Source organism: Diabrotica undecimpunctata, chromosome 2 (genome assembly GCF_040954645.1).
Source record: "Diabrotica undecimpunctata isolate CICGRU chromosome 2, icDiaUnde3, whole genome shotgun sequence".
NCBI lineage: Eukaryota > Metazoa > Arthropoda > Insecta > Coleoptera > Chrysomelidae > Diabrotica > Diabrotica undecimpunctata.
Window position 1 is genome coordinate 155,864,739 of NC_092804.1, and position 260,878 is coordinate 156,125,616.

At 32.9% G+C, this 260,878-nt stretch overlaps 7 protein-coding genes and 1 non-coding gene across 10 annotated transcripts; 5 read left to right on the top strand and 3 right to left on the bottom strand.

Moving 5' to 3' along the window:
* Positions 1-14,581: 14,581 nt before the first annotated feature.
* On the top strand, positions 14,582-33,038 carry Cdc16 (cell division cycle protein 16). The gene is made up of 12 exons (XM_072523809.1): positions 14,582-14,769; positions 15,301-15,450; positions 15,694-15,867; positions 17,231-17,393; positions 19,373-19,755; positions 22,490-22,634; positions 25,112-25,201; positions 26,337-26,493; positions 26,548-26,700; positions 29,970-30,129; positions 30,495-30,687; positions 32,814-33,038. The coding sequence occupies exons 1-12, from the start codon at positions 14,704-14,706 to the stop codon at positions 32,975-32,977; spliced, it is 1,998 nt and encodes a 665-aa protein (XP_072379910.1). The 5' UTR covers positions 14,582-14,703; the 3' UTR covers positions 32,978-33,038.
* A 10,940-nt stretch (positions 33,039-43,978) lies between these two features.
* Positions 43,979-108,379, top strand: orb (polyadenylation element binding protein orb). Of its 2 annotated transcripts, XM_072523812.1 has the most exons (12): positions 43,979-44,136; positions 58,773-58,896; positions 75,223-75,347; positions 83,006-83,175; positions 83,286-83,442; positions 83,636-83,818; positions 87,440-87,542; positions 87,657-87,985; positions 92,169-92,334; positions 92,501-92,628; positions 96,142-96,427; positions 107,559-108,379. In XM_072523812.1, exons 1-11 carry the CDS (start codon positions 44,119-44,121, stop codon positions 96,412-96,414), a joined length of 1,776 nt encoding a protein of 591 aa, XP_072379913.1. In that variant the 5' UTR covers positions 43,979-44,118; the 3' UTR covers positions 96,415-96,427; positions 107,559-108,379. The 2 variants fall into 2 exon arrangements, with proteins under 2 accessions (XP_072379913.1, XP_072379912.1); XM_072523811.1 differs by lacking the exon at positions 107,559-108,379 and having other exon boundaries at positions 96,142-106,306.
* A 9,417-nt stretch (positions 108,380-117,796) lies between these two features.
* Positions 117,797-152,903, bottom strand: Pex11c (peroxisomal biogenesis factor 11c). Its single transcript, XM_072523813.1, has 5 exons — positions 152,718-152,903; positions 152,479-152,655; positions 125,837-126,018; positions 124,404-124,463; positions 117,797-120,293 (listed from the first exon to the last, which is right to left on the bottom strand). The coding sequence occupies exons 1-5, from the start codon at positions 152,778-152,780 to the stop codon at positions 120,086-120,088; spliced, it is 690 nt and encodes a 229-aa protein (XP_072379914.1). The 5' UTR covers positions 152,781-152,903; the 3' UTR covers positions 117,797-120,085.
* Positions 152,904-153,050: 147 nt separating this feature from the next.
* LOC140435106 (FAST kinase domain-containing protein 4) lies at positions 153,051-161,521 on the top strand. The gene is made up of 8 exons (XM_072523814.1): positions 153,051-153,525; positions 154,053-154,283; positions 155,054-155,321; positions 156,377-156,507; positions 156,825-156,969; positions 157,387-157,626; positions 159,901-159,976; positions 161,187-161,521. Exons 1-8 carry the CDS (start codon positions 153,181-153,183, stop codon positions 161,386-161,388), a joined length of 1,638 nt encoding a protein of 545 aa, XP_072379915.1. The 5' UTR covers positions 153,051-153,180; the 3' UTR covers positions 161,389-161,521.
* Positions 161,522-163,959: 2,438 nt separating this feature from the next.
* APC4 (anaphase-promoting complex subunit 4) lies at positions 163,960-182,257 on the bottom strand. The gene is made up of 5 exons (XM_072523815.1): positions 182,073-182,257; positions 181,055-181,347; positions 180,237-180,959; positions 168,672-168,915; positions 163,960-166,390 (listed from the first exon to the last, which is right to left on the bottom strand). The coding sequence occupies exons 1-5, from the start codon at positions 182,182-182,184 to the stop codon at positions 165,525-165,527; spliced, it is 2,238 nt and encodes a 745-aa protein (XP_072379916.1). The 5' UTR covers positions 182,185-182,257; the 3' UTR covers positions 163,960-165,524.
* A 286-nt stretch (positions 182,258-182,543) lies between these two features.
* On the top strand, positions 182,544-206,466 carry CstF64 (cleavage stimulation factor subunit 2 CstF64). Of its 2 annotated transcripts, XM_072523816.1 has the most exons (10): positions 182,544-182,701; positions 182,755-182,833; positions 183,594-183,909; positions 184,275-184,382; positions 184,441-184,624; positions 189,991-190,117; positions 190,175-190,207; positions 200,103-200,185; positions 200,244-200,416; positions 206,199-206,466. In XM_072523816.1, exons 1-10 carry the CDS (start codon positions 182,650-182,652, stop codon positions 206,319-206,321), a joined length of 1,278 nt encoding a protein of 425 aa, XP_072379917.1. In that variant the 5' UTR covers positions 182,544-182,649; the 3' UTR covers positions 206,322-206,466. The 2 variants fall into 2 exon arrangements, with proteins under 2 accessions (XP_072379917.1, XP_072379918.1); XM_072523817.1 differs by lacking the exon at positions 190,175-190,207.
* A 20,555-nt stretch (positions 206,467-227,021) lies between these two features.
* HHEX (Hematopoietically expressed homeobox) lies at positions 227,022-251,206 on the top strand. Its single transcript, XM_072521509.1, has 3 exons — positions 227,022-227,432; positions 246,067-246,308; positions 250,967-251,206. The coding sequence occupies exons 1-3, from the start codon at positions 227,093-227,095 to the stop codon at positions 251,084-251,086; spliced, it is 702 nt and encodes a 233-aa protein (XP_072377610.1). The 5' UTR covers positions 227,022-227,092; the 3' UTR covers positions 251,087-251,206.
* TRNAM-CAU (transfer RNA methionine (anticodon CAU)) lies at positions 240,824-240,895 on the bottom strand. The gene has a single exon. It is a non-coding gene; the product is annotated as a tRNA-Met (tRNA).
* Positions 251,207-260,878: the final 9,672 nt, after the last annotated feature.

The following is a 260,878-nucleotide window of genomic DNA, read 5'->3' on the forward strand; positions in this document are numbered from 1 at the left end:
CTCCTTTATATATTTTTAGGAGAAGTTTCAGCAACGTCGTTCGGTAATTCTTCTTCCGAATCGGAATCGTAAATAACTTGAGCCAGTTCCTCTAATTCCATGTGTATCAATTTGTTGGGGTTTCTTATTTTTAATTTGTCCCTAAAATAATAAAAATGTCCAAAAATCAACATAAACACCAATTTACTGGACAAATAAAGGCCCGTAAATTGTAACGCTTGCCGTGCTACAATAATATATACAAGGCCTGAATCGCTCACTGTCGGAAGAGAATTGGGCGGGGTTTTCATAAACATATAGAAACTATATCGTATTTTAAATCCAAGCACAATTAGATAATATGAAGTTATAATTTATTATTGGACGCCACCCCTGGTTTATCCTCGAAGGGGAAGAGAAAAAAAAAATTAAGATTTATTGAAAGTTTACAAGAAAACTATTCTTTATTATTTCTTAGTAATGAACAAAAAGAAAACATTAAAAGTTACGTCATCCCAAAGGGATTCCAAAATATTATTTTATGTTAACATTATCATAAACAAAAAATCTTTGTATCGTATTAAATTAAGAATTGGTTATAAAGAAAATGAATGTATATATATATATACATATATTAACCCCAAATTTCGAAATTTGTTTACATTGAAAATAATATAGTTATTTATCAACTAGCAACAATGAAGAAAATAAACCTTTAAATTAAATTAGAACACTTCACTATATTTTCATTTTTTTTTTTGAGTTCATAATCATTTCTGTTGTCTTGAAAGTAGGTATAATAAAAATTGGTACAACCTTAATCTGCTCTGTTTCTCTTCTTGTTTAATAAGTCACCAAATAAACCATTGATTCAGCTACGTACTATATAAAATCACCACCATCCTAGATAAGAGGGGTTAGGGATTCCAAAAAAAGATACTGCTACTGGGCCATGATCTGGAATAACTCCATAGCAATACTATCTTGCGACGAGTATTAGAAATATAATGGCAGCATTATAGCCTCTCCAATAAGGGTCTAAAAAAATAATATATCTATCTGAACTGAAATATGGACAAGAAAAGGATTTATTAACTCACCTCTGAATTGAGACCCACTTTGGAAACACGTCTTAACGGTTGGACGGTCTTAACAGAAAAGAGCGAAGCGCTGTCATGGCGCCTGAATCTGGAAATTGGGCGTGAGTGACAAGTTGAAAAATATGCTCATCTACCGGATATATTTGGGAATTACAGAAGAATCCTTGAGTCGGCTACAGGTAGGTACTTGACAGATAGATGGGGCTATTAGTTTTATTAAAAAAAAATATAATCGAAATATATAATGAGTTTCTTTTAAATCTTTTGAAACGGTTACACAGCCCTCCCCACGATTTCAACTGGGTACCAGCGTGGAATCGGACTAGGCATGGTGGCACACCATACTAACCTTTTCAAAAGTGGGAATAGATATACGGAGAGGTAAGACAAACAGAATGGACAAATGTAGCTACAATCTGGACTCACAGAATCCTTCTTTCACAACTCACGTGGGAACAACTCAAAGATTTCAGAACAAAGCGAAACAGAACGCATAGAATATTTATGACTCAACTATAAAAATGTAAACAAAAAAAAATTGCATTCTCACTCTCAAAATGCATAGGGTATTTCACCTATAACCAATATCATGAACAAAGCGGAATAAAACAAAACATATCTACAAATCATTATTTGAGACCAAATGCTCGCATTTAATCGAAATAATATAATTAAGATATTACCATTTGAAATTTCATAAGTAATATAAAGCAAAACATACTAGTGTTGTCACCAAGATACAAAACAGATAATTTACTGCGTAGTCGTTATGAGACCTAACACAATAAAACACAAAAAAAATAATGTTATCGTTTGTTCGGAAGCGTAGAGTCTTTCATCTATGACTTAATCCACGAATAACATAAGAATAATAATACAATCGTATCATTAACGCCATAAGATACAAAATACAAATGTGTCATCGTTTGTTCGGAAGCATAGAGTCTTTCATCTATGACTTAATCCACGAATAACATAAGGTAATAACGCAGCGCGTCATTATAGACACATTTAGAAATACGCAAAGAAAAGGAAAGAGTTACTAATAGTTCAAAATTTGGTACATTAAAGTTCTACAAAGACAAGCCTTAATAAGTTTACTGGGAAAGGTAGACATCAGAATTTCTGTAAGACACATCTATAGAAACAAAAAAAGCTGATGTTTAGTTATTAGTATGACAACTAGAATTTGTGATAACTAACGTGTATCATCCGCCTATAATAGGGACAACATCGGTAGGTCAACTTCGGGTAGGGTCAACTTCGGGTAGGGTCTAAATAATTCTAGATTACATAACTAAACAAGTATTGGAGAACTAAAAAAGTTTCCTGACGCGGGAGGCTGTTATTCTAGATTTATTACTGAAATAAAATTATGAATGGCTTATCATTCCGACGAGTCAACTAGCGGGAATCCGCTTACTTCATCCCTAGCCTTCCTCAGTGTCTGGCCATTCAGAATATAGGATGTTAGACAGCAATAATCTTTTCAAACATTATTTTGGGGGGTTTCGAATAGAGAGTCGAAATTCGAAGGTCTTCACACTAAGAGTAAAACTTAGGCAAAATGAACAGATACTATAATGAACTATCATTGGTAACTAGACAGAGGAATCTTGATATCTTTGGTATAGATACCAAAAAAATTACTTGGATTTATAAGTCCGTAAAATAAGATAAACTGAATTTTGTATCCACTTGAAGACAACTAAAGGTATGTACAATTCATTGTAATATAAACTACCATAAGCATAAAAATATCACATTCTACCAAGGCATTCTAAAAATAAAATGAGATTAAATTTTGCAAACACCCTTAAAATCAATATAGGTTCTTGGTCGGGGTAGCATAAACTCAAGATCTCGATCAATACAAACTAGAGAGAGAATAATACCGAAGTAGAATAAGATAAGATAAAAATAAAATTTATGTCGAAAAGAAATACGACATATATACACATATATACACATATATATACATATATATATACACATATATATACATATATATATAGACATATTGAACACAATAAATGATCAATATTATAATAATAAAAAGTAAAACAGTTCAACGAACTGGGGTGCGAGCCAAACTGAGTTGCTCTGGAGATCGACGTGCGGAGTCTCCTACACTACTTCCAGAGGCTCGTCTCTTTGCGACAACATCTGAGATACACAAAATTATTAATTGGAATAGGGATAGGTCCACTAATCCACTTGACTATAGCAGGATGCTCCCTGACTAATAGTCAACACCACCGACATAAAACAAGGGTTGTCGAGACAGCTCAAAAAAAAATTGAAACGTGTCAACTTCCTGAAGGGAAAGAAGCACTAAGGGACAGATTTGCCGAAGCAAAGTGGTATTCAATGTACTAAGTACTAGGGTATCAGTGCTGTACTGACCCCACGCCAAAAAAATTTGGAAAGGAAACGAATCCTCTCCAGGATAAAGTTTGCGTTAGCGCAACTCTTCCTGTACACGGGCCACGGAGGGGTTGAATAGTCGCTGGAGAAGGTAGCAAAGATTAAGTACGCAAAGGCGTAAAGGGAATCAACTAAAAAATTAAAAATTAAGAATGGACTGAACATTTTAGAAGAAAGGTAATAAAATTTTAAGAAAACCGATTTATTCGGTTTCAGACAAATCTGAATTTTCCGACGAAACACTGACAGGTTGATAAGCTTTTAGGTCTTAATAAAACAAAAAAATATAAACAAAAATCACGACATATTTACATGCAAAATTAAACTGGATGCTCGATTTGATGAATCGACATCAGGTACAGTTCGTTGGCTATTAGGCACAACGACCAATGGCAGATTTCCATAAATATGGCTCTAACCTAACCAAAAGTGTGGAACAGACCAGTGTTAAAGTTTCTGAAAGCGAAAAGAAGGATGCTTCCAGCTCAACAAAGGCGGGTGGCCTACTAAGTAGCTTTAGCAAGTTTCGCTATGGTTATCCACTAGGTAGACAACCTAAATAGCATCAAACAATAATAAAGTTGACTATGACAGTCAAGCAATGAATGAATTTCCAACCACTGGTTGAAAATTAAACTAACGCAAAAGAAGAAAGACAGGATGGCCAATAGTTCCATAAGAATATCCTCTGTGATTGATCACAGCAGAAAATTTCCAAGCAAGAAGAAGACTCCCAAAATGAAAAAAGAAGAAAATAAATCCAAACCGTTAATACACATCTTGGAGAAGCAGAAAGAAAAGGGGTATATGGCATACAAGACACAATCGCTACACAAAAAGTTCAGTTTCAAACTGTTGTTTCCAAAAGAAACAAAAAAAATCGTAGGAGTCTTCCACGAAGCAAAAACTTACGATAAGACTTAAAAGGAACGGAAGAATCATTACAATCTTCCAAAGAAATAGAAAAATATTACAATCCATCGTCAATAATAAAAAAAATCGTGAGGTTGGATGTAACACACCACAACAATAAAAAAAGTTGAACAGTAAAACATTTTTGACACCTAATTGAATCCAATATGGTCGTCATACAAATCACAAAGAAATGTTTACCATTCTTTAGCAGAACTCTAAGAGAGTCAAAATAATATAAACTTTTCATTCTCAGTGGGTCATTTAACGGTAGTACCAGAACTACTTCAATTGTTAAACAAAAGTGGTCTTAACGTCGACATAAAGATAAAAGATAAATTCACAATAGGCGGCAGCGGGTTGTTTCACCTCTGTATATACAAAGAGTCACAATAGACAACAGTAAACTACTCCAACCTTCACTTGTACCATATCATGAACACAAGATAATAAATGAAAGCTTTTGAGCCTTAGCCAAAAGTTTCAAAGCAAAAAGATATACGTGGTCTAGTAAACTATATTAGAAGACCACAAAAATGTCAACGACAAAAAAAAAGAAAGCTGCTGCGTATACAACAGTCTGACATCCACACAAATAACTCAAGATACAATAATACAGGTCACGTGCCTGTACGTCCTACAGGACATCTCGAGAAAAAAAAGGTAAAACCACAAATAACAATAAATTCCAGTACCAAAAACATACTTCTACTACATCTGACCACACAAAGACATAAAATTAACATAACAGAAGGAGAATAACAATATTTCCGCTCTATATTCTCAACAAAGACGCCTTAGGCAGAGAGAAACGAAGTCATATCATTACTTCCTTATACTTGCAAAACAAAAGAACCATGGACTGTAAAATATAGAAAGCATTTTCCTTTTCAGGAAATAAAATTTTCTTTTCAAAGTACGAAAAAGTTAAACTATGAAAAAATAAATTTTTAAAATAAACGAAAACAAATTAAAAAGAAAATTTAACAGATAACAGATATTATATCAAAAACACCCAAAAAAGTATTCTGCAAAAATCCAGATAACACATTTTAAAATTACGTAGGTCGGGACAGCCTGTATATAGGTATAATTCCCAGCTGTGTGCCGCAAATAAAAACCATGAATCAAGGTTAAGAAATAAAATTCACTTAATTGATTTTTCAAATAACGAACGCTAAGTGCCATTTCGTTTATTTAAAATAAACACATTGAGGAATATAATTATTATGCTTCTATAAACAAAAGACTGAACTGCAAAGAAAAAGAATTGAGGACTATACAAATTGTCGAGACATATTAGCCGGAATAATTTCAAGGTTTCACTCAATCTAAACACTAAAAAAGAACGACGAAATATTATATTACTTACAAACGCTTCCAAGAAAAGGCCAGCGTTTAGATACCAAATCAATTATTTCATGAACGTAAACAAAATTTCTAACATGGAATGTTTATTTTTTAGACGAGTCTGTAAATACACAAATTAATATCGTTCGCATTAAGAATACCGACAAAAAGAAATTAAGCAGTGAATGTTTACATCACATCATTCCAAATACGTTTTATTTTGATCTCAGAAAATAGACGGAAATATTTCTACGTAATTTTACGAAGACTAAAAACGAATACAAATAAATACTTTGCAAATAATTCTAAACTGATTAAACAAAAATTGGGTGAAAGCAAATACACAATTTAACTAAAAAAATGGTTCAAAACATACAGACTTAATTAACCACATATACAGGGGGGTACAAAACAACTAATAATATTGAAAAAAAACTGAAGATACAGGAATATTCAAAAGCCCCACACGCTGGGCGACATTTTGTAACGAAGGTACAAATGGAGCAAATCTAATACATGCCACACGTTGGCGGCGCCATTTTGTAACGCTTGCCGTGCTACAATAATATATACAAGGCCTGAATCGCTCACTGTCGGAAGAGAATTGGGCGGGGTTTTCATAAACATATAGAAACTATATCGTATTTTAAATCCAAGCACAATTAGATAATATGAAGTTATAATTTATTATTGGACGCCACCCCTGGTTTATCCTCGAAGGGGAAGAGAAAAAAAAAATTAAGATTTATTGAAAGTTTACAAGAAAACTATTCTTTATTATTTCTTAGTAATGAACAAAAAGAAAACATTAAAAGTTACGTCATCCCAAAGGGATTCCAAAATATTATTTTATGTTAACATTATCATAAACAAAAAATCTTTGTATCGTATTAAATTAAGAATTGGTTATAAAGAAAATGAATGTATATATATATATACATATATTAACCCCAAATTTCGAAATTTGTTTACATTGAAAATAATATAGTTATTTATCAACTAGCAACAATGAAGAAAATAAACCTTTAAATTAAATTAGAACACTTCACTATATTTTCATTTTTTTTTTGAGTTCATAATCATTTCTGTTGTCTTGAAAGTAGGTATAATAAAAATTGGTACAACCTTAATCTGCTCTGTTTCTCTTCTTGTTTAATAAGTCACCAAATAAACCATTGATTCAGCTACGTACTATATAAAATCACCACCATCCTAGATAAGAGGGGTTAGGGATTCCAAAAAAAGATACTGCTACTGGGCCATGATCTGGAATAACTCCATAGCAATACTATCTTGCGACGAGTATTAGAAATATAATGGCAGCATTATAGCCTCTCCAATAAGGGTCTAAAAAAATAATATATCTATCTGAACTGAAATATGGACAAGAAAAGGATTTATTAACTCACCTCTGAATTGAGACCCACTTTGGAAACACGTCTTAACGGTTGGACGGTCTTAACAGAAAAGAGCGAAGCGCTGTCATGGCGCCTGAATCTGGAAATTGGGCGTGAGTGACAAGTTGAAAAATATGCTCATCTACCGGATATATTTGGGAATTACAGAAGAATCCTTGAGTCGGCTACAGGTAGGTACTTGACAGATAGATGGGGCTATTAGTTTTATTAAAAAAAAATATAATCGAAATATATAATGAGTTTCTTTTAAATCTTTTGAAACGGTTACAAAATGGCACTTAATATTACTTACTTGCTACCTACACGGTGTATTTTATTCACCAAACTGTACTGCACTAAAGAAATCAACTAACTCTTCAGCAATCAAATAATCACATCGGTCGAAGGTTACATTATTGTTGAATAGAGTGTAAAAAGTGGATACGAAATTTGGTTTTTATAGAGATGGTGTATTTTATACACCAGCGCGGTTAGTTAAAGGGAAAAACGGACCAAGCTACGAAAACGGAAAATGATTTTGGGCACTTGAAATATACAAGGAATATCGACCAACATAAATGAATTTCTGTTTAAAACAAAGGAATTAAATATAGACATCGCAATACTTAATCGAAACTAAGAAGAAAGTAAATGAATCAGAAACGCCGGAACCAATTGATGAACGAATTATAAAACTGGACTAATAATTGAATTTATATAAGGTAACCATCATAGGGGTGTACGGTATTGCACGGCATACAATAAGTTGCTGAATCTGTTCTTGCTCTTTATTCGACGCTCTTTTCAGCTCTTGAATTGTGCCTCTTTTTAATATTTTTAATAACTACAAGCGAGAAAAACCAAAACGGGAGTTCGAACAGTATTTGGACACGCATTATCATACATAAATAAGAAATTATCCCCAACGAAAGAGATATAGGGGACAGCATTATCATCCAGACACTGTTGTTTGTATCTGTCTGCTGTTAGAGCTCCATGTTTGATGAAAATTAATTCGGTGCGTCCGTTGAAAGAAATACCCGCCTATACCATAACACCTCCGCCACCAAACAGTGTTCTGGGTGAAACACAGCAAGGTGCAAATCGTTCTCAGGTCTCCTCCATACAGGTTCACGTCCGTCTTAAGCTCGTGAGTAAAAACTGGACTCGTCAAAAAACATTACAACACTACATTGCTGAACAGTCTGTGATCTCTGTGATCATTCGCAATTTGTCCTGTTAGCTTGGTGAGCTGCTGTTAATTTAGGGTATCCTACTGGATTATGAGAACGAAAATCACTTTCATGCAGAACTCTTCCTCCAGTTCGTGCAGAAATATTCCTTGTTCCTTGAGCTTCTAACAAACGACTAGCGAGAACATCTGACGTTAAATAGCGGTTCCGTAATGCAAAAATCTTAAAAACGTTCTTAACGTTCATCATGCTGATATCTGCAGCTTTTTCTGTCTGATCCAGGTCTTCTAGTTTCTAGTAAATTCCCCAGTCTGACGATTCTTCGTAAGAGTATCATGGGCGGTACTTTTGGCAATATTCAAATGATTTGCAATATAATATATACTGCGACCATCTTCATATATAATGCCACAACTTTTGTATTATTTTCGGAAGTCATGTTAACACGATTTGAAAACACTTATGAACAGTGATCTGGTTTATCTAAAAAAACCTGCAACTTATAGTAAATGCAATAAAAATTGCAATAAAATCTGATGCTAGCAAACAAAATAGAATATTATTTTTGGCCAAATGTAAGAATTTTGGTTCTATGGCGATGGTGTATTCTTACGAATAACCGTTTTTTCATTATTATTGTATAATTCATCTTCATTCAAAGCACTATATACTGACGAAATTAAAAAAAAAATACAAAATGCAAGTGTCCGGATTTTTCTGACCAGCAGTGTAATATAACACACGAATCTTCTACAGCTGGCACCGTTTCTCGCATCCTAATTTCCAGCATTTTCTGTCGAAGCAATCTTCAGTTATAAAATCTTTTGCGGTCATTGCATCCTTGATATTTTCTCTCCATGACCGTCTTGGTGTAAATCGTTTTTTTTTTTTTCTAGTGGGCGAAGTTCATTTTTCTATATTTTTAGGCATTATGTGCAGGTGTCCATACCAAATTATTCTTTTGGCTTCGATGGTGTCTATTATGTCTAGGTCAATTTTCATGTCTCTCCTAATGTCTACATTCCTCACCCTATCAAACCTAGTGAGCCGACAACATCGTCTCCAATAGTCCATTTCCATGACCTTAACTTTTGATTTGTTTCTTTGATTTATTTTCCAGAGTTCGGAGCCGTATAAACCAATACTTTCTATTATTGTTTTATAATTTTTTCCTTTATTTTCTTTTGTTATTTTATTATTCTCAATAGTCCGTGTGGCTGTATAGTTATTGATCAAGCATGGCCAATCCTAGAATGTATTTCTTCGTTACTCCCTGCTTTTGATATTATTTGAACTCCCAAGTATTTAAAAGTTTTAGTTGATTTTATAGTTACCATTTCAATTTGTAGGCTTTCTGGTTTTTCTCCTACAACTAAGTACCCGGTTTTTACTTCTTCAATACTTCTTTTTCTCCTGGTGTACTCCTCTTCCAGTTTTATAAGCATATAGTCTATATTACTCTCGTCTTCAGCTAGAATGGCTTGGTCGTCAGCGAAGTGTATCGTGTATAATCTCTCGTCTTCGATTGAGATGCCTGTATTGCAGCATTTTCTCCTCCACACTGAGAGCGCCTCATTTTCAAATATATTTTAAAAATTTTACATGCTATGCAGCAGCCTTGCTTAAGACCCTCACTAATAGGAATTTCTCTTGTTCATTTGTTTCCAGTTTTAATGTTTACCGTCATATTTTTATAAAGCTGTCTTACTGCTTTTACATATTATTTTTTTTGTTTACTCTTTGTAGCCCAGAGCCTTAAAAGTGGTACACTATCATATGCCTTTGTCAGATCTATAAAGTTTACATCGGTTGAAAGGTTGTGAACTAATCTTTTCTTAATACCCTGCTTTAGAGAAAATATGCTGTCCACACTGGATCTGCTTGCACGAAAGCCCCTCTAGTTTATACAATTCTTTTTATCTCCTTAAAATCATAAAATCAAAAAAAGAACAAAAATTATTTGTCGTCAGTGTCAAGTATTACTTTATATTTTTCCATTTCATAAAAATAAGGACATTTTTTTCACAAACTAGTTTATGCACAAATTTTAAATTCAGTATTTATGTTTTCTAACTGTATATGACTTAATCTATAATATTTAAAATGGAAGATATAATAAAAAATTTAAAAGTCGTATTGAAAGGGTAAGTTGAAAAATTATAGGGAAGAACTGAGAAACATGAATTCTAATCAAAAGAGATAACCTACTGATAAGAATAGAACACAATCGGAAGAAAACATAGGAGAATTTAAGAATAATTATTTACTAAAGGCGAAGGGTATACCGTATATCATCCATCAGACAAATATTAGAAAAAACGACGGAGTACGACATAGACTGCCATTACATCTTCGTAGACTTTAAGGCAGCGTACGATACTATTGACAGGTCCCAATTATATTCGGCGATGATCGAATTAGGAATACCAAAAGGATTGGTAGAATTAATTAAAATGACAATGATGAAAGTCGAATGTAAAGTGCGCGTACAAGGGGATGTTTCAAAACCATTTAAAACCAACAGAGATGCGCTATCATGCACGCTGTTCAACCTAGCGTTAGAAAAAGTTATGAGAGATTCGGGAATAAACTTAAAAGGTACGATATATACCCGTAGTATACAAATAATGGCATACGCTGATGATATCGTCATAATTGGAAAAACCCAAAATGAAGCAGTGGAGGCTTTCACAGGTATCAAAAATGCCGCAGAAAACATCGGACTTCTGATTAACATCCAGAAAACTAAATATATGCCGGCCATATCAAGAATTCAACAAAATAACTTAGAGGTGCAACACGAAACGATAGAAATGGTAGAAGAATTCTGCTACTTAGGATCACTGGTAGACTACAAAAATAACACATCCAACGAGATAAAAAAAAGAATATGCGTGGCTAACCGCTGTTATTTTGGCCTGGGCCCTCAACTAAGAGCGACAAGTATGTCAAGAGCAACAAAGTGCAAACTTTATAAAACAATAATACGCCCAGTGCTCACATACGGATCGGAAACATGGGCAATGACTACCCGAGATGAAGAGTTACTGCGAGTCTTTGAAAGAAAAGTATTGAGGACCATATATGGCGGAGTAAACGAACAGGGTCTGTGGAGAAGGCGATATAACTTTGAACTCTATAGACTTTTTTGGTGATGCAGATATTGTGAAGACCATCAAAATAAACCGCCTAAGGTAGGTGGGCCACGTTATGCAGATGGATGAGAGTGATCCCACTAAAATAACTATGCTAAACAGGCCGGTCGGAAGAAGAAGAAGGGGGCGACCTAAACTCAGATATCTGGACGATGTACAGGAAGATCTGAGGGAGATTGGAGTGAGGGGCTGGAGAAGACAGACACTCGATAGGGAAGGATGGAAGAATGTTTTGAAGCAGGCCAAGGCTCACGAAGGGCTGTAGCGCCAACTGATGATGATGAAGGGTATACCGGGTATATCTAACCTAACCTAACATATACTACCAGAAATACTAACAGAGTAAAAACTACACTTCGAAGAACGAGAAACAGCGGAAGCATTAAGAAAATGGCAGAATAGGAAATAATCTGAAGAGGACGACATACAAAACTACTATTATAACGACAGGCATAATTTAATGTACACATTTTAATAATGTAATTTTTAATTGCATAAAGTGAGAATAAATATTTACTGCTAATAAACATTTTAATTATATTTTTGTTTTCCTTCTGTCAGCAATTATCAATTTCACCGTCTGAAAACTTAATGTTATAACTACATGCAATAACTACAATACTTTATAAATGCATTTCTAAGCATACATGGGACATTATTACAAAATTATGTGCTACTGTTTCTTTTGCAATATAAACGTAAAAATGTGTTTTAGATATGCAAAGCAGAAAACCTAGATAGATAACACTTCTTATGTTTGCAATAATATGTAATATTCTTACAATACTAGTGTGTGGAAAGAAAAATAATTTTTTTAACGAATGAATACGTATGTAAATATATCTGTTTCTAGACTATATTTTTAAAAATTGCTTAATTACCATACATTTGCTCTATTTTGCTTTATTTGCATATTTTGCCATATTTTAAACATTAAGGAATATTTTGTTTATTAATTTATTGCCACGTACAATGCTAGCCAAATGTTTCTCATCTAGTCTCTTGGACATATATAGCCAAAAATGTACAGCATCAGCATCTTGAAAAGTTGCGTGACAAGTTGTTTTCGATTCAGCTTGATGAGGCAACTTCTTCATGCACCATGTCCTTTCAGAACTTTGGTTACCATCATAACTACTTTAAGCTCTGGCTTCCAAAGAAATGAGTCCTGATCTCAATATTGTGCAAACGACAGCTGTAATTGTAGTAACTTATAAAAATAATGAGACCAATAAAATCAAGAATCTTTAACGCACTTTGCAATGATATGGATGCAGAACATTCGACGTTGCTATTTTGTTGCGAAGCCATATGGCAAATTTTTACAATGTGTTTATGACTAAAAAGTGGAAATTGCCATTTTTCTAGAAGAGGAAAATCGTCTGTAAGCCGAAAAGTTTCGAGATGCCTTACTTGTGATTATATTCTTCTTCTTCTTCCTCTTTATAAGCAATCTGCTTGTTCATTGGCGGGTTAATACCTCTATGAAAGGTTGTCACGTCATCTTTTGCGCGGTCGTCCGATACTTCTTCTGCCGATTGGACACTTATCTCTTGCTATTCTGACGAAACGGGTCTCCTCCATTCTGCTTATGTGGTTATTCCATTCTTGTTTTCTATTTTGTGTCCATTAATTTATACGCTGTACGTTACATTTTCTTCTAACGTCTTCACTTCTCTTTCGATCTCTCAGCGTATTTCCTGTAATTCTTCTCAGTACTTTCATCTCTGCCGTTTTCCATTAGCCTTTGCGTTGTGGATGTGTCGGGTCTTGTTTCTGAGGCGTATGTCATTATTGGTCTTACACTGGCTTTATAAATTCTTCACTTCATCTCAGTGTCAATGTATCTGTTTCGCCTTATAGTGTTATTAAGACATCCTGCCAGTCTATTTTCTTTTTGTACTTGATCTCTCACTTCTTTGTCTAGGTCTCCATAGCTAGACAATGTAATTCCCATGTATTTTATTTCCATTACTTGTTCAATATTGATGCCATCAATTTCTATTTTACATCTGGTTGGTTCTTTGCTGACTACTATTGTTTTAGTTTTCTGAGATGAGATGGTCATATTAAATTATTTTGCTCTCATGTTAAATCTGTGGACCAGTCTTTGCAGACTATCTTCATCTTGGGCTATCAATATTGCGTCGTCTGCGTAACAGAGTATTTTGATTTCTTTGTTTCCCATTCTGTTCCTCTTCCTTTGTTAACGGTTTTGATGATTTCATCCATAATCAAATTGAAGAGCATGGGGCTCAATGAATCCCCTTGTTTTATTCCGCTGCATATTTCTATAGATTCTATAAGTTGTCGATCTATTCTGATTTCCATATTGTTGTTTTGGTAGATTTTATCGATAGCTTTTATAATATTTAGGGGAATTTCTCTATTATACAGCAGATGGATTACATCTTTGAGTCTTACTCTGTCAAACACTTTCTTTAGGTCAATCAGGCACAGAAATGCTGGTCTATTATAGTCTAGTGATTTCTCAGTAATTTGCTTTATAACGAATATTGCATTTGTACACGATTCTCCACTACGAAAATCCTGTTGTTCATCTGCTAAACTTATCCTCTGATTTATTAGCACTTGTAAAATTTTAGTTGTAAGTTTTAGCGTAGTATTTAACAAGTTTATAACTCTGTAGTTTTCTGACTGTTTTTTATCAACTTTTTTAAATAGTATAATTAGTTCTCTTAGTTCGCTCGTTCTCCATTATTCCGGTATTTTATTGTGTTTTATAATTTTATTAATTAATGCTGTTAATTGTTCTGTCATTGCTGCTCCACAATATTTCAGTAACTCGTTTGGTAAGTATCCCGTCTTTACCTGCTGCTTTTCTGTTCTTCAGGTTTTCAAGTATTTTCCGAACTGATTTTTCGATATCGTGCGGGGAGATCCTAGTTCGAATTGTAAACATACAAAAACTCCAAAGCCAATAATGTCCAAAATAAGCATCCTTGTTATAAAAAAAAATTCTACATATTTAAAAAGTAGTATTTTTATTACCTGGCTGCCGACTACAGTCAATATTCAATGTATACAAAGAAGTGGATAGTGAAGTGACACATGACAACGTGACAAAACGACAATGACAACATAACAGAAAATATTTAAAAATGTTTTAAAATAAATTGTATCAACCCCTATTTATAAGTATAAGTGTAGAGAAATTTCAATAACGAAAATGAAAACAGTTAGCAATGTTAATGTTGACCACTACAGACAACTCGTGCAAACCTACATAGATTTGGTAATATTTTTTAAAATTCATAAAATATTTTTAATCATCAATAATTAGAACCTTAATATTTTCAAGTATTCAACTTATAGTATGATATATTTTCTACGTATCTAGAAATACTTTGTCTCATTCTGCTTTAAATTATAACACTGCTAAACCATTTACTTTCAGGCTGTCTAGAATAGTATCTTCATCTTTTGATTTTCAGTTGTATCTTCATTTATTTATTTTTATTGACCTTAAAAAATATCTTCATAAATCTTTATAAAATTCAAAATTGTCTTATCCTGTAAACCCCACTCTCACATAGACATTGGGAGCATTTGTTTTTACATTAAAGTTAATAATTTACTAGATTGAGGAAGTCTTTCCCTCTATTACCTATTCAGACTAATTCTAACAAATTTTAGAAGTTTATTACAACAATACTTCAATAGACTGTTACAAAAATATATTAGAATTATTTTATCTAATTGTTTCTTATTGGTTGGATACATCTTTAGTCCAGTTTACAATTGTATAATAAATTATCTTTTTTAGCACATTTATAGTACTGCTTTATTTTGGGCTGATAAAGTAGTAGCATTAACTGGGCATCCAAAAGACATTTACAGTTTAGCACAATGTATGTTTCTATTGAAACAGTATCACAGAGCTGCCCACATGCTAAAATCAAAAAACCTTGAAAAGGTAAGTAGTCCAATAATTTTTATACCTAATTCGAAAAAGTGACTTGATAACGATAAGAAATCATTTTGTGTTAAGGAAGAACTACAAAGAATTATAAGATGAAATAAAATTTAACTTCTTTGCTGCTATAGATCCAACATGTTTTGTATCATATATCTTTACTGAGCTAACATTTTCAATTTGGACCTAGAACATGTGGCTGTTTAACGTAAGTGTATAATAAATATAATAAAATTGTTTTAGACCAACCTTCAATGTACATATTTGACTGCCAGATGTTTATATGAAGCCAATGAATTATCTGAAGCTCTTAAAGTTATAAACAACATAGAAAACATTAATTTTGTTCCCAAAAATATTTTTTCTCCAGTATTCTCCACTTCCCAATCATTATTGTTTGATAATACACCAAAAAATGTAAGTATTTGTTTTCTTTTTTTTTTTTCAATATATTTGAAAGTTACATTTATCGTCAGAGTCAGGCAAATATACAGGCTGAAAAGTAAGATATATGCGGGTATATATGTATATTATTTGTGTCAAATATGCAAGTATTTATGCATTTATTTAAACAAAATATGCACTTCATAAACCTTTAATAAAAATATATTAATTTTATAAAGCAGTAGTTGCTAATCTTGTTATTATAAAATAACACAAAACTTAAAAAGATGTATTTTGTACTAAGTGATTTTCCAAAATACATTAATTTTGAGATACAAGGTTTTGACATCTGGACAACGTTATATAAAATAATTGTCTCCTATATCTAATTTTATTTTACTTGGTATCCCAGAATATATAGAAGTGACCTCGTTTCTTCTTAAGCTTCGTTCACTTGCAGTATTTTCCAAGAAACATGCACACATTTTTGTTTGCTAATTTCAACTAAGGTATATTTGAGCTTATATAATGCATGAGTTGCACGAATCATGGTTAAATATCTCTTGCTCACTTGATTTCAGATCAGTTGATTGTAAACAACTTAATATCGAATCTTGCTTTTCTCTCCTGATTCTAATTTATTTCTTTTTGCCTGTGTGTAAAGCAGTTTTACAATGCTGAACTATTTACAATTTTTTTCGCATGGTATCTGCAAACAATTCCTTCAGTATTTTAACTAAATAATTGTTAGATCGAGGGGTATTTAAAACATTTAATTGTGTAACAAAATAACTTGGGATAATAAAATGGGAAATGTACATTTTATAGTTTTCTGATTATTTCAATGTAATTTAAAATATTTAGGTTTACTTATTAGTTGTAACTGTATTTACTTACAATTTTACTACATGCTGAGCAAAATACTTTTACCATATCTGTTACCAATTCTAGATATGCCTTGATCTACGCAGACATGTTTGCCTCTTTCGACAATTTAACTAATCTGGATAAAACTTTTAACACTTTGTACACTCCCTAAGTGACTGCTCAAGTTCAAAACATATTGAAATTTTCCTTATCTAAGTTAATAAAACTATCAAAACCACTGTCACATAATCCAAAACACAATAAGAGGCTTCAATAGACTAGGTCTTGGGAATTTTTACTTTCTATTTTCAGGTACTTATTTAGGAGTTGTTAATTTAGATATTTTGGAAATATCAGGTATGAAAGTATTTGAACCATGAATCAACAAATAAATTCGTTTTGAAAACCTATTATATGCACTTTTTTTAAATGTATCTACCGGTATAGGCAAAATTCAAAACAAAATACAAAAATATGCAAGTGCATATGCACTTTTTTATATTTGCCTGACTGTTTATCATTGTTTCAGCAAGCCTATTCCTCATTCTTATTGTTAAAAGGAAAAATTTTGGAGGGAATGGACAACAGAGGCCCAGCTGCTGATTGTTATAAACAAGCACTTAATATTGATGTCCATTGTTTTGAAGCATTTGATTCATTGATAAAATATCAGATGCTCACCTCACTTGAAGGTAATCTTTTTTTTATATTTTGTTTGTTAACAGTATACATAAATGGTAAAAGTTGGTATTTATATTTGATTTATTATATTACTTTCATATAAGATGTTAAATCCTTGATCTGTGGCCAGTTCTTAGTTTGGTAATGGTAAAAATTGGTAAAATAGTAAAACTTATCTATTTAGAGAGTTGACGTCAACAGACAACTGTTTCAGAAAAAAGATAAAATGAGATATGCTACATTAAAATCGGTTAATAAAAAAAAAAGTTATCGCAGAATGAACAACAAAATAGCTGTTTTTGAATATTGTGAATCATTTTTTTTATTATTTATTAATATGTGTTTAAATGTACCTGAACTTGAGGGTCTTATCGTGTTTGAATTGTGTGCAAAAGATGGGTCAGATCGGTTGAATAGTTTTTGCGAAATTTAATTTATTTATATGATTTTTTGAAAAATGAGCTAATTTCTAAGGCTGGTCCAGATAATTTGACTAAATGGATCTCAACCACACGGGGCTTGAGATCCAGGCTTGAGTTAAGACGTATACTAATAACCTATGTAAAAAAAATTAAAAAATGATTTAATAATAAATAGCAATTTTTAAGTTTATTACTATTTACAATAACTCCGTATAATTTAGTTCAAATTAGATATTAGATATATAATTATAGAACTTAGCAACGGATATGCATCTTTATCTGATAGCCCGTTGACCTTTCGAAAGTCGATACAAAATATGTATGAGTTGTTTTTTATCTAACTAGTACAATCGGTGAACTCCAACCACTTGTGGAGGGTTCGATAGTTCCTTCCTTTAACATCTTGTCCACTTCTTGGTTGATTTTTTGTAACATTGCTGCTCTGCTCTCTTCTTCAATTTTATTTCGTGTTTTATTACGTTGGTGAGTCCTCTTACTTTCCCGAATTCCCTTAACTCTTTTCTTAGGAATCCTTCTAAATCCGTATTTCGACTAGTATCCTTCAAAGCGTTACAAGTTTCTTCTGGAAGCTGTGTATGTTATGTACTCATATCTTGATCGAACTTTGGAACGATGGAAGTTTTCTTAAGAGATTCTTCTCCGAGTATAGCGTCTTCTGCTAATCCGGGCATTATAATGAATGTTTCTCGGGTTTGCAAATGATCGATCTCGCAGTCGATAGCTAATTTCTTATTTAGTTCCATCGATGAACCGTTTGCTAGTTTTGTTCTTCCGCTATAGTTTTCTAGAGAGTCCTTGTATTCCTATGCTATTGTGTCACTGTCATAATTTTTTATAGTCCCTGTATCAATTAGCGCTTTGTAAGTTTTATGACCGATTTTTAATGATGCAAAAAGTCGAAATTCGTTGTTCGCTGGTTGTGTAACGGAGAGAACGAATGGAGTCGAATCTTGCACCACAGACTGGGACGACTCCTTATTTGTTCATTCTTCGTTTCCTTGACGCCTTATACAGCAGTCACTGCTGTAAACTCCATCTTTGCCGCAACGTGAACAGAATTTTTTCATGGGTTTTTGCAATTTTTAAGGATATGACCTTGCATTTTGCATCTTAAGCACGTTCTTTTGGCAACATATTCTCTTGGGGCTGTACGTTCCTGGTGTCTTTGAAGATTTTGATTTACTCGTGTCTTTTCGTCTTCTATGGCTTCATATTCCTGAACAAGTCTTGTAATTCAGTTAAATCTTCAAAGTCTCGGCGGCGAATATAAAGTTTATATTCCGGTCGCATATTTCTATATATTCGTTCCAGTTCTTCATCTTTGGAAAAAGATCCTCTGTCAAAAAGAAATTTTGAAAAATTATAAATAAATTAGAATTTATTTAGCAAAATAATGAACCCGTATATACAGTTGTGTCGAGTAAAAAACTAACTTTATAAAATTCGTCCAGTTTAAACTTTTTTTGTTCACTTTTTAGGATATTTTTTAATTTACATTATATTTTTAGTATCCAAATACACTTTCACATCTTCTGATTTATTTTCAGAGGAAGAACTATTAAAGTCTTTACCTATATCTGAACAATGTTCTCCAGAAGCTGCAGAAATCTTGTATATATTATATCAATCAAAATTAAAGAAATATCATATCCCTACGTCACTACGACCCATGGGAAATAAAATCATTTATGGTAGCACCCCACAAGGTCCACAAGAGAAATCGACAGATCTCTTGAATATTACTCCTAATATACATTCTGGCATCGTAAATACTCCAACAATAAAAGTAACTCCCAACGTTATAAGAAATAATGATAGGAATATAAAGAAATCTGAACAAGACAAACTAAAAAGTGATGATGAACACATGCAAACTGAGGACCTAGATAACTCGATATTGTTGAAATTAAAGAATAGTTTGGATTTGCAGGTAAGTTAAGTTCATATCAAATTATGGCGTAGAGCATCCGTGTCCGTGTGAAAACAAGGAAAAAATGAAATGTTATTAAATCCTTAATACCTACGGTTGACTTAACATTTTTTTGAAAGATAAAAACTTCATAAAAACGCAAATATTTTTAATTCAATTAATAGTAATTAATTTTTGAACAAAAATTTTATTTCGTTCATTTATTTTTTAAATAAAATACGCTGACGTGTATGCATGATTTTTATATCAAATTGGATATCAATATAATGATGTATGGATACCTGAGAAAAAATGGTCGCAAATTAGGATTGCCAGCTGTTAAGAACGCGAAGTATCAAAGATAAAGTAAAATAGAGTTGGCGCGCAACGACACTGGTTTGACAAGTCATAGTATGTATATTATTATATATCTATCGATGCATGCTTTAAAAACTCACACAACTGACACTTTGATACCTTGCGTTTTTAACAGCTGACAACCCATTTTTCGTAATTTGCGACCATTTTTCACAGGCAACCGTAATCATATTAAGAAAAAAATTAGCTTTAATTTGATATAAAAACATGCATAGACGTCATGTGTTGCGTATCAACATTTAATTTAATTCCATTAATTTTCATTCCATTTTGTATTATACAGGGTGGCACACAAAAAATTTGCAAGATAATACGATTTTATTAACATCAAAATGAACCTTATATTATGCCATTTACATTATAATTAAGTATGGACAATAATATCATCAAAATGTTGATCATCACGTTGGACGCAGTTTTCGATCCTCTTTATGAAATCCTCCAAACACGCTCTAACATCGCTCGATCAATAGTCAGGATTTCCTGGCGAATTGCGTTCTTTAATTCGATCCAATTACGAGGATTGCTAGCATATACACGACTCTTTAAATACCCCCATATAAAATTATCACAAATTGACAGGTTTGGCGACCTTGTAGGCCACGGCAAATCTCCGAAACGTGAAATGAGTTGTCCTGGGAACAGGTTGCGGAGAATATTCATTGAAGCATGGGCAGTATGTGCCGTGGCACCATCCTGCTGAACTGCTGAAACCACACATTCCTTAGGGTTTATCCCATTTCTGCCTAGTTTTGGAACCAAAAATTTTGTCAACGTAACGAATAGAATTAACAGTGACGGTATGGCCAGCCTCTTCAAAAAAATATGGCCCACCACACTGTGACTTTTTGAGAACGTAAAGGACGCTTATGGAGATTTCGTGGTTTTCAGGAGCCCAGTACCTGTAATTCTGTTTATTAACGGTTCCGTACAAATGGAAATGAGCTTCGTGGCTCATTATAAGATGCTGACCTAAGTTATCCTCCAAAAGAACTTGCATTCTCGTAGCGAAATCCTCACGTTGTTCAACATCTCTTTCCATTTATTTTCTGGACAATCTGCAATTTGCAGAGTTTTCACCCAGATTGTCACCCAGTATTATCATATCACACTGTATTAGTTTTAAGGTTTAGATTTGTAAAATTCTTTGTACCATTTAATAATCTGTACTGGCGCCGATAGCTTGTATTTAAAAGAACTTTCTAGACAAAAGCTTCTAAAGTCGTCGAAGAATCATAACAATGAAACGATCATTAGTAATTTCCAAATTATCGATTTGAGTCATCCGAAAAATCTCAACAGCAAAGCCAAGTTAAAAAATAACCTTTCCCATCAACCATAAACCTACTCAGGTAATTTTACTAATGAAAGGAGAGTTGAAGGTTGCAAAATGTAAACAGATCTTTCATATACTTCGAGGGTCAAGGGGGCGAGTTGATATCTGTTTGAATCGAGCATTGGTTGAGCTCGAATCTCTTGTTCGCGCTAGCCGCACTTTAGAAAGTTTAACACAGTCGGAATAATAATAATTTTACTCAATTCGTGTCAATCGCATCACCAACAAGTTCTCTAGTTTTTTTTGCACATAAATTCAAGACGACTAAATTTCGTAAATCAGCTGTCATAAGGACGTTATTGGAGTCCAAAATACGTAATTGTATTGCTTAAATAGACTTGTTAAAACGTTATTTGCGAAACTCCCAGATTTCTAGGCCGTCCTTCAAAAAAGTATAGAAAAGTGAACCTATTTCCATAAGGCCAAAACTTGTTCCCCAAGGGAAAAACCAGCGACCTATGACTGGTGCGCGAAACAAATGCATCAGGACGAGGTGTAAGGACAAACACACCTGCATCTTCGCACATGTTCCTTCGAACCGGATATCTTCACATTTCAACTTCGAATCAGAGATTTTCGCATATCTCATCTTCAAGTTAGACATCAACGCGGTATCTTCAGAGTCTTTCAGTAGGACGCCTCCAAACTTCTTCATCCTGGTAGCTGATTCAACGCTTCGCATCAAATTCACAACAAACTGTAAGTTTTTTAATTAATAATAATTTAATTTAATTTGGCAATAGTAACATTGCCAAAACCAGCGACCTATAACTGGTGCGCGAAACAAAGGCATCAGGACAAGGTGTAAGGACAAACACACCTGCATCTTCGCACAGCCATGAGTATTTTATTTAAAAAATAAATGAACGAAATAAAATTTTTGTTCAAAAATTAATTACTATTAATTGAATTAAAAATAGTTGCGGCCACTTTTTGACTGGCAACCTACTATCAATTTATTCTTCTAAGAGTTTGATTAACTGCGTTATGAACGTAGTGATCTTGTGGGATCTTGTACTAATTTTTTTTCTATTTTTGCAGGTGGCCGAAGCTGAGAGACTGTACTATAATTGTAATTATCAACTATGTAGCTCTATGACTGAAGCAATTCTCAAAGTAGATCCATACCATGACGCTTGTTTGCCAATTCATATCTCTTGTCAAGTAGAACTGAAACAGAGTAATAGTAAGTCAAAAATTACTATCATATTATTATTAAGACAACTACCTTTTTTGTACTGCTACTATTGATAATATTTGCGGCACTCACAGACGAGACGTCAGGAGCAAATAATTGTAAACAACGTTCTAGAAGCTTGGAAAACGGTGTATTATTAAAAAAATTACATTCCTCGGAACACAGGTTTTATCGAAGGTTATGAAACGGCGCAAGTCCTTCGGATTGTGCCTTCGTTTCCTCGCCTAGTAATTGTAACATAAACTTTTGTCGCCTTCTTTGTGAATTCTTACTGGTCCTTCAGTAAGAATTCACACAGTAAAAATACTGGTCTTAGGTCGAGTGGAAGAGTGGTTAAGCGCCTAATCATATTGAAGCTACCCATCCATTCCTGGGTTCTTATTGTTCTTTAGTTACTTTATTATTTCTTCTTCATTAGGCGGTATTTTCTCAGCTCGTTTCTGATCGCAATTTTCCTTAGGTTCTTCTTCTTCATATTCTGTTGTCGCTATTTCTGTCTTTATGTAAGTATTGTTTCCATCTGCTCAGTATTTCCGCGTTACTTGTTTTCATAGTGTATAGGTTTTCCTTGGTAACCTTCTTTCTAAGTTTTTATAGTATGTTTCATATAAAAATGCGTGCACGTCATTCAAGATTTACGTCAGAACCCCACAGCGTTGCCAAAACATCAGAATAGTAAGTAAGTGAGGAATTTTAAAAATGTCAACTATTTGTCAAACTATTATATTAACAGTAAATACACTTAGTTTTAAGATTACTGCAACACACTAAAATACATAAGAAAACATTTTATTATAAAATTATATATTCTAAATTTTAAACTTACCACTTTTAGAGCATTAATAGTAAAAACGTCCCGTCATTATTTCTTGTTCAAAATAATATATCTTATATGAAAGCTTTTCAGCTTTCTACAGACTATTTGGTTGTTTTGGCATGTCACAATCACAATACACAACAATAATTAGTTTTTAAAGCTATTAATCTAAATTTAATATGTATTTATAAATACAATTTATTAATAGTGATTTATGATCAAATTGTATAAGAAATGAAAACATAAACAAAATTCTTACTCTAAAAAAGCGGCAACCCTTTAAAACAATTTTGCCACGCGCTGAACTGTCATAAAATTTGAAGTATTCCCATATCAGTTGCGTACAATTGTCTAATATATTTAATTAAAATTATTATTTTAATTATTTAATTAAAATTATTATTTTGTGGAATATTAGACTTATAGAGTTATTTCATAAAATTTATATTATTAATAATAACAAATGTTTTTGGTTATTTAATCAATTCTAAAATTCCCAATATAATGATGATTAGATTTTTCTGATTATTATACTATTATACCATTATTATACAGTTCCGTATGGGTTTCGTATTAGTAGCTGTCTTAGGAAAATTTGAACTCTAAGGTTGACGTTCTGGAAATTTTAAATATAAGTGACGTCACTTTATATAAATTGTGACGTACACGCATTTTTATATGAAAAATACTATACTTACCACTTGATTTAAGTTTTTAATTTCTCTATTTCTAAAGCTTTCTTCTATTTATTTAAATTTTTCTATACTATATTTTCTTTTCTTTGATCTTATGATTCTTTTGGATCGATATCTTTGTTCGGTATATTTTCTCTCTCTATCTCTTGATTTTTCTTGTATCATTTTTAATCTTAATTTATTTCGTTCGACTAGTTATATTTTACATTCATTATCGAACCATTCTTTGTATTCGTCTTTTATATTTCTATTACTGGCTTATGCCGCTTTGGTCATGAGTGCTTTTATTTGCATTCATGTATGGTCAAAATAAAGATCGTGGGTTCGATTCTCAATTAGGATACTTTTTTTGTTTAATAATATTAATTTGTAACCTAATTTGGACCAAAAATGGAAGATAAATTGTAAATTAATTTGAATTAATAATGGCAGATGCCTGATGGATAATAGCTGAACTACGAAAAATAATTCGCAAATTAATTTGACCTAAAAATAGCGGGAGAGGCTTGAGACGTCATCATAGCGAGTGGAGCTTACCATGCTATTGAGATACAAAAGGGTTGAGGGTGACTTTGGCAGGGAAAATTTTGTATCTCAATAGTAGTAGAGCCTAGTAAGCTCCTCCCACACTGACGCCACATGCCCCACCCATCCGTTATGACGTCACAAATCTAGCCCGCCATTTTTTGCTATATTATCAAATTCTTTGATAATTATTCTGTCATGTTTACATGTTAACTATTCTTTCAAGTTCTTTATACATTTTTGCTTTGTGTTTTTCGACGAACACATGATCAATTTGATGGGTATTTATATTTATTTTCTTATTTTTGTATTAACGTCGCCTAGTACTATTTTCACATCGTATTTGGGATAATTTTTGAATACTGTATCTATTTGATTATAGTCGTCTTGTTATATTTATAACTTATAACATTTATAACTTGTTTCAGAACTGTTCACATTGGCTCATATTTTGGTGGATTTGTATCCGAATTTAGCAATTTCTTGGTTTGCTGTTGGATGCTATTACTATATAATAGGTAAGGTATTTAAATAAATTATTTTTTATAAATCTTAATTATTTTTATATATTTGAGTACCTATTAATATTACAAATATAATTTAGGTTTACTTTCATTTGAGGACTAGATATCAATGTCCTTCTTCTTCTTTGAGTGCCTCTCCTATCGGAGATTGGATATCATTAGTGCGATTCTAATTTTATTTACTGCTGTTTTGAATAATTCGTTAGTGGTACCACTCTCTTAAATTTCTCATCCAGGACATTCTTCTACGGCCTGGATTTCTGCGTCATGGATCAATGTCCAGTTGCATGCAAAAACAAAGAAAAATGAGTTAACTAAAAAGTAAGGTAAATATCGTCGACCACAATATGTAAATGTAGATTTAGTATTCTCTGTTTACTGAAAAAAAGACAAAGATTTATTAACACCGTAAAGAAAAGAAAATTGGTTTACTTCGGCCACATCATGCGTAATAGCAAATACCGACTTCTACAATTGATTCTACGGGGCAAGATTTTGATGATACAAAATAGTCCAATAATTTGTCTGAATTTTTACCAATAACTATTGAATCACCAAATAGAGAACTGAACCCGCCTTTCGACCAAGTACCATCTCCGGATACAAAAAACTGATCGTCCTACTCAGGAAGAAAAAATTGTGCTGACAAAGGTTTTAACAAAAAATGAATTTTCTCTCGTCTTAATGAAGAAAAATGTGTAGAAAATCCATCATCAGAAAGTAGCAGACTCTGGTTACTAATACTAAAAGAAGTCAGTAAAAAGAATATACCAACATTAATGTAATAATAGGTCAGACACATTATCTACAATTAACGACATAAACTCACAAAAATCAGCATTTTGATCTTAATAGAGGGGTACATCATCTTTAGAATTTCAACTCAAAACATGGCTATTTGGCTTACAAGATCGAGGCCAAGTAAGTCACCTGTCAAATTGGCTTAAAGAAACCGCCAATTAATAAACAACTACACATTGCAATAACTCCCTGTTTTATAATTATATACTTTAACTTTTTTTTCATTTTAAAAAATTTTTTACTTCAATTATGTTGATTATATGCTAATTAAAAACTGGTATCAAAAAGCTCAAATCCAGATGGATGATGATCATTTTCAAAATTTCAGGTAAGAGTGATTTTGCAAGGAGATATTTAGCCAAAGCCACCTGTTTAGATAGACTATTTGGACCTGGATGGCTAGCCTATGGACATTCATTTGCGATTGAAAATGAACACGATCAAGCTATGGCAGCATATTTTAAGGCCTCTCAATTGATGAAAGGGTAAATAATAAAGAAATCGATGAAAAATATCAATTTAATTAAACTATATTTTAGATGTCATTTACCTCTGTTATACATCGGATTGGAATGTGGACTAACGAATAATGTTCGGTTAGCAGATAAATTCTTTCATCAAGCACAGACTATTGCACCGGATGATCCATTTATTATGCACGAGAAAGGTGTTATAGCTTTCCAGAACCTAGAGTAAGTATGTAATTATAATATGTTTTCATCTACATAATAGCTATATAGCAGTATTATTGTATAAAAAGCATTAGAAAATGGCAGTTGTTGAATTTTTGTATTCCAACAGTCTCACAATCCTCTTTTATATGCCTTAACATAGCTATTAGATTTAACCTTAAAAATATTTAGTGAGTATTCACCAAAATCAAGTCATTTTCTTTCCTCCGATTCTTGTAGTTATTGGTATCTGACATTGACAGATGACATTTGGCAGGTATCTTAAAACAGGAGTGGTTCAGGATTATATCAAAGAATATAGACGCTTATAGCGTCTATATTCTTTGATTATATCTTAAATATCTACCATAGTCCATTTAAAAACAACTCAATTTATTAAATCATGATACATATTTGAAAGATCTTTAATGTCAGTCTTATTATTTATATATATATTGGATCTTTTTTATGTGCATCATCTCCAATATGCATCTTTTGTTGTATTTTTTGTTTTTTTTTTCCAAAATCTGTACATTTTCAAAATCAAATAGAAAATGGCCATTCTTTTGATTTTGAAAATGTACAGAGTTTGGAAAAAGAACAAAATTACAAGAAAAGATGCATATTGGAGATGATTCACATAAAAAAAGATCCAATATCTATCAGTAATCAACTTAGAATAATATCAAATAATTCAATAAGTAACACTGTTCTGCCTAATACTGTACTTGGGACTCCAACTAACTCGTTAAACTGTACAAACAGAATAACGTACCTGTTAAAATTGCAGTGAAGAATGCTAAGACTGTCAGAAATTTGTTTTCTAAAACTAAAACACCCTTGTCCCTTCTGGAACAAGTTAATGTAATATATCATATACTTTGTGCTGAGTGTGACTCATGTTACATCGGTCAGACAGGGAGATCACTGAGAGGGCGTCTTACGACACACCGCAGTGATATCAACTTATCTAAGCATACCTGTGCTCTTGCCCAGCATGCTATTAACTCTAAGCACAAAGTGAACTTTAATGAAGTTAAAATTCTTGGCAATGAACGCAACCTCGTCAAAAGACAGTTCTTGGAAATGTGTTCAATACTAAAACACCCAAATGCTCTTAATAAGAGAACCGACATTAGTAACTTGAGCCAAATTTATCATGCATTAATTTTGCAGAATTAGGCTTAATATGTTGTTTACTTTCAATTGTCCCTTAAGGTGTTTTTATCATATTTTCATATTTAATAAATTCAAATAAAAATAAAAATAAAATAAATTATTCTTTCTTTATTAACTTAGATTCATCAACTTACATTTTATTAACTATTTGGTCAATATCACTTTTACATACATAAAGTAATTGTTTTTTTTTTATTAACTTGTTTGGTAAAATTTTAAATTGAAACTTATTCATAGAATCTTTTTCATTCACAGTTCCAAATGCTATGAACCTTGGACTGTGGAAGTTGAATTAATCTTCACCTGTTGGCTGGCTAACCAGTGACAACGTAAATATTATAATATATGATATTTTGGATTGACCTCGCATGCTTTGTTCTTTGGTTTACTAAACCAATCACTGGGGGGAAAATGGTGATCTTAACCACCTTTTCCTTTCATTTTTTGGCTTTTTAATGACAAGTTGTCAACCAAATTTATCATACTCTTTAAATGTACCGCTCTATTGCACTAGAGGTTGGTATTTTTCTTGCTGTTCTGTCATTTTGACCTCAAGGCCATGTCTTTTCACGTTGTTTGCGTGGGTGTTAAACCTGCTAATTCATTTACCTGCTACATTCAGTAAGCTAAAAACTGGTAACTTCATTTTTTATCTTTAATACTATATTTTAATCTTAAATAATTCAATAATGTTACCTAAAGTCGTGTTGGAAGTGCATTCTCATGATCTTTCTAGTTCTTTATATCAAAATTTTAATGTCTTTTTCACTTAAGTTTTTTATAATAACTTGTTCTTGTTTTATAATAACATGTTCTTTTGCTGTGCTAATTCTGTTAATTTGTAAACTATACCTAGTTCGTCTTTGTAAGGTAACACACATGTTTTAACTTCTCTATGGATGTTTGGTTTCATATTGTTCTTTTTAGATGAACTGATGATGCTTTCTGAGCAGAAAGCGAAACGTCTTCAATAAATAGATGAAGTAGCCACCTTGTTTGTCTTTTATTTCTCCACTTTGACCGAAAAACCAACCACTCTTCGAGTGTTCCTTAGTTTATATATATATATTTATATATATATATATATATATATATATATATATATATATATATGTATATATATATATATATATATATATATATATATATATATATATATATATATATATATATATATATTTATAAAAATGTGCACTCGTAAGTGAATGGGATGTTATCGGTCTGGAGATAAAAAAGACAAGAGTTGTGCTACTTTATCTATTTATTGAAGACGTTTCGCCTATTGTTCAATAAGCATCATCAGTTCATCTAAAAGAGTGTTATTAGCGATACATCTAATATGAAAAAACAATTAAGTAAATGATCTTACCTTTAAAAGATCTGTAGCATTACAATGTTGTTATTGCAAAGAAACATCAAAAAATTAATATAATAAATATAACAGCAAAAAATATAGAAACACAGAACGCTGGAAGATTCCCAATTTAACTAATTTGTTTTAAATTTCACTTTTGAAAACATTGATTGATTAAATCTATCAAAAAATATAATTGTCAATTTTGAATTGTTATATAAATTGTCATTTCTGACAGTCGAGCTTTCAAATACTTCATTTTCATGATATATGATCATAACAGTCAAGAACCCTAGCCGTGCCGTTGTTAATTAATAAGCACGTTCGTTACAGCTATACGATAAAAAATTAAAATTATTTCAAATGTAAAAATAAAAATAACAATAAAAGAAAACTTGAAGAATAATATTTCGTTGATGAATTATTAAGGTTAGTTGTTATTAAGATGAATATTAATCTTAATTAATTTTCTTAATTAATGAATATTAATTAAGAAAAAAGAAAGATTTTTATTACAGACCACTTTACCCGATAATTTGAACGTATTTATATATATATATATATATATATATATATATATATATATATATATATATATATATATATATATATATATATTATAGTTTATCACTTTCTTCGAATAAAACTATATTTGTCGGATATCGAAATGAGCTTACCTTATATCTTTAAGATATACTATATCGAACAAAATCATTCACACATGTGCATAAGCGGTATATCTAAATTTTTGTTTTAGTTACGAATCTGCAGAATCTCATTTTAAAACAGCTTTAGACTGGGTTAAGGGTATTAGAAAGGGTATCATCCCTCAAAGATGGAGTCCTCTACTAAATAATTTGGGTCATACTTTGCGCAAAATGAAACAGTACGAAGAAGCTTTGGAGTATCACAATCAAGTAAGTTTTAATAGACGATCAATGTTATTTTTAAATTGTTCCTGCAAATAATACAATAGGTTACATATTTCTTTTTAATTTATAATAAAAACAAAAACTGTTATCATTATAAATATAGAATATTTATTGCATTTAGTTCGCTTATACTAAATTTTGCATACCGCGAATGTTTTTCCCAGATATTGTTATAGTGTTATTCTAGTTTATTCAGGTTTTTTGGGAGTTAACTCCACTGACACCTCACTTCAAGGCAATAAATACATGGTCCTTAAATCATAGATTATACAGAATTTTTTATTCTGGAAGATCTCAAATAAAAAGAAAATAAATTTACATGATATTGTTTAACACTTTCTGTTTTTTAGGCATTATTGTTGACTCCCCAATCAGCTAGTACATATTCAGCTATAGCGTACGTTCATGTTTTAATGGAAAATTATGAGCAAGCCGTAGAATGGTTTCATAAAGCGTTAGGATTAAAACGAGATGATGCTTTTAGTACGACAATGTTAAATTATGTAATTGATCAATTGTCGGATGAAAAGCCTCCATATCCAGGTAATTTATATAACGTGTCCAAAAAGAGTAGCTAGGTTTTATTTTTAATTTACAAAAATCAAACAGTAGTGCCCAATTCACGGCTTCGAAGTCCACGAATCTTTTTTTTTTAATATCATAGACATTAGTCATTCAGTAAGTTACAATCAGACAAACACACAATTATATCCCTAATACAAAATTAACGGATAATTAATAGAAGATACGATAAGGAAACAGACGGGGTCACTTGCTTCTCGTCTAGTGGCCCATCAAGACATTTTAGTAGACAAACAAAACTGGAACACGGATAAGGTGTTATAACATTTAGTATAAACGAAGGATGCAGATTTAAATGCGAAGTCTAGTATCTGTCAAATTTATCTAGTACAGGTCCTGTATACTTAGTCGTTCGGAGTCGACCTCAAACTGTAAGTCTCGTATACCTGTGGATACTTAATGATACACAGCACAGATATATGCAGACACGCTGCCTACCCTCGAAATTGGGTAAGGCACATTAAGAATAAGATTTTGTTTTTTAGTTGATGCTGTAACGGGTTGGTGCTGTGTATGGATAGCGTCGTATTACGTTTGAACCTTACTTAATTACCGAAACGTTGATTTCATACTTAGAGCTCAGCGCGCAATATCGTTCTTGCAATGCACCAACTGACGATACCATTTGGATCTAGATGTCGTGTGGGATGTTTATGGGTTTAGGTTAACTAAAATCTATCATTATCAATTCGCAAAAGAAGTACCTGGTATTCAATTTATAAAAAATTATTTTGCTGCTTATATTTAAGAGGCTATATAATACAGTTGTTTCAAGACAAGAAGGTTGTTGATTATCTACTAGTCGACTAAGATTTGCAAATTAAATGCTACAAAGGTTTACTATCTCTTAAAATATTCTGGTTAGCGACGAAGCCAACTTTTACTTAAACGTACATGTCAACAAACAGAATTTTCGCTTTTCAATAAGGAGAAATCCAAAAAGGAAAGGTCAGCGACAACTTCATAACCCAAAGTTCATAGTCTTAGAGCAATATCCTCTTCAATTGGTGATAGCGACAAGTGATGTGTACAAAGGGTATAGATTTAATCAACGTGAGCTTATAATTTTGGCTTACTGAAAATTGCACGGTTTTGGAGAACAATTGTCATCCCTAATCTAACATGTTTATCGAGTTACCCGGGCCCCTCAATCAGGGAGGATACGCTGATTAACTCAGTGTAGTCCACGTGCAGCTTAGAACATCTAACAAGCCGTTATTGCTTTTTTTTTCGTGGAAAAGCTGCTTATCTCTTTAAAAATAATTGTGTGTAAGCTAAGAGTAAAAACTACTTACAGCACGAGCATGAAATTCCACCGACGACCGTTTGAGATGTCGAAATACGCCTAGTTAGCAGGCTAGAGTCTCGTTCGTTTATCAGAGTTAACGAAACAAATCGTTCCACCAACGAAGACGGCCATGCACCATCACCTACCGAATCAAGAAAATCATTGATGCTTATTTCCACGAAGATTAACGCGGGCGAGCATTCATTGTGTATAGTGAAGATTACAGTCAAATGCGAAGGTGCCTTTTGGCCTACGAGTTGCAATAGTTTCAAGAATAGGATACAAGAACATGATTCCAGCAAGTCGGCGCCACTGGCCATACTTCTGACATCAATTTGCTGGGATAAACGATTTATCACCGAACAAAATTATTTCTTGCAGAGGTACGATTCACTAATGACCTCCCAGGAGTACTATTCTCAGTCCTCTTGACTATTTTTTTTTTGATGAGTGAAACTGAAAAGTGTATGAAAATAAACTTAGGCAATTGGAGCACAATATCACATCGGAAATGGTGGCCATGTCCCAAGCAATCTGTCATCGAGATTTACCACTCTTCGTTCAAGATTAAGAGGAGTGACAGTAGCGTGATGGTCGACATCTAGACATTATTTTTATTTTTTGTTTTATTGAACTACCAAACCTCTGATATCCTTTTTGGACACACGATGTTAAGACAATTCAATATTTTTAGTTATAGATGTTGCTGAAATATCTATTAGTTTTGACTATTTAGATCTGTGTTATGTTTTGTATATCGTATTCTAATCGTGTCGTTATTTTTGTTTTGGTTTTTTAGGTTGTCCAGATGAAATTCCAGACTTCAATGTTGAACCCAAACCAGCAGAATCCTCCATTAGTGTGAATATGGCTGACAATGCAACACAAAATAGTGCTATGTCTGACATGAGTATGAGTATAGAAGTTGATATGGTGGATTCAAGTGGTATAGTTAAGGAATGATAGCGTAGTTTATTTGCGTTGTACTATATGTATTGTTAATATAAAAATAATAAAAATAAATGTTCATATATTCTCTTATATAATATGTCAAATTATTTATTTCAAAACTCATACTTTTTTTTGTTTATCAAGACAATCACGAAATAAACTTACGTGTGCCAAATATACACTTGTTTTTACTGAAGTTTAATTAGAGTTAGCCAACGGTTTATACTTAAAGACTTTAAAGGATAACTGCACTAGTAAACTAAATATAAAAATTTGCATAAAACTGACCTATCTATCCATAACTCGATCTCTTTCCTCGCCTCACAAGGAATCTTCTGGACAATCATTTGGGTACCCTCTGATATCGGAATTAAAAGTAATGACACCGCTGATTGTGCAATAAACGTATCCCCATCATCAACCACTGGCTCTAGTCAAATACAAATTAACAGAGATTTAAAACGTCCTTCTAATCGTCTCAAACTTAATTGCTTACTTACTAGAATAGTGGTATATTTGAAGCTCTGCAGGTGTGCAGAAAATCAAATTGTATATATAAAATGAACATAACAGGTTAAGACGTGGATAATCTGATGACGATTGAGATCTCAGCTTTTGTTGTTTGTGCAAATATCAGCTCATTGTCGAAATATATTCAGTAAGCTGATTCACTGAGCACTGATAAGAAAGCAAACAAATAAAACGCCCAGCAGGGGGGTAACTCAAATATTTCAGTGTACGTTAATCATAATCAAATATACAAAAAATGCAGAACAAATGTCTATGAGGCTCAATTTTACTTTAAGTAGGCTTGGTTACCTATAAAGCTATTTTATCATTACAAACGTAGAAATATGAATCGGGTTGAAAATGAAAAATAAATACAACCTTTTTATAAAAGTCTCTAATAAAAAAGGTGTTCGCCAAGGATGTGTGTTATAACCTTTACTTTTAAATCAGTAGTTAGAAGCCTAACTTTAAAGAAGTACTTCGTGTTGCCTGAGCAGGAATAACGATGAATGGAGAGCTTATCGATAATATCAAGCACGAGGAATACACCCTCATCATAACTAGCAGTTTAGAAGACCTGTAGAGTCTACTACAGTTTGTCATAATTAGGAACAATACTCCCCGAATACTTTCTTTGTCTGCTCTCTGCGCAGATGGGCAAAATTTCTAAAGTCGTTCCACCCTTGACGAATAATACAAACAGTGCGAGATGTATCTGAATAGTTCCGTGTCTTAAAAACAAATGGGTGCTCATAAATAAAAAGCCGAACAGCTATAACAGAGACTTTTCACTATCGTTAAAAATCAAATTGTTTAATGTGTTACTTTGACTACTACTGACAGAAAAGCTATGTGTCATTGAAATGTGGCTATATTGACGAATTATTCGAATATCCTGGATAAATTACATTACTAATGGGGAAGCATTACCAAGAATCAGAAAACAACAAGAAATTACATTTACAGTGAGCAAGAGAAAGTTATAATAGCTTAGTTATTTAATGGAACATAACAAACCGGGCATTATAAAAATAAATTTTCAAAGTTGAAAACATCCGAAAAACATGCGTTTAGTGCCACGTTTCTCAATGGAGACTCTAAAAAAACCGAGTGGACTCGGGAGCTAGTGTTTATTTAACGCCAAATAAAAACTAGATTAATAATAAAAGAGTAAGTGTAACAGATGAGATTATGGTTGCAAACAAGAACACAGCCAAAGTAAAGTGTTCAGGTGATTTGGATTTAACAACTGTTGTTGGTGAGAATTATTTTAATGTAGTTAAAAATACTCTTTGTGTTCCACAACTTTCAACTAATCTTTTATCTGTCAACAAACTAATAGCGAATAGCAATTTAGTTAAATTTGAAAATCATTGTAGCAAAATATTTAACAAAAATTCTGAACAACTTTTGAAAATTGTTTATTTGTCAATGGCGAAACATGGCATAGAATTTGGCTATATAAACAGTGTTTATTTAAATAAAATGAAAGATGGAATGGTAGATGGACTGAATGTGACTGGAGAAATTGACATTAAAAAACAAAACTGTATTGTTTGTTGTAACTATTGTCAGGGCAAACAAACACGATTACCGTTTCCACAGCAAGGTCACAGAGCCAATAGTTTATTTTAGATTGTACACACTGATATATGTGGACATATAGAAAACAGATCATTAGGTGGCTCCAAATATTTTGTAACTTTCCAAGACGATTTTAGTAAAATGGTTTTCATTTATTTTATTAAAACAAAAAGTGAAGTTTTTAATTGTTTTAAGAATTTTAAAAGTATGGCTGAAAACCAGAAGTGTGTTCATATAAAAACTCTGCGAAATGACAATGGTGGAGAATTTTGTTCAAAAGAATTTTAAGTGTAAAAGATGTGAAAAAGTGTGAAAGATATTTAAGTGTAAATGGTATTATACATCAAAAAACCAATCCATACACTCCTGAACAAAATGAAGTATCTGAACGTTTGAATAGGACAATTGTAGAAAAGGCAAAGTGTCTTTTGTTTGACGCCAAGACGATTTTAGTAAAATGGTCTTCATTTATTTTATTAAACCAAAAAGTGAAGTTTTTAATTGTTTTAATAATTTTAAAATTATGGCTGAAAACCAGGTGTTCATATAAAAACTAAACATTTTAGTAGAGTATGCTGAAAGTACAAAAGGATATACGGTGCATAATCCAAACACCAAAGAAATTATAGTAATCAGAGATGTACAAATTATGGAAGACGTCAAAAAGTTTGAAGTGATTCATTTTGATTTAAAAGATAAACATGAAACAAAAGAAACTCTAGACTCAGTGAGGAAGCAAAACAAAGATTATGTTGAAACTGAGACTAAAGATAATGGTAATATTTTTAGAGACGAAGAATCTAGCAACTATGAGGAAGATAATTTAAGTGATAAATATTTTGAACTGCCCAATTTACCCGAAACATTACAAGAAGCACACAGAAAGTCAGAACGAGTAAGAAAAAGAAAAGACTTGGGTGAATATATAACATATATGTGTGCGGAGATAAGTGACGTAGATGATGTTCCATTAACAGTCTCAGTGGCATTACAACGTCCTGATGGAGCAAAGTGGCGAGAAGCCATGATGGATGAAATCCAATCTTTCCGTAACAATAATGGATGGGATGTGGTAGATGTACCAGCAAATGGGGGAGTGTAATAATTGATAATAAGTGGGTGTTTAAGTTAAAGTGTAATAGTGAAAATAAAGTTACATCTCGTGCAAGACTACTGGCTAGGGGTTTTTATCAAAGAGAATATATAGACTGTACAGAAACTTTTGGGCCAGTAATAAGACATTCTTCTTTAAGGTTGCTTTTTCACTTTGTATAAAATTAGGTTTGAATATTACTCATTTAGATGATAAAATAGCATTTCTATTTAGAAGTGGTCTATAGCATGGTCATTTGAAAGAGAAAATATACATGCAATCACCAAAGGGTTTTGATTTAGTAGTTAACCAACGTTTAAAATTAAATACGTCTATTTATGGGCTTAAACAGTTTTCTAGGGCCTGGAATTATGAAGTAAATAATGTTTTGGAAAATTTTAATTATAAGGAATCAAAACATGAACCTTGTATCTATATAAAAAGAGAAAATAATTAAAGATTACGGCCATAGCAGTACCTGTAGATGATTTTTTTGTGTTTTCAAATAAAAGTGAAACAAGTAGGTAGTCAAAAAAATTATCTTAAAAGTACATTTGTTAAATTAAAGATTTGGGTAGAATTAAGGAATGTTTAGGTATGCAAATAGACTTTGATCCAAATAAAGGTTATATGGCTTTGAATCAGAAAAACTATATTATTAAGTTGTTAAAGAGATTTAACATGAGTAATGCCAAAAGAGTTAAAACTCCAATTGAACCAAAGTTATTCTTAATAATTGATGACAGTAACAATTGTATTAGAGATCAATTTCCTTATCAGAGGCTAATTGGTAATTTGATGTATTTATGTGTTTTAACCAGACCAAATATATCATTTACAGTCGGTTTCTGGAGCCTATTAAATGTGCAAAAAGATTATTGAGGTATTTATAAGACATTCAGGTGCCATCTCCGCTACGGAGGTTGGCAATCATCATAGCTATTTTAATTTTTGAGGCAGTAGCCCTAAATAGTTGTTTTGAGCTGCATCCAAACCATTCTCTCAGATTCTTGAGACATGAAATTCGTCTTCTTCCGATGCTTCTTCTGCCATCTATCTTTCCTTGCATTATGAGTCGCAGCATGCCATACTTCTCGCCCCGCATCACATGTCCGAGATACTGTAGCTTTCTTTCTTTAATTGTAAGTTCAACTTTCTTCTCTTTACCTATTCTTCTCAGTATTTCATTATTCGTAACTTTATCTACCCAGGAAACCCTCATAATTCTTCTATAGGTCCACATTTCAAAGGCGTTAAGTCGTCTCATTGTATCTAGAATTAACGTCCATGATTCCACTTCATAGTATAGTACACTGTATACGTAACATTTTGTTAGGCGTACTTTAAGAGCTAATGTTAAATCTTTGCCACATAGGATCTTTTTCATTTTCATAAAATTAGAACGTGCTTTTTCGATTCTGACTTTGATTTCTGCAGTGTAGTCATTATTTTCTGTTATAAGTGTTCCTAGGTAAGTGTACTTTTTTACTCTTTCGATCTACTGGCCTTCTACTGTCAAGATTTTGTTAGTATTATGGTTGTTTTTACAAATTTTCATAAACTTCGTCTTTTTGATATTGAGCGAGAGTCCGTACTCCCTACTACACATTACTATTTTACTTATGAGTCTTTCCAGGTCTTGTAAACTATCTGCTATTATTACTGTATCATCTGCATATCCGATGTTGTTAACTAATCATCATGTTGTTAACATAATCAGTTAACAATACACTAGATCGTAAATCCTTTACTGGATATGTATTTAAGCTTTGTGGCTCTGCAATATCTTGCCAAAGTGCAAAACATAGAACAGTACCTAGCTTTATCTAGCTTCGAGTCAGAATATACGGCCTTGTCAGGGGATGTTTTTCTTAGAGGTTTGCTAAGTGATTTAATTGAAAAAACTGAATGTATTCTTTTATTTAACGATAATCAAAGTGCATTAAACTTATCAGCATATAGCAAATCCAATTTATCATAAAAGAAGTAAGCATATTGATGTAAGATATCATTTTTTGAGAGACCTGACGCAATTATTAATGTAAAATATATGCCTACTGATGTTATGCCGGCCGATGTGTTGACTAAACGTCCAGTTGCTGAAAAGCTGCACATATTATTGAATCTGTTAGGTATAAGTAACCTATAAATTTTTTTTATTGATAAGTGGGGGTATTAAAATAATAATATCAACTAAACAGAATTTAAATATTAGCGTCATATGTCATTTACAGGAAGTTAAGATTGGTACAATGTAAACTGTCAATTGTATTCACTGTTGGAACAAAATAAAGTTGGTCTTAACTGTATAGTCAACTGTTTCATTATAAGTTTTGACAAAGATGGGATACCAAATAATTTGTTGAAATATGATGGAGCGGTAATGACAGATCAACTGACAACATTTAATTAACAAGATTATAAGACACAATAAAATACCAAAGGAGTGAAGGACAAGCGAGCTAATATTATTATTCAAAGGGGATTATAAGAAACAACCAGAAAACTACAGAGGCATCAATTTGCTAAATACTATCCTGAAATATACAACTAAAATTTTACACGAACGAATAAATCAGCTCATAAACTTAGCAGATAAGCAACAGGGTACGGGAAGGTCGTAAACAGATGCAATATGCGTCATAAAACAGATTACAGAGAAAACAGAATAAAATAGACCCGCATGCCTTCAAGAAAGCATTTGACTAAGACTTCAAGATGTAATACGTCTTTTGTATAATAAAGAGATCCCGCTGGATATTATAAAAATAATTGAAAACGTCTATCAAAACAATAAGATGGAAGTCAGAATACATGGATAACTTACGGAACCTACAGATACCGGCAATGGAATAAGACAGGGGGACTACTTAGTAATAAACTATTCAGTCTAATCTAGTCAGAGCCTAATGGGTGAAGTTATAAAGGGCGTCAATACGGGTGTCGATTTACACTTTTTGTGTAGAATGGACTGTTCTGTAAGAAACAACGCTTAAAGCAACCGGCGATTTTTAATGTCAGTTTACGCGCGCGAAATCAATGTTCAATAAAATTTGTATTAGCTCGACGGTAAAAATTGCATATCTTTTGATCCGAGTATCCTATCGACAAAATACAAAATGTGTTTTAAAGGTAAAGAGTTTAGCTTTTGTACGCAATTTTCGTATTTTGCCGCAAATAAACTGAGTTTTAATAAAGGCGTTAAATAAATAAATGTGGCGCAATTTTTGCCAATTTTGTGATTCTCATGAGATCAATACAATTTATCTCTTTTATTACCCTGCCACTGTGGAGTTTCGGTAACTAGAGCCTAATCTTTAAAACCTATCTCATTAAATTCTAGTTTTGAATTTTGGCAACAAATGTGAAGCATTTGGAATATGCTTAAAAATCGCTGAATTTAAACTTTCACATTACAAACAATCTAAAACATTTCCAACTGCTCTTTTTTAATAACATTAGTACGTTTTTTAAAACTACCCATCTTCTGCTACAAATTACACTCAAAATCATCTTCTTGGAGGCATTTCCCGAGACGTGCGATCGTTTGTAAAAGTTTAAATTCTGCGATTTTTACTCATATTTCAAATGCGTTATATTTGTTGCCACAACTTAAAATTTAAATTACATGTTATAGGTTTTGAAAATTGGTCTCTAAAATTCGATATTTCACTATGACTGGTGAATTAAAGTAATAATTTTTATTGATCTCACGAGAATTGTAAAAAATGGCAAAAATCGCGCAACGTTTATTTATTCAACAAATTTATAGAAATTCACTTCATTAGCTGCAAAATACAAAAATTGCACAAGAAATTTTAACCGTCGACTTGATACACATTTTAACATTGATTTTGCGCGCGCAACTGACATTCAAAATAGCCGGTCGCTTTAAGTGTTGTTTCTCGTGTATGGGTCAAATCTCTGACGACTGGACTATTATAAAAGGTACATTTACTCTAAAATTGCCCTTTCGGGTTATATCCCAGACTGTTTTTCACTTCACGGCACAGAACCTCCAACTACAGGAATTTCAATTTCCTTGTGGATTTTAAAACAATAAATATCTTATCTTTAACATTAAACTATAATCACCTAAAAAAGTATACATTTTAGGTATAGGGAACTATATTACTACTTTAAAGACAAGTGATTTCTTTTTTTATTAAAATTATAAAATTCAGGGTGTTTTATTTAAAATTATTTTACTTACTATGTTTTGAAGTTTAAAAAAATGGCGTATCATTTGTAAACACCCTGTATTTAGAAATTCAATTTCAATATAAATTCCTGAAAGAACGTTACCTATTCTTCTTCTTCTAAAAAGATGAATAACTCAAAAAATATGAAGTTATGACCTATGGTACTTTTTACAAATTTTATCTAGAATTATATGAAGAATCTAAAAATACAATAATATATAGGGTGTTATATTTAAAATAACAAAGTTGCTGTTAACTTCCGGTATAACCGGAAATGGCATGTCTGTCAAAATATTTTCCTTAAGTTCGTCATATCTTGTAATCCCCATAAACAAATTTTCATAAATATCGTGTAAAGATAATTCATAATGTCGTGGACCTGACGTAATGATTTAGTGACGTCGATTCTATTCAATGCGTTATCGTAACGAGACAGAGACGAACCAGTTTTTGCGTTACGCCGGCTCCACACATGGGGGCCAACGTTGGCCCCGACAGCGTTCGTCCAATGACAAAACGACAAAAACTGTGTTGGAGCCTATGTTGGCGCCAATGTTTTAATGCCTTGCTCCAACGTTGGGAGTTTTCCAACCTGTAAGTTAGGTACCTAATTTTACACAATCTAGCAACACAAATGAAAATAAACCAATGACAAGCCACAGTTTATAAAAAGAGTCCTTTTTTTTCTCCTTTAAAACGCTTGTGTTGCCATTTTACACAGCATTCTTTTTAGAAAATAAAAATTACACCTCCGTTTAGTTGTCTAGGATTAACACTCCGATACACGTCGGTAGTCTATCAGAACGGAGTTTATGCTCAAAAGGCTATTTCTTACATAAATAAATAATATACATATCTGGTTTTTTCAATACCTTTTAAGCACCCAAAAAATAACTTGGGTGTGGCAGTCCAGTGGGACTGCCGGTAGAAGTTATATTTCTATACACGCGTTTGCCGTTAAAAATTTACATGGGAGTCAATCTGCACAATCATTACATATGTAATGCTATAGGTAAGAGAGAGCAGAAAGAGAAACAGAATTAGGTATATGGTGCATCGTTTGCTGTATATAAATAACATTTGACCTGTAATATGAGTATAGTAAATGAAGGATTGAATCAATATTTTGATGAAAATTTATATTTTTATTTTCATATATGTATGAAAGGAGTTGAATGCAAAAAAAAAATTTTGCACATACTCTGCAGTAAAATTCATTGTTTATTTTGTTATTAATATAAAAATACAATACAATATACTGCAACATAATTCAATATAATAATAGAATACAAATTAAAATGCAATATTCATAAGTATTTAAAAATAACAATGTACATAACTTACTTACGCATATGTTTAATTTACCATAATAATATTAATAAAATAAAAATATTGTTTCGTTATACAACTGTCAATTTGTCTGACATTGACAGATACAAAATTTAATTGTTGTTTGTTGTGTATATAAATACACATTTGAACTTTCTTGAGATATTTACAAGTTTTAATTTATAATTTAACATGCCTAACGAGGCTCAAGACAAATCCTAACAGAATGGAAAAATAATAATAATATTAATAAATATTAAATATATTTACAAAAGGAACATTTTTATTCTCGAGAGATAAAGAGAGAGAAAATATATCTTCTGTCTCTCTTACCTATATCTTACATATGTAATGATTTTGCCGATTCACTCCCGTACAAATTACCAACGTCGAACCCACGTATAGAAATATAACTTCAAAAATGTACTTATTTAAATATTTTACAAAAGTATATGCTTTTAATTTGGAAATATAGATCATTTTGTCCTAATAGACCACCGCGTCGTATGGTCATGTAACTTTTAAAATATGTACTTCCATATATCGGCTGTTAATTAAAGTCACGTTTGGGAATCGAGTTAATTAAAGAATAAATTGGATTCAGAGCCTCCACGTTAGGTTTACACTCATAAATTCAGTCTGCAAATGCCAAATACGGCATCTCTAAAGATCTAGTAGCTTTAAGTAACGTTGTAGACATAAGGACATGAAATTCGCTTTTTCTGTAGCAAAACATAATCATATGCACTCATTATCACGACAGTCGCAGCCGCTGCAATTTTTATGTCGGACATGTTGACGTTGGCTCTAGAGGGAACATACTGATATCGCCCCAATACTCAATCCAATAATGTGTGGATGACTCACCGAACGTGGGAACACAGTTGACCCAACGTTGACGCCAACGTTGAATCTCATGTGTGGAACCGGCCTTAGTGAAATAGCTTTAATATTTTTATTTTTTTTTTGTGAACAATCGTTTTTAATATTTTATAGTGAGGTACTATTTATGTTCAATATTTTTCTATCATACATTGATTTGTTATTTATTTATTTGCCCTCTAGATTTTTTTCAGTTCTTAAAAGGTTTATTTATAAGCCAAATTAGTGCAATGTAAATATTTTACATTTTTACACAGCAATTCTTATCGGCAGTGAAGACGGGAAGTCGCAAATTTTTATTACATCTTTCAATGTAAGATAAAATAAAAATGCGATGACTAACTGGAATGTTTAAGATTAGAGAAATATAATATGTGATGTTTATTGGAAATACTCGACACAATTAGCACGTGCAAATTCTACCCTATCGGAATAATTTCCTATTAAATTAAAATGGTGCATGTTTTTAGGGTCCATTTATTTTTTCGGTCATTGTATTTACGAGGTTCACGAGGTTTTGAAACATGTTTACGCAGTTTCCGATAAATATATAGATAGTGTAAGCTCGCTGTGACACACCCTGTATAGGAATATAATTGTAAACTTAAATTTCATTCATTTTCTTTGTTCTGTTTACCATTTCTATATCAGTTTTTCCATCCTCTTTAATCTTTATTATCTTGAAATTTACTTCGATTTGCAGATTTTCTATTTCTTTTTCCTACTGTTCTGCAAAATATATAGATAAAATCACAGACGTCAACTCTAGCAATTTTATTTACTGTTCTGCAAAATATGTAATATGTAACGAGATAAGATTGAGAAAGTATGAGTCAACCGACGGATTTTTTAATTTATAGAGACTTGTCATATCGGCAAATTGCAAAATAGTTTCGTTAAAAATTAGAATATTAATGTACGTACGTAATGTATACACTTCTTACCAATATTCATCTTTTGCTATAATTCGGCATTCTATAATTACAGAATGTGTCGGAATAACAAAAAGATATACTAATAATAATTATAGTTTCACCCGTATATTTGCCAAATAAATGACACCAAAATAACTGTCGTTAAAAACCCGAGTCGTGTTTAAATAGTTCTTAAAAAGCCTTTCCAAAATAACACAAGTACAACTAATCCATATTTTATTGTATACCTATGTGTTTAAATTATTGTAATAAATATATCGAAAAATAATGTATATTATATAAAATTTAAAACTATCCATAACGTTAAAATTAAACATATTAATAGAACACAGGCGATAAGAGCTTAGTTTTTGTGTATTTTTTGTACGCATTGTTGGGCACGCTTCATTTACAAAAGAAGTCCACGTGCAATTCCCCTTCCGAACCAAAACAGCCAATAAAGTGAATCCACTCCCCTCTTAATCGAGAAATCTTAAAACTTCTTTAGCAGTTTCCTTATTTTGTGTAGAATTCCGTGCTAAATTGTAATGTGATTGTGTTGTGCAGATTTTTATTTAAACTGAATAATTCTTTTATATATGGACTCTATTAATCTGTTTCTAGTTTTAAGTTATCGCCATGCCTGCATTACAAAAGGTAAGGACTTGTTATAAGAATAGCTATGCAAATTCAAAATAAAAAAATCTTGTGATTTAAAGGGTGTTATTTATTATTTTTGTCAATATAGTTGATAAGTACCTGCAATTTTGCAAACGTCTCTAAAATGTTGAGTAGAGGCGGCTGGGAAAAACTGGTTTTATGCGTTAATTTTATAATTTTAGAATTTAAAAGGCGTAAAAATTTGTTTTTGATAAGGTAAATATTATATTTGATAATTTACATATAAAAAGTAACCTTTAAAATGTGTCTATTGCCTCAAATATGGGCAACATTAAAAACTTTGTAGACCAACATGTAATATTATATTATCGTGACTGAATGGATCAAGTTATCCAAAGCCATTAATTAAATAAAAAAACATTTAATATGCATTTTTGGATGTTAAGAATCGACTTTTTATTGATCAGTGGTAAAACTTTTTTTTACTTGTAGAAACTCAATATAAATTGTTGCAGTATCATAATACATTGGTTGATGACTTTTTTATAAGAAGAGACAATGTCATTGTTTTGTCTGCTGTTCGTTTTATATATCGTATACCTATTAAACGTTTCCCTACTTTATTTTCTTTTTAGACCATTTCCCTTCACAAAATGATGTATTTAAATTTTTATTTTGTTTTTAATATTACTTATTTTACTCATTGATCCATTTTGATTTGACTTTTTCTTCTTTTTGCACTTTTATTTTAGTTATTCGTTCTTCTTCTTATTATTCTTCCTTTCCATAAGCAAGTCATTCAATTTTTTGGCTCAGTTGGTTGATACTTCTACCGTGTGGCAATTTTTACCTGCTTTCTTGATTTTCTTCTTTAAGTGCCATCTTCCAATCAGAGGTTGAATGTCATCATCACTATCTTTACTCTATCTACCGCTGCTCTGAAGAGTTCTATTGCACTGCGTCTAAACCAGTCCCTTAAATTTTTCAACCATGACACTCTCCTACCTATACCCCTTCCTCCTCGTATCTTTCCCTGTATTATCAATCTTAGCATTTCATAGCACTGTCCCCTCATTACTTGTCTCAGATATTGTAACTTTCTTATTTTTATTGTATTTATTATTTCGTATTCTGTGCCCATTTCTCGGAATACTTCTGTGTTCTTTTTGTTTTGTGTTCATGCTATTACAGCCATCCTTCTGTAACACCACATTTCAAATCCCTGTAGCTTATTTATAGTCCATTAAATGAACGTGAAATACTGTGTAATTTTCCGTGTCACTACCGGATTACATGAAAATTTGGATTAAGATTCTACTTACCCTCCACTTAGTTTGGACTTTTGGATCTACCGTTGGTTGATTTTTATTTTTTAGTCGTGAAAACTACACCTACTAGAAAAAAATCGTATTCTTCTAAATTAAAGCGAGTAATTATTTCAAATCATTTTTTAATGAAGTAAATGAATGTCAAATTAAAATTAAATAACATAATTTAAGATTTTATCACAGTTTGACCCCTAAATCTCCCCAGATAGATTAGTTATAATTAAAACAATGTCATTGATTACGTTGTCTCCACTGATTTGTATGGAAATTTGGATTTAGGTTATACTTACTCTTCACTTTAAAATTGGAGTTGTGCCGTTGGTTGCTTTTTATTTTTTAGAGATGAAATCGACCTTCTTTATGTGCAGTCTTCTACCGAAGGTTGGCGACCATCAAACGATAGGTTTCTCTGTTTTGTGCCGCATGTATTATGTTCGCAGCTTCTGGTATTTGAAACCATTCTCTCAAGTTTCTCAGCCAGGATTTCTTCTTTCTACCCAAACCTCTTCTACCTTCAATCTTGCCTTCCACGATAAGCTGTAGCAGACTGTACTTATCATTACGGAACACATGGCCCAGGTATGACGCTTTCCTCCTTTTAACAGTTGTTAACAATTCCACCTCTTTACCCATTCGTCTTAATACCTCTGTGTTGGTCACTCTGTCCGTCCAAGGTATTCTCAGTATGAGTCGATACAGCCACATTTCTAGAGCCGCTAAATTCTTTATAGTTGCTGTTGTTAACGTCCACCCTTCAACTCCGTAAAGTAGCGTAGAGAGTACGTAGGTAGCATTTCGTGGCGCGCCATCGGTTTAGGTGGCGGTTGCTTAAGAGCTTTCTCATTTTGATGAATTTGGATCTTGCTATTTCAATTCGGATCTTAATCTCTACGTCTGGGTCCCACTCATCATTTACTGTATATCCCAGATATTTAAATCGGTGTACTCTTTCAATACGTTCGGCTTTAATATTCAGGTCGATATGTTGAATGTTCTTTTTACTGATCACCATAAATTTAGTTGTCTTTCTATTGATCTTCAGTCCAAATTGGTTGCCAGTTGTATTTACTTTATTTAGCATCATCTGTAAATCTTCGATGTTATCGGCCAGTATAACTTACTTATTGGTACGCCATTAATCTTGATGCCTCGTTGTACTCTTCCAGTGCCTCTAGAAGTATTTGTTCCGTGTACAGGTTGAAAAGCAGTTGCGAAAGAATACAGCCCTGTCTAATTCCTCTCGAAATGGTTACGTTTTCACTCACCATATGCCCATTCTTCATGTGGGCCGTTTGATTCCAATATAGATTTTTTATAATCTGGATGTCCTTAGTGTCAAGTACGGTAAGATGTAATAGTTCTATGAGTTTGTCAAGTTTGATAGTATCGAATGCTTTCTCATAGTCGATAAAACAGGCGTAAACATCTTTCTGTTGATCCAGACACTTTTGAATCAAGACTTGTATTGCAAAGAGCGGCTCTCGAGTTCCAAAACCGCATCTAAAACCGAACTGTGTTTTACTTATGCTGTGTTCTAATTTTTCTCGTATTCTGTAATGGATAATACGCAAGAAAACTTTAAGGGCGTGACTCATTAAACTTATAAGGCGATATTCACTACACGTCTTAGAATTCGGTTTCTTGGGAAGGGGCACAAATGTAGATTTCAACCAGCCCGATGGAATTTGACCAGTATCGTATATCTTATTAAACAGTTCCAATACTACATTCAGGTTGTTCTCGTTAAAAACTTTTAAAAATTCGACTGGTATTTCATCGCATCCTGTTGCTTTCCCATCTTTCGTTTGATCTATATATATATATATATATATATATATATATATATATATATATATATATATATATATATATATATATATATTCTTTTTGAGAATAAAAACTAACACGACCTGTTCGACCAGTATACTGTATCGCTCACAAATATATCGCGTAATATGTGACGTCCCAATATCGCAGATCGCCTCGACGATAACTGGATCGCTGCCCGCCGAGCCTTTACATACCGCAAAATGTGGAGAGTAATCATTGTTTGGGTATATATCCTGTTTTATATATTGTATTAAACAAATCTACTTTAATGTATAACGTTTCATAATTTATGCATTTTAAACATCCTACTAGGATTTGGTGTGGACTTACTGCTTTTGCCATTTTTAATACTGTTGTTTTAATACTATTTTAATTTCCTCTTTAAATATCTTAAAAACCACATCATCTTCTACTTCTATTTCCATCTGTTTTGTTCTATTATCTTTCAACAACTCATTGATCTATTCTGTCCACCTCTTTAATTTTTCATTAATTTTCAACACTAGTTTCCCCTTTGTATCTTTCAGTATTCCCCGTTTTCTTTTTCTATTGTGAGTTAATTGTCTAATGTATGTGTTAAAATTATTATGTTTCTAATATTTTTCTATTTCTGCACATTGTTCATTTAACCATTCTTCTTTTGCTTGCTTAATTATATATTTTATTTGCTTATCCACTTTTTTGTACCTTACATTATTTTTCTGTACATTACTTTTTCTTCTGATATCCTCACTTCGTACTCATCGTATTTTCTATCATGTTTTTTATTTCATTTTAGTTTAATTTGGTAGCTTCGCCATACGGTGTTATTAATGCTAGTAAGGCATTCTCACAACCTACTGGTCTTTTGTATTCGATTTTTCCTTGTGCTCTCCACATCTTCTGCCTTTATTTGCTAAATGTTGTCGCCGTCAATTTCTAATTTACACCCAAGTGATTTTTTACTAATTACAATTGTTTCGGTTTTTTGGGTTGAAATTCTCATATTAAATTCCTTAAAATATTGCGTCAATCAATATTGCTTTGAATGGTTAAGAGAATATATTATGATATGTGTTCTCCACTCGGTAGGTACCCTGTTTTTTAATGATGCTTTTAATGATTTCATCTCCGATTTAATTGAATAGCAAAGGGTTCAATCATTTTCTCAGTCCAGGACACTCTTTACATTCGACACCAGCAATACATCTCAAAGGCATCTATTTTCTTTATATCTGTTTGTTTTATTGTCCAACATTCAGATGCATAGAGGCATATTGGGAATAAATACTTTTTAACTATTCGGACTTTGATGATAAGCGGCGTTATATGACGACTTTTTTCCAAATCTTTTTTAAATTTGTTAGTTATTAAGAAACCGAGATAAGTTAACTGCTTTGATGCTATAGATTTTCTTATTTAAATTATTTAGGTTCTATCAGTATTTTGGTTTTGGACACCGAATCCAACTTATTTCTTCAACTCGTATGTATTGTATGATTTCTTCTAGTTTTTCTTTGGAGGCAACGATGTGGGTGGTATCATCAGCGTATCGAATGTTACTAATTTTTGTGCCATTGCTGGTAATTCCTCCTTGCCAATTCTCTAAAGCGTGTCTCATAATCCACTCGCTCAACACATACCACTGTTGCATACCCTTGTCGATAGAAAAACACTATCGAAGAACAACGAAAAGAAAAAAGCTTACCTGAAATACATGTCAACCAAAACACTAGAGGCATGCCATAATTTCAAGACAATTAGAAACGAAATATATGCACTTATAGGAAAAATAAAAAATGATCACTGGGAAGGCTTTTCGAAAGAGATGGAACATGATTTTTACGGTCTGCAAAAGGAAATATGGCGCTTTATAAGAGGTCAAAGAACGGAGGTAAAGGAACTAATAGAACCAAAACACATACAAAAGGATGCGTGGATTGACTACCTAAAAAAGCTCGATACGGAAGAACAAACGACGCTAGAACCGGAAACATCAGAAATTACCACAAATGAAGAACTTAATATAAATGTACAGAAAGTTCGGAAAATACTTAAAAAGCTGAAGAACAGAAAAGCAACAGGTAAAGACGGGATACCAAACGAATTACTGAAATATTGTGGAGCAGCAATGACTGAACAACTAACAACATTAATTAATAAAATTATAAAACACAATAAAATATCGGAAGAATGGAGAACTAGCGAACTAATTCTACTATTCAAAAAAGGAGATAAAAAACAGCCAGAAAACTACAGAGGTATAAACTTGTTAAATACTACCCTAAAACTTACAACTAAAATTTTACAAGTGCTAATAAATCAGAGGATAAGTTTAGCAAATGAACGACAGGGTTTTCGTAGTGGAAGATCGTGTACATAATGCAATATTCGTTATAAAGCAAATTACTGAGAAATCACTAGAGTATAATAGACCAGAATTAATAGACAGAGTAAGACTCAAAGATGTAATCCATCTTCTGTATAGTAGAGAAGTTTTCCTAAATATTATAAAAACTATCGAAAACATCTACCAAAACAACAAAATGAAAGTCAGAATAGATGGACAACTTACAGAACCTATAGAAATAGGCAGCGGAATAAGACAAGGGGATTCAGTGAGCCCCATGCTCTTCAATTTAATCATGGATGAAATCATCAAAAACGTTTACAAAGGAAGAGAATACAGAATGGGAAACAAAAAATAAAAATACTCTGTTACGCAGACGACGTAATATTGATGGCCAAAGATGAAGATAGTCTGCAAAGACTGGTCCACAGATTTAACATAAGAACAAAAGAATTTAATATGACAATCTCATCTCAGAAAACTAAAGCAATAGTAGTCAGCCAAGAACCAACCAGATGTAAAATAGAAATTGATGGCATCAGTATTGAACAAGTAATGGAAATAAAATACCTGAGAATTACACTGTCCAGCTATGGAGACCTGGACAAAGAAGTGAGAGATCAAGTACAAAAAGCAAATAGACTGTCAGGATGCCTTAATAACACTATATGGCGAAACAGACACATTAAGATGAAGTTAAGAATCAGAAACAAGTGAAGACATCAGAAACATCAAAATGTGAGGACATTAGAAGAAAATGTAATGTACAGTGTATAAATGAATGGACACAAAATATAAAAAAAGAATGGAATAACCACATAAGCAGAATCGAGGAGACTCGTGTCGTCAAAATAGCAAGAGATAAGTCGCCAATCGGCAAAAGAATTGCTTATAAAGAGGAAGAAGAAGAAGAAAAAGAAGAACGTAACAGACACGGAAACCTTAAGAAAGATCAAAAAAGAAAAAGGAATACTCAAAACTATGAAGGAAAGAAAAATGAGTAACTTTGGTCTCATACTAAGAAATGAAAAATATGAGTTGATGCGATTGGTTATAGAATGGAAGGTGGAAGGAAAAAGAGGACCGGGGAGATGATGCACGTCCTGGTTGAAAACTTTAAAGCAGTGGGATAGAAAAATAACAATAGAACTTTTCAGAACTTCTGCAGACAGAGTAAACTGGTAAACCATGATGATCCTTAAATAATGAAGCACACTAAGAAGAAGAAGATTCACATAATTAAATTGGTTTAGACATTTCTTGTTTCTGCGTTCTTTCTTAGTTAAAATATAATGAATGATTGATTATAAATAATCTATTTATATTTCATTTCCCAAATTCGAATAAAATATTTACTAGTTTATCCTCGAAGATATTTATGGAAGTTATATATTCTAACTAATAATAAAATGTTAATGTTGCAACAGTAAATATTGTTCTAGGTAATAAAAATTTTGTTACGTCTTTCTTTACACGAAAATAAACAGTTCACGAACTATTTAGGGTAGTCATTTATCACGGAAAGGCGATGCTATAAGCATACATAAAGAAAGGAAAAGATTTCGAAGTTACAGTCAACAACCGTAATAATTAAATGAAAAATTAATTAGTTCTTCAAACGAACGAGTAAGCCTCGATGTAAATACGGACAGAAGATATTGTTCTACTCAGTAGATCGGCTAACACAAATCATTCTATCATAGCGGTTTATTTAACAATATCACGGTCCAGATAGCCCTGTTAAAGATATACTAGCACTTTTACGTCTCACTTAAACTATATGGGATTTTCTGCACCGGACATATTACTACAAGAAGCGTATATAGGGTATATTTATTAAAACGGCAGTTTCTATAAATTTTTTAGTTGAGTGGATTTACCAATATTTATCGAGAAATCTGTTAAAATTTATAAACAATATTAACTGATAGAAATTTGGAGAGGGAGTAAGTATTTTCTCATTAATGTGATATGAATAGTCTTCTAAAGGCTCAACTACACGGGGCGAGTTTACATGCTAACAAGCCGGCTTGTAAAAAACCGGCGAGTCGACGAGTGCGCTGGTCGTCAAGTACACATAAAATTTTCCTTGCTCAGCAGCCAACTAGCTGGCATGGCGTGTGAAAACGTGTATTGTGGTCTGCTGTTAGATTAGGTTATTTTGGAAATTTTTGCTGGAAAATTTTCTGTTGTTTCTGGAACTCGAACAGATACTCCAGAGACTTAAATGCATCACCAGTCGCTAAAAAAAATTTTGCTTTTTTCGCCCATATTTTTGCCAATAACTCGAGAGATTTTATTCATACACAAAAAATTATACAAGGTAAAAGTTTCGATTTTTAATTTTACATAATTTGACTAGCTAGAAATTAAAAATTTAATGTTAATTGAAAAAAAGTGCAAACAAATCGAGTTTTTCTTTTTAAATACTTTATAATAGGAGTGAAACGTCTATTCGCTAAATTTCGTTAGGATCGGTTTAATAGTTTTTGCATAATAATTTTGATATCCAGAGTCCGCAAAAAATTGCAAATTTACAAAATTATGTTGGGTCCAAAATAAGCACTTTAAATAGTCGAAAATTCTTTTACATATCACGCTCAATCTTTCAAACGCAATTTGAAAAATTGAAATCGGTCAATCTCACCAACGCAACGCCCTGTTTCGCATACTACAATTTGCTATGCATCTTCAGGTCTAACGGTACCTGGTAAATTAAATAATGCCGGTATAAGCATTATTAATTAGTGATTTGGAAAACGTAGTTCAAACTATCCCGGATTGCTGGTGATGGATCATCGGCTTTATTGTAACTGTTTGACAATTAAAGGGGAAGTTCTTGAAGGGAGAGATACTAACAAATGAAATAGGATGTAGGTATTGTGTAATTGTTTGTTAAAAAAGAAAGTGATTTTTTATATTATTTAAAAGTTATTTACATTTATTCAATAGGTTTATTTTAGAAATGTGTGTTAATTTATTCAATTATTTATTAAAAGGATAGCTATATGACAATAAATGGACACCGAGCAGTCACCTTCGCAGCCTCAAAGAACATGATCGAAGGAAGCACATGTTTTCTACACAAAAAAATACATATGGTGACTTGGATCTCGCCTGATGGATTAACGAACAACCAAATTGATCATGTGATCATAGATGCTAGACTCTTCTCCAACCTTATGGATGTCCGCACCTATCGAGGCGCCAATATCGATTCAAAATTTTTTCTAGTTGGCATAAGAATTCGGGCTAGAATCTCAAATGCGAAGAAGGCGAGAAGTACCAAAACAAGGCGCCTTAATATTGAACCCCTCAAAAACCCGCAAACGGTAGAAAGGTTTCAAAACTATATCGAAACTAACTACATAACTAAAGAGAATCTAACAATTATTGAACAATGGGAAATGTGTAAAAATTACATTAAAGACGCAGCAAATAACATTCTAGTTCCGCAAAGACCACCACCACGCAATGAGTGGTTCGATGCTGAGTGCGAGGACATTACAAGAAGAAAGAACAATGCATATAAACCGATGCAGCAAAGAAGAACCCGAGAAAAAGAACAAATATATAAAGATCTCAGAAAAGAAAAGAAGTACATCCTTTGGAGAAAAAAGTGAACTTATGAAAATAGAATATTGGAAGAACTTCTGGCATTAAAAAAGGAAAATCAAACAAGAAAATTCTAAAAAATCTAAATATAGCAAGAAAAGAATTTAAACCAAGGATCGGACTATATAAGGATAAGGAGGGGCATATACTCAATACAAAAGAAGAAGTATTGAAAAGGTGGGTGGAACACTATAAAGAACTACTTACTATCGAAGTAGAAGATCCAAATAAACCACCCCCAGGAACAAACAACAATACACCATTGGAGCATCCATCAATTCAGGAAGTACAGGGTGCAATAAAACATCAAAAAAAAAAAATATATCTCCAGGAAGTGATGGTATACCCGCGGAACTTATACTTATAAAATGTGGAGGTGCTACTCTGACTAATCATATATATATATATATATATATATATATATATATATATATATATATATATATATATATATATATATATATTGGAATCGTTTTCCCGCTACACAAAAAGGGCGATCAATTGGAATGTAGAAACTATAGGAGAATAACCCTCCTTAATACAGCAACAACAGACCAGATCTTTGTGATAAGGCAAATACTGGAAAAACCAATGAATTCAATATCGACACATAGCATCTTTTCGTAGATTTTAAATCGGCCTATGATAGTACCCTAAGAAATAAATTGTATGAAGCCATGGATGAATTCCACATCCCCGATAAACTGATAAGATTGGTTAAAGCTACAATGCGTAAAGTTATTTCCAAAGTCGAAATACAGGGCGAACAATCACAGGCATTTGAAACGCATGTTGGGGGAGATGCGCTGGCGTGTCTTCTTTTCAACATAGCTCTGGAAAAGGCGGTCAGGGATGCCCAAATAGACAACAGAGGAAACATTTTTAATAAATCATCCCAAATTTTGGTATATGCTGATGATGTTGACCTAGTTGCCCGCACAACACGAAAGCTAGAAGAAATGTATACCACCTTGTCAAACGCCTCAAAAAATATGAGTCTGCAAGTAAATGAGGAGAAAACTAAGATAATGGCATCAATTGATAAGTCTACCTTTGAAGTGGTGGACAAATTCACATACTTAGGCTTAGGAAAAATAATCCTAGCAAACAAATGCTATTTTGGACTGAGTAGACATACGAGAAGCAGAAACTTAAGCCAAAAAACAAAAGTAACTATATGCAAAACCCTTATACAACCAGTGTTGACATATGGGTCGGAGACATGGACCATTTCCAAGGCAGATGAAAATCTCCTGCTTATATTTGAACGAAGGATCCTGAGAAGAAATGGTATTTGGAGAAGGAGGTACAACTACGAGATATATCACAGATATAAACATATATTTGGTGGTAAAGACGTAGTATCTTTTATAAAAATAGGAAGACTAAGATGGGCAGGACATCTGGCAAGATCACATCAGAACAACCCTCCTAGAAGAATCCTTATGTCACAAACTGTGGGAAGTAGAAGTAGGGGTAGGCCAAAACTCAGATGGAGGGATGGTGTAGATGAGGATGGTAGACAAATAGGCATCAGTTGGCAATGGATAGAACTGACTGGCGTAATAGACTTGGGAAGGTAGAGGCTCTTTTATAGGGCTGTAGCACCAATGATGATGATGATATGACAATAAATAAAGGTAGATGTATAATTTGTGGGTGTGGACCGTGCACATAGAGCGAGAATTGATCAACATCATCAAAATGAGAAAAGTCCACTACTTCGTCCATATAATGAGAGGACCTAAATATCGCTTACTCCAGTTGATCATTCAGGGCAAAATCGAAGGAAAGCGCCTGGTCAGAATAAAACAACTATACTGGCACCGAATATTAGACAATAAACAGGTTGAACGGTCGAGGAATTTGAGAAGTCGAGGTCGCCGATCGAGAAACATTTAAGCTTCTTAATACGGTGATAGCCAGCGCTTGAAAACAAGGACAGCACACAAAGAAGAAGAATATGTTTCCTGATCTCATTAGAAAAAGGGAGTATTCAATTTACCATTAAGTTTTTAAAAGGCTACGAAAATAACCCGTTAATTTTAAGTCACCTTAAAAATTAACGGGTATTGATGGATTTCCAATGTTGATATGAAAGCTCAGAAATGTTCAAAATGTTTAGTAAAGTATGCGCAGAAAAGTGTATAAACCAAAGAGGTTGCACTATTGCCAATATTTTAACAAATGATTAAAAAAAATAAATGAACTAAGATGAAAATAAAATATTGAATAATTTGTTGCCCTAAGATCCATATATTTAAAACTTACTGGAGTTAGAATTGACCAAGGAAGATGTACAAAATTAAAAACACTAGAAACTACAATTATAAGTTTTGTAAAAGAATTATTGTAGAATTTATGTATTAAAAAAACTAAATTATAATAAATAAATTATACTAAAAAATCACAAAAATTTCACGACATGATAAAAAATCAAAAAAAAAATGTAAAAATATATAAAAGAGCTATTTGAAGGTGACGAAAGAATGGAGTCAATAGAGCCAAGAGGTAGAAATGGACCTAAAATTACGAATGGGTGAATTAAAAAAACACTAAAACGTGTAAAAAATGATAAAGTTATGTTAAGTTAAAATGCCTACAAAAATCTTAAGACTACTAATCTACTAACTGAGTACCACATTGATATACTACTTTGTTTGGTATTTTATGATGAAATTCTTCTGATGTTAGAGTCAACTGTTGCATTAAAATGTTTTGCCCGTATTTTAGTAATCTGTTTGAAATGCCGCTCTGTCTGCACCTCATTCTTTAACTTTTTAGATGTAGCCCATTTATACGTGAAACATTTCAAATTCGATGTTTCTATTTTACACAACGCGAAAAGCTTTGGTTCATTAGGAAAAATATTCCCATGAGATTTTTCTGCATAATCATAATCATGAGGTACCTCAAAATAACGTTCAAAAGTCGCCCAGACGAAAAGTTGTTTAGACTTTTTTAAATAATTTATTTTAAACAAATTGTAACGATAAATTTTTTCGGTCTGGATATTTTTTGGACGATTCTAAACAAAACACTTGTAATTTTTCTGTAAACTTGATCGTTTTCGAGTTATAAACAATTTAAAACTGAAAAAAACGCAAAATTACAATTTTCATGACTGAAAAACACAACTAAAAAATATTATTTTTGAATTCACAAAGGACCTAAATTCAAGTTCATCATTTCGTTCATCAGTTCATCATTTCATTCAAGTTCGTCAAGTTGTATCATTTTCCGATAAGAATTTTGGCTTATATAATTTTAAAACATTGTTTTTTAATATTTAATGAAGAGCTTATGACAGAACGGGTGCTCGCGCTGTGGCATATATAAGCGACAGAAATAAGATTTATGGCACACTTTTTTGCTGGTTTGAATTTCTCATTGTACAAATGAGCGCCCGCTCTGACATACGCGCAAAAAAGCACCCGAGCTTTTCCCCTATTTCAACTTATCATAGAAATGGTCCGTAAGAAACTTCTTTCACATTCTTTTTAATTTTTTACCGACAGATCGCTAGCATATTCCTCAGTTATCTTATAAAGTTTTTTGTTCTGTGGTGGCATGTAAACAGCAAAACGTACTTGTACGTCTTGTCGAATCGAAATGAAATCCAAGGTCAGATCGTAGAAATGATGGGAGAAGCATAGTTTTGCTGGAACTGATAGGATAAAACGTTACGTGAAAATACATGTTCAGACAAGTCGTCCGATCTTGACTTATTTGACTACTAGTTCCACTGCAGTTCGCTTCATTTTTCTTAAGAAAACCTAATAATGTCAGATTTGTGGCAATGCATCCACGATTTTCTCGGGGAATTTATTGAATTGTATAACAGTTTTTAAGTAGTTCTGTTTTAAAACCAAGTAGATTGCATTACAGGTTTCAGGAATTATTTGGCTTAACGCTGGTTTGGATATTATGGTTGTGAACTCTAAGTCCTTGACGCTGCGTCCTGTTGTAAGATATCTGAGAGTTGCTGTGAGTCTTTCATGGGGTGTAATGGCTTTTCTTATGAGGTGTCTTATTTCAATATGTATGGTGTTACCAACTCTAGCAATTGACAATAGGCTGAGGTGTCCATTCGCAAATAATTGCGCCAGTCATCTGGTTCGCCTATCAGTTCTTTTAGTAACGAGACGTGGGAATACTGGCTTCTTTCTAGAAGCCCACTCTCTTGACCATCTTGTCTTTTCCCTCTTCATCTTCTTTTCCTCAGTCGTAGTGTCTTTATAGTTGAAAAAATAAAAGAAAGCAGCCGTGTTTCCTCCATAATAAAAAAAACGGGTGTGGCAGTCCAGTGGGACTGCCGGTGGAAGTTACACTTCTATACACGCATTCGCCGTTACAAATATATTTGGGAGTCAATCTGCACAATCATTACATATGTAATTCTATAGGTAAGACATAACAGAAAGAGAAACATAATTAATAACAACTTACTAACAATGAAGGATTGAATCAATATTTTGATGAAAATGTATATTTTTATTTTCATATATGAATGAAAGCAGTTGAATGCAAAAATTTTTTTAAACATACTCTGCAGTAAAATTCATTGTTTTTGTTATTAATATAATAATACAATACTGGAATATTCATAAGTATTTAAAAATGACAATAATATACATAAAAAATACACTACAATACAGTGCAACATAATTCCATATAATAATACAATACAAATTAAAATACAATATCCATAAGTATTTAAAAATGACAATAATGTAATAATATTAATAAAAAAGTCCTCCCCGACTGGGAATGGTCTCCCCGGAACCCCGGTCTCCCGCGTGAAAGGCGGGGATACTGACTACTATACTACCGAGGACATAACATAAATTTATTTCAAAATTGACAGTTCTGGATCATACAGTGATTTATTGAGATTATTATTTTGAAATAAAAAAGACTAATATAATTATGAATATTTAATAAATAATATAAAACATATCACATAAATAATAATATTAATAAATATTTTATTATATGTATAATATTATATGTATATATATCTTTATATAATATATATAATATTAAGTTATATATACAAAAGGAACATTTTTATATTCGAGAGAGGAAGAGAGAGAAAATATATCTTCTGTCTCTTTCTTACTCATTATCTTACATATGTAATGATTTCACAGATTCACTCCCATACAAATTTCCAACGTGGAGCGCGCGTATAGAAGTATAACTTCAAAAAAAAACACTAAAAAAACTTCACACAACTCAAGACTCTGAATTAGAAATGAGGTAGAAAACGGAAGGAAAAACGTAGTGTGTATACACTGGACAAAACGTACATTTTGTCGTACGTTTTATATGACCCACAAAACGTACAATAAGACGTAATGTGAAAACGGGCCTTTACGCCTCATGTTAATTTTTTCTACTTTAAGCGCTCGTTTTGCATTTTTTCGGGGATATAGGTCATATATCAGTTTATTCCTAAACTTGGATTAATATATTATTTGTAAATTATCTAATATTTCTTTATTACTTTAATAATATTTATATTAAGTTTAATATGAACAAAGAGAAGTAATAACTTATTATTGCAGATGTACAGCCCATTGCTGCGCAGTGATTGTCCTAACGCTTCAAATCATGGGTACGCAGATATTCTTCAAAAACGATCTATAAATTCTTTACTGGATCAACCAGAAATATTATCAGAAAATAAAGGTGAGTATATTTGAAACAAGAATTAAAATGTTTATATGTCTCAATGCTGATACTTATTACTTCCAGATATCTTAATATGTTTGATGATTTTTATGATGTAAGACTACAAGTATTAACTTTTAAAATTTTTTATTATATATATAAAGGACTTATGAATTCTCAAATTGAAATAAATAAAATAAAAATAAAAAATTAATGAAAACGTATATTGCCCTAATAATATATACATTTTAAAAATATATATTTTAGCCCTCTTTTTTCTTTTCCGCGTTCCGCTTCTGCACCGCTTGCTTTGTGAGACCGCACATCCTCTTCGGGTACCTGATTCTCTCTGTTTTGGACTCCTGGAAATCTTTTTTCTGTAGTTACTATATTTAGTACCGTACTTACTTCCCTGACTGGCTGTGTTCGGCAACCTGGCTAGACCCTGATAACATAATCAATCAGTCTGTGTTTTTCTCTATACATCCTCTGGATTCAATTTCTATTGAAGATGTCTCTGATCTTTAGAAGTCTTCTTGTGGCTTGGTGGAAAAAGGATCTTGTTTTGTTCTCAGGTACCTCTCTTAGTGGTGTGTACTGGAATCTTTCCTGGACGGTTGCATTGGATATTCTACCCTGCCATGTCGATCCGTCGATTAATCTGAAACACGCCGTTTCTGTTCTTGACTTCTTGGGTATCATTCGTTTATGTTAGTCTTATATCAAGGTGAACTCCTAGGTACTTGATCTTCTGATTGGATTACGTTTTTTCTCGTTTTGAGTTCTACTACTGGTGGATTTTTATGCTTCGTAAAGATGATAAATTGCGTCTTTTCCGCGTTTATTTTTATCTTCCATTTATCCTTGAAATCCGATACTAAATAATTTTCTAATGTTTCTACAATTCCTATGTCTTCTTTTTCTGCTACATATGTGCGATAAAATACTGCTGAACTACTTCTTGCTGCCCTTCCCGAACTTCTTGCATCCTGGACATCTTTTGGTTAGCTTAAACTTAAAATGTTCTATTCCAGACCGTATCGTACGCTTTTTGTATGTCGAGAATAACCATTATTGATTTTTGATTCATATTGAAGCGTATTTATGTGTCGCTGACCACTCTTGCTAATTGGAATTCGCGATTTCTTCTTTTTCTTAAAATTGGTGTTCTTGTACGATTTTTTTTCTTTCTGCATGTTTCATTAGCCTTTTGTAGATGATTTTTTCGAATATTCTTCCTAGGGATTCCAGTAGCGATATTGGCCTATAACTTTCTAGTCTTCTTCCGCCCTTCCTTGGTTTTAGTAGAGGAATGTTTCCAGTTGCTCATAAAATGCGAATTTTTCAGACAAAATCTGAATATAACTTTTTTTTGGGAGTTGCTTACGTGCAATACTGTGGTTGTCTTTCTTTCCTGGAACTCTGTTTTCTTTAAATTTTCTTATAATTTTTACAACTTCAGTTGGACTTATTCTTATCTTCTTCATCTACTAAAAATGAATTTCTTCTTATTTTTTGTATTCTTTGTTAACCATTTCTAAGGTTTGTTCTTCCCCTGTGAATTCCTTCTTTATCTAATATTTGCGGTATCTTATGTTTTATTCTTCTTGGCTTTTAGCATTTTTCATACATTTCCGTGATTTTCGTCTGCTTTTCTGATGTTGTGACTCTTATTTTCTGTGAGGGTTCTAAGTCTTGTCCTTATTTCGTCAGATAATTCCGTAAATCTTGAATTCTATTTTTCTTGTCCTTCAGTATACATGCTTATATAGCTAAGGATCCCGATTTGTTCAAAGTATATAAACAACAAAAATTTGAATTAAATCGCCAATTACAATTTGCCTAAAAGTCAGCTTACTGTGATTTTATTACTAGTTACAATAATAAACCTAGAGACTGCTGGAAAATAGTCAACTTTGAAAGAAACAATACAATATTCAGTTCGCTACAGCCTGATCTACCTCCAGACCAAATAAATTAATTTTTTACTACAATTGCAGAGAATATAATTACATCTCTCCCCACTACTAATGTCGATGTCCCCTTCAATTATAGAAATTATTCTTCTCCGAGCAAGTCTTGCAAGGACTTGCTCGGAGTCCTTTTTTTGGTCCCATTATGGAAGAAGAGGTCTCTCAAATATTAAAGTCTCTTAGTAACTCTAATTGTAGGGACTTTCACGAAATTAATAGCAACATTTTAAAAGAAACTTACCAAATAGTTTTAACACTTTTCACTCATCTTATTTTATTCTATCAACTGGAGTATTTCCGGAAGTACTAAAATACTCAAAAATACTACCTATCCCTAAAAAATGTGATTTTTCAAAAACTGATAAAAACGAATAATTACTTTAGCAAGTCACAATATGGGGAGTTTGAGGGGCTTGAACGTGGCAATCGCATAGCAATTTGTGTTTGCGACTTGTCGAAGGCTTTTGACTGCGTTTCACACGGCATTTTGCTCCACAAATTAAATTACTATGGAATCAAAGGTATCCCTCTTAAGCTTATACATTCTTATCTATGTGGCAGACACTAGGCGGTAGTGTCTAAAGGTTATATCTCCGATTTTCTATCCGTAAAACATGGAGTCCCTCAAGGTTCGGTCTTAGGACCTCTTTTGTTTATTATTTATGTCAACGATTTGCCTAAATTCATATCTCCGTAAAAATCCATACAATTCGCAGATGATACGACATACGGTACATCAGGAAAAAATAATGATGATTTAAAAATGTCTTGAAGTTTCTACTAAATCTAGCTCATGGTTTGCTGCAAACAAACTAAAACTTAACTCTGATAAAAATCAAAATTTGGTTATATCTGCAAGTAATTTACACAATGATCAATATCAAGTTTATTATTTGTTATTCGCCAATTAGCAATGGTTGTCAACTTTGAAACATTAAAAATGACATATTTTTCTTTATTCGAATCTCACCTAAACTATGGTGTAATTATATGGGGCAATTCAACAAATGCACTTCAAATTTTTAGAATACAAAAGAAAGCTGTCAGGATTTTATCAGGGGTTAGTTATCTAGAACACTGCCGACCTTTCTTTATCAAATTCAAAATTATGCCACTACCTACTCTGTTGATATTTCAAGTTTTAACTGAAATTCACAGAAAACGTGCCCGTTTAATAAAGCAGTCCGATGTCCATGTTCACAATACGCGAAACTGTCACTACCTACGAACAAATCGCTGTAGATTAAGTCTTTCAGAAAAAAATAGTCTTAATTATAACTATTACAATATTTCACCAGTAAAGTATAAAACAGCTAAGCTGTAATAGTTTCGATAAAGTTATAAAAAAATATCTTCTAAAACATTGTTTATACTGCTCAGAAGAATATATGACTCATTGCAGAACATCCACTGAACTGCTTACCGTAACTTTGCCATAAATCTTTTTCTGTTTAATATGTGTTCTTGTTTGTATATATTTAAGTTACGTTTTATATTCCTTTTTTTAAACTATGTTTTTTTTTTACTTGCTACAAACAATATTTGTATATGTTATGTAGTTAAATAAATACTCTACTCTACTCTACACCACACAAGTAACAGAACTATTCTCCAGAGCCTAAGAAAAGACAACGAAATTATTAACACCGTAAAGAACAGAAAATTAGCTTACTTCGGCCACATCATACGTAATAATAAATACCGATTTTTACAGTTGATTCTACAAGATTAAGGGTAAGAGAGGCCCTAGACGTAGACATATATTCTGACTGACCAATCTTAGGAAGTGGACTGGTCTAACGTCAACTGATTTATTTCGAGCTGCTGTGAATAGAATAAGATGGGTCAATGTGATAGGTACATTTAGAAGTATGTTTAACCTTTTAATTGACGTTTTGGAGTTCTTGATTGATCTGTAAATGAATTAGCCCTTATGTCTTTCTTAATGGCTTTTTAAATGGTTTTGTTTAAATTTCTTAGCTCTTGAATGTTCTTTGTGTGCTTATCTTTCATTTCCCTTCTTTTTTGCATTAAGTTTCTTGTGTCTTCTGTGAGTTTTTCATTTTTCCTTGTTTCCTTGGCACTTCTTCTGTGCCTTCTTTAGAGTGTTCACCAACATTTCGTTAAGATGCTCGTAATTGTTTTCATTTTGCACGTCTTTCTGTCGGTTACTCTCTCTCTCTCTCTCTATTTAACATATACTCTGAGGAAATCTTTCAAGAAGCAGTAGATGTTGAAGCCGGAATTCGAATTCATGGAGAATGTATCAATAACATCAGCTATGCGGATGACACGGTGGTATTCGCTGACAGTTAGGAAGCCCTCCAGGAGTTAATGAATAGAATCACAGAAGTGAGTCAGAGATATGGACTCTCACTGAACATTAAGAAAACAAAATGTATGATGATCTCTAAGAAGGAACAGCAAATTGAAAGAATCAATGTGAATGATCAACCAATAGAAAGGGTAAAGACATACACCTACCTTGGTACGAACATCAATAAAAATTGGGACCATTCCCTAAAAATAAAATCTAGGATAAAGAAAGCAACATCTACATTTCAAAAAATGGCTAAGCTAATCAAATGCCACGATTTATCAGTACCCATAAAAATCAGGTTACTACGATGTTATATCTTTCCCATACTGTTTTATGGAGTTGTGTCGTGGACTCTCACAGACGCTGCCTGTAAGAAAATTGAGGCTTTCGAAATGAGGCTTTATCGTAGAATCCTAAAGATATCCTATACCGACCACGTTAAGTGGCGGCCACAACGGCGCACAGCACATCGCACCGCACCTAACCTTGACCATAGCCTCGCTGAAGCAAAGTAAATACAAGCATTGCCGTAAATGCGCGTGACCACAACGACGCACCGCTCCTTCCTTCGCACATGGCTGGGTACCAACGCCTCGCCTACGTAAATTGAGCTTAGCTTAGTATTTTCTGATCTTCGCACTTCGCACAGTAATTATTCTAGGAATGGGTAAAGACAAATTAATTATTAGTTGTGTAGGTAAAAGAAATAAAATTAGACTTACAATCAATTTATTTTTACTACCAAACGACCGGTTTCGCTTTCTTCACTTCGCAAAGCATCTTCTGCTGTATAAAGATAAAGATCAAGACAGCACCCTAATATGGGCTTTTTATAATTTTAGCGTTTAATTTACTTTGTACCGTTTGACCTGAAGATGCTTTGCAAAGTGTAGAAAGCGAAACCGGTCGTTTGGTAGTAAAATTAAATTGATTGTGAGTAAGTCTAATTTTATTTATTTTACCTATTTGAAATGGACTCACACAAGCAACACATTCATACTAGTTGTGTGTTTATTCGTGAACCAATTTGGAACAAAAAAGCAAAACCACCACAATAGTTTGGTTTTATCAAAACTGTGGAAAGAAGTGGCAGAGGAATGTGAAACAACAGGTAAATAAAACAATAAAAATGTATAATAAATTATATTTTAATGACTACCGAAATAAGTTTTAAAGTTTTCTCGTATCCATTTTGCTTCATTATTTGAGCGTTCCAGGGGAAACCTGTATATTTTTATTATCATTGCCAAATAAATGTGCGGTGCACGGTGCGTCAATACGGCCACTAATGTGCAAAGCAAAGGCTAAGCTAGGTGCGGGGTATGGTGCTGGGCGTTGTACTATGCGATGTGCGGTGCGCCGTTGTGGCCGCAGCTTTACTAACCAGGACGTTTTACTAAGAATACAAAAAGGAAAAAAGTTGTTAATTACAAAAAAACAGCCAAAATTGAATACCTGGGTCACATCATGAGGAACAGCGAAATATATGGGTTGCTGCAATTAATTCTTCAAGGAAAAGTAGAATGAAAACGAAGACCACGAAGGCAAAGAATTTCCTGGCTGAAAAATGTAAGTAAGTGGTTCAACAGAACAACCACAAATCTTTTCAGAGCCGCAGTTTGCAAAATACAGATTGCCATGATGGTGGCCAACATCCGAAACGAATAGGCACTACAAGAAGAAGAAGAAGAAGAAGAAGACTCTCTTTTTCTTCCTGACATGCCATTCTGTTAGTTATATAATGGTAGGTATAATAAATGAAGATAATAAAGACGAATAACGTATCAAAAATAGACCAAGAAATCAGACAGCGCTACATCTGAAATTACAAAATTATGTATTATGTAGTTACTGCACTACATATAAAATTACAAAACAGTACGATTTCCTGTGCCAATATTACCTCATGGAGATGCATACATACAACTAGACACCCAGAGCTAAAACGGAATGACAATCCCTCGAAAAAAATATATTAAAAAATGATTGAAAATATGTCACTGAAACCACTACCGTGTTTTGCAGTGATTTATTGGTTAATCTAATAAAAATCTAAATCTTTATATACGCCACTGTTAATGACCTGTTTATTAACTAGGTTATCTTAACAATAATTTTTAATACCTGTATCATTTCAACCGAATCGTGCCATCTTTAACTGAGAATTTCTAAATATCTCCAATTAATTAACAATTTGCGTAATTATTGTTGTTATTTTTATGAAGTAATGTTGATTATCGGTAGTTTTAAGTAATACGGTGTTACATTATCATTAGGCTTTCACGTAAATTGCCTTTGGAAATTTGTCGGATTTCTTTCAAGAAAATCTATTTCTTTTTCTTCTATCATCAATATATCGAAGATGGTATCACTGACAATTACATTTCAATCATTAGCGATTTTAACGAGCAATATTACTTCGTCTATAAAAAGAATAATTCCGAAGCAATGTTATATATAAATGGCTCACAGCTTTAAATTCGACGATAGAATTTTGTATTCTTGGTTAGAGCAGAATGGCAACCCGTGTATAGTTCTGGGTTTCGTGTATGTATTCTAAAATGGCGCTCTCCTAACCAATGCGTTTCAGCTGGTCCAGAGATTTTAATGTTATACCTTGCCAGCTCTCTTTAAATTGTTATTTAAATCGCTTAAATTGTTATTTATTTTTAAAAACTCCATAACATATGAATAATTAATTGAAAGGTACCAACCTAGACGATGGCACCAACGAGATAGACTAACCAACCTTAAGTTTACAGAAAGGAAAAAAAGCTATAAAAAGAATGAAAAGTAATAAAGCACTGGATGAAGATCTGATTAATTCCGAGCTTCTCAAATATGGACGTGAATCCATAGAACGGGGAGTTCAAGCAGTCATACAAGTTTTGTATATAAACAAAGAGGACCATACATTAGAAGCAGCAAATAACAATAATTAATTTTTATAAACAAGGATTTCGTTGACAAATATATTCAATTGACTCTTTGGTCTCAACTAATATATCGGACCAATTGCCAATGTAAGATCTGTAAAGATCAATTATTGTAAAGCAATCGCAGTTTGGAGAGGGTATTTTTCCTCAGTGAAAACTGAATCGTAGCACCTGCCACAGTTCGTTCTTATTCTGGTCATTGTAGCCCAGATTCGACTTGTTTGATCGAGACCCTCAGGTTTTTTTGTAATACATTGCATATTCCGGGTGGCAGGCAGTACATTCTTCTCCCATTCTTGAAAAAGTTATATTGATGTCTCCTTCAATTAAAATTATTGTAAAGTCTAGAGGGTTGTTTCTTGTGCAAAATCTACTTGGGAGTTGGTGTTATAGTTAATAAGATTTCTAAAAAAGGCGTTTGTAATTGTGTTTCCTACTCTGATCGCGTGTTGATATCTATCAACTTTCATCGAAGACAAAATTAAAAGCAAATATGTACAAAGTAGAACGAGGACCTCATGGCTCAATAATATACATTCATAGTACTTGTTTATTATAAAACTTCGCTGGTTAAATGATATTAGATAAATAATAATGAAGACAAATGCAATATTTTGTTTGTAAATAAATTAGCGGCAAATAGCAAATACAATTGTGAATAAATTAAGAAATTAACTGGCCTTACTCATTATTGTTGTCTGTACAAAGAATATAGACTTACCCTTTGAAATATTGATGTCGTATTCTTAGCCAGTGGAATCTCGTTGGTACCGCGTCGGGACGCCGAGGCTCGATAGCACGAGAACCGATCAAAACTAGGTCCGTTTCGTTCGCTGCCTTGGTATGAAGTGATTTGAGACTTAAGACGGTCAGAAAAGAACCCTCTAACCGTTACGTGTGGTCTGTATATCAAGAGGGTACACGAATAATCACTCTATTGTTGAAACATAATAAATGAGATAGCCAGTTTAACAATTTTACGAAATAACAGGAAGCAATATATGTTAACAGAGTCGTTAGAATACAGCATTGAATTAGATCACATTATAGTACACTACAGTATCAAAAGCCTTCTCTTTCTCTTTTGATACTGTAGAGTTTGAAACCGTACTGGAAGCCCTAAATCAAAGCCGAATAGATTACAGGTACACGTCACTAATCAAAAACATCTACGAGAACGCTACATCAAGTATACGACTACACGAAGACACAGAAAAATTCAGCTTAGGTCGAGGAGTAAGACAAGGAGACAATATTTCACCAAAATTGTTCACGGCAACTCTAGAGTCAATATTTAAGAACACCCAATGGCAAGATATGGGCATCAATATAGATGGAGAAAGATTAAATCATCTGAGGTTTGCAGATGATGTCGTATTAATCGCAGATAACTTACAGGATACGGTTTCTATGCTACATTCGCTTAAAAGTCTGTCTGAAAGAGCAGGATTAAAGATAAACTTTGAGAAAACTAAACTTATGACAAATCTCGTAATGAGTGGAAATATAACTATCGACAATAATACCATACAACAAACAGACACTTACAAATATCTGGGACACGAGATCAAAATAAACAGAGACAATCAAACAAATGAAATACAGAGGCGAATAGGCCTGACATGGGCAGCATTTGGCAAACTAAGCCATATTCTAAAAAGTTCAATTCCCATGTGTCTCAAGCGAAAAGTTTATAACCAATGTGTTTTGCCTGTACAAACTTATGGAGCAGAGACTTTAACACTCACGCAGAAATCTGCGAATAAACTAAGAGTTACACAACGAGCCATGGAACGTGCAATGCTGAATGTGAGCCTCCGAGACCACATAACAAACCGACAAATCAGGCAAAGATCAGGAGTTCAAGACGTCATCGAAAGAACCACGAGACTTAAGTGGAACTGGGCAGGACACTTAGCCAGAACACAAGATGGACGATGGACAAGACGAATTATGGAATGGAGGCCCAGAAATTATAAAAGAAGCCGAGGACGACCACCGACTAGATGGACCGACGACATAAAAAGAGTAGCGGGAAACTGGCTACAATCGGCCCAGTGTAGAGAACACTGGAAAGAACTGAGGGAGGCCTATGTCCAGCAGTGGACGGGATTGGCTGATTGATGATGATAGTACACTAAAAGAAAAACATTAATAGTAAAAATATGAAAAGAAATAGTACATACTTTCCCAAACAGTACGTCTTCTTCATGTACCATGTCCTTTCCGAACATTGGTTACCATCATAGCTATCTTAATTTTGCTAATCCTTACCATCTGCCTTAGTAAGGACCAAAACTCCCGAGGTATTAAAATACAGAGAGAATTTCGACAGGGTTAATTGCTGTCCCTCCTACGTTATTTCTCAAGCACCAAATTTTTTCATTTTGTTGGGCTGTGTTATCATTCCTGTTCCATACCATAAAGTTAAACGTTTACTGTTCCAGTTCTTCTTTTGACGAAATTTTTTTACGCTTTATTAATGTGAATGAAAACTTATTTTATAAACTAGATCTAATATATTATTTTTATTATTATAAGCAGAAATATTATATTCTATTGTTACAATGTAAAGTGACCAGCAAAGAAACATATTAACATATTTTCATACGCGCCGCTATTGATCGAATTAAAAATTTCCTAGAATGCATGATAGACACGTGATTTCGGCTACTTTTGACCACTTACGACGCGTGATTTGTGATTTATAGTTTCATTTAATATTTGTCAGGCTTTAGCAAAAGTTTGTTATTCCTCCGATAAAATAAAAGCCATGTATTATAGCATTGGTGCACAAATTAGTCAAACTTTTCACGTCTGAATCGGAATGAATAGAAAGATGCGCTTATTTCAGTATCTCTACTTTGTCAGTCGTTCGAGTCGAATCAGCTCATAAATTTTTAACAAAAAACAATTTTATTTAATTTATTAATGTTTTGTATTTTGAGAACAATTTTCTAAGTGGAAATTGAAACTTCATAAACAAACTTAAATTGTGGCTTATCTTTAATAAAAATAGTAATTCCAAGTAAATTGATGTACTAACTTTTCGCTTCCTTAGATTGTCTTCAATTTCTCGATCCAGTTTCGCTCTTGTGACATTATTTATATTTTGGCAGCGTGGATTTCTTTGTCTCCTCTACCAAATTAAGTTCTCCGCCTATTATATTGTATATTATGTTATATTCAAAATAATTTTCTTCGTTAGAGAGTTTCTTCAAAATATTATTCACACATTTGCACTATTTTCTTCCACTGATCAAATTGTCTTTCTTATCCTTAATCTTCTCAGTCCTTCCTGCAAACCTTCTTTTATTGTTCTAATTCTTTAATAGCAAGATTTTGTTTCACTTTTTCCAAGTTTTTACTTGTTCTTCCAACTCTTCCAGAAAGGATTTCTCATAGTCTCCTTGTGTTTTTAATACTTTTCCTTTGACTTCTTTCTAACTTTCTTCGGCAATCTATCATGTTCATTTGTTTATAATTTTAAGTCTGGAACTATTTCATTTACCAACTAGATATTGGTATTTAGCATTGAATCAATCTGTTTTACTACTCTTATATTTTTACACGTACCTACCTCCTACTAACTCGTTATTTAGATTTTTCGTCTGTTGATTCTATATGTTTACGTCTGTGAATTTTTACTCAAGTTTTTAGTATTGTCTTGTGTTTAATGTAAGTACGAATTGTGATGTTACCTAAATACCTAGGTAGGGGAGACCGGGGTTAGTTGTTACAATTTTTACATTTTATTTTTTTGCGCATTCAATATGTAAAAACCTCATAAAAATTGATATAAGAAGCACTCACTTCGATATAATTATTTTAAATATTAGATTTACAAGAAACTTGCCACTTTTAGGAAAAAAATATATGTGTTTTATGTTGAAACCTGTATCAAATTACCCCCCAATTGGGTAAGTTGTCACATGGCAGAGGCAAATTGTTACACTAGTAACTTTCATACTTTTCAAAGAATATTTTAATTTTCTTAATGAAAAAACTTTAAATGAGCTTTTTTATTAAAATACAAACTATTGTGCTACATTTTTAAAAACTATTTAAATCAGTTATTAGATTAATCAGACTGGCAATGTATGCATACAAAAATTGGAGAACCGTCTCTGCAAAGTTCATGCGCCCACCCCTTACAGTCTACACATTGCACCTATTTCTCTTTTGATTTTGAGTTAGTGTATGAATCACAACATATAATGCAGAAACATTCTTCATTTTCTTCATCGCTTTCTTTTGAAACAATTGTACTTTTGACTTTTTGTTTTTCTTTTTTATTAGCTTTTAAGTTTCTCAGTTGCTCTTGCTTTAATAATGCTTGCTTTTCAAGCGTGTCCGTCAAAATAGCCGTATGTCTTCGTTTCCTATTTTTTGCAGTATTTTTTCTGGGTTGAGCTTTACGTATGGGACGAAAATCTTTAGGACTAATAAGTCCTGTAACTAAAGCGCGAGAAGTTGAAGGTTGTGGATCTTGGTCTGGTTCCTTGTTGATAACTTGTGGTGCCGGACTTGGTGATTTTCGTATATTTTGTGTGGCTGCTTGTGACTGAAGCTCCATATTTCTATCTGGCTCAGGTCTATCTGTAATGGATGATGGCAGAAAATCTTCATCAGTAAAAACGTTCCTATTAAACGGGAAAATTCCAGTTACACGAAAACCGGACTGTATATTTATGGAGCTACAGCTAACAGCAAAGCATTTCCAACAATTGATGGTATGTTATAAATTGTCATTGTAACTTCTGGATGTGTTTTCTCCAGCCATCCATCTGACTGCTAATAATTTTTTTAATGGTCCAAACACCGATCTATCCAAATGTTGTAATCGATAAGAGCAATGTGGAGGCAAGGTCAAAAGAACAATGCCATTTTCCTTGCAATAATCTATTACCCCAACCGACAAATGGGAATCTTGATTGTCCGGTATTAATAATAATGAACTTTCCTTAGAACACTTAATATTCTTATGAACATGTTTCACATAAACTAAGAATTCCACTTTCGTCATCCATCCAAAAAGGATTGCTATACATCCTGGTGGTCCACTGGAAAGAGTATGTTCGCGATAATTTTCCCACGAAAACATAGACATTGGCGACACTAAGTTTCCACTAGCATTCACTGCCAGACACACTGTTCCAATGTTCCTCGTTTCCCCGACGTAACTGCCCCCACTTGCTTCACACCTTTTGAGGCTATTATTTTTGCAGGTTTTTGAACTGTAGTTACCCCAGTTTCATCTAAGTTGTAAATATCGTTTGCTCCAAGATTATGCCTATTTAGCATTCACTGCCAGACACACTGTTCCAATGTTCCTCGTTCCCCCGACGTAACTGTCCCCACTTGCTTCACACCTTTTGAGGCTATTATTTTTGCAGGTTTTTGAACTGTAGTTACCCCAGTTTCATCTAAGTTGTAAATATCGTTTGCTCCAAGATTATGCCTATTTAGCATTCACTGCCAGACACACTGTTCCAATGTTCCTCGTTTCCCCGACGTAACTGCCCCCACTTGCTTCACACCTTTTGAGGCTATTATTTTTGCAGGTTTTTGAACTGTAGTTACCCCAGTTTCATCTAAGTTGTAAATATCGTTTGCTCCAAGATTATGCCTATTTAGCATTCACTGCCAGACACACTGTTCCAATGTTCCTCGTTTCCCCGACGTAACTGCCCCCACTTGCTTCACACCTTTTGAGGCTATTATTTTTGCCGGTTTTTGAACTTTAGTTAACCCAGTTTCATCTAAGTTGTAAATATCGTTTGCTCCAAGATTATGCCTATTTAATACATTGGAGAGTTTGTCAAAGAATAAATTTACATTGTGCCTATTAAAGTTTGTGGCTCGCCCTAAGCTCGTAGAATGAGAGGTACGGATGGATAACTCATTGTGGCGTTTTAAAAAATTTGTTAGCCAGTTAGCAAATGCAGTCTCAAATTTGGGCCAGTTATTAGAAACAGTTACGTTATTTTTTCAAGCAAACTAAAAAGCACGCTGTTTAAGAAGATTTTTTGGAAAAGACCATGATATATCTTTGAACATTCAGTAACATAAGAAGTTAATTTAATTTTTATAGATCAGAGAAGACCTTTCGATTTTTTAAATTTCCTGTGGGCATGGTATTAGCATTGAAAAAAAAACAAATTTTAACGAGGCATGTGCTATACATGTGTATAATATAGAAAAAAAAATTACGATTTTACTACACTCACTATCAAGAAGCCCAATTTTCTGGATCTTTTTGACGTATCTCTGAACCGTCATACAATTAATCACGTATTCATCTGCCACTGATCTAAGAGGTCTTTCATTTTCTATCACCTTCTTTGCTGCAGCAATAATGATTTCCTGTGGCCTTTCATCACGATTAGTTTTTTTCTTGGAGATTCTCATTTTGATCTATTAAAAATTAACAATTTTATTTACAACAAAATCTAGGTTACTAATAAACTTACACACAAATTTCTTGAAATGGGGCAGGTTGTTACAGTAACAACTTGTCTCTTGAAAATAGTAACAACCTGTCGCAAGACGCCATATTAAAAATAAATTGTAATTACTCATCAATCCCAAAAATTTAATCTTGTCCGTATAGACAATAATAAAGCTAACAGTCAATAAAACATGCTGTGAAGACAATAAGTTACCTTGCAAAAATAGAACCAGTGTTCGTTAAGATGTATTATAATGAGGTATGCACCGTGTTTGCTACGTGGTTATTCTTTGTACCATGGGCTACGCGTGAGTACTAATGTCTAGAGCCTGACCCACTACTCTGAGCCGCGTAATGTAGGTTGTCTATTATGAATTTAAATCGGGGAAATTACTGACAGACTTATGCATGACGTCCGACATCGGATAATCATTTTTTACTAAAATAGATGTTATAATAATTATTTTTCTTCCAAAAACGAATTGTCATTAGAACAGGCAATTTTAGTTCTATCATATATAATAATTTAATGACTCCCTTTTAACATTTATGTTGTGATTTGATTTATAATTTAGATATATGTTCATAAGCGCAACAAAAAATATTAGAAGCCAGAGCTTTTCGAGGAACTAATCATCATTTAATAAATAATTTTTATATAACTGTGCTGAATAATGTATTTCGAAACGGGGAAATTATTCATTTATAGATATTACAAAGCAAAGGTCTCTAAAACGTTTTTAAGCAAGCCAAAAAAATCACATTACAAAGCATGAATGAATCAAATATGTAGCACCTTTTTTGTAGATGTATTAATCAAAAACAAACTGAAAAGTTCTTACCATAAACAGGGATCTGTATAGCTGTGGCTATGCTTGACTTAAATAAAACAACGATTAGATAGAAAAAAATCACAAATTTCATTAAAATTATCTATATTTTTTAAATGTTAAAATAATTTGGTACATTGATTTGTATATGCAATATTTTCTAAGTAAGTTTTTTATATAAATAAATAGTCTATATATATATATATATATATATATATATATATATATATATATATATATATATATATAAATGTACCATTAGATACAACTTTGAAAACAATTAGGACCAAATTACAAAATGATAGATTAACAACTAGAACCAAATTAAATGTATCAGCTATAACGGAACTATTGACATTATTATCTACTGACAACACTTATTGTCATCTAAACAATGATTTCTATAAACAAAATTTTTGGGCTGAGCTTTAAATCCATTATTAGCTAATATATTGATGGAAGACTTGAAAACAAATATTCCTAATCAAAATTTAAAGCCCACAATACATTGGAAATATGTAGATGATCTGTTGTACATACTTCTGATTAATATAAATAAAAGGTAAAAAGGAGGAGTCAATAAAACTTACAATGGAAAAGAAATAAAATAAATCGTTGCCTTTTCTGGATGTTTTAATCTCAAAGGAAAATAGTGGATGTGGGACTCATGTATACAAAAAACCAACACATATGAACATATTATATCTAAATTATAAATCAAATCACAACATAAATGTTAAAAAGGGAGTCATTAAATCATTATATGATAGAACTAAAATTGCCTGTTCTAATGACAATTCGTTTTGGAAGAAAAATAATTATTAACATCTATTTTAGTCAAAAATGATTATAAGATGTCGGACGTCATGTGTAAAGTTGTCAGTAATTTCCCCGATTCAAATTCATAATAGGCAACCTACATTACGCGGCTCAGAGTAGTGGGTCAGGCTCTAGACATTAGTCGCGTGAGTTAAAGGTGCTGCCATCTCAGTAAGTTGATTAAAATTAAATGTAACAGCCTGCCCCGTGTAACAACTAACCCCGGTCTCCCCTACACATAAAGTAACTTTTCTTTGCTTGCCTTTGTTCTTATTTTTAATGAATATTCGTGTTTTCGGTGTTCTGACTAATATATCTAGTATAATATAAATATGTTTTAACTTTTAATGACTACGCATATGTTTCTAACGTATAAAATGGCTCGATTATGGCTTGAGATAAATATATAAATATAAACACAGTTTTATAATCTCTATACTTCTGGCAACTCCTGGTAAATGCCAATTTAAATTAGAAAAGTGTAATTTAATTCTAAAGGGATATTTATTTAGCTTCTACATAAAAAATGTCAAAAGTTATTCCAATAGTAATAAATATCCGTATGTCACTGGTCTGTCTTGAAGTTGCCTACCTTCGATAATAAATTAATCAGCGGCAAATTAATTTTTATAAAGTGTTATAGGTAAGTTTATTATTTTAAATATATAACGAAATATATAACGAAATTAAAGATACTAAATTTGTTAATAAGATAATGAATATGGTAAAAATTTTATTACAATAAAATACCTAAGCTTGTACTTTTAATAAATTTCAAATACCAGTTGAAGGTGAGCAATTCACAAAAAGGTAGTCTGTAAGTTTTTGTTCTAACAAAAAAGCAAGTAGGCATATGTTTTTACCAAGTTAAAATGTCAACAAGCGTCAAAGTATAGAAATCGTTCATTATTGATATATTCTTGAACCTGAAAGTACTAAATAATTTGACTTAACTTTTTAAACATTTAACCTGAATTTTTAAGAAGTTTTAATTAAAAATATTTTCAAATGTCAGGTGATACTATGCCGTCGATTTCTGAATTACTGGGACTGAATTCTCCACGCGGATTACTGAATTTCGCCAACAATAACTCCACCGAAATATGTTCCTGTTCGTCACCTGGTACAACAAATTTTTCGGTATGTATTGCATATTATTTCGTATTATTGACTTTATTGGAATACACTATTTGTTTGTGAACAGTAAAAAAGTGGCATTTGAAATTTTATTTTAAATTTTTTATTGCATTTCCTATTATATTCTGTTGCCAACATACAGATATAACTCAAAGCCGCTCGGATTAATTTTTCCATTATAAAATTTTAATCCATTTTATTATGTCTGAGTTTGAGTCTTTCCCTTATTTAGGAAACCTATTAGGAATGCTGCCAAACTCGCAATTTAGTTTGAATATTGTTGCCTTTTATGTCATCCACGGTCATTTACGAAAATTTACTATATCTTAATATATTGTGAAATCAAATTTCTTATTGAAGATAGTTGTAACGATTTATATACAGAGTGAAATCAAAATTTATTTTTTTATTTCAGTTTTTAGTTGTTTTCAATAAAAATTAGTAAAAATTATTTGTTATACAGGGGTAATATTTGTACTTCACACACCTCTGGTTTTCTACAAATATTTTATATCATATCTTTAAATTACGGTTTTGAGTAATACTTAGATTGATTATTTCCAGTTAATTATAATAGTGTACTTAAGCAAAATATGAATCGAAATATCAGCAGTAATTTGTAATTATTTATTTATTTATGCATTTAATAAAATGTAGCAATTTCTTATACGTTTATTGGAGTATTTGTTCAGCATTATTCCATTTTTTGCCACGTGTCTCGGGTTTCGGTTTATACATTTTTTGCTTACTGTTTTCCTCGTTAGTTTTTTTAGTATTCTGCATCCTGGCGTTTTTATGTCCAGCCCATCTCCATTTATTTTTCATTATGGTTGTCATTCTTCAGTTTTGGTTATTCTCCGACTCGATCTGATGGATTTCTTATATTTTATCAGTTGTATTTTCAGTCGAGGTGTAATTAATTTGTTTCTGCTCTTTATTATAAAGTTGAGTTTTCCGAAATCTGATTTTATTTCTGGTTCTTCTATTCAAGTCTGACCTATGCGTGTCTTTTTTGCTGAGATTTCTGGGACTAGGTATATTTATTTAGTTCTATGTTTATGTCTTAGAGGTTAATGTTAATTTATTGATACGAGTATTGTTTAAAAAAGAACAATGATACGGTTCTCGGTTATTACGTAATATCTTTGTAGTTCCTCTATTTTTCTAGTTTAGTTATTTAAAAATATCTTTTATAATCGTCGTTATAGTGATGGAGCAGGTATCTCTTTGTTTTATTCCGCTTCCTATTTTTATGCTTTTGGTGTCGCTCTACGTGGAATATGACATATTTCTGTTATCCTCTGCAGGATGTTTCTGAGTGTTTGCAATTTTTCCAGAAACCTAGTAGTTCAATCTGTCTGTGAAAAAATCATCGATATCACGTAAAAATCTTATACAGCTATTTGAAAGTTCTAAAAGGTATATGGGGGGGGGGGGTACCTTCTGACAAATCCGTGAAGATGTACAGCGAATTTTGCTTTGTTTTTTTAACAATCATCAAAAAACGTGAAAAAATCATTTTTTTTCCTAAAAAAAGTTTTTTGTGCATTTTAGAGAAAAATGGTTTAAATAAAGGTCATATCTAATAGACTTTTAAAAGTTATTTGTCAGGAAAAACGCTTATTTTTGCAGTAATTTATAAATGTTAATAACTTTGTTTTTGCATAATGATATGTAATATAACTATTTGAAAGTATGTCAATTACTTAAAGAATTTGTTTATTTAATTTAATTAATCCCGGAAAGCGATGATTTAAACAATTCTACTGTACTTGTTCGAACAGTAGGAAGTGACTCCAAAGGTATTTAGCAGATAGAAATCAATTCTTTGGGTCTCAATTTTAAGATATCAAATAATTTTAACTAAATATAATACATGTTTCAGGCCACCCCTAACAGTAAGGCCACACGTAGTGCAACAATGTGTATGAAGTATTGCGTTTGATCATATTTCAATATTTTTATTTTATAATTAAATTATAAACAATAATTTTTACTAAATACTACTACTACTACTGAACAATAAATATTACTTTGTAAACAATAAATTATATTGTTTACGAAGCAATAAAGTGAATGAAATGTACTCAGTTGACGAAAAATCACAATAATGTTGTTTTTAAGTAATAGTGCGAGCACTGCCAGATGTTTATTAAATGTAAGGTAAGATATTCAACAAATAATTTCAGTATAGCTTTACTGTGATCCTTATTCCTAAAAATAATTTATGATAATTTCTAAACATAAAACTGTAACAAATGTTTAAACAATCCTCCAGTTTGTACTAAACAGTATTCCAATCGATTATAAAATTCTCGTCTAACATTTGCCAGAACGCCTGACGTTATTTTTGCACTCTTCAATAATTCGCATTTTTAATTCTTCAATATCTGTAAATTTTTGGTCAGAATAGATTTTTGATTTTAGATGCTCCCAGATAAAATAATCGTTTGGACTTAGATCTCCCGATCTCGAAGGTCACTTAATGTTACAGTTAGTTCCTGGGTGTACATTCTTGGACTGCGTGTGGACTGCTCTTTAGAGGTGGACTGAAAAATGAATTATATTTTTGCAAAATTTTGGAATACGTTTAATTCGTAGAAAAACGTTCGTAAACATAAAATAATTAGGGAAGCAGGAATTTAACAATTTAGAATTTCACATTGAGTTTCATATTGCCCGTTTGATGGTTCAACATTCTGTATATATATATATATATATATATATATATATATATATATATATATATATATATATATGTATATACAATATATATACAAGTTGTTTGTGGCCGGTTAGTAAAGTAGACTCTTATTGAAAGCCGAGCTTTCGAAACTGTTTAGTTTCTTTATCAAGATAACTTAAATTTATTATAATTAGTTTTATGACATTCTATGAATTTGTTTAAGAAAATTGTTTCTGCCCAAAAATGTTTGCCCGGCACCGTTCAAATATGTTTAAAGGGGACATTTTTGAACAGGAATTCGCAAAGAAACCGAATCAGAAACTTCTACGGGAGCGGCCTAACAACCTGGACTATATACCTTTTAGAACTTTCATAAACCTGTATAAGATTTTTTCAGCTATTTGTTGTCTATACTCACCTTTTAGTTGCTTTGGGGACTGCTACTTTTCAAATTTATTTATTAATTTATTGGTTAGTCCTTTAATTAAAAGTTTATGCATATGGCGCAGACAATTTATTGGTCTGTAATGTTTAGCTCACTTTTCTCATAATTTTTTCCTTTTGTTTAAAATATTTTTGTTTGTTACTTCTTTGGCGGCAAACACAATAATTCCGTCCATCCAATGTCTCTAATCTCTCTACAGCCAAGTTTGGCCTTAAAATCCTTCAGTAAGCCTCTTCAAATATCTCTATCTACTGCCATTCTTTCCCCTTAACGTATTTTTAAGAGATTTTGAGTATAATCATCTATTTCGTCCTCCAATCTCTTCTTTTGTCTTCCAACAAGTATTTCTCCTTGCATTCTTGCGTGAATAACTTTCAGATATGTTGGCATTATACTAATTTCACTACTGATTTCAGTACTAAAAATATTAGTTGCGTGAGTAACAATGAAGTTTGTTTTATGATTAGAGTAAAAAAATTATACAGGTAAATAATAACTGTGAAAAAGCATCTACAATTATGTGCAGTATATTTATTTGTAATAATGATACTAGCAATAAAGAAAAAAAATCATATACTTACTTCTTATAAACAGCGTATATGGAGAAAAAATGGATCGAGAGAAGAGAAGGAATATTAAATATGTTGAATGAAGAATTATTAATAAAAGACCCTTTGGCATAAAAAACTTTTTAAAAATAAATAATAATAATTTGTTTAAAAGATTGTTACGAATAGTTGAGAATAACCTCACTTTTAGTTAATACTTCATTATTTTTAGTACAAGAAATTAGAACACGCTCTAATTTTTGGTACTGAATCGGCGCGCGCATCTAATTTGTAGATACAATATTTTTGGTACTAAATTCAGTACTGAATTTAGCATAATGGCAAGCAGACCTTAGTTGTAAGTAATGAAATACTCACTTTGTTAACATATAATAATTCTAATAAATTTGCAATTTTCTGCTGAAGAAGTCACAAAATTGTGACGAAATATTGAGACCCAAAACAAATATTTCCTATTGACCGATTTGCTGATATTATAACCACTATTTAACACAGCACGGTCAAAAATAATTTGGATAACTGTCCATACAGGGTGAGTTTTTAGTGGGACATCGGTCGATAATTTCATTGTGGTACAAGATATCAAAAAAACTTATTTAGAAAAAATGTAGGCAATGATATTCTCTATACTTGAAAAATATGTGAAATTCTACAGGGTGATTAATACTACGTGGTATAGCAAACATTCTTCTGGTTCCTATCCGTTTCGGATGTTGGAAATCATATTGGCAATCATGACCTTGCTCGCTGCGGCCCGAAACAGCTCCGTTGAGGTTTTCTTAAACCATGTTCTTAAATTCCGCAGCCATGATATTCTCCTTCTACCGGGTCCGCGCTTACCTTTGACTTTACCTTGCAATATAGACTGCAGCAGGGAGTAACGGTGCTGATTTCTCATAACGTGTCCCAGATATTGCAATTTTATGCGTTTGATCGTAAACACAATCTCTGGGTCCTTCTTCATTTTTTCTAGAACTTCCTTGTTCGTGATCCTTGCTGTCCATGATATTCTCAGCATTCTTCTATAAAGCCACATCTCAAATGCTTCAAGTTTTTTAATAGTGGTGTCTGTAAGCGTCCATGCCTCCGCCCCGTACAACAACACAGAGAAAACAGCATCTCAAATGTCTCATTTTTGTATCCAGGGATATGTTGTGACTTTTGAAGATGGCGCTCATTTTGTTAAAGACCGTTCTTGCCTTTCCTATGCGGCACTTTATTTCCTGTACATAGCAAACATACAAGTTTTTAAATGCGATATATTTTTTCATATTTATATTCCTCTAATAATTCTTGTTCATATAATATTAAGCTTTGCATTTCTGTACAAAGTATTTAACAAGTTATTTTTTTTACGGTTAAAAATTTACCATTTTTATTTTGAAATCCCTATGAAGTCAAAACCATGTATATAAAGAAGTAATGCATAAACATTTATTTTATATAATAAGGTAAACAATATATTGTACTTTTTAAATTAAGTTAAATTGAAATCATTGACTAAAGTTGGTATACAGGGCGAACTACAAAACGAAATTATCATTTTCTCAATTTTTTTAATGGATCACCGTGTATTTTATTTTTTAGAAATATTGTATTTATGATACTTTTTCATTTTTATATAGCATTCCCTATACATAAACTCAATATTTTCCGAGATATTTTTAGTTTTCTTCAAATTTCAAGAATACATTCAATTTTTTTATTGAGTGATAATATAACAAAATTATTTTTATTCAATAAGTAACTAACAAAAAATATAAACCATAATAATATGTAATGAATGTAACAATTAATGTGATATTAAGGAAATAAGTCTTAAAATAAATGTTCAAAATGTCCACGTTCAACGTCTATGCAAGTTAGTAACCGATATTCAAATGACCGAGCCACATTTCTTAACATTTGTAAGTCAATTTTATTACAAGCTTCTCTTATTCCATTTTTCATATCATCTGGCGTTGTTAGAGTCTTCTGGTATACAAGGTCTTTTATATAGCCCCACATGAAAAAATCAATTTTGGAGAATTCCGGTGATCGCGATGGTCCTCCTCTCCCTATCCACCTCTCAGGAAAGTTATTATTTAGATGGTTGTAAATAGGAGCAGTGTGGTGAACTGGAGCACCGTCGTGTAAGAACCACATTCGTTGTCGAATATTAAGCGGTACATTTTGCAGTACTATTGTACTGCAAATGATTATTTAGAAAATCCAGATATATGGCACCATTCACAATACCGTCAAAAAAATTTAGGCCAATCACATAATCGCCGACGATACCACCCCAAACATTTATAGACCACCTAGTTTGACTATGAATGTTAACAAAATAGGGATTGCTTGATGCATAGTAATGAAAATTATGCGGATTCACGGTTCCATTTTTGTAAAATTTACTTGCTACTGAGACCATTGACAAAAAGCTAATCTGCGTTGGTAATCTTCGACTGTTAATTCTTGATGTAACTGTATGCCGTAAGGATGCCGTTTATGTTTACGAAGGATTTTTGCCGCCGAAGTTTGACTAATACCTAGATCATATCTGTTAACTCTTCTACAGAAAAAGTTATTTCTAACAATAAAGACAAGCCACACACACCGATTAAAAAGGTAATATTATGAAAACTGTCATGTTCAAAGCCTACCGTTTACGGTTTATTCTTCTTCTTGATGTGCCTATCCGTTACGAATGTTGGCAATCATCATGGCAATCTTTATCTTATCTGCAGCAGCACGGAAAAGCTGCACAGATATTGTATTGAACCAGATTTTGAGGTTCTTTAACCAAGATGTTCTTCTTCTTCCTGGACCTCGTTTTCCAAATATTTTTCCTTGCAGGATGGCTTGAAGGAGAACATATCTGAATTCATTTCGCATAATATGTCCGAAGAACTGTAACTTTCGAGATTTGATGGTGGTCAGTACCTCTCGGTTCTTATTCATTCTTCTGAGGACCTCCTCATTTGTGTCTCGGTCAGTCCACGGGATCTTAAGTATTCTCCGATATAGCCACATCTCAAATGCTTCCAGTTTTCTGCACATATCTTCGTTCAAGGTCCACGATTCAATACCAGAAAAAATGACAGAGAAGACGTAGCATCGCAACATTCGTACCTTTGTATCAAGAGAGAGGTTGTGACCCTTGAAGAAGGCCCCTATCCAATTGAAGGTGGATCTAGCTTTTCTGATGCGTCCTCTAATCTCCTGGTTGTGGGTCCAGGATATTATTTTACAAAACATATCTTGTAGGAATTTCAGGAATTTTGTATTTTATTAAGGAAATATGATATTTCCATAATATTACATTTATTGATACATTCATTGGATATTGTTATGGTTTATATTTTTTGTTAGTTACATATTAAATAAAAATAATTTTGTTATATATTATCACTCAATACTCAATACTTATTTTTACTTACAAAAATTGAATGTATTTTCGAAATTTGAAGAAAACTAAAGATATCTCGGAAAGTAATGAGTTTAGGTATAGGGAATGCTATATAAAAATAAATGAGTAGCATAAATACAATATTTCTAAAAGACAATATATAGGGTGATTCATTTAAAAAAATTGGGAAAATCGTAATTTTGCTTTGTATTTCACCCTTTATGAATGTAGAATGCCACATATTTTCCAAGTATGCAGAATATCATTGCCTACATTTTTTCTAAATATTTTTGGGTGGAAGTGGTCTAGGAAAACGGAATATGGAGGCGTATGTAATCAAGCGAAACTGACGGCAGCGGGCAGGACATGTAGCCCGGGCCTCGGAATCGAAAATGATAAAAAAGATTTTAACAGCGCAATCAATGGGAATGAGAAGACGGGGTAGACCAAAGCTGAGTGGAGTGAGTGTCCTTTATAAAGATAAAAAATAGTGCTTATTCTCAATTTTTAAAATCTTCAATACCTTAAATTGTATTGTATACAATATATCAGATCAAAAATTTGTTACAGCTGGATGTAGATGAAAATAAATTTCAACCAAATCCAATGAATTATGCAGCTGTTACATCTACTCCTAAGCCGTATCAAAGAAATATGCCATTTGCAAATTCGGGTATCACACCTTGTACTCCTCCTGCAAGTTTTCTAGCTGCTAGAACATTAAGAAGTACATCTTTGAGGTAAAGAATTACTTATTTTAACAGTATTATTAATCGAAACATTGGCGAAAAAGTTATGTCGTACATGAAACAAAATTTCCGAAGAAGCTAAGCTTTTTATGTTATTTTAGTGACAGCTGTGGCAGCAACAGTCCAACAGTTTTGGATCATCTGAATTATTCTCGAAGTAATTCACCCGAGTCCGATTTAAGTGGATTATCTAGCCCCGAAGCAGCTTTTAATTTGAGTGGAATATCAAGCCCTGATGCATCTTTTAATGAACTTTTCGTAAGTTTAAATTATTCATGACAAAGTTCTTTTTAACAGATAACAACATATGATATAAATCAACTACTATAAAAAACGTAAATTCGATACATTTCTCTTAAAAGAACCAACAGTTTTCTTTTTTCTTCTATAGACTTATGATATTATTGTGATTTCTAGGATTTTTTCCAGTCATGTGTTTTTTAATTTTTAGAATTCTTTAAATATCAATGATACTCTATCGAGAAATTTGTTTTGCAATGGATCCAACGAATTGGACATTACAAACCTTCAACAGTTACAAGCGATACAAACACTCAAGTATTTGCAGCAGCCCACCAATCCTGCTTTTCTCAATTCAGTGTTGCCTCCTGCGTGTTCACATAATAATATGCAGGTATACTATTATTTGTTTTATTAAAAGTTTAGCTGTTCAAAAAATTTTTTATTTAGCTTTTGGTATAACATTGTATCTTTTTTAAACTATGACCTTTAGATGCTTGTACACTGTCTTAAAGCATAATAGTTCGGCAGATGGGTATAGTTTGTTTCACGAAAAATGGTTGAGTGCTTAATGATTACCTGAGTTAATCCTATTGTGTATACAAGAGTCTCTCAATAAACTACCGAAGTACACAGGGTCGCACTTCAGAAAGTTTATTGTTATTTAATATATTTCATTGGTAGCTGTGTAATACACGATTATAAAAATTTATTAAATTATTTCATATGGTATTTTCAGGTGAATATACTTGATAATTGAACAATTTTTAACATGAAGAAAGTAGTTTTTTTGTTCTACGTGAATAATTGTAGTATATGGATCTAAATTCAGAAAGGTACTTTCCTTCACACTTTTTACAGGCTTAGGACTGTCAGCAAAAAACTGACGTGTTTAAAAGTTTTTGCTCTTCCTAATCGGATATCGTTACAAATGTACAGTAATAATAGTTCTATTTACAGTATATACATACAAACGAATACATAATGTACAAAAAATAGATGAATTGAAAAAATATATAGAAAAATATATACAAGTTAATATTTACAAAAAAAAATACCCAAAATAACCAAAATATATTTATTAATTCCTAAATACAATACCTAATTCTGTTTCGCTGTCGCTATCCTCTTCAAGATTAATAACAATTGGTTTACTTATGTGATTCAAAGTAACATATGAATTTTCTACGTTCATTACATGGCGTACTGAATTGTGACCTAACATTTGACTTTAGTTGGTGCCACATATGCTCTATGGGATTAAATAAACAATAGTAGGGCGGAAGCCGTAACACTGTATGTTCCATGTCCTCGGCCAATGCGTCACAAACATATACTTTTTTAATAGAAAATGATTTTAACACTTCTAACATTTCTTCATTTTTTAAATAACTTTCTTCAAAATATATATCGTTTTCTAACAGGTAGTTTTGAATTTCAATTTTCGTGTTATTTGCACTTGGAGACTTATGTAATTGACGACTGTGGTAACTTGCATTGTCCATTACTATCACACTGTTTTGAGGAAGGTAAGGTATAAGACAATTCTTAAACCATTGCTCAAAAAGCTCTGCCGTTGTATCCTCATGGTAGTCCAAGCAGGAGTCTTTAATGTTCTTTGCAGAAAGCCATAAGGCATTTGGGACCCAACCATTTTCTGATCCTGCATGTAAAATTGTTATTCTTTTCCCTTTGTTTGATGGAGCTTTTGTTTGACACCTGTTGGAAGAATCGGACCATCCTTTGGATGGTGTTTCATGAGTGTCAAACCATGTCTCGTCCAGATAAATTATTGGTCGATCTTCTGTACGGTACTTTCTTATGGAAGTTATATATTCAGTACGCCATTTTTGTAAACGATGGAACTCCATAAGCACTTGCCTTTTGTCAATTATACGATATCTGAAGCCCATTTTAGACAAAATCCTCCAAAGACTAATGCGGCTACAGTTTATTTGTGTATCATCATTAGTAAGCCGTTGTTTTAAAGTATCTAATGTAGGTATCCGTTGCTCTTCGTGCATTGTGTAAATTTTTCATCTTATTAAGTCCTTATCACTTTCGTCAATACATTTGGTAGAACCGGCATCCTTACGCTTCCTTCTTGACTTAATGGGATTTGATGTAATTCTTTTCACTGTGGTTAGAGGTATTTTCGTTAAATCAGATATTTCACTGGCAGCAGTATTAGCAGTAAGTCCTCTTGTAAGTAAAGAACTATATATTGTTTTTACGATTTCTCTAGCGTCAGCAGATAAATGCTTTTTCTTTGCTGGAACACTGGAAGAAGCACCATCAATGTTTTTCCACGGACGCCACATAATGCTGTTTTATAGGTATAAATAGGTATAACACTGGTAACACTTGTAACACTTTCAACTAAATGAAACAAAATGTATATTTAAAAATTTCTCATCGGTTTTATATACTTTTACAAATTATACAGAATAGAGGGAACCTGTAAAATTATTCCAAAAAATACTTAACGATCAACAAATTTATTGTGGTCATTAAAAGATCAACCATTGATAGTAAAATTCACTGTTAAAATGTTTACAACTTTATAAAATAAAATGTATTCTAATCGTTTTTATAATTTTATACGATTTTTTAATCGTTTTTATATTACCAGGAATTTATTATACAAACAAGATAACGACACTCCATAGTAGCTTCAATTTTACCTGAATACTTACCGGCTCAACTAATGTTGACTAAGCTGGGGTACTTGCGGTCGAGTTTTATTGCAATCATTAAGCACTCAACCATTTTTCGTGAAATAAACTATACCTTTCTACATACATGGAAGGGAGGATAGTTGAAAACTATTTTATCTTATGTAAATATTTTTGCTGAATACAAATATGTAGGTCCCCATCTCAAAAAGTGGTACCAATTGTTATAAACAATTTTTTTTGTAAATAAATTTTCATATTTGAATATTTTGGTTTATAACCAGTCCCATCGTAAAGTACGACTAAAAATACATTAAAACTGTCTAAAATGACTAAATTTCTAAGTCGAGAAATCGGAGATTTATCCATAATTTTGAGCCGTCATAATTTTGTACATGATGTATATTTATCTAACAGCTATATATAAATAAAAAGTTTAAACCTATTTTGACAATTTACTATTAAAAAAGAAGTTAACAAGCAACAAACAAATAGCTTTTCAGCGTTGCAGAATCAAAAAACACGGTTTGTCGCGCATTGGCCGTCTGCGCACGTGTCGTCATTATGCGCGTTTCGAGCGATGTTTGAAATTCCGATTAACCCCATCTCTAATAATATTATTTAACCCCCATTAAGAAGCTGGCATAACACATAAGATGACGAAAAGAAGAAGAAATGTCACGAGACGAAACCATGACAGACGAAAGGTCATGGCTTTACTTTCTGTTCAAAAGATTTTGGTCGCGACCGTCTAGGTGATATAAGCTTAAAGTCTTTATGGCATGCCGCCATGTTTAATTTTTTTTTGTCGTTATTATTATGTATTATATTTGCTAAAACTTGTCATATGATACCTCGCACGCCACGATTGGCCCGATAGTACCAAAGATACGTGTCTAAAGTTCCTTTGGCTTTAGATTAATGTTAAATATTTATTTATTCGTTAAACCCTCTCATATGACCTCTCATACATCACGATCCATCTAGCTGTTCTAACCTCACCACAAAACGCTCAAAAAATTACCAGAATGAACCATAGATTTTGGCGGAGGCGCCCGCACTAATTCGTAGAGGCACATCCACAAAGCTGCTTTGTAGCTTCTTTACTCATAAGATAAGTACAGTTTTCAGAATAGTTTTCACCTATCAATCCTTCCATGTATACAAAAAGGTACCTAGCTGCCCAACTATAAGTATCCTACTAGATAAATTTAAATGAGAGATAGATAAAAAGCAAAAGAAAAAACACAATTTTAAAATTGTATCCTTTATTAAACCATTAAATTCATAAAAAAATCAACGTTTAGTTTTTATGACTCTTATATAATCATTTTTAATAGCAAATTATGGATAAGTGGAATAATGCTCCCTCCACGTTACTAAATTTATTACCAGAAAACTTACAACTTGATAGAGCTGCCAGATTCCACCGTTCTTCCGCATGTAAGTATCAATATACTAAAAATAAATATTAGCAGTTTATGAAAATAGCAAATCTGGATAGAAAACCTAATTTTCTGAATACAAATACCATAGGTAAAAATTAATCATTTTTAGCCTTGTATGATGCTACCTGCACATGGAGCGGTATTCTTCCACCCCGATCCAATGTCAAACCAATCGGCTACTCCAGCAAGGTATTTCTCGGTGGAGTACCTTGGGACATTACGGAGCAAATGCTGATCCAAACATTTAAACCTTTTGGTCCAATTCGGGTGGAATGGCCCGGCAAAGATAAAGCCGCTTCTCAACCAAAAGGATACGTGTACATCATTTTCGAATCCGAGAAAAATGTTAAAACTTTACTGCAAGCCTGCACCAGTGATTATGCTAATGGTGGTAATTGGTATTACTCTATAAGTTCGAAGCGAATGAAGGCAAAAGAGGTGAGTACTATTACAAGTCAAACAACACTTGCCAATTTAAAAAAAAAATTAATTTATTCATATTATGTGTTGCAGTTTGTAACATTGGATAGTAATAAAATTAATATTTTAATTTGCTGTTAACAAATATTTTCTTTAACAATTTATTCTTATACTTAAAAAGTTGGCAATCATTATTACAGTCTGTATCTTCGGTACCGTCGCCCTGAATACGTCAACGGAATTCCATCTAAACCTGGAAGCTGTTCAAGCAGGAAATAAATCTCTTTTCTCGACTTTTCCTTCTGTTCTTCCTTGCATTATTACTTGAACTGAAAACAATTGGTTTGTTGAAGGTTGTAAACCGGTAACTAACAAAAACATAAGGACTATCTCAGAATTTTTAAGGAGCAATTTTGAAGAATATCGATTGAAACGGAGAGAGGAAAAACAAAAACATAAATAAAAGAAAAGGCAAAAAATCAATAAAAAGTTGTAAATCAGTAAAGAAATGGAAAGCTTAAACAGTAAACATGAATACAGAAAATTTTACAAAGCAGTTAACATCAAAAGAAAAACTTTTAAACCACAAACAAACCAGATAAAGGTTAGAATGGAGATCTTTTTAATAAAAAAGTAGAAGTACTAAAAAGATCTCAGAATCAACTTAGGTTATTTAATAGAGAAAATGGAGGTCAGAATAGAGACCCTATAGAGCTCAAGCACAAGAAGACTGAACTAGCAACGATCGAAGAAATAAGTAAAGCAATTCAGTCTCTAGATAGGAATAAATCACCTGCATCAAACAACATTTTTTTATGGGAAGGAGGTGATAAATCATCTAAAGAGCCCATCTACAAGCAGTCCTCAAGAGCTCCCTCCTGCTCACAGATACACTTATAGCTCCATGCCTACCAACTAAAGTCCACACCCTCATCTGGACTACTCATGCGGTATGTCCTTTCTAGACTGGCGCATTCGTTTCTGTCCTCATCGTACATTCTGCACTCGAATACACATTGCTTGGTCACTCCACAGACTGTGCAGTTTCCATCCGCAACCTTCCCTATTCTTTTCAGGTAGGCCCTGAAGGAGCCGTGCCCTTTTAGCCTCTTAGGAACTGGGTGAAAAAGTAATTAGTGTTTCTGTCACTACACTTCATCCATTCTATGTTCATTTCTTTATTCTTCCTGCTATTCCGATATATTATGTTGCTATTCCTAGCTAATATTATCTCCTGCTCATCCTTCCAATAGGTCTTCGCCCTGTATTATAAAAAAACCTTGGTTGTACTTGATGGACTTATCGCCACATCATATAGATTAAATCTAGTTCCTTTTTATCTGGTTTTAACGAAGGATATAAATAAACTGATGGCCAAAAAAATGAAACACCTAAAAAGGCAAATATTTTTTTAAATATTTATTTATGGAAGTTTACATTATAATACCATATCCCACACATGTTCAATGTGTGATGATCAGTTGATCTTGATGGCCACTCCAAAGCCTCTACTATTCTTGTATGAAATCTATGATTTCACGGGAAATATGAGCTCTTGCGTTATCCTGTTGAATGATTGCATTTGGAATGGTTTGTAAATATTGCTGTAAAACCTGTTGCAGTACCTTATCAATATATCATCGCGCTAGCAGAATACCGTTAATAAGAACCAGCGGTGATCTGCTTCCCAAACATATAGCACCCCATACTATAATGCTTGGTTGTCTTGGTGTATGACGTTCAACAGTCAAGTCAATATTTCGTCTCTTACCTCGAAAACGTCTTACTCTTATGCTCCCATCAGTCCACCCAAACAAAACCTAGATTCATCACTGAAGCAGACAAAATTTCATGGGCCATTCCAGTTTTGCCGAGCTACATAATATGTACCATTCTAAGCTTCGAGCCTGATTCTGTAGTGTAAAAGGTAACACCAAAAGCAGACGGAAGCTCTCAAGACTACCCGTCTTGTAGCTACAACTAAATCATCTTTTACTTGAAGTACACTGTCCCCTCTTTCTGAGAGCAAGAAGTCTAGGATGGCGCAAATCACGACCTTGTATAATAATAATAGGACTTCCAGGCTCTTTACGACGCCAATAAGTTTTATCATTGAACCACCTTCTCCAAACTCTCAGCTCGTCGTGAAATTTCTCGTAAACCAAAAGCAGCCTATTTCATGCCTACAATGCATTCTTTTTCGCATTTAAGTTGCTTAAAAGACGGGCTTAAAAAACAATCCAAATAATGACTAAACTACAAATAAAATAAAGATAAATACACATAAATGAACTTTACACAGAAAAGCTTCAGTTAAAGTCATATTTTTAGGTAAGACTTACAAAGAAATACTTTTGATCCCAATAAATAATCATATACAAAGTGTTGCATTTTTTTTGGCCATCCGTACATAAAGTAGAATGACTTACATACAAAATCACTGGTTCACTACTTAATTAGAAGATGACATACGATTGTATGATCTAGTATTCGGCCATTACAACGTGCCTTTAATATTCTTGTATCAAGTTTTTATATAATTTTTCAACGAATAATCCTGCTACGCCGAGGTGGCCATGGGACAAAGTTAACTTGTTTACATACTACGCAGGTCAATAGATATTTTAATAACGTATTGTATACATATTGTATTTTGTTTACATTACTAATTGTTTGACTTTTTTAACGAGAACTATTCATGTTACAGAATTTAGTATTGTAATTTATCTAATTTAATTCTGCCACAGCTTTCCTTCACCATCAAGTGGATGGGTAACACACCCGCGATCACTTATACGGCCACCGTTGATGTTCTATATGCACGTGTTTACACCTTAGTAGTGATTTTCTATGGGCTTTCTCTAGCATCCATACTATATTTCTTGATGTTAAGGACTTGTTGTCATACCATTGCCGCGTAGATTATCCTAGAGTGGAGCATTTCCAATAAAATTCTCCTTTTGCAGTCCCGGTTCCTCCCAAGTTAGCACTGCAGTCAGCACTTTGCAAGCTGTCTAAGCCTCCCTGCTCGATTGGAATTATTATAGTCTTTTGGCACCTTCCATTCCTCATTCCAGAGTTAAACCAATCTAGGACATGGTTTGTTTGGCCCCTGCCTTGTTCTCTGACTAGTTGCTCTAGTCCTGTGTGACTTTGTAACCATTCTGTTGTCTGCTAGTTCACTTTGCCCTCTTTTATCCAGCTTAATTATCACATTTTTGTTTCCTGCTGGAGCAATTTCTCTCCTCTCTGCTGCTTTGTCCGCTTACTTTTTATGCTCTTCACTCAGTCCTCTATCTAAGCAAGCGGCAATCTCCCCATTCACTCTTTTTTTCCTCCTTTCGATATTTTTCTATATCTTCTCTTTGTGCTTCTACACTCATGTCCCTTTTCTCCACTTTTTCATTTATGGGGTTTTCAATTGGTTTATTGCAAATCTTCCATTGACTAATTTACAAGTTCTTGGGACTTCGACAGACCTGCTATATATAGCAGAGTGTTAGATAAAATGCGACAACGATCCCTTCCGTAGCAGTAGTAGGTTCTGCGGAAGTTGTCTTACTGTGCTGAAGGTTCTTCTGTAGCACCCTGATGAGGTCATTGAAATTTATTTTGGGCAGAGACAGAATCTGCAGTAGTGAGTTTTCTTTGTACACGCTCGCTTTACATCTTTATGATCCACATTTTTATATGTGGATTTAGAAAAGTTCCTCATTTGTGAATACTCTTCTGGGGAATCTTTTGTCTTGTGTCTAGTAGAAATTATATCATGTACAGTAGTACGCATATACCGTACCAAGGCTATAATCATTGAAGAGCACAAATCTCACTGTATAACAAGAACAAGTCATTTATGGTGCGAATATCTGGTGATTGGCTGATGGAGCTCTACTACGTGTACAGGTGTACAAAATACACTTACTGTAGTAAGTGTGTGCGTGTGTGTATATATGGGTGTGTGTCATATTTATTTAAAAAATACACAGCTAATGACATGGCATATTTCCTATTAGCTATTGAGGCGCGGCGTGTCGGGGTTGAGAACTTCCTTACTCAGTCTGTTCTGTCGATCTTGACGTTTTGTACGTTGAAAGTAATTGAAATACAATTTATCGTATTGCGTAAATATATATTTTTTTAATTGGATATTTAGTACTAAAATAGCCAAAATATGGCAAATAATTTGATAAACCTTTTTTAGGTTCAAGTAATTCCGTGGATAATTAATGATTCTAATCACACTAAATCCACGTCTCAGAAGTTAGACCCAAGTAAAACTGTATTTGTGGGAGCGTTACACGGAATGCTCAATGCCGAAGGTTTGGCTAAGATTATGAACGATTTATTCGATGGAGTAGTTTATGCAGGTACATTTACTAATCAAGTGTGGAATAATATCGAAAATTAAAACGATGTTTAAGAATATAATAAAATATATGACAAATAATAAATTGAAAAATCAGTATAAAATATTTCGAATATTTCATAAACACTATAGTTTAAGCATTTAATAACTTCTTATTGAAATTGCAGGAATTGATACTGATAAGTACAAATACCCCATTGGATCTGGGCGTGTGACCTTTAATAACCAAATATCGTACACCAAAGCTGTTGCTGCTGCTTTTATAGAAATCAAAACGGCCAAATTTACTAAAAAGGTAACAAACACATTAATAAAAATGTATTATATGTATGAATAATTTTGAGTTTACGTAAAATACATTATATATATATATATATATATATATATATATATATATATATATATATATATATATATTAATACATACGAGTATGTTCTATATATACCTCATTCTAATATACGTTTACATATGTGGATATACATTAACTACATTTTGTCATTGATATGCCCACACCCTCTCTAAACCCGTCTACATAATCTACTATTCGAAACAGTTACTTACAACATTTTTTTAATAATTTTGGAACCATTACATTACACCTAATATTCATGTATCCAAAGAACTCATATTAAACTACCTTCGCTGTTTCATTTTTACACATTCAAAAAACAGCTTCCTTACATAGACAACCAACCATACAATACATACACAATATCCGGAATATTTTTTCCACAAATTTATTTCTCCACAATTATTCAATAAGTATATAATTTAGTTTATATGTTGCATTTGTATTACATATGAGGAGTCAGGGGGGAAAACAATCATGAGTCCACAAAAACAGTTTTCATGGAAATCGAAATTTAATGTTTCAAATTAAAACAAATTGTTTTAACTCAACCGTATATATCGGTAAATTTTTTCAGTGGTACGTTGACATGTTTACAGAGGAAAAATCAAGAGAAGACAAAAAATATTTTATTTGCGAAACATCATACAAAAAATTGAGTATGACGGCATGGATTAGAACGAACACCATAGGAATAAGAAGCAAGATTAGGTGTCCCTGTATCCACTCGAATTCGTCGACGCCTTACTGGGCGAACGGGTATTAGACCACCTAAATACCGATTCTGATCGTCGTAGTTAGCAAGTTCATTGAATTGAGTCAAATTGCGTCGCCTTTCCGCTTCATTGACATTCGAAAAACAACGAAAACGGTGGTACTTGCAATCTGGCCCTATCTCATGAGTGGTGGCTCTCAGAAGTTTCATAACGTCACAAACACGGTCTGTTTTTCTTCTTTTTTAGCAGCAGTCCCCACATCTACATCACTACAATCGCTACCATTACTTTCCATTTTAATCAGTATATAGTCACTACTTTACTATTGTTCAAATAGAATCAACTGGCAAACTAGAACAAACCAACGAAGTCGATAAACTAAGAAAGAGAATCTCACCACAGAAATGCTGCATCCGACCCGACCTGTTGAGACAGAGAGGGGGCGCCTTCCCTCGCAGCGCGCGGTCTATGATGGTTCTTCCAGTACACCGTTTCATTTAACATTTATAATAAAAGAACTGTAAATGTTTTTCCCTTTTACTCCGTACTATCCGAAAGTAATATGTTTTCATCACAAGAAAGCTGCATCATCTCAATTTCTACCAAAAGTGGACTATGATTGTTGTTCCCCCTGATTTGTTGTTCCTTATATTTGTATTATAACTATATTTGTATTATTTTGATGTATCTGTCATTATTCCCATTCATAATCTTATTTCAATCATTAATTTGTTTACATAACTGTGGATTTTTTCTTATAGCTACACATGTGACATTTAAAGTGAATTTTAATGTCAAGATAATCACTGAATTTTCTTTAATTTAAATTAAAACAATAATATAATTTAGATTTGGTACCAACCATAACCCATAGTAGGAGTTGACCTTTGTTTATTAACTAAAAATAAACTGTCACTTGTCTTATAGACCCTGTCAATTTAAATGAATTTCACTTCCTTAGTTGGCTGGTATCTTTCATAAGACTCGTACATGTAGTCCTCGTTTCGAGTAGGGTTTCATATATTCTCTTAAAGTTCAATCTTTTAACGTCGACTTCACGTAGCTTTAATATTAATTTTTAAGAAATTTAAAATATAATCAAAAGTTTATTGCACCTTTTTCTACTTTCAATTGCTGAATATATGAGCAAAGAATATAGACGCTTATAAGCGTCTATATTCTTTGATATGAGTATACACCAAATGTTTTTTCGGATTAACAGTTAACATTTAGACCTTTTTTATTCATTTTATTACGTGAAAATACTTTCTTTTGGGTGTTCACTGTTCACTAATGACGTTCTCATAAGACTGAAAATGTGATGAAATTTTATTCCGTTTGCAAAATTTAATTTTTTATTAAATCTTAAATACAGTAATCCCTCTTCAACCGCGAGGGTTACGTTCCGAAGAGAAAGGTGCGGTTAGTGAAACCGTTGTTGGCGAGGGATCCACCATCCAAAGAAGAATATGACATTTAATCCCAATTTGGATACGTATATTAATACATAGAAAGAAATATGATGAAATTATGTACATTATAAATGAAACAATAAAATAAGCAGTTAGTCATATTTATTAAATGTATACATACCTACATTGTATTAAGAGAATAAAATGCTTTAAAAACTTCATTTTTTAAAATATGATAGGATGGTTGGCTGCTTCATTTTCTTCCTAATTTCTTTTTGCGCTTTTTGGTAGGGTACCAATAAGCCTTCTAAGCCATTATTGAATTTCAAGCTCCTTTCCATAGAAGGATCCACGTCAAAATCCATATCCTAAAGTTTTTGAGCAGATGATAATATTGTATTTATGTTGCTTAAAGTGAGAGACGTGACTGCCGTCTCGGCTGTTACTTCTTGGGAGTTATCGTCTTCATCGCTTTCTTTACTATTTTCCATCTTTCTGCTGATCCAAAGGCTGTAAAAGCGAAGTGGTGGTGGGAGGTAAAAGTCAATTCTCACATGTGAATCTATTAGAGGGATTCTGGATATCCAGGAGCATTGTTGATAAGAAGAAGTGCTTTAAACGGTAGCGATTTTGATGTTAAATATTGCTTAATGCTAGGCACAAAACAGTAAACCAGTCCGTCAACAATGTTGCCGTAACTCACGCTTTTCTATTTGCCCTCAAAAATACCGGTAGTTTATTTTTATTTTTATGTTTAAGAGGCCGTGGATTTAGACTTATAAATCAGCATTGGTTTTAACATATGATCACCTGAAGTGTATAAAACAGTTAACCTGTCCTTTGCTGCTTTAAAGCCTGGTGCAGATTTCTCATTTTCCGATATGAAGGTACGAGCAGGCATTCTTTTCCAAAAAAGGGCTGTTTCGTCGGCGAAAACTTGTTCCAACTTATACCTCTCCCTTTCTATGAGTTCTTTAAGTTGGTGGATACTGGTTGCCCACGTCTTGATCCGCTGAAGCTGATTCTCCCACGATTTTGACATTATGTAAACAATCGCAACCGCGGATAAGTGAAACCGCGGTTGATGAGTCCGCGGATAACGAGGGATTACTGTAGATATACATAGGTACACCATTTTACACTACAAATTTTTCACTTCACTGTAAGTTTATTAAAACTATGATATACAGAAAACGACTGGGATTCTTCTTTGACACAAGACAAATAGTACACAAGTTTTAAAGTACATTTAATTTAAAACAAGTTTATTATTAAACATTTGGTAATATTCATACAATAATGGGTTTAATATAATTTTTTAACGTTAAAGGTTCAAGTTGATCCGTACCTGGAAGATTCTCTCTGTTCCATATGCCAAGTACAGCAGGGACCGTACTTTTGCAGAGACATGAATTGCTTCCGATATTTTTGCCGCACGTGTTGGCAATGGCAGCACAACGGCGACCTACGCCACCACAAGCCTCTGATGAGAAATTCGAAAAACAATCAAGTAGTCGGACTCGGTACCTCGTCCGGCAGCATTACTCCATCGACTCCGACCTCGCCTAGTAGTCCTAATCTTTTCTCTTTGCAAAGAGCTTAAAATATTGTTTCTGGTTCGTATAATATTTACGCTGAGCGTATATTATATATCTTGTTATTGTTACTGAAATAGTTATCTCAATTCGTTGGTATATATTATTTAGATTAAGGTAGGTAATTTTTAGGGGCGTTTACTTACATTGTTTTGGGTAGCACCAACAGGTTCGAGATTGTTTCGATAGGTGTTGCACCATTTTTGACTTGTATTGAGAGTTCTGTCATCTTCTAAACTAATTCTAATTTAAAGCTTGATATGAATTCGAGCTTAAACCATTTTTTTTTCGTCCAATGGAACATTAAACATCGTATTTTAAAACTTTCGGCATTAAAAAAATAAAATAGTCATTTTTTGCTATCACTGTAATAAATTATTTTAAACCTCTATTTCCCATTTAAATCAAATTTATTTAAATTTTTCTGTTGTGTACAATTTTATCTCTTCTTATTTATGTTGATGATTCTTTAGAATAATGCTTTATAGTTTCAAACTGCAACTATTTTGAATACATTTTAGAATAAATGTTAAATAATTAATTACACGGGAACAAATCTTGAGAAACGCAAGAAAACATAAATTTGTTCTATACGACTCCCCCCTAATCCTGTTCTGTTATATAAAAAACCACTATTTTACTATCATTCTGACAAAGATTACGGCGCCGGAAAGATAACGAGCTGTTCATGCATTTCGCACGCTTTTCCTAGGCTGTAAATGTATTAAAGTCGCAATCCTTTAAATATTGAAGAATGTTCACTGTTCTTCTGGTTATTATTACGCCCGTGGAAAATATCTCTATAATCCTCCCTGCTTAGTTTGCTGTATACATTTTTTAATAATATGGTTAACGTTTCATTGGATCGGAAAATAATTCGTACTATGTAAATACTTATATGCTATATAAATACTGATTTAAAACAATCTTAACAGTGTTAATATACTCCGTAAAGCAGTATTTGCTATTTTAAGATAGACATAGGATCGTCTGAATCACTAAACTTCAATATCAGTTAAAATCTATTTCAATGCGTCTACTTTTACTTTTTCTTAAATTAGTTTCAGATCTTAAAATATTTTATAATAAAAGTTAGCCTTAATCCGTTTAATATTCTAAATATTCGAGGACTTATGTATAATGAAATACATACCGTAATGAAAAATGTCCTCAAAAGCTATAATTCTACCTCAGTTACTAATGGTACTCATTTAGACTATAATTTAACTTACAATACGATGTGTTTTAATTGCTGCAGTGAGTTCAATAAGAAACACAGTAATATGGTATGCCTATAATTTAGAGATTAGTATTTAAACCTATTTTTATTAGTCTGTCGTTATTGTTCATTCGAGGTTGACTTAATTAGATACATACTAATTTATAGAGTGAAAATAAAAACGTAATTAATCGCCAGTAAACGGGCCGCACAAAATACTTACATTAGTAATAAGAGCGCATTCCATAAGTTTCAATTTAAATATTGCATTAATTATTTATTGTTGATTGGTCTACTTTATATCCATCGTTTTTCAACTTGATTTCAGTAAATCTAAAATATCAGATAATCTGAAACGGTAATAACAGCCTAACAATATATCTATCTATCTCAATGAAATAAACACAAAAAAAATGGAAACATAAAAGTCGGAAATTGTTTTATTGTCCATATTAGACCAAAAAGTCACAATTTTGTACTAAACTAAATTACATATAGCAAATAAAAGAAACAAACTGAACATAGTAAATGTATGAACAATTAAATTAAACAAAATATGCAAATGCAACTATTGCATTTATATAATGCAAAAATTCTTTTATGATTTTTAAAAGAATTCAATTATTAATCAAAAGGAATATTCTTTAACATTAAACGTTAAAAATTAAACCATTTAAACATTAAGTTTACGATAAAATAATCATAAAATTTGAAAGGAAAAATTATTAGAACCGGTAATCTATACTTTAAAACAATGTCAAAACTCGAATAAAATTCGCGCACATTTATCTGAAAATGTCACATCTTTGTTGTGTCCGGAATTTGAAATAAGACTGAATTTACTTACAATTTACACAATATAGATAATATTCTTACCATATCTTTAGCTCAGAATTATACTGTGGTATGTGAAGCAAACTAAATTTTCTGAAAAATGAAAAACGAAAAGTGCTTCACTGTTTCGATGTTTGAATTCTTTTTTAGGAAGAACGCAATCGCTGCTGACATAGGGGAATTTTTGTTTTGTGGTACACAACTATCACTTCACAATACTATGGTTTTTATATTGGGATGATGTCTAAAAACAGCTTCTAGAATTTTGATCAATGCACTTGCTATATCATTACCACTTCTACCCTACTTGTTTCGTTTTGGATAATACTGCAGTTAAATTGTAAACATTTAACTTGCTTTTATAATAAAAGTTACTTACTTTAGCATGAGGACAGCTCAAGACATTTTGTAAATCAAACATCAAAAAATTATTGTGACTTTATCTTTTGTTTTTTCTTCACGAGCAGCATTATTTGCTTGTATATGTTGATCATACACTGTTGATTGTTCAACCTCCAATAATATACCTTCCTTATGTTTTAGTTTGACCCCTTCACATAGATCACAACGATCTTTCTTAGATACATGAAAATCAATATTGTAGTCATTGCAAACTAGTTGCCGATAAAAAGACTTTTACTGGTTGATTATTGGATTCATTACAAAGTTCGGAATAAAGATTATACATTTTTTTAATACTCAAAGATGACTCTAAGTACAGTCGTTGTGTATTAGGTCTACGGTAGTGAATGCAGCTCTGCAGGGAATGATTCTATGTGTCTTTTAACAAAATTGACATCTTCAGGTATCTTATATTTTGTGTTTTCCTTGGGCAGGTATATCAGGTGTATTTGAAATAATGTCCTTTTTCAAATGAGCTGTGCATACAGGGGTTTGGCTGATTGCTAAGGTGCTTAAATACAAGGTTTTACAGACCTGAATTTCTCTACTGCCTATTTGAAAGTAATAATTAAATGTCTGTTTTCTTCTGCTGTTTTGATCATTTTTATTTTTTCTATGTCGTTCTACACTGAATTTTTTGAGGTTGCTAATAGAAACAATCTCTTTGCAGTTTTGTTAAAGTATAAAAACACTGAAAAATCTGTCCCATTTCATCTTCTGTAGTAAGTTGCTGGCATTTATACAAACACTTAGATATATAATCTTTTACTGTTTTTTTTTTTGGCTGGAACAACTTTTCTTCTAACAGATATGTATTCTTTTCCTGCGTCATATGCCGCTTTTCTAATACTACTTATCCAATTACTTGGGTTCCTCTGTATTTTGCGAGTTGGTGTTTTGGATAACTCGATTTGAGTAGTTACACCTTCGGTTCTATTTGCAACTGCAGCAACAATGGGTTCTTCAGCATCGCTATTGAAATCACTAGAGTATTGTCCGCAAACAGGTGATACATATTCCCTGTTCCTGTCTGAATCATAACCATGTCAATCTATGAAGTCTTCACATCCAAGAGACTTTCTTGTCAGTTTCTTCATTTTCATCGTCAGTAGGGTCTATATTCTCTATAGTTTCACTGAAACCCTGTATTTACTCCATATTTTAAAAATATAAATTATTTAAATTGTTCAGAAACCTTATCCACACACAATGTGATCGATTACTCACAAATAAAAAGTACACACGTTTATAGTTTCCTGTTACTTTAATAGTTCATACATCTGTCTGTTATAACAAACTGGTATTGTAACAAAGTTGTATGTGCGTAATACTCGGCTGCTTGAAATACAAACGTAAAATAACAAAGTTGTATGTGACACATACAACTAAGTTACTCCAAATCAAACGGTTTTCTAGAGTTTCAGAGGTGTAGATGATACATACAACTATTTAACTTTAATAATTGAAATTCATCGTAACAGAACCATGTATTTCTGGTTGCCAAACTCACAGGATGTGACATAGAACACCAAAATTCTCTGAAAGCAAAATCTAAGGCACATGGAAAAAATGTTACATACAACAGTATACTATATTCTGAACTAGCTTCTATGACTAAAACCCACAAAAAATAGGCACTCACCTGGTCATTGACCCCGTAGACTTTTGGCCAATCTTATTAAATTGCATGGGGTAGAGTGGGGCAAATTGGTCCCCGTAACATTTTTTTAGGTTAAAACTAACAATAATTAATGAAATATCTAAGTACGGTTTATTCAATCAAGAAGAGGGGTATAGCAGAACATAATTCTTTAAAAAAATTGTATTTAAATTTGCAATGTGCTAAAATTTTGGGAAATTGCTAAGGACCGTCTGTTATTTTTATTTTGTATTTCATCTAAAAGGAAAAAATTTAGCGATTACCTCTTTGTTAAAGCCTCTCGCTCTGGTTATCTCAGAAATTCTAAAAGAAATCTCTGGATGTCTCCTTAGAAAATCTCTAAACCAACCCATTCCAGCCGACTTTTTGTTTTTCGAAAATTTTTATTTATTATCGTTCCTCTTTCAAGCTCGTATGCCATTTCACAAATGTTTTATTCATCATGCCGAATAGTCGGTCTTTCATCTCTATAACATACTCCTTTAAGTAAGTATCTAATTCTTTGGGCAATGTTTTAGTGAATCTGTCCATGGCTTTTCGAATAACCTGTTGCCTAAAATAAAGTATCAATAAATTTCTAACATCTTCCTTATGGATAAAGTCTACTTTTTGTTCACTTCAATACATTTTGATTTTGGCCCCTCTTTTTAAATTCCTCAAGGCAGGTTATAAAATCCAGCGGCTCGTTTAAAAAGCATGCCATTAGAAATATTTTTCAAGGCAAGTCTCATTGAATTTGAATCCCATTGCTGTCTTGTTGTCTTCCGAACATAAGTTCCAACCATTATTTCCGTAAAGATGAAATACCTACATTTGATTGTTACAAAAAATATTTCGATACAACTCAAAACTTTACTTGATAGATTAAGCAAGGGTAAAATAATCTCCGGAGTCATTTTGCTTAACATGAGGGGACTATTTTACCTCAAAATCTAATCAAATATAAAAAGGACTTTACAGGAGTGACTTCTGATTCAAATTGCAACAGATATGAAATAAACAGAAAAAATACCTTTTTAAGAAGCACCACAAAAAAAATCTACATACTTTAATTCAAACGCCTAAAAACACAACCTTTGTGAGCACGAAATTAGTAATACTACATGTGTTTTTATAGGTTATATTTAGAGCCTATTATACTTCGCAGATCTTCACAGCTTCGCACGTAGGTGGCGCTAGTAGTACTGAAAATAATAGACAGCTAATCGGCGGTTTTATTAAAATTATGAGAAATAATTTTAGGAAACCATTTTACTCGACGTACTGCTACAGTATTTCATGCTCATATTTCTTCCAGTTGCTGTTTTTGTCCCTTTCTTTCTCTGTCTCTCTCTCTCCCTCGCCTACTCGGTTTCTTGGACTAAGCTGTCAATCACAGCTGTGTTGCATATGCCATGTTTATTTTTCAAGTAGTTAGCTTTAGTCCGATATTTCAAGTTCTTCTTATGGTCTCTCCTCCAACGGAGATTATTGACATCACGATCGAACCAAAAATATAAAAATTATAAATGTTAGAAATTGTTTATCAAAATACTTCTTATATATTTAAAATGTGTGTAGTAAATACTTTTATTGAACTCACTGTAGGTACAATAATTTTCTAAAACACAAACACAGTTGTTAGAATTAGTTTGAAGATTTATCTTGTGTATTTTCTACATTTCTTACAAAAACTAAAATATAAAGAGAATGTTCTTAAGATAGATTTATTGACATTCGAATCATTTTAATTTCGTATCGTTTCGCTTAGAATATCGGATTTTGTAGTTACAAAACTCCAACGTTCAAAATGCTTCAAATGTCGCAATATTTTCTTAACGCTTCACCATTTACTGCTATTTTGTTATCGCGTCACTGGTATTAATAATGTTTGTGGTGTTTTATCAAAATTAGTAGGTATAAAAATTATATTATTATAGTTCCATCTCAGCCTTTTACCTGCAACCGATTTCTTTCTATTTTGTCTATAATGCAGAGGTTATTCCACATTAAATTGTCGAAATAAGAAATCAAATTTTTTTATTTAATAAAGGACTCGGGAGAACTTTACAAATTGGTGCGAATCTTCATAGCGAATATCAAAAATGTTAAACCTCTGGAGTTATTAAAACGTTTTTATATTGTCCCATGGCGGCTTATTTTCAGTTTAGAATTGCTTTATAACTTAATTCGGACAACTAGACATCAATAGCGTTGTTATGCAATTGCCCTTTGTGTTTTGCTCATTCTGAGGAGCACTATTATATTCTATTCTAAATAAAATAGCACACCAATACTAATATGCGATCTGTTGTCTGTGCATGGTAACGCTAGAGGCCGTGATGAATCACGTGACTTGTCTGTGTCTATGGATTCGCCAAGCGGATTTAAGATTTCTTTCTTACAATATTGTAACAGTAGTTATTTCTCGGATAAATCAATATTATCATTCATAAAAAAAACTCTTATATGTTATCGTATGTATAATATTTCGTCATGAATTCTAAAACAGCTACAGAATAATACAAAAACAAAAACATAACCTCAAAATATTATCGCTTTAGGAAATACTTTTTGAAATTTAAATTAATTTGAAATTTAATGCAAAAGATGTTTATCTATGAGATATTTCAATTTTAAAATTTATTCCCAATAGAATATTAATTAAAAGTGAAAACAAATTCTTGATTATTATTGTTTCTAGTTTAAAACCGGACGCCGCTGTTAAACCAATGTCAAAATATATTTTGAGGACTGTTTTTAATTTTGAAGTCGAAATGTTTTTTAAATTAAAGTTTATTTTACATGATATATATTTCTTCAAAATATATTTAATGATTATCACAAATTTTAAAGAGTTACCTATATGCAATCTACAAGTTTCCGGTTTGCCAGTGGCATATAGTTTTTACGGGAATGTGTATAAAAAACAAAACAAAAGTTTGGTTTTCTTTTAAAGAAAAACCTTTTGGTTTTTAGTAAGAAGATTTGTGAGTAGCAGTTTTTGAAGTTCGGCTACTATTGCTATATTCATCATCTTTGAAACATATTATAGATACACAAACGTGAACACCAAATTACGTTGATTATGAGCTTACAGAAATATCAATAAGACTACTTCCGTCCCTTATTCCCTTTATTCTGTTCGTCTATTTACTCACCTTTATGAGTAAATTAAATTCTAGGAATCTTTTTGTTGGGGGCGAGAATATTCTAAAGATATCTGGGAAGATGTCCCAGATGTGTTAAATTCAACCTGCTAGGCCTTACCGTAACGAGTCGTCTACCAACTAAACTCACCTCCACTTTCTCCATCCGTTGGTCCAGGAACTGCTCTTAGCGAGCATAAAGTTTGTCCCGTCAGCTATACTCGTTGTGCGCTCTGTTTTAGTGTCCCGGTCGCGCCACCCTACTCATACCTGCGGTCAGAGGTGGATTATAAGGCAACCGACCTTTCCGCAGGTGGTGTGTAGGAGGCACGACCGCGTCGTCTACCCTACTCATCATAAGCTATAATAAAGTTGCAGGACGGTTCATAAGAGTAACTAAAATGGTATTGTCCACCCCCATGGGGTGGCTTATTCGTTCATTCATTCATCATCATCAGTTGGCGCTACAGCCCTTCGTGAGCCTTGGCCTGCTTCAAAACATTCTTCCCTCCTTCCCTATCGAGTGTCTGTCTTCTCCAGCCCCTCACTCCAATCTCCCTCAGATCTTCCTGTACATCGTCCAGATATCTGAGTTTAGGTCGTCCCCTTCTTCTTCTTCCGACCGGCCTGTTTAGCATAGTTATTTTAGTGGGATCACTCTCATCCATCCGCATAACGTGGTCCACCCATCTTTGGCGGTTTATTTTGATGGTCTTCACAATATCTGCATCACCAAAAAGTCTATAGAGTTCAAAGTTATATCGCCTTCTCCACAGACCCTGTTCATTTACTCCGCCATATATGGTCCTCAATACTCATTCATTCATACCAGCTCCATTTCAGGTAATAAGCTGCTCAAAAAACAGATCATGCAACGCACAGACAAATATAGGTAAATAGTATAAAAAATAAGTAAATACAACTACGATTCCCGGGTGTAGCTATATAGAAGCTACTCCCGGGTTGCGCAGGGTGTGTAAATTACTTCAGTTAATACTGTGTTAAGACATGTAACGTTTTACCCGCTAAGGGAGGATGACGACTAAACACTTTCCGAGATTTTCGAAAGTCTTTCCGAAATTTTGAGTATAAGTCAGTTTTGTACTATTAAATTGTACTATTTTATTAAATGTAGAAGATACCACGCCAACCAGTTAGAAGCTGTGCAGGGGCTCATAGCACATAGATTAAAATATATTAATAAATGCATTAAGATACGCTAGCCGACGTAAAGCTGACATATACTACATTTACGACATATTAAACTCTAGGAGTTTGGAAAAAACTAAATATTCACTACTCCACTTGTTAACAATTTACGTAACATTATATTGTTACTATTGCTATTTATTGAACATTATATTTAGATACAATTGTTAAGGAATAACTTATAACGTATGATACCAAAATAGCAGAAATGGTGAAGATAACAATGAATCTTTATTAATATTTGCAAAATGTGTATGCTATTTCTCAGAAATGTAACGTCAACAATTTTTAAACTTTTGAAATAATCCCATAAGCCATTTTATGAATGATATATTTTTCGACTTACTAATCATATTAATAATACAATCGGGACACTTAGATATCCCTAAACGTTGAATTTTATTATTTCAATTTCCAAAAAAAAAATATGTAATCGTATTTTAGCAATAACCAAGCATTTTATAAAACATTTATAGTGGAGTGTCCTTAGAAGATAAAATTTATAATCTTTGAAGACAATATCAGTGAATGAATCATGAAAATGTTTCTTCGGTTTTCAGTTTTAATTGTATATTTTTAATTTATATATTATATTCTTGAGCATTACTTGAATTAAGTTTTAGAACTGTATAATTTTTGTTCAAGGGTCTGCAATTTTAATTTTCTTCGCGTTCTAAATTATCTTTTCGCTGGAACTGGTACTTTGGTCAATAATCTTTGAATTGTGTTTAATTACAATCTTCTGAGTATTCATTTTATTCATTATCTCATAATTTTTATTTCTATTATGCTCCATATATTATTAGTACTTCTTCTTAAGTAAGACTACTCAGCCTTTTTTACTGTTTAGTGTTTTATGGGATCCACAAGCATCAAAATAAACGTTTTATTTTGTACTGCAAACGCTTGATTGCGTTTATTGATTGTTCAATCTTGGTTTTTATTAAACTATTTGCAATTCCACTTTTGATAATCATAATAAAGCCAATTTTCAAATAAATTGTTATCAAAAGATTGACATACGTTTTAATTACTTAAAACAAAGCCGCCTCGGTAGTTCAACGGGCAAGCGAACTCATTACGTTGTAAATAAATTTAGTGGGTGCATGATTTGAGTCACACGCCAGTGAGAGAAATTTTTCAAATTCAGTAGTATATTATGCAACTTGGATCTGAAGCTTTCAAGTTAATAGTGAATCTAGTCGGCCGATAGATGCGTAGTATAGTTCGGTAAAGCTGAGTAATTGATCCCTATTGGAAAGCGGGTAATGCCAGAAAACCGGCAGGTACTTTAACAACTTTAAGTGAATGATTCTACGATCCTAAACTGATTCAATTTGGTGGATATGGATATATTTTTTCACTACTATTGACAACTCGAAATTGGTTTTTCTTGTACTTATTGGCAGTTCCACTTACGATACAAAAGACCACAATAAGGCCAGTTCTTAACACAACTTTTCATGAGAAGGTTCGTATATTTTTCAATTACTTAAAACAAAGCCGCCTTGATAGCTCAACTGACTGGCAGATTCACTTTGGCGGATTAAATCTAGTGGTTACATAATTCAAGCCACCTGGTAGCCAGGGAAATTTTTCAAACGCAGTAGTACGAAATGTACAGTTGATATGCAGCTGTATGTTAGAAATTCGAATCTAGTAGGCCAACAGATCAATAGCTTGGTGAAAAATTCATAAGGCTAGAAGAAACTGATGCGTTAATCCCTACTGGAAGGCGTAAATTACTAGAAAACGACGGGGAATAATACTTCTCTTTCTTAGACCCTTTTCGGTGGTTATCTGTTTGAGAGTGTTCTATGGCTATGACTGTCTATTTACCCTGAATATTTGCAAAATTCCTCTTCGGCATGAAGTCAATATCATAATAAATTAAATGTGAATTAAATCGTTTCGATAATAATGTATTATTTCCACGTTGAAAGCCACTTAAATAGATATAATAAACATAAAAAGAGATACGCAACACATCCATCTTGCAGTTCTTGGCAGTTAAGTTGGGAAGAACATAATCTTAGTGTATTTCTTGTAGGTTGTCGTTTCTAATGTTTTTATTAAAATTTGTTATTTATATCTTCAATTTTACATATTTACCATTTTTCGTTTACTAAACTTGTCAGGTTATTAACTTTTATTTGCTAGTAGTCTCTTTTGATGAATTTTTTTGATTTTATTCAGAAAGAACGATCAAACTGTTTGTTTATAACGTTTTAACTAAGTAAGGCATATTCAGTATTATTTGTTTTGTCAAAAATCTTTAATTTCATCTTTGTTTACATAAATACTTGCTTATTCACTGATATTGCTGTTCAGGTATAAATCTTGAGGCACTCTACTATTGGATTTGTTAGTGTTTAACATAAGTGTAGTTTTAAGTGTTGATATTTAAATTTTTTAATTGTTAAAAATATTTTGGAGGTCGGGTTAATTATTTAAATAGTTTTATAAATTTTAAGATATTTGCATTACAGTCCGAACTGTATAGTATGTAGTATATTGATGAGACTGCTCTTCGGTGATAAATCGGCTATGAACAAGGTCATTATGATTTTGGTTAATGGTTTTTAAAACCAATTTTTCAGATGATTATTGAATATGATTAAATAACTTGTTACTATGTTCAGAAATTTACTATTAAAATGTGATTTGTATCACTACAACTGTTTCTTTTTTTTATTACAGTCGATTGGTGGAGGTACTTGCCCCGTTTTAAGCATGCTGTCTGCGTTTTTAGGTTAATTTGTTTGTTTTTATTATTTTTTTAATTGTTTGTGTTCTTACGTGTTCCGTTTTGTTCCTTTGTTTTTAGAATTAATTTTATTTTTTTGGTGTTGGTATCAAGCTAAAAATATTTGGTAGAGTCAATCAGTAGTATAATCTTACAATAAAATAAAAAAGTAAATGTTAAGACTATTAATGCCTGTGTTAATTATTAAACTGTTCATTTTGGCAGCTTATACAGTAGGCGCCAGTTACGAAGAACCAGTGCAAATCCTTATTTTCGTACCGATTTGATCCGAGCGCCTTGTTTGCATTTATCCACGCTATTAATATAATAGTAACGCAGTGGTGTGTGTTATTAGAATTAACGGTGCCGTTAATTATATAAAAAGCATAATCACGACACTGTCCACCTCTTCGGATCCAGTCGGCACACGCTATTTGCGCGAGGTTGGATCTTCCTATGTGACGTTTACAGTAGGTAATGTGAGTTAACTATTATTACGCTGTTCTGTGGGTTTAGAGATTAAGTGAAGCACGATGAGGCTTAACTTTCTTTAACTCAAAACTCCATTAAGGTAGGTACTATTACCGTCTAGAATCCTAAAAAATTACACAGTTTCAACAATTTTTTTGTAATATCTTATTTATTATATATGACGATTGAACTTCTTTTATATTATTATACAATTTTTAAAGATTACAACAATTATATTTCGTGCAAAAATTACTGCTCCATGGCGGACAATTACTCTGTCCTCTTTTTTGTAAATTCTTAAAAAAAATCAAAATGGCGAACATTTGAAAAAATTGTTCAATAATTAACCTTTTTTGTCACAATTTTTTTTTGGTTTAATTGTGGTAAACTAGAATAGAGAAAACCAAAACAAACAAAATGCATCAAGGTTTATTAAAACCGACCAACTAGATCCGAAAATTAAAGATTTTGAGAAAAACTACGTTCTTAAAACTGGCGGACAGTTAATTTCCGGATCTAGTCTCTCGATTTTAATAAACCTTGATGCATTTTGTTTCTTTGTATTTTCTCTAAGATAGAGTACCACAATTTGACCAAAAAATATAATAAATTTTTGTGACTGAAAAAAGTCAATTTTTGAAGAATTTTTTCAAACGTGCATTTATTTTTTTTTTTAAGAATTTTCAATTTTTCTGGTAAACTATCACGTAAGGGCATTTCTTTTTTTAAAATTCTCCTCTAATTTTATGTTCCAGATTTGCCGTTCAAGAGTGCGCTATGGAGCAGTAATTTTTTAAAGCTGTCAAAAAATAAAAATAATTTTTGTAATCTTTACAAGTTGTATAATAATATAAAAAAAAGTTTATATAATAAATAAGATACAAAAAAGAAAATGTTGAAAATGTGTAATTTTTTAGCATTCTAGACGGTAATAGTACCTTAATTACAAATATCACAATTACTAATTACATTAGTAATTATCGCTACGTAAAAATATTTTCAATCCCGCTCCTGCCGGCTTATATAATGAGAAAGAATTGTCTGAAACGGCTGGCTGAGCGACGGTCAAATGATCGGAAACTCCTATAGGTCGATGGAATGATGGATGGAATGAGTTTGTAGTGTTTTATCGGAGCTCGTGGAATAATGCGGCGACGGAGAGAGTTCCCGATTTTTCCAAAGCACAGTATCTGACTCACACAATATCAATTATTGGCTTCCACAACGCTTTCTGGATTACCGTATTTATTTGTTCTACAATTATTTTAATATTACATAAGTGAAAAATAAACAGAAAAATACAAAAAGGATTAATTTGAGCTTTTAGTCAATACATCACAAAATTTTGAAGCAACAGTTTATTAATTATGTGTAGATCTAATTGGTTGATTGATTGGTTGACTTCAATTAATTAAATTATGGTCATCAGCAAAACGTCTTTACGTTAGTTGATAATCTATGTGGATAAAAAATCAAGAATATTGGCATTAGAGGATAAAAAATTTTAATAATGTGATGAATTATTATTTGAGAACTTATTTTAAATGGTAGATTAATAAATAAGTTGGAATTTTTGGGATGTGCTTGTAAGTATCGGCATAAGAAATTAACATGTTAATTATATTTAAATTACTTCAAAATGGCACTTATAAGCTTAAAATATACATGGACTGATTCTTTTTGCTCCACCTTTGACCCACATATAATAAAAAGGTTGCAAATACCTTACTTTTGTTTTCCAACGTAATCTCCATTTGTCATCTATGTATTAGTATTTCTAACGCTTCTCGAGAGAAAGGTTAAGGTAGGTACATATTTATAGCATTGATATCTAAAGAAAATCGTTTACCACGCAAAAGTTTTGAAAAATCAGTAATCGCTTAGGGGTGGGGGGAATCTTTAAAAGATTCTTCAAGAAGTTCCGCACCTATCGAAGATTGGAAATCATTCTGGCAATTATAATTTTGTTTGATACGCATCTGAAACGGTAAATTGGATTACATCCAAACCATTCGCGGACATTGCATGGCCATGAAATTTTACATCTTCCTTCGCTTCTTGCGCCTTTCATTTTGCTCTGCATTATATTTCTTAACAGTTTGTATTTTTAACCTTTCATAATATGTCCCAACTTCCTAATTTTTATTGAGTTTAAAACTTCACATTGTTTTCACAGTTGTTCGAGAACGTATACATTTGTTTTGTGACACCAGATTTCGACATCTTCCAGGTTTTTATTTTTAATGTCCGATTGTTCCAGTGTCCCAGCATCAACTCCATATAAAAGGTTTTCTCATTCTATTAAAAAATTACCGTGGAACTTCTATGCCGCATCTAATTTCTTTTGTTTAATCAGTATCTTTTATAATCCACGTTCCAAGGTATTTATACGATCTCAATCCTTATCTTTATTTCAGTCGACTGTTCCAATTGGTCATGTCGATGGTCTATGTTCTGTTTTGTTGGATGTTGAAGTCGAGGTGAAAGGCATTTTATCATATCCACATCGTTTTTTTGAGAATTTAACAATTTGCAATTATACAAAATTTTTAAACAATATCGTTCTGAATATTTAGTAATTTATAAATTTAAAGAATAGTAACAAACTTTGTAAAAAAATGACTCTACCAAGTACAAAAATTAAACAGATGTTTGCAAATTTTTAAAAAACTGTCTTATCTATCACTATTTTTATTTTATGTTACCATTACCTGTGATTACACAGACATCTAAAATTTAAAAAAAAATTGTAATAATTATGGTATGAACTTAAAAATAAATCATTGACTTACCTACTCATTTTTGCGAACATCTCGTTAAGCTCAAGAACTATTTTTAGTTTTTTTTAATTGTTTTTTTAACCAATTTTAGGAAAGTTTTAATACATTTTGATGTTTTATTGTTAAAATTGAAAAGTTGAGAATAAGCATAATAATAGTTTTATGTATAGAATAAATTCAACTTTGTTTATTTATAAAACTAATTGGTAGAGATCAAAAGTATCGATTGAAAAATCCGATTGACTTGCGAGCTGTGTACAAACTTGTAGTGTTAATGAAGGATCATTTTTCGCCTCTGGTTAACTTTTCGCAGCTCAGCGATAACTTATGGTTGTATAGCATTCAGCATGACCTGCTTCCGAAGCAAATGCCACGACCATCTTTTTGGAGACACTTTCCGAGAACCGGTGATTTTGTCAATATTTCTTAATCTTGGAACAGCCAAGTACAGAACTGGCGTTTATTTACGGCTCATGTGAGTAAATTTATTATCCGTGAACGCTCATAATGTTTTAAGTTTTTTTATATCTTGCGTTGAACTGGTCTAGCGTTTTTCATCTCTGATTTCTGTTATTTGATAAACAGATGCGATATTCAATGAGAAATTAATTTTTGATACATAATTCTTCTTGGAAATTTTTTTGAATTAAGGTCTTTGAAATCCCCAATGATATCCCTATTTCGCGATTTGCATAAGTGTATCTTTCAGTGTTGTAAACAGAAACCAACTTGGCAAGACATTCTTGTTGCTATAATTGTCTTCGAAAATTATTAATAAAATATTGTTGCCTGAAAATTCTTCGGTTTAATTCCATCTTTCGACTAGATTGTCAATTTTGGTAGTTAATTGTAATTACTAACATTTTTAGGTTAACTAAAGATGTAGTTTAATTTTTAGTAAGTACCGTGCATTTGATTAATGGCAACGCCTATTTCCCATTATAAGAAATATAAAACACATTGCGTATAAAGGCAGTTTTGCACATTCTTGAAACAAGCTGTATCTAATAGTTTTTTCCCATATATAAAGAGGAGACTTAACTCACCCTATTACGGTTTATGACAATTGAGAACTTAAAAACACCCTCCTAAATCAGGATTCATAAATAGTAGTACTTTCTCTCACCATTTCTCTCACACTGTACCATTTTCATTATTAAATGTTGGCTATCATAATATAATTCACCCAGCTCTGAATAGTGACGATGAAGACTGATTAAACCTCTCACGTAGGTCACGAAGCTGTAATGTTCTTCGACCGGGACCTATCTTTCTTTATTTTTCCCTGCTTGGGGACTTGCCTTGAGACTCACACAATGAGGACTCCTTATCTTTCTCTGTGTCGCATGACATACTCCAACTTTTGGTATTTTTCTATTTTCACTACTTCGGGATGCTTTTTTAGACGTTGTAATACCTCTTTATTTGTCACTCTGTCAATCCAGCTTGGTATACCATATTTCACTTGAGAAAGTAGTAATGTCACCGAAGGAGTTTTCGTTAGTCAGTCGATATAATTTGTGAAAGTTTCATCAAGTAATTTAAAAAACAGTAAATGTCATTAGCACGGGAGGATTGAAGGCTTTACAGTCGGTTTTTTATAATGATAAATTGTTTTCTCGGCGAATTTATAAACTGTGGTGTAAAATAATTTCCCGCACGCAACTGCGGCCGGCACTATCAAATGCGATGTGGCCAAGGTCAGAGCAGTCTTCCACTAACTTTTAGTTTCTGTCTTTCTATTAATGACAGCTGAAAACAGTTCCGATTTTATCTGATGATGACTAAATTTCAGGACGAAATAATTTCAGACCATTGTCTATAAATCAGGAAAACAATGTACCATTATAATAAATACTAGTATTCTTTTCATTCATATCACGAATTATTTTCCTATAATATTTACTGTTTAACTCTTCTAATTTTTAAGAGTACATTTTGGTAGAAAAATAAAGTTGATAACCATAATTTTAGATATCCAGATTGTTATCAATATCCGAATATCTGACTATAGAAAACTTTTAAAACAATATTATAACTAAATTATTGTGCCAATTCTCAATTATTTTTAAAGGGGAAATTTTATGCCATATTTTAAGTTACAATTTTAAATGCTTAAAAATATTTCAAACTTACCAGTGTACCTTTAAATATGACATAAGTGACGCTTGCGTAGATTACTACAGGTACTTATTTTTTTCAAAATTTACAGTATTAGAACTGATATTAAAACTATAATTTTAAATAAAGCTTATGGCTCGCTGTAAAGGTGTTTAATTTTCTTTTTCCAAAAAGGTAAGTAGTAACTGAACATTATTTATAGCAGTAAGTAGCACCGATGAAAGTTATATCGAAACAAATATACAGAATGGGTAATCAGAATAATTGCAACAGGCGATTGATGGATTTAACATATTATCAAGTTACATATCAAACACTAGCAAGCCAGTGCAAAAAGTTAAACATTCTTGGAGAGTTGTGGATCAAGTGGTTATCGCTATTTTATATGAATGGCTAGAATAACCACTAAAGTGACATGAATTATTAAATATTATTTTAGTTAATTTCCTTGAGACTAGTTTTTAGACCTAGGTACTGAAAATGAAGATTAACAATAGAAAATATTAATTTAAAAAAATATATTTAATTTACTTTTAATGTATTTCATTCATATTGTTTTCCGTATGTCTTCCTCCATTTCTGACACGTTTCCCTTCTCTATTAACCCAACATGTACTTTTCTTTATAATCTTGTAAAACCAACCATGTCTGGTAGGCTTTCCCGTTGTTCTCTATCAAAGCTGTTATATCGTGACTAACCTGTTGAGTATATTCTTTTCTGTTCTCTTCACATAATGATTATTTTGCTGCATTATCAATGGCTTATTAATCGTCTAGTATAAAATCTCATCGTTTCCGTCGTCTATGTTTATTTTTCTAGTAAATCTCCACTTATAAAGAAATTACTATAAGTTTTTTTGTTTTATTTGTGTTGACAAACTTTGTTTTGTTGTTTTCGATATGGAATGAATGTATTGGATTTTACTACAAAATAGTATGATCCACATTCAGGTTACTTATATATTGTAACAATGCCACAGACAGCGTTCACCGCCGACTTGACATCTCTCCACATGCCTGCACTCCAACCAGAGACCCACCACTACTATCGATATACACTGGAGATGGAACACCGGTATTCAAACCGTAGACCTGATCTGGTAAGAACTCCAACCGTTTCGGGAGTTCAAGCTGGAGTACTGATCTGGTAAGAGCTCCTAACCCGGCTCTTTGAGTATTGATCAAAGATCAGCCGTTCTTCCGAGTAGTGATCCATCGGCCACCTCTAACCTAGAGTTTGGGTATTCACCAACACATCGTCCTTTGCCATCAACGATCCTAGTATCGCCAATATTTATTTTTTTCAGGTATCAGCACTAGAACAGAATTATACATATTATATAGAAGTTAGTTTTATATTGTTAATTATTTTGAATATACCTTTATTGGACTAAGCTTGTGTTTTACTGAGTCTAGTGTCTAATAGAGCTATCCGTCACAATACCCTTAAATTAATTACTTATGAGCTGTGTCTGGTGAATCGACTTCTATGTGGTTGGTACCACGTATACTTATGGGATATATATGTGAAAAGAAACCATTTATTATTTTTAAGGACTTAAATATAAATCTATTAACCTGTGACCACTTTTGTTTTTCATATCTTCTCCGTATTTTCTTATGATTCCTCTTCATGTACAAATTTCCCGTTTAGGATAAGTATTTCTTTCCTGTTGTTTATATTTGTTAGAACTTCTACACTAGTTATATCACCGTGTTCAATTGGAAAATGTCCCACATCTTTACAATAGATAAACACCTCATAATCTAAACAATACCAGGCTTGCTTCTTTTTGCTGGAATCACCTTAGTGATGAGTTTCGTGAAAGTTAACTCGACATCAAAAATCTCATTGAGAGGGCTATTTTAAACAGTCATTAATTTTAAACACCTATCTTGAGCTATTTTAAACATTTTTCTGCTCGCTTTTATCTTAGTCCGTCCTCTGATATTTTTTAACCAAAATGCTTGCTTTCTACCATTTCCACTTCGTCCTTTCGATTTTCCCATCATAATCAGTTGGAGAATATTATGTCTACTTACCCGTAGTATGTGTCCATGCTATTTTTCTAGATTTAACGCTATCAATTGACTTGTAGGCAGCGTGCTCTGGTAAGAACTGCTTCGTTTGTTTGCATAAATTTCCATGGTATTTTGAGTGTTCGTCTATATAACCATATCCAAAAACCTCTAAGCAATTAATAGTATATATTTTCAAGATCCACAGAAAAGTGATTTTATTTTTAAAAATGTACTATCTATATTCTACATTTTATCTCCTTAGATAGATCTAGTTATTCGATAATACAGCAATCAAGATATTTCAACTTGGTACTCTTTGTATTGACTGTCCACCCATAGTAACTGTGTATGTTTATATACACGAGCGACTAAATACCATATATTTATGTTTTTAGAACAGTTAAATATTTAGTCCCATCTCTCGTTCCATAATTCAATATAACTATATTATCTGCATATCTGATTGTATTTATGAGTTTTCCATTAATTGTTCACAATATTCCAAGTTATGTAGAGCTTGGGACAGTACGTATCCTTGTCTGACTCCTTTTAGGACCATACATTCCTGTCAACTTCTCATTAATGCAAATGGATGCTGTTTAGTGTAGTATAATTTTTCTATGGTCCTCACATTACCACTATCAATTCCTTTATCTCTTAATATTTTAATTCTCTTATTTTACTGAATTGAATGTCTTCATAATAAATAAAAACGGTAGACATCTTAGAGTTTTCGACATTCCTGTAGCAACAAATTCAGTGCAAATATTATTTCTCGAGTTCTCAACCAGTTTCTAAAATCAAACTGTGTTTCATGTTGATCTTCAAACGTATTCCTTATTCTACTGTGGATGATACGTAGGCATATTTTCGAGGTGTGTCTAATAAGGCCTATCAGTCTTTAGTCGCGACAGTGTTTCGGAGGTTATTTCTTTTTTTGGTAATTTTCTTCTATTCGAACTTTTACCAATCTTCTGGGTGCTTGACCAATATTTTATCGTTTTCTTCGTTTCATCATCATCATCATCAACCTGTATGCGTCCACTGCTGGACATTGGTCTCCCTCAGCTCTTTCCATCTGTCTCTGTGCGGCTTGTATCCAGTTATTGCTAACACGCTTCAGGTCGTCAGTCCATCTAGTTGGTGGGCGTCCTCTGCTCCGTATTGCTTCTTGTCTTGGTCTCCAGTCGACAATACGTTATGTCCATCGGTTGTTTGATAATCTGGCTACGTGTCCTGTCCAATTCCATTTTAGCGAAGCGATTTTTTCGATGGCGTCTGTTTCTTTGTTTGGGATTCCTCAGAGAGACACCCAACATCGGGCGCTCCATAGCCCTTTTATTCACTACCTTTTTTTTCAGTGTTGATGTTTCCGCTCCATAAGTAAGTACAAATAACACACATTGGTCAAAGATTTTCCTTTTGAGGCATATGGGTAGATCCGATTTAAATACATAGTTTAATTTACCAAACGCTGACCAGGCTAATCCTATGTGACGTGGAAGCTCACATGTCTGGTAATCTCTGCCCAACCGAATTTCATGTCCTAAGTACTTATACGATGTAGTCTGCACAATATCCCTTCCATCAATAGCAATATTTCTATTTAACACCAGCTTAATCATTATTTGCGTCTTATTCATATTAATTTTTAGTCCAACCTCCACGGAAGCGTAATATAATTTTTCAAACATTATTATTACATCATCCATACGATCGGCTATAAGGACGATGTCATCTGCAAATCTTAAATGACTGAGCTTCTCTCCAGTTATGTTGATACCATGCTCGTTCAGATGTGCCTTCTTACAAGTATGTTCTAAAAACGTCGTGAATATCTTTGGAGAGACGGTGTCTCCTTGTCGTACTCCTCGCTGTATACAGAATTTATTTGTTTCTTGTTCAGATAGTCTAACGCTAGGTGTGGCCTTTTGGTAGATATAGTTGATTATGTTAATGTAGCGATGGTCTATTTGGCATTCTGTCAATACTTTTAACATTTTCTGATGGCTTATGGTATCGAATGCTTTCTCGTAGTGGACAAATATCAGTGCCAATGGTTTGTTGTATTCTTCAGACTTCTCTATCGGACTCTTTATCAGTTTTCTATTAGTTTCTTCGTTCATAAGTTTTAAAACTACCGGAATATTGTCAGAAGCAAAAGCTGTCTTGTTTTTTGCCAATTTAGTAGCGTATAATACTTTTAATTTTAGTATTTCTTGTCCATGGCCTTTACCTAATACCTGTTCTTCTCATCTATCATCTTTATACTGCTCATTTATGTTTATATACCAAGTTGTCCGAATTTCTTCACTATCTATTATTATTCTCTGTATTGAGTATTGAGGCTATTTTTCTAGCTTTCTTTAACATATTGAAAATATCATGTTTGTCTTCTAGGTCTTCCATTTTAATACATTTATCCTCCATCCATTTTTCTTGGGCCACTTTTATTTTTGCCTGATTAACTTCTGTTTTGGTCTATATTCGTTCCCGTTGTTTTCAGTTGTCTTTTTTACTCCATGAGTTCCACGATATCTTCAGTCTCAACTATCGTTTTTATTTATCTTTTTGAGTCGCTTTAGTATGTTTATCCTTTATTCGTATCAAAAACATTAGTAAACATTAATGATTTATGAGAAATATCGACATAATCGGCATTTAATATTTAGGGAAATTCATTATGTTTCATTATGTCATTTGGTATCCTGTGATGGTCACCTGTCACCTAACACCCTCATGCTAGGCGCACTAGATCGCTTGAAAGTAACATAACCTATGAATGAAACGGCTTTGGATCAAATTTTTGTAGATATATTAAAAATAATCTATATAAAATAATTTTATAAAATCTTCATAATAATATAATGATAACAGATAACAATATCTTTGCGTTTTAGTGATCACAACCATATGAAAGTATTTTTAATACACCTCGAATATACATTGTAACGAATAGGAAACAAAATATACAGAGATTTCAATAATATATTGTAGATAAATATAATCAATAAATTACAAAATTATTATACCACTAGCTTCAAACAGTTCCAAACAGGTTTTATTGTCAAAATTATGATAGGCAGGTACGATTTATCTTGATTGGAATAATAAAGTTTCTAATTAAAATTAATTATTAAAGTTTATTGGATATTTTCTTATAAATCTATTTTTAACCAATTTCACGTTTCTAAATATCTCACCATTTTTTTAACCTCTCTTACAAGAGCAAGATATCAGTGGCTCTCTATTATCACGCTATTTTTCAAAATATTGAATTAACGAAGACACACATTCCTTACAGCGGCTATTAAGTTGCTTTGGCATGTTAAATATTAAGTGCAAGCCCAAAGATATATCTCTTTTAACATTTAAAACTAACATAGGACTTCGCCGGAAAGATACGATATCATGTGCACTAGTCAACCTGGCGTTGTGGAAAGTTACGAGAGACTCGAGAATGAACTTAAATGGTATAATATACACCAGAAAACTACAAATAATAACATATACGGCAGAAAACTAAATATATGCCGGCATCGTCAAGAATTCAACAAAACAACTTAGTGATACAACATGAAACTGATCGGAAATATGGGTAATGATGACAAGAAAGGAGTTGCTGCGAATATTTAAATGAAAAATACTGAGGAACATATATGGCGAAACAAACAGGGTTGTTGGAGAAACCGACATAGAGAAAAATATACTTTATTTATAACGGACTTGCAGGGACATAATATACTAGTATATTGGTACATTCAGTTTCTGGTTTTGAGTACAAAAACATCACAATGTATTTATAGTTATTGATCCTGGAAGCAGAATATCAGAAAGTGCTATATGAACAAATTTTAACGTAGATTGCAATATTGACGCTTCACAATTCTTTCACAATGAAAATTTTGTTTGCGAAGAAATCACGAGTTTGCTGAGATGAATGAACCTATAGGTTACACGATACAAAGGGAAGTCATGGAGATACTTGATATCTTCTAAGAGTCCGCAGAAAAAGTAACCAATAGAAATTGTGCCCTGATATGTCAATTTTTGGCACGTGCAATGTATCATACACACCAAAATATCTTCTAATTTTTTAAGTGCCATCTCTTCAAGTTACCGAGGTTGGCAATATCGTCATGGCCACCCTAACTTTCGGAACTACTGCTCGAAAGATTTGTTTTGAGCAGCAACCACAGTATTCTCTTACGTCCCTTAGCCAATGTTTTAGTCTTCTTTTCCAACACTTGTTCTGTTCTCTATTTTGCCTATTATGCTCTAATATTATGAGCTAGCTATGTCTGAAATATTGCAGTTTTCTTTTTTTTATTGTCCGTTAAACTTTTTTTTCCTTCTTCATTCGTTTTAACATTTTAAAGTTCGTAATGGGATCTTTAGAATCCTTCTATACATCCATAGCTCAAAAGTCTTCACATTGCCCGTCTATTTAGGCTATTCTATTCTTCTAGTCTTTTGCTAATGTCAAATCTCTGCTACGTCAAACCTTTTTTATTTTTATACAGTGAGCAAGTGCTTTTTCAGTTCCACCTTTTATGTACTTTACTGTTTTGATCTGGAATTTCGTTAGGACTGTAGCTCGAACTAATTTTTATGAACTTTATTTTTTGTGTTGAGTGAGTTCTTCATTTCACTGGGTCATTGAAAAAAAGAACATTTAAGAAACGCCGCTAGTGTCAATTTAAATGAGTACCTACACCATGAAATTCATAAGCGAAAATTGTATGTTAGCCAAATGTAACCAGTGGATTTTTAAACAGGAAATATAAGATCAAGATTTAATAATTTAAACTAAATATTTAAAAATGTTTTTTCTCGTTAACAGTAACTGTTGGTAGCTTTACATCCAAAGATAACTTCATTATTTTATAAATTCTTTTAGCTACACTGTTATTTTCTGTTTTAAAATTACAAATTAAGAGTAATACTTTAATATTAGTTGAGGTACTCACGTTATAATATAATAAAACCTATTTTTAACTTTACAAATCACTATTAAGTAATTCACCTAAATCCGTTTCATCACATATGAAACCTCTATATATATTGTCCTCTGGAGATTATTTAGTTTATTTCAATGATCTTTTATAAAAGATTTGATAGATTCCTAATAAAGACGACAAAGTACCTATAAATCCCACGTGCCACACTTTCAGTTTGGACGACCATAAGAATCCTGGAGGTAATGTGTTTACTGCATGAATAAAGTCCAAGCACAGTCTTATAGCGGTGAGGATTTCATACTTTTGAGTCAATAGTACTTTTTCTATAGGAATGCTGAAAATAAATTATAAAATAATTAAATTTACTCACAAACTTACTTTGTATTTTAACTGATAATTTTACTTTCACTTTTTAAAAACATTGTTAAATTGGAATAAAAGTTGGTTTAAAGGCGTAGTGATTTTACTATTTCAAAAACTTAATTCATAAATTCAAGTTAATAAAAGTTGCAATATCTCTGGTTCCAATCAACAAAAAAATTGATGTTTTTTTTTTTTAATTTGGGACACCTCGATCATAAAAATGCATTAAGTTAATTTGTGAATTGTTTATTTAACCGAGTAATATGTTTAAACAATTTAAAATAAATATTTATTTTGCAAAAATTTACTTTTCTGTTATTATTTCTTATTATTAAGCCGAAAATTTCTAAGTTTTCGAAACCAAAATTCAGATTATTGCCTAAATCTGTGTATGGATTTGTTACGTTCCCGGATCTCTGATGAAGCAGGATATATGCGGAAATAACCCTGTAAGATACTGATTCATACACGGATTTTTTGACGAATTGTATTCTTACGCCAGGCATTACTATGCATTGACTAGTGATAAGTGTAGTAGTGTCTGGGGGCTCGGGGAACTAAGATTTCGGAAGACCTGAAGAAGACATCGAAAAGGATGTCGAAAGCTCGGCGTAATGATATACATACAGTGCGTTGTTTTAAATTAGATATATACACTATAAATGACAACACTGCGCGCCGTCGACTTTCAATGAGCCTCCAGTGGCCCGTCGCCAATAATTTGTTATTATACAGTGGTTGTTTAAAGCAATAAGGGCGTAGATTTTTAATTTATTCTTGTAAACAACATGTCTGTTTATACGCCCGCAGAAAAGGTTCAAATAATAAAATAGTTTTATGGTGGTAATTCTGGACAACGGTGTATAGATTTATTTTCGGTGTTTTTTGGGGGGACCAATTCCTTGAGTAGTCAGTTCATAATATTGTTAAAAATTTTGAGAGTTTTTTTGCCTCAAAAATTGCGGAAAATGTCACGCTCAAGAAGTGTCACCAGAAAAAGTTGAGGAAAGAAAAGACGGGGATACACAAATTTGTGCAACAATCGAGGTAGATTCAACATGTTTAAGTAGAAGCGTTGCTAGGGAGTTAGATGTTAGCAATGTTACTGTAACGAAAGTGTGTGTGTGTGTGTTTGGTGAGTTGGCTTGGAAACTAGTCCTTTAGCCACAGAATTGTAATGTAAGATATTAGTTTTTAAATAATGTAACCAACTTTAAATAAAAAGTTACATATTAGTTCGTATACTTCTCTACTATCTAAGGAGAGTAAATGGGTGATGTTTATGGGAGTCTGAATTTTAAGTTCTGATAGTTTTGAATACAGCTGATCTGTTTCATACCTATGTTTATCGTAACGAAAGTGTGGAAAAAGCACTGTTACAAGAATTTTAAATATTCGAAAACGCAGCAGTTTTATCCAGACGACTACTTTCGAAGAATGGAGTTTTATGAAACTCTAATGAAGCCTAATGATGAACCCAATTTTATTAAAAACATTTTATTTACTGATAAATCTTCTGTTTCGTTAGTAGAAAGACACAATCCTTTCATTACGAGGTATTGGGCGAGAGAACACCAGCACAGAAGTGTTGTTTACCGAACTCAATGTCCTCAAAAAGTTAAGGTCTGGACTGGTATTTTAGGAGACCAAATAACGGGTCCATTTTTTTAAGGGTAACTTAAATATTAGAGTATACCTCGATTTGGTACATAAAGTCGGTTCGCTATATTTACGCGGGTTTCGGATTAAAAATTTTATTGTAAGTACCCAGTTTTAATTACCTGCTCTTTGGGGAAATATCAACTGGTCAAATGAAATGAAAAATAATCCATAACTTTTTTTAATTAAATAATAATGGAAAATCTTTTATATAATTGACAGTATAATAAGGAGAATTACTTCATTAATGGAGTCTAATGTGGCTAATATAAACCTAATAATAATTTTATATTACACTTCACACAGAAAATATGGTCTATGTATATTTGTTCCATGGAGAGAATTTCTAATGAAAAATAAAAAAATTTAACTTGCCAACAAAAATGAAAATCAGTCATTATCATCAAAAATATCATAATCGTCATCATCATCACTGTCATCACCATTAATTATGATTGGACTTATTTCGTTTATTTTATTCTGGAGTTACAATTGAAAGTGCCTTTCGCCAAGTTTCCCGAACTGCGTCGTCGCTATAACCGTTAGGCCCAATATGGTTGTCATAATATTGTTTTGCTATTCCCCATATATATTCGATGAGATTAAACTGGCAATGATACGGTGGCAGACGTAAAACTTGATGACCGTAACTTTCAATAATCTGATCCACAACAAAGGTTTTTGGTTTTGCGTGGATATTTGCCAAGCGTAATAATTCTGATTTTAAAATATGTTGTGTAAAAGGTATATGTTCCTTTGTCAACCATTCTTTAATTTTATTAACAGTCCAAGAATTCGTTGGACTTTTGTTTAATACTTCAGAATGGTAAGGTGCATTGTCTAAAATAATTACGCTGGGCTCACTTAAACCTGGGAGAAGTTTTTCATGTAACCATTTTACAAACATTTCTGTGTTCATATTATCGTGATAGTCACTTGATTTTGATTTAGATGAAAATATTAAATAAGCACCTTCTATAAAACCAGATTTTCCTCCTTCATGTAAAATTATGTGTCGCTTCCCTTCTCCATCAGTATGTTTGATAGACTTTACGTTATCATCTTGCCATATTCTCTTGGTTGCACCCCTAGAAAATATCCATGTTTCGTCTAAATATATAAAATTTGCCCTTTCTTCTTTTAATTTAGAATATTTTCTTAGAAAGTTAATTCTTTTATGCACAACAGAACTTCTTTCACAAAGGGCTTTTCTGTTATCCTCCTTTTGAAATTTGAAACCCAAATTATGTATCACTTGCCATAGACTTGTTCTGCCAATTTCGTCAAATTTTCTATCTTTTAATTCCGAGAGAATTGTATTTAAGGTCACATGTTCCTTGTTGGCTCGCATTCGATAAATGGTATCACGAATTTCAAATTTTTTTCCATCTGGAATATCTTTCGTTTTCAATGATAGGCGAGTTTTTCGGTGATCTTCTTTCAGTCGTTCATTATTGCGATTTTGTAATACTCCTCTTAGTTTGGTTTCACTAATTCCTAGAGCATCACATACGCGTTGTTGAACAGACATTACCGATTTTAAAGGACCGCCATTTTCTTTTTCATCCGTAAAATACTTATGTACACTACAAATTAGACTATCTACATCTAACACACGTCTAGGCATTTTTAAATATTTCCACCAAACATACAATGTCAACACTGTCAAAGAATCAATTCAACTGCAATATTGTAACAAATTTATACCTACCCTAATGTTATTTTAATGTATTTTAAAATATGACCATTAATGCAGTTTTTACCTAATTTTCTGGGAAGTCGTTTACTGCAACTGGTTATCAATGAGTCATTAGCATAATTTTGTTAATCCAAAACCTTCGTAAATATAGCGAACCGACTATAATCATGTTCTTTCCGCTATTCTTAATCTTCTTGATGTAAATCTGGAGAATATTTGGTTCCATCAAGACGGCTGTTCAGTTCACAACGCTCGAATAATTAGGGAGTACTTAAACAATACTTTCCCGAATCGAGTTATCAGTGGAACAGGCCATATTAAGTGGCCTGTGCGATCTCCAGATCTTACATCCATGGACTTATTTTTTTCTGCACATTTAAAAAGCATCATCTACGATCAACCTGAGGCTACAGCTAGAGCTAGTCTTGACGAGTAATATTTCAGTGGATTTTCATTATGAATGAATCAAACCATTAGCGATTGGAGCAATGTAGTCTATCAGAGATGTAATGAATTGTAATTTGTAATTAGAAATTAATGTATTAAATTTAAAAGCTGTGGAAAATACTGAGGCGAATATGAACGATGTAATGTAATTCATAATGAAATTCAATATTAGGAAATGCCCATTGGCTTAGTGCGAAGGTCATTGTAGCAAATTGATTTTCACATATCAAGTCCTCCAAAGTAAAAACTCAAGTCAAGTAAACAAATATTCCTTACCTTTGTAATGGCAATATAGAGTTTTTATGTTTTTCTAATACGGCAATATATCTTAGAGTCCTAAAAAATAAATTTTACATTAGAATATAATAATAATTGATAATAATGATAGAGTGTCATGGAAATTAGGCATCGGACAACGTCGCAAGACGTTTTAAAACCGATTGATATACAGCGTGAGTCATAACTATTGGGACATAGACTAAGGACAGGTTATTTGGAACAAAATATGGCTATTGGGCCAAATATGTCTTAATAAAATGTTGCTGAGAAAAAAGATACAGGGTGTTAAAGTTAATTTTTGTTTTTCGTTTTTTGCTAATAGTTTCCCTGTATATTTATAAATTGCTACAGAGGCATAATCTTAGACAAGAAATAGTATTTTATTTACAATTTTACGTTTGTCATAGAGGGCGCCACGTGGATCATTCCTAATGATCAAATTGAGTCTAAACTTTTTCTGATGAAACTTTTTAGTAATTTTTATTAGAAAATATGACGTAAACATAATTTTTACGTAAAATTGGTACTCTTGTTTAAACATGATAATTTCAACCATTTTCGATAAAAATGCAGTCGAACTACTTAGAGTCTTAAAAAAGGATTTCAAATATTATTTCATTTATGAAAAGTATGCTTTGGACTGTCAGATAATTGTTGTTGGTAAATGTCATTTGTTCAGAGTAAATTATTTTTGATGTGACAGTGTAGTGTAATCTTGCATTTTTTAAAAGTAATCATTACTTTTTTTTTGATTGAAATGCCACCTCACAATTATTTTACTAATGAAGAAAAGCGAGATATGATTTGCGTATACGCACAAGAAATTTTTTGCGGTCGCTCGGCAGCCAAAAGGTATGGAATGTTATACGCAAACAGAAGGCAACCAAATCACAAAACTTTTGCAAGATAATATAGTAGTTTAGGTGAAACTGGGTCATTTCACACTAACAATCGGGCTGGTCGACCGAAACAAATCACACCTAATCAAGAAGATGAACTTTTGGTTCGAGTAGATGAAAATCCTAAAATAAGTTCACGACATCTATCAGCAACAACAGGAGTAAGTCAGTCGTCTATTGTTAGAATTCTAAAAAAAGAGAACCTCCATCCTTATCACTTCACTCCTGTTCAAAATTTAATTCCAACAGATCTTCCACGACGGTTACAGTTTTGCCAACGTATTCTGAATAAACATCGCAATGACAGACACTTTATTAAGAATATTATGTTCACCGACGAAGCAACTTTTACCAGACGAGGGGTTTTTAATTGGCGAAATAGTCATTATTGGGAATCTATATCTATCTATCTATATCTAATTTAGTTTGTTTACTATTTACTATCTGTAAATAGACGATTTACTATCGATCTTTTTAGAAAGCAATTTAAAAATTGAATAATTTCACGAATTTTAATTACTAATAACTCACTTTACAAGGGTCAAGTAGGTGGAAATGACCCAACACACAGAACTGGCAGTATCCCATTTATTATTATCTACACCAGTTATAAGTTTATGTTCTGCAAACCATGACATTTTCTCAATGGGATAGTATAGCTGATCGATAATATTCGTAAGTACTCCAAGCTGCGACATGAATTTATCTGGCTCCTAAAAAAAAGGCATATTTTATACAGATTATCCATAATTACGAGCGTGTCCATTTAATGTGAGATATGGCAACATATCTGTAGAAACATCAAATAAAACAACAGCATCATAAACCTGAGATCTGATTTCACCAAATTTTTAGCCTCGATATTATTGTGATTCACGATCACTGGGATATGGCAAAACTGTCTATTTACAGTCGACGCATGCATTTCAGTGATTTGTCGGTAAATTAACACGGTTCAAAAGAAGTTAGAAGCTGATGTATAGCACGTACTTACACCTCCAACCCTTCCGACGTGACTAGGGATAGATATGATCAGTGTCGTGGTAATTTTACTATGGAGTCTAACGAAGTTGGGTTGCAATTTTTATCATTATATAAATAACCTAACTTGGTAAAATTTCTACCAGCAACACTGGTGGACAAAACTAAAATAAACCCTCAATCATAAGGGGACACGCTCCATTGGGGTGGTTATCAAAAAGTAAATATTTATTAATTTAGCATGGGGTGCCAGCCGTGTTCTCTTTTCTTTTCGTTTATATATATTTTCTATTTTTCTTTGCCGACGTGAACCAACGAAGAGCGCCTTTCCACGTTCTGTGAGATTCTGTCTCAAGGCTTGATTTGCTGTAATATAGGGGCTCGGAATCTTTTATCATACCGAAGCTATTTACATTTTTTATTATTTAAAAAACGCATTTCGACCAAATAATAGAATTAACTATTTTTAAACTTTTCCGCGCAATATAATTTTTACAGTCTTAGATTAAAACAATGTACCAATTAATCAACTCGGAAATGAAAATCGAAACGTCAAAATAAACTTATTTTAAAGTAAAATTGTGGCTTTTTCCTAGTAAACATAGTAAATCGTCTTCAAAAAGTAAACAAAATTTTATTTATGGAAAAATATTACACGAAAATTTGACCGTTAAAAAAAATTGTTCGCTGGGTTGGCGTATAATTTGGTGGTCGAAGATGAAAAAAAGAGGCTTATGGTCATTGGTAGACATAAATAAAGGAAAAATTCAATGGAGTCCTTCAAAAGACCTCTACGATTATGACACTTGGTGAATCATTTCATATATCATAAAGAATAAATATCATAAAAATTTATGATATATATATATATATATATATATATATATATATATATATATATATATATATAATCATATATCATTATCAACATTAGGCATTAAACATAATGGATGGTTAAGACATATGGGATATGTGGAATTAATAAATTGAAGAAGATGAATTACTCTATTTCAATACAATTTCTCAGAACTCGGCTCAAACAAGTGAATTTAACTATCTTACGCCACACCCTGTTGATTTTGCACCGACAAAAATAAACAATTGGCAATTTTTTGTCGATTCCAGTGGTTAGCGAGTTTAAAATTAATATTTTGAAATTCAGAGCGAAAAAGTGTGTCGAAAATTGGCCCAAGCACCTGGACTTTAAAAAGGTTCTGAAATGTTTTCCTGTGGCATTTAACTTAGATATTTTTTATATGGGATTAAACCATAATTAACTTTGCCTGGGAGTCTTATCAGACCAGCCAACGAGTAAGCACGTTAAATGCTAATTATTAATTTGTTTTTTACAAAAGTTAAAAAACGCGTTTTATGAATATGTATTTTAATGATAAACATTGGTAAGGTGACTTTATTTAAATATATATCGACATCTTAATAAATAGGTGAGTATTTTCTGGTCCCAAATAATTAATATTTTGGCGTACAAAATATCAGTAACCACATCATAGCATCTCATCTACGTTAACTCAACCTAGCTCTGCCTTTCAAACGAATAAAAAATTTCGGTGATATCTCACACACACTTCGTTTTATTTAAATTTAAAAATATGAAGCGATTAATTAAAGACCCTTATATACAGGGTGCGGCATATAAACAGCCAATTACAAATATCTCGAGAACTAAAGGTAACTGAATAATGAAAATTGGAATTAAGGGGTTATGAAGAGTGAACTGTTTAATGAAAATATTTTCATCTATTTGCTACTTGCGTTTATTCCGGAAGCTGCTTATAATTTCGTTTTTTTAATGGGACATCCTGTATATTTTTTAATTTTAGAAATATTCACGTTATTTTGAACATTTTTGTTAATATTTCCCTATACCTATTGTGAACCGTTCTGAGTTATAATGGTTTTTATATGAAAATAACACTTTTCTTCCATTTATATATATATATATATATATATATATATATATATATATATATATATATATATATATATATATATATATATATATATATATATATATATATATATATATATATATATATATATATATATATATATATATATATAATTGCAGTACCTTTTTGTGAAGGCAAGGCAGTAAAGTTACATTTTTCATTATACAGGGTGCTGTCAAAATTGGCATAAAACTGACATCCTAAATTACTTTTTTCAAATGGGACACCCTGTATGTGATTTATTATTTTAGAAATATACTTTTCTCACTATCGATCTGTTTTAGTATACCCAATACCTATCTCTTGTATACAATTTTTCAAAGTAAAAACGTTGCACGTCACAATTTATATAAAGTGACGTCACATATTTAAAATTTCCAACATCAACCTTACAGGTCAAGTTTTGCTAACACAGCTAATAATACGAAACTCATACGGAACTGATCGATCTTTCATAGGCGTCAACATGGTAATTTTGAGAACATTTTTAAGAAAAAGATGCTTGAAATTTACTATCCCAAGTGAGCTGAGTATTTTTGTCTCTCCCGAAGTGACTGTTATGACGGTTAAACAAACCATTTTTTGTAAACTTCGATTAATGTACCATAAGTTTAAAGCTATTTTTCTTCTGAACGAATGGTTGGATTGTAATGTATTAATGTTTTCTAAAAAATATCGACGTTTTACCCGTATACGGGGTGTAAAAATAAAGTTGTTTTTTCATCGTTTTTTGAAACACCCTGTGGAATTTATTAGAAATAAACGCTACATTTTATTAATATTTTGAGATAGATTTGTTCTTTCTTAAAGTTTCCGTAAAAAAATTATCTCGATATCTCTATTATCAAAGATTATACAGAACTTTAAATGTTACAAGTTTATATTAACATTTAAAGCCAAAGAAAACATTACTTACATAAACTTTAATGACAATTAATACAAATGAAGCCTACAAAAACATAACCTAAATAATCTTTAACAATTCCCTTTTCCCAAAAACACGTAATAACGAGATATCCACCTCTACATCTAATTACTTCTTCACAGCGACGAGGCATACTTAAAATCAAGCAGCGTATTTGGTCTTGATCAATTGCATTCCAAGCTTCTCTCACCATAACTTCTATGTCGTCAAGGGAGACAGGTGGTGGTTGTCGGCTCCTGGGTTGACGATCAATAATATCCCACAAATTCTCTATGGGATTGAGATCAGGCTGCAGGGTGGCCAGTTTATGGTTTGTATTCCAACCTCGTTCAAATATTCACGGACCACACGTACAACATGTGGTCGAGCATTATCATGCATTAAAAGAAAATTATTTCCTATGTAAGGAGCAAATGGAACTACATGGTTAGACAAAATGTCTGTAATATACGTTTCACTTGTTAAGGAAACTCTTCGTAAAGCAACAAGGTCCGTTCGCGCTGAAAGAGATATTCATCCCCAAACCATAACAGATCCTCCATTGAATAAACTAATAGGTCGTATATTACAATGTGCGTATCGTTCTCTCACACGTCTATCTGAGCTATATATATAAGCAATACCTCGTTTCATCAGTGAACAATACGTGCTCCCAGTCATCAACATTCCAGCCAAGGTGCTCTCTAGCAAATTGTAATCTACTTATACGATAATTTACATTTAAAGCTGGTGCTCTGACTGGTATCCTTATATGCAGATCTTGTTCAGCGAGACGCCTTTGTATAGTGTTTCTACTAATTTGAATATTATGAACATTTCCCACTTGTATTTTTAAATGTCTCATTGTGAGAAAACGTTCTCTTATAGCACGAAGTTTGATAAACTGATCTTGTCGTGGTGTTGTAAGTCTTCCTCTTCCTTGTCCACTTTATCTCGTATGGTCGTTTGTTTCTCGAAAACGTTGAATGACTCGTGATATTGTAGTATGAGACACTCTTAACACTAAGCCTATTTCAAGATAAAAAATTCTACATTAGCTAAAGTAATTGCCTGAACACATTTCATCTCGGTATTACAATACGATAAAATCACGTTATGCTTTGAACGTACTTTTCTTTTTTGATAATAAAGATATCGATGATTTTTTTACGAAAATGTTGAAAAAAAAATTAAGCTTTTTCGAAATATTAATAAGATGTAGCATTTGCTTTTAATAAATTCCACAGGGTGTTGCAAAATAAGATGAAGAATCAAATTTATTTTTACATCCCGTATATGGGTGAAACGTTGACATTTCCCAGAAAACAGTAATACGCTAATTACTTAGAAATAGGTCTGCAATGCGAAAAAAAAATTATCGAAATCCAATTAACGATACACAAGAAAAATAGCTTAAAACTTATGGTAGAGTTGAGGTGGTGCGTTAATTTTGGAGAGTAAAAATCACGTAATGCTTTGAACATGCTTTTCTTTTTTGATAATAAAGATATCGTGATGATTTTTTTTTTACGAAAATATGGAGAAAGAACAAAGCGATCTCAAAATATTAATAAGAAGTAGCGTTTGTTTATAATAAATTCCACAGGATGTTGCAAAATTAGATGAAAAAACACAACTTTATTTTTACACCCTGTGTATAGGTAAAACGTTGACATTTCTCAAAAAACATTAATATATTCAATAATTAGAAATATACCTACAATTTGAAAAATAAATCATCGAAATCCAATTAAGGGTTCAGAAGAAATATAGTTTCAAATCATGGTCCATTTTAGGTGGTGCGTCAATTTTGGAGAGTAGTATATAAGATATAATATAAAAAAATATTTCTACTTCATCAATTAGAAACCTGAGATCAAAAAGAAAGAAATGAAAAATTAAAGTGAATAATATCAAATTAACTCAGATTATTATAGAGCAATATCGTAACACAAACATTTAAGGTTATGAAAACATAAAAAGAAATTACAAAAACTTTTTACAGCAGGTATATTTAAATTTAGTAAAATGAAATTTTTGTACTTTTTTTTTATTTTTATATTACGGTATACTGCCAACTGGGAACTTTCCATTGTTGATGTTATGAACATAGACCTACACAAAAGCAGCAAAAAATAGCATGATTATTTAAATAATTAATGTAAAAATAGCATACAAACCAGTCTAATGATATAAAAATAATTTAATGTATCCACAAATTTTAAGATTGCTCAAGGTAATTCGTTTTTATTTGTTTCTTTTATTTTACAAAAATAGTCTTATCAACCGCTGACATTAGCGACAATGTTATGAGACAATTTACTTATAAAATATTATATTTTGAGGAATTTTACAATTTGCCCCTAAAATTTCACGATCCTATGGTATAAGGCAATGTCAGTTGTCACAAAGGTGAAAACTCAACAAAAACTTGATGAGTTCTGTTGAGTATTTGGTATTTTGACGGTTTTACAAATATTTTCACTTTTTCCACTGCACTGGTTTTGTCGCAAACTTTAGACTTTAGACTTTCCGATGCAATCCGCTGCTTCATTTCCTTGGATGCCAATGTGTGAAGGATCCCATATAAATTATTGTACAGTGTGATTGCTGTTTTGTTTGATAGCTAGTTTTTCTTTTTTATATGGAATACTATTGATGGAATTGAGGAAATCGGTAATTATAAAGCTGAGCATTCATGTTCCAACTTGCGGAATTTAATTTCTAACTAAGATTCAGGCTTATTTCCAATTAAAATAGTAAATTTGCATAAGATGCCACAAGAAAAAAACTTCAGAACAATATAAAGAAACAGTTACTTCTAATTTCAGTACAACTATGATTTAATTTTAGTTGTTTGTTGATAATTGTTCTGTGGCCATTCAGGAGTGTTGGAAATTGTACCTGTGTGCCCTAACCAAAAGTAGATGATGATGAAGAATCGTGTATTTTAATTAGGGTAATTTTCGTGCAATTGAAAGCTTACTTTCTATTAAATATTTGCGAACTAGGGATCTTTGTGTAAAGTAAATAACAGAAATCTCATACGTAACAGATTCCGAAGGTCAACTGTCACGAAATTTTCGATCCAACTTCCAGTTCCAACTTCACCATTCTCGCTCCCACTTCTTCATCAGTCCGAAGTAGGACCTTCAAGTCTCGTACCACTAGTTGTCTAACTAATCCAACCAGTTCACTCTCCGTGCGATTTCAGATCCAACTGCGGAAGTTGGACCACTAGTCGGACTAAAAATCGGAACGTGAATGGCCTGTTTAAAAGCATTAGGTATATTTCTGCAGTTAATATGAAGTAAAGCTTGACTCTTAAGGATGGTAGTTTACACTCGAGTGTAAGGCGTCTGTGGTCTGTGTATATGGTAGAAGAAAATTTTGTAAGTTTGTTGGTGAAAGTATTTTTTAAGAAGTAGGGAGTATCATATTTTCTGAAAATATTTATAATACAGTAAATGAACGTAAAACACGGCAATACCCTGTAATTTTCTGTGTTACCACCGATTGCATGAAAATTTGGATTAGGTTTTACTTACCTTCCACTTCACTTTTGGACTTGTGCCGTTGGTTGTTTTTTATTTTTTTAGGGGAGACAACTACTCCTATTACAACATTAAGGATGTGTCGGATTGCGGAATGCTCACTGTTCTCGACCCCGCTCCATAAGAGCTCCAACAGGTATTTGGTATCTGAATATGTAAAGCAGTAAGAATTTGGCTACCTTTATTGCAGAATGGTGGTTTCAAGTTTATATTTTCAGTATATAAATTTTTAAACGATCAGTGAATATGTTAATTGGAGTTGGATTGTTCAGATTGAACATTTGTGAGGGTTAAATGCATTATTCTATATTTAAGTCGTTGCTCACCAGTTTCTGCTTACTTTTTAGTAGACTGGTAAGAAAAGCGTACCTATTCTTAATGTCAAGGTGATAGAGATCTATTTTGGATTTAATGAGATGTAAGTTTCGTATCGAAAATCATTCGTAAGAACCTAACATCATTAGCTCAGGATTTGGTTACAAAATTTTAGTTGCGGTTTAGCCGGATCACGTTTCTTTGAAAATAAGACACTTTGTTGCTGGGAGAAAACTGTTTTCCACATCCTGTTCTCTTCGATCAGTTTTCGAGTTCGTATGTACAGAGTTCGTATGTAAATGGCGCTGAATTTGGAAAATAATTTTTCTCGAAGATAATAACAGGTCGTCTGCGTATAATCTACCACGAACCAATTGGTACCAAGGCATTGTAAATGTTGTTTTTATGTTTTTTTTTTTGTTGCTCCATTAAAGTTCGTTTGGTGGTCGATTTGATAGATTTTTCTCGTTGGATATGTCAAATTCTTTGGCGCTTGGTAATCCCTATTATATTTATTGCGTAGATAGGATGAATGGTATTTAGTTATAATTATGTGAGATGATAGGATTGGTAAGCTATATTGGTTATGGTTCTCTGTGTTATTGTATTAAATGTAGTTGATGTATCATACGTTGTTAAGTTAGCTGTGGATGATTGTCTTGATAGTGACGTTGTAATATTTGATGTATTTGTAATGGTGCACGTTGTTGACGGTGTCACAGCAGTTGTTCTGTTCTATTCTTCTGAATCCGAATCTTCAATACGATAATCCGAATTTTTGGGCAGGAATTTGTTAATAACAATTTAATTGTTTAAATATTTATAACTAATAAACTAATAGAGATATACCCTTTTTTCAAATTATGTTTTGTTTTTGTAACAGGGAAACAGGGTAAAAGGGAAAACGAACATTTTGAGCTTTACTAAACTCATTTTGATGCAGTTTTCGCTAAAATGTAGTGATTTGAAATTAAGTCAGCTGGTGCACTTAACTCGCATCCAACACGTCGCTCGAGCGCAACTGTACTCGCACTTTGTTATATTAATATCTCTACAAAAAAATAACTTCTGTCTCATAAATCCCAAATTGTTTATAATTGTTTCTAGAATAATAATTCACATATTATTTAATAATTTAAATTGTTTTTTATACCTTATACCTGAATTATCACTTTTTTCGAAATATTACAGCAAGTGAAATATATTTAATATACGATTTACTTTTTATTTCGGCTATTCTTTTTTTTTTGTCTTTATAGAGGGGGGTCTGAAATCTTCAAAAGACATATCAGTCCAGGACGCCGCCTGACTGACCTTAGTGCAGGATTTGTTCTTCGTATTCTTGGCGACAGCTCCCGAGGTACTTCAAAACGCTACCTGCTAAACCAGACCCTCCTCTGTCATCCAGCGATCCGGAAGCGGAATGGCCGCTGTAAGGCCGGCACTCCGTTTGGCTCGCGGAGATAAGAATACGGCCGAGGTCAGAAGGCCCTGCCTGTCGTAAGAGGCGACTAATGGATAGGAATTGAGAGGTGGAGAGCCGTCGCTTGAGGTGTCGGGTTTGTAGAAACGCACACGGTCGCTTAGGCGACACGGTCACCGGTCTACATTCCTAGTATCCGAGACGAGACTCTCGTGGGACCACTCTACTCTCATTAAAAGAGAACCTGACGGGGTTGAACGAGCTGGGCCCGTACATACCTCTCTTGGCCTTGTGTCAAGCGTGGTGTGGGTGCCTCGGCACGTACCCGTCAGGAGATTCAAGAGTGGTAGAGGAGAGATCCTCGGCGGCGACCTGTCTACGTGCGAGGTGGAAATTCCTCTGCCTGCTTCGCCTATCCGCCCGTGGGTGGGATAACGGGTAGATGCGGTAATCGCAACACAGGTACTACGGGGAAGGTGAAGCCCCACGAAACGTTTCTGGTATACGTGGCGTGGCACCTTCATTTTGGTGTCGGACTCGTAGGGGCAGTGGATTCGTTAACGGTCGTATAGCCGAAAGGCCAGGTAGACCAGGGTCCTGCCAGTTCTTTAATTGGAGGGCACAAACGCTTTGCAATGTAAGGCCAGCATCACTTTCGAAGCACTACCTTCATTTATCCACAGACTGTCAGCAAGGAAGCTATCTGTTCCTCATCGCTCCTAGTACGGAAACACTCCCAGTCGGGCATTTCGTCCTTCCCCAGAGTCTGACTCACACAGTCTAACTCACACAGTTTAACTCATACAGTCTAACTCAATTTTCTACCTTCAACTTACAGCATCTTTCCCTCTTACCTTTGCCGTTGGTCCAGCTGGCTTTCTTCCTCTTCTTTTGTCATAACCACTGCACGGATATACTCGTGTAAATGGGTTTAACCTGCTTTATTTGCAATCATTTCTTTCACTGTAACAAAATTCACACCTGTCTCTCTTTCCTTTCTGTTCCTTTCTACTATCCATCTGTTGCACTTTAACATCATATGTGTCCATAGTGTCCGAGTTTCCGCAGTATAGGCATTCATCCGTGTCAGCTTTTGTGTCGAACCTAGAGAGGTAGGCCCTAAAACACCCGTGTTCTGTGAGCACCTGTGCCACATCATCCTCCGTGTTGTTTCATTCTTCTTGCCATCTTTCAATTGACCTTTTCCTTTCCTGTCTTCTCTCGGCAATAGTAAAATTTGGTTTCTTCTCTCATACAGCTATTTTCTTTCCACTGCCAACACATGCAGCGGACCACATCCCGTGATAGTCCACAAGGATGCCGCAGACTAGTGATGTAACGAATATTCGCATTCGCGAATATTCGCATATTTTTGCATATTCGCATTCGCGAAATTTGTGCGAATGTTTTGCGAATATTAATGTAAGAAAAAAAAATAATTTGAAGATTAGGTTAATAAAATAAAAATCGATTCACTTCTCAGTTTTTTTTTAATAAGAAAACTCACATTATTTTACAAGCTTAGAAAACTATATAATTAGAAAACAAAAAATAAATGATGCAATGTAAACAAACAAAAACAAATTATTCTTTTAAACTGTTATTATCCTGAAGTTTTTGATTTTAGACAATCATATTGAAAAAGCTAAGAATTATTCAACTACAAACTAATAATAGTCTATGTGTTTTTATGTAAAGAGTTTAAATAAACAAACAAACAGTTCGAGTTCAGTTAGATAAGTTCAGATAAATTTAGTAATTCAGCAATTTTCGGAACAAGATACATATAATGTATACTACACTGTAATGTAATACAGTACATGATTTATATAATTGTTCTGAAAATTGCTGTATTACTAAATTTATCTGAACTTATCTAACTACACACCTCGCGCAAATGAAACTACCGGCAGTGCCTGAGACAATTAAAATTGCCAAATTTAAAAAAATGAATATTCGCATGCGCGAATGTTCAAAAAATGAAATTCGTTACATCACTACCGCAGATACAGTGCTCTATGCGCATGCCAGTCGCAACAGACTTGTTCTGTACACTCGTGTCATGAGCCCCCTGTAGGGCATTATCTCTATTGCCCCACTCCAGACTGTTGTCGCAAATGACTGCAACGAGCTTTAAAGTCTCATGCAAAGCATACACACAGCAAGTCAAGAATATGGTTTAGAACTCAATACAACCAAAACTAAATGCATGCTCATCAGCAGAACACAACAACCTCCGATACAATTGACATTAAACAACCGAAAAATAGAACAAGTGGAGACATACACATACCTTGGGATCACAGTCAACAAAAAATGGGACCAGTCAACAGAAATAAGATCACGAATTGAAAAAGCGCGAAACGCGTTCAATAATATGAAAAAGTGGTTCACAAGCAAAATCTCAATGGAACTAAAATTAAGACTGGTCAAGTGTTATGTCTTCCCGGTCTTGTTCTATGGAGCAGAGGCATGGACCACAACGGAAGCCACCCTGAAGAAACTAGAATCCTTTGAGCTGTGGATATATCGCCGTATTCTTCGGATATCCTGGACAGACCACATCACTAACGTGGAAGTAATGCAGAGAATAGGCAAAAGCAAAGAAATAATCTTCACCGTAAAGAAACGGAAGCTTGAGTACTTCGGACATGTCATGAAGCATACTAAGTACCGGCTGCTACAGTTAATAGTCCAAGGAAGAATCGACAGTAGGAGGGGACCGGGAAGAAGACGACACTCATGGATGCATAACCTGCGACAATGGTTCGGACTAACATCGACCGAACTGTTCAGAGGTGCCGTAAACAAAGTCAAAATAGCCTTGTTAATAGCCAACGTCCGAAACGGATAGGGCAAAGGAAGAAGAAGAAGACTGTTGTCGGGTTTGGGTCCCTCAATGTTGGGCATCATCCTTCCCAATGCAGCCGCACTATTCGCAGCCTTCCGGGCAACTTCCGCACGTGCTTCCCCCATTTTACATTCTGGTGCAACGTTACTCCCAGGTACTTGAAGTGTTTTTTGGGTGCTAGACACGCCCCCGCACATTGTAGTTCCACACTTTACCTGTTAATTTTCTCCTTCAAAATGAAGGCTTCGGTTTTCTCTGCCGCGAGTTTAAGTCCATGCTGCGTCATCCATTTCTTTACGACGCGTTCCGAACCCGATATTTGAGATCTGGCTCATCGAACTCGATTGTTTTTTACACCTAAATTGTATACTTTAAACTTAGATAAATTCGTCAAAAATTGAAAAAATTTTATTTTTCAAAATTCATTTTATAGCTTATAACCATAGCTTTAAAATGAGGTGCTTTAAATTTTTTTACGTTGAGCAAAAGCAAAGTTATAAGCAAAAATGACTGATATAATCCATAATTTGTTATTTTTTTAATAATAAATTTCCAATATCTCGGCTTCTAATGGACCGATTTTGATTTTTCAAAGTTTGTTTCGTTTGTTGTTAGTAAAGAAACAAAACAAAATTTGAAAAAAATGTATATCTTTATTAGTTTATTTGTTATAGCATTTAAACAATTAAATTGTTAATAACAAATTCTTGCCCAAAAAATTCGATTATCATGTTGAAAATTCGGATTCAGCAGGTCAAAATACAGAAAAATCAGTTGTAAAATTCATGAACTTCAATCGGCCCGAAACCCCCCTTAACCTAGCTAGACTAATACCACAAAGGGGCTATAACGCCTTATAGGAGTTTGTTCGAACATGAGTCGGACGTAATTCATCATAAATATAACAGTATATAATAGATAAATCACATATTATTTTATTTTTATTTGACCACTGTATTTGAGCAATTTCCGATATTAAAGAAAAAACATTAAATTTAGTTTTTTTTTACTAATTATTTTTATAGAATACTGCAGAATCTACGAAATAGTATGAGAAAAACAAATTAAATAATGTACAAATATACCATCATTGAAAAGTTAAATTATTCTCCCATTGTTTAAAGTCCAAGTTATTTTTAAACACAAATTGCCAAAAAAATTCTTTGAATTAAGTGGATATTTCATCACTAAAAACACTTTAATTGTTTGATTCTAAAGTAGTTTTATAATAACCATAAAATGTGCCTTTAAACTCATAATAATTGTTATGAAAAAACTATTTAATTTAATTTAAGTAGTTATTATTATTTCCGAAGTGAAAATTGAAACGTCAACAAACTTATTTTAAAATTATTAAAATGGTAATTAGTTATTATTATTTATAATTTAATATGCTGGTGCGACAATTAAATTTATGGATGAAGTTATTGAACCATTAACATTTTTTTAAAATATTCGAAGAGTGGGATAACTTTAAATATATAGTGACGCTACATATCGCCACTGTTTTAATTAATATTATTATTATATAACAAATAAGGGCAGAGGAGTGAGCTTCTGTTAGGCCCAAAAAACAAAGAAATATATCCTTTTAAAACTAATACCAATTATAAAGTTACAATTAAGTACATTATACAAAAATTCTGAAACAATAAATAAATATCCACAAGGAATCTAAGTTCCTGTAGTTTGACTGTATACCATATATAACAAAAATTTTTATTAAAAATCCTTTATAAAAGGTATATAATTTAAAAACCCAATCGGGCTATATCATATCAAAACGTTTTCGGAATCCATGTTCCATCATCAGTGCACTAGGTGGGTATACATGTATTGAGCCACTAAATATGTGGGTAAAAACCCGTTAAGAATTGTGTTTTAAAATTTGGTTTACATTATATTGTGATAAATTCTAAGATGTTAAAGTTACCAGTGGATTTGGTAACCTGGCGACGTATGACTTTACGTGAAGTTGCTGGTCCTGAGACGTCGTGTCTAAGTACGAGGACCTGATGAAAGCAACTGAGTTGCTTTCATCAGGGACGCCTCTAACCAAAAATTTTTTGGAACGAGATATGCGGTCAGCGGCTTTATTGACAATACTGTCGGTAAATTCTGTTATTGTAATAGAATCAAATTAATTTAATTTATTGCTGTGTTCAAATAGTTTAATATCAAAGTCTTCAATTTTCTTCTTAATGTCCGCTTTTAACTGTTTTATTGAAACTATTTTTTTTAAACGTATTGAAAACCATTTTTTTACTCCAGAAACCATATGAACAAGCTAAATTTTGTTGGGAATGTCAATTTTGGGACACCAAAAAGATGCAAAAAGTTTTCCTCTTTTACCCCGAGCTCCCCCTAAAATCCTAAGGATCTATACGTCGTAGAAAAAAATGTTTAAAACACGAAATGTAGCTGACATCATTTGGAACAAAAATGTTAGTTGGCACTTTTTCTGCAGAATGAACCGTTCTCTCAGAAGCAACGCTTGAAGCGACCGGTGATTTTGAATGTCAGTTACGTGCGTAAAATCAATTTTTTTAATAAAATTTGTATCAACTCGATGGTAAAAATTCGATATCTTTTGATCAGAGTGTCGTATCGACAAAAAACAAAATGAGTTTTAAAAGTAATGAGCATAGCTTTCATATGCATTGCTTTTTGCCGCAAATGAAGTCATTTTCTATAAAGCTATTAAATAGATAAACGTTCCGCGATTTTTGCTATTTTTTACGTTTCTCATTAAAATTAATAAAAATTATCATTTTTATTGACCGGTCGTAGTGGAATTTCCATTGTTAGAGCCTAATCTTAAAAACCTATAGCATGAAATTTCAATTTTGAGTTTTGGCAACAAATATGAGACATTTGAAATATGCAAAAGAAGATATGTAATTGAATCATATCGGATATGTGGATGATATGTGATATTATCTGATAGTTACGAAAATCTCTGAAGGCTAATACACAAAGTAACATAAATGGTAGGAAATATGGACTATGTTTCAATACAAAAAAGACAAAATGTATGTAAATAAACAAAGAAATTGAACCCCATTTGTTAATAACGAAATCATTTAAAAAGAAGATACATTATTTAATTACAACGATAAATGCCAATTGTGACCATTCTTTGGAGATCAGATGTAGAATAGAAAAAGCAAGATCATCTTTTTAGATAATGTGGAAATAATTTCGCAGCCATGACCTTAAAACAAAAAGAAAAGTTTTGCTACTCCAAAGCTATGTTTTCCAGTAATTAAATGAGTATAACTGGTGATTAATAGCTGAAATTAAACTGCAAATTAGTAGAAAACAAATGTTTCCATCAGAAGGGCGAGTGAGAATACATGTTATTAAAAAAGTAAATTTTAACATTTCAAGTTCAAGTCCGACAACGCGACTGTCGCGTTCAGTGAATATAGCCTCAAAGGCCACCAACGCGAGTCACGCGGTCTTTGACTATATGACAATATATGAACGTTATCTCAACGGATTTTTCACGAATTACAACAAATATCTGCTGGCCGCTTCGAAACACTGGCATATACTGGAGTTTGTGTTTGGTTTTCGAATTTTGATGTTAAACTTTATTCTGAGTATATGACAATGTATGAATGTTATCTAGGCGCATTTTTCAAAAATTAAAACAAATATCTTCTGTCCCATTGATAAATTGGATGATAAAATATGAAACCCTCAATTTCATTGCTTACTTTTTAAATATTCAAGCTAAACGTGCTCGAAAACGACAAAATTAGCTGTAATAAAGGGTTGTAAAGTAATAAAAGTAAAAGCATCGGTAAGCTTTGAAAGAATCACCAGATGTATTTAGATTATATTGCATTTGCAATAATTTGTTGTATTATCATAATCTAATCCCGTCGGTTTATTTTGCTATGCATTCAGTAATATTTTCTACGCCTTCGGTGTTAGATGTTTTTTGGTTTTACTGTTAGTCATTGCACGTGTTTTGCTAAATACTTCAATTTTAAATTATTTTTAAAATAAGTGATGAATATTGCCAACCTTCGACTTCTAAACAAGGTAGGTGGGAAACTTCTCAGCCAATCTCAGATGATGAATTATTACACATATTAGAAGATTCACATGACGCTAGTGACGCAAGTGATGAAGATTTATATTGTGATCAAGATGATCGGACAGACGATCCTAATTTACAAGAAGAATCTGAAGATGATGATGGTGATGATGAGTCTCAAAATATTATTGAATGGTCTTCAGAGGTTCAACATCCTACAGTGCTACCATTTACAGCTATACCAGGATTGAAAATTAATGTGGGTGGCAGCAATCCTATTGATTACTTCAATTTATTGGCATGTGAATTATTCTATGACCTGATTATTCAAAATAGCAATTTATATGCCGTTGATACTCTTTCTCTAAGTAAATCTGAGAAAAGTAGAATTGCAGCTTGGAAGGATATAACTGTAGAATTTAAAATTTTTCTTGGTTTGTTGTTTCATATGGGAACCATAAAAATTAATCGTATGAATGATTATTGGAAGAAAAATCATTTATTTAGTATTCCAGTGTTTGGACAATACATGAGCCGAAATCGTTTTATGTTAATTTTGCGTGCCTTACATTTTAACAATAATAGTGACAATAACCAGTCCAGACTTGCCAAGATATCTCCATTATTAGATTTTTTTAATAATAAAATGGAGAATCTTTATTATCCAGAAAGAAAATTAGCCCTGGATGAATCTATGATTTTATGGAGAGGAAGACTTAGTTTTCGTCAATTTCTCAAGGGCAAATGATACAAATATGGTGTCAAACTGTACACTTTGGCAGAATGTACCGGGATGATTCAACGCATATTAGTTTATAGTGGAGCTAGTGACCCTGTAGTTGGAGGACGTAATCATACGGAAAAAGTAGTGCTAAATTTGATGGATTCGAAACTAAATGTTGGTCATTCCTTATATATGGATAATTTTTATAATAGTGTTCCATTGTGTAAAAACTACTTTCGGTTAAAACTTATCTTACAGGAACATTGAGAACAGGAAGAGCGGAAAATCCACACGAAGTTGTTTCTCAAAAATTAAAACAAAATGAACTGGTGAGTGCTTACAATAATAAAGGGATATGTGTGTGTAAATGGAAAGATCAGCGAGATATTTTAATGATCTCTTCAGAATTTGGTCATGAAATGGTTCCAACAATATCTAGGAAAGGAATTGATAAAGAAAAGCCCCGTTTAGTCGCTGAATATAACAAAAATAAAGGTGGTATTGACTTAGGCGACCAGATGTTAAATTATTATAGTTGCGAACACAAAACTATGAGGTGGTACAAAAAAATAGGCATACATATTTTTCAAATTATGCTAATCAACGCATACTATTTCTATAATAATTCTAATACAAAAATGTCATTGTATGACTTTCGATTGTCGGTGATTGATAGTCTTTTGGGACCAAACCCAAAAATCCCTCAAGTCAAGAAAAATTTGACGTTTCATTTGCCATCCCATTGCCCTAAATCAGCTAATGGTATTACAAAACGACGACGGTGTAAATATTGCTGGCAAACTAAAAAAGAAAGAAAGGACTCATTGTTTCATTGTGCGGAGTGCCCTGAACATCCGGGATTGTGCTTAGAAAATTGTTTTAGACGTTTTCATGAAGAAATTGAAAATTAGATAATTAATTTGTTTTCTTGATGTTTTTGCCATTTAATAATTACTTATGTTAGTTATCTAGGTTCATAATTATATCTCTTCTCAATCAGATTATTATTTTTTTTTTAAGTTCAACCGACACATTTTCTGCCCTGTGGCCACCAACGCGACTCACGCGGTGAGTTTTTTTTTGTGACCAAATTAATTTTTTTTGTACCCATATTTATTATAAATGACTTTTTAAAGTGTACCTTAAAAATTAATTAGTTTACACAAATACATCTCAGTGGCCCACTGTTTTCACTTAAAAAAAGAGACGAAGCTGAACGTGTTACAATTGGTATTTCAAAAAAATACTTTTTATCATTTTATTATATTATATTTTATTAGTTTACTAAATTAAAATCAGTTCGATATACTGACTATTTTTACAAACCACACAAAATTATAAAGTTATTACTTCAGAAAACTACAATTATTTTTATTCCAAATGCAGGGTTAACTCGTTTGTTATTATTAGATTTTATCAATGTAATGCAAGGCTAACAGGGGTGTGGCAAACCAATAAGTATTTGTCTACTTTCTAATATAGGCGCTTAAAGTAGAAAGGAAACTTAATACAAATTTATTACATTGAATACATGACTGGTTTTAATACCAAAAATATTTCAGTTCAGTATAGATTAATTTTACACAAATTAGAAAAAGAACTTGTTACATTTATGCTTTAAAATATGTTATCAAAATAATCAACATGTGATCTATTAATCATATTCATTTACAATAAAGACACCAAATGTATCATTATCTTCTTCTTCCTTCTTGTATGTAGGCTTTAAAGCTTGTTTCTTCGTCAATATTAGGCTCCTAAATTGTTTAAATTATCGCACCATCATTTTCTTGGTTCCCAATACTTATTCGTCCATTTGGTGACTTATCTCATGCTCTCGTGAATATCGTTCCCTGATATTCGTCGGAGTATTTTCATCTCTATTGTTTCTAGTAATCGTTTCGTTTTAGATGTGTCAGGTCTTTTCTCCGCCGTGTATGTTAATATAGGTCTAATTGCTGCTTTATAGATTCTTGTTTTTGTGTTTTGTCTTAGGTGTTTGTTCTTCGAGATTGTGTTATTAAGAGATCCCGCCGCTTTACTTGCTTTTAAGCTTTGTTGTCGTACTTCTTCTTCAACATCTCCGTAACTAGTTATATATATTCCCAGAGATCTAAACCTTGCTTCCTGTTTTATAATTTTCCCATAACTTTCGATTTTACAGTAGTAGTGGGTATATAGAGAGGAAAATGCAATACTTGGGTCATGTGCTGAGAGGCGAAAGATATGAATTACTTCAAGTTATACTGGAAGGAAAAGTACAGGGCAAAAGATCAGTAGGAAGACGCCAGAACTCGTGGCTGAAAGACCTGAGTAGATGGTTCGACCGCTCATCCGCAGAGATCTTTCGCGCAGCAGTTTCCAAAACTACAATTGCCATTTGGATCGCCAACCTTCGAAAGGAGACGGCGCAATGAGAAGAAGAAGAGTGGGTATTTTGATGTTGTCATACATTTGGTTTTTTCTGCTGATATTATCATATTGTATTTCTTGGCTGTTGTATTGAAGATGTGTGTTAATCTTTGAAGCTCGTCTTCTGTCTCGGCGATTAATGCAGCGTCCTCTGTATAACATAATATTTGGATTTCTTTGTTCCCCATTCTGTAGCCATGACCTTTACTTACTGCTTGTATTATTTCGTCCATTATTATATTAAAGAGAAGTCGGCTTACCGAGTCACCCTGTCTGACTCCGCTTTGTACTGGTATACACTGTGTTAGTTTTACATTTATCTTTGCTTGCACTTGATTATGGAAGTAGATGCTTTCGATGGTTTGTATAATATTGATTGGTATGTTTCTTTTATACAGTAGGTGTAAGACGTCTTCGACTTGGATGCGATTGAAAGCCAGGTCAATAAAACATAGATATGCTGGTTTATTGTACTCGATGGCCTTTTCTGTGATTTGTCTTAGTACAAATACGGCGTCTACGTAGGATCTTCCGGATCTGAATCCTCGTTGTTAATCTGGTAAAGTTGTTAGTTTATTGATTTTGTTGGTTAGGACTTTTGTGGTAGGCTTAAGTGCGGTGTTCAGTAGATTTAGACCTCTATAATTGTTGGGGTCTTCTTTATCTTCTTTCTTGAGCATTGATATCATTATGCTGTTTCTCCATGCGTCTGGTATCTTGCAGTGCAAAATTAGTTTTTGTATAAGTTTTGTCATCTCTAGGGTTAAACTTTCTCCTCCGGGTTTTAGAAGCTCGTTGGTTATTCCGTCTGATCCTGGTGACTTTCTATTTTTGACTGAATTTATGGCTATTTCTACTTCTTGAAAACTGATTTCTATTTCGTGTCTTAATACAGGTACGTTATTGTGTTGATTATTATTTTCCTTTCCTTTAAACAGTTCCGTCAAGGTATCTTTCCTATTCGTTTGCTGGAATATTATTGTATTCCTTCAATTCTGCCATTTCTTTCCGTTGGTTTCTTATCAATCTCCATATTTGTTTTTGTATACTGTCGCTTTCCATCCTTTTTGTAAACTGTTCCCACTGTTCATTTTTTTTCTTCTTACCAACTGCTTTGTTTCATTTCATATTCTTCTATAGGTGTCTCGGGATTCTGGAGTATTCAATTCTGTCATTTCTTTCCGTTGGTTTCTTATCAATCTCCATATTTGTTTTTGTATACTGTCGCTTTCTATCCTTTTTGTAAACTGTTCCCACTATTCATTTTTTTTTTCTTCTTACCAACTGCTTTGTTTCATTTCATATTCTTCTATAGGTGTCTCGGGATTCTGGAGTATTCATTATCTTAATTTGGACATTTTACATCACACATTTTAAAATATAAGATAGGGAAATAGATTTTTCAGGGTTGTTTAGACGATCTCTCGAATACATGTTCCGATAATGATTAGGCATGATTTGAAATATTCATATTTAAATGTCAAAATAATTTTACATCCTATTGGAGGTTTACAGGGCGTGGTACGGAATTCTTTATCTCTGGCATTTCCCCTGCAACTGCGGCATATACACTCCCCGGCATAAAATTCCGCCACTAAAAATGTTTGAATACGTTTGACAATTTATAACTTTTTTATTTGTATTCCGATTTTCAAAATTCTTGCATCAGTTTGTAGGAATATGTATTGACATAGTTTGTTGTTATTCTGGTAACAAACAATTTTTGCTTAGATGGCATTATACGGGGGTGAATAGAAGCGTTGTATTTTGTACTAATTTTAAAAAATTCTGTGGAAAAAGTAAAGAGCTGATTTTGTTTCATAGTGTAGTGCTTCCGTATTATCTCAGAGGCATACGTAAGATTTTGTTTTTCGAATTATCCGAATATCTATTTACTTGTAAAAGCTGCACAAATTTATGTAAATACAAACACTGATTAACTCATAAACGTGAAGTTTGTAGACGAACTAGTAACCAATCAATTCTATGACCAACTACAAGTAGAATGTGAAAACATGCAAAAGGGAGATGCGGTTATAGTCCTGGGTAAATGTTAAGTTGAGAAAAGAGCCAATATATACAGAATCATTTGGTAAGCATAGGTACGGAAGTGATATAATTCAGTATACCAAGATGGTTTTATTAAAAAAATTACACTTCTTTTTTAATTCAATTCAAAAACGGCCATAAAGAACTACATTTAGGAGCGTTGTCCTCTTTGAATTTGTATTTTTACGAAAATAATTATATAGAGCACTAATTTGGAGTTATTTTATAAGTGCTCAAATATCAGAGTGCTCAAAAATTTTCAATATCTCGGATTGTAATCAACTGATTTTGATGTTTTATTTTTAATTGGGGTCTTGTTATTAAAAAAATATAAATATGTCCATAACAATATCAAATGTTTATAACAATTAGTATTAATGATCTAATAATTTTAATGGGACTATAAAAATCGTATTTTTTGTTAAAATTTGTACAATCAAAAAATTTACAATTTAATGTAATTTTTAATGAAAATTGACACAATTTCAATTTAAAATATGTTTATTTTGATGTTTCGATTTCCACTTAAGATATTGTTCTCAAAATTGAAAGTGGAAATCGGTATGTTAAAATAAACGAATTTTGGATTGAAATTTTGGTTAATTCCCATTAAAGATCGTAAATAATGTTAATTTTTTTTTATTAAAGAGTTATATAACCAAGTATAGATTTAAAAATTAAAAATATTCATTTTTTCTATAAAATTTTATCTTTTAGATTTTGAATTTTATTGAATGAAAACTCCTATTATTCTAATATAGGAATAGTAATATATCCTATTTGTTCATAATCATACTTATTAACAATAATTTTGAAAAAGTCCTACGCTAATTAACTGATATTAATTTTTCAAAATTAGTTTGAAAGTTTGTTTGCTCTTCTATTCATAAAAAAAATTTTGATTTATATTACAGAAAATTTTCCATCCATCAAAGTTTGAAATTTTTTAACTTTTCTTTGCTCCGTTTTGGAAATAACTTTCTCAGAAATTATTTCCAAAACAAAATTTCTCAGAAATAGTTTTCCAATTTCCTGTAAGGGAATTTTTTAAATTTATTTTGTTTTTTTTTTTCAAAAATGTCACTTTTGTGCACTGGAAAATTTTGTTTTATCAATTTCACAAGCATATTTTGGTAGGAAATGTCTTCTTCTTCTTCTACTTCATGGAGATCTTTCGATCTGTTTAATTCTGAAGCTGCCTCTGGTTAATTTCCTGGGAAGTAGATTGCCAACTATCCCTCCATCTTTTAGGTGGTCTTCCTGGAGGTCTTGAATCGGGAGGGTTATTTTCTAGGGCAATTTTTGTGAGTCTATTCTCATCCATTCGTCTTACATGACTGTTGCCTTCAAGGCATTTACGTTGCCTTCCCCATCTTACAATATCTTGAATTTTGCACTGCTCTTTAACATTTGTTCACCACCTGTTCTATGGAGTTGTTTTCAACCACTAACTTACACCTGACCCTTACACCTTTTGCTATTGTCATACATTTAGTTTTGTTGGTAGAAATGGTCATATTTAGTTGGCGGCTTATTTGAAAGCCACACCATACCAATTCTCTTGTTGCCCATTCTGTATCCGAGATTGAGAGATGTTACTTTGTTTATAATTTTGCCCGTGAGTAGGTAAACAAGAAGGGGCTTAAACTGTCGCCTTGTCTAATTCCTCCCGGTGTTAGAATATTTTCAGTGAATTTGTCTCCTGCTCTAAGTTCGGTTACATTGTTGTTATTTAGGTTATGGACTATCTTATGGACTAATATATGGAAATGTCAACGCATACAGTCTCCCCTCTAGTTTTTGTGAAAAATATGATATTTTTTGAAATATTTAGAATAGAAAGTTAAAGAATAGGAGAATAACATGAACTTTTCATTTAAAAAATTTTCTGGATCACCAACTATGTTTTCAATTGGAACATTTTGAAATTCTATAGTACATTTGAAAATAATTGATAGCTCAAATTTTATAGCAAAGATCTGAATACAAGGTCAATGCAGAAAAAACATAATAATTGATACCTTCTTATCTGAATTTTCACTCAACTTTAATATGACCACCACTACAAACCTCAAAAACAATACATCATAAAATGCAAATAAACAAATCCTAAAGGATCAAGCAATAACCGAACTCCTCAGAGATCAAGAACATAAAATTACTTTAATATAAAAAACTAAAATGTCAATATTACATATCCACATTAATTTTTATAAAAATACTAAATATTGGTTTAGGACATTTCCTCACAATTTAATAATAAATAGATTTCGGGTACTAACATCATATAAACTTATAATTAGTAATATAAATATACAATTACATACCTAAATACATAAGTTGTCTTCTCCTGATAAGGAGGCATCATCATCATCATCAGTTTCTTCATTTCCCACAGAAATAATAATTGGTTCTATTGTTTTCTCTATTAACATATCAAGTTTCCAGAATGTTTCTTTCTCTGCTATGCCAGATAAAATTTTTGATACGAAGTCAGATAATAGTTGACAAACATCTTGAAGTTTAAATGTTGTATTATTTCTCACGACATATCCCTTCATTTGAGCCCAGATTAGTTCTATGGGGTTAAGTTCAAAGTGATAATGTGGTAAAAGCAAAACCTTTAACTCCATGTTCTTTTGCTATTTCATCTACACTAGACTTCTTAAATTTTAGTGAATATTGTTTGCATAGCTGCAGTAACACCTTTTTGTGTAAATCTTCCCTGGTGTGTGATCCCGAAAAGTACGTAAGCCGCGTATGCGCTATCGTGAGCCGGTGTTTTCAGTGTTTTGTGTTAAAACGTATATAGTTGGTCTCTCTCAATTTTATCATTTCATGTATATCTGTTACTGCCTCCCCGCACTCACTGTAAAGCTAATATTTGTATAACTCTTTATGTAACTATCAGAATTGCGATGATTGTCAATGTTTGAACCAGCCCTTAAGTCTATTGTGTAAATAAATCGAAGGAAAAATACATTTTAATTGTTTTATTGCTTCAGTGGTCCTTAATAAATATTTTGAAGCAATTAGGTGTTCAAATACGCCTCTCTTAAATGTGGATAGTTTGGCAACAAAGTTTACCCTTTCCATCACCTGGCACTACTATTTCTTTGGTTATTAGTCAATCCAAGAGTTCTTGCCTTTTCCATTTAAGGTTAAGTAAAGGTTCATTTAATCTTGAATGGTAACTGGCAATGTGCCTGACTATTACAGAATTGGTCAGTAATAAATCTATCATTTGACTGAAATATTCCTCAAAAACATCAGCAGTCATTTCTTCATGGTAGTTGTTCGTAGAATTTGAAAAAAAAATCTAACAAGCCTCCATCAACAAATCCTTTATCTCCTCCAATATGAGTGATAATTAAACAGTGACTTTCACCATTTGGAAATTTTAAGCCTGTAGACAAACCTTCTATAAATGCCTGACTAGCATTTGTAAACAGTTTATCTTGCCAAACTTTTTTTACAAAATTCCCTTCATTTATCCATGTTTCATCTATATAAAAAATATTTTTGCCTTCTCATTTTTTGAATTTTCCTTAAAAATTGCCTCCTTCAACAGATAATTTCTTCTTTGTCTATGAGCGCAGATTTTCCATTGTTATTCTCATAAACTAATTTGTGTAAAGTTTTTCACAATAATTTATCTGTTTTAATGTTTGGCTAAGATTCGTCTTCATTAATATCTACTAAAAGTTTATCCAAAGTAGGAATTTTTTCTGTAAATAAAATGTTCTGCTAATCAATTGTTTCACAGTATTGTCTATATGAATGGGTTTTCTCCCTGTTGATGTTTTAGGTGCTTCCGTAATACTTCCACACTTTGATTGCTTTAAAAGTCTATAAACTGTTTGTTGTTGCTTCTCTAACTCCGGTCATACCTGAACACTTAGAAACTATACTCTGAACACTACTTGTAAAATGTTAATGTACAAGAGCATCATGTAGATTCAACACTAAAGTTTTCATTGGCACAGTTAATTTCACATGAGTAAAATTAGATGTTTGTGACATTTTTACTACACAAGTTTACTTATTAATATTGCTTTTTATTATAGAAGTAACAATTCTATGTGTTATAATCACAGGACTTTACAAACACAACCTGTTAACCTTAACTAAAATGATTCACAGAATCTGCAAAACACATTCTGCCACTTGGAAATTTAAATCCTTTCTAAGAAAGTTGAAGGCTTATAAATTGACCCTCTCCTTTTTGGAAATTGTAAAGAGCCTGTAGAGATTACATACTTTTATATCATTTGTTGATTAAAATTATTTTAAGAAGAATGAAAAGATGAATTTAAAACAAGAATTAAAATAAATTGGTATGTTTAAAAATTTTAGGTAAAACCATCAAGCAAAAAGACAGAAGAGGGAATGTAAAGGTAGTGGGGGCAAAAATATTGTTAGACCTGAAGTGCTATTTTGAGAGGCCACATTAAACAAGGAAAGAGAGTCACTTTCCTTGTTTAAGAAATCAAATTTAGTTGGGTTATGTTATTGTTTGTCCCAACTGCCAGATGAAAGTTAAAGAAAAAAAAAGGGTTATGTTATTGTTTGTCCCAACTGCCAGGTGAAAGCTTATTTATATTGAAGTTTTTTAACAATTGTGTCACATTTTAGACTATTATCGTTATTATTTAACTAAAACTTTCTCGTCTAAGACTCATTCTGAAAAATATTTTATAGCTACTTTAAATTTGGAGCCTTTGCATTCCCAGATATGTCCTCCATATTAAGAGGCCACTTTTATGAATTTTGGTCTCCTTTTCATAACGATTAGATTCCCTCTTTTGTCTTTTTGCTGGATGGTTAAAACCCAAATATTTTCAGAACAATGCTGAATATTTTATTTTAGAAAATTTCCCACTCTGTTTTATGTTATATTCAGTGGCGGCTGGTGTGGTAAAATTTTTCGTAGGCCAAGCCAGCAAATTACATAAAGCTATGTGTAATCAGCGAGGGAGGGGTCACGGGGTCATGATCCCCCCCCCCCCCCCATTAAAAATATTTGGAAACCAACTTATCCTATTGGTGGTAAGACTAAAAGTGACCTTGCATCAGAGAAAAGTAATCACCCTCAAGATCCATGACCTCCCCAAAAAAAATTCTGTAGCCGCCAGTGTGTGCAATACATTTTTTTTGTGTGAGAATAAGAATCTTTTCTTTCTCGAATTTTACGATTTTTTTTTTAATTTATTTGGGCAACCGTGCACTTGTTTGCAATTGTGTTGTTTGTTTAAAAATATGTTACAATTATAGATTATGTTACATATTTTTTTATCATAATTTAAAAGATAATTTATATTACAATTCGATAATTACGTTACAAGTGACAACGATGGTCGACGTAGGCCCGATCGTCTGGTGCCTAACCAGCGAGCATAAACACGACAATATAAATCGTTGTCCGGCAAGCTGCTTAACTTCAAACGCTTATTGTACGGGGATCTTATGTGAGCTGGGTCGGCCAGTTCCTATCGGGCCTATTAATGATATTTAAAATGCGTGAATACGATTCGATGTTTTCTGTGGGAATATAATAACATAGTTGTTTTAACGGACGCAATGTATTGAGTGATTTAGTACATTTAAAAGTTATTTACATGCATTAACATAATTTTTGAATATGTGTTTTTCAATTTTAAAGCTCTTAAAATTATTGGGTAGGCCCGGCCTATCCTGCCTACCCCCAAAAGCCGCCACTGGTTATATTGGAGGGAAACTAATATAAACTTATATTTATTTAGCTGTGGCAGACAATCTTTATTTTTTATATGAATAAAGGTATTATAGGGTACTACTTTCTGGTACAGAGAAGGAAAGCTAAAAAGTCTGCATTGATTGTATTTATTATAGGAAAATTCCTGGCAATGAAAAAGTTAGATAACTCTCTATAAAACAACACACAATTATAAGCAATGACTTACATTTTTTCCAGTTCCATACTGAAGATTATACTGTATCATTGGCAGATCATCAAGTAGTCGAAGGGTAGCTCTAGCTCCAGACATTTGGGAACTAAAGATAAAAAATTTCTTGGCCAAAGCCTCATTTTTCTGAACTCCACCAATTAGTTTTGTCACATAGCTTAATGTCCTTAAAATCTAAAATTTCAATAATAATAAAAGCCACTACATTCACCAAATAGTTTATTTTAATACTTTACCTTATCTCTGCCTTTATAAGTTTCAAGAAGTTCACATATCTCATTCAATACGTTGGTCCACATGATTTACGGTTGAAACTTATCATGATTATGCAGCTAGCTTAGTGAAAGGTTTGTTCATGTAAATAATTTATAAAGTATTTAAATGAAAATAAAATATAACCTTCACTTCACCCTAACCAGCAATGTTACTGTCTGTTACTATAGATGTTTACAGTTATATCATATGTTATATTCCCTGACCTGGCTGTGTACATATTATATTATGTTTGAGATTTACTTGTACTGTGGTACAGAACATCTGTCGATTGTCAACTTCTTGTAGCTTGTAGCCTATCTTCTCTTCAGTTCTCTTCTCTGTCACTAAAAAGTGTGGTTACGTATAGAACCAAAAAAATATTAAAAATATCCAAAATAAAATGTAATTTAACATTCATATAAACAAATATTCTCTCTGGACAAAATGTTTAAGTTAACGCACCTAATTCAAAAGAGTTGTAGCAGAAGTAATGGACTGTTGCCATTTATAAGATTTAATTTTGCCTCCTCCTCATCGCCTCAATTAAAGAAAACGAATACAGAAAGTGAAGATGTTACTGAAAAGACAGGAAATCGTAAAAGGCTCGTTAGGGTACCTCAGCCTCATATGTCAATGGTTGCAGCAGCATTTGCATCATTAAATTCTGAGGAAGTTAGTTCATCAATTAAAACACCAAAAACAGATGGTAAACTCTCAAAAGCTACCACTATTGAAGAATTACTGTCTGTGTCAGAAGGTACAGGAGTATCTAGACGTCATGCTCTTAAAGTGAGTAGACAGTTTAGCTATGTTAAATTTTGATTTTTCCACTAATCTTCACCAGTACATTTGATCACTTCACTTATTTATATGGTTGTTTTACATTACCTACATATATATATATATATATATATATATATATATATATATATATATATATATATATATATATATATATATATATATATATATATATATATATATATATATATTATTATTTGTTTTTTTTTGTGTTATAGACTATATCATACTGCTATATATGATAATATATAATTATGATATTTTTGTATTACAGGTTGTGATATGGATAATATGTTAATATTTTCTTTTTTATAAAGCTTCAAACTCTACCTTTATTTAAATACCACCATTAGTACTGTAAAAGCAGATTTTACATTTGTCAGAATCAAATCTGTTTTATTATTTATCACATTTAGTATGGTCATTAGTTCTGCCCATACCATTTTTCCACAATTGCATAATTACAATCCTTTTATTAGTTTGTAATGCAATTAAACCTTACTTAATTGTTATAGGTTGTTTCAATACTATCTGAATGGTCATCTACGGGCAAAGTAAATATATCAGAGTTTGAAAATGACCCAAGGTTCATTAAATTATGCCACATTCTAACAAAATCAAATGCACCGCTAAAGAATTTAAAGACAAATTCACGCAGTGAAGATTTGTCAACAGTCCTAAGTGTCACAGCTGATGATGAAGCTGCTAAAATGGTTGCAAATATTACCCTTCCTCAGATGGTAAAAGTAAGTATAAAAACTATTTTGTTTTACATTGATAAATCTTTTGTACTATCAGGTTAAATCCCTAAATTTTTCCTTCTAATGTCTAATAGTTAATCCACAAATAGTTATAATTTAAAAGATTTTTTAAATGTTTAATGATTACTTTTAAATAATCATGTTAACTGATTGGTGTCATCCAGACAGACTGTGTGACATAGTTATTAGATCTTACCAAACCTGTACAATATTAAAAACAGCTAAATATCCATTCAGACTCAAATGTGCCTCCTAATTCATTGTTGTACAAAATGATAAAGAAGATTGTGACAAAATGTTATCAGACTAGCTTTTTCTTAGATGGACAACATTTGAAAGCTAAAAATCCTCAGAAAGTGAATGTATTGGCAGGGATAATCAATGTTAGAATCATTGGCCATTTTTTCTTAGGAGAAAATCTAACAGTAGAACTTTATATAGCTTTTTTTGGAAAATAACTTTCACCAGTTGTTTCTAAATGCCAATAATCCAAATTTACCTAATGACAATATCTGGTTTTTACAAGATGGAGCCCCTTCACATTACACATGTGACATATTTTTAAATAATTGCTTTCCCAGGAAGTGAATCGGAAGATGAGCTTATATAGAATAGCCACCAAAGTCCAGAGATCTATCATATCCAGATTTTTTCCTGTAGAAAAATGTTGTCAGTACAAAAATCTTGTCGATGTTTAGGAAGCTTCTAGATGTACATTATATAAGATTATTTCAATTTGATTTATTTATTTTCAGGTTATGTCAACATTATCACTAAAGAAAAGAAGGTCTACATTACTGTTAAGATCTTTATCATATAATATAACTAGAAGTACTGATCAATTGAATTTGAAACAATGCAGTGATTTATTATTTTCAATGGCTACTCTAAATTTCCTTGATGATAATTTGTTGTCAAGAGTGGCAGGTGATATTACAGTTGAACTAGAGAAACACATTAAGAAGAGTTCAGTAGTAGGTTCTATTTTGACAAGTATAGGCCTTCTTAAGTATAAAAATCCAGGTAAGTTTCTTTTCTGTAATAATAAATACGAGATCAGTATGGCCCTCGAATGAAATGCCTGCCCAAAACATTACCAAACCTCCTCCAAAAGCAACACGAACTCGTCGAACACAAGCAGCATATCGTTCCTCGAGTCTTCTGTATGTTCTGATGCGATCTTCTGAGCCATAAAGAACCATCCTGGACTCATCACTAAACAAAACATTTTTCCAATCTTCTATTGTCCAATGCTCGTGGTCTCTAGCAAACTATAGTCAGCGTTGTCGATGTGCTGCTGTTAACAAAGGTCCTGTTTCTGGACGGCGAGCCCTTAGACCAAATTCCCTCAACCTTCTTCTCGTGGTAGAAGTGCTTAAAGTCCACCCGTGAGCATTTTGAAAACGGTTTTGGATTGATCTAGCCGTAAAGAACCGATTTTGCAAATAAGTGCATTGTAAAGAACGGTCTTCTCTGGCCGTCGTGATTTTTCTCGGGCCTGATCCTGGTCGTCGTTCGTGAGATCCAGTCTCTACAAATCGTTGGTAAATTTTTTGGACCATACAACGACTGACTCCAAGCTGTCTGGCCACTTCTCTTTGACTCATTCCATTATTAATCAAAGTAACAATTTGAACAGATCTAACAAATCTCTCAGTCATAGTTTTAAATTTAAAAATTGCACAAGTTTACTCTTCGAACAACTGTATACTAGTGAAAGGTTTTTGAAAAACTGAAGAGCCATATTCCAAGAAAAATAAGGTACAAACAACATGTGCATTATCCGAAGTCGTAAAACGGATATCAATTCTGCAAATTATTACCCTTAATTGACCTGTCGGCACCGTTTGTCGGTGCCTAAAAGACGCTAAAAGTGTTTCTGCATTGTGGGAATTTAGTTACAATAGAAGAAATTGTATAAACTTAAAGTTATTGAAAGATTTTTACAAAATTCTAGGTGGCCTTTTTTCGTGACGCGCAGTGTAATGCCCAAGTACTTATTTTCTATAATGCTATACTTATTTTCTCTTATATGCTATAATTACATGCAAAAAATATATTTTTTTCTTATTTTATAGCGCTGTTGGATATTCTTAGTGAATGGATACTTGGTAATCAATCAATTTGTAGACCCCAAGATGTCTTTAGTTTACTAATGACGTTAGCTGTTGTGAACTACAAACCAAATAATTCAGAAAATTTATTTAAGGTATGAGTTTTATATTTTATTTCTTTTGTTTTATAAAATTAGAACTTACATATATACTGTCGTAAATCATAGAAGTCAGATATAATGTTGTTTTTGAAATGGAACTTGGTTCTTTTTGTAGCTTATAAAAAGAACATACAACTATAGACATTATTCCATCGATCTGGCAGACTTTTTAGCAGTATTTTCGTATTTGAACATTATGAAAACTTGTGTTAAGGGTTGGCAATTGGCGTTGGGCAAAAAGTAATGCAACACAATTTAAATATATAATTTTCATACTATGTAAATTATATAAAGTCTTAACTAAATTCCAGGTTCTGTTACCACAATTGACATTGTCTGAAGCAGGCAAACCACTTGTTTGGTTAGATATTGTTTGGTCGTTAACTCTACTAAATAAAGCCAACAGCAGTCACGTTTCCAGTGTTTTAGATAAGTCATTTTTAGATCAGTTAGAAGGTAAGTTCGCTTGTTAAAATAATAATCAATTAAAAATGTATTAGCTTTTGTTAAATTCACATTTTAAAATTAGTTAAAAATATACAGGGTTTTCCACAACACTGTACCGCATCAAAGATATGTTTTTTTTAAATGAATGTATTTTATTTTATATTTAAAATTCGCTTCCTCATAGATTATGAGGAAGCGGATACCTAAATGGCCAAAAAGGTACCATAAACCCGGCACATTAGAAAGAGATGCAGGGACTGCTTTGCGTCAGTTTTCTCTATCGCACTGGGGGAACCCGATTGTATGACAGCAGTTAGTCTATTTGTATTATATGTCTATGAATCTAACGTAACCAAACCATAAATTTCAATACTATAAATAAATATTATTAAATGAAAGGCTTTTTTAAAATAGTTTATTTTATAGAGCCGTTGAGCTTTTCCACAAAATTGAAATTATTAAATATCGATGGTGCTGCACAGTATTTGTTAAATAATTACGATGGGCCGAGATTATCGTCAGATTCAGAACTAAAGAAATTGGATGTGCCACAGGCAAAGGACAAAACAGAAATGGTGACGTCTATACTGGATACTTTAAAAAATTTGATTCAGTCAGATCAACTTATCCGAACCAGGGTAAATACAGAATATGGATTCTGCATTGGTAAGTATTTTGAAAGTATATCTATCTAATCAGCCATCAAACCTATATCTCTAATTATATACCTACCATTTATTAAGTTTCTCTCTATTTAGCATACTTTGAACCCATTTTGCCTATTTCTGTTTTTCAATGTACATTACCATCAATTTTTCTAAAGGTTTTCATCTCTAGCTTGATTTTTATTCTCTCTGTGACGTGTTTCTGCCGCTTATGTCGTCATTAGATTTCGAAAAAAAAGTCTTTGATAGAGTACCACACAAATTTAAGTTTGGGAATGTGACGTAGTGTTTAGCACAGGTAAACTCTCGTTTTCATACAATAAGTGGATAATGTACTTTAATTTGACCCTGTCAAATGCCTTCTTAAGGTCTACGAAACATAGATATGCTGGTTTGTTATATTCTAACGATTTTTCTTACACTTGCTTCGTTATTTGTTCAGAAGTTTATCATCAATTCTCGATTTTCGATTTTAAAATTCTCGTTTTTGATTATTTGATCGTTAAAATCACCCAATGTTATTATCTTCCCTCTAATTTGATCTACTGCTTGTTGTAATTTGCCATAAAATGTTTCTCCTCATTGTTTGAGTCTGAATGTGTTTGAGTTTGATGTTGTCACCATTCATGTTGACCCTGCGGTATGCAGATGATAGAATAGTGTTTTCCAATACCATAGAAGGGCTGCAAAACTTAATGAATAAAATAACGGAAACAAGTAGAACATATGGACTGGATATAAACACCAGCAAAACCAAGCTAATGATCATCAACAAGGAAAACCTAACTGAGCAAATATGTATTTGAAGCAAATGAGAATTGAACGTGTCTCACAGTACAACTACTTGGGAACCATAATCAGTGAGTCGTGGAACAATACCCAAGAGATTAAATGTCGCATCTGAAAGGCAAAAAGTGCATTCTTGACTATGAGCTCTGTGTTCAAGAGCCATGATCTCACCCTAGAAATAAAAATAAGGCTCCTTAAATGTTACATGTACTCAGTGCCTCTGTACGGAGTAGAAACGTGGACATTGAAGGCGGAAACTCTATCAAAACTTCAGGATTTTGAGCTATGGTTATACAGAAGGATCCTGAAGATATCATGGACAGACAAAGTCACCAATGAAGAAGTACTACGGAGGATGGACACAACCGCGGATTTGGTCAACATCGTGAAGGACCGTATGCTGCAGTACTTGGGACATATAATGAGACATCAAGGCAGATATGAGCGGCTCCAATGCATTGTGCATGATAAAATTGAAGGAAAAAGGACCCAGGACGAGGAATATCCTGGCTTGCTAATCTGAGAGCATGATATAGAAAGACCTTAACACAGCTATTCCGTATAGCAAAAAACGGACAGGCACCCTAAGAAGGAAGTTCAATATCTGAAAACAGGAATCAGGCAAATAACTTTCTCTTCAAAGATTGGCCGTAAAACATCCCTTAGTATTTCATATGTGATCGAAACCAGACTTATTCTAATGGCAGTAGAAATCCGATAATTTCTTACTTGGCAAAACTAAAATTCAGATATTTGTCTACTGCGCTTTCTACATTATACAAAGCAGACAGATTGATGAATTAAGGGTTAACAAAGATCTACAATTTGCATTCCACACCTGCCGATCCACCACGACAAATATCCTTCCCTAATTACTTTCTAAAACTCACGAACATGATAAGTAAATAAAGCAGAAAGACATTTGAGATTTAATTTTAATGCAGGGCTCCTGCCATCCGCTTACACGTATTTTAACCTTATTAGATCTCCTCGGAGTGAGTTATGCAGAAGCTCGGGATTGAAAATAAATCCCTCTCGTCTTTTTGCCAGATTTATTCTTTTTATTCTTGTTATTTTAAAGTATTGGTTTTCTTCTTCCTTCATTTTTAGATTTACGCAAGTAATAAATTTACCATAAATTTGTGATGTTCTTAAAAAAGATTATTGACCAATTACCATAAACATGTTTTTCAGTATCTTTTTACTCATGTGGATCACTGTAAGCACGCAAGGTCATAAAGTACACCTCCACTATTATGTAGTTTGTAATTAAGTAATAAAAACACATTGAACTATTAGGGCATTTATTATCTATCATTTCTAAAAAGTGGGTCGTTCATTATATAGTGTAGCGTTTTCAAACTCTGCTTATATTTGTTAGATCTATGGTAACAATTGAAAAATTCTGAGATTCATGTTTCAATAACTGATTTCAAATTCTCTATTTTGACCTGTAAAAGTGTTCATTTTTATATTTATATTTCAGATGCAGAATGTGTATTAGACAAGAAATGCAGTCCTTTGCCCTTAGAACAAGCTAAAATAAATAAAGATGCTACGAGGTAAGTTTTCTTATTAATTTCAAAATGTAGTTGAAATTTAGAACGATAGAACGAATAGAACGATATAATTGTTATTTCGGTATCTCTACCTCGTCAGCCGTTCGAGCTGATTCACATTCAAACAGAAAAGTCCAACTAATATCTCCAAAATATTCCCACTTTCAGTAGTTCGAGCACAGAGATGCAACCTGCTTTGGTGGCGAAGAACTAAACAATTAAATAAATTGTTTTCTGTCCTCTGGGCTTTCGTAATGTGCAAATATTTCTTTACTATTAGGTTTTTGTTGTTAAATAATTAAGAGATATAAGAATAAAATTCTATAGCGATAAAAAATACCATAATATGGTGTCGTAGTGAATGGCTTGAAAATTAATAATGAATTTACAAAAATTTACAAAAAATGAAATAAAGAAAATGTTAATACAAAAAAATAATTCATTTTTGAGTCCTCTTCTGGGCATCGAATAGACAAAGCATCTCCCCATTTGTCAGGCATGGGGGTGTGATGATGTCTCGAGATCGGGAAGCGTAGTAACGATCCAGCACACATCTCATCTTATCCCACAACGGTACTAGAACTTCGCAGTTAATGGAATCGATTTAACGATGAAGGATAAATAATAGTACCAGTTTTCGTTTTTCTAAATAAAAGGGTTCGGGGTATTAGAAAAAACTACTTACAAGGCGCCATCTTTAAAGAACTCTAGCTCCATTGGAAGCATTTTCGGAATAGGTGATTTGGTTAAATCGCCTTAAAGTTATCTGAGGAATCTCCAGTTTTCGTTTCTCAGGAGAGTTTCTGGACACCCTGTATACTCATAGAACGTTCCCTATTAGCCATTGGGATGCGTCATATTGGAGATGAGTATTTCAGTATCTCGTTAGGAACGTTATTGTTGAAAAATCATTAATAATTGTCAAAAGTGATTTTATTCAGCAACATAGACGACGCGATTTATTTAGTAATTCATCAATCCAGAGAATACATCAAGTTACCAAAAAAACTATTAAAAATTTTTTACTGCCTAGCAAAATGCGTCTCTGCTGAAGAAACCTGATTTGTTTTTAAGTGCCTTGTCCATTTTTTTGGCATTTAACAAAAATTATACATATTTCACTATTTTTGGTAATAAATAAACTTTTTAAATATGTATTTTTATATCATATTTCTGGAAAACCAAAATTATTATTATTTTTTTATTATTTTAGGTTGGCAATATTGGCGTTTGACTACCACGACATGTGCAGGGGAAAAGTAGAGCCAACTGGAGTAAATAATTTTGCCATAAGACTATTAGAAGCACAAGGTTATAAACTATTAACCATACCTTTTACGGAATTTCGAGCAAGAGATAAATTAGTGAATCGAGTACAATACATAGAGTCCAAGCTTAAAGAAACTGTAAAATAGTAATTTTTTTTGTATAAATAAGTAAACTGTAAATTAATTTGATTAATTAATTATTTATACTGTTCAGTTATAACTCGAAGTTCGAGTTGTTAAAAGTAAACAGAGAAAAAATAAAGAACATTTTTTCAACCTATTTTTTGTTTTAACGACTATTATACACGGACTATTCATTTTTGAAGAATGAAGACTTTAGTGGGAAAATCTCTACATGAAGCTGTCCATATGGCACAGGATCGCAGCCAAGGAGGCAGCAAACCCATAATATTTAACATGTCACCACGCCCTGACAAGGGCTCAAGGAATGAGGTGGAGGATACGGACTATATGACTATTACAGTCATAACTACATAAATAAATAAGAATTGCCGAAAGGTTTGTACGAACATAACCTCAAAACGACTGCACCAAATTAGATAATTCTTTTTTTGTTGTGTTTGTTATAATCAGAAGAAGGTTTGTGTGAAAGATAATTTTCAAAAAAATTATTGTTAGGAAAGACGCAAAGATCAGTTTTTCTGTTTTCCGTCATTTTAAATCACAATATACCTAATAGATGGCGTCATACTGTGATTAACAAAGGAAGCTATGATTAACAAAATAAATGTCAGTATTGATAGATTGACACAATGACATAGCTGTATTTGGTATTGCGGCTCCAAATAATAACGATGAAGTTTCAACATATCAGATGAGTAAGAGGATGCGGTTTGCAGAATCTGTAGCATTTGTAAATTCCTTGATATTTATTGAAATCCTCTCGTATATGTTAAACAGTTCTACCCCCATAAATTCCAGTGAAGTTTAGTTTCCACCCCCAGAAATTTTAGTGAAATCAAGGTAACTTTTGTGTTTAAATTTTAAAGGAAAAATAAGAATAAACATTTTTATTAATAATTGCTTTCATAAGAGTTTGTAAAGATAATTTTTTATTTGTAATAATTTATTTCTGCTATAAATTATAGCCCAAATCTTTGTCTGGTGTCATCACTCCTATGATATTGAAACCACATCACACAAACAAAACACATAGCCAGTAAGAGATGTCGTTATTGTGTCATTGTGAAGATGGGCAAATGTGAAGGTATAAGATGATTAGCTCAAAGAAGTAATTCTTCTTCTTTAGTGCCTTATCCGGTCCGGATGTTGGCGATCATGGTTTTGTTGACTGCTCTGCGAAACAACTCCGCGGAGGTTATCCCAAACCATTGTCGGAGGTTTTTCAACCATGAGATACTACGGCGTCCCGGTCCTCTCCTGTCAAATACTTTTTCCCTGCATAACGAGTTGAAGAATTTATTTTTCTTCGTTCAGCATCACGTGGCCGAGGTACTCAACCTTACGTTGTTTCACTAAATTAAGCACTTATTTTTCTTTTGTCATCCGCTGTAGGACCTCAACGTTGATTCTCACTATCCTCATCTTGGTTTCCAAACTGAGATCACTGCAGCACAGCAAGGATCTCAACTTGATAAATGTAGACCGTGCGATTTCAATTCTGGATCTAATCTCTTGAGCGTAGTACCATTGTGAGTTAAGGATAGTTCCGAGATAAGTGAATCTGTCGATTCTCTCGATCTCTTCGCTATCTGCCATTGGTGCCCCGGGATCTAAATTTGCACGGCTGACAACCATGAATTTAGTTTTCTTAATATTAAGGTCTAGTCCGTATGTTCCGCTCACAGTTCTCACTCGGTCTAGTAAGGCTTGTAGATCATTTAGGCTGGTTGCTAGTAACACAGTGTCATCGACGTAGCGGATATTATTGACGTATTCACCGTTCACTCGGATTCCCATCTCTAGGTTTGAGAGGGCTTCAGTTAAAATTTCCTCAGAGTATATATTGAAAAGCCCATAGCACATAGCCTTGCCTTACTCCTCGCATGATTATCACTTGGTTGGTCAGCTGGTCTTCGATCTTGACTTGCGCACGCTGGTTCCAGTATAAATTCATGATAATCCGAATGTCCTTCTCATCCAATCGACCATCTTCTGGTGCTGACAACGGTCAAATGCCTTGGCGTAATCAATAAAACAAATATAGACATCATAACTGACATCGCGGCATCTCTGAAGTAGGACTTGTAAGGTGAAAAGTGCTTCACGTGTACCCATGGAATTGCGGAATCCAAATTGCATTTCACCGACATTTTCTTCGCATTTCTTGTAAATTCTGGCATGTATGCCAGATTTTAATAAAAATCTTAAGTGCATGACTCATAAGGCTGATAGTTACGAAATCTTCGCACGTTTTCGCAGATCGTTTTTTTGGTAATGTTACAAATGTTGACAATAGCCATTCCACTGGGATATTACCTGAATCGTATATGGCGTTAAACAGTTCAGTTAACTCCTTCGTGCTCACTTCACTCATCACCTTAATAAGTTCGACGGGTATTTCGTCCGGACCTGTGGCCAGACGTAAAGAAGTAATTATGGTTCAGAAACATAAGAAATTGGTGTTAAATACCCGGTATCAGTGCAATAATATACTTATAGGTTCTATAACCACCATAAACGCCTACACGCTTCATAGCATACTATGATTTTACACAATAAAAACACCAATTTTGGATCAATATGTACAATTTATTTAAAAAACTCTTAACAGCTGGTTATGAAATACAACAAACAATTTAAATGGTACAAAATTAAAGTTAATTCACATATTTATATTACAATAGTGCTCTAAATAACATAAGGAAAGGTTCACCGGTAATTCTCAAAATACAGTAGAAAATAACGTTTGGGTGATTAAAAGCAAGCATATTACATGCTTTTTCCATCTACATACTGTTTAATCTCTGGTTAATTTGCACGCACTACCGAATAATGCATTTGTGATTGCAGTGTCCGGATTGAATGACATTTTTATTTATCTTTTTATACTTTTACCTAAATCAAAGCTATCTCTAAATTTAAGAAGATATTAGCAGCTCTGATTCGAATAATGCCCAGAAATAAAGTGATTGGAGATCAAAAAGGTAGACGCTTGTAGCATCCTCGCAGTCCATAATACTATATACATTGACTATATGGGAAAAGTACTATAAAGAAAGAACCCTTTAAAAAATTAGACAGTGCACAAAGAATATTATATTCTTTGTCTATATGTAAGGGATACATGTTCGCATATGTACGGGATACAAAACAATATCCTATCTCGAGAGAAATCCCAATGAAGTTGCTGGTTTGGGAAAGGGAGAAATCATGGGAAAAAACATAACAGAAAAAGACAAGATTAGAAAAATTGCAAAAAACATGGCAAGAACAATGGCAGAAGAGTGAAGTGAGTAGGTTGACTCATACACTTATATACTTATTATAGCTACCTATAGATTGTGGTGAAATCCACCACAATCTATTCTTAAAATAAGATAAAACAAGTTTATGTACTATCAGTTTCTGATATTGCTGAACACACTGTGTTTTATTGCAAAGAGTGGGAAAACACTAGATAATTGCTGGAAAGAAAAACAGAATGAATCCTAACGAAAAACAATATAATAGATTGTATGCTAGAACATAAAAATAAATATATTAAAATTTCAAACACAATAGGTGAAATATTGCAAAATAAAGAGTTGGTGTAAACAATGAAGTCAGGACATGGTGAAGCATACGACGATTCCACCATACTTGGTGATAAATAGTGGACGTTAAAAATTCGGCACTACCGGGGACGTGTACATACATATCTGTACTACCTTCTGGTGGTTCTTATATGTGCGCGCCATCTAGTGTCTTACTTAGGATTTTGTTACCATTCATAAAAAAATCGTATAACATAAAAAACTATTCGACAGTCACAATATCGCTTCACATCTCACCCTATCGTCTATACAGTTGGGTAAAATATTCCTTATGTTGTAATTTGTAACACAATTATAACTCTTACAATTTATATGTATTAGATCTTCTAGTAGTTGTTCGGGATAAACAGCAACAAAGATATGAACGAATAGATAGGTCTTAAAAAATTATGAAAATACAAAATAAATGACACATCATACATTTACATACCATCATGTAAAGCTGTGTTAAAATGTAAGCAAACCACAAATAAATATAGAATTGCACCGGCGATCTTGTGTTCCTTTGTTTTATTGCAAAAATTTTCTAAAATAACTTATATAATTTTATTCAACCACATTCTCCTGTACACTATCATCTTTCAACATGCTGCTACTGGCCTCAGCTTCTTCATCGTCCTCCTCTTCAGCTTCCATTTCAAATAACTTTACTTTCCTCTTATTCTCGGATAAAACAATGCTGACTCTTCTACTACCGGAAACAGCAAAGGACGAAGCTGCCATTTCAACACTTTTGTATAATTTCGGATTGAAACTGGATCCATTGGAAGTGAATACGACTGATTTACATATTTCGGTATGAATTTCAATTTCAGTTAATTTTTCCATAGCTAGAGACAAAGAAAATTGTAATAGAGTACCCGATTTATTTCCTGACTTTTCCTGTAATAGCAACGAGAGGATACTATTCGAGTAGAAAGCAAGATCTAATATTTCATATATGTCAGCTGTTTCCTCTGGCAAGTGGGTGAAATAGAACTTCCCGCAACGGGCCTGGCACTTCTTTTCATCATTTACGTGAATTTCTAGAACGAAAATATGACTGCTAGGTTCCAAAAACGAAAAAAGTAATACTTCTTTGCTTATATTTATTGAAGTTGTCCTCAAACGAGCTTCTCCAAAATTGAAGCAATCGAAGGTATGTATATACTTGAATTGTTCCTGTAAAGCATCTTTCGGAGCTTCAAAAATATCATTCACATTGTTAGATAACTCTTTAAATTGTTGAATTAATGAAGTTGTTTTGTTGTGCTTTAATATACTTCTATGTTTCTGAACACATTTACTATCATTTAAAAACGTTGTCCAATCGTTGCTGTCCATATTGGGGATGAACGCTAAGGGAGCATCTACTAAGTATTGTCCCAAACGTTCCATAATAAATCCTTTAGTATTAGAACCATCTTTATTACCTAAAACATTGCTTGATTTATTATAGTTGAAATGTGTTTGAAATTTATTATATAGGGTGTCCCAAAATGTACGCAAGATTTGAATTCAATTCAATGGAAAACACTGTTATTCTCTTTAGATTGTAATTTTTGATTGATTGATAAAGTAGATAGGATAGGGTTATGTATGGAATAGCAGATCAGGCAAATGGCTTCTTTAGCTTTGCTGGCACATACGCACTCTTTTGTCGAAATTATCCATGACCATTTTGCATACATATGGCTGAATTTCGTTGAAACAACGTTGAATTTCCTTCTTCAATACATGGATGGTTGTAGGTTTATTGGCTAGACTTTTGATTTCAAATAACCCCATAAACAGAAATTTGATCACAAAATCGAAAACGTACACGACAACCAGGAAATGTCTCACGCATTAATTGAATTGTTTCACGGGCTGTATGGGATGTGGCACAGTCTTCTTGAAACCACATGTCGTCCTCATCAATATCATCCAATTTAAGCAGAAAGGACTCTGTTATCATGTTGCGATACCGAGCACCACTAACAGCCACTGTTTGACCAGCCACATTTTTAAAAAAGTATGGTCCAATGATGCCTCCAGCCAACAGCTACACCAAATAGTGACACGTTGTGGATGCATTTTTTTTGACAATCATTTGTGGGTTTTCAGAACCCCAAATGCGGAAATCTTGACGATTAACAACGCCTCAAGACGAAAATGTGCTTCATCGTTTAGGGCGATTTTGCTCGAAAAATCAGCATCCCCTTGTTGATGTTCAATAATCCATTCAACGAACTCTCTTCACTGTACATGGTCATCAGGCTTCAGTTATTGTGATAATTGAACTTTGTAAGTATGGAGATGCAGATTTTCAGTGTATACGCTGTAGAGAGCTTCTTAAAATTTGCAATTTTTGTCAACGACGTCAATTATTGTTCTTGGACTTCTCACGCACTGCTTCGATATTGACATTTAAGCGGCTTGTTTTTGAACGACTAGTGTATTTAGCAACACCAATTGATCCAATCTCCCTGAATTTTTCAATTACTCTCTTTACAGTTGACAAAATTAAATCAATATTCCAATCATATTTGAACTGAGGCCTACAAGCTTTTATTATTTTTGAAAATATTCTTATTCTTCTTCCTCTTTATAAGCAATTCTGCTTATTCATTCGGATTGATACCTTTATGGAAAGTTGTTAATTGTTCTGTCATTGCTGTCATTTCGGTACTTTTAAAATATTGTTCCAAAATAAAAAGCGTAGTTCTCTCATGTAACGCTCCATTTTTACTAACACTAAACTGGCAGCTGTCAAACTAGTGTTTTATTAGTACCAACACTTTACAGCACAAATGGCGAACGATTTAAATCTTGCGTAAATTTTGGGACACCTATTACTTTAAATCAAATAATTTTAGAACTAAAAAAACATAATTTTGTAATCAGCTACCGACATAATGTTTTAAATTCTGCTCGAAGATAATAAAAATCCAAAATTCGTACTATCATAAGTATCAATATACATGTATTAGCATTTATCAGTGATTTAAAGGGGCTAATAATAATGCGACGCTTAGCAAATACTTGAACATAAACAAGTTCAAGCATATTTGCATGAAAAAGAAAAAACACTCAAACAGAGCCTCCAAGAAAAACACAATCTCAAAGTTTAACAAAAAAAACCCTCGAGAACGATCCAAATAAGTTATACAAAACAGCCAAAATATCACACACCCTTCAGAGGATCAAAGGATCCTAAACAGGAATGATTATTTCGATATGTTTTACACCCATTCTAATAAAGATTTCTACCCTGCTATCTATAATTGAACAAGCGTGCAGGTTCTGGAAAACGTCTCTATCGATGTTGCAATGGATGGTGATGTTGATTATAAGATATTCACAAATTCGAATAAACGGAAGTACTACCATAGTTATCAACTTAATTTTTCGAATTGTCACACTAAATGTCTATTTTGGCCTACTGTCAAAAACATACTAATTAATTGACAAACCGCTTAGATGTCATATTTAATTCAATAAAAATGACGTTGTACCCTCAAGTATAACAACTACCTGGCCTAACAATTTTTCTATACGGAAAAAATTATAAAACAAGATGAAGAACTTTATAGATAAGCGAAATAAATTATGTAGACACTAAATTAAAATAAAAATGACAAAAAAATAAAACTCTTTTCGCATCCTTGCAACTAAAGGTGAAAAATACTACATAAATACATGAACAAATTAAAATTAAAACATAATACATACCAATATGATCAAAATTCTGCAAAAATTCTGTAATATATGCCAAATCCTGTTGAGCAATTTTATGAATTTCAGACGGGATTGTTTCATCCATTAAAAACAAAATTGCACAATACAGCCACCTGAAGAATGCTTTATAATTTGTTATAGAGTGATTAATGATTTGCTGTATCTCTCCTGCTTTGATAAGGAAGGATCCTGCTGATTGAACAGAAGCAGTTATTTGTTCTTGCTTTAATCCAATTACCTATCATATAAGAATGTTATATTAATTAATTTGACCTTTTTTACTCCCATAAATAAACTATATTTGTACTTGTTTATAGGAGCAGAGATTAATATATTATTTTTTTACAACTAATATGCGCGATAAGATAGACGACGTAGAGAGAGAGAGAGATCTTAAAACCATGAACATCAGGCAGTGGCGAAGGAAAGTATCCGACAGGGCAGAATGGAAGAACATTGTTAAGCAGACCAAGACTCACAAAGGGTTGTAGCGCCATTAGAAGAAGAAGATGCGCGATAAGATATTAAATGCACTTTAAAAATACAGTAGAACCCCTCTCGTCCGCCCTCGGATAGTCCGACGCTCCGGGTAATCCGACCTGCTTGGCTTCGCGGAAATCCCCGGCGGTCGATTTGTTTACGACGAAAATTTCTCCGAAAATCACAATCCATTCTGTCAGTATTATTTCGAACTTTGTGAGTTAAAGTGTGTACATTATTTTCAACATGTCAGGAGCAAAACGTAAACACGTTACGCGTTCGTTAAGTGAAAAACTTGCAGTGATTCAAAGGCTGGACAAAGGTGAATCGCTACAAAAAATTGCCAAGGAACTGAATGTAGGCGTTACGACTATTAAGGATTGGAGAAAAAATCGAAAAGAAATTGAATCACATACAATGACGATAGTAGATGGAGAAAACGCTCTTAAAAAGCGAAAAACATTAAAAAAGCCTAAACTTGAACTGCTTGATAGTGCTCTATGGATGTGGTTCAGTCAAGAAAGAAGGAAGGGAACTCCGATATCTGGCCCAATTATAAAAGAAAAGGCAATAATTTTGCACAAAAAACTAGAAGTCGGAAGTGAATTTAAAGCCAGTGAAGTGTAATGAAATTTATTTAACTGCTCTGTCTTTATTTAATTTATAATGTCTTTATTAATTTATTATATTGTTCTTATTCTAGTTTATTAAAAAGCACGATAATTTATATAAGTTTATTAACCACTAATTATTACATAATTTATTATAGGCGAACGTAACAAATTCGCGAGCGCGGGTTCAGAATTAACTGTCCCTTCCAAATAAAGTTCCGTTATTATATACCAGTGCCGTTATCTCGAATAGTCTAAAACCTTCGATGGCGAAACGGTAAAGGCAAACTGGATTTCCCTCGCATCGCTTCTGGAAGGTCGCTCAGGTAAATCGAGGCCTCTCGTAAACTCTACAACATATTAGATTAAAAACATGTTTTAAAGGTTAAAACTATGACTCATATTTTTACGTAACATTGCCCCCCTCTCAAAAGATGGTTCCTCCTGGAACCTTGTTGGGACTAGAACTGGAACGGTATGCTGGTATCGGCAACTGGACCCTCTTTTACAACTTCCAGTTGTATAAAAATGACAAGGGACGGTTTTCTCTCCGCACCAGTAACTATGCGGATTGCAACAGACTAACACCTGGACTTCGGTGTCTTTAAAGATCTCCTCCACCATATTTCGGATAACCCTCCAATCTAATTGGCGGCACTCCAACTTTGGCATGGCTAACTTTTGCACGTCGGACTCTAGTACGTGCCCTCTCAATTGAAGTAAGGCTTCCCATACATCTCGGTAGGTAGGTTGGTCACGGGCAGTGTCTTTTGTTACCAGGTAGAAAAGGTAACGTGATGCATCTTGGAGTTTCAAGGTTTTACCGGGAGCTGGCACTTGGCATTGAAGTTCTGCAACTCGACCAAACTTCCTTCGAAAGACGGATGCCAACCCTGGTGCGTCTTTGATACTGGCCGGGATAGGGCCAGCGAGTAGTCATCGGGGAGCGCGAGTAGATCTTGCTTTTCTTCAGTGGTAACACCATGTCTCGCTTTACCGGTACCTCCATAGGCACCCATGAATTCCTCAAACGTGAGGTCAAACACATCTTGGACTTGGTTTACTTCCACTTCTTCATCTACGTCGTGGTCACCTTCGAAAGATGCCAACCGGTTATGGTGTACTATCATCGGCTTTCCCCTCGGAATCTTGCTTATTCGGTAGATGACATCGTTGATCTTCTCCATGATGAGGTATGGACCTTCCCAAAACTGCTGCAATTTGGGAGAACAACCTTTTCGCTTCTTGGGATTATACAGCCATACTTTGTCGTTCTTCTTAAAGCAACCCTTTTCGGCTTGTGTATCGTACCGTTTCTTCATTCGGTCGCTAGCGATCTGAAGGTGGGAACGGACCAACTCATGTACATCGTCCATTCTTCTTCGTAATTCGATCACATAATCTTCACCTGCTACATCTTCTCCAGGTCGACACCCAAATTCTAGATCACAAGGTAGTCGCATTTCGCGTCCGAATAGGACTCTGGCTGGTGTCTGGCCCGTTGATTCGTTAACAGCAGATCTGTAGGCCATTGTGAAGAACGGAAGGTATTGGTCCCAGTCTCGCTGATGATCGGACACCATCTTTGTCAAATACTTGCCAACTGTCCTATTCATTCGTTCTACCATACCATCCGATTGCGGATGATACGCGGTAGTTCTTGTTTTCTTCATGCCTAGTCTATCACATATTCCTTGGAATAGATCACTTTCGAAGTTCCTGCCTTGGTCACTATGGATCTCCAAAGGCACTCCAAATCGGCTGATATATTCTTGGATCAACTTATCTGCAACGGTGGCGGCCTTCTGGTCTGGAAGTGCGTAAATCTCGACCCACTTAGTGAAGTAATCCATTACTACCAACATGTACTTGCCCCCATTTTCACTTTCTGGAAATGGCCCTGCAATGTCCAAAGCTATTCTTTCAAACGGGCTTCCAACATTATATTGTCTCATAGGAGCTCTCCTTTTCCGGTGAGGCCCGTTACTCGTAGCACAAATAGTACATTTCTTACACCAGTCTTTTACGTCGTCGGAACTGTTCATCCAATAAAACCGTTCCCGAATTCGCTGAAGGGTTTTCCTTACACCAAAATGCCCTCCCGATGGACTGTCGTGTAACTGACGAAGTACTTCGGCTATTCTGCTCTTTGGGATCACCAACTGTCTTCTCTTCTCTGAACCGTCATCATTTTCCAGGACTCGTTTAAGCAAGCCATCTTCGATGATAAATGAGTCCCACTGGGCCCAATACGTCTTAACTACTGAGCATAGGTTTGATATTTCCTGCCAAGGTGGTCGACGGTTTTCCTCTTTCCATTTTCGGATTTTCTGTATAACTGGATCTCTCTCTTGTTCTTCCCTTATCTTAGTAGGCGTCCAGTCGTCGTTGACAATCGTCGTTCTTAGCACTGCTGCTTCCTTGGATTCCGTTTTGTTGCAGTGGGGACACTCTGCTGGGCATGGCCGTCTGGAAAGAGAATCAGCGTTTCTGTGGCTAACTCCGGCTCGGTGCTCAATCTTAAAATCGTATTCTTGGAGTCGTTCGATCCACCTGGCTATCTGACCCTCTGGATTCTTAAACTGCATCAACCACTTAAGGGCGGCATGGTCGGTTCGGATTAAAAACTTCCTTCCATAGAGGTATTGATAGAAGTGCTCTACTGATTTCACTACTGCCAGAAGTTCTCTTCTCGTGACGCAATAATTCCGCTCAGGTTTTGAAAGGACTTTACTAAAATATCCGAGGACTCGTTCCTGTCCTCCTTGAATCTGAGACAGCACTCCTCCAATTCCCACGTTACTTGCATCCGTATCTAAGATGAACTCTCCTTCTGGCAGTGGATACCCCAAAATTGGTGCTGTTATTAAATGCTTTTTCAACGTTTCAAAGGCATTTTGGCAGTCTATATCCCAGCGGTATTCTCTTGCTTCCTCTGTAAGTCGCGTTAATGGCTTAGCGATATCTGCAAACTTCTTAATAAACCTCCGGTAGTAAGTACATAGTCCAAGAAAACTTCTCACTTGATGTTTGTCAGTTGGTTTTGGCCATTCCTTAATGGAATCGATTTTTCCCTTATCCACGGCCACTCCTTCTTTACTGACTATATGACCCAGATAATTGACTTTACCTTGAAATAGCTGGCACTTCTTGGGGTTTAGCATCAATTGGGCAGCTTTAAGTCGATTAAAAACGTTTTCTAAATTCCTCAAATGATCTTCGAATGTCTCCCCCAAGACGATTATGTCATCTAAATAAACCAGGCATGTTTTCCAAGATAACCCTCTCAACACATTTTCCATAAGCCTCTCAAATGTCGCAGGAGCATTACAAAGTCCAAATGGCATAACGTTGAATTGCCACAATCCAGATCCTGTGGTGAAGGCTGTCTTTTCTTTATCGACTGGGTCCATTTCTACCTGCCAGTATCCAGACTTCAAATCTAAAGTAGAAAACAATTTACTTCCAGCCAATGTGTCCAATGTGTCATCGATCCGAGGCAGAGGATAACTATCTTTCTTGGTAACGTTGTTCAGCAAACGGTAATCCACACAGAACCTCGTCGTTCCGTCTTTCTTCTTAACCAGGACCACCGGAGAGACCCATGGACTCGTAGAAGGTTCTATCACCCCGTCTTTCTTCATTTCCTGAACAATCGTTTCAGCTTCCTCTCTCTTCGCCTGTGGTAATCGTCGAGCTGTTTGACGAATTGGCTTAGCATTACCAGTATCAATTTTATGCTTAACAACGGTAGTTCTTCCCGTCTTTCCTCCTTTCGGTACGAAAATATCACGATACTGCCGAAGAAATTCCCTTAATTTCCTCTTCTCCATCTGATTTAGAGACTGTCCTGCAACTGCAACCATTTGGTCGAATTTGTCGTTGGAATTATCAGATGTTGTCGCCTGACGAATTATGGATGTCACAGGTACACAAGTTCCTACTTTTGTCTCTTTCTTTATGGTCACTGGGTAGTCGTTGACATTGATAAGTCTCACAGGAATTTCTTTAGCCGAAGTCACCAATTCCTTTCCAATTATGATTCCACGGCCAACCTCATCGTCGTGGTTCCAAGGCTCCATCATAACAGGTCTCCCTTCGTCTACAATTCCCTGTAGTCGCGCTACTATGATCGTTTCGCTTCTCGCAGGCACGACTGTATCTTCTGTAATGGCTGCTTGCACAGTGTTGTCATTATGTGGATGGAGAAATACCTCCTCGTTGCCAACTTTGATTACCTTATTCTTAAAATCCAATTGGAATCCATGCATATTCATTACGTCCATTCCTAATATAACATCCTCTTCGATGTCAGCAACTATAACAGTATGGACGAACTTTTCTGCTCCAATTCCCAATTGTACCTGGATTTCTCCATGAATGTTAGCATTTTCACCTGTAGCGGTCCGAAGTCGCAACCTCGTTGGTAACAGTTTCTTTCGGCTGTTTATAACTGTCGGGCGTATAATGGTTCTGGTCGCTCCGGTATCCACCAACAACGTATGCTTTTTACCATTTATGTCTCCATCGACATATACACTATCTTCACGACATTTCAAAGAAGCTATTAGTATGAGAGGGTCTTTGGAAAAGTTCTGGGTCGAAGCTGCCCCCCTAAGGCTGACCCGTTCTAGTTTTCCTGATGGTGAGTTTCTTGATTTGCGTCGTACCTAGGGTGCTTACAGGAGCTTCGTACGTGTCCTATTTCGCCACAATTCCAGCATCTGATGGTCTTCGTTTTCTTGTATGTCATGCTTTTCATCATATTAACGAGCTGGTCAAGTTTATCTTCATCTCCTTCCTCTTTTACAGTCCTAACTTTACTGTACCCGCCAGAGGCCTGCGTAGCTGACTCGTATTCGAGGGCGGCGGATAGGACATCAACCAGCGTCTTGTGACGAGCTAATCGCAGTGTTCTCTGCATTTCATGATCACGAAGACCATCAATAAACGTTTGAACGGCCAATTTTTCCATCATGTCTTCGGGAGCTGTTGGATAAGCATATCGTACTAATCTGGCAATATCTACCTCATATTCTTGAAGAGCCTCATCTTTCTTCTGTCTACGATTTTTAAGCTGTGACTGATATACATGCTCCAAATGTTCGTGGCCATATCGCATATTTAACCTCTTCTTCAGTTGTTCGAAATCATCGGTCTCCTCTACGGCTATGGTCTGAAGCACATCTAAGGCATCTCCTCGAAGAGCGATAGTCAGGTTTACAGCCTTTTCTTTTTCAGACCATCCATTTGCTCTTGCGGCTGATTCGAACTGTTTCATGTAGTTGTTCCATGATGATTTTCCGTCGAAAGTTGGGACTTTAACATGAATAGAACCTCCACTTCCTTCAAATTTCGGCCGTGTCTCCAACTTAAATTTCGTCTCGTCTTCTTTTATCTCCACTGTAATCGGATTGTTACCTCTCTCTGCTGTCCCTGTTTCTTCCATCTTCCTTTCCATCTCTTTAATCTTTTCTTCGAAGGCCAACTTATCGGCAGCAACTTGGTTTTTTAGCGAAGACACTCTATCGTCAAGAGCAGATATTTCAGAAGTGACTTTAGAGATGTTAGCAGAAACTTTGCTTTCCAGAGAAGAAATCTCGTTAGAAACTTTGCTTTCTAAAGAAGCGATGTCGCCGGATACTTTGTTCTCCAATGATGCGATGTCGCCGGAAACTTTGGCTACATCAGAAGACACTTTCGAAATATCGTCGGAAACTTTGTTCTCTAATGATGCGATGTCGCCGGAAACTTTCGAAATCGACGAGAGGACAGCATCATGTTTGTCTTCAAATATATAAGTCTCTGGATCTAGTCCTTCTTCTAGCAAAGCGTTCTTTAGTCGTTGGACTAACTCAGCCTTTTTTCCGGTAGAAGCTAATTCTCTGTCTTCAAGATGTCTTCTTAAATTAGTCACTGTCAGCTCATAAATCGTAGCCATTTTCACAATTTATTTTATATTCACTTGTATTATTATTATAAGTCTAATTTATGTTCGATCTCACTCTGACACCATTTGTAATGAAATTTATTTAACTGCTCTGTCTTTATTTAATTTATAATGTCTTTATTAATTTATTATATTGTTCTTATTCTAGTTTATTAAAAAGCACGATAATTTATATAAGTTTATTAACCACTAATTATTACATAATTTATTATAGGCGAACGTAACAAATTCGCGAGCGCGGGTTCAGAATTAACTGTCCCTTCCAAATAAAGTTCCGTTATTATATACCAGTGCCGTTATCTCGAATAGTCTAAAACCTTCGATGGCGAAACGGTAAAGGCAAACTGGATTTCCCTCGCATCGCTTCTGGAAGGTCGCTCAGGTAAATCGAGGCCTCTCGTAAACTCTACAACATATTAGATTAAAAACATGTTTTAAAGGTTAAAACTATGACTCATATTTTTACGTAACAGAAGGCTGGATTGATCGTTGGAAAACCCGTCATGGTATCCGGTTTGTCTCAATTTGTGGTGAAAAATTATCTGCTGACGTCGAGGCGGCTAAGGAGTTTTCTGTGAAGTTTCAACAAATTGTAAAAGAAAATGAACTGTTACCTTGCCAAGTCTATAACATAGACGAGACAGGCCTAAACTATAAAATGCTTCCAAACAAAACCTTAAGTGCGTCAAATGAAACCGTAGCGGGAACGAAACTCATGAAAGATAGGCTAACTGTTGCTCCTTGTAGCAATGCTGATGGAACACACAAGCTTTCGCTGTTTGTCATAGGCAAATCTAAGAAGCCCAGGGCTTTCAAAAACATAAACTTATCATCCGTGCCGGTTTATTATCGCAACCAAAAATCTGCTTGGATGGACTGCAATCTTTTCAAATCTTGGTTTTTTGACGAGTTTGTGCCATGTGTTGAGAAGGACTTGACGAAAAAAAATCTTCCTGTTCGAGCTCTACTGCTATTAGACAACGCACCATCGCACCCTTCTGAGGAAGATTTAGTAAAAGGGGATATAAAAGCTATCTTCCTCCCACCAAATGTCACATCACTTATCCAGCCTATGGACCAGGGCGTGATAGAATGTTTTAAAAGGCGTTATCGCCGAAAATACATAAGCTCGATTTTAGAAAAATCCGAAGAAGGATGTGATATTTTCCAAGCCATGAAATCACTCAACATTAAAGATGCTATCTATACAATGGCTGAGTCTTGGGCAGAACTAAATCCTGACACGCTAAGAAAATCTTGGCGTAAGCTTTGGCCAGAAGTTATGATCGAAATTGACCAGGTCGAAGATGAGCAAAACGACGTGCAGGAAATCGTTACCAATCTTCAGACCCTGGATGCAAATATACCTGCTAGTGAAGTTGAGGAGTGGATTGAACAATGTGACAAAAACTGCGAAACCAGTGAAGTGCTGAACGATAACGAAATTGTTGCCGCTGTTATGGAACGTGACGGTGACGGAATCGTGAACTCAGAATCCGACAGTGATGATGATGACGAGCCTCCTGTCCGGATTTCACACACCGATGCCAAGAATGCTTTTGAAATTGGCCTTCAGTACATTGAGCAGAACTCAGCATCAACACCGATGGACATCGTGTGGATGAAAAAATGGAGGAACATTGCAGCTAAATCCAGAATTTCATCTTGTAAACAAAAATCTATTACTGATTTTTTTACTAAGTAGGCCTACATAGGTAAGCACTAATTTTTATGCTACCTTTTTTGACATTATATATTTACATACATATTTAATAAATAATGTACAAACAAAAGCTTTCTTGTATTTTATTGAAATATAATTATTTATTATATCACTGTAGAGAATAATACAGTCGTTTTTTAAAAACACATACATACGTCATACACAATGACTTTTTCTGATAATCCGACCTTTCTTGCGTTCCGACCATACTGCTAGTCCCGAGGGTGACGGATTAGAGGGGTTCTACTGTACTTTGCTTTTCAAAGCAATCCAACCTTTCTGTATACTGATTTGCAAATCTAGCAGACCTAGATAGATAAGAATTATATCCACAGTTGTTCGATGGTAGGTAATTTGGAAAGGTTTGATAAGCCTGGTTTGCTTAAAAGGGACATGGAGGTTAATTTTTTCTAACAGTTGTGGACTGCATGCATCTGACCTGAAGCGTTTGATAAACGCCCAGCATTTGAAGTGACTTTGAAATAGTGTGGTCTGAATGATAAAGTAGAATCAAGAACAACACCTAAAGCTTTAAATTGATTTCTTCTTCTTTAAGTTCCATCTCCTATCGAAGGTTGGAAATCATCATGGCTATGCAGACGCTGTTGACTGCCGCTCTAAATAGTTCTGCACTATTGCATTCAAACCATTCCCTCAAGTTCTTAAGATATGATATATAAATTGGTTTACAGGCTCTAAAGGACAACCTTTTATAGTATAGATTTGGTTGGTGGTGTTTCTGTTGTGATTAAACACTATTAACTAGAACTTTTCAACATTGAGTTCCATACCATTTATTTCACACCAGTGGTTCAAACGGTTAAAATCCACTTGTAGGTCGTGGTAATCATAGATATTCATGATCTTATAAAGTTTTAAATCAACCACGAACATGAGAGAGTGTGAATGGACAAAACAGGAGACAATATCCTTCACATAGATATTAAAGAGAAGGGGACCTGGGTGTGAACCTTGAGGTACACCAGATAGTACTTCTATCTCATTCGATTGGAAGCCTTGAATAGGCTCTATTTATATTCTTTCTGTTAGATAAGAAGATAATCACTTTAAAAGTTGCCCCTGAATACCCAGACTATGTAAATTATTAATTAAAACTTTATGGTTTATACAAACAAACGCCTTTGTAAAGTCTGTATACACCTGTAGTACCTTCCTTCAAAGATTCCAAAATAAAATCAGTGAAAGTCAATAGATTAAGCTCAGTTGACCAGTGACGAATAAATCCAAATTGTTATTCTGTAAAATAGCATTTTAAGCTAGCCCCTAAATAGTCACAAACAAGGCTCTCGAATACTTTTGGAATACAACTATGTATACTGATAAGTCTATAATTGTTAATCTGAGAGTTATCTTCAGACTTAAGTATTGCAAGATTAAAAATTTGAAAAGGGGTCTGGAAAATAAAAAGCTAGTGTTTAATAAGGGACGTTGGAAGCTCATCAGGACCTGATCATAGAGCTGAGTTCCCCAATATTCTTTGTGAACTTTCTTTTTATGAATAATTGTAACTTTGCGATCTGGAGAAACCCAAACCAAAAATTTCTTTGTTGAATACTTATTAACAGGAACATAAAGATCAACTGTTAAGTATATCATATCATAAAAACACTATTAACCATTTCATCAAGAGACTTTTAGATAAATGTTTAAACAAATTATCCCAACTAAATTGAGAAAGAAAACTTAGAACTTCTAGGACGTTCATTTCATGGAAATCAATACAAAAAGCGTCACCAATCAGCCCAGAGTTGTTAACACATGATTCACACTTAAATTCAAAAGAGATAGGTAGATGATGAATATCCAAAGGCAGTAGGACTATCTCTGCTGAAGATATTTTAGCTTTGCCATCATTCATGAAAATCAGATCCAACAAATTGTTGTGAGCATTTTTAACAGAGTTGACTTGATAAAGGTTATGGTATGAATATGAAACTGAAATAATCTGTATGGATTCAACTTCACAAGGTGAAGTTCCTGCCAAAGGGGTACCCACTGAAGACATTCCACTGTTGGACCAGTTACAGTAAGGCAGGTTAAAGTCCCCCAGGATACAAAGCTTATCATCTGGATTTTCATCTGATAGTTTCTCCACATTCTCTGTAAACTCCAAATATTTCTCCGGTTCACTTCACAGTGGAAAATTGGCAGTAGGAATGATAAACTTACTGCTTTCAATTTTAATTTTAGCAAATAAATGCTCAACATTATTACTTGTTAACAAAACTGTGCTAGATATTGTTTTGCAGACAGCTATAAGCACACACCTCGTTTAGAAAAAGTACTTGTTACTCAACATCCTTTCAGTGGATGTTGTAGTCAAAGCATTGTTAATGTCAAAATGTACTTTTTCAACCAAAAATAACACTTAATGATCAATTTATACAGTCCAGATCAATTTTTAACACTTTGTAAAGAGATTTTTTTTTAAATTAATTTTAGAAACTTGTATTTAGCAACTATAACTTGTGATCTATAAAAATAATTTGTATTTGATTACAACTCCAACGAGAACTAAAAATATTTCATAACACATTGTAAAAAAATATTGCGAATTATCTGATGAAAAAGATTTGAAAATGTTTAATTTCAGGGATCAGTTCTTTTTAACAAGAATAAAAATCAAAGTAACTTCTCAGACTCTTCAGTATACATTAAATCATTATTTAGAATAGCATTAGAACAAGGAATTCTGTGTCCAATTGAACAAGTGATCACCTTCTCGATGATATAACAATAAACATAATACAACTAATAAACAATACAAAATTTACCTCATATCTGTGTTCCAGTCTTGCCATCCCTCGTAATTCTGCTAAATGGTATGTTATATTCTGTCCATATCTGGTAACGTGCCTCATTAGCAATATCTGCATGTTGGCATAGCTCATTTCAATCGTTTTACCAAATTTTTCTAAACCTTTTTTAGTAAGATCAGTAATAAGAAATTCTTCCAACTCTGGAGAACAGATACCAAACATTAAAAGATCAAGAAAATCTGCAGTTACTCCACCTTCTGGTACTTTTTTAGCATATTTTGATAACTTATTATCGATTTCTAACAGAAAGCTTTCCCAGGTTTCTGTTATATCTGTTATAGTGTTTTTTAGGTATGTAATTAAATCTATCAGTTTCACATACTTAATAGCTACACAGAACAATTCTTGCGTATGAGTTTTAAATATCTGGCTCTCTAATACGACCATTTTTACATTAAATTCAGGATCCTTAACAGTTACAAAAATTTTACTAAGGTCTTCACTCATTTGTACATGTTCAATTGAACATGCTGTTTCTAAAAACTCAGTCATGTTCAAAATAACACATGTAAAACATCCAAATATTCTTATATGAAGATGGCCTTTCTTTGTCCCAATTAAAAGTAAATTCAGATCTGTTTGATCTTGCATAAAGTTGGTTTCTTTAACCTCCTCAGAGTTTGAAGCGTCTGCATTAGATATAGGAACAGGATCCTTTAAGTACAATTTTGAGAGATCCTACAATAAACAAAAAATGAAAATAACATAAGAATTTTTCAAAAGAACAACACAGAAGAAGTTAGCACCCATGCAAAACAATGGTGTGTACTTACTATGTACTTCATATAATTTTTTGGTCGTTCCTCTTTTAAAGTAAATGATTCTTTAGATTTGACTTCTGTCTTCTCTTGTACCCAAGATAAACATGTTATTTCAGCACCTAAATCTTTAATGTTAAGAGTTTTCTTATTCTCAATACCAACTAATACAACCTCGCCAGAATTATAGCCAATAGCCAGAACTTTTCCATCTGGTCGCCAGGCCATAGCATTTACTTCAACATTTTCCTTGGGAGGACTTAAATTCCAAGCTTTTGTCCATGATAGTCGATGTAAAGCTACCTCTCCTAAAAAAAAATAAGGTTTCAAACTGAAGAAGCTATCATCTGAATAAAAATTATAAGATTAATAAATTTATCAAGTACATTTAAGAGTAGTACCAAAGAATTTCTTTTCAAGCTCTATATAAATATACAAGGTAAAAATACCAATATCAGACATTGAGCCATTAAATAATACTAACTTATTTACTATTCTAAAGTATATACATTGTTTATAGAGGAATAGTTTGGTCTCATCGAGTTTTCCACACTGTAAACTGGAAGATCTCTTGTGTGCCCCTACATTTATGTTTGTAGCTTTCAGACAAATTTTAATGCTTGCTTCGGACCTCTTTTTTGTAGAGGCATTGATTCAGCATCTACTTAAAACCTTTCCTCACTGCACTACTAATTCTCTCCCACTGGACGTTTTTTGAACTTTGTTGAGCTTCATCACACAGTTAACCGGAGTTGAGCCGATCTTAATGACTAGGGCGAAGGATAAAGACGCCCTAGAGACCTTGTCGTCCTTCACATAAAATTTGGTAGTTATCTTATGTAACGATGTTGTGTTCCGCAATGTACACTACAAAACATGGTACCTAGATATGAGAAGACAAGGTAAAACGTAATATACTCTTTAATATACTTAACTCTTATAAAATTTAGTTTAAGAGCTGTACAATTATACTTAAGAGTGTTTATTACTGGAATCGGATTTTTACAACCTGTAGTGCAGCTTTATACTTTACCTTTCATGTTGGAAAGGGCCACAAGGTCCATGCGATCACTCCAAACCATATTACTAATTTCAACCGGAACATTTTTGTCTTCTAACTGCTTAATTGCGTGAAATGTAGACATTTTGGACAAAGGTTTATTCTCTCTATGTTTATTGAGGTTATGGGTAAAATTAAAAAACAGCAAAATAATATATGAATTTATTTTTCTTCTTTTTTATAAGGCTAATAATAATATTGGATAACCGGTAGTATTTTAGTACTCGAAGCGTTTTGCTCCAAAATTGATTAACAATATCGCATTTGGAATTTTTTATGAAATTGTCTTTTTATGAAAGCCATTTAAAAATGTTATATTGGTTATATTTTTGGTTTGCAATTATCTCTATTCTAAGTTTTTATTTTCACACGTCAGTATTTTGATATCTTATATCTTTTATCATTAATTGAAATAGAAGAAGACCTTTTTTGGTTATGTTATAGGTCATATTTTTTTGATTATAGTGAAGCTAGGCCGACTAGATAGATAAATAAAAATAGGAATAAAAGATTTTCATTTGTAGAAAATTAATAACTGAAAATCGCCAAAATGGATAATTTAGAAACCAATATTATGGATAAGTCAATGAGATCAGTCTTCGGTGAGAATGAAATTTTAAAATGATTTTTATAAGTTTATAATTCTTTTTTGTAGTTGGGAATATTCCATATGAAGCAACCGAGGAAAAATTAAAAGATATATTTGGCGAAGTTGGACAAGTACTATCTTTTAAGTAAGTTTTGTGTTTATTAATTTCTGTTTAATGAACCCATAGTATTTTATAAATGTGCCACACTGTCTTTAATGTTGTAAAAAAACTAGAGAATATAAATACCATATTTGCTTTGTTATATATTAAATTATCTTTATAAAATCGGTAAATGTATGTAAAAACAAAATTAATTGGGGAATGAATTGGCTGAAACAATACAATTGTATCTTTATAACCTACTGATCCAATCAATGAAGTGAGCAAACTAGTGAACCTTCTTTGAAATTCAGAAGTTTATATTAAAAAAAATTATGGCTACATAATTTTGGGATGTTGAAACAGAATTTATAAGTAAATAGAACAATAGAAACATTGTATAAGGATAATAGCAGCAACAAGTATATTTGTTGTTAATAGAGAATTGTGAGCAGATAAAATAACATTTTGAAGATGAAAAATGAAGTTATGTTTTTCAACTCTTATATTAGTAAGAAAGTGTTTAATTGATCTGTATTTTAAGTACTTAATAATAATTCTTTTCTTTACACTAATTATTCTTTTATAAGTACATTAAATTACCAAAACTGCCTCATAATATTTTATTATGCAACAATTTTCGAAAAATTGATGCTGGTGACACTTAAAGTGGCAAAATTTCAAATATTTTAAATTAAAATTTAAATATGATTAAGAAAGAAACAATTTCCTGTAGTATTTTTATAATTTTTGTAGAACTATTAAAAAAGAAGTACACATTATTGATTAATTTATTTTTAAATAGGCTTGTGTTTGATCGTGAAACTGGAAAGCCCAAAGGATATGGTTTCTGTGAATACAGAGATCAAGAAACCGCCTTGAGTGCAATGAGAAATTTGAATGGTTATGAAATAGGTGGAAGAAATTTAAGAGTGGACAATGCTTGTACTGAAAAATCTAGAATGGAAATGCAAAATCTTCTTAACCAACCTATAGTAGAAAATCCCTATGGAGAGGCAGTTCAAGCTGAAAAGGCTCCTGAGGCTATAAGTAAGGCAGTTGCATCTTTACCTCCTGAACAAATGTTTGAATTAATGAAGCAAATGAAGACAACCATTCAGGTAAAAATTTTATTGATAAAAGATAATATCTTTCAGAAACATATCCAAAATGCTCAAAACTAAGATCTGTACAAAAATTTAGAACATGTAGGGAAGTACTGTAATAGTAAGTTAGTTTCTTTTACATATTTGTTTGCTGATAAATAAAAAATTTAAAACATAAACCCACTAAAACTGTTAAACAGATTCGTAACCTTTTTCTTGCAAATGGAGTATTGGTGATGTAGCAAAATGTATCGAAAGTATCAAATGTAGCATCACATTAAATGATTTGAACATTGTAATATCATTTTAACATTGTCTTGATGATACTATAGAAATATATTGTTAATAGGTGTATAATAAAGTTATTTTCTGTATTTTAGAATAATCCAACAGAAGCAAGACAGATGCTTTTGCAGAATCCACAGCTTGCCTATGCTCTTTTACAAGCTCAAGTTGTAATGAAAATTATTGACGCAGCTACTGCAGTTGTAAGTATTGTCTGTGAATGTATTATAAAGTGATTTAAAATAAAATTATATATTTTAGAGTTTACTTCATCCTGTAAACCAAGTGCCAGCAACACTGATGCCTGGAGACAAAAATGTTCCTGTTCAAGTACCAATTAGTAATCAGTACAGGGAGCCTCCAGCACCTGTCCAACCACCAAGACAGGAATTTCAGCCTGTTCCTGCTCCTGTTATACATCCATCCCAGAATCAAGTATTTGCAGGTAAGTTAATATAAGTTTTTATATATCAACTGCTAAATGTTGAAAACTCATAAGTCAAAATTTCGAAAAAAAACTTTCATACTTAGTACATATTTTTTCTTTCTTAGTATATAGTTAATTATAAATTGAAAAAAAAACATTCCAAAACATAGTTTTTATGAATCTGGGGTTTTGCCAGAACATTTATTTTCAACCCAAATCCTCATAAATCTAAAAATGGCCAATTTTTTACTTATGAGGTTTTAACATGTATTTTGTCAAGGTATTCCAGTGGAAAAAGCTAATAAAAAGTTTGCAGGGATTCACAATTTTAGTGTAATTTTTTAGAATGGGTTGGCATGTGGCTGAACAAAATTTTGTTGTTGTGCTACTGAAATTAATATTTTTAGATTTTCACCAATAGCAAACTGAGTAGGTTCAATATTTTTAGGTACAAATTTCTATCTCTGGATAGCTGTACACAATTTGATGTAACATTGGAAAAAGTACTGCCACATTTATTTTATGAAAGCATTTATAATTTTTTTCAAAAGCTAGAACAAACAATTCTTTAATATTTCCTTTCTAAAATTCAATTTCAAATATAAATTTAAAGAATCCTAAACTAACTATGTCTATGTCCTAAACTAACTAATATATAAATAACTATACCACAAAAATTAATACATTGAAAACAAAAATATGGAACTTACAAATCATTAAAGGCCCTCATCACTGAATTCCATCAGGAATTTACACCCTCATGATTGAATCCATTGGCTAGTCAGGAGTGACAGCCGCTGGACTAATTATACTGAATTATAATGGTGATTAAGAGATACCTGCCAATCTAAGAAAACTCCCAAGACCTTCGTCATATTTACTCTTTTTAGTGATGGCAATCAAAGACTATTGGATAATATTGGATAAATACAGTAAACATTTACCTATATTCAAACTCATTCCATTAGCTATTGACCATTTCGAAAGAGCAGCTATATCTTTATTCAAATTAATACATTCATTAACGCTGTTTACCCTTGCATATAACTTAAGATCATTTGCAAATAATAAAAATTTGGAAAACTAAAAATCCAAGCCTAGATAAGTGGTTCTTAATTTTAAAACTATCTGACTTCTGTTATCAAGATAACTTGATAACCATAAGGTAAGCCATATTGGAAAGTTTATTCTATCTAATTTCCTGATAATAACAGCATGATTTATCCTATCAAAGGCTTTATTTCAATCAGTATGAATAGCATTCATTTGACTGCCACTCTCTACTGAATTAATTATATCATTTTGGAATAACAAGTGATTAGTTACTGTGGACCTACCAGTTTCAAAACCATGCTGCCCATGAATGATAATATTCTTACATTCCCGAAAAAGAAATTTTGTCACAAGTAGTACAAACAACTTGGGAATCATATGTGCTGATAGGCAGAGCTGAAAGTATCTTTAGTAAAAAGATAAAAAAAGTATCTAAGATACTAAAAGTATCTTAGATACTTTTATTTAAGATACTTTTTGGTTCATTTAAAAGTTACTTTTACTTTAGATACTTCTTAAAAGTATCTAGTATCTTTTATCTTTAAAAGTATCTTTAGATACTTCTTAAAAGTATCTAGTATCTTTTATCTTTAAAAGTATCTTTAGATACTAAAAGTATCTTAGATACAAAAAAGTATCTTAGATACTTACTCAGGACCTGAGAAATAGATACTTTTCATGATCCGACAAGCTTCGACCTGTCGCGCCGGCCGTAGCGGGAGAGACGATGTGTATTGCTCTTTGCATCCGGCCCGCAGCATTATCCGTTTATGTCGTTGGGTGTGACTCGTTGGAATTCCATGTTCGATGCTCTGAACCAGATTCTTAAGTCTAAAGAAAAACTGGAATCTCTATACGAAAAATTAAATTTTGCAAAACAAGTTCGGCTCAGAGATACTGATCTAAATTATTTAGCAGAATTATGCCAAATACTAAAACCGTTTGTTTTGGCACTTGACATTCTTCAAGGCGAACAAAATATGTACTACGGTTTCCTTCTACCATCAATTGTAAGCTTGTTTGTTAAAATTGAAAAGCTTAAAACCGATAAGTTTAAATATGTGGAACCTATTTTGAACGCTCTGACAGTATCTTTAAACTCCAGATTTGAAAAACTTCTTAAGTTGACTAACCAATCTGCAATAATTGCTGCAGTTACTAATCCTTTATTTAAAACATGTTGGCTTACTGCATTTTGAGGAATCAGGAATATCGAAAATGACCTTAGTGAAATTAAGGATTTGGTAATTACAGAAGCTATAAAAATTATGAAGGAAAATGAGGAACAATTAAAACAATTTGATGTAAGTACAAATAACATTACTACTGTAATGAAAATTACCAAAATGCAAAACGACTTCTTTGAATTTGATATTAACTCCGAATACTCCGATCTTCAAACGCAAAACGAAAACACTGGCTATACTGATTTAGATTATAAACAACAAGCTGAGCTGCAACTATTACAATATTTGGCCGATTCTGAAACCAACATACAAATGTTAAAAAAATATAATATTATAGAACAATTATTTAAAAAGTTCAATACGCCATTACCTTCTTCTGTAGCTGTTGAAAGAATGTTTTCTTTTGCAACTTTTATTAATTCACCCCGACGTCGTGCCTTGTCTGATCATACTTTTGAAAATTTAGTTTTACTAAAAGCTAGTGGTTATACTAACTAGTTATTAGCTACCAAAATGTTACTATTTTTTTATCCTATCCTATTGTGTTTAAAAATTTAATTATGTTGAATGTTCTGTTTTTAATGCATAATGCATCTTATGCTGTTTTTAACACACGAATTTATGTTTATTTTATATTGTTTTGAAAATTTAATGTTGGATTTTTGTTTTCAATACATAGTTATTAGTTTGTAATAACTTAACGTCTTTTATTTCTTATCTACCCCAAAGCCCAAAGTATACCATTTCAAAGTACCTGCTGGCTTAAACTAAAATTGTATGATAATTTAAAGGGTTAAAATGATGTTTTTAAAACAAAAGTATCGACAATCTACTGTAGATTAGTAGAGTACCGAGTACCTTTATATTATACCCTAAAAGTATCTTAGTTACTACAAAAGTATCTAAGTATCTTAGATACTAGAAAAGCATCTAAGTATCTTTGATACATAAAAGTATCTTACATACTTAAAAGTATCTTAGATACTTAAAAGTATCTTAGATACTCAAAAGTATCTTAGATACTTGAAAGTATCTAAGATATTTTAACTCTAAATACTTTTCCGGTATTTTGTATCTTTAGATACTTTCACAAAAAAGTATCTTAGATACTTAGTATCTTAAGATACTTTTTGCCTCAAGTATCTTAAAAGTATCTAGATACTTTTAAAAAGTATCTTTTACAGCTCTGCTGATAGGACAGTAATTTTTAACATTAGACTTATTATGGCTTTTATTAGGGCCATAGCTTAAGTTATCCTTTAGGCTTTAAATACTTGAGAATACCTGGGAACATTAATGTCTTCATTAGTGCAAACAGAAGAAAAAGAGATGCAAAAAGGTTAGCTATTTCAGATGCAGTATCACAGCATTAATCATCTTAAAGAATACCATAGTCTTCTAAGTGAGTTAACGAAATTCCATTTCCAATTATTTGTCATCATAATGAATATTTTGGTCCAAACAAGCAACATAAGCTTTATAACACTCTAATCAATTGAGTCCGTAAATTAGAAAAAAACAGTGTAGTCATTTTGGGAGTGAGAATTTGCGATCCAATTATATGATCTTTATTTTTCCAATATATATATATATATATATATATATATATATATATATATATATATATATATATATATATATATATATATATAAAGCGGGGTTCCTACAGCCTCTGCCGCTTCTCGCATTTTGACCGCCATTGTTTTCTGTCCATCTTTTTTGAATACACCACACACTCTCCTTAGAAAATCTATTTCTACTACTTCTATTCTTTTTCTATCTTTTTTCATGATCTGCCAAACTTTCGCCCCATAAGTCCTACCTCTTTTGGTAGTGCCTTCTTTAGATATTATAAATCCGAGATATTTATATTCATTGCATGTTTTTGTGTTTTTCCTATTTCTAAATCTGGATCTTCTTCATCATCTTCTATTTTAAGATACTTTGTCTTTGACATATTCATATTAAGGCCCCATTTTTCATATTCTTTCTTTAGTTTTCTAAACATGTAGTCCATGTCTTCCTCATGATTCGCTACGACTACCTGATCATCTGTGAAAAATAAAGTTGTTAGACATTTACCACCGCCTATGTCTATTCCCATTCTGGATACTTGTTTTCTCTACTGCTCTAGCGATGATTGAATATATCTTTTAAATAAGGTCGGAGATAGAGAACATCCTTGGTTAAGCTCCTTTGTTATTGGAAATGATTCAGATATAAAGTTTCCTTCTTTAACGATACTTCTTGCATTTTTGAATATGTTTGCGATAGCATCCACATACTCTCTACTGAGACCTACTTTCGTCAATGTTTGAAACAGTTTTCTCAAAGGTACCGTATCGTAAGCCTTCTCTAAATCTACAAACAATAGGTGGGTAGATAGATTCCTTGCCTTCCGTTTTTCGATTACCTGCTGCAGAACGAATATACCATCAGTGCACGATCTCCCTGCACGAAATCCATTTTGTTCTTCTATGTCTTCGTATTCTGATTCTATTCTTTCTTTTATTATTCGACTTTACAAACTCCCTACTGAGCTGATAACAGTTATTCCCCTATAATTAGAGCATTTGCGTTTATCCCCTTTCTTGAATATTGAGCTGATGTCTCCAATATTCCAATCATCAGGGATATTTTGTCCTTTTAAGCATTGGTTAAATAGTTGAACGAAGATCTCATGTAATACTTTTGGTCCATACTTTACCAACTCAATTGGGATGTCTCCAGGGCCTGCTGCTTTACCGTTTTTCGATCTTTTGAGGGCATCGCTTAACTCTCTGGTTGTTATCTCAATTATTTGTGTATGTTCGGATATTTCTTCCATTTCGATCTTTTGGAATTTACATCTATCCTCTGTCAGTAAGACCTCATAATGGTGTTTCTACTGTTTCAGATCTATTAACTTTAAGTTAGATTTTTGCTTTCCTTCCCTCCGGAGAGACTTTATCACCTTCCACACTTTCCCAACTCTTGTTCCACCCATATACCTATCCACCTCTGCACATCTTCGATCCCACATCTCATTTTTACTTTTCATTACTTCTCTTTTTTTCAATATAGAATAAATTTGTATAGATACTTAATATGCGATAAGATTTTTTTTATTGCAAATATAATTTTTCTAAATTATGTGATATTTAGGTCAAGATATAGATCTGAGATCCATTGGTGCTGTGCCAGATCTGAGATTAAGGCCCATGGGTGACCAGGATATGAGACAACTGCCACCTGCTATTCAAAATCCCTTACCACCTACTATTGGAGAAAGGTAAGAAATATAAAAATTGTAATCTTGCTATTATTTAAGAATTTTAAATATTTACAGTATTCTTAAACAAGGAGATATGAAGGGTGATAGGTATGTGTATCAAAAATACTAATGTTTTTTTAAGGCGACAAATACAATTCGTAAAAATTAACCATTAACGATTTTGTTACAAAGTAACAATTCAAATTGTATAGGTTTGTCTATAATATTTTTATTTTATTTGATGCTAGAGAGGATAACAATGATGAGATTATCATAATATAGTAGGCTTGCTAAATGTAAGATTAATATAGAAAATATAACGTTCTGTAAACTCAACCGAATGTTCATAACCAAAAGACAAATACACACAAAATAGAAATGTTTGGAAAGGTTTTCCTTCTGTACTTAGATAGTCTATTGCCTACATATCCTAAAAATTTTTTGAAAAATTCTATTATTTTCTCTAAGCTCAATTTTGATCCAAAAAATGTGAAAAAAAGCAGAGGGTTTTTGGACATTAAAATGAATGTTCGAGAGTTTTTGCAGATTTTTTTAAAGTAAAGGATTGTTCAAGAAAATTTTCGAAAAAAAAAACACATTTTTTGTGATAGGGGACCCATGGGGCCACCTAAGAAGCTAAAAATTTGGTTAAAGGGTTTTTTGAATATACACTTTCGAGTAACTAATCCCAAATAAGAATCGTTTTTCTTACTTTTGTTTTGTTTCCACAATTTTTTGCTTCCTATTAGTTTTTTTATAGTTCGTTTGGAGGCTTGTCTTACCTCATTGTTTTCTGTTAGAAGCATTAACATATACATTCTCTTTTTTTTTGGGTTTATTCTTCAAATTATTTGTATGGTCTTTTTTTAATTTTGACACTGTCAGGTAATGATATGATCCCATATCTGTATTTGTACACACTTGCGTGTTACATTTTGTTTGAATTACTCTTTTACTAAAAAGTGGTCTATCTGTTTTATTATTTTTCTATTAGATGATATTGAAAATTCTTTGTTTATTCTTGTGTCCGAAGAAAGTTCTCATAATCCTTAATTTTTGTTCTATTGCAAACTGACCAATCTTTTAAAATTTTTATTAGTTATTTTATGAAAGGCTGTATTTTCCTTTTATCGGTTCCTAAAGTTCTGTGAGCCCTCCTCCTCTATCTTTTCTCCTTCGTACGGATGTAGTGGCGTCATGTAATTTGTTGTAACTATTTCTGTCCAATTATCTCTCCCCTATGCGTGTTGTTTTGCTTCGGACAATGAGTAACCAGTCATGCCGTTTTTATTTGGTCCGACCATCGTACTGGAGATCTTCCTCTGGATCTTTTACCCGCTACGTTACCTTGCGAACTTACCGCGAACTATCATTCGCTCCATGCCTTCTCTTCTTCTAGTTATCATCATAATTGGTGCTACAGCCCTATAAAAGAACCTCGACCTTCCCAAGTCTATTACGCCAGTCAGTTCTATCCATTGCCAACTGTTGCCAGTTTGCTGCGCCTATTTGTCTACCATCCTCATCTACACCATCCCTCCATCTGAGTTTTGGTCTACCCCTATTTCTACTTCCCACAGGTTGTGACATAAGGATTCTTCTAGGAGGGTTGTTCTGCTGTGATCTTGCCAGATGTCCTGCCCATCTTATTCTTCCTATTTTTATAAAGGATACTACGTCTTTACCACCAAATATATGTTTATATCTGTGATATATCTCGTAGTTGTACCTCCTTCTCCAAACACCATTTTCACAGATGCCACCAAATATTCTTCTCAATCCTTCGTTCAAATATAAGCAGGAGATTTTCATCTGCCTTGGAAATGGTCCATGTCTCCGACCCATATGTCAACACTGGTTGTATAAGGGTTTTGTATATGGTTATTTTTGTTTTTTGGCTTAAGTTTCTGCTTCTCATATGTCTACTCAGTCCAAAATAGCATTTATTTGCTAGGATTATTCTTCGCTTGATTTCTTCCGTCATGACGTTCTCCTTGGTGATCAGGGAGCCTAAGTATGTGAATTTGTCCACCACTTCAAAGGTAGAATTATCAACCGTGAATTGGTGGCCGATGTTTCTGGCTTTATTGTTGGGTGTTGATGTCATTATCTTAGTTTTATTTTCATTTACTTGCAGGCCCATATTTTTTGAGGCGTTTGACAAGGTGGTATACATTTCTTCTAGCTTGCGTGTTGTGCGGGCAACTAGATCAACATCATCTGCATAGGCCAAAATTTGGGATGATTTATTAAAAATGTTTCCTCTGCTGTCTATTTGGGCATCCCTGACCGCCTTTTCCAAAGCTATGTTGAAAAGGAGACACGCCAGCGCATCTCCCTGTCGCAGCCCAACATGCGTTTTAAATGCCTGTGATTGTTCGCCCTGTATTTCGACTTTGCAAACAACTTTACGCATTGTAGCCTTAACCAATCTTATCAGTTTATCGGGGATGTGGAATTCATCCATGGCTTCATACAATTTATTTCTTAGGACACTATCATAGGCCGATTTAAAATCTACGAAAAGATGGTATGTGTCGATATTGAATTCATTGGTTTTTTCCAGTATTTGCCTTAGCACAAAGATCTGGTCTGTTGTTGATCGACCAGGCCTAAAACCACTTTGATATTCGCCAAGAAGCTCCTCTGAATATTCACTCAGGCGACCATATAAAATACTCGAAAATATTTTGTATGCTGTATTGAGGAGGGTTATTCCCCTATAGTTTCTACATTCTAATTCATCGCCCTTTTTGTGTAGCGGGCAAACGATCCCAATACACCACTCTTCTGGGATTTGTTCCTCATTCCAGGCTCTCAGTATGATTTTATATATATGATTAGTCAGAGTAGCACTTCCACATTTAATAAGTTCCGCGGGTATACCTAAGTAATTAAATTGCCTGACCACTTCGTAACCTGCCATGATTCTTATCTCTGTCTGGTTGTTTCTGATTCTATCGATGATCATCACTTTGGTTTTCTGCATATTTATTTTTAAACCATATTCCGTACTAGCCTATTCATAATTTGTTTCAGTTCTTCTGGTGATGACGCCAATATAACAGTGTCATCAGCATAAAGTAGGTTTTTGATTTTTCTTCCTCCTATCGTTGCTCCACCTTGCCATTCCTCAAAAACTTGACGCATAATATGTTCCCTATATATATATATATATATATATATATATATATATATATATATATATATATATATATATATATATATATATATATATATATATATATATATATATATATATATATATATATATATATATATATATATATATATATATATATATATATATATATATATATATATATATATATATATATATATATATATATATATATATATATATATATATATATATATATATATATATATATATATATATATATATATATATATATATATATATATATATATATATATATATATATATATATATATATATATATATATATATATATATATATATATATATATATTAAATAGATTAGTGGATATTATGCATCTCTGTCGAACTCCAGATTTTAATTTGAAGTTTTTCGAAACCACATTATTAACTCTTACATTAGCAGTATTATTTACATATAGTTTTTGTAATAAATAGATTAGATATTTTGGCGTTCCCATTTCTCTAAGTATATGCCACATTTTGTCCCATTTTACGGTATCGAAAGCCTTGGAATAGTCAACAAAGCATAAATATGTTTATATGTTCGTTCATAAATATGTATCGAGATTTTTCGATTTGGCGAATATTAAGAATATCGCACCCTCAGTGCAAGACTGCAGTAACTCAAAATTTTCTGAAAATGAAGTAATCATGGAATTCGATTGTAAACATGCATATTTATCCCCTGTAAAACTTTAGTAACTTTCAAATGCGTAACCGGCTAAATATTACAACAACAACAGTTTAACTATTTTGCGTTTTTGTACATAAGTTCCGTGCAAAACTGTTGTAATTCTGATGTAACAGAGTTACAACAGTTTTGCACGGAACATTGCAATGGTTTCGATAACAAACAATGAAACGCACGAAAAAAGTAAGATATTTGTTATTTTAATATCTATATATGTGGTGTTTAATTTTAATATACAGCGTGTATACGTAATCCATTAACGGCCGAGACAATAAACAAAGACTTACGAGACCAATCTATTCATGTAAGTTTTATGTCCTTTGTGTGACATTATTTTTTCCATAAAATTTGTGCGATGTCGTTTGACCATTTATTTATTAGATTGGATTAAAAACACATAAATTAAGCCTAATTATTTACAACCAAAAAGTATTTTTTCTTATGAAAGGAAAAATAGTTATCTTAAAACTTATTAATAATATATTATTAATACTGACAGGTTAAAAATATCTATTCTCAGAAAACTTGTTCTATAAAAACTAAATCCCAAATTGTATTAAATTTTCATGTAACCTTCCGGGGCGATTGTCTTTTCATATTGTCCCCCCGTAATTTCCAACTTTTACTAAGGTAGTGAATTTCAATCCTTTTGTTAATCACTGTACTCAAGGTAGCCTGATTTGCATATTTTTATTATAGTCCTTTGGTTTTGAATTTAAATAAAAATATTGAAAGTTTTACAAATAATTTTTCTACCTTGTTATGACATTGTCATTACAAAGCGAAGGAATTGTGGCTATCAGAAACATGTGCAGAGAGAGAAAGATTAAATTGCCGCTAGCGATAAGCCGTTTTATTAGGTACCTATTTATTCTAGGTAGCTATCCGATTTCTTGGAATCTATTAAATGTAAAGTTTAATACTTCTTTTAAATACTAACTCCTTTAATCTAAAAAAATCATCACGGACTACACATAATATACGAGAAGTGCTACTTAAACCTGCCTACAAAGAACAGCCAAAAATTCAAATAGCCAAAAAGAACGATTTGGTATACTACTTATGCCATTCGGGTATGATACCAGAAGCCCACCATAGTTTTTATAAAAATATTTTGACCCAAGATGATATACGAGAAGAGGACAACAACTAACAAAAAATTTGTTTACACTTTTTACAATTTTCTCTATGCAAAAGTGTTGTAACTTTAAAATTCTAATACTAAATGTGTAGTGATTAACAATTTTCTCGGTGCAAAAGTGTTGTAACTTTGAAATTCCTAATTTTTTTAGCATTAATATTATTTTATTTAAATTTCTATTTTTGGTTAATGCAATATAGACCGAAAAGCATGCAAAATGATAATTAAATGTTAATTTTTCTTAAAACTTGTGTGTTATTTCACCGATATTAGCACGAAAATAAACAAAATCTCCTTTTCCTCGAAACTTACTTATTCTGACTTACTGCAGTCTTGCACTGAGGGTGCGATATGTTCTCTTGTTCCTCTACCTTTGATGATGGTCAGAAGTACTTTGCTCCCGTGTGATATTAAAGCTAATGTACGGTAATTACTGCATTCTGTCTGTAAACCCTTTTTACATATGGGAATAAACGTGAGTTCACCCAGTCATTTGGCCACTTTCCGGTATTCCAGATCTCATTGCAAATTCTAAGCATTACTTCCGTCCCTAATTCTTCCATTTCTTTGAATGTTTCAGCTGTTATTCTGTGAGCACCACCCTCTAAAACTATTGTTACATTGAACTTTGGAGTATTTACAAATATATTCTTCAGCGTTGTATAAAATTCGTCCCCTTCCCCCTTCCTTTTCTTCAGTAGGCACATAAACATTCATTAAGATTATTTCTATATATCTTCCCTTTATTCTTAAATAATATGCATTACTAGAAGACGTTTTCAAAACTACAAATTGGTCAACGTACGGTATCAACGTTAATGGCAACCAGTTAAATCACCTCAGATTCGCTGACGATATTGTTATTATAGCTAGCAAATGCGAGGAATTACAAATTATGATGAAGGAAACTCGTAGACAGCTCCCAATACTTCGGCCTTAAAATGAATATGACAAAACCAATGACCAACACAGACGATCCCAGACGTATGACTATAGATGTCAGTGAGATAGAACAAGTCCAGGAATACATCTATTTAGGCCAAATTCTGAAGCTTAACAAAGAAAACCAAAGTGCGGAAATCACTAGAAGAGCAAGACTGCCATGGGTAGGATTTGGAAAACTCAGTTGGATACTAAATAACCGCAAAATACCCCAATACTTGAGGAGCAAAGTGTTCAACCAATGCATCCTTCCTATCATGACATATGGATGTCAAACCTGCATCCTAACACAAGGCAAATATGAATAAACTAGCCACAATAGAAGGGGCATTGGAAAGAGCAATGTTAGGTGTACGACTGTCAGATAAAAAGAGGAACGACTGGTAAGATCAAAACTAAAGTTATTGCCAAACTCCAATGGAGCTTCGCAGGTCATACTTCTAGACAAAAATACCAACGTTGCAACGCCACAATACAACAATGGAGATCTTACAAAGGTAGACGACCAAAAGGAAGACCACAGATGAGATGGGTTGACGACATCACAAGAATAGCCGGAACAAATTGGAAGTACGTTGCTCAGGATTAAGATCGAATGTCCAAATAGACGAGAGAATGCTAAGAAGAAGAAGAATTACTAGCAATCGCTTTAACACTTTAACTTTTCCATCTTCTGTTTATCATAAAAACCTCTCCAATGATTGAGTTTATACAAACCGTATTCATTAGTCTATATTATCTCCAATTTCCATTTGTATTTCTTTTTCAGTCTTGTATAGTTTGAAATTTTTATTACTAACGTTTCATCTGTTTTTATTTATGCCTTTCGTAACGTCTGCCAGAGTCACAAACGTTTCGTTATTTATCAATAATTTCATACTACCAATAAGCCCGAAAACCAATGTAAACCTACATTATTTTTAAATTATAGTGTTAATCAACTATCTTTTTCAGAATAAAGCAAGAATTATACAAAAATTATTTGAGAAGTCGATATTTTTAGATCGGATTTTAAAATGAATTTTTGTTTCAATAAAAATTACAGTTTTAATCCAAGTAAACATTAGAGTTACACAGCTATAGACAAACGTGTACATATTTTGTAGATTTGTTTTTTTTTTTCAATAGTTTTTTTTTTTCAATAGTGGCTTCATAATAACCAAACGTTAATTTGCTGTATTTGTTAACCTTAAATTTTTTATAAATATTTAATAAAGAATTTCAGTAATTAAATTTGTTATCGATATATGTATACTGGCTCAAAGTATTTAACTACAAGCATAAATAACTTTTAAGCTAATGCATACATATATACACGCATACATTCTCGGCGCTTCGACCTGTGGTGAGTTTTGACCTCTTCCTCAATTGGCCTCCAGTCTCTACTTCTCTTTTTAGTATCTCTACACCGTCTGATCTGCATCGATTTCAAATCCTCCTCAACGCTCTGAAACCATTGGGCCCTTGCTCTACCTCTCCTTCCATTATATCGTTCAAACTCTTCCTCTCGGGGCATTCTTTTCATGGGAGTATGCCATGCCAGGCTTTTTGACTTTACAAACCTAACTATGTGATCTTCTCATCAACTCTTGAAATTCGATATTACTTATAATATTTCACGAAAAGTGCATGTTATATATGAATTTCATACAATGATCCTATTTGGCCTCGATCCTTTTACTGCTACATGAAGAATCCTGTTAAAAATGTTTATATATGTTTACTTCTTATTACGAGATCAAACGCCATGTGAAAATCTATAAACAGCATATGCAAGTCTACATCATACTCTAACCATGTTTTTATTGCTTGATGCGTGAAAGAGACCTGATCTACAGTACCTCTGCCATGAGGATATTCACACTGATACTCTTTTTTTTTACCAAAAGTTTTTATAACAAAAAAGTTTAAACCCAGTGAAACTGTTTGTAATGATAAAGAAGAAAATACCTTAACTGATTATGAATGCAGGTGGAAAGTATATTCTCATGAGCTACTAAATCATGCGAATGCAGAAAAGGTGGCAAATGCACCTGCAGTTCTACCAGCTGAGAGAGAACTTCATGGTCCTTGTGAAGATGAAATTATTAGTATAACTTCTTTAAAACATAATAAGGCAGCTGGTACTGATACAATAACAGGTGAGTTGTTAAAAAACGCAGGACCAGCACTATGGTATGATGAAACGATCCCCGAAGAATGGAAAGCCCATTCACAAGAAAGGTAATAAGCAAGAATACTCTAAATATAGAGAAATTATGTTATTAAACATAACGTACAAAGTGTTTTCTTCTATACTATATAACAAACTGACGCCCTTAGCGGGAGAGATCATTGCTGACCACCAGTACGGATTTCGGCCAAACCGATCTACTAGTAATCATATACATATGCTAAGACAAGTGTTAGAAAAGAGCCACGAATACAACATCAACATAAACAGATTATTTATTGATTTCAAACCAGCCTTTGACATTATAAGCAGGAAAAAACTATAGAAACCCTTGTGCTTATGGGTATACCCAAAAAACTAGTCAGATAGGTACAGATTACTCTCACTGATACTAAAGTAACGTGGTAATACAAAATATGAAGACTGACATGAGCTCATAACGGTGTAAGACAAGGAGACGTCCTCTCAAAGCCATTGTTTAACCGCTTGCAGCAAAACGTTGAACCTTATACCTAACATATAATTCTCTTCGCTATCTCGTAGCTATTAAATGTGGAAATAAAGCCTACAATCCATTTAAGACGACAAAAGGACTTCTACAAGGCTGTGCTACGTCCCCTACTCTGTTTAAAATATTCTTGGAAAAGACACTCAAACCATGGAGGAGAAAGTGCGAAGGAATGGGCATACCAGTAAGAGACGAATACCTATACACCTTAAGTTTTGCCGACGATCAAGTAGTCATCGCACAAGATGAAGAAGATCTCAGCTTTATGCTCAGAAAACTAGAAGAAGAATATAAAAACAACGGAATGGAAATAAACTTAGAGAAAACTGAATACCTAACAACAGAAAACAAGGATATGAGAAACCTAGAGATAGACGAGGGAAGACAAATAAATGGAACAGATAAATTCAAGTATTTAGGAACCATAATATCGAACCAGGGAACAACAGAAGAAGATATAGACAACAGACTGAGACAAACAAGAAACTGTATAAGACAACTAAACTCAGTGTTGTGGGATAAGAACATTACGATAAAGACAAAAAAGAGAATATATAATACCCTGACAAGAAGTATCCTGACATATGGGTCCGAAAACTGGACAATAAACAAGAGAAATAGAGGTAGAATAAGAGCAGTAGAACTGGAGTTCCTGAGGAGAAGCTGTAGACTTACAAAAAGAGACAGAATTGAAAACGCAGAGATTAAGCGGAGAATGGGAGTGCAATCAGACATAATCGACTATATAGAGGAGAAGAGACTATCCTGGTACGGCCACGTCAGAAGAGCGGACAGAGGACGCTGGATAAAAAAAATCACAGAATGGAGCCCGATTGGAAGAAGAAAGAGAGGAAGACCCCGAAGGTCATTCAGAGATGAAATCGACGAGGCTATGGAGAAAAGAACCCTGCGAGATGGAGACTGGAATGACAGGGAAAATTGGAGAAAACGGTTGAGTGAAGGAAGACAGTGAAAACTGTGGAAATCCTTAGTAGTAGTATAATTCTCTTCGAATTTTGACTTTCTGGGACGATATACTTGCCCACTTACATTTCTAAAACACCTACTACTATATTATTCCTTTAAGCTCTACTCTGAAATTCATTCTGGTATTATCAAAGCGAAGGGAATCGCTTATTGCAAATATTTTTGATAACAATGTGATTTATGATCTACATACATAGATGACATATTTTTATTTGGAACTTTAGAGCAACAGGTTAATAAATAACTTGTTATTTATTGAGCAACAGGTTAATAAATAACTTGTTATTTATTGCTCCGCTTTCGCTGTTTAAATAAAAGGGTACTTTCTGATATCATAACTGTAATTAATAAACTAATGTATATTTTATATCGTTTAGCTTTGTTCGAGATCCTAGAGGTTCACAGGCGTTCGGAGGAGATCCAAGACAAGCACGCATAGATCCACGCCAGAAGACTATAGGTAAATATATTACTGCTACAATATTTGAACTATACTAAGAACTCTCGAATTATTTCAGTGCCTCCTCCAGCTCCACTACCTATACCACCTCTAAATGCAAGACCCGTAATGCCTCCTCAGCCTCAAGTTCCTGTGACGAGACCAGCACTTACGCCTCAACCGGTCCCAACTCCTACTCCTGCAACGGCCAGTCCAAATGTTGCAAATGCTGGGGCTTCGGATCAAGAAAAGGTAAAACTAAAATATTAAAATATTCGAATGTTCTTATCTTTAATTTATTTACAGTTTTTAACACTTATTTTATTTAGTCTTTATTTTATAGTTATTTTAACACTATTTTTTAATTTATTTACACTAACACTAAAACGCAACTACTTAATTTATGATACAATTTATTTATTGGCGATATGACATTTCAGAGTATCTACAATCAATTAACAATTTCTCTATATGAGTATATATATATATATATATATATATATATATATATATATATATATATATATATATATATATTTCAAATTATTTTCGACCGTACTGTCTTAAATATTGATTTATACTATCGGCAATCGGTCTGTAGGAAATAAAACTCTATTTGTTTTATGTCTCACTATTTCGTCACGATTTTGTGACTTCTTCAGGAGAAAACTGTAAATTTATTAGAATAATTATTCCATGTGTATTCTATTCTCTAAAGTGAATATTTTAATACTTATAACTAGAAGCGTAAAAATTTAAATTTTGTTAACATATCTAAATGACACTTGATTTTAATTTATTTAGGAGTTATGGTAACCGCAATACATTATATTTTATAGAGTAAATTCTTATATAGGACAATTTTTAGTGAAAGTAAATTATTATGGCAGTATTATCGATATTATTAGCAAGGCTAAGATGGGCAGGACATCTGGCAAGATCACAGCAGAACAACTCTCCTAGAAGAATCCTTATGTCACAACCTTGGGAAGTAGACGTAGGGGTAGGCCAAAACTCAGATGGAGGGATGGTGTAGATGAGTATGGTAGAAAAATAGGCGCAGCAAACTGTCAATAGTTGGCAATGGATAGAACTGACTGGCTTAATAGACTTGGGAAGGTCGAGGCTCTTTTATAGGACTGTAGCACCAATGATGATGATGATGATTATCGAAGGTGGAAAGATGCAATTAATAGTAGAGGAATGAGAAAGAATCAGAAACATGTTAAATTGATCTATAAAATGTAATTGATGGTACGTAGTCAGTTAGAGGTTGTCTCAAGTCCGCGAAGAAGGCTCTAACGGCATCCTTTAACCCATTGATGGTTTGTGGTGCCCGTTTAAAAGCGGCAGTTTTAGCCATACCCCAAATGTATGCGTCTGGAGAATATGCAGGATAGGGAAGTCAGTAAATCGTGAAATGAATATGTTTGGAAAATGTCCCTGAAGAAATTGACGAACTACGGCAGCAGTATGGCAAGTTGCCCCATCCTGCTGGAAAAATTGGTCTCGAAATGCCAAATTACGTGCACGACAAAATTGACGTAGATCATGGATAAAGCGTGTTAAAATTTGTATGTATCTCTGTTGATTAAGTGTGACTTGCCTATCATTTTCTTCGATAAAGTATGGACCAATGATTCCGTGTCCCAAAACTGCACACCAGACACTCACTTTTGCGCTATGTAAAGGAACTTCTTGAACTTCATCTGGTCTGGCAAAGCCCAGAAATCGATTTGTACGACGATTTACATGGACTGACAAATGAAAATGTACTTCGTCTGAAAACCGTACATTTTTCAAAAATTCATAATTTTCATACTGTAATACAAAAATTCTGGCACAATATTCCACTCTACTGTGATAATCCCTGGGATGTAATTGTTGATGTACCTGAATCACATACGAAAACACACCCAGCTCCTTCAGGATTCTTTGCCAGGAAGTTCGTTTTAGGCCAAGATGCAACGCTGTTCTTGTCTGGCTGGCTTTCGAATTTTTCAAGATTCGCTAGTCGTCTAGTCAGGTAGATTTACCGTTAGGATTGGGGATCACTAGCGCAACAGTATACAGCAAACACAATTACGGCGAGGTATATGAAAGAACTATTGTTACTCCTCTGTGGTTCCAATTGACCGTCTTAAAGGCATACTCTAATGCTGTTATGAATAATTTCGGTGATAATGTATCTCCTTGCCTTATCCCACGTTTTATTTTTATTGATCAGGTTTTTAGAGGAGTAACAATAGACGGCGAAAAACTTAACCATATATAAGATAAGATAATTTAGGAGAAGCAACAGATATGTTAAATGAATTGAACTTTGCATGTTCGAAGGTGGGCCTCAGAATGAATTTGACCAAAACTAAGTTTATGACAACTATTCAAATCAAAGTGGTAGAACTGGTGGAGAAATAGACGTATTTGGGTCACAAAATAAGAATCAGCAGGGATAACCAAACATACGAAATCCAAAGACGAATTACTTTAGCGTGGGCAGCCTTTGGAAAACTGCGAGACACACTTAGGGAGAACATACCAATTAGCCTCAAAAGAAAAGTATTTGGCCAATGCGGTATTTGACCGGTCATGTCCTATGGGGCGGAAACTATGACTCTAACCAAGACTATGGCTTCGAAATTGAGAGTGGCACAGAGACGAATGGAACAGTCTATGCTGGAAGTGACGTTGCGGGACCGAATAAGAAACGAAGATCTGCGAAGAAGGACGAGTATTGCTGATATTGTGGAATGCATGATTCACGATGGACGAGCAAAATTACACAAAGAACGAAGGAGTTTAACGGAGGCCTATGTTCAGCAGTGGACGTGATAAATGAAGGCATGATGATGATATGAAAGAACGTTTTCAGCATCGAGTTACCGGATTCTTCCGTTCAGCGAACTGATCAGAAAAGATCGTTTCGTTGATATATCGAGGCGTCGATATATATCGATATATATATATATATATATATATATATATATATATATATATATATATATATATATATATATATATATATATATATATAATACAGGGTGAGTCATGAGGAACGTTACATACTTCTACCATATGTAGAGTCCCTCAGGGAGCATATCATGTGGCCACTAAAAAATGTCAACTCCTCTTCTTTATTAATTAACAGGGTGATTTGTGTAATTGACCATTTATTTCATTTTACTGTAGTGTTTATACGGCTCATTTAATTTTTTTAATTTTTGCATGATACAGTACACTACTATCAAGCATTCGACTGGTATTAGCTAAACTAAAAAATTCCAGGACTGGCTTTGGAAAAATTAATTTAGGGACTCGTATTAAATATTACACCCTGTATAATTTTTTTTAAATGCAATAAGTGATTTTCAAACTAAAATGTTGTCGCACTTTTATTAAATTTTTAGTGAACGATCAAATCTTACCAAAAATAGAACAACCATAATGAAGTATCGAATTATAAGGTATTAATTTAAACAAATGTTATAAATTTCAAATATTTTAGTTTATTCGTCTTCCGGGTTTGGACCGTGTCATTTGTGAGTGACCCAAAAGTGGGTTCATCTCAAACTCTTGGGTCACTCACAAATGACACGGTCCAAACCCGGAAGACGAATAAACTATAATTCTGACTCTGGCCGTGGAAGCCTACGATTTCATTCAAATATTTTAATTAAAATGAGTTCCTACAACATAATCTAATACGTAGAAAATTAACATCTTTACTGTCACTTTGTATTATCTCTACGATAGAATCAATTGTTTTTCAATTTTAAATTTTTACTTATAGATCGTATTGGGGCATTATTTTCGATAAATAATAAATTAAATTGATTAAAAAGTCAAACCTCTTGTATGTGTTAGTTTTTGTTGATTGTAAATGATTAAAATTTTATGTCAAATAATAATACATTGCATCAACTGTACTAAATAAAAATAAATCTAAAAAAGTTTAAAATGAAGGTTGGCGTTGACCGTTTGACGTTTCTTGATATTTTATACCCATTGTCATTATTGTCATTATCAATTGTTATTTATGTGTACAAGAATACATATTTCTTCTGTCATATCTACGTTAAGTACATTGTGTTAGTTTTGGTAGAGCTTTTGTTACTTTCGTTCAAAATGCCACATCAGTTTTCGACCACAGAATATGCAGACATAATATTTGTTTATGGATTCTGTAATGGGAATGGTAGGGCTGCTAGTAGAGAATATCGCAGGAGATTTCCTAATCGTCGAACTCCCAGTCATCCAACATTTGGGTCAGTTTTTAATTATTTGCGAGAAAATGGCACTTTTCCTAGTGGAAAAACAGAGCGACATGTAGAGGAAGCGCAGAAAGATGACATTATGGACGCCGTTACTATGAACCCTACAATAAGCACTAGACAAGTAAGTCGAGAACTCAATGTTACTCAATCAAAAGTAAGTAGAGTCTTACAAAAAAATAATCTATACCCATATCACATTCAAATGGTTCAGCGACTACATGCTGGAGATGAGATCGATAGGTTGGAATTTTGTAGATGGATTAACAATAATCGACCAACGCTATACAGGACACTATTTACAGATGAAGCCCAATTTACCAGAGACGGGATAAATAATTCACGAAATTCACATGTGTGGGTAGAAGAAAATCCCCATGCTATTCGAGAACGTCGTTCTCAGTTAAGGTTTTCGGTTAACGTGTGGATTGGTGTCATAAATAACCAATTAGTAGGTCCTCACTTTTTTGATTGTCCTTTAACAGGGCAGGTCTATTTGAACTTTCTACAAAATATTTTGCCGAATTTGCTTGCCAACGCGAACGTTGCTATCCGAGGGATGTATTTTCAGCATGATGGGGCACCCCCACACTTTTTACTGGCAGTGAGACAATATCTCAATAATGTTTATGGCAACAGGTGGATAGGACGTGCAGATCCTATTTCGTGGCCTTCAAGATCCCCTGATTTCAATCCCGTTGATTACCATATTTGGGGACGATTGAAGCAGCTAGTTTACGCAGTGAATATTAATAACCGACAACAATTAATTGATAGAATTATACATTGTTATAATACTATTAGAAACGATCCCCAGAGTATCCGTAATTCAATACGTCAATTAACAATTCGGCAACAAAAATTTGTACAGGTTGCAGGGTTCCATTTCGAAAATCTATTTTGAATTATTTTTATTTTGTTACCATTATTGTATCTTTTCCAGTTCTAATTTATGGGTTTATCATAACTATGTACATATTTTTAGTTTTTTTTTAAATTGTTCTTCGTTATTGTTAGTAGTTACTGTTTTTTGTTGTGCAGTGACTCAGTTTATCATTTCAATTAAAATGTTTGAAATTTATAACATTTGTTTAAATTAATTACCTTATAATTTGATACTTCATTATGGTTGTTCTATTTTTGGTAAGATTTGATCGTTCACTAAAAATTTAATAAAAGTGCGACAACATTGTCGCATATGTCGTTTTCATTGGCTATTTATGTAGTTTGAAAATCACTTATTGCATTTTAAAAAAAATATATACAGGGTGTAATATTTAATACGAATCCCTAAATTAATTTTTCCAAAGCCAGTCCTGGAATTTTTTAGTTTAGCTAATACCAGTCGAATGCTTGATAGTAGTGTACTGTATCATGCAAAAATTTAAAAAATCAAATGAGCCGTATAAACACTACAGTAAAATGAAATAAATGGTCAATTACACAAATCACCCTGTTAATTAATAAAGAAGAGGAGTTGACATTTTTTAGTGGCCACATGATATGCTCCCTGAGGGACTCTACATATGGTAGAAGTATGTAAAGTTCCTCATGACTCACCCTGTATATATATAAGAGGCGTATCGGCAAAATGTTAGTTACTGCTAAGTATTCGTTAGTGTCTGACGTACTTACGCCCGTTCATTGCCCACAACTTGCCCGCAAGTTGTTTTCATTATTTATTAATTTTGACTAGAAATTATCTACAAGAAGAAATCATAATGTATCATTTTTAGTCCTAATTTTTATATATTTTTTTTCAGGCCGCGCTCATTATGCAAGTTTTGCAGCTGTCAGATGAACAGATCTCTATGCTTCCACCTGAACAGAGGAATAGTATTTTGGTATTAAAGGAGCAAATTGCTAAAAGTGCACACACCCGTTAATTTTTTTTGGTCCTTCACTTTATAAAAGTTTCCATAACTATTTTATATGTATGAAACAGACTATACATCTAAAAAAGATCTTAATTCATACCCGCATATATTATCTCTCACATATTTAAATCATGAATAAAGTTGTGTCCAATTATTTTCATGTCATTCCCTTCAATTTGAGTGTTTGTAACAGATATTTCCATTTATACAATAGTTTCAGTAAGTAGTATTAATATTAGTTCATAATAAAATATTTGTTGTTGAAAGGTATGATCGTACCTAATATATAGGGTGATCCTTTGGGAATTATAACTATTATATGAAAATTTAGGATGAAGGGTTTTTAGATATGCCCAATTAAAATAAAAAATGGTTGTATATACTTCCGGGTTTTACCGGAAATTTTACAACTTCCGGTTATACCGGAAGATGACTAAAACTTCCTTATCTTGCACATTTTCCATTAATGCCCCGTATATTATTACACATTTCGATAGAACAGCTCTTAAGAATTCTCTCAATACAAGGTCTTGTGAGACTGTGCTCTTACATCAAGTGGATTACGAAATATGACCAATTCTATTTTGAAACAGTGTCAGATTTAACACCGTGTAACTACAAATAATAAATTAATTACTATTTAAATGGGAATAAGCCACAATTAAAGGTTAAAATACGTTTATTGACGTTTCAATTTCCACTTCGGAAATCGTTCTCAAAATACAAACATTAGTAAATTAAACAAATTTTGTTTTTTGTTATATTATATTAGCTTCAGAACAATACAAATAATAACATTACAAACATTTTGTAGATGCAAAAATAATTAGTATACAAAGTGATTCAAAACGCGTATTTAAATATTTCTTACCTTTTTTATATGGAACACCCTATATGTTATGTGGTTATTAGAAAAAAGCTTTAACTGGTCTTTAAGTTTCTTTAACTTTCCTAAACCTAAATTTCCCACTTATTGAAATATTTAGCTTTAAATTTAAAAAGAAAATTTTGCCAGTAATATTTTTGACTGGTATGAAAGTGATTTGGTCAAAATTTCATAAGCGAAAATTGCCAAAAGGCAACAAACTTTAATAAAACCAGAAGAAAATTTTGCCGGTAAATAATTTTCTCTCGAATGATCTTCGACAAGACTATTTCACGAGACAATTAATGCACCATATCAACGAAACATAATCTTTATTTATTTGTTAACAATAAAAAATGTACAATTATTATAAGCTATAGTAGTTTGCCCATTCTTTTCTACCAAAGCGTGATTTTATGTATTATTGACCTGTGGCATTTGGGAACTCGAAGGTACAGCTTAATTTGTTGTTCTGAGATTTTCGGTCAACTTCTGCTGGTGACTGGAATCCAGCTGCAGATATGGTTTTAGAGAGCTTGCATTTGAGTGACCCGTTAATTTAATTAACTCCTGTTCAGAAACACCTTGCTTGAACAAGGCTGACACAGCTGAAGATAGATGAGAATGGTTTGTTATTTTATGCTTTTTTTGTGTCTATTCCAATTTTTTCAGTTGATATTTTTGTCCAGTTAGATACGCTGTTGATTCCAAGTAGACAGTTTTTGAACCAAAATCAATCCTTCCAGGTGGGGTGAACGTTAAGAGTCTTGTCTGATCAAATCATTGGTCCGCCTTTTTCCATTAATTTCAAAAATAATCTAACTGGAGATAAATTTTCGTTTGATGAATTTCTTACCAGCCATTTGCTGCTTACCAAACTTTCCGAACCGCCTTGATAATGTTTTTGAACTGAGTTTTCTTGAACACTTTGAAGCTGCCTCCGCTTGGTATCTCTGGCCAATCTTGCACATTTGAAAGAGATTTGCGAAAAGGTCGATTTTTATACCGTACTCTGTAAAATATTTTTCTTGTACCATTTTTACTGTAGTATTCCACATTGACTTTACAGACGATTCTTTATAGTCTTCGCCATTGCCTTTTTACCATTATAAAATTTCTCACCCGTAGGAACTCCGAAAATTTTATTTATTGAATTTTGTAGTTTTTCTGTAGCTTCTTCGACGGTGTCACTTACCGCTAAGACAGCAGTGTCATCTGCGAAGGTAGCTATGGTGTCGTCTTCTAGTTCAGGTATATCACACGTGTATATTAGATATAGGACTGGACCCAATACACTCCCTTGTGGAACACCTGCTTCAATATCCTTGAGATCAGTGTATGCACCTTCTTGTTTAACTCTAAAATGTCTGTTCGCTAGATATGATTGTAATATATTTGAATATTGTTTAGGCATGAATGATTTAAGTTTATGTATCAAACCCTTATGCCAGACTTTATCAATCGCCTGTGCCACATCTAGGAAGGTTGCAGAACAGACTTTTCTTTTCTCTAATGATCTTTCAATTATAGCAGTTATTCTATGCACCTGGTCAATTGTCGAATGCTTATTTCTAAATCCAAATTGATGATCTGGAATTATTTTCTTTTCTTCAATTATTGGTAGGATTCTTCGCAGGAGAAGTTTTTCAAACACCTTGGACATCACAGGTAGGAGTGATATTGGTCTATATGATGTCACCTCATTGGGGGGTTTCCCAGGCTTTGGTATCATGATCACCTCAGCTATCTTCCATAAATCTGGAACATATTGTAGTCTAAAGGCAGCATTTATTAAATTTGTTAATTTTACGATAGCTTTTCTTGGTAGATTTTTTAGCGGTCTTCGGTAATGAGGTCATAACCTGGTGCTTTATTTGGGTCGATTTGTTCTTTAATTAACTCAGCTACTTCTTTTGGGGAAGTTGGCTTGATATTCTCATCTATTTGCTTTGGTTCAAGCCAATCCTTGTCATCGTCTTGGTCATCTTGCAACTTAAATGTGTTCTCTAGATGAGTGGCAAATCTCTCTGCCTTCTGCTGATTATTTCTGGCCCAACTACCGTCTTCCAGTTTTATTGGAGGAGAATGTAATATTGGCCTTTTAATTCTTTTTGTAGCTTTCCAAAGCGAATACTCTGTGCTGCTGTCGTTTGTTAACTCTTCCAGATAAGATTTAATAGATCCATTCTTAATTTTCTGGATTTCTCTTTTAAGTTGCTGGCTGGCATTGTTTAGGTTAGTTTTGTCTCGAGTTAAATATATAAATTAAAGTTAAATTAGTTAAAAATAGTCTAGTAAAATAGTCATTATTATTTGTATTGCGTGCCATGGAAATTTTAGCTGACAGTTCTCTGTTCTCAAAAATGTAAACCTGTTTATCTGTCTATAATTTCCGCGAACTGAAAACTGCCAACTAAAATTACCATGGCACGCTATACAATAATAATAAAAATTATAATACAAACATTTAATATATGCATTAAAAGCTAAATATCCCACTAACTGTTAGATTTATATATAGAAAGTAGTTAAAGTAACTTAAAATAGTTAAACTCACCCTGAATCACCTCGTATATTAAATATAATTTTATCCACAACATGTTTAAGTTGAAAATGCTAAAAAAATTGTACCAAACAAAAGTACGCAATTTTAGTATTTATAAAAATACGGGGTGCCAAATCGGAGACCGTTTCATAATAAAATTGGCCATACCTTGCAAAAAATTGGTGTAAAGTGGCATAATCTGATATTGCGAGAATTACTAAGGGTTTTTCTATCGAAATGTGTAATAATATACAGAGTTATATATAAAATAAGGAAGTTTTAGTGAACTTCCGGTATAATCGCAAGTGGTAGTACTTCATAATATAGTACTTCAACGCTTTATCCTAAATTTTCGATATTAATTTTGTCAAGTTTCTCTAAAACTGGAACTCCTACAGAAATCAAAACACACAGAATTACCCTGTATATGTCGTAAATATATCATGTCAGGTTTTTATGATTATTTACATCTACATCCATTTTAGAATAAAACAATTGTTTTCTGGTTCCGGAAATTCTTAAGAGTATTTCTTTTTGCTTTATTCTTCATTTAGCTATAATTCACTTTTCTATAATTTCTGTTTTTGTTTTATAGCTCACATTACACATATATATGGATATAAGTTCATTTCATATTTATAGTGCAGGTCAGGATACAGTCATTTACCATTTTTATTGGGAATTAACCACAATTTCAGTTTAAAATACTGTTAAGTTTTTCTGTGCGTTCAGAAATAAGTGAATCAAACGTGGTTTAACTAACTTTATTATAACTCCAAAAAAACTCACTAAATTATAAATACAATCAATTTTAATTACATTCAATCAATCATCAAAGGACGTCTCAGTGGGCTTATGTGGCAGAACAACTATTTTTGAAGTGCTAGCGGAGGGACGGCGGCTGAATCCACGAGATAATACTAAGTTCCAGAAAGTTACCGGTGACGAGAACATCGATAGAAATGGTGTGTCGAACATTAGGTGGGGAAAAGATGATTCTGGACTCGCTAAAATACAGGACCGCAATGAAGAGTGACATAACAATACGTTTATTTTGACGTTTCGATTTCAAATTATTTGTTTAATTTATATTTTGAGAACGGTTTCCGAAGTGGAAATCGAAACTTTAAAATAAACGCATTTTAAACTCAAATTGTGATATCAAGATATAGCTTTAACTTTTATATGTTTAACAACTAATCCCCCTGGAACACAAGCCATCAAGAGTTTTGTAACGTGCCGATTAAGTTACTTGGTCCATACATTTTTTGGAAAAGCAAATTTTGAATGGACTGATTATATGACATTATATTTTGACTTGTACCATATCTGTTTATCTACTTATATTTACCTGAAACGTCGTATTTGTTTATTATATTATAGTTTGTATTTTTTCAGTTCGTCTCTTCAAAAATTGTTGATTGCTTTGCCAATTACTGTGTATAAACCAGATAGTTCTTGATTTTCTAGCTTTATCCCTTGCCCAATAAGAACCATGTTTTCACAAGAACCATCACATATATATGTATTTTCTCTTTTTCTCTTGTGCATGCTTTACGATACTGTAGTATTCATAGTATTAGTGGTTTCAGTCCTTTTAAAATAATATCAATATACAAATATTATATTACTTTCGTTAAAATATGTTTTTTTTTTAATTTTTTTCGCGGTCATGATTAATATTCGTATTGGTGTAGTCTGATCATTCATGTGTGTGTTCTATGTTATAAATACGATTTTTAAGTTAATAATGAATGAAGGTAATTTTAGAATTTTTATAAAGGTAAATATTAAAGGAATTAATAAATAATAAATACCAATTGTAGTTTTTATACCTTATTCGGTGCACTGTAAGTATGGAAGAAAAATAAAGATAAGAAAGAAAGAAAGCTGCACAACTTTTTGTGGTAAGTTCATTTGTCATCAATAGAAGTCAGTCATGGTGAACACGGATTAATCCGGATATTACTTTAAAAACAGATAACGAGGTTGATTGCAACCTCTAAAAGAACAAATCAAATATATGACGCTACTCATGGTACCATTGTACCATGGACGCTACTTACGTATAACTTTTTGTGGATGTTAAATTAAATCATGTTTTTGGGTTCCTCTGTTTCCTTCCCTTCGCAATCCATGCTTCCTTCTTCTAAATGTCCTCCATCTTCTAGAGATGTTGGCGACCACATTGACCCATCCTATTCTATTCACAGCAGCACGAAATAGATCAGTTGACATTAGACCAGTCCACTTCCTAAGATAGGCCAGCCAATATATACGTCTACATCCAGGGCCTCTCTTACCATCAATCTTGCCTTGTAGAATCAACTGTAGAAGTTGGTATTTATCATTACGCATGATGTGGCCAAAGTAAGTCAATTTTCTGTTTTTTATGGTGTTAATAATTTTCTTAGCCTCTGGAGAATTGTTATGTTAGTTGTGAGGTGTATATATGAGACCCGCAACATACGTCGGTAGCACCACATTTCAATGCCCGTAATCGATGAGAGGCTAATTCGCCCAAGTGATGCCGACGTTGCCAAATGGTGATGTGTTGGTCTTGCCTTTTGTCAGTCACAACCACAAGGCGATGTGAAATGTGAGGGTATGTGATTTAATTTTAATTTGAAAAAGAACAAAGAAACAGACTTTGAAAACTGGAAATGAGAAATCGAAATTGCAAACAATTGCTCTGACATTTTAAAAAGTAAATGTAATAGTACCACTGTAGAAATACTTTATTTTAATTGTAATAGAAGTAAATCAAATAATAATGTTAAAATAATTAACTGAATAATTAAATATTCATAGATTTATTCTTTATAGGTTATGTCCCAAAAAATACAACAAAGATCTAGATTACATAAGGGTCAAGGATCACGTAAGATAGCAATTCATGTACAAGTACAATTAAAGTAGTTATAGAAAACAACACAATTCTTGTAGAATGGCAAAAACATCATTATGGTCATACCAAAGAATTTCTTTAGTCATACTTTTGATTCACAACATATCAATTTAAAAAAGGAAGATAAGAACATAATAGGTTCAAAGCTAATAATCGGAGTCCCACAGCAAAGGTAAAAAAATTGCCTTTCTTTTTTTTTCTGACTTACAAAATTCTCTCCGAGTGTATTAAACATTTATTTCTGGTCGTTTTAAAATCCTAGACATATTGATTAACAAATCAGATTTTTTCCATAAAAAAGAAGAGAGTTCAAGTAAACTCCAGTCTTATGAGATCTACTACTAAACAAGAACTCAGCGATATTAAAGAAAATTTATAACATTCCAATGAAGAATCGTTTTTTATATATAAATATATATAGCCATCAAGACACGAGTATCAATATTAAATATATAGGTATACTTTTTCTAAAATGTCGAATTTTTATTGTGTTGCAACTTGAAAATTAAAATTTATTAAATAGAAATGTGTAGTTTTTATGTACGAATGTTGTAATTTAATATAATTACATTTTGCAACAGTTGCTTTAAAATAATAAAAAAAATGTAGGTACAATTAATTCTATGGTCAAACAGAAACGTTAGGAAAATATTGACCTTTTCACCAAAAATACATTTTTCAACAGTTGCTTTAAAATAATAAAAAAATGTACAATTAATTCTAGAGTCAAACAGAAACGTTAGGAAAATATTGACTTTTTCCTTATAATAACATCGTAACCGTCAATATAAAACTTTTACAAGTGAAGTTTTGTTTTAAATAAAGTATGTAGGTATTCCTTGCTATTAACGAATCAAATATTCAAAGTATTTATTTCTTTTAAAAAATAACTACAAAAATATTTCATTCATTTGTTAATAACATGGAAGACTTTATTCAAAACAATGAAGACTTTATTCAAAACAAATCATTGTTTTGAATAAAGTCTTCATAAAAAATTTTCATTTTGATGGTTACGATGTGTTTCCCGAAAGAGGATTATTACGCCTCTATTATTTAAAAATCGCGCTAAAATCTAGGTACAGAAAATCTGGCAACGTCGGCACTGCTTGGGTTAATTAGCTTCTCGTCTCTAATCGTTGTAAGGCTCCAGCTTTCTACTCCATAGAGGAGGACACTAAAGACGTAACATCTAAGAATTCTTATGCTTATACTTAAAGATAAGTTACCTAAGATAAGAGAATTTTCCTAAGGCTGTTGAAAGAGCTGGCTTTTTCAATACGTGTTTTTATTTCGTAGCTGTGACCCCAAGTATCCTTAATATTGCAACCCAAATAGCATATTTTTTGCACTCTTTCTAACGGTGTATCGTCTATTGTAATTTGGGCGTTTATGTTGGTGTTCTTACTAATGATCATTATTTTTGTCTTCTTGCAATTTAGTTTTAGGCCGTATTTGTTACATGCTTCTACAACGTTATCAATCATCCTTTGAAGCCCTGCTCACTATCTGCCAGCAACACTGTATCATCTGCATATCTAATATTGTTTATAAGTTGTCCATTTACAGCAATCCCATCTTCTGATTCCTCCAACGCCTCTCTAAAGATGTTTTCAGAGTATATGTTAAATAATGCCGGTGACAATATGCAACCCTGTCTAATACCTTTTTCGACTGTGAAGATCTCGGACAGTTCATTTTCTAATCGTACTGTTGCTTTTTGTTTGAGATATAAGTTTGAGATCAGTCTTAATATCCTTACCATCGAGTCCTGATGTTTTTAAAGTTCTCGAAATCAATGAAACATGCATACACATCGCAGTTGACATCCCTGGCTCTCTGTATTAGAACTTGCAAAACTAAACAGTGTTTTCCTCGTTCCGAGTCCTGCTCTGAATCCAAATTGAACTTCACTCAGGTGTTCTTCTAATTTGGTGTATATGCGCGAGTGAATGATAGTAAGGAGTACTTTAAGTACATGGCCCATCAAACTAATTAATCTATGTTCTTCACATTTTCTAGTCTTTGGTTTGTTAGGAAGTGGAACGAATATTGATAGCTTCCTTGGCATATCTAATTTTTGTTCTGATTAGTATTTGAGTTTGTTTATACTTTTCTAATATATTCTGTCTAATACATCTTGAGTCATCCATGCCTTATGGCGTTTCTTGATATTTGTAGAATATCGGTTACAAACAAATATTTAGAAATGTCATTGATAATATTTAAGAAATAAATCAATATTTCTTTTTTAAATAAAGAATATACTATTTTTTCTTTAAAAGGGAACTGCATATTTTGTGGTTATGTCGTATTTATTTCCTTAATAAACCTTTTGTGCATACCCCAAAAATATTATTAATATTAATTATTAATTATATTAATATGTAATTATTACAGTATTATTAATTAAACGTATCGTTTCAAGAACAAAATATGATTGAAATGTCAAATTTTGTTAGTTCATATTTCTTCCCTAGATGGCGTCGTTTCCTTACTGGACAAACGGTGTGACTTTTGGTCATAGCCTTTTATATAGATTAGTGATAGAACAAGGTTTGTTCTTGAATTTAGGTTTTTGAGCCTTGAAAATCGTAATTTTACGTTTTCTTTAGTTGTAAATTATTTATAACTTGAAAAAATTTATTGTTACCGTTTGTTTAAAAAAAATTTTAACAAAGGTGTTAGATAAGGTGTTAAATAAATAAAAGTGGCTCTATTTTTGCTTTTTTACGATTCTCGTGATATCAATAAAATTGATCACTTTCATTGACCAGTCATAGTAAAATTTCCATTTTTAGAGATCAATCTTTAAAACCTATGACATGGAATTTTAATTTTAAGTCGTTTTTAATTTCTTTGACACCTTTATAGTTTACTTGCGGCAAAATACAAAAATTGAGTGGCATTTTTCGTCTCTGACAACTGGAGTAATTATAACATTGTAAGTTGTAAAATTACCTTCACCTTTAACTGTTTCCTGGAAATATAAGACTTTAACATCAATCCAGTGTGTTTTTTTATTTTCGGAGTTATATGACATTCAAAACAGTATCGTTCCATATATGAAACAGCGATTAAGGTAAATGTACCTATTATCGGCACCCTTAGCACGTTAAGCACAATGGAGCTTTATTTTAATTAGTTTAGTAACCAAATTACCTGAACAACGTGTATTTAGATTATGGTTTGGGCTAATAAAATCTATCACAATTAGACATAAAAGATTTATTTTATCCTAAAACAAACTTATAATATTTAAAATATTAATAAAATGAAAAGTGTCCAAAGTCCCCATTATCGGCATTCTAAATTAAATGCATGCTCTAATCTTCGGCACATCAAAGATCCTTTTTTCGGCATGAGTTAGATACCCAAGATTTGAATAATTATATAGGGTACCTAAATATTTTGTTAGATAGGTACTATTGAAGTAAATAAATTATTGTAGGTATGTAAATACACTAAATTGAAAATTCAAATAAAATAACGTATTTTTCAAAAGATTAATATAAAATCTTTAATGTATCTATGCAAACTGAATTAATAAACACACATTATTTTAGTAGTCTTTGACACAAGGGGCATTTCAGTTCTTCTCTATCATCTTCAGTTAGACCAAGACAAGCCTCATGATAGTATTTCAAGCAAAAACCACAAAGACCATATGTCCAGCTGATCGTCAGTGTCACACAATGAACAATACCAAGATTCCTGTAAAGATTTAGATGTTGAAGGTTCGCTAATTAACATGCTTTTATTTTCTTGCATTTCCTGTGTGAAAAATAGATCCTTCGTGACATTCTTTAATTTAGTCTTTGTCCTGCGATTAGAAATTCTTTTATTCAAAGTTTGTGAAAGAGCAGCTTTTTTTTCCTTTTCATTTTCCAATTCTTTCTTTTGGATGAGCTTTTCTTTCCGCTGCATTTTTAGCTGCTCTTCTTGTTTTTTCTTTTCTTCTTTTTTCTTGTAATATTGTTGCCACTTTGCCCGCTTTGTTGCAGAGTGCTATGAGAAACAATAATTGCGAGAATATTGGAGTTAACATACATGGAGAATTTCTGAACAACTTGAGATTCGCAGACGACATAGTCCTTATTGCAGACCGGGTAGATCGTGCCTGCCAGCTTCTTCAAGACCTTCAGAGCTCGTGTACACGAGTTGGACTTAAAAATTAATTTCTCCAAAACACAATATATGACCAACCAAGTACTGGCGAAAAACATCTCAACTAACGGCACGCAAATTGAACAGGTGTATAGCTATAAATATCTAAGCCACGAGATTAAATTAGGAAGAGATAATGAAACAACAGAGCTAAACAGGAGAATAGGACTGGCATGGGCGGCTTACGGAAAACTGAGAGGTCTTTAGATCAGATATTCCCATGTGCTTGAAAAGGAAGGTCTTTGATCAATGTGTACTCCCAGTTCTAACGTATGGAGCAGAAACATTGACCCTTACCAGAAAAGTAATCAATAAAATACAAGTGGCACAGAGAGCGATGGAGAGGTCAATGCTGAATATATCCCTCAGAGACAGAGTATCAAATACAATAATTAGGAGAAAAGCTGGTGTTACTGACGCAGTTCAGAGGATTCATTGAAATGGAACTGGGCGGGGCATGTTGCCAAATTAAAAGATGGAAGATGGACGAAGAAAATTCTGGAATGGAGACCTAGACACGATGCTTATCGTAATCGAGGACGTCCTCCAACAAGTTGGTCAGACGACATTAAGCGCATTTAACACAACTGGATTCAGGATGCTCAAGATAGAATGCATTGGAATTATTTACGGGAGGCCTATGTCAAGCAGTGGAGTCAAAGTGGAAATGGATCGGGTATGTTGATCCAGATAACCCTGGCAAATGGACGCACAGAATAACAAAGTGGAGACCAAGAGGGAACAGAAGAGGAGTAGGCAGACCGCAGAATGTAACGAGGGCAACTAATGCATGAGCATTGATAAGGGTAAACATCAGTGGAAACAAATGGAAGAGGTTTATGTCCAGCAGTGGACGAACATGGACTGAAGAAGTAGTCGTTTATAAACATTGTGTTTATATTTTCTTGAGAAATAAAGAAATATGTACTTGAATACGTACGTCTCATAAATAGGTGGGAGCAATGACGGAAACAAGTTGAAGAAAGACGGAAAAACTTTCTTTATAGCCAATATCAAATTGCTTTAAATTCCCCATAGGAATATAAAGCCTACATTTTGCAGTATAGATTATGTACTGATAATAATAAAGAAAAATATTGATTATTGCAATTTCCGAGAAGTGATTTAGTGTACCTACAAATAAATTTTTCAACCGGAAGGAAAGAAATATTGTAGATTTATATTAAACTATAAACGCGCATTGAATGTTCAATAAAATATTATTTAACAATAAGCGTGGGCATAATTTAGTCCAAGAATCCTATTAAATTGTTTATATTTCAAAATCGATCCGATAACAATCAAGATAAGTTTCGAAGTCAGCCTTGGACACTATTTCCAAATTTTAATTGGCAGATTATTTGATTGATTAGGCGTTAATTATCGAAAATTACCAACGTTCGGTGGTTTAGAAGACCACAGAAAAGGAAAAGGGTGAAAGATGCGGTTAATCAGGCATTACTTAATCTACTAACAACGGAACAATCTTTACGCGGCTATTTATGATAAGAATTTGTAACGACCGATATATTTGTTTGAAAAATTCCCAGCACCAATACATAATACCAATTCACAACCAGTGACAATAGACCAGGACTGGACTACCTTAAAACCAAAACTTTTAAAATAATAATTCAGTAAGTGCCTTAATTATTAATACACAAAGTATAAAATATGGGGTGTTAGTAAGTAAGCTCGACAAACTTCAGACGGTAAATCAGTAAAAAAATAATGACAGTTTGCTATATAAAGGTATGTCTGCAAGTGCAAATGCTTCGTTTCCCAGATACATATAGGGTGTTGAAATTTTTCTTACAAACTGACGATTTATTTATGTATTGCTCTGAAACCGGTTGAAATATGCAAATGAAATTTAGCGAGTTTTAAAAATACGCATTGTTTGACATGCAATAATAAATCATTTTATATTCTTCATTGGCGCGCATACGGGTAATGGTCTGAAGTTTTTAAAGGAAAAAATTGTACGGCTCAGGTATTTCAAATTTAAAATCATTTTTCAACTTGTCGTTTAAAAATCTCTGTAGCCTATTTTTATATAAGGTACCGTTTTTATGTAAAAAAATAAAACATACCTATTAACCCGTACTTTTCATTTTTTTTTAACACATTAAAATATATTGATTATAAAATTACACTTTAATTATGAAATATAATGATCACAAACATTTTTATTTAAATATTTTATAACACAAAATTTGCAGTAATAACATTTCTTCATATTCTCTAATAGTCCAGTCGGCAGAGAGTCGAAGTTGACCCCTAACAATCATACGAACAAGCTGTATTTTCAGCAAATATTAATTTTGGGACCCCAAATAAGATGCAAAAAAGTCCCCCGGACTTCTCCCTAAAACCCCCATTGATTTACCAAGAATCTGTACGCCGTAGAAAAAAATGTTTCAAATAAAAAATGTAGCTGAGATAATTTTAAATAAAAATGTTTATAAGCACTTTTTGTGTAGCATGAACCGTTCTCTTAGAAATAACGCTTGAAACGACCGTCGATTTTGAATGTCAGTTATGCGCGCGAAATCAATGTTCAATAAAATGTCTATCAGCTCGACGGTAAAAATTCGATATCCTTTGATCCGAGTATCCTATCGACAAAACTGAAGATGCGTTTTAAAGTTAAAGAGTGCAGCTTTTGTATGCAGTTTTTGTATTTTGCCGAGAATAAGCTCAGTTTTTATAAAGGTTTTAAATAAATAAACGTGGCGCGATTTCTGCGAATTTTTTACGATTCTCGTGAGATGAATAAAATTAATAACTTTCATTGACCAGCCGTAGTAACATTTCCATTTTTAGAGATCGATGTTTAAAACCTATGACATGAAATTTTAATTTTGAGTTGTGGCAATAAATATAAGGCATTTGAAATATGAATAAAAAACGCAGAATTTATTGTTTTATATTACAAACGATCACATGTTACATGAAATGCATCCAAGAAGACGGTTTTGGGTGTAGTTTACAGCAGAAGTTTGGTTCTTTTGAAAAATGTACTAGTGTAATTAAAAAAAAAGGGTGTGGCAGTCCAGTGACACTACCGGTAGAAGTTGTTATACTTCTATACACAAGTTCGCCGTTACAAATTTATATGGGAGTTAATCTGCACAATCATTATATATGTAATGTTATAGGTAAGAGAGAGCAGAAAGAGAAACAGAATTAGGTATGCAGGTATATGGTGCATCGTTTGCTGTACATAAACAACATTTGACCTGTAATAGGGGTATAGTAAATAAAGGATTAAATCAATATTTTGATGAAGATGTATATTTTTATTTTCATATATGTATGAAAGGAGTTGAATGCAAAAAAAAATTTACACATACTCTCTTGTAAAATTTATTGTTTATTTTGTTATTAATATAAAAATACAATACAATACACTGCCACATAATTCAATATAATAATACAATACAAATTAAAATGCAATATTCATAAGTATTTAAAAATGACAATATACATAACTTACTTACGCATATGTTTGATTTACCATGATAACAATATTAATAAAAAAATAATAATATTAATAACTATTAAATATATTTACAAAAGGAACATTTTTATTCTTGAGAGAGAAAGAGAGAGAAAATATATCTTCTGTCTCTCTCTTACCTATATCTTACATATGTAATGATTTTGCCGATTCACTCCCGTCACAGCCACCTAAAGCTTACAAGCCGTGAAGTGAGAAAATTGGCAACGTTGGAGGTAGTCCGATAGTGGTCCGATAGCCCTGTGTTTACTTGGAGAGATTATGCTAATTTTGTTTGTATTTCTTGTATTATTGGTGAATTATTCGATAAAAAAAAAGGTATGTATTTTTTACGTATATTGTAATAATTGTATGAAGCATTAAAGAATTAGATATATATTATTCAGACAAATAATACGTACAAACTGTTAAATTCACAAATTCAGACACTGCTTTAGCAATTACAAACCCCAAGTCGATGTTAATTTATTGGTACAGGGAGTAGTAATATGATATTCTAACATATTTTTAATTACAGATGCCGAGACACTGCAGTGTACCAAATTGCAAATCAAATTATGCAACTACTTTAAAGTATGAAAAGGCCCGGAGTACATTTTCTTTTCCCAAAAACGATCACCTTCGTACTCAGTGGGTTAGATCTATTAACCGTGAAGATTTCACAGTAACTTCTAGTTCGGTAGTATGTAAAAAACATTTTGATGCAACCGATATTATTGAAAGTGAGTCATTCATTGATAAAAATGGTACGGTTCTTCAACGAAATTTGGTTTTTTCCAAGTTGAAAGAGAATGCGATACCAAGGATTTTTGAAAACCAACCGTCATATTTATCTAACCCAAAACCACCAACAAGAAAAAATCCTGAAACTAGACGAGCAGAAATAAGTCTCCGGGAAGAAAATAATATAAAAGAACTCGAAAACAAAGACCTTATCGTGGATTTCAAGGAACTTTTACAAAGTGTTAGTGATAGGGTTGAGTTAAAAAACTGGCAAATAAAAGTTGTAGAAGAAAGGATTTGTTTTTATTTATTAAATATTGACAATCAGTGCAGTGATGAGTGTATAAAAGTTATTTCAAACATTAACATTATGAAGGAATTACTTGTATCTGTTTATGTGAAGGACATCCAACTGTCACCTCATGATTTAAAATGTATTTTTACCATTTGACTGTAAGTTATCGCGGTGGTCACAACTAGAAAATCTGCTGTCCAGGTATTCTTTTTTTTTAAGTCCTATTGACAATAATTTTAAAATAACCAAAATATGCAGTGAAATTGACAGAGTGATAGAAAATACGGATGTAGATAAAATGAAGGGAGTTCTGGCTTTTGTGAAAAATCAGTTACTGTTACTAACAGCAAGTAGGGCAAAATATTCTCTACCAACAATTATTTTTGCTCTTACCATATATAATCAGTCACAATATATAAGCTGAATGCACTTGTATTACTTTTAAATTCTATTAATTTTACACCTCATTGTATTCAATGTTTTGCAGTTTTAATAGATGTGATATATATATGTACCTTATCAGACTATTTTGTACGATTTTTTTACTTAATTCTAACTTTATAGCGAATATTATGATGTTCCTCTTTTATTTATTATTTTGTTGGGCTCATTACAGTCGGACTACTTCTAACAGCTGATGCGGCGTTGCCATTTTTATTTCACGGCTTGTAAGCTTTAGGTGGCTGTGCTCCCGTACAAATTTCCAACGTCGAACGCTCGTATAGAAGTATAACTCCAAAAAGTTTTAAATGTTTTAGATTATTTGTTATGTGAAAATTTAAATCCAGCATTTTTTAAGCATATTTCAAATGCCACACAATTGTCGCCAAAATTCAAAACTAAAATTTCATGCTATAGGTTTTAAAGTTTAAGCTCTAGTAATTGAAACTTCATAGTGGCCAGTCAATGAAAGGGATAGATTGTATTGATCTCATGAGAATCATAAAAAATGGCAAAAATCGCGCCACGTTTATTTATTTAACACCTTTATAAAATTTGAGTTTATGTACTGCAAAATACAAAAATTGCATACGAAAGCTAAATTATTTACCTTTAAAACCTATCGTGATTTTTGTTTTGTTTTTACCGTCGAGCTGATACAAAGTTTATTGAACATTGATTTCGGGCGCATAACTGACATTCAAAATTGACGGTCGCTTCAAGCGTTATTTGTGAGAGAACGGTTCATTCTACACAAAAAGTGGTAATAAACATGCTTGTTTAAAATTATCTCAGTTACATTTTTTATTTAAAACATTTTTTTCTACAGCGTACAGATTTTTGGCAAATCGATTTTTTTTGAATTTTTTAGGGGGAAGCCCGGAAGTGAAAGTAGTAAACTTTTTTGCATATTTTTTGGGGTCTCAATATTAATATTCTTGGCAAAATTCAGCTTGTTAGTATGATTTCTAGAGGTTCACTGGCAATTTCGTCTCTGATGACTGGAGTATAAGGGTTTGAAAACTTTGGGCCAAGTTTTTATTTTGTTAGTTGTGTTGTTCCATTTTTGTAATTCATTGTTACATACACGATTTATATTTATATTTAACAATTTTATAACACAAAGCTGGTAGCAATAATATTTCGCGTTCTCTAAGGGTTTTCAAAAGTTTTGGACCACTGTGTAATATATTTTTATTTTTTTAGTTTTTTTGTGTATTATATTTTATTTTAAACATTTTTATTTAACAATTTTATAACACAAAGTCTGAAGCAATAACATTTCTTCGTATTTTCTAAGGTGTTTGAAAACTTTTGGACCACTTTGTAATATATTTCAAATTTGTTTGTTTTGACCTTATTGCAATTAATTGTAACATACAGGATTTATGTTTTTTTTATTTAGCAATATATAAATACACTGAACGACAAAAAAGTGGCCACCCTATAAATTTCCGAAAATAAAAATTCATTGGAGGTTTTATGCACTGTTTCATATATTGCATCTCAACTTAAATATTTATTGCGATCATATTTAAGCTTATTTTTGTCAGTTTTTTTTCTGTAGTTGTTGTTTATCTTTTAAGTTGAAAACATTTAATTAAACAGTAATTTAGCTTTTCAAACGTGGATTTCGACTAAGTGAATAATTAATATATGGTGTTATCTATACTACAGTTAGTGTAGGCAACTTAGTTATGGTGTGGCCTACAGTAGCTGTTGCTCGAATTATTGCATTGCTACAAGATGGAAAAAGTCAAGTTTATGTATCCGTCACTTAAGGTATTCCGAAAACTACAGTACGGAGAGCTTTCCATCGCTTTACAAAGATTGGTATATACGCCGACCTGGTTCCGGTCGTAAAAGAGTTACTTCGCAAAGAGATGATAGTTTTATTGTGACGGAACTTTTAAGAAATCGCCATTCCACTGCAATTGCTGCAAGAAACCGTCTGCAGGAGGTTCGAAATGTAAATGTAAGTGAGAGAACGGTTCGAAGACTCCTCAATGAAAGAGGACTAATGGCCAGAAGGCCGGCATTGTTCCCAAATTACAACCTAGACACTGTAGGAATCGATTAATTTTTGCTCATCAACATCAATACTGGGATATACAGGATTGAGGTCGAATTCTCTTTACTGAGAAATCGCGGTTCTATTTAAAGTCTGACAATGGCCGAGAGAGGGAGAAATGAACGTTTGTCCAAGCTTGTATTTCCCAGAAGAAAGTTTAGCGTTGGTGGTGTCATGGTTTGGGCTAGAATCTCATTTGAAGCTCGAACTGAACTTATTTTCATCAATGGCCACCTGAATGCTCACCGTTATATAGAGGATGTTTTGGCAGAAGCAGTACTTTCACTCAAATCAAAATCAGTACAATCAAAATACACAGAACTTTATAAGACACTAAGAAATATTATTAAGGAAGACATAAGAAAATGTAGTGAAAGACTGGTACAAAATGCAATCTAAAACAGAAAAAAACTATAAGAATACAAGAAAAGCATTAATTGAGAAGAGCAAGAATTGGCTCTAGTAGAATACATCCTGGCTGCAAGTAGAATGCATCATGGTTTAACATCAGTTCAGGTCAGAATTCTAGCATGGCAATGTGGAAGTGCCCTGAAATGTAAAGTAGGCAATTCATGGAAAGTTAACCAAATGGCAGAATATGACTGGTTCAAAGGCTTCATGAAACGCCACAAAGAACTTTCGCTACGTTCTCCAGAAGCTACAAGTCTAGGAAGGGCAACAAGCTTCAACAAAACCAATGTTGATATATTCCTAAATAACTTAAAAACTATCTATAAAAAGTATAATCTCACCCCAGATCGTATATTCAACTGTAACGAAACAGGAATAAGTACAGTCAATATTCCACCCAAGGTTGTGGCTAAGCGTGGTGAAAAGCAAGCAGGACAAGTGACATCGGCTGAAAGGGGGCAACAAATCACTGGCCTTTTTATAGTAAATGCAATAGGAAACGCTTGACCACCTGTACTTGTGTTTCTCAGAATCAGATATAAGGAGTTTTTCTTAAATAGTGCTCCTCCAGGCAGCATTGCACTAACTAACTAGACAGGTTGGATGTCAAGTGATCTTTTTAAACCGAGTCTAGAACACATAATTCATCACACAAAATGCACTAAAGAACAACCAATATTGTTAATTTTAGACAACCACGAGAGCCATGTGGGTTTAGAAGTGATAATGACAGCAAAAGAAAAGGGAGTTATACTTTTAACGTTTCCACCACATTGTTCACAGACTACAGCCCCTCGATGTATCTGTATTTGCCCCATTTAAAAGTCAATATAACAGAGTTTGTAATGATTGGCTACTTAATCACCCAGGCAAAACCATATCCATCTACTGCATAGGTGATCTTGTGGGACAAGCTTACCCTTTGACTGTAACGCAGAAGAACAGTATTGCTGTTTTTCGAAAGACTGGCATCTACCCTTTCAACAGTGAGCCATTAACCGAAGCAGAATTTTTAATGTCTTCAGTAACTGACCGGCCTCCTTCATCTGTACAAGCTAATGGTATTTCTTCCTCAGCAGAACAAGAATATCCTGAAATTGACAATACAGCTAGTTCACATCATTCCTCAAAAGATCCTTCTACATTTTTTGAAAAACCATCAACTTCTGAAGACTCTAACGGCACTCAAGAACTTATAATGCCAATGAAAGTCCTGATTACACCTGAACAAGTCCGACCATTTCCTAAAGCTGCACAACGCAAAGAAACTCGAAGAGGAAGGAAGAGAGGTAGAAGTCGTATTTTAACTAGGAAGAAGTCTGGTAAATTATCTGTAGCCATCCGCAATATATCTAATAAGAAGAAAGTTTGTGAAGATTCTGAGTCTTCGTCCGAAGAAGTACAAATTCCATATCTAGATACAGATGGTGATCTAGAAATATCTCTGAATTCTGAGGAGCATGAAATGGAAGAAATAGATTGGAATAATAGTTCTGTGAATCTTAAGACTGTTCAATTTTGTACTAAAAAGTCTGTTGTTTATTATGGTGGGAGAGTATTGAAGTGTGATTCATTAGATGAAGTTGAAGTTCAATTCATGCGTAAAAAAGGAGGAATCTGGAAATTTTATTTTCCAAATGTGGGGGACGATAGCATTATTGAGAAACAGGATATATTGCTTAAATTGCCTGCACCAATATTATCTGGAGGTACAGAGAGAGTAAAATCATTGTTTGTATTTCCGGTTAAATTGTCAAAATACAATGTACAATAAAGAAAAGTTTCTATTGTGTTGAAAAAAACATTTATTACATCCTGTCCCGGACCTCCCTACTAGTCTCCCACTCCTCCCAGTGGTATGGGTGGTATGGGACATTTGCAGCTCCTCACGCTATCCATTATACTTCATTTTAAAGAATACTTATATCATCCATTTTTTTAAAATTGAGTTGGCCAAAGGGCTATCTAACATATCCTAGCATTATTATTTCACGAGGAGTTAATAAATAATAAAAAAATATTATTCAAAAAGTGTTCCACACCTCCCACTTCTCCCCTATATATATATATATATATATATATATATATATATATATATATATATATATATATATATATATATATATGCCACATGCCACAAATTGGTTGTATTGCTCCTGTAGTGATCCTTTCCCAAGTTAATATGCTCCTTTTCTAACTTGGCTGCACCATACTGAAGACGACCAATAGTCAGAAATACGTATATACGGTTGCCTTCCATCAATATACCATTTTTGGTTTTCTGTTTTGCGAGACATGCCATTACTTTTTGGTAGAGATTGGTTATGTCCTTCATCAGGGAGCTACAAATGTGATGAATAAATTGTTGGCGTTGGTATAATTAATTAAAAAATTCACTACTTACAAATTTAATGAGGTTGTAAAAAAAATTGTTGTATTAAAGAGTACACGTTTCATTTTTTATTGCTGCAAACCCACTATTTAACGTTTACTTCCTTACGTTGTCAGCAAATACTTCTGGTTCATTATATCCTATATATATATATATATATATATATATATATATATATATATATATATATATATATATATATATATATATATATATATGTTGCCTGAATGTTTATAAAATTATTAAAATTATTTTTTAAGCCACTCCTGTATAAATTTCTTTAACCACAACAAATAGTTAATTAAAATACCAACTTAACTAATATTTTTCCTATCAAAAAGATAAATCTCCACAATATCGCACACAGGAATACGTCCGTACACCGCAAACATGCTTTTTTCGGTTTAGTCGTTGCCCGGACACTATCTAAAAATCAACCATGTCTTTTTTTATAGACGACATTTTAAGAAGTAAAGATCCCTTGGAAAGACTCGATAATAATCATAGTATACATCAGACTAGTGATAGTAGGCAGAATGTACCCTTAAGTTATGAAAATAGTTCAAATTTTGCGCCTTTGGAGAAAAGAAGTGATGAACACCGTTCGGTAAATCTAGGATTTAGTGACCAAAGAAGTATTTTGCATCAGACTCTTATAAACAGACTTAATTCACCTTATTATAGAACCAGTGATCATAGAGGTCCGCCTCTAGAAAACTATCAACATTTTTGCTACGATCCAGGATACATTAATTACTACAGAACGCTTTATGATAGAGGTAAGATAATAATTCTCAATTTCGAAATCTTTTATATTTGGTTCTATTGGATACTTTTGACAAGCTTTTAATTCAACAGAAAATAAATTCTTTTAAATGATAAAAAATAGGCAAAAATGTATGACCAATATTTTAATATTGGTTTTTTTCAAAATAAATCGAAATCGGTTTCTTCATTATTCCTTTTTTTGTAATGTCATATATTCTGCTTGTCACTTTTTAATTCATTTCTCCAATATGAATTTTTTTCTTTTCTTTCTTCTTTTCGTCCTATTAAATATCTTACTTTCGCTTTTTGCATTCAATTCATGTTAATTGTCTTTTCACAGAATTTCACAGAATTTCTTCTGTGTTTATGCCGTATTAAAAATTCACTTTTAAACTTCATTCAGCTAGTTAATATCTTCAATTCATAATGTCTTCTAATATTAGATTTTTGGTTTTGTTTTTCCTGTTTGGTATTTCATCTTATTATTTTGCTATATTTGTGCCCATAGTATCTTCCAATTTTGTTTTTATTGCTACTGCCAGTCTTTAATACGGTCTACAAGTTATATCGTTTTTTTCTTATTATTTGAAACAACAATCATTTATAATATTGTTCTTCCCTGTTTTCATCCTGTTTTGTGTTCTATTAGGTATGTTTTTATATTTTTCGTCCATATTTATTTTCAAATATATCTTTTAATTTAACATAAATGATATTCAAATACGCAGACTCTCAAATTATGGTTTTATGTTTTCTGCCGATCTCTTTGTAATTGAAAAAGCTTTCAATTGGTGTATATCTAACACATGCATGAATATAGTCACAATTTTAGATTTTAAGTTAGTACTTCTAGCTATTAACATAAAAAAAAATACTCAGCGATCCTAAACAATCTAATATAACAGTTCCGTTTGCGTGGAGTGAGGGATATTTGAATGATATGAAATTGCAGACGAGGCCGCAAAAAGTACTATATGTAATGCCAACTTATCAAGGATGTCTTTAATTTGAAAGATCTAATTCATTCTCTCAAACCTATGTAGTACTAGAAGGAAATGATAATCTGATTACAAAATATAGCGATAATTCAAAAAATCATTATTTAAGTATTCGCCCTACACTTCAAAAAAATATTTTACATCCTACTTATAATTACAATAAAGCACCTATATCATCACAAAACCCAAAAATAATATATAATTAACTTTGACGATATAGGCATATAACATTAAATAACACTAAAAAAAAACAAAATTTAACAATAGAATCAAGAATATCGGAGAACAACTAGAAGATTCAGAGGAACTATGAAATCACTTTAAAAACCAAGTTAACAAAATCTTCATAAACATTGATTACAGAAGATACTATTTTAATGGAAATAAGCCACAATTGAATAAGGTTATTGGCGTTTCAATTTCCACTTCCGAAATCGTTCTCAAAATACAAACATTAATAAATTAAACAAATTTTGTTTTTTGTTACATAGTGAAAAATTCTTCTAATAATTTAATTTTATCTGACTCATTTATATTGACAATTCAGACATACACTATACATTTTAAAGTAGACGTAGTAGTAAGACCTCAGCTACATGATGAAGAAACTACAAGAAGAATATACCAAGGCTGGCCTAGATATTAACCTCGCGAAAACAGAGTACCTATCTACAAGTGAAGACATAGAAGATCTACAGATTGATGACAACGTAACAATCAAAGGAAAGGATAAATTCAAATACCTGGGGTTTATAATCACGAAAAAGGCAACAACAGAGGAAGAAATTACACAAAGATTAGGACAAACAAGAACAGCAATCCGACAACTTAACTCAATATGGTGGGATAGACACCTAAATATAAAGACAAAAACGCAGATTTATAAAACATTAGTGCGAAGTATTATGACATATGGGGCCGAAAATTGGATCATAAACAAGAAAAACAGCAGTAAGATAATAGCAACAGAGATGGAATGCCTGCGAAGATGCTGCAGAGTAACAAGAATGGATAGGAGAAGTAATGACGAAATAAAGCAAAGAACATCAATAGAAACAGACATACTAACATATATAGAACAAAAAAGACTAAAGTGGTATGGACATGTAAGAAGAGCTAGCGACAGCAGATGGATAAAAAGAATAACCGAATGGAGCCCCATAGGAAGGAGGAAAAGAGGACGACCCCGAAAATCCTGGAGGAACGAAGTAGACGACGCCATGAGTAAGAGAGGACTAAACGATGGAGAATGGAACAACAGAGAGAGATGGAAACGGTTGAGCGAGGGAAGGCAGGGAATACTGTAGAATCCCTAAATATATATATATATACGTAGTAGTAAGATAGTTCAATCGATTACATGAAATCAACTTTAACTTTAGAATATCCATCAGAAAAAAATCATAGCATGTAATTTGTCTTTAAAAAGACCACATGCCATGATGACAGTAAAATTCTCCTGTTAGTGATTCCATACTAAATCATGAAGAAAAAAACCTCATAATACTATCTCGACACGGTAAGTATTTGGTCTTACATTTAGTTTACTCTCAATAAACACCAAATTATGATTTAATATGTTTGTTATTTAAAAAACATAAATGATGTATTCCTCGATATGTTACTGACTTATTAATACTGGTATTTTCCTTTTATTAACTTCCTCTTTTAATATGGTTAACCAGATCACACGAGTTTGCGACACAATTGGTCTCATTTAGCATAATTAGAGCCGATTCTTTGATTTTTCTCTTTTTACCATCTGTTTCTTTTAGGACTATACTTGAATTATTCCATTGAACCCTATGTTCATTCTTTACTTATTCTAACATTTAATGGCTTTGATTTTTTACCTCAATAAAATTTATAAATACAATGCTTTGTTATTTCTTGTTCATTGTTAGGTTTAGTTTCAGATAAAATTGACCTCAAATCACAATATTAATAATAAAAAGGGAATCATTAAATCCTTACACGATAAAGCCAAAATTGCTTGTTCCAATGAAAATTCGTTCTTGGATACGTTCTATAAATAAGGAATTTTCATCAATCGACTGAATAGAACAGCACAACTTAGAAAGAGATCCTACAACATACACAAGGAATAATACGAAGAAAATAACAATATCATACATAAAAGAATTTTCAAAAAAACTTAAAAGGATAGGAAATAAATTCAACATTTCAACAACATTCAAAACAACAAACACGTTGAGATTTATTTTATCTAAAACTAAACCTAACAATGAACAAGAAGGAACAAAGAATTGTATTTATAATATAAAATACCTTGTGAATGTGATCAGTTTTATTTAGGTGAAACATCAAAGCCATTAAATGTTAGAATAAGTGAACATCAATCTTATATTAAAAATAGAGAATTTGATAGATCTCAAATGTGTAAACACGCATGAGAAAATGAACAAAGGGTCCAATGGAATGATTCAAGTATAGTCCTAAAAGAAACAGATGATAAAAAGATAAATATCAAAAAAGCGGCTCTAATGATGCTAAATGAGACCAATTGTGTTGCAAATTTCTCAGCAGAATGCAGTAGGATCTGATTACCCATATTAAAAGAGGAAGTTAATAAAATGAAAATGCCAGTATTAGTAAGTCAGTAACATATCGAGGATACATCATTTATGTTTTTTAAATAACAAACATATAAAATTAGAATTTGGTGTTTATTGAGAGTAAACTACATGCACGACCAAATACTTACCATGTCGGGATAGTATTATGACGTTTTTTTCCTGGTTTTTTCTTTATGATTTATTATGGAATCACTAACATGAGAATTTTACTGTCATCATGGCATGTGGTTGTCTTTTTAAAGACGAATTACATGCTATGATTTTTTTCTGACGGATTTTCTCAAGTTAAAGTTGATTTCATATAATCGAATGAACTAGCTTACAATAAAGTCGTCCCAGGAACGCAACTCAGCAATATTCGCAACACAATTTTAAAGTCGTCTACTTTAAAATGTATATTTAAAATAATATATGTCTGAATTGTCAATATAAATGAGTCAGATAATAATAAATTATTAGAAGAATTTTTCACCAAAGTAACAAAAAACAAAATTTGTTTAATTTATTACTGTTTGTATTTTGAGAACGATTTTCGAAGTAGAAATTGAAACGTCAATAAACTTATTTTAACTTTCAATTGTGGCTTATTCCCATTAAAATAGTATACTTTAAAATGCCACAAGAAAATAGCTTCAGAAAAATAATGATTATAGAAATAACTTAATCAATAAAAAATAAATGGATGACAGAAGACATCTTGGCATTGATGGAACAATGTATTGACTCCCCAGAAATGATTAAATGAGATCACGCTTTAAAAAAATGCTAAAATTAGGAAAGCTTGTGGTCTAAATGATACACCATCTGAATTCCTGAAGCTAATAGATGAAAATAACATAAAAATACTAGTGAAACTTTTTAATGTAGTATATAAAACTGGAGTGATTCCCGCAGACTGGCTCAAGTCCATCTTTCTTACAATATCTAAAAAACAATGCTAAAAATGCTCAGAATATCGATTATTTAGCCTAATGAGCCACACTCTTAAGATTTTCTTAAGAATACTCCATAACAGAATTAGACTCAAATGCGAAGAAGATCTCGAAGATACCAATTTGGTTTAAGAAATGCTATGGGAAATAGGAAGGCACTTTTTGCTCTAAATATCCTATTACAAAAATGCCGTGATCAAACAAAAGGTGTATTTGCATGCTTCGTGGATTTCGAACAGGTATTCGATAAAGTACAGCATGTAAAATTAATGCAGATGCTAAAAAATATAGAAATAATTCACAAATATATTCGTGTCATTAAAAATCTGTACTGGAATAGTAAACATTGAAGATAATTAGACCGACGAAATCTCCAGACAACGAGGATTCAGACAAGACATTTCTTTGCAATAATCATCTCAGTTTAGAACTAAGACAAAGAATGGTTAAGTGCTATATCTAATCTGTACTTTTGTATGAAGCAGAAGTGTGGGCACTAAAAGTATCAAGTATGAACAGAATTGAAGCATTGGAAATGTGGATTCCTAGACGGATGCTGAAGATACGTTGGACAGAAAGAAAAACTAATGAGGAAGTACTAAGGAGGATTAACAAAGATAGAGAATTGCTAAAGACTGCTAAACACCGGAAATTGTCTTATCTGAGACATGTAGTGAGAGGAAATCAATATAGAATATTTCAACTGATCCTTAAAGGCAAAAAAGGCCGTAGATGTGTAGGAAGAAAACAGGTTTCTTGGTTAAAAAACATTCGTGAATGTATCGAGAAGTCTTCGCAATAGTGATCGCTAACGTCGGATACTTCTGATATAGCACGTGAAAAAGAAGATATCATCATTGACTAATTTAAAACTCAACCACGGTCACTTTGTCACCCATTTACATAAAATTGATATCTTTGACTCTTCTTTGTGCACTTGTGACAAAGAATCAATTGTAGGTTTAAAGTATATTTTGTTCGAAAGTTCTCTGAACATGCAGTTTATCTTAGTTCTATATCACGAATTAATCAATATTAAGTTTCCATTGCCTGTAAATGTAACAACTCTTTTGACTTCATTAGACAAATCGGTATTTGATTATACACATACACTACTGCCTAAAATTAACGCACCACCTTAAATGTACCCTTGAGTACCCTAAGTTTGAAGCTATTTTTCTTCTGGATAGATGATTGGATTGTAATGATTTTTTTCTCATATTATACGTCTATTTCTAATAAATTACTATATTAATGTTTTCTGAAAAATATCAACGTTATACTGTAAATGGGGTGTAAAAATAAAGTTGTGTTTTTTCATTGTATTTTGAAATACCCTGTGGAATTTACTCGTATTAGAAAAAAACGCTACATCTTATTAATATTTTGAGAAAGTTTATTCTTGAGAAAGCAGTACAACAGCTCTACAAAAATATGACGGCAAACATTAAAACTGGAAATAGATTAACTAGAGCAATTCCTATTAGTAAGGGCCTAAAGCAAGGCTGCTGCATAGCCCCTACACTCTTCAAAATATATCTAAATGAGGCACTCTCAGTGTGGAGAAGAAGGTGATGCAATATGGGCATCCCAATCGGAGATGATAGATTGTACACGATACACTTCGCTGACGATCAAGCCATTCTAGCTGAAGACGAGAGTGATGTAGGCTACATGCTTAGAAAACTGGAAGATGAGTATACCAAATGGGGCCTCATAATTAATATACAAAAAACTGAGTACTTAGTTGTAGGAGAAAAAACCAGAAAGCCTACAAATCGAAACGGGAACTATAAAACCAAAAGACAATTTTAAATACTTAAGAGTCCAAATAACATCAAAAGCAGGAAGTAGCGAAAAAATACACTCCAGGATTGCCCAAGCAAGATCAGCCACCAGACAGCTACACGGACTATTATGGAATAAAAAAATAACAAAAGAAAATAAAAGAAGAATTTATAAAACAATAATAGAAAGTATTGGGCTGTACGGCGCCGAACTCTAGGAAATGAACCAAAGAAACAAATCAAAAATTAAGGCCATGGAAATGAACTACTGGAGACGATGTTGCCAGCTCACTAGACTTGATAGGGTGAAAAACGAAGATATTCGGAGAGAAATGGAAATCGATCTAGACATAATAGACACAATCGAAGCCAAAAGACTTAACTGGTATGGAAACCTTCAGAGAATGCCTGAAAATAGATGGCCAAAAAAAAATAGAAGAATGGACTCAGCCAACTAGAAGAAAACGAGGTAGACCAAGACGATCCTGGAGAGACGATGTCGACGATGCAATAACCGCCAGAGATCTAACAACTGAAGATTGCTTCGACAGAAAACGCTGGAAATTAGGATGCGAGAAGCAGCGCCAGCTGTAGAAGACTCGCTTGTTATATGTAGAAAGTTTCTTTTATTTTCTTAAAATTATTGTAAAAAAATTATCTCAAAATCTTTATTATCAAAGATTACACAGAACCTTAAATGTAACAAATTTTTATTAACATTTAAATAGTCAGTTTATTATTTAGTTCTACAATCATCGTGTAGCTTAGTACACGTAAAAATGAATACAATAGACGCTGATTTATTTCCCTCTCTTTTTCTCTCTATCTCAATACCAAATAAAGTTTAATGGACATGAAAATGACGAAACAAAAAAAATAGATGACAAACAAAAATGAAAAAAGATACGAAAAATGAAAACTTGAAAGATTAAAAGTATAGAAGCTAGAGAAAATATCTAGAAATATAGATTGACGAAATAAACTGAGATAAATAGAAATCAGACACGGAAGTACAACAGAAAGAGGTAACAGACACAAAGGCGAGAATAGGAATAATAATAAATCCGGGGATAATACTAAGAATAACAAAAGAGAATAACACAAAAAATAAAAACGAAAACAAAAACATGTATTGTCTGTTGAATATTAAACTGCAAGGTTCTATAGATTAACAAATAGAGAAATTCGAAACAAATATAATACCTACAGCTGCAATAAAAAAGATAAGAAATGTACGAAAAGGGTAAGAGAGTAGATAGAAGTTAGGAGTTACGAAAATATTTTGAATAAACTCGTACAAGTATAATAAAGAAATCGGATCAAGCAAGAAAATTATACAAAAAAAAGAACAAAGAGCCAGACATAGGCGTGGCCACACACAGACCTAGGATGCTGCGGGTGCCTTGGAACCCACACTAACTTTAGAGAGGCGTAAAAATTCGGATCGTTCACTTCGAGAAACAACTAATCTGTGAACATTTTGAGTAATATTAAATAAATGAGTTATTAAACTAAAAAGTAAAACTTTTGCAATAAATTTTGTCTTACTGAGGGAGTTGCTGTGACTAAAGATCAGCTTGAAGTAATTAAAGAAGCCATTGAAGAGACAGTTGGTGACGCAACTGATGCAAAAGTTAGAGCTAAAGGTAAAGTGTTACTATATCAAATAAAATCCTTTGATTTTATTATGTGTTTGGAAATAATGCATCAAATTCTGCAAATGGTGGTCAAGGTTACCAAATAACTTTAATCGCTAGACATAGATATTTGTTAAGCTATAGAAGAAGTTTCAAAAGTAGTACTTGCTTTGGAAGAATTAAGGATCGGGCCATCTATATTTGATAATATTTATTCCAAAGTAAAAGACACTTTTGTGATAAGCTTCGAATTGACGTTCCTACTCCGAGAAAACGTAAAGTTTCTACTAGATTAGATAATAATCCAGGAAATGCATTTACAATCAACGATAAAAAAAGTAGTGAAACTCTTTTTATTTTTCCGCTTTTAGACCGAATGATTCAGTCGGTAAAAGATAAATTTGACCAAGAGTAAAAAAAAATTATTTATTCAGTATGCAAAATCACATCGTTAAATATAGATAAGTTAGGAAATCAAGATTTAAAATACATCTCAGAACATTTTGATTTGAATTCTTGAGAATAAGAAGCTGAAGAAAAACTTCTGAAAAAGAAGAAAGCTCTCGATTGGCTCGATTGGATGTCTCAGTGAAATAGAATATTGATGTTTTCAGTGTTTAACCAACAAATGGTCAAATGTGCCACAACTTCCGTAACAAGTTGTACTTTCGAGCGAACTGTTTCTAAGCTGAGCAAAATAAAATCGAAACTTCGATCGACAATACTGCAAGACCATTTGGAACATCTAATGGTGCCTTTTGTTGAACAAGAACTAAAAAAAATCGTACCATTTCAGCGACGAATGGCATTGAAATGTGTTGTTATAATACAACTTTAATATTAATCTGAATTGTGCTTGTATTTATTATATATGTAACCACCCATCTTATATGATCGCGCAATAATTAAATATAAAAACAAACGTAACTCGTTTCAAATTAAAAAAATATATTAGGGGGGGGGGTAGTGCGCGATTTTCAGCATTGGAACCCAGACTTAAAAGTACTGGCCACGCCTATGGGCCCAGAAAAAACAGACAGAAAAAAAATACATGTTTAAAGGATAAAGTTTAAAATCTTCTTTCCATTTCCAATAAAAAACTTACACATAATCTCTTTTATTTGAAGATAGTTTGCAGACACCCTGTAGAACTAAATTATCTGTATTGGATCAAACATTGGTAATAAATTGTTTAAAATTTTTGAGTAAAGGGATTGTTTTCCAATTAGGGATGATTGATTATTAATTCTTGTTTAGTTAGAGTATTACCGGCACTAAATAATCGTTTTTTAATCGATCATTACGTTCCCAATATTGCTATAAACTTGTCAAGTGGGTATTACAAGTGTGATCAATTGTGCGATATTGTAATAATATGTATGCATTTTGAGATTAGACGTATTTTATTATGGTAGCAATTACCTATTGCCTGATAAATATTTATTCAGGATTAGAGTGACGAATATAAAATATATGTTGTATAAAAAGCGGTAGTCGATTTGGAGACCCCAATTTTCAATATCTGTTAAAAATATACGCAAACTAAAGATAACTTTTCTACCACCAACAATGTTTTATTTTAGTAATTTCGAAATCATTTAATAACGTGGACAATTCTTATGTTTTGAAAAATTAATCCATATACCTATTCAATTCTATTTTTTATTACTATAAATATTATATTCTTCTTCTGAATTCCTGAAGTAAAAAGTTCTTACTGATAAATATTATTATAGTCATGTCATATTAATCAGCGAAATATACGTCAAAACAAAGAAATAAATTATAGAAATCCGGTTATATATTTGAATTCATAAAATTAATTATCTTGTAGGGATCAATCTGCAACAGTAATTTAAGCACAGCTTTTTCATACTGAGTTAATTTTGGATAAATTTATTTTATTTTATTTTTTTAATTAAAGAGTTAATTTATTAAAGAGTCTCATGCAATAATATAATCCATAATTGTAACATATTTTTAAATAAACAACACAATTGCAAACAATTCAAGGTTGCCCAAATAAATTTTAAAAAATTCGTAAAATTCGAAGAAAAAAAATCACATTTGCGTGATTTCTATAACGCCTGATTGTATGCAACTTATATATGCAACTGTATATGTGAGATTGTTTTATAACTGATACGTAAAAATGAGTTTTTATGACGCTTTACCAGGTTGCAGTAATAGTAATGTTGATATTGAGTGTTTGGACATTGTTGTTTCACTATTGGAATCGCCATTATCTAGAAGAACTGAAATTGATAGAAAAAAAATTAAAATGAATGAAAGGCCTACTCCAACATTGCGTATTGACCAAAAAGATGGGAAAAAGGTGCGTACTTTTAATTGCTCTTGGTATGATGTCTACAAATGGTTGTCTGGAAGTATTACGAAAAACAGACTATATTGTTGTCCGTGTTTGTTATTTTCTAATAAGAAATGTGTATAGAATTGTGAAGGATACTTTGATTTAAAAAATATGTCTGCCTCCTTAAAAAAACATTCCAGTTGCAAGGAACATTTAAGTAATTTCCTGTCCTTTAAGGATGTACAGAAGAGGGCGTTTTCTGTTTGCTATTTGCTAGATGAAAAATCAAAAATCTAAAAATTAGATACAACGCAGAAGTTAAAATGAACGGAGAAATCATTAAAAAATTAGTTTAGGGGGGGGGGGCTCATGACTCCGTGACCCCTCCCTCTGGATCCGTCACATAGCTATGTAATTTGCTGGCTTGGCCTACCCAAAATTTTACCACACCAGCCGCCACTGCAGACAAATAATAAAATAAACAAATAAACAACAAACAATTGATTGCATTATGTTAATTCATAAATTGTAATAATTAAGGTTTAAATTTTGATATTATTTTGAATTCCTGCATTTTATAAAGAGTATACCTACCTATAAATGATTTTTACCTATAAATACCTATAAATGAGTTTTTACATAAAATAGGGTTGTTGTTAGTATTTTTATTATTATTAAGGAATAAAACAAACGACTTAACTCAACAATATATTAAAGCAAGAATTTTAACCAAATTAAAAAAAAACTGGGGACTATCAGAGACAGTAAAACATTTTAACATATGTAAGCAGAACCGCAGTTTTTCTATTAATAAAAAATGGAGGGAACCAGTGGCGCACCTAGGGGCGGTTTTGGGGGTTAAAACCACCCCCCCCCAGACCTTATTCCGACACTTTACTCACACATTTTAATGACTCAAAATGGAGGTAACACCATAAAAAAAATTTTGGTGACCAACCAAAACCCCCCCCCCCCCGAGGCAAATTCTAGGTGCGCTACTGGAGGGAACAAGAAACTCGAAAGAAAGCGAGGGTCTGGAAGACCAAAACTATACTAAATTTAGGTATGTAAAAATAAAATTAATATTTTATAATATCTCCATCAGCATTGATAACAGCTTGTAGTCTTCGGTCCACCTGCGTGAAAGGAACCATGAAATTATCTTCTTTAGAGAGCCCTTCCCAAACCTGTTGTATACCACAGCTCTTCAGCATTTTGAGGTATAAAATTACGCCCATACAACCGTTTTATAATAACACCCCACACATTCTCGACTTGGTTTAAATCTGGACTCTAAGGATATGGTAAGGTTTCGATGTTCTCATTATGTAGCCGCTGGTTTATTATATTCGCAGTGTAAACAGTTCTACACTGTCCTAGACTGGGAAACATGTTTTCTAGAATATTCAGATAAGTCTGCCCAACAATTAATTGTAAGTGTCTTCCCGGCTATACTGAATAATTACTTGAATCATAATTGGCTCATTGAGTGATACTTCTTCTACTGCTTGGTGACTTATCTCTTGCTATTTTGACGACACGGGTCTCCTTCATTCTGCTTATGTGATTAATCACGACAGTGGCACACCTAGAAATTTTTTTATGCTACCTCAATTTTGAGACCTTAAAATTTGTGAGTAACCCAAAACCCCCAAAACCTCCCCTGGGTACGCCACTGAATCACGAATAAGGCTGCAATGAAAACAATGTTACTTAAGGTCTATTTTTGACAAATTTTTACATAATAAACGCAGGTTTATGAGGTAACGAAATGTAAGTTGGTAACACTTCTTCAACTGACGGCCATTTTATAAGCTGTCAAATGACTAATGTTTAGTTTGGTTTGGCATTTTAACATGAATAGACTGACGTCTGAACAACGCTTCCAAATTGTGCAAATTTACTTTGAAAATCATGGTTCTGTTAGAAATACAGGTCGCGCACTACGTCCATTTTATGGTCAACATAATCGTCCATCAGAGCAATTAATTCGATTATCCATGAAACGTTTTCGCACCACGTTTACTCTAAATGATAATACGCAACCATAGAGATGTCGTACAGTGTGTACAGAAGAAATTGTTGCTGATGTAGAGCGTAGCATAAAGGAAGACCCCAATCAGTCTATCCGCCATCGTGCACAGCAGTTGGATATGTGTTCATCCACTTTATAGAAGATTTTGCGCAAAGATCTTGGTTTGCGTAGTTGCAACATCCAACTCGTGCAAGAATTAAAGTTACACGCTCACCTAGCAAGGCGTAGATTTGGTGAATTGGCCCAAAACGAGATTGCTGTCGATCCTGTTTTTCATAAGCGAATTTTGTTTAACGATGAAGCTCACTTTTGGTTGAATGGCTACGTCAACAAACAAAACTGCAGTATTTGGAGTGAAGATAATCCTCAAGTGTATGTTGAGACATCATTACATTCAGAAAAACTGACTGATGTGTTTTGTGGGCTGGTGGAATCATTGGTCCGTACTTCCTCAAAAACGATGCTCGCCAGAACGTTACAGTCAATGGTGACCGCCATAAGGCCATGATTACTGACTTTTTTATTCCTCAATTGAAGAACTATGATTTGCAGGAGCTGTGGTTTTATTAAGACGGCACAATATGTGACACAGCTTGTGCCACAATTTATTTATTGGAATAAACGTTTGGTAACCGCATAGTTTCACGTTTGGGACCTGTCAATTGGCCTCCAAGATCGTGCGATTTAATACCGCCAGACTATTTTCTGTGAGGATATGTGAAGTCCCTAGTCTACGCCGATAAGCCTGAAACGATTGACCACTTGGAGAACAACATTTGCCGCCTTATTGCCAATATACGGCCACAAATGTTGGAAAAAGTCATCGAAAATTGAACCTCTATAAGTTTAGATTTTTTTAGATTAGACTACGTCAGAGACAGCCGTGTCGGTCATATGCCAGAAATCGAAATCATATTTAAATTATAATGCCAAAAGATTATCTTTTGAATAAAGTCAATTACATGTCAATTTGAAAAATCATCTTTGTTTTATTCCATTTCAAAGTTATATACCTCTAAAAAACAACCTTTATATATTATATTCATAATATATTGTATATAAATATATACAATTTAGAATAAATTTAAAAAAAAAAAAGTAAACGTAGCAGAGCGTGGTTTCGATCCACGGACCTCTGGGTTATGGGCCCAGCACGCTTCCACTGCGCCACTCTGCTCTGCAAAAGTTTGTCGATAATTGTAGTAAAATGACACACCCTATAAAAGTTTATTTTTTATTTCATACATTTTTATTATACATATCGTCGCTAAGATGTCAAAACCCCGTATCTCAATTTTCGATGGTTTTGCGTTTTTTGTGTGGTCTATATTAGGAAATCGAGCTGCATCGATTGAGAAACCTCTTATTACAAAGCATGCGAAATTGCACCTCCGTCACTCGAATTCAGAAACCTTGTATCTCACATCTTGTACACGAAACCACGTAAGTCAACACGTGTCTGAAAAATTATTAAATACTGAACATTTTTGTGCAGTTAAATAGGTTTATAAGAATTATAACTGTTTATTAGAAGCTGTGGTAAGTATAAAGATCTTATTACTTTGTTTTTATAATACGTAGACGCATTGTTTTACGTTAAACAGAAACATAACTATTATTATTCCAAAAAATTTGAGGTTATGATGACTCAATTATTATATTTCAATTGATCAACTGAAACAAATTAGATAAATCAATTAGAGAAAAGCAAAAACTTGTATTACAGTGAATTTTTAGGTGAAAAAAATTGTGATACGAGGTTTTGTTACTTACCAAAATATAATCAAGTATTTACAATATTGATTTACGAGGCTTTTTTTAAAAACAAAATAAGTGTTTTTTTGTTTTATTTTTAGGCAAACCGGGCTTCGAGAATGGTCAAATTAGTACTAGAAAGTCTAAAAGCGAATTCTGATATTGACCAGAATGAAAGTACTACCAATCAAAATTCACATTCTAAAGAGGAAGTCGCAGAACTTAAGAGCCGTCATAAAAATTATGGAAAAAAGCAAATACAGGCTTTGAACAAGTTTATGAGACCTTTAGAGAAGAATCCTCCAGTTTCCTTCCAGAAGAAGCTGCGGAAAATCCACACTATAACACCGACATTGAATTTGAACAACCTTTCAAAGGATCAGAGTCAAGTTATCATCCAAATACTTCGTCGGATTCTGAAGATCAAGCTGTAAATTTTGCCAGACGCAAAAAAATTGGAAGTAGACGCTGTCCGAGAAGAAAAAAATAAAAAGAAAGGGCGTAGCAAAAAAGGCAAAACAGATTTCTCTACTTGGGAAAGAGATGAACAAAAATGTTTAAGATCGCGCTAGAAAGGAAAAAATCAAGTATAAAGAAGATGCGTTGGAAGGAAAAGTGTGCGTATTTACGATGGATATACAAGCGGTCCAACTTGTCTCTGTCGTCCCAGCAGGCATGTTATACTTTAAACAGAAACTAGCATGCCATAACTTCACCATCTACAATTAAACAAATAATAAGGTAGTTTGTTATGTATGGCATAAGGGAGAGGGCAAAACAGATGCCAACTCCTTGTATAATTGATTTTTTAAATGAAGAGTTAGATGCCCAAGAAAAGGGCAAACAAAAAATTTTTTATAGCGATGGATGCTCTGCACAAAATTGCAACGTGACATTGGCTAATGCACTTCAGCATTTCTGCAATGAAAACGATACGGTAATTATACAGAAATATTTAGTTAAGGGTCACTCACAAATGGAGTGCGATAGTGTGCACTCCACCATTGAAAGAAAGAAAAAATATAAATGGATTTATTCACCATCCAATTATGTGGAAATAATTAAAGAGGCCCGTAAAAATACCAAAAATCCATACAAAGTTAAAAACATTGATCACAAATTTTTTAATAACTATTCCGAAATTAAGTATTATTCATCCATTCGTCCAGGGAAAAAAGTAAGAGATGCATGCGTGAATAATCTGAGGGCTCTAAGGTATTCCAGAGATTTGCCTGTCCAATTCAAACTAAACTTTGATGAGGAGTGGCAGTTTTTACCAGTTCGCAAAAATACGAATAATGCAGGAACGGCAAGAAAAATGAATAATGACCATTTGCCCATTACAGAAGACAAATTTAATCACCTGCAGTCTCTTAAGACTGTTATTCACCCAGATTATCATGGTTTTTATTACTTGTTGAAGCATTAATTTTTTTTTGTTTTCAGAATATGGAAAATAATTGTGTTTATTTTATTTTATATCAGAATGCTTACGTAACATGTTTGTTTTATTTCTTTGAAGAATAAATATTTTATTTTTCCTCTATAATTTTGTTCTTTGTGTTTAAAAAAGGCGTAAGTGAGCTGAAAATATGCTACCAAAACCTCGTAAGACCTGAAATTAAATACTATATAAATTTCAAAAACTCGTATCTCACGTTTTTTTGTCAAAAAAAATCTAACTTTATTTTTTTCAAGTTTAGTCACTGTCACAAATAATTCATTTCGTGGAACTACCCACATTAAAAAAAAACTATAACTTTAAAAGTTATATTTTCTACTATGGGAAGTTTTAGGTGATTTCCCAAAATACACTAATTTTGAGATACAAGGTTTTGACATCTGAACGACGATATGTACTTTAATAAAATATATTATTAATTTAATATCGATAATATAACCAAAAATACTAATGGTACTATTCCATCATTTCAGTGTATAGTTATGATATGTTTCTTTCCTGATTTATCAAGAAAACGTTTACTTTTAAGTAGGTAGGTTTGTCCATAGGTTCATATCGTATTATGTAAATTTCTAACTGTTATTACAATAATTCGTTTTAAATACCTACTTATTAAATTAAACCTATCAATAAATTAAAAGAATTTAAGAAAATCTTCAACTCTAATTTTCGATTTCTTTAATTAAGTATCTAGTTCTATTTTGTTTCCATAAATCTACTTTAATACAATTTTCTTTGCTATTTAGTATGTCTTAATATTTAAAAAATATTTTTGCACGAAGATATGCACTTATCATTTATATATGTATTTACCTATCTATCGCACGTCAGACGGATTTCCTTAACACCGGTAATACACGATAAATGAAATGATTAATTGTGGCGTTATTCCAAAAATGGCTTTTTGTGGTTCCGTACATTTCATACCTACAAACCACTTTTTATACATAATATGTCTATTTATATGTACTTATCAGTGATAAGTGCACTACTGTATGTCGCACAATTATGTTTTTTAATTGAATAGTTATATAATAATATGGCAATTCATTTTAAATATATGCAGGGACGTAGTTTGTCGAAAGTAAATAAGGGATACAATAAAATCTGCTAAGGAGTAATAGCCCGAGGAATGTAACTGAAGAGTGGTCGAGCTAAATAGTCTAAGTGCCAAAATTAAAAATTGCCAGAAATCAAAGAAAACTTGAAAAACCAAAAAAATAAAACAAAGGTACAAATTGTTTATGGAAATTCTGCTTTATTAACAACCTACGGAAATCACAAAAAAATTAAGAAAAAAAAGGAAATGATTTAAGTAAACTGAAATAATATATGAAATATATGATTAGAAATCTAAAATAGAGATGAAAATGCTTTATTTTCCTCGTTAATATATTCTAGCATGACGCGAAGGTCTTTTTCTTACTTTAGCTTATTTTCTGAACACCGGGAAACGCTAAGAGCTCTGTCGAACTTTTGGACAGTAACACCTTTTTCCAATACACAACACTTCTCCCATCCCATTAAGTCACCGAAATTTTTCTTGTACAATACTGTTCCTGGCTCTTGTTTTGTCACATGTAACCACAATGCTTGAGCAATGCCATGTTTAGATGTATCTATACATTTTGATGATATTTTATCGAAATCAAAAAAAGTACATTCTCCCATATCTAACAGCAGCAGTCCAGAAGCAGCAATTACAGTTTTTACATCGTTTACTATTTGCAGCTTGAAACGTTTTGTTCGTTCCTCGATAAGAGCAAAAAATCTCTATCTGAAGGTGAAAAGCTATTACCGGAAACTAAAACTTTATGATCGATGGTATCAAAATGTCTATTAGCTACTAAAAAAATGTATAAGAAAATAAATATTCGGTTTTTCAATTGCCCTGTACAGTTTTCGCTCCATATACATAGGTTTCGCTTATAAGTTGAAAGCTTTCCTGTGTTCAAGGCTTGTAGAAGACATGATGCCATTTGGGTCTTACCACGACCAGATTGCGCTCTATGCCAGATGCACATTATCCCATCTGACGTACCTATCATCTTGCACGTATATTTCAAAATTGTAGCATGACAGTTAACGGCTGTAATAAATACTACTATGCGTCAATTTGGAGATTTTAAGACCTTTACCTGTTTTCTATGATGTAATTCCAACTCAGTTTTAGCTTTTCTGGATACATTAAGGTCTTTGTCCTTGCTTTTTACAAAAAGTAAATCGCAAGTCTTGTAGGTATCAACTTTAGGTCTTTTAAAAGAAAGATTAGGAAAATCCTTCAAAAAACTCTCCCTTAGAATTTGTATGTTGTGGTGCAGTCAGGATGTTTTATTATAAAAGCGTTGAACAGCTTATTAACATTGAGGTCCGGACTGACATATTATTTTTCACTTTTTGATCGACTGTAGTGGCTCTCGTCCCTCGGGTAACTATTGGTGTGATTTTTTACCATCTGTCTATCATGAAGAGTGTACTGTTACGATAAATATTATGGCGCATAAAACTGTAAATATATTATGACTAATTCTTTTCCATTCTAGTAATTTCGGCGCTCAGTTGAAAGACCTGTTCTGCGGTTGGGATTCTGCGTAACTTTTATTCATTGTATTTTGACGATTTTCCCATATTCGATAGTTAAATTTCTTCTTGGTTATCGACTAACGGGCATATGATTTACACGAAATCTACGACCTAATTTCCGAATCGATTTTCCTAATTGGTCTTTTCGGCTTCTACCAACTTGTTTGTTTGGACATTACTCTACCCTTTAGGAGATTTACATATGGTATAACTATTAGCACTCAGCTATGATTTTATAAATAATTGAAACTGCGACTTTTTTACCTCTAAATAAATTTAATATAATATGATATGACATATTTAAGTTTGACAATCATTAAAAATTTGTTTCCAATGGCGACTAGACAAAAGTTTGACAACCATTAAAAATTTGTTTCCAATGCCGACTAAATGTGAATTTATTTAGGACTAATTATAAGATAATGAATTTTTTCCTAAAATTTTTGTTAGTCAGTATTAAATGTAACTTCTATAACCATTTTAAATATTCATATCTCGTAAACATCTAACTCATTTTTAATTAATTTCATTTGCATTTTGTATTCCAGATTATTGTTCGATAAATCGTCAAAAACCATGGACACCTTCACCGTATGACAATCAAGCCAACTATTTATCATATGCGATGCAATATAAATACATGTACAGTCCCAGTAAACGAAAAGGTGGACAAGTACGCTTTACAGCGAATCAAACGGACATACTGGAGAAAAGATTTTGTTCCAATAAATACCTGAGCCCGGAAGAAAGAAAAGTTTTGGCTGAATCGTTAACTTTATCAGACCGACAGGTAATGTATTTAAGATAATAAAAACAGTTATTCATTGCAATGAAACATGATTTAAATGATCAAATACTTATCTTTTTCTTCATAGTGCATTTCATCGCAATAAGTAGATAAAAAAGGTCAGCTGTTTTATATTACTTAGTTACCATTTTTTACATTTTTCAAACTCTTCTTCTGCCTTATATTTTTGATTTTATTGTTGTTTGAAGTAAGAAACCTCTCTATTTACAGGATAAGCTATTTTTCATGTTTTATGATAAGCACAAGTTGCCGATCAAATTTATGTGGCCAAAGTATTCGTTGGCGGATCTGATTGTAAAGAAATTTTTACAACTCTAAGTAGCAACATTGGTAATAAATGAATGGATAATAGATTATTATCTGAAGGCGCTTCATGGAAAGAAGGGCAGATGAATAATGGCCTGCCCCAAGGAAGTGTGCTTGCTCTAGCTCTGTTCAGTATATATACACACAAATAAACAGCTAATAAGAGAAAGCGCAAGACAATTTATATTGCGGTATTTATTATTTATATTGCGGTATAACCGAAGAACTTCAATAATATAAATTTTACAGAAAACTACCTTAAGCCGAATACCTCAAAAACACAGGGAAGCGCCTTCCACCTACATGAAAGAAATGCCAGGAGGGAACTACAAGTTACCATTGTCATAACACAAGACAAAAAGTCACTACTAGAAACGCTCTACTAAGAAAACTAGCTGGAAGTAGTAGTAGTAGACACAATAAAAATAACAGCACAAAGTGTTTTTCAACAAGAGAGTCTGCCTATCCAATCTGGAATCGATCAGTCCACGCAAAACAAGTTGATGTAGCCTTGAATGAGACATCTAGGATAGTAATCGGATGTATACGTCCTACTTAAACACCTGTATACGGTGGTAAGTTTCCTATCACTCAAAGAACGCACAGCAGCTGCTGGATATATAGAGACATTTAAACAAATATTCGATAAACGCCACCCACTATACAACACGGGACATAACCGTTCTAGGCTAAAATCCTGCTTTGTGTTAGTCGACCCATCAGAAACTACTTATCATCTCAAGAAGACAGTCCGATAGTAGTCTCGATTGAAAGACCTTTGCCAGTCGCCTATGGCCACAGTCCACCCAATCTCTTATGTTCAGGATCAGCATTTTCGTCCACTGTGCCACATCCTCCGTGTTGTTCCATTCTTCTTGTCATCCTTCAATTGACCTTTCCCTGTCTTATATCGGCCATGGTAAGGTTTTGGTCTCTTCTCTCACAGAGCTTTCTTTCCACCGCCAAAACATTCAACGGAACACATCAAGTGATGATCCACAAGGCTGCCGCAGACACAGTCCTGTAAGCGCATGTCACTCGCAACAGACTTGATCTGTCCACTCGTGTCATGAGCCTCCTATAGGCCGTTATCTCTACCGCCCCGCTCCAGACAGGTGCCGCGTATAGGACGATCGACTGTACAACACCGTGTAAGACCCTCCTCCTTTCGGATTTAGGTCCCCCAATGTTGGGCATCATCCTCCCCAACGTAGCCGCACTATTCGTAGCCTTCCGGGCCACCTCCCGTACGTGCTCCCCCCATTTTCCATTCTGGTGCAATGTCACTCCTAGGTACTTTACGTGTTTCTTGGGTGTGCGGTGGAGTAGACATGCTCCCGCACATTGTAATTCAGCACTTTGCCTGTTCCTGCGTTCCGAACCCGGTATTTGAGATCTGGCCTAGTACATTATCTCGGGCCACTACTAGTACAGCGAGGTCATTCGCGAACGTGAAGGGGGTTGTACCCTCTCCGTATTCACAGTTCATAACCCCGTCATATGCCAGGTTCCAAAGCGTCGGGCCCAAGACAGATCCCTGGGGGACCCCGGCCATCATGTCCACGATCGTGACCTTTTCCACCATAATCGTTCTCTCGGACAGATATTCCGCCACCACATTCATCAGGTAACCAGGTCATTCTCTCTCCTCCATTGCCTTCATTACCTCGTTCCACTGCAGCGAAAAGTCTTGACCGAAAGACCTGGAGTACACTAAACTGTGGCAACATTTCTAAATGGGTATAATACTTATGTTCCATTGAATTAAAGAGTTGAAAATGATATATTAGGTACTAAGTTTCTGTAGATGCGTCGCTATCTAAGTCTGTTTGAAGGTATGGGTTGATTTGCTTTAATATTTTGTTTCTTATTTGAGTGAATTTAACTTTAATTTTTCGGTCTTTCAGGTAAGGTTATATTTTAGTTAATAGATCTATGATCTCTGCTGCTTCTTCTGGATATATTTTAACGATACTCAACGAGTCAGGTGAGCACTGACAGTGTTCAACAAACTTTAATAACTGTTCGTTAATTACAGGGTAGTTAGAGTTTCGGTTATCAAAAAATGTTTTAGTATAACTTCTACTAAGCATTTCTTCTACTGTTTTTTTGTTTTGATATTTTGATCTGATTTTACTTGTCTTCTCTTTTTTTTGTTTTATGAAAGTAGGTTCCTCTGATGTAGTAGCTGATGGAGAGATTTAGGATATTGTGCGTTTGTTTTGTGTTTTGCCTGTGTTTATATGCATTGCCTCATTCTTTAGATCAATTTTTAGGTCGTTTGTTGTTTATAAACCTATTTTGGTTGGGTGTATGTGTTATTTTTGCTGTTGGGTTTTTATTTTATGCTTTCTTCTTTTCATTGTTGTTAATGAGTTCTTTTTGGGTTTTTTGAATTGGTAGATTAGTTGTATTTTCAAATGAGTCTATGTTTGGAAATGGATTATTTGATGTTGAATTATCTGTTGTAGTCTTAGTAGACATTGGGCAGTTTTTTATTACGTGGTTGGTTTGCTTACATGTTTAGCAGCTTGGTTATCTAATGAAAGGTAAATCCTGTATGTCGTTTCCTCATGTGTGATAAGGAATGAATCAGGTAGGGTCTAGTTATTTAGTGGAGATATGTAGATTTGGCGTCTGAAGCTTATAATATGCTGGAATTGTAGTGTTAATGTGCCTATTCTTAGGAAATGTTAAAAGCGATAGAAGATTTAATCCATGCGATTTTAATGCAGATATTAGGACTGAATGTGGGATTGAGGGACAAATATTGGACAATACTAATCGCTGACTGGGACTAACTAGTCTACGAGCCTGTAAGAGCTGAAGGTTTATTTTAATTTTTTCAGTCTTGTTTATAAAATCCTCAACAAATTTTTTGTTTGCTAAATATGTACACACTCTGTTATTTGACAATCTTGAAGTCCTCTGTAGTCCATAGTAGAACGAGTTATGTTGTTCAATTTTTGGTAGGTTATCTGCTTATATTCCGATATATTCAATAATAATAAAACTGTTACGATTGTTATGATTAAAGTAACTTACAGTATATGTGTTGTTTAGTGGACATTTTTGAACATTTGAATACATTCACATTTGCAAACTAAGAATAACTCAAGACATTTAACACAAAGGAAATGATTCGATACAAGACAACGATGAATAAGAATAATAAGATTTCTTTCTGTCCAAACTCTTCTATTTCGTATACAAATATTTTCCACTTTTTTTCTTCCTCTATCTCTGGGCCTTTCTCTTCTTTAATTTGCTCCAATATTACTTTTTTATTATCACTTTCGGTTTTTTTTGCCATTCTTTGAATATATCGAATCCACCTAATACTTTGTTTTATTATTACAGCCGTTATACTGGGTTCATTGTACAGAAACTAATAACTTCTGACTTTTTTTCTTTCCCTTCTTCGTTTACTTTTTTTCCTCCAAATATTTTTCTTAATACTTTTCTTTCCCATACTTGCAGTACTTTGCTATCTGCCTTTCTTAGTATTCATGTTTCGCAGACGTACGTGATATGATATTGTACAATTTCTAAAAAGTCATAGGCTGGTGTGTTATACTACAGAGATTAGAAGACATAAAAGAAACTAAGAAAATAATACAATTGAAACCAACAGGCTAACGATAGAAAAGAAGACCTAGAACCAGATGGTTGGACTATGTCGAGGATGACTGACAAGCAACCCACTTAGAGTTGTTAAGCCAAAATAAGAAAAAAAAAATGTTACCTGCAGAAAATGTTAGAAATTATAATACGTAATACGTTTTATTAGTTTTTGAAGCGAAACTTCTATACTGGTTTTGTATTACTTTTTTCTCTATAGTAAAAAAATGCAGACAATAAATGAGAAGTAAAAAATTAAAAGAATATCTGTCAATAAATGATTCAATTCGCAACGATTGTCAAAATTTAAAAGTTATAAATGTCACCTGATTAATAACAATATTAAATCATCTGCTTAAATTTTAAACACAGTTCTCATTTTAAAATTATTTCATATAAATACAATCATTATTTTTAAACATATCATTTTGTTTATATAATACTTAAATTTACTATCAAATGATATTTATATATATTTTATTATAATGTAATTTTTCGTTTGAATAAGACAGGTCTGTCAGTAGTAAAGAATGTATGCTTTGTTAATACGTCAACAGGTGGCGTTAGGACGTTTTTATTTCGTAGCTAACTAAAAGATTTATTTCGGTATTTTTATATAAGATCATCTTCAGTTTTTGAGAAATGGTATTTTTAATTCGCAAAGAATACCATCATAATTCATTATATTTTAATAAAGATTTCTTTTATTGCAGGTAAAAACGTGGTTTCAAAACAGAAGAGCTAAATGGCGAAGGAGCAATTCTGGTGGCGAGCAAACGCAAGAGAACACAACAGATGATGAAACGAAGAAAACTAACGCAGATAGTAACTAAATCATCTTTCTGTGTCTTATGTCGAAGAGGCTGCTTATTAGCAAACAAGTCACAAGTTGGCACTATTGTATTTTAACAATATATTTGTTATTTTTATGTAAATAAATATCTATTTGTATATAAATAATTATCTCGTTTTTTTTGTATTTTTAATTGTAAGAAACTATAATAAACAGCAAAGGAGAACTGATAAAAGCTCAATACAACTATACATTCACAAATAGAAGAGAGTTTTCCGAGAGAAGTTTTCCAAGTTATATTCATGTCCAATATACATTTTTCCATGTACTTGACCGGGAATATACCCCAGTGAAAACTATATTACCTTTGGATCCAGGCTTTTCTGCGGTCGCGGACGTTGCTTTTTGGCACCCACACAACCAGTGACGGATCTAGACATTTGCCTTGAGGGAACTTCCAACTTGGAGGGAAGGGAACTTTCAACGAAGGTTTTGAAATAATAGGTTTTCTTGGATTTTGGACATGCTTGGGAGGGGTAGACTAGACATACAAAATATGTCTAAATAGCTGATATATTGCTACAGAATCTGATTTCGCTGATTTAGACTCCCAAAAAGAAAGAGAAGCTATTGATTTTGCAATTATTTTAGATAATTCCTATTGTTCCATTATATGCCTGACAACGATTATGTGCCTGAACTAGACAGCTCATTGGAAAAAATAAAGTTTTTCTTTCCGATTTTTTAGTAAATACCTATAGATTTGTTTTCACTGGTAATTTTAAGATCTTCCTAGTTTCTTTACTTACTCGGTAAGGCGAAACGAGTGCGATGTTCTTTCACGAGACGGCGACTGTCACGGTATTCTTGAGCCAAGGGCACAGAGTGACGTTTCGTTGCGTTGTGCCGTTCGCCAGTTTCGTGGTTCCGATAAGGCTTGCCTTTCGGATACCCGACTACCGTTCGTGTACTTCATTTCGAACGTCAACTTACCTCGAGCCTGATTCGAGTCGAGGACACTGCTAGGCGGGGAGTTTGACTAGAGCAGTACATCTGTCAAAGAATAACGCAGGTATCCTAAGGCCAGCTTAGTGAGGACAGAAACTTCGCGTAGAGCAAAAGCTGGCTTGATCCTGAAGTTCAGTATCCATAGGGACTGTGAAAGAACGGCCTATCAATCCTTTTGACTTGAAGAGTTTTTCGCAAAAGGTGTCAGAAAAGTTACCACAGGGATGACTGGCTGTGGCGGCCAAGCGCTCATAGCGACGTCGCTTTTTGATCCTTCGATGTCGTCTCTTTCTATTATTGCAAGAAACAAGACAAGCGAAGCAGAATTCGCCAAGCGTTGGATTGTTCACCCATAGACAGGGAACGTGAACTGGGTTTAGATCGTCGTGAGACAGGTTAGTTTTGCCCTACTGATGACTAGTCGTTGCAATAGTAATCCTGCTCAGTACGAGACTAACAGCTACCTGCTAACAGGTTCGGACATTTGGTTGACGAGTAATAGTGCGAAGCTATCATCCGTGGGATTATGCCTGAACGCCTTTAAGGCCGTATCCTTTCTAGTCAAAGGTGGCAACGATATCTCTTGGAGTTCCGGAAGTCGAAAGGCTCAAAACAATGTGACTTTACTTGGCAATTGTAGTTCGCCACGATTGTCGCACGAGCCCTTATTGTCGTTGAGATTATCGGTTTACGGTGGGATCGATCCTTGGCAGTAGACCAGATTTTACACGGACGAACATGGTATTATAATCTTTTCGATGTTGGTACTCGGAATTGTCTGTACTTCAGATATTAACTGCAATCCAAATAATACTTTGGCGAAAGGCATTACACAACAAACTACACACTAGAAAAATGTGACCTCCGCAAATGGAAGAACATTAAAAAACGCCAAAAACTTGAAGCCAAGGCGCCTAAGTCGATTGATTGAAGTAAATGCCGTCTCATATGCACAGATAAATTCTGTTAAGACGATAGAAGCATGATTTGTGCAAATTATTGATTTTAATTTTAACCATCGAAAAGATTTTATTTTAAGTAAAGTTGAAACCCACGTACCTGAACGAAGAAGAGCAACAGCGGGAAGTGTTAAAAAAACAACGAGCAAATTCTAAACGATATTTTCTTAAATTTGATAATAATAGAATGAGATTCTGTAGATTTTTTTATAAAAAACACTTTATATATACAAACGTTGTTGAACATGCCTTCAGTTTTAAAGGAGAAAAAGGTTTATTAGTTGGTATTGATAGAAGCGGTAAAGTTGTGCCTAATAGCTGGAAGCTACAATATTGTTCATATGTTTGGCCGAATTTTCCTTTTTTATCTTTTCGCGTATATGTTTCAAATCAGGTACACCTTCTTTTATCCAGTTATCGTCCCCAGTAATAACAAACAAACAAAACAAAATTTCGTGTAAACCCCGCTAAATTTTTATAACCATTTTTATGAACTTCAATACGGCAAAGGTCATTCCTTTTTTTAATGTTTACATTGTCCAGTAAACTCAAAGAATGAAGTTTAGTTTCATTATTTCAGAAACCTTCATTGTTATTTCTTAAGTTAACTTAACTTAAGTTTTATCTCGGGGCTGCTTTCTGAACGCCCATATCATCAACTTTGTCTATAAAGCGTATATAGTGCATCGAAAAGATTTTAGTTACTGCGTGTCGTTTTCATGGTAACCGCATGCCTTTAGGACGTGTAGGACCTGTATGTTTTGGGTTTATAAATAAAACAATTTCGTATTAGGTGAATTTATTTACAGCTAATCATTTTTTACTGAAATATTTTATGAGAAACTTGCGAAACTAATAGTAATAAATTAGTATTGATTTATGAAAATAATAAATATTGACGCTTTACACAGATATATCGAACCTCTCAGTAATGACGTCTTAGTCTCAATCGACATTATAAAAATGTATATGTGATGTAATGATTGATATTGTCAACAAATACATTTTTACATGAAATACGACGAAAGTATCAATTAGCTAATTTTACTAATGATGACGCCCTTGCTGCTCAAGTTTTGTCAATTGAAGTAATGTGTAGAGTTTCATATATTTATCACAAATTCATTTATATCCCACTGTAGATTATCTGCTGTTATTACCAGAGTAGGATTGATTTTATTGAATAACATATTTATCATTCTCATTATTTAAGGGAAACTATTGTCCATATAAACCTGAATATTTTCCCCATATGAATAATTCCGCTAATTTTTTAATTTTCCTAAACTCAATATATAAATATATTGCATTTTTTAAAACACACGCGTTTCCAAACACTTGTTTATTGTGGATTATTCCTTGTTTTCTATACTATTGTTAATTCCAAGACAAACTTCGTCAAAGCATAACATGTTTCGGTTTCTAACCAATAGCGAAGTCCATAAGCCGATGGAGAAGAGAACAAAGAAGAGATACATTGCCTGCTGATGCGTTCCGCTATTTGAAAATTTGAGTACTTTGCCCACATGATAAATATGAATTACTACATGTAACTATTCAGAAAAAAAGGGGGGAAACATGATCCTGGACGACGAAGAACATTCTGATTCAAGAACCTCCATCAGAGGCATGCAGTCAGCACCACGATACTATTTAGGTCCGCTGTGGATAAAGTAAAGATGATACGACTGGTCGCCAATGTTCTTGTTCAGAGAACTTGAACACCTCAAATCATTAAGAAGAAATCATTGAAGATGTGAGAATATATATTTTGTTAAGTGTTCAAGACCGTCCTATATCAAGTACACATCAAGTTGCCCGTGAAAATAACTGTCAGCCATACAACTGTTCCAAGGTGTTTTCATAAAGAAAGACGTCATCCATGTTAAATAAATTTTACCCAAGACCTAACACAAGATGATCCAGATCTTAGACATGATCCAGATCCTGGATCTTAGATCCATAACTTTCTGTGAAAGATGGATGAATAACCTAGGCATAAATAAGACAGCTTTGGAAACCATTCAGATGAGTTAGCTTTCAGATTAAACCGAGAAAGGTGTAGATATTGGACAGTCACGACACTTCATTGGTTGTGTAAGATACATACTCAACATCCTCAAAAAAATTAACGTTTGGGGCGGTATCACAGGTGACCGTATAATTGATCTGAGTTTTAGAGAAATACGTTTGACAGCTGGAAATATTTAAATATAATCAGAAACAAAAGTTGTTCCTGTTTTAGTAAACTTGTGCAAACATTTTACCGAATGAGAAAATGTTTAGTTTCAACAGGACAGATTAATGCCTCATTATGCTGAAATTGTAAGGAATTATTTAAATGAAATATATCCCAATAGATAGATTAAACGTCGAAGTACTTAAGTGGCCAGCTAGATTACTAGATCTTACGCCGTTTGATTTTTTTATCTGTGGTTATTTTAAGAATAAAGTATGTGCAACAAAATAGCATTGCAGATATCATAGAAAGGGCAACAACAGAAATAAGAAATATCCTTCTTAAAAATTAAAATAAAGCTAAAATATGGTGGGTTGATTGACAATTAGACGAAAATTTTCAACATCTATTATCTTAATGAGTTTCTTGATTTACACAGAAATTCTTATATTAACATTATATTACTATACAACTCGTGGAGTTGAGTCTGGGCCGGGGGCCTGGACACACATAAGTTGAGGGCTTCGGCGCTTGACAGGACTTGGTTCCAAGCGTGCGAACAGTTTGCTTGACACTAAAAATCTCCGACGCTTCGGCATCATCGACAATCATAAAAAGGGATGGAATTGGAGGCGAGTGAAATGCAAAAGTGTTTTTAACCACTTCCCAACACCCGCCATTGTGTATTACAGACACCTATATTAGCCTTATAGTAGCCGGTAGCATTGTGGACGACTTTAAACTTGGTTTTAACCGTTTAATTTAGATTTAAAAACCAAACATCCATTCCAGGTTTATTTTACGTTACTATATATATATATATATATATATATATATATATATATATATATATATATATATATATATATATATATATATATATATATATATATATATATATATATATATATATATATATATATATATATATATATATATATATATATATATATATATATATATATATATATATATATATATATATATATATATATATATATATATATATATATATATATATATATATATATATATATATATATATATATATATATATATATATATATATATATATATATATATATATATATATATATATATATATATATATATATATATATATATATATATATATATATATATATATATATATATATATATATATATATATATATATATATATATATATATATATATATATATATATATATATATATATATATATATATATATATATATATATATATATATATATATATATATATATATATATCCATTATGACAAAAATACCTCTACTAGTAAGAATTGCTTTCTGTATCCTACCGACGTCTTTACTAAAAGGTTAACACTTAAATATATGGAAACTGTTATTTAGAACATTTTTTATTCTTTACTCATACTTTATATATTTTTGAAGCTAATAGTCAAGAGGTTTATATTCGCTTGAGTAATAGCAGTGAAATTTTGAAAATAGTGGAAATACAATATGTCTAACGTAGAGTGCTCAAAATAATCAACGAAACGCTAAGTATGACTACAATTTTATATGTAACCTTATACAATACACCATCAGTATATACAATACACCACAAGTATCTATTAGGGTTTAATGGTAAAATAAAAAGCATGTTTCAATTTCTAAAGGTGGTTTTTGTTCTTGTATTTGAAAACTGTAATAAATGTTACCGTCATATCTCCTCTTATTTACGTGTGGAGGATAAAGAACATAAATACGCAATTGATTAGTTTAAACATATTATTAACATTAGATGGACATATTAAGATTTTTCTTAAGCAAAAAATCCTGACTAACATATTGATGTTATGACAGTCTGTTTTATAAAAATGTATCACGGAATCTTATATGATTGTTGAAATATTTCACGTATATAAGACATAAACTACTGATATAAATATAACAGTCTAACAAGACGACAAAACATCTACGTCAAATGTTGAGATAATCGAAGACATTACACAAAATGTACGTTTTTCCAAAAATATCTGACATTCGTTCATAACTTCACGCCAAAAGGTTCCAGCGCCCTCTGTGGAGTACGACCGTAATCAGTAACCCTTCGCGAACTTGCCGTATACCGCAGTGACTAACGGGAAGTGTCTAATTCGTAGAGATAGTGCAAACACTCCTGACCACAGCGCAGTGTACTATGCACGTCGAAGGTAGAACGTTTCAGTTTGGTTAGTATAATTCCACTTACAATAGAACCTTTCTGCCTTTACGTGAATTTTGACTCTGCCTTCGCGCAGCTCCATGGTCAGGAGTGTTTGCACTATCATAATAGAATATAGACGCTTAGAGGTAATGGATTTTGACAAGAGCTATGGTTCATGCCGATGCAGTACACAAGTTTACCTGTTATTTACAAGGTCATAGCTCTTGTCAAAATCCATTACCTATACTTGCTTGTGTTTCTGTTGTTGTATTTTTTGCGTTCGTCGCATTTTGTAATCGCTGAAAACGAAAAGTTTTGAGGAAACTATTCAAACGATAGTCCTTTAATAATGAACGCATGAGCAAAACAGAAAATGTTAAATGTGTGACCCTCGCTTGCAGATCGTTGTTTGTGCGCGAACTAGGAAACTACTTTGGAATTCCTGTGTTTGGGAGTCTTATAACCGAGAACCTGGGAAGGACTCGTGGGTTTATAGTTACGATTCCAAACCAAACAAGACTCTTCACAATAGAAGCTTCCATCCGATCGTTTTATTATAAGGGTGTTGTGCACCATGAATACGATCCGAGCACTGAGAAAATCAAAAAAGAACTCTAGATGTTCTAAAAAGGCTGCTCAAGTGGAAAGAAAACAGCTCCATTTTGAGCAGCTTATTCATGACGCCGCCAGCACTTTCACCGAACTTTGTGTAACAGTTTTTGGCAAAACACACGGTAAAATTGACAGTCTTCCTACAGTCCCGACATACAACTCTGTGACTTTTATTATAAACAGTCATCCCTGAATTGGTCAATTTTTGGATTGTCCCAAAGTGATTCCATAAAAGGTATCTTAGCTATATTTCATATATTTTTCTAATTTTCAGCTGAGTTGCATAAGCTGCTAGTTTATAGTCAATAAAAAACAATCTCTCTTCGCCAATCAGCATAAAAAATTGATAACTAAAATATTCTATACTTCAACAGCCAGGAAAACATTCCAAATATGACGACCGGGCTTCTGTTTTTACAAATAAAGAGAAGCTGCAAATTGTACCAAATTTGTAAATATCTGTGGATATGGATAATCACATCACAGACTTCGTGGTATCATCACATCTTATCTGGATCGCTGTGGCATGTATAAGATGAACTTTATATACAACTATCCAGGAACGAGTGGGGCGTAAGGATTTACGCATACACAAAGCAGAGTTAAAAGTTTTTTCAAAAATTTGGAAAAGGACCTGAATTACGATAAAACTAACCTTGTCAATGACCCTATCATTGGGCAAATGAAGGTAACCAAGTATGCAGAAAGAATTTCGAATTCCTGAAAGTAAAGCACAACAATCATGGTCTGGAGCGCGTTACAATATATTCAAATGAGGTTAGTTCGACGGACATACCTTTGAGGACTGGTTCACGTTGTTATTATTATTTATCTTAAAGCGGAAGGAAAGAGGTTGGACTCTAGAGTCACAATGTCTAGAACAGACTGGCGGAACATAACAGTGTGACACTGCTGTGGGTTCCAGTTCACCGAGAAATCATACGGCAATGAAAGAGCTTATGAACTTGCCAGAAGATCCAACTGCAAAATACTTTATATATTAAGGTTGCCAAAAAACTGCCCGCGACCAGAGAAAAGCCTGGATTCGAAGGTAACATAACTCACACTGAGTAAATATACTCGGTAAAAAGAACAAAATGTATATAGGACGAACATATGCTAATAGAGCTGAAGTACTGCTGAAAGCAAGCAGGAATCAGCTCAGTCATAACAAGTTTTCTTTCGGGACATGCGCCTGTCAAGGGACACCTGCATATAATGGAGACTTAACCTGCATACTCTGTAGCAATCTGAAACAGTCAACCATATTGTAGCTTGCATGAGTTGCAAGGCAGACAGAAAACTCTTTTTAAAGACAACCTAACAATGGACATCACAGGGTGTGCACTAGCACGGCAGAAGTAGTAGCAGAAAGTTGCCAGATTGTAGACTGGAACACACTGTATTACATTGGTGCATATTCTAGGAAAAGTGATGTTTCAATTCTATAAAAATTCCCTTTCAAATCACCCCAAAATTAGGGGGAAATACCCCAATCTTGCAACTCTGGAGCAGCAGAACACACAGCCACAATGATTTATAGTAACAAGACATTGACACCAATATTATCAACGAAGTATCCAGTGACTTGGACGATGAACCCACTCCTTTAACATTAACCCTAAAACCTGCAAGCGTTTTCCAGAATCTGACTGTGCATATCCTTGTGAATTACAAGGGTAAACTTTCTTATTAACTTAAGTAAAACCGAGACAGATCACTGAGATTGGATTATTTCATAAATATATTTAAATAATTTAAATTTCTAGTAATAAATCATTTATTACCAAAATTAACCTAGCCTTTTACTTCCACAAGAATTCCACAAGTTATACTTTTCGCCCATTAACCACAGCAAGAATCTGTGCCAAATTTACTATTGCCTATGTTCTATTTTGTGTCCCATATGCCCAGACGTTTATAAATAGTGACTGATGCGTAACATTAGAACAAACTGATTGCCCTTAGAAATTTTAAAACATAAAATAGTATTGTCCCAGTTTCCCCACATACGGAGATAATTTACATATCAGGGGGAAGGTCAATATAATATAGAATCGTTGATTGAATAACCCAAATTATTTGGATTATTCAATCAACGATAGAATCCAGTTTCGGAGAATTAGCTTGTTAGATATTGACAAGAAACATAAAGAACTTTAAAAAGTGTCCCTAAACTTAACTAATAAGAAGAAAAAATCGCAGTGGTTGGCTGTATACCATAGTGTTATGTCAACCCTTGCTACGCTTCTGACCGAAAATCAGATCGGCGTTCGATGATCTGCGGCTGATTTGACGCCGAGAGAATTTCACGAGGTTCTGAAAGCGTTTCGAACAGAACAGCGAAATATATAATATATATTTCGCTCTTCGCTTTCAAAATATATAATAAATATATTATATAAGTGCAAATTGAATGAGTTAGTCTAATAAATATATTTGTATGATTAAATAAATATAGGTTATAAATTCATCGCATTTTAGTGTTAAAGTAAGAAAACTTAAAATAAATAAATTAAAATAAACTAGTTTAAATAAACTTATAGTGAATTGAAAAACTTCTAGTGTAAAATAGTTATATTTAAAATTTAATAAAAAATGAAATTTTCCAAACGAATTATAAGTTTGTAAGAACATTTTTAGTCTTATCAGACAATCATCAGCGAACACCTAAAAGTTAGTATTTCCAAGTTAATATAATGAATAAAAATGGGTTGACTGTTGACTTAATTATTCATCTTATCTTAATAATTAATTTGTTTACAAAAATCATAGCCATATTCCACAAGTAATTTGCAAGATCATTTTAATATAAAGCTCATTTTATTTACTTTAATTTAATTTAAAACAATAATATAATTTAAATTTGGTACAAGCCAAAACCCATAGTGGGCGTTAT

What these genes read in the sequence shown, in the direction of transcription:
- Cdc16 (XM_072523809.1), top strand. Translation starts at nt 14,704, where the DNA reads ATGAAAACAGTTAGCAATGTTAATGTTGACCACTACAGACAACTCGTG. An exon ending in AGAACTGAAACAGAGTAATA is followed by an intron (nt 22,635 to 25,111) that starts GTAAGTCAAAAA and finishes AACTTGTTTCAG; the next exon opens with AACTGTTCACATTGGCTCAT. An exon ending in ATAGCTTTCCAGAACCTAGA is followed by an intron (nt 26,701 to 29,969) that starts GTAAGTATGTAA and finishes TTTTTGTTTTAG; the next exon opens with TTACGAATCTGCAGAATCTC.
- orb (XM_072523812.1), top strand. An exon ending in AATATTATCAGAAAATAAAG is followed by an intron (nt 58,897 to 75,222) that starts GTGAGTATATTT and finishes TTCAAATGTCAG; the next exon opens with GTGATACTATGCCGTCGATT. An exon ending in CGATGGAGTAGTTTATGCAG is followed by an intron (nt 92,335 to 92,500) that starts GTACATTTACTA and finishes TTGAAATTGCAG; the next exon opens with GAATTGATACTGATAAGTAC.
- Pex11c (XM_072523813.1), bottom strand. Translation starts at nt 152,780, where the DNA reads ATGTGGACCAACGTATTGAATGAGATATGTGAACTTCTTGAAACTTAT. An exon ending in AGTATGGAACTGGAAAAAAT is followed by an intron (nt 126,019 to 152,478) that starts GTAAGTCATTGC and finishes CCTTTTTTTTAG; the next exon opens with GAGCCAGATAAATTCATGTC. An exon ending in TCTATATTGCCATTACAAAG is followed by an intron (nt 120,294 to 124,403) that starts GTAAGGAATATT and finishes ATTTATTTTCAG; the next exon opens with CATTCCTATAGAAAAAGTAC.
- LOC140435106 (XM_072523814.1), top strand. Translation starts at nt 153,181, where the DNA reads ATGTTTAAGTTAACGCACCTAATTCAAAAGAGTTGTAGCAGAAGTAAT. An exon ending in ATTCAGAAAATTTATTTAAG is followed by an intron (nt 156,508 to 156,824) that starts GTATGAGTTTTA and finishes ACTAAATTCCAG; the next exon opens with GTTCTGTTACCACAATTGAC. An exon ending in ATAAATAAAGATGCTACGAG is followed by an intron (nt 159,977 to 161,186) that starts GTAAGTTTTCTT and finishes TTATTATTTTAG; the next exon opens with GTTGGCAATATTGGCGTTTG.
- APC4 (XM_072523815.1), bottom strand. Translation starts at nt 182,184, where the DNA reads ATGTCTACATTTCACGCAATTAAGCAGTTAGAAGACAAAAATGTTCCG. An exon ending in GGCCCTTTCCAACATGAAAG is followed by an intron (nt 181,348 to 182,072) that starts GTAAAGTATAAA and finishes ATTTTTTTTTAG; the next exon opens with GAGAGGTAGCTTTACATCGA. An exon ending in GACTGGAACACAGATATGAG is followed by an intron (nt 168,916 to 180,236) that starts GTAAATTTTGTA and finishes CTTATATGATAG; the next exon opens with GTAATTGGATTAAAGCAAGA.
- CstF64 (XM_072523816.1), top strand. Translation starts at nt 182,650, where the DNA reads ATGGATAATTTAGAAACCAATATTATGGATAAGTCAATGAGATCAGTC. An exon ending in GGAGATATGAAGGGTGATAG is followed by an intron (nt 190,208 to 200,102) that starts GTATGTGTATCA and finishes TATATCGTTTAG; the next exon opens with CTTTGTTCGAGATCCTAGAG. An exon ending in TCCACGCCAGAAGACTATAG is followed by an intron (nt 200,186 to 200,243) that starts GTAAATATATTA and finishes GAATTATTTCAG; the next exon opens with TGCCTCCTCCAGCTCCACTA.
- HHEX (XM_072521509.1), top strand. Translation starts at nt 227,093, where the DNA reads ATGTCTTTTTTTATAGACGACATTTTAAGAAGTAAAGATCCCTTGGAA. An exon ending in CAGAACGCTTTATGATAGAG is followed by an intron (nt 227,433 to 246,066) that starts GTAAGATAATAA and finishes TTTGTATTCCAG; the next exon opens with ATTATTGTTCGATAAATCGT. An exon ending in TAACTTTATCAGACCGACAG is followed by an intron (nt 246,309 to 250,966) that starts GTAATGTATTTA and finishes CTTTTATTGCAG; the next exon opens with GTAAAAACGTGGTTTCAAAA.